Below are 206452 nucleotides of genomic sequence, written 5' to 3'. Positions count from 1 at the left end.
AGGTATTCAATAAATATTTCTTGACTAAATAAAAGTCTGTGTTACAATCTAGTAGTTAAAGTTTATTCCCTATTCTTTCACATCCATTTTAATAATAAAATTAAAGCAACAGCTAGTGTTCCATGGTCGTTTGCTGTGTGTTTTGTAAACATTACCTCATTTAATTCTTCCAACAACTCTGAGATACGTACTATTAATGCCCCCCTTCTATAGTTATGACTACTGAGCCATATGATATGACTACTGTGTCTAAGCTACCTGTTCATGGCCATACTGCTGGTGTAAGGACTCGGCTGTCTGAGTCCAGAGCCTGTGTTCTTAATCTGTTAAGGTAAGCTTCCTCTGGTTACCCTTCTTCCAAAGTTCCAGTCCTGGTCCCCTGCATTGGCTCAGGCTCAGCTCTCTGTCACCCCTGTCTTGCTAGGTGACCTGTGAAGCCATCTAGGAATCTCAGCCACCCCTCCCTCCTTACCCAGCCACCTTCAAGCCAATGACCAGCAGGTCAGTATCTGCAGGACCAATTGGTCCTCCACTCTTCAAATATCAATGTCCCCTGCCCACTGGACACTTCCCCTGGATGTCCTTTGAGCTCCTTTGTGTCAATGTAAGGATCATCTTCTTCTCCATGAGAGCTTTTCTGACCCTTCCCAGATAGATCTATACACCTGGTGTCCCCATTTTTCTCGTACCACCACTGCCACAATACTGTTTACCCAATTTGTCTACGTTCCTGCTGCTCCATACCATACTGGCGGCTCCTTGAAGACAGGGGACTGTTTCTAGTTTGTCTCTAAATCCCTTGGACCTAGAACAATGGGCAACACAACAGGTGCTCCGTGAAGGCTTCCAAATGGGTGAACAGAAGGATGAACAAGTGAATGAATTACAGGAACCGATCCTCCTAACACTTTCACTATTGTGTTTATTATTATTTACACATCACCAAGTACCTAGCACCACTACCTGACTCAAAGAAAATGGATCCTGAAGACACAAGGACAAGGTGTCTCTTTATTTCCTAACTTGAAGTCAGTCTTAGCAATAAAAATACGTATAACTAGATCACACAGGGTACGATAGGTATTTATTTCAGTTCTTCAAATCAATTCAAACCCCTTTAATACTTAATTTAATTCACTGACTTTTTTTCCCCTTGAACATTAACAGATATGTTATTAAGCTGTGGGGTCATCCATAATTTGTCTTCTTTTCATGAATTAAATTTTAAAAAGGAAAAGTAAGATAAAAGAATAATCAGATTTCCTATTTATGCAAGGCAACTGAGTTAAATTATATTTACTTTCTAAAAATAGATTATTTTCTAAAGAATCAAACATTTATTTTTATCTCAAGCAATCTCAATACATCTTATGTAGAGTTAACAAATAAATTCTGGGTAATAGTATTACCTATTTAATAAATGTAGCGTGTACTGAATGATGTTTGAGTTCGAAGTATCCAGCCAAGTCTTGGAAGTAAACAAAAATGAATTGAATACAGACTCTTCCCAAAAAGGGAGCTTGTGAACCATAGAAGAATGTGACTGAAGGTGACTGTGGAACTTACACTTCAAAATACCAAATTGGAGCTTCGGGACATTTTGAAGTCTTGGCCTAGGGACATGGTTAACAGCAGAGAGGCCTGTTGGGTCTGAAGATAAGGAATACATAGGGCAGGGGTCTCAAACTCAACTCAGCATGTGGGCCGCAGAGCAAGATCACAGCTGTTCGGCGGGCCGCACTAGGTCTACAAAAGGCAACTGTTATGCAACACTTTTCTCACTGCAATTGAAAACAAAAAAAAATCAGTACAACGAGCACAATCGTACATGCAGTTTACTCAGTGTCACAAAACGACCAGAAACTGTAGTTCGCATCACAACTGCTGTTAACTAAGCTAATATCTAGCTAGGATGCTAGAGAAATGAAAAATACAAGTAGGCCCCTAGGCTTACTTAATTTTATCCAAAATATTTTGAACTTCGTGGATTAGTCTGCAGGCCGCACAAAATTGTTCGGCAGGCCGCATGCGGCCCACGGGCCGCGAGTTTGAGACCCCTGACATAGGGTAACAGTCTACTTTAAACCACATTTCCCTTGTAAATTCCCTGCAGTGATGAGTACCTAGGCTCTGTCCCTGTCACCAGCCACCATGAACAGCCCTGTGTTGAGCTTTCTTGTGCATGTTGCCCATCCAAGATGACTTTTTTCTCAAGATCCTTAACTAATTACATCTGCAAAGATCTTATTTCCAAATTAGATCACATGCTGAGGTTCTGGGTGGACATAAATTAGGGAAGCCATACTACTGAATACTGCCTACCTCACATCCTGAATTTAGGGTGGGTCTTAAATTCAATGACTGACGTCCTAATTAGGAGAGCAGAGGACACACAGAGAGCCACAGGAAGAAAGCCATGTGAACGAAGATGGAGGAAGGCAGAGACTGAAGTGATGCTGCTACAAGCCGAAGAATGCGAGGAGCCACCAAAAGCTGGAAGAGAGAGGAAGGATTCTCTGTACAGCCTCTGGAGGGAGTGTGGCTCTGCTGGCAACTTGCTTTCAGACTTCTGGCCTCCAGAGCTGTGAGAGAACAACTTTGTGTTGTTTTTAGCCATCAAGTTTGCGGTCATTTGTTACGGCAGCCCCAAAACTAATGAAAGATATGCGTGTTTTCATTGAGCAGAGAGGGTTTACTTTTTGCCTGCCTGACATTTTTTGTCTTTCCTTTAGTAACAGCACCTCAATTTCCTTCTGCTTGCTCAGTCCCAGTGGTTCAGAATGGGGTTGGCTCTACCCCCTCGGTCACGTGATCCAGGCCCAACCAATCAACCATGTGATTGCTCAGGATTGAGCACAGGGCTCTATCACCTCCCACAAATTCCCAGGGTATCTTTTCAGCTCAAGTTGCCATGCTGACATATCAGGCTGCCTCTGCTGGTAGCTGTCTTTGTCACCATGTAGAGAAAGTTTGCTGAGAGTAAAGTCAACACAGAGGACAATACAACCTCTTCTCACAACATAGAGAGAGGCAATGTCCTAATGATTTCGTGGGAAACCCTGGATTAGTTGGTTCTTGGAGAGTCAGTCATCTCTTCAACTTTCCCGTCGTGTAACCACTGAGTTTCCCCTACAGCCTCACACTATTTTTAGTCTATTTGTTTAAGCCAGGACAAATTAGGTATCTGCCATCTCAAACTAACTGAAAAAATCTGACAAATAGAATCCTAGTTCTTATTGAAATTGCAATAGATTATCCCTCTCAATGTGCAGGAACCCCTAACCTTTTAGATTATTTTTAGAAAGATTTACTTAAAAGGACCATTGTATGGTCATAAGCAGTAACAGCATTCTCAAATCCAGGAATAACATCTCTTTGGTGGTTTATTGAATTTGGGGTTTTAAAAAGTTTTAACAAGTTTGTAGAATCATAGAATATTAGAGCTGAAATAATAGAGATTATTCTGATTTTTTTTTTTTTCCATATAAGAGCATGGAAGAAGAAATGATTATGCATTGGCAATCCAGATCATTAGAAATGTAATTTACCTGAAGGGTCCTCTAAATAAACACATTTATTAGAACTTCTTTAGAATGTATCTAGTCTATAAAGAAAGAATCCTTCAATATGACAAAACTAATTGCAAAGGTAGGTTCAAGCCAGGCATCCTGACTGGTGGCTTTAAAACATGGTTCTCAAATTCTTTGTTGTTCCTCCCATTAAGTAGGAGTCTAGATCCCCTCTCCTTGAATCTGGGCCCTATGATGGATTGACCAATAGAATATGGCAGAAGTACTGCGACAGTAGTTTTCTAATCAGGGCTGTAAGAAACAGACAGCTTCTCCTTCTGCCTTTTGGAGCTCACTTTCTTGGAGGAAGCCCAAGCAGCCCGTGGAGAAGCCCATATGGAGAGGAACCAAGGACCCTGGCTCTGAGCCTCAGCAGAGGTCCCAGCTGACGGCCAGGACCGATGGACAAGCCATATGAATGGCCATCCCAGAAGTACTCTTCCGCCCCACCCAATGCAGCCCCAACTGGTGCGACACGGAGCGGACATGGGCCTTCCCTGCTAAGCTCTGCTCAAGTTGCAGGCTCGTGGGCTAAATAAATGTGTGTTTTTAGACGTTCATTGGTTATAAGCCACTAAGTTTGGCAATAAATGACTAGAATACTCCCTGTCTGATACTTCTATTACACCATCAACCAGCCAGCGTCTCTTTGGGAATGGGATATGGGGTTAAAGGGGAATGTGCTACATCTGTGGTTACACTTAGCCAGCTCTCAGAACAGCCTGGGTAGCTTTCAAAAATGCAAATAGCCTATTTCAGTAGATCCAGCGTGGGTCTGAGACCCTGTGTTTGTAACACATGCCCCAGTTGTCCAAGAATAACATATAGTTAATTAGATTATAGTTACTCTAATGGAAGAGCAAGCTCACTGGCCAAAAAGAGCTTTGGGAAAATTACAGCTGTCCTTCGTCTTACTTCTCACTCACCTCCATTATTTTCCAGCTTGAATAAGACTATAGTAAGTACAGTGTGTCCGTAAAGTCATGGTGCACTTTTGATAGGTCACAGGAAAGCAACAAAAGACGATAGAAATGTGAAATCTGCACCAAATAAAAAATGAAAACCCTCCCAGTTTCTGTAGGATGATGTGGCAACATGTGCGCATGTGCAGATGATGACCTAACACCGTGTATACAGCGGAGCAGCCCATGGCCATGCCAGTCGAGATGTGGACAGTACAGAGGAAAGTTCAGTGTGTTCTGTGGCTCTCTAAATTCGAATCCGTGACCAAAGTGCAACGTGAATATTGGCGCATTTATAATGAAGCGCCACCACATAGGAATAATATTCCTCGGTGGGATAAGCAGTTGAAGGAAACCGGCAGTTTGGTGGAGAAACCCCGTTCTGGTAGGCCATCAGTCAGTGACGAGTCTGTAGAGGCTATACGGGATAGCTACCTAAGGAGCCCTAAAAAATCTGTGCGTGAGCCCACATCGAACTGCACTGAATAGGTATGAAACTGGGACTTTTCTTTTTATTTGGTGCAGATTTCAGATTTCTATCGTCTTTTGTTGCTTTCCTGTGACCGGTCAAAAGTGCACCATGACTTTACGGACACACTGTATTCTATAAAGAGGGACAAAATATTACTGGGACCTATTTAATCACATGAGGCACAGCTTCATGGATCTGAATTCTTTCATTCAAATTCTGCGTATTTAGAGCTGCCAGCCGTGTGTCCACCCAGCTGCCAACACTTACTTGGGGTAGTGTGTCCTCGTGGTGAGAACACATGCCCTTGCATCAGAAAGTCCTAACTTTAAAACCTGAGGGCCCCTTATAAAGTGCATGAATTTCAGTCAATTACATCCTCTTTCTAGGTCTCAGTTGACTCGTAGTAAAATGATAATATGGTCTGTCTGTTACCTGTCTCATAGAATTACTGTGAGGAGCAATCAACTAAATTCACTTTAGGTGCCCAGCCCAATGCCTGGCAGATACTAAGTGCTCAATAAATACTTTGTATTATGTGTTGTCCAACAAAAGATAAAGGGAGGGAACACTATGTCTACCGTTCAGTGCTGAATTTACACTTGGACACAGGGAAATGGACGGAACCAGTGGTAACATCAGCCTGATGTGAACCAGAGTCCAATCACTGGGGCACATATTAAAAACACAGATTCCCAGGCTCCAAACTCACGGGTTCTGTTTCAGTAGACATGCACAGGTCCCAGAATCTGTGCAAATAAGTCTAGGGAGCCGTCAGGCTTGGGATCCAGTAGAACACTCAGGGTTCTTGCTCGGAAACATGATGAATACATTATACCTTAAAATAATTTGCAAGATACTATTCCACTCCAGCAGACTGTCTGTACACTTTATGTACCACACCTGCAACAATGAGGCTACCATGTTCCTTAAACTTGGATGACACAGGTTGTCATGGGCCAGTCCTGTGTTAATCCCCCAAAGAGGCTGGGACTCCAGCATGTCCAGGGCACAGCCTCAGGCTGAGGGACATCCCTTGGTACCTCTGTGTCCCTAACCCCCCCAAGCTCCACATTAGCCACCTGACCCAGTTCCCCGCCCACAGATGGAGGTAGGTACCACTCCCGAAGATTTTAATTAATCATCTATTTTTTTTTCCTTTTGGTCAGACTCTTAAGTGTCTATCATGTTGATAGCACTCTAGGGAGTCTTTTGTTCTGAATAGGTGAAAAATTGTACCCAGAGAAAGAGTTCCCCCTCCGATCAATTCTCTCTAACAACTTTATTGATTAGCTGCAAAAACATTTTTCATTTATTAATTATGAAGATGATGTTTCAGAGATTTCTTAAAGTTAACAATTGTAATTTTTTAAAAATACTGTTTTGACTTTGACTGACTTGCCTCAAACTGTTTACCAGGATAGAGTCCAAAAGCAGGTGTTTGGGGTTCTGATGAAGAAAGCTATTAACTTGCCCAGGAGCCTAGGCAGTGGTCTGAATCTTCATTTGGGGCTGATTAATTGATTATTTGGGGGGTGGGACATGGCTTGCTTTGTCCTTTTCAATAATGTGTTAGCATCAAAATATCATCCCATTTTGATGTCCAAGCCAGTGATGGTTAATTAATTAATTGCCGCCAGTTAAGAACAATGTTCGACCCAGGTAAATCTTTCATTTATTAAAATCAATTTTGATAATGGCTTTGCAGAGGGGCTGGGGGTGGAGTCAGGGGTCTTGACTGGCTCTTCCTCTTCCAGCTTCTTCCCTCCCTCTCCTCTCCTCCCCCCAGCTCCTCCTTCTCCAGCCCCCTTCTTCCCCCCTTTTCCTCCCCGTCCAGTTCCCAGTGGAGCTGCCTGCACACGTGTCTGTTAGAGCCCCGTTCAGCAGAGCAGCACGGTGGCTCCCTGGGCTGCGGGTACTCTGAAGGTTGAAGGCAGGCCTCCTCTCCTCCTGAGCTACTCAGCAGAAAGCTGGCTGAGGCGGACATCCTTGCCAGCTAGATTATCGAGGCTCCTGAGGAGGAGACCAGGCCACGTGGAAGTGAGGAAACTGGTGCCAGGAAATCAGATTCCGGCTCCCCAGCGCCCGGAGCATCCCCAGCGCCAGGAGCATCCTCAGCCCCCTCCGACGGAGCATCCCCAGCGCCCCCCCAGCACCCCCAGCGCCCCCCCCAGCACCCCCAGCGCCCGGAGCATCCCCAGCGCCCCCCAGCACCCCCAGCGCCCCCCCAGCACCCCCAGCGCCCGGAGCATCCCCAGCGCCCCCCCCAGCACCCCCAGCGCCCGGAGCATCCCCAGCGCCCCCCCCCAGCATCCTCAGCCCCCTCCAACGGAGCATCCCCAGCGCCCCCCCAGCATCCCCAGCCCCCGGAGCATCCCCAACCCCTGAGCACCCCAGCACTCGGAGTATCCCCAGCCCCTTCCCTGACCACACTGGTTCCAGTCAAGGTTCACAGCAAGTAAACTAATCCTGGAGCCAGAGGAAGGCAGCCAGTTACTCAGCGTCATCCCACAGGTGTGGCGACTGGGCTAGGAGAACCAGCACTGTGCTGGGTGCACACTGGAATTGGGCGTCCCTGCCCGTGGGATGCCTGCAGTCCACGGAGCAGCCTGAAACCTTCTCACAGCTTCAGCAGAACTAAGGAAGGGACTTCAGAGGACAGCGGTGAGGGGTGGGTAATATCAAAGACAAGAGGACACGCCTACCTCACCTCAAGGACTTTTGTAGAAAAATGGGTTTGATCCCAAGGTAAAAAACTACAAAATAGAGTATTTAATTTCTCATCCAGAATAGGAGAGGGCACAAGTGAACACGATTACTGACTGTGATTGATCCCATGAAAATGAAAAGGAAGTGAGGGGCAAAACAGAAGGCAAAAGTCCTGTGATGCCCAGGAAGCCCAAGCCAGCGCCTGAGGAGCCAGAAGGTCCCGGGGCAGAGTGGGGTGGGGGCAGGGCCGAGTGGGGTGGGGGCAGGGCCGAGTGGGGTGGGGGCAGGGCCGAGTGGGGTGGGGGGAGGGCCGAGTGGGGTGGGGGAGGGCCGAGTGGGGCGGGGGCAGGGCCGAGTGGGGCGGGGGGAGGGCCGAGTGGGGCGGGGCAGGGCCGAGTGGGGCGGGGGCAGGGCCGAGTGGGGCGGGGGGGAGGGCCGAGTGGGGCGGGGCAGGGCCGAGTGGGGCGGGGGGCAGGGCCGAGTGGGGCGGGGGGAGGGCCGAGTGGGGCGGGGGGAGGGCCGAGTGGGGCGGGGGGAGGGCCGAGTGGGGCGGGGGGAGGGCCGAGTGGGGTGGGGCAGGGCCGAGTGGGGAGCCGTGCTCCCAACGGGCTGGACCGGCATCCCGAAACCATGCGTTTGCTGTGAGGATTTTACAAAGGAAGGGAGGGTCCCGAATGGAGAAGGCTGGTGAGGAATTACAAGGCCACAGGGCCGCTGGGCTCTCCAGCAACAACCAGCCTGGCTGGGCAGCAGGAGACGATGAAGGACATAGGGAGCTTGTGACCAGCTCACACAGGTTGACGGCTCCAGATAAACTGCATGCCAGGTTTCTAAAGAACTTGCCAGTGTGACCTCAGTACTACCTTCTCTTGTTAAGAAATTAAGAAATGAGGATATGAAAATAGGTATCGGTGAAAGTTCTCATTTAAAAAAAAAAGAAAGTAGATTCTAGAAACCTTCAACTTGAACGCCTCTCTCTCGGACATGCGTGCATAGTTCCCTGGTAAATTCCAGGACGGATTATTAAAGGGAAGATCGGGGGCCTTCTGACATGAATTCAGACGTTCTCAGTAGTTAACACGGATTTATAACAAGCCACACTAACCACATTTTCTTTCTGACATGCATACAGACTTGTGTATCACAAGCGTGACACACTCAAGGATTATCTCTCTCTCTCTCTCTCTATCTCTTTTTTTTTTGTATTTTTCTGAAGCTGGAAATGGGGAGGCAGTCAGACAGACTCCCGCATGCGCCCGACAGGGATCCACCCGGCAAGCCCACCAGGGGGCGATGCTCTGCCCACCAGGGGGCGATGCTCTGCCCCTCCGGGGCATCGCTCTGTTGCGACCAGAGCCACTCTAGCGCCTGGGGCAGAGGCCATGGAGCCATCCTCAGCGCCCGGGCCATCTTTGCTCCAATGGAGCCTCAGCTGCAGGAGGGGAAGAGAGAGACAGAGAGGAAGGAGAGGGGGAGGGGTGGAGAAGCAGATGGTGCCTCTCCTATGTGCCCTGGCTGGGAATCGAACCTGGGACTTCCGCACGCCAGGCTGATGCTCTATCACTGAGCCAACCGGCCAGGGCCTCAAGGATTGTCTTGATTCCAACAAAGCAGCTGAGCTGATCTTGCCTGGCATTCTCACGGGCAGATTTGTAAATTCTGGGTCACATTCGTGCAGTTAAGAGTCACTGATTCAAAGGAGGCATTTCATTTAGAATTCTGTTCCTGACCCTACCTTGTTCAACATTTTTCTAAAAGAAGTGAATAAAGGCACAACAGATGTGCTTAGCAGATTTACAAATATGACTCGTGGCTGGGAGGGATGGTTAACACAGCAAAAGAACAAATCAATATTCAAAGCTGTTCTGTTAGGTTAGAATATGAAACTAAAGCAAAGGTATGGCAGGAATAATCATAAAGTCTGAGTTGAGGTTAAAAACATCAATAGCAAAGGCATGGCATTCGGTAAGTATGACTTGGCAGCAGCTGACCTGAACAGAAAAGGTTGGAGGTTCGTCTGACCAGAACAAATCAGGACAAAGCCACGGCGGCAGGTGACTGGTAAGAAAGCAGGTGCAGTATCAGGCTCTGTCTCAGCTTGGGGACGCCCAGCAGCAGGGCCCAAGGTAAGGATTCCAATACAAGTAATTAATTTGGGACATGACTGTGCGACACCTCTTCCTGTAGGAGTGGGGGAAGTGGGGCAGGAAAGGGGCCGTGATGCTGAGCACCACGCCAGTAGCTCCATGACAGGAGCTTGATGCTACTGGAGACCGGAAAGGATGGAGAACAGGCATCCGGGTCACCCCAGCTGAGACATGAGAGCTGTGACATTGTTACTCCAGGCCCCCAAGGGCACGTTCACTCCTTGGCACTTCCAATTGGGTGCAGTCCAAGGGGGCTGTAGCAGCCAGAGGAGCCCTCTAGGGAGACGCAGACGCGGCAGTGGGGAGCGAGGCTGGCATGCACTAACGTGGTGAGGTGTGAGGGGTGGACAGGGCCGTGCACCAGCAACCTCCTCCCTGTCTCTGAGAACGATACCCAGACAGGGGCCCTCCGCTGGTCGGCCATGGTCTGGGATATTTCATTATGGTTTGCCACATTCAAGAGGGACTTTGAAAAAAGGAGTGTTTCTCAGAGTAAGGGCCCAAGAATAATAAGGTGTTTGAGAACTGTGTCATCTAAGGATGGAGCCAGGAGTCCCAGTTTGGACTTAGGAGTGGGGATGGATGCTTAACATCTCATCTTGGCTGTCTGGTGGACACCTTCAATATGTTCCAGTGGGAATTCAACCTGTCTCCCTAAAACACTAGAACACTATGTCGGAAATAACTGTGCACAAATACAGAATATACAATGTGGCCCTTACCTCCCACTGGAAAAAAAGTGGTGATACTCTGTTCTAGAGGGATGGTGGGGAGAGAAATGGAGTAAATACAGAAGACCAAAAACTAAATGCCAATGCTTACTGTGTGTGTGTGTGTGTGTGTGTGTGTGTGTGTGTAGTAAGTGACTTTAAAGATGCACTGAAATTTGATATTAAAACAACTGACTGAAAGAATATACAAAATTTGGAAAAATTCTTAATCTGAGACTATAAAAGAGAAAGGGATTCATTTTAAGGGGACCTTTGTTTTTGTTTTTGTTTTCAGCTTTATTCATTTGAGAGAGAGAGAAGGGGGAAGGAGCAGAAAGCGTCAACTCCCATATGTGCCTTGACCGGGCAAGTGCAGGGTTTTAAACCAGTGACCTCAGCATTCCAGGTCGATGCTTTATCCACTACACCACCACAGGTCAGGCGAGAAAGGGATTCATTTTAAAAAACCAAGAGCAACACCATTGATGAAACAAGTAAAAAGATTATTTACTACTATGCAAGCATAATTATATGAAAAGTAACCCTACACACAAATATATACACATACTGTTGACTATTCCCTTACACATGTACACACACGCAGCAGATTGTAGCATGGTAGTTTTGAGGTTAATACCAATTTCTTCTAATTGGGGGAAATAAGTTATGACACTCCCGTAAGTAGAGTGTTAAGCTGGGGAATGCTGTATGCATGGATATGGAATAGTCTTTGAGACAGAGTTTTCTTAAACAGCATCTCCGCCTTGCTGTGCACATTGACCGTGTCCGTTGCTTGATTTCAATTCTAAATGGACCCTGTCCTTCATTTCATTGCTCATGAATCCTGGTCAGGCTACTTACTAACCTTGTAGTCTTAAAAAAAATCCTTTTACTTCTCAGGATTCTAATTTCTTCCAAAAGCCTTTGTCTCAGGCTCGTTGGGGCAAACAAGTGGGCATAGAAATGAGTTTTGGGGATTTTGAATTTGATTTTCCTTTGAGTTGGCCTGGGGAGAAGGGAAGCCAGGATGTCCTGCAGCTGGTGTAGAGAGCACTTACCCTTCTCTTCATTTACTATTGCTCTACGCCATGGACAAAATACTTATTCCCCTAATCCCCGCTTCCCCAAGGTCATCAGGGATGCAGTGACCTGGACCCATGGTAATGGACGGAAAGATAGAACAAAAGCAGGGAGGGACAGTACCACAGGGAAACAAAGAGCGCATCGCATCTGAGACACCTGGGGTTGTACACCTCAGGCAGAAGCTGCGGCAGGAGCGCCCTGGGAGTCCCGCAGCAGGAGCGCCCTGGGAGTCCCGCAGCAGGAGCGCCCTGGGAGTCCCGCAGCAGGAGCGCCCTGGGAGTCCCGCAGCGTCCAGCCTGGCGGCTGCCAGCTCGCAGCGCTCATCCCGGCAGCTCCCAGACCTCCCGGGGCAGTTGGTGCCACAGCAAACCGAATGAGCGGTAAGATACATGGACAGCAGATACGGGAAACATCTTTCAAAAACCAGGGAGAGCTGATAGGATGCAAGAACTACAAATTCAAGTAGTTTATCTGCCTCCAAGACAGGCAAATTTGTTATTCTACAGAGCTAAGAAATGAAAGTTAATATTTGAATTAAATTTAGAATCGCCCCTAATGATGTAGAGATTTTAGCAAGTGTTTCATTATTTCTTGTTGCTATCAGTGCTTTTTAGAGAATGAGGGGCAAACAGGAGAGGATGATTTGCCCTCCTATTTCGCCAAGTGGCAGGCATTCTTGGCAGCTCAGCCTGCTGGCTGTGGGGATGCTGGGGGAAGAGTAACAATATCTCCCACCTGGACAAGTCTTCACTGATGACAAAGTACTTTCATTTGCCTGGCCTGTGGTGGCATGGTGGATAGAGCATCAGCCTGGAACACTGACATTGCTGGTGCGAAACCCTGGGCTTGCCTGGTCAAGGCACACATGAGAGTTGATGCTTCCTGCCCCCCCCCCCCCACTTCTCTCTCTCTCACTAAAAGATCAGTGCATAAAATCTTTATCTTTAAACAACAACAACAAAGTACTTTCATGTCAATTATCTTAGCAGACCTCAACACCACTATGAGAAATGTGTTATGAGGAAACTTGGGTTCTGTAAAGTGAGGGGCTGTCATCATGACCAGTAAGAAATGGTTGGTGAGCATGACCTGTGGTGGCGCAGTGGATAAAGCTCCAGTTTGGAACGCTGAGGTCGCTGGCCCAAAACCCTGGGCTTACCCGTCAAGGCACATACGGGAAGCAACTACTACGAGTTGATGCTTCCTGTTCTTCCTTGGACCCTCTCTCTCTATCTCTCTCTCTCCTCTCTCAGAAAATCAATAAATAAAATCTTAAAAGGAGACATTTCTCAATAAACCTTCTTATAACTCTGGAGATTTGTACTATGCATATGTGTCACCTACTAAAAACAAAAAGTCTTGTCTTGGAAAGACAGAGGCTCAGGAAGAGGCAGGACAGCGAGGTGGGGCCCAAAAGTGAGCCAGGTGTCTTCGTGCATTTTGAGTCTGGGCTGCAGGGGACCAGAGAGGTCGGGTGGGGCAGCTAGGACCAGAAAGGGCCACCGGACAGAATGAGAAGAGAGGCAGGCGACCAGCAGCCCCCCAAGTGCCCTCCTACTCTGGAGCCCTAGTTCCGGAAGGGAATTTTAAGGTCAGTCTTATGGTTTCAAAATTTTGGTATATGCTTTGACTGTGTCAGAACAATCCAGAACCCTTGTTAACAAAATTCAGATGTGTGGTCCCGTCCTAGGTGGGGCTTGGCACCCTGCAGAGTCTGTGTTCAGCCAGGTTGGGATCCGCTGATGTCGACCATACATCTGCGTCATAGCTGAAAGGAATTTCCAAGAGAGGTGATGACTGATGTGGGCGTACTATACTCCCAGATCAGCCAGGGGGTGAGGGTAGAGAATGAGCCACGTAGTTCAACATACACTGCAGGGGGCACAGGCTGGGGCCACAGCGGTCTGCCGTGTAACACTATGTTCGTGGAAATGACTTAACATGCTTAGGTTTAGGCTTCACTCTCCTCATCTCTTTCATGGATTTACATATGCCTAGCCCATAGGTTTAAAATTTAAATAAGATTATAGATACACCGTCTGTTATTATTGTAGCTGTTGCAAGCTCACAGGAAGGTAAGGACTTTCCAAGACACGAATGACTATCCTGACAGGAAGAGGCAGGATGAACTGAGTGCCTTCTGCAGCGTCATTGAAGTCCAGCATCGTTGGTCCAGCGTCATTGACATCCAGCATCATTGGTCCAGCGTCATTGAAGTCCAGCATCATTGGTCCAGCATCATTGAAGTCCAGCATCATTGGTCCAGCGTCATTGAAGTCCAGCATCATTGGTCCAGCGTCATTGAAGTCCAGCATCATTGGTCCAGCGTCATTGAAGTCCATCCAGCATCATTGGTCCAGCGTCATTGAAGTCCAGCATCATTGGTCCAGCGTCACTGAAGTCCAGCATCGTTGGTCCAGCGTCACTGAAGTCCAGCATCATTGGTCCAGCGTCATTGAAGTCCAGCATCATTGGTCCAGCGTCATTGAAGTCCAGCGTCAGACCCTCGGAGGAGCTCCAGCAAGAAGTGGGCCCCACACGGCATAGTTTTCTGCAACGATCATAATCCCATGGCTGCCCCAGCCATTAGATCTCTGTCCTGGTGAACACTTAGTGCTTAATCACCCTCCAAATACAGCATTTTATGCTTGTAGTGGGATTGTCTTGGGCTTATGCAGTGAGCCAGACGAGAGGGAAAAAGAGACTGGTTCTGGATCTCTAGAGGACGTAGAGCGCCCTGCAGTCTTTGTCGTATTTAACAGGACTCCTAATCAGATCGCTTTTCCAGGATTACAGCCTGGAGGCTGGAGGTATTCAGCTGATCTCTTCCCCCTCAGCATGCGTAACTCCGGTAATGACTGCAGAAGCACATTCCCAGCACATTTACTGGGCTTGAGCTCAGGGAGCTGTTCCAGTTTCTCCTTATGCCGGGCTGGCGGTGGTCCTGGAGGGCACGTGAAGTCTGCAGGGCTGTGAGGAGCTCACCTTGGTCCCTCCTAGGGCTGCAGTCAATGTTACCCAGATGTCAGGCTCTTGGAACCCATGTCTTCAGACCTGAAACTTTCCAGAGAGATTTTGTGCAGAGTGAGGTCGTTTGGTTGAAAATGTGGATTTCCCCCCTAGTTTTATTGAGGAATGACTTATATACTATATAATAAATAAATTTTATATATATATATATATATATATATATATATATATATATATATCACTGTATCAGTTTAAAGAGTATAGCATGATGACTTGATCTGCATTTATGTATATAGTGAAATGACTACCACAATACAATGTGTCTGTAAAGTCATGGTGCACTTTTGACCGGTCACAGGAAAGCAACAAAAGATGATAGAAATGTGAAATCTGCACATAATTCATAAGAAGTTCTTGACTATCTAATGGAGGAAAGAAATGAAGTAAATCAGAAACTATGGGGGGAAAGCCAGCACTTTTTAAACAGCAGGCTCGGGGGGCCTGGGACAAACACTGGATCAGGAAGGACGAGAGGAGCTGCAGCAGGAGCTGTGATCAGGGACCTCTGTGGGGAGGCACCATGAAGCAGGGAGAAGAGAGGGAAGAGATCAGGGGAGGGGACAAGGAAGTGCTCCAGCCAAGAAGGCACGGGCCAGAAAGCTCAGACAGGCTTGTGAAATTTACCAGAAATATTCTTCCTTTACATTACACAGAATCTTTTTCAAACAAACAAACAGAAAAACACCCCGTTCCCGATGGACAAAGAGGGCAAGCAGGTAACAGAGGGTTTAAAATAGCAGAGGTTTTAATGCGTATTTTTACTTCTGTCTTTACCAAAAGATGTTACATTTTACCGTCAGGTCTGTGGGTTACACTGAGAAATCAACCACAAGCAGACGTTTTGTCTCGTGTGGAAGCAGTTCCCAATAATTCTCGAGATTTCTGGTCTCCTGTCGGCCCTACCAGTGGCAGGTGGGTCCAGTTCCTTCCTTGAGCCTTCCTTTGTCTTTAACTCTTGGGGCTGTTTCCCAGGCATGGAGTCCCGCCCCATGCGACACAGCTGGGGCCAGTATACCTGAAACGGAGCAGACCATCCTTTGCAAAAAGCTGACCGAAACTAAACCCACAGGGACTCATGCCACTCGATTGAATGGAGGCGGAGAAATGGCAGGGACACTGGGGAAGGACCAGCAATTATTCCGAGTACTTCCGAGAAAAGGGGCATTACCGCAGGACCCTTACAAAGAACTAACATGATGCCCGTTTTTAAAGAAGCAGAAAAAAACAACCATATTCCTTAGAGCCCGATAAACTTAACCTGACTCCTAGGGAAGATGCTAGAACAAATCATCAAGCAATCAATGTGCAGTCAGCCAGAAGGGGGCACAGCCTGGGAGCTCATGGACACAGCCGTGTAAAGAGTAAATCAAGTCGGGCCAATTTAATTTCCTCCTATGATAGAGTGACAGGCCATGTAGATAAGGTGAAAGCAATAGATGTAATCGACCTGAGACCTCAGCGAGGCGTTTGCTTCGGCCCCACGTGACAGGCTCAGTGACAAGCCGGCCTGCCGTGGTTCAGGCCAGGGGTCAAGAACCCTGGGGCTCTCAGACAAGATGGCAGGGGACCCAGTTCCGCCACCTTCTTTTTCCCTTTACTCCATCACCTCAGCGATGTGACATTCATTGTCACACAATTTTATCTGGTCAACATTTGTTTTGTGCCCCTTACACTTGTGTACCATGGCGCTTAATAAATGTTTGTTGAATGGGTGGATGGATAGATGGATGCTCAGGCATATGAACTGCACCCTTAGGAACCTGGCACAAGGAGACTGGCTTAACCCCAGCCCTCCTTCTTCATAGCAAACAGGCAACCAGGAAATACTCAGCTATTTGCTGCCCCATTCATTCAAAATGGCAGAATCACATTTGGTATTCGTACCACCTGAGATTGGGTCAGTGCAGAGTTGACACCAGAATCTGCCTCCGATGTTTGCCATTTTCTCAGAATCAATAGAGAGGAAGAGAGAAAGAGCAAGAGAGATCCAGAAGGGAATAGATAGATGGTCCTCAGTTCACCCATCTTTATCTGTAGCTGAGATGACAGAATTTTAATAATGCAAACTATCCATGGGTCATATAACACATTGAACAACGCACAGAAAACAGGCTAGTGCAATGCAGACACATGAAACAGGACTCAGGAATCAAACCGAACTACTCAAACACAAGATTGGTCTTTGTCAAGATTGTAGGTCAGGCTGGAAAAATGGGACCTAAATGTAGGTTTCAACAGACCCTCGGATGGCAGGAGAAGCCGTATGAATTCCATGAATGGCATCAAATGAATGCCACCTAGCCGGGAAGCAAACTGCCTTCAGTGCTTCATGGAGCAGACCTGATGTGATTGTCATTTCTTTGGATGGCTGAGGAGAAACTGGAATGAGAACAGAAAACAGTGATGGAAATGATTAAAGGGACAGGGAAATGACAGATGCAAGAAAATGCCTGGAAACAGTTAAAGTGAAGAGAAGGCTGTCAGGTATAAAGCACAGAAAGTTATTTTCTATCTCTACTCTGGGTAAGGAAAAGGAATTGGGCAATTTTATTTTATTTTTTAAATTTTATTTAGAAAATTAAATTTAACAGGGTGACATTGATCAATAAGAGTACATAGGTTTCAGGTAAACTGTTCTATAGCATTTGAACTGTTGATTATGTTGTATACCCGTAATTTTATTTTTAAAAGAGAGAAGCATCAACTTGTTCCACTGAGTTGTAGACTCATTGATTGCTTCTCATACATGCTCTGAGGATTGAACCTGCAACCTCAGAGCACCTGGATGACACTCTGTACACTAAGCCACTTGGCCAGGGCTCAACATGAATTTTTGAGAGACATAATTCACCTCGTAACAGCCTCTCTCCCATTTATTGTCTTTTATATCTCATGTCCCTTCTTTCTGGGTTTATGCCCTCATTGGGAAGGATTGCATTTCATCTGCTTCCTTCTAAAAGATGAATGAAAGAATATCTCATATCTTACATATCTAAAAATACTCCTTTTTCCTATAATGGGCACATTTTATTGATAATTTGGCTGGAGGGAAAATTCTAAACTGAAAATCATTCTCTCTCTGAATTTTGATGGTGTTCCGGTGCCGTCCAGTTTCCTGTGTTGCTGTTGAGAATCTGATGTCACCCTGACTGCTGGCACTTTATGGATGAGCATGGCTTTCCCTCTTGACAGCTCGAGACTCCGCCTTACACAGGGTGTTCTGAGACTGATACAGTTCATTGTAATAATCACTTAATTTGTCCTTTAAATTTAGAAATTCATATCCTTCTATAGGGAGAAGTTTCCTTTTATTTAATTATTTCATCTCTTCCACTTTTTGGTGTTTGTTCACAATAATTCTTATTAGTAAGATCTTGGAACGACTAAAACTATGTCCAAATTTTCTATTTTCCTTCTCTTTGACTTTTTGTTCCTTCTGGAAGACTTCCTTAACTTGTTCTCCAATCTGACTTTAAAAATGTTTGGCTATTTGATTTTAAAAGCTTTTTTTTAAAAATTTCTGAATATTCCTTTTAAAATCAATCATTCTGGGTTTTTCCCCCATGGATATATCAGCTTTTCTTCTTCCCCTGAGAGTGCTGATTCTGGGTTCTTTTAAAAAGAGTCTCCTGTTCTATATACTGTCTGTTTTCCCAGTTCCTTGTTCCTTTCAGTTTGTCTTTCCTATTGGATACTTTCCCCAAATTACAAGTTCTACATGTTAAATTTCTATCTAAGCTGCTATAAGAACTCCCCAAAACCCTAGTTTCATTATAGAATTTTATTTTTTGACACATATTTGTCCAGGCATAGGTTGTTCTGGTCATGTGACTGCCAGCTTCAACAAACGGTTTTCATTTCTGGGTCCAAGCTGGCTGCCTCTGCTCCCACCATCACAGCTGCATCCTACCCAGATGGAAAGAGGAAAGAGGAAGGGAGCACATGCCCATCCCCTTTGAAGGCATGATCTAGAGGTGGCCCACATCAGTTCTGATCGTATCCTATTGGCCAGAACCTAGTCACATGGTCTCATCTAGTTTCAAGGGAGACTGGGAAATAGTATTATGCTAGTTAGCCATATTTTCAGCTAAAACTCCAGAGTTTTAGAATTAAAGAGACTTGATAGTAGTTTAAAGCCACCTAATACTGTATTGGTCAAGGTTTAGGAGCTGGCCATAAGCAAATATCACTCTATATATTAAAGAATAAAGGGATTTAATACAGGGAGTTCATTGCTTTCAAAATCAGTGGAAGGGCTGGAGGACTGGGCTCTAGAATTTATGCTGAGCTCCTAATAACTTCAGAGAACTACCTCCCAAGGGAGCCACTACTTTGTCTCATTCAGAGACAGGGAGTCAAGAGGCTGCCACAGGAAGAATTAAATTCAAGCACTTTGCCAGAGATGCAATCCAAAGATCAGGAAGCTGCCATGACTCAGGAGGCCTCAACAGTCACTCACTTCCCACAAAGCCCTGGGAGGGCTCCTGTAGGACACTTGCTCACAGAAAAGCAGCCCAAAGCATCAAGAAGATGGCCTCTACTTCCCTTCCATCTTTCAGAATTGTTCAAGTGCTTTTTGTTGGTGGAATCAAATATCTTCTCATACCCTAGCTGCACGGGAGTCTGGGAAATGTAGGTTTTTTTAGCTTGCCAGGTATTAGAGTATAGAAAGAGGGCCTGAAAGGAGGCAGAGATGCAGTGGCTGATCCACCATACCCAAGAATCGAGTGGTTCTGCGCTGTTTAAAAGCGTGGCAGAAATAACAGATTGAGCAGAAACCTTGCCTTTTTATTTGGGGGTGGGTTCCCCCAAAGTTATTAAAGTCCATATTTTCTTTGGGCCTTTCAGATTCTCCACAGAAGAAGCCCTCAACCTCTAGCCTGAGATTACAGGCTGCTTAACAGATCCTGAGAGCTGGAGGTATCAATGTTTGGTGTGCAGGACTCACCCTGTCTTCCGCTACTTGAAGTCCTTGAGTTAAAAGTCTGTTTTTGACCTAAAACTTCATGTGGATTTTGCAGTCAACTCCATAATAAATCTTAGTTTGTTTTAATATAAAAATATTCACTGCTAAATCTTTGGGTAAAATAATGCTCCAGAAAGCTGTTCCTTGTTTAATTTGTATTTTAAAAACTACTCTCTGATACATGGCCACAGACCCCCCAGAGGATGTATCCTCCAGTTTGAGAAATATAGACCTGGATTATTTCTCTAATAGTTTAGGATCCTATGACTATTCTTCTCTTCTTAGTAGGTAGGTAAAAATGAAAAACAACAAAAGAAAGGAAGAGAGGCCCGAGGAAGAATGACCTGCCTTCTATTCTAAAAATAAATCATAGCAGGACAAAGCTGGAATGGAAAATTCAGAACAGCAATCAATACGTGGAGAAAAGAAACCAAAAAGCCATGTTTTACTGCCTGATCCACGCACTGTGTATAAAAAAAGCAGCTAACTGTGAACACAGGTTTTCACGGCTAGGAGGAGGTGGATACACACCCCTTTTTCAATGAAAGGCATCGGGAAGAGCCTGCTGGAAGCAAATTCAGTGCCTCTAGAAAAACGCTTCCTGCTTTGGGAGGCTGCTTCTGCACTTTCTAAAGCCAGGGCACCAGACACAGTAAAACATGCATTGTTTCCTTCCAGCCTCAGGACTAGTTGATGGTGATGTGTCCAAGGCACCACCCTCCACCATATTTGGGAGTCAAGCTGGGCAAAAATCAGTTGGTGTAACTTGGGTGAAAGAAAATGAAAATAGCAGCAGTGTGCAGTGAAGCAAAAAGGGAAAGACACGGAGTAACTCCTTTGGAGAGAAAGGACAGAAAGGTGAGTGAGAATGAGCTTGGGTTTGTGTTCCACTCTGTGGGCAGAGCACGTGGACAGACATGATCTCATCTGATCGTTTCAACTCTGTCTGACAGCCTCCTTTTGTAGATGAGTAAACAAAATCTGAGCAAGGTTTACAGATTTGCTCGACATCATGAGAACAGTAAATAATAGACCCCAGATTCAAACCTAGAGCTGTGGGATTCCCGGATGGACAGTCTTTTAACTAGACTCCTTCTAGGTCTGAAGGGAGGAGCCAGGAGGCTGGGATGCCATCCCAGCTCCACAACTAACTGGCTGTGCAACCTCGGGCATGTTGCTTAAACCCTCAGTGCCTTCTTCTTTCAGTTTCTTCATCTGCACAATAGAGATAATACCAGTATCTTCCTTTTTGGATAGTCAATGGAATTAAGTGAGATACTACATGTAAAGTACTTGGCACAGGGCGTGGTACCTCGTAAATGCTCACAAAAGGTGAGGTGCTCTTTGTAAACACCTGGGATATGTAGTAGAGAGGAACGTTTGAGGAAAACGTGAAACAAGAAGAGCTCTGGATGTCATTCTAGGTAAGTGACTGTGCTAATTGCATTCGTTCCCCAGTCTTCCCTACTCTGCTTGGAATCCCAATGAACTGCAGTTCTCAGGCTCCTCTGCCAGCTGGCTTCTCCGTAGTTCTGGCTAATAGGAGGCTATGTCAGTCAGGGTTCTCTGGAAAGACAGAACAAATAAGTGATAGATAGATAGATAGATAGATAGATAGATAGATAGATAACAGATAATATATAGATAACGGATGGATATATTATTGATCAATTTATTTTAAGGAACAGGTTCATGTGATTAGGGGGGCTGGGCTGGCAGGTCTAATTTGTAAGGCAGGCTGGTAAGGCTGAAAAGTCAGGTGGGAGTTGATGCTGCAGTCTTAAGGTAGAATTGCTTCTTCAAGAAACTTCATTGTTTGCTCTTAAGGCCTTCAACTGATTGGATGAAGCCCACCCATACTCTTGAAGGTAATCCCCTTTAATTAAAGCCAACTGATTGTAGATATTAGCCTTCTATAATGGCTCTGCTCCCTCTCTTCTCCTCCCATCATCTCTCGGGCACTGTCCCTTCTCCAGAGTTAAAGAAGGGAAGACATGAAAGGAGGGACTGAAGCCATAGCCTTCCAGCCCCCTTGCTTCCCAGACCCTTGCAGGGCATTGCCCTGTGTGAACCACCAAGTCTGCGGACTCAGTGGTGACAGTCCAGCAGGCACTGAGACCCCAGCACTCCCCCACTTCTAGCTGAATGGAGCCTTCTTTTCCCTCCTCCAGCCCAGCACACCTCTGGCTTCCCCTCTTCACACCAGTGATCAATGCTCCAGACCAGAGCAAGGCAGTCTTCAGTGCGACGTTTTCACTCTCCAGGGTCTAGATTAAGTCCCGCTTTAAGGGCAAAAGCCATAGAACCACAGCTCTGTTGTTTTCTCATGTGCTTCTTCCTCTCTCCATCCAGACTCTAAAGCCCTCTGTGCATTCCCCATTTCCGCACACCCATCACCTAGCCCAGAAATGGAACACAGTGTCTGATCATTGTTGTGTGGACCTCACCTGGGGCCAGCCATGTCCTTCATTTCCAGACAGCAAGATAAGAGAATAAAAGGTACAACAATACTAATACTTTAGCCAAGGCTACCAGCCATCTGTACTCCTTTTAATCATCATTAATGTTTGTTTTTCAAAATTTGGAATATAGAGAAAATAATTGTTAAGTCACGTGTATGCTGGTGTATTTCCTGCCAGTGCAAACATGCACACATTTTCAAGGAAACTGGACTCATTACAGAGGTTTTTTTTTTTTATAAATTGGATATTTTTTTTATTAAGATGCTTACAAAAGTAACATAGTGTTTGATACTTCTTTTTCCTATATTATTTTATGAGTAAAAATTTTTCATGTCAAATAGTTTTCATGTTGTTAAATACCTTTCAGAAACCCAATTTTCCACAGATGCAACATAGGCCACCACGTGGACCTGCCTTGCTGGGCCGCCCTGCCACTGGGCACTCTAGCCGTTCTCTGCGCCCGTCGCCTCCAGGCCTGGGCCCCACCATGGAGCCCGTGATGCGTGTATACAAATCAGTCTCAGATCCTGCCTTACCTTGACTGGCCCCTCTACTGAGTTCTCATGCTCTCTGCTGCTCCTTTTATTCTCAGTCTTCCAAAAGAAGCAGCTAATTCTTAGGACGGCCTCTGCCGCTGTGCACCCGCTGCCGCGGGCCCCCAGCAGTCAGACTCGCCCAGGAGTCAGTCTTCCTGAAGGTCCCGGGCGCCCTGGCACCCAGGGCCGGTGCCCGTCCTCTGTCTTATCTTCCCGCCTGCTTTGTCTCGATGGGACCGATGGGACCTACAATGACACCATTCTTCCTGAACTCCTCCCTGCCCCTCCCTCCAGGCCAGGGGCCTTGCTTCCATCTTCCTTCCCCCCTTTGCTGCCTCCCCACTGCCACCCTCAGGTGGGGGAGTCCCGCAGGCCTCGGCCTCGTCTCTCTCTGCTCTCTCTGACCAGCCCGGGCCCAGCGTCGAGTGCCTTACAGAGAGCTGAGGCCAGGGTGCCGGGAATCGCCTGGTGTCTATAGATTGCTCACGCTTGGCTCCTCATCACCTGTCCTCTCTGGAACCCGAGCTGAGGTCTTCGGAGCCTCCTTTTCCATTTAGGGAGGGCTCACTCTGGGCCTCAGGCAAATTTGGCTTTATTTATAAAGGTACGTTCTCCTTTCTCTCCAGGGTTTTTTAGGGGGCTGAGAAGAACCAGCTGACTCTAGAGCAAACGGCCAGAGCCCTGAGTTCTGGGGTCACTTTCTAGCTGTGTGACCTTGGGGCTTGGGCAGGTTACTTAATCTCTTTCTGCTTCAGTTTCATCATCTGAAAAAACAAAGATGGAGAAACACAGAGAAGGAGTGAGGATGACCCGAATCACGCACAGCACACGCTTAGGACGTGCCTCACGTGTAGTAAGCATTTGCCAAGCGTCAGCTGTTATTACCAATGTTCAGATTCTTCTCGTAGGTAGGTGAGGAGGCACAGAAGGATCCCTGGCTCCTCCTTCTTCATCCCTGTCTCCAGAATAGCGGGACCTAGGGATTAGAAAGAGATGTTATGGTCCAAATACATCAAGAACTTCAGAAGGTGACCTTATTTGGAATTAGGGTCTTTGAAGATACAATTAGTTGGAATCACAAGATAAATTAGTTAAGGATCTTAAAGGTCCTAAATTCAATGACTGATGTCCTTTTCAGAAGAGGACACACAGAAGAAGGCCATGTGAAGACAGAGGTAAGCAGAGATTTTGAGTGATGCTGCTACAAGCCAAGGAATGTGTGTGGCCACCAAAATTGGAGGAGGCCAGGAAGGATTCTGTCCTAGAAACTTCAGAGGGAGCATGGTTCTGCTGATAACCTTGATTTTGGACTCCTAGCCTCCATATCCTCTCATGTGAGAGAATAAGCTCTTGTTGTTCTAAGCCACCAAGCTGGTGGTATCCTTTTTATGGCTGTATTATGGGAACTAATACAGCCAGTGAGATGCTGATAACAGAAAATGGGTAAATCCGTTACTCTCAGGAGCATTTCTACTTTAAATCTAATAAACTCAAGAACTGATGTCTTGAACACAAAAAAATAAAATCTCAGCTGGTGAAGTTGCCGCAGTATGGGGAGCAGTGCAGTTTCTAGGCAGGGGTCTTCCCAAATTTATCATAGTCACTCCAGAACGGTAACCGACGCTCTCATCGGTGTGGCCGAGCAAGTGGGTGTGACTCCCTTAGCAGGTGGCAGGAAGTTAATGGACACAAACAGTTCAGGTCCCAAGTCACTGACTCATGTTTTTTTTTTTATTTATTCATTTTTAGAGAGGAGAGAGAGACAGAGAGAGAGAAGGGGGGAGGAGCTGGAAGCATCAACTCCCATATGTGCCTTGACCAGGCAAGCCCAGGGTTTCGAACCGGCGACCTCAGCATTTCCAGGTCGACGCTTTATCCACTGCACCACCACAGGTCACTGACTCATGTTTATTTCAGGTGAAAATATAATTTTAAAGTGGAACAATTAAGGATATGTGTAGAAATCAGGTTAAAAATGGTTAGAAAAATACGGAATGAGATTAGGCAAGAACTTTGCTGTTTGGTCCGCAAATATCGACTGATTCGTTTCAAAGCACTGCAGTAAGAGGTACGACATACAAATGTGATCTACAGCAGGGGGTTAACAACCCTACCTATGAATAGTCTAAAAAGAGTTAGCCCTAACTCTGATCAAACCTTTAGACCTAACTATGAATGACTGTAGCTATAGAGAAGGACCATGTTGAGGAACACCATAAAGATATAATCAGCAATGCTTCTTCAACTTCGGCTGCATGGAAATCACCTGGAGAGCTGTTGGGAACTAGACAATTCTGATTCAGTAGGTTTGAGGTAGAACTTGAGATTTTGCATTTCTAACAAATTCCATTTGATTAAAACCACTCTTTGAGAACATGGCTATAGATAGAAGATAGTTTTTTTCTGTAACAACAACCAAAATTACAAGGGATAAAAAGAGAGGCAGGAAGAACATTTATGTTCAAAAGATATAAATGATATGTCAACAAATACAAGCTCATGCGTGTGTGTGTGTGTGTGTGTGTGTGTGTGTGTGTGAGAGAGAGAGAGAGAGAGAGAGAGAGAGAGAGAGACAATCAGGGAAATTTAAACACTGAATGAATATTTGATGCCCTTAGGAAATAACTGTCAATGTTCTGAGTTGTTTTTTGTTTTATTTTTAAGAATAAATTCTGCAATATTTATGGATAAAATAAGATGTCTGGGATTTACTTAAAAACAACTGAGGAAGAAGGTTGGCAGGGAGTATAGATAACATATGATTGACCATGAGTTGATCATTGCTGAAAGTAGGTAATGGGGACATGGGATTCCTTATGTCACACTCACTATACACACACACACACACACACACACACACACACACACGGAACTTGGCATAATGAAAGGTTAAGAATAAATCAGTCATGCAGAGGGTCCTCTGTGAATCCAGCTAAAGCATATGCATTGCCCACTGTGTGCAGCATTTCCTATGTACTTGATTTAACTGTCACCACACAATTAGTCCTGTTTTGTGGAGGTTCCGAGGGACTCAATGACTGGCCTGAAGTCATGCTACTAGTAAGCGGCAGGGTAGGGCCCTGACGTTCAGGCCTCCTGACTCTGAGTGCTCATGCCATTGTTTCAGTGGTCATCACACCTTAAAAGGCAAAAGAATCACCTTGGACGCTTATTTGCAATGCAGATTCCAGGCCCCCCAGCCAAGTGTTTCTGATGCAGTGGATCTGGGGTGAGGCTCAAAAATGTGTATTTTAAATAAGTCTACCAGGTGGCTTGGAGGCTTGAGAACCAGTCTTGAGTGTTGGATCAAGTGGAGTGAAGAATGACAGAATATCTGGCCTCCCAAGAAAGGCATCCAAGTTCAGAAGGCCAACAGAGGATTCGGCCAATCCTTGGTTCCTTCTGTACTGAGGTGATGAGTCAGACTTTGGCCGGGTTTCTAGGCCCTTCCATGAAGAATGAATGATTAATGTTGTACTGAGGTGGAAGGGACAGGGTTTGAATCACCTAGAACAATTTCCTCCAGGGCACAGAGCAGAAAGACACATTTAACTCTGGAACAAGCACTGAGTACCATATTTCTCTTAAAGGAGCAGCTTCCCAAGGCGGTAAATATCAACTGTTTTCCTCTTTTGCCAAAGTGAGGAATGAGTTCTTGCCTAATTCTAATCTTGCCTGCCAGAGCCTTTAGTGAATGGTCTGGAGTTCTCCGTCTCTCTTCTATTGAAAGGTAACAGAGCAGCTGGTGGGGTGACTGATGGGAGAGGATGTCGTTAAGTTCCTTTTGAGATTTGAGGAGACTCCCCTTCTGATATCTCATCTCCCTATCAGAGAAGAAGCCTCCTGGTTCCCAGTCTCATTTTGCTAATGAGTGGGATTTAGAAGGCAAATTACGCTACATATTTTGTACCAAGGTACAAGTGAGAAACTTCCATTGCCGAGGCCCCCCTCCAGCCATCATTTCAGAATAGCTACAGTGGGACCCAGATGTTCATATACTTTTAGAAATTCCCAGGTAATTCCTATGTGCCCAGACGTAGGGAACATAAAATTATTCCTAACACACAGTTCTGGCAGTGAAATTGCAGAGACAAGCTATGCCAACATAAAAATGAAATTAGGAATGAAGGAATTAAGTAGCAACTCAAGATGTTTTACTGTAGTCGTTTGTCACATATGGATCTACTGAGGGGTTTCAGAAGAGAGAGCAGTATGGGGGTGACCCCAGGAGGCTTCACCTACAAGGTGGACCTTAAGGGTGTGCAAAATTTGGGTGGAGGAGGAGAGAGGAGGGGAGAGCATGGATATATGACTCCTCCAGGTAGGTGGAGAGGTTCACACTCATGTTTCCATGCCAAGCTCCACGTGGCAAAATGTTCCACTTCTAGAACATACTGGGTATCCAGTGTTACTTCCTGATTGGGAATCCAAAGGATTCATTGGAAAGAAAGCTGTACTGTGAGTCAGGAAATCGAATGAGGAGAGGCGAAGCTCAACTTCTTTGGCCCTCGGTCTCTGTTAAATAAGCGGAGGGAAGTAAGAGAACTTTAATGCCCTCTTTCCTTCTGGGATCCTGTCATTCAGGTCCCATGACCATGAGACATAGCTTCTATTTTTCACATAACTCTTATTACGGTGTAATTTCTATACAGTAACTGCACCTACTGGGCGGGTACATTCTGATGAGTTTGCACACATTTGTATACCCGTGCAATCCCCATGATAACCAAAGTAGAGGACATTTCCATCACCCCTGAGAGCTCCTCTTTGATGCTTCCCACTCCAGCTCCAGCTAAGTACTGACCACTTTCTGTCACTGTACATTAGGTTTACTTTTTCCAGAGTTTAATCAGTGTCATCACATAGTCTTTTCTGTCTGGCTGCTTTGATTCAGCATAATCTTTTGAAATTCATCCATCAGTATATATTAGCTGCTCATTCCGTTTTAATGCCGAAGAGCATTCTACTGAATGGATATTCCACAATTTGTTTATACTGTATTGTCAATTAATTTAATTTGTGTTGCTCCCAGTTTTTGGCTATTATGAATAAAATTGCTGTAAACTTTTACATGTAAGTTTATGTGTGAAGATATATTTCATTTCTCTTGAGCAAACACCTGAGAGTGAAATTGTTTGCAAGGTTGCATGGCAAATATATGTTTAACTTTAAAAGAAGTGGCCAAACCTTTCCAAAGTGGCTGTGCCATTTTGCATTCCTACCATTAATATATGAGTGTTCCATTTGTTCTACATTGTTGCCAACACTTGATATTGTCAGTCTTTTTAATTCAGCCATACAGGGTCTGCTTAGATCTTAGATTTTAGATTTTGTCTACACAGCTAGGGACAGAGGGGCCTCAGGGTATCTCAATGGGATGCCTTTATTAGGCTGCTCGGTCCTAGGACAGGTTCAGTCTTGTAAAACAGTGGTCCCCAACCTTTTTTGGGCCACCGACCGTTTTAATGTCAGAAAATATTTTCACGGCCTTTAGGGTGGGACGGATAATGTATCACGTGACCGAGACAAGCGTCAAGAATGAGTCTTAGATGGATGTAACAGAGGGAATCTGGTTATTTTTTTTTAAAATAAAACATCGCTCAGACTTAAATATAAATAAAACAAATAATGTAAGTTATTTATTCTTTCTCTGCGGACCAGTACCAAATGGCTCATGGACCAGTACCGGTCCATGGCCCGGGGGTTGGGGACCACTGTTGTAAAATATAGGTGTCCCAGTGTTCTTTCAGGCCCCGGTACCCTGGTCAGTTTCACCAGAGGTTGAATTCGGGATGCCTGGTGAGTTGACTCAATCTCTACCGTCCACAGTGGATACAGTTTTAAGCTCCTTTGCAGGACTGCGCAGGCCCAGCACCCACTGCCTCCCCGGCTCCCCCAGGGGGCTCCTGACACATTTTTATTGAAGAGGGGCTGACTCGGGGTAGCAAGATTCTTTTCTTCCCCCTGTGCCAAGCCCTTCCTTTTATGACACACTTTAATGAGGGAGGATGAAGAGAGAAAATGAGTGCCAGATGTATCCGAAATGGATCAGAGCAATAATGACTTTCTGAAGCGGAATTATAGAAACTCTCCATTCAATATGCTTTGGGAAGGGCTGGCAGGAGAGAAACGTGTGTTCCTGAAAGAACGACTAAGCGAGCACATTTCAAAGTTCTAGCAGAAAAAGAAAAGATGTCTAAACCTCCTAAAGAAAGCCACAGTTTGACCTGGCCCGTCCACTTGTTAAGAGGAAGAACAGGAACTGAAGCTCGTTGAAGGAAGGTAAACAATCAGCCCTACTAGCGATAGGTCGCCCGCCCCCTGGACTCCAGAACAGTAAGGGAAGAGGATGGGTCTGCCCTACTTCTGCAGCCGGGGAACTGAATTGAGGAACACTGGTCAGACTCCTCTCTAGAATCCAGAGACTAGAGCACGTGACTGGGCAGCGCATTCCTCCACCAGCCCACAGCTTGTCTGTGACTAAAGGCAAAGAGCTGGAGTGAATATGAGCTACGTCTCTGTTCTTGGAGGGTGACTACCAGGAGGGACAGTGCTGCTGACTCTCCCAGGGAGACCTCCTGCACCCACATGGGGATCCAGAGACTCCCCTGAGAAGGCATGTCCTCTGCCTTCAACATCCACTATTTTCTCTTAAAGTCCAGAATGAGTCCCCACCTTCAAAGGGGTGGGGCCACATCAGCCTTCTGCAAGGGCAACAGAGGCCACCTCGAAGGGCCATCCGCTTAGCCCACCGCAAATTGCTGACAATAGCCATTTTTTGTTTGTTTACTTATATACTTGCTACACCATCCTCCAATAAAATTGAGGTAGTCTATAGAAAACACAAATTTCAGAATATAAAATTAAACATCAGATAGAGAGAAAACATTTTATAATGGGAGGTCACCTGTGAATGTGTCTACCATTCACAATGACAGGTCAGAACTTTCATACCCTTCCCTGAGGTTCACTCATATTATTTTTCTTCTGAAAACTCAAAGTGTTATCAATGCCAACACCTTGGTTGTTATACTGTACTATAGTTTTGCAAGATGAAAAAACCTACTGCGGGAATTAGGCAAAAGGTACATAGGATCTCTCTATACTATTTCTTACGATTGCATTTGGATCTGCAATTATCTTAAAATCCAAAATTTATTTATTTTTAAATGAAAGGACATGAGATACTGAAGAGATACAATAATGTCTAGATTTGGTTTGAGTTTCAGGGAGACCAAAGAGAAAAAGGAAATGATCATGTGACCACAGAGGCTGCGAAGTCCCAGGGCCTGCAGCCTATAGGCCTGAGAATCAGGGCGTAAGTTCACGTCTGAGTCCTAAGACAAGAGGAGCCCCCGCTTGTAGACAGGCAGAGAGCAAATTCTCTCTTGCTAGGCCTTTTGTTCCTTTCAGGACTCCAACATTGGATGAGCCCCACCCACACTGGGGAGAGCAATCTGCCTTACTCAGTCTACTGATTCAATGTTAACTTCTTCTGGAAACACTCTCACAGTTACATCCAGAATAATGTTCAGACAACTATCTGGGCACCCCGTGACCCAGCCAAGTTGACATCTAAAAGTTACCATCCCACCTCGAACAAAGTTACTTCACCGCTCTGTGCCTCAGTTTCCTCATCTGTAAAATGGGAATCATGATAGTGCCTTCCTCACCCGGCTGGAGAAATGTTCAAGAGAGACAGACTATATGAAGTACGCAGACGAATACCTGGAACACAGTAAGTGTCCCAGCTCCCAGGGAGGGAGAAGCAGGAAAGGAACAAGGAGAATTGAGATGGGGGCTTCCTGAGCTAACAGACTCCAGGGCCCTCTCTCTCCTTTTCCCCTTGCTTTTGTCTGCAGTTCTGATACTGACATTTGCAAAGGTCCTGGTTCCCCAGAGTGACACCCCCTTCCGATCCCCTTGTCGGCCACCTCTCTCCGTCTGGAGTCTAACTGTTCTACCCAGGCGTTCTGACCATCAGGACTGAGGCAGCAAGAGGGCTGGGTGGGTCTTGGGGACTGAACTGGCTGCCGCGCTGACACTTTCTATCCTAGGAACGAAGTGGCTCCCCCCACACACACCTTAATTGCTGTTGACAAAACACGAGAAGCCCAAAGGCATTAACCCATGCTGCCCCAGCCCCTGTGCTGTCACGGGGCTTGTTCAAATGACCACAGCAGGAAGTATCTCTGTGGAGACAGTTAGGCAGAATGTCACAAGCTGGGGAGGGCACCTTACCTGCAAGCTCAAGGAGGTGAGAGGAGGTGGCGTCGGAAATGGTTTATGGGAAAGAAGTCTCCCCTTTACACACAAATATCTAAAAACTATTAATTTGGGGGCAGCAGCAAGGAAGAAATACATGAAAGGAAAATTGATTTCTATTTAAATGGTATGTTTTCATCACCTTTCTTCAGAGCCTAAGCATTCATCTTTGAGTACCTGTGCTAATTGATTTCAAATGCAATTCAACGCAACCGCTGTAGAATAATAAATCTCAGGGCAAAGAGGCTAAGGGGGAGCTTGAGCGGAACAGGAGGGGAATCTGACCTGTGGCCTTTAGGAAGTGTGTCTGTGTCGTCCTGGGGTGAGTCCAGAAACGGTCCCCTGGTGGGAGGTGGGAGGGCACCAGCAACGGGCCTCTTCCATTGTTTGTGTGAAATGTGCAGCCCCTTGAACTTGAAGTCCTCCCACTGATCCAGGGACTGTCAATTTCGGGTCCACTGCAGGGGGCTCTGGAGGCTGTGCCCTGTCCCCGGGGGTGCTCTGGCCCTCTTCTGAAGGCAGAGACACTTTCGTGGCAGCTTTTCCATCTGCCTTCAAGTGCCTGTTGCCTTCTTTCCGAAGAGCCCACCAAGGGCTGGATTTCCTGGCAAGCCTCTTTTGTACGACCCTCTTCCTAGACTTGTGCCCATTCCTCCCCAGGGGGCTGTCACTCTGAGAGATAGGCAGTTAAGCTGGTCCCTAAAAGCTATGACAGAGCCTTGCTAGAAACCCAGCAGTCTACCTTGGTTGGAGACATGAGTCTCACAATGATGTGGGTGCAGGCTCCATGGCTGGCCACAGTGGGCAAGCACACCTTTTAGGCTTCACCCAAGGAGTGCTGCATGGGCACCTGCCCCCTGGCCTAGAGACCCCTGGGGGAGGGGCGGCTAAGGGCCTGAGGGCTGGGGTGCAGGAGTAGACAGAAAGAAAGGAGTAACAGGGATGTTGCTTACTCAGGGGCCATGTGGCAGCTTCCACGTCACTTTCCTGAGCAAGAATCTAGCTGCAAGAAGAAGAACCACCGACCTGTCAAAAGGCCCTGTGCAAGGAAGCTAACGATCACAAAAAACTGATAGACGCACCCCTGAAAACCATTCATGGGAGGAAAGCCCAGTCTCCGAGCACTGGGTCGGCAGGGGGCCTCACTCAGGTGACTCTGCAGGAGCCAGAGGACGGCTGGGACCAGACACCTGTGCCCCTGGAGAATGGCTGCATCCTGGTGGGCTGGCACGGTGGGTAGCTATTAGGTTTGTGCAGGGAGGGATCCAACCCACATCAGCAGCGAATCTATGTAACCCCCCTTTGTGACCCCGGAATTCTGCTGTGGTAGATGTACTTCCAAACAGCACTGAACTCTCTCCAAGGCGTTTCCTCCCAATGACTGAGGTCAGGAGTTCATTTCTGAGAAGGAACAGCCCTGCCCACAATGTATCTTCGTAAGCTGAACGCAACATCTATATACCATCAAAATACAGAGCCATTTCAGTCAGTCTGGGCACAGGGGTAATTAATCCAAATTCCAACACACAGACAAATTATCCAGGGACAGACTAAATTACAAAGGGACCTAAGGTCTCCTTCTTTAGGATAAGCATTGCAGGACCTATGTAAGTACATTGATATTTAGAATGGTTGCTTCTGTTTTATACAACACAGAATGAGCTGCGTCCTCACAGCCTGCATCTCTCTCCTTGACGTTCACACGCGTTCATTCATCCATTCATTCATTTACAGTCAAGACCCACATGTGGCTTGCTGTGGGAGGGAGAAGACAGGCGTTCAACAGCTGAGCATTTCCCCCGGTGTTGTGGGGATACGATAAGAGGGATTTAAAGCAAAAAGCCCTGGCGACTGGCTAAGCAAATTCCGGCTTTCATTTCCCCGGTTTGCCCACCCCCACCTGCCCACCCCCATGGGGCCATTGATTCCTGCCCTGGCGGGATGTAAACTCGCATGTTGTGATAGTTCGGTACAATGCTGACAAAGGCGATGGACGCCCCTCTGGCTCACACTGAGCCTCCTTTCTCCCCCACCCACTGCCCTTGGGAGCCAGGTCCTGAATTACTTCCACAGCTGGGAGGAGGCCACAGCAGCAAAGACACCCCACGGAGGGAGGGAGGTAAATACAATTCCTACTGGGCCCATTGATCTCCCCTCTGAGCAGTTTAATAGTCAGGGAGGTGGGAAGCAGCAGGGAGAAGCACTTCCTCACTGCTGTTTAACTCACTTCTGAGGGGCAGGGGTGTCCTTAGGTCAACCGACAGTCCCTGGGCGACAAACCTCTGACTCTGTAACCCCAAAACGGAGGAGAGGGAGGAGGGAAGTCATTTGGAATAGGAAGGAACAAGCATTAACAAACTGGACTTAAAATACCCATTAGGCGATTAAGGGGATTAGGCTGGTATTACTTCTGCAGCTCTCCCTCTGAGAGAGAGGGAGGCTGAGACTCCACAGCCCTGTCCCCCGCAGCCCCGTCCCCCGCAGGCCCGCCAGCCCAGGCACACACACAGTGACTCATCTCTTGCCTTGCAAGAGCCAGCAGGCACGGAGGGCATGTCCACCCGACCCCCTCTGCACTGGGCAAAAGTACAGCTTCTCATCGGGCAGGAAACCAACGTCCGCCCTGCTGGGGCGAGTTCTGTCGCCTCCTTCTGCCCCGGGTTCTGTCCTGGGACTGGTTCCATACTGTGGGGCTGGAAGTCTGCGCCTGTCTTGGGTGTTCCCGGGTCAGAAGTCTATCATGCCATTCCTGTGTGGAAAACCCGCCACCTTGGTAAGGCGTCCCACAATACAATAAACCTGAGAGCAAGTTTTGGGGAGTTCTCCAGGATTACCAAGTGTCACTGAGGTCAACACAGGCAGCTCTTGGTCACCACCCAGGGCCACTCAGAGGAATAGCTCACCAGTGTCTCCTGGTTTGAGCAGCACCTGTGAGTGGCCAGGACCAGACCTCACAGAGAGTGAAGGAGAGGACTTGGACCTTGCTTTGAAGGGGCCCAGCTCCACGGTCTGGGTGCTGTGCCCTCCTCAGTTCTCCTGCCCCAGGCAGAGGCCCCGGCATCTGCCCAAGATTTCCCGCCACACCCTCCTGGAGCCTGATGTCGGCTCTCACATCCTCCACCAGGTGAACATCCAAGGAGAGACCAGCATTTTAACTCTAACCCATGCCCTGAACTGAGGAACGGCAGCTTGAACCAAGGCGGCTTTCAAACACAGGCAACCTTTTTGAAGACCGGAGCCTTTAGGTGCTACTGGGACCACACCACACAGCTGGCCCCCTGTGTGCAGCTGGCCTGGAGACCCTGATGTGTGTCAGACGTCGCTGGTCGATTCTGCTGAGGTCCTTCCCCCTCCCCCTCAGTGTGGCAAGGTGGGAGGGCTAATGCTGACAGCCAGTGGGCCAGTCCTTTGTAGGATCTCTCAACCCACACGGCTCGCGGGTTCAGGAGGCCCCACTCTGAACCCTATTCAGTGGGTAAAACTTAAATATTTGCTCACAGCCCTTAGAGGAGGAGCCGGAGTTAGCAGGCACCAGGGCTGGAAGAAGAGGGAAGGAGAGAGGAGGGCTGCAGGGAGAAGGAAGAGCATGCATGTGCACGGAACAAGGCGAGAGGGAGTGGCCAGTGTGAGGAGCTGGAGAAAGCTCAGCAGGAGCTTGGACAATGGGCAGTGGGGAAGCGCGGAGAGACGAGGCTGGAGGAGTCACAGGGGATGAGTCACAAAGGGCTTCGCTAGCTTGACTAAGGGTTTGGGCTTCATCTCCCCTAAGGGCACCAGAGCTCAAGGAAAGTTTTAAGATAAGAAGGTGATGCTGGACCAGGAGGTGGCACAGTGGATAGAGCGTCAAACTGGGACATGGAGGACCCAGGTTTGAAACCCCGAGGTCGCCGGCTTAAGCACAGGTTCATCCAGCTTGAGTGCGGGGTCGCTGGCTTGAGCATGGGATCATAGACATGACCCGATGGTTGCTGGCTTGAGCCCAAAGGTCTGTGGCTTGAAGCTCAAGGTCGCTGGCTTGAGCAAGGGGTCACTCAGTCTGCTGTACCCCCACCCCCACCATCAAGGCACATATGAGAAAGAAATCAATGAACAACTAAGATGCTGCAATGAAGAATTTATGCTTCTCCTCTCTCTCCCTTCCTACCTGCCTGTCCCTTTCTGTCCCTCTCTCTGTCTGTCTCTGTCACACACAAAAAAATATAGAAGGTGATAGATCAGATCTGTGTTTGAGAAAGACCTTCTGGGTGCAGCAAGGACAGGACGTGAGCTGGCAGCAGGGAGCTCAGGCTGAAGGCCACCGCGGAGCCCAGACTCTCGATGCCCAGGGAGTACAGGAGGGGATGGAGCCAAGGAAGGGGAAGCGACCGGGAAGGACGTGTCCTCCAGGAATATTCCAACTTATAAATCTCACTAACAGTGCAGCTCTCACTAAATACAACCCATTTCCTGAAATAAGGCACCAAGAGGAGGAAATCAATCTGGAGCGAGACAGTCTCTCACTGTGAGCCTAGAGGCGTTGTCCCCAGGCACCCGGGCCCCACCAGGCCCAAAGGAACCCTCAGACCCTGCACGCCTCATCGTGGCTTGATGAGTCATACCCTCCTGTGTCCAGCATCTGGCACACAACTGGTGGTAAAAAACAAAAACAAACAAACAAAAAAAACTTGCGTGAATGCATGAATAAATGAATAAAAGACAGAGTCTCTAACTTCAAAGTTCTTAGTCTTTTTTGCAAGACAAGATTATCCTACATCAAACAATTAAAGAACAGCACAAGATAGAACATAATTAAGTTCTAAATCATCTGGTTCAGGCTGTAAGTGCTGGAGCTTCAGAGAAGGAAAGGATCAATGTGGGCTTCAGGAGTTAAGGATGGCTTAAATGTAATTCCCCGACATTACAGTACCCTGGAAACAACAGCGCCGGCCTCAGACCTCACGAGACAGGAAAGCCAGCACAGAGCACCGTATTTATCCCGCACCAAACGGCAGACCACCGTGACACTGAGGGGCTGAATTAATAACATTGGCCTTGGGGCTAATGCAGTTCAAGTGGATTTATTCCTGTACTATTAAAAATGGGCTCTGACATAATTAATTCTCACTGCATTCATTTTTTATTAAGTATTTTTTAGTAAGGTGAATATCACATAACACAAAAATAACCATTTCAAAGTATAGATAGAATTCAGTGGCATTTAGGACATTCATACTATTGTGTGACTACCTCCTCTATCTGGATCCATTTGCATCACCCCAAAGGAAACTTGCTTATTGTATTCTTGAATGAGCAGGACCTTGAGTTCAAGATCAAAGCTGACATCTTTGATCAAGCCACTCATATTTGACCCAGAGCCAGTCACCGATGACTTTTCGGTTCCAGTGTTGGTAAAATGAGGAATTTGATGAAGATGATAACTAAGGTCTCCTCTAGCTTTATAATACCATAATTCTAAGTATTGTACAATTAATTACCTTTCACATTTGAAGACGGTTAGCATAAAAATACTGGTTGACTATCATATGCAAAAAAAATCAGTGTGTGAGTGTGTGTGTGTGTGTGTGCGCGCGCGCATTTAAGGGGCAGAGATGGGAGGAGGGGGGAGTAGTTAAGGCTAAGACAGAACCAGAATGAAGTATTCATATAGAGAGGAGTTTGGCCAAGATGACCTAGTGAGCTATCCTGGTGCTAGGTTGTGTATTTTTGTATTCAGCCCATGGGGGATTCAGGTTGAATGCAGCAAGTGGAATGGCTTGTTCTGGAGTTGCACGGTGCGCCGGCAATGAGCTGTGTTTGTGTCCTGAATAATTTTGTCTAATCCCAATGCTAAACAAATTCTTTCTCTTTCTCCCTGCCTCAAATCTTGAATTAGCACTTTTCTTTACCAATTTCTCCTTGCACACCTCATGGAAAGAGTCTGTTCCCTGTTCTCCAAATAACTTCAAACTTGTATAGAGGCTTTAGAGAGCAAATAAATGCACAGAATCTCAAAACATATGGAGCAAGAAAGGGGTGATCATATGCGAGTTGTCTTGGGCTCATTGGGAGTCTTCTAATACTCAATCGCTATTTGCAAGTCGCCTATTGCCAAAATGTGATCCTTTGTGAAGTATCTGTTCAATTATCTTGTCCATTTTACCACTGTTATTTTCTGTCCTTTTCTATTGTCTTGTGAGACTATCTCTGTATATTTCAGCTAGGAGTCCTTTGCCATTTGTAAGGGTTGCAAGTATTTCAACCGTGGCTTGTCAGGCCACTACTACAACTGTCTTTTGATGAGTAGAAGTTCTAAATTTTAATGTAGTCCAACTTGTTAATCTTTTGGTTTAAGGCTAGTACTCTTTAGATTCTGTTTAACTGTTAGGTTAATTTGCCTACCTTAAAATCACGAAGATATTTTTCTGTGTTATCTTATGGAATTTTTTTGGTTTCACATTGAGGTCCACAATCCATTAGGAATTAATCTTTTTGTTTATTGTCAAGGTTCATGTTTTTCATCATATGGACATCCTGGGCCAGATATCTTAACTAAACTATCCTTTCTCCTGGTTCGCGGTGCCATCTTTGTCAAAATCGCAGTGTCTGCATGTGCATGAGTTTGTTGCCAAACTTCTCTTCTGTGGCCTGTTTATCTACCCTTTGCCACTTCCACGCTGTCTGAACAATGACTGTAGCTTTTCAAGTCTTGACATGTAACAAAAGTTTTCTCTACCTCATTTTTTTTTTTAAAAAAACTTTATTTATTTATTCATTTTAGAGAGGAGAGAGAGAGAGAAAGAGAAAGACAGAGAGAGAGAGAGAAGGGAGGAGTAGAAAGCATCAACTCCCATATGTGCCTTGACCAGGCAAGCCCAGGGTTTTGAACCAGCGACCTCAGCGTTCCAGGTCGAAGCTTTATCCACTGCGCCACCACAGGTCAGGCCTCATTTTTCTTTTTTAAATGTTCGATCACTTCAGTGGATGGTATATATTTGACTCATCGTTATTTCTAGGGGTTAGCTCTTTGGTTCCCACTCTAACATGGGATAGAGTTTAACAATCCCCCTTCCTTGCTGTGTCCTCAGTTTTTATCTTCCAGCTGGGTGTCAGCATCATGATTCTTCAATGCCTTGTTAGTCCTCCAATACCTTCAAACTAATATCTTTTAGGTTATATCCAGCTCCTCTAGTTCTAAGTGAGAGACTTAGTCTGAATTATCCAGTCTGCCATCACTGAAGACACAACTTCTTATCCTCTTTAATATTTAAGTATATTTTAAAATGTTCATAAATAATTTACTAATGCAAAAAAGAAAGTGATCTCAAATCCACATGACTTTTGGGTCACTACAGGACTTCAGAATCATTAGGTCCTAATGACTGCTCGTTAATGAAGTGCCAGCCCAATGTCTTGATGCTGGCAGAGGTCCTCAGATCTGAAATGCCTTAGCTCACAGGTGCCACTGAAGCAGAGGCAGGTTGGAGCCACCCCTAAAGATGGAGACATCTGGACCAGCACTTCTGACATTTGACCAACCCAGACAAATTAAGCAACTTAGTGCCAAGTACTTAGAACAAAGAAGGGGGTGGGGATAAGCTGTCTAACTTTTTTCACTTTTCAAAGCACTTCTCTGGGTTGTGCCAGAGCACCGTAGATAGACATGCATGTCACTGTGAGGTCTTTGATGTCCTCATAGGTGGTGTTTAGTATGCAGAAAAGACTATTTCAGGTTTAGTTTCAGAAATAAGATTTTCGATTTATCATTAGTGAATGCTAACATTGAATGAGGTCTTGTTATATGGCAGAGACCACCCAATAGCTTAACTCTATCGTCTTATTTAATGTTCTATTAATATTCCACTATTAATGTCAGCACTCCCATTTTACAGGTGAGGAGACTGAGGCACAGCCAGGTTAATTTGCCTGCCCAGGATCACACAATGGATTGGCAATGCTGGGTTTTAAAATGCTGGCCAGTTGACTTTAGCCACCAACCTCTTAACCATTGTGTTCTACCGTTTCTCCTTAAAGAACCAGATTTAAAAACCTGGTTCTAACTCAGGTTTTTATATTCAGCTTCTACTTCTCATTATTCTACGTATAAGTCCAATAAATTTTAACAACCTTTTTAAGGGAGACTTTGATTCACGGGTGATTCCATTTATAAACTTGGTAATTAAATTCCTTTAAACATTTAAAACTGCAGTTATAAATTTACTATGTTCTATTTCCTTTTCAAGTACCCCAGTTGACTGATTTAACAAACAAAACCCTCCCAGCTCCTTACATTCTTATGAATCTAATAAATTACACTTATGAGGACGGTGAACTCTAAGTGCCCCTACATGTTTTCACCCTGTGTGTTAATTTCATAAGCTTTCTATTTAAGATCACATATCTAATGAAATCACTCAGTTCACATTTTAAGCTAAGATCACAAAGCTGAACTGAGACTACAGGAGACTTAAACATTACACTTAAGGTGCCAAATATACACAGAATTCCATAATACAAAAACACCAATGTGATGTTTTTAAACATTTATATTTTTAATTTTGAAAACTCCCGGGTTAAAATATCCTTGCACTTGGAAACAATTTTGCCTCCCTAAAAAACTTGGGGGTTACCTTCTCAGGCTTTGTCCCCCCACCCCCACTCTCTGCTAGCTGAGGTTTCCTGAAGGACCAGAATTGTGAACCACAGTTGGACCAGATCCTTGTCTGCAACCCTAGCATCCTGGCTGCGGCCATGTTTGCGGTCATTACTTATGGTTTTCGGAACTCAAGGAGTGGGGTGGTCCTGACACCATCGGTCTCCCAGGTTAGGATTTCAGCTAATTTTTAAGTCTTACACTGTCTAGCACCTCTCCTCGGGTAACCACATATTTTATTGGATTCGGTAATCTATTTGCCACTCCATGCCACTCTGATTTATTTTTTTACTCTTCCTTGCGGTGAGAGCAATGCAACTCATCTGAATGTTAATATGATAATCGATTGAATTCTGCATGACCTGGATGGCCGTGTCTGATTCAAATGACCACTTCTACAGCAGTTTTCATGCACAGACCCAACACTCACCCACACGCTCCGAGACATTTTTAGGCTGACCTGGTGTCCAGTACAAACTATTGGTCAATTTTGAATACCCAAGGGAAGCATAAATCTAAGCATTGGCTTAGATGAGTTTTAAGAGGGATAATAAGAACATCTGCATAATTTAAACGTGAGGGTGCTTTCTAAATAAACATGAGCTTGATTGGAGAATTTGAAACAAAATTTCCAATTAGCTTGAGAATTGCAATTTAGTTGATGGCACAATCCCCTCCCCACCCCACTCTACCAGGGAAAGATTTCTTTTTTATAAATTACTTTGACACTTTTAAAGACAATATGAGGCCTTCGGAAGTTCACTTTCTCTCCTCCAGACGCAACATGTAAGCCCCTTGTACTTGCATTATCTTAAAGCCCCGGTAATTGCTTGAACATGTTAATTTATCCTGTAACCGGCTGGCTTTATTTGCCTGTATTTAAAGGATTGAAGTGGTGGTGGGGAACAGCTGGAGAGAGGGGTTTGGCCTGTGAATGCGGAGCCTGGAGTTGGATGTGTCAGGACGCAGGCTTGCTTGTAGCAGCGGGGTTGCTTACCGCGATGCTGGTGTTGAGTCTACTCTGCTGTCCCCTCCTGTCTCTCCTCCTCCTCCTGGATCTCACCTCTCTGCTAGCTGTCTCCGACGGAAGCTCTCCCTCCCTGCTCCCCCCTTTCTGCGCCCTCCCATACCCTCCCTACATCCAGAGATTATAACCTTGGTAGATCACCCCCTCACCCCACCCCCCACACACACCTCTTACTACTGTTGTTACAATCAGACCCGGGAGTGGTGGACGCACGTATTGATAATCACAGCTGGGACTGCATAAGCAAAACGAAGCCAGAAAATAGGAGCTAGTGGACAGTCAGAGACCATGGAAAACCCATCGATCGCTGCTGTGTCTTCTCTCCATACAGAGGAGTGAGCGCCAAAGAGCTGAACTCTGGGTAATTTCCAGCAAACAATGTGCTGTAGAGCGTTATTTGTAGGTCTTGAAAATCGAAGTGGAACCCCCAGGTCCCCGCAGAACATGCTTCGTTAGTGTGGAACAAAGAGCTGGCTGCTGGCTGGGGACAGCGTTTCCCCTTCCGCGGCGCAGTGGGGGAGGGGCGGTGGCAGGTACAATGGGAGCTCAGGGAGGCAGTGCTGACCTGTCCCTGCGGCAGGGAGGCCTCCGAGGCAGAGGAGAGCCACCCTCCTTCTTGGTGGAGGGTCAGCCGTTCCTGAGGTCAAAGTGCCACCCCTGACACTGACTAGCTATGTGAGCGTCCACAGCTGTTCATCCCAGTGTCCCCAGTCTCTCTCCGGCTTCTGTCACCGGGTCCTTGTGAGGACCAAGAATGCACAGTGATGCAAAAACACCTATTTTACATGCACTTACATGATTTTAGAGATGCCTAGAGTCATGAGTAGCAGAATTATGCATCAGGAACCAGCATGGTCAGGCCCCAGAGGAAAGTGATGGAGCACTCAGTTGGGGTAAGGGGAGACTTTGATGAAGGGATGCCTACAAAGCACAGACAGAGTTAAGGGAAACCAGAAGAGGAAGGCAAACGCCGGGGTGAGCCCAGCAGAGCTTCGGAAAGGGCCGGAGGAGGAAGAAGTTGGAAAGACCTGCAGCTGTAGCTGCAGCAGAGGGCAGGCCGACAGGGTGGCTGGGCAAGGAGAAAGTGCAGGGCGGGGGGGGGGGGCAGCACACACCCCGACTCCACTCCATCCAGCCTCTGAGCTCCCAGAGAGAACCACGCTGGCCCAGGCCTGCTGGGAGCCCAGCCCGCAGCCCAGCGGAGGATGAGGGAGCCCATCAGTGCAGACCTCCTGGACCAGAGCAGGAGAAAGGTGAGTAGTGCCTCCGGAAATGTTCAGTGAGATGCCCTTCTCTGTGTCACCAGACCTCCTGTGATTTATCCATTCATCTGTCTTCTGTTCACATTAGATTCCTTGGAAGCTGGGGCTCTATTGATTCCAGTAGACTCAACAAACAAAATGTAGCTGGGGCCCTGGCCCTGTAGCTCAGCTGGTTAAGCATCCTCCCAATAAGCCAATACCATGTTCTATCCATGGTCAGGGCACATACAAGACTCAACCAATGCATGCATAAATAAGTGAAACACCAAATCATGTCTACTCTCTCTCTCCTTTCCTCTCTCTCTAAAATCAATCAATAAAAAAATAATAATAAAGGGCTGCTGGCATTGGTTCAACGACAACGATGTCTGAGCAGCATCTCTGTATTCTCTGGGCCTTTCTTTCATGCTTGTCACCTCCTGGTGACATGACCCAAGCATCTCCTTGCTCTATCCTCATTGCCTAGGATGGTCCCTAGCACACAGAGGATACTCAGTAAATCAGAAATGAATGAAGGAGCGGTGGCCCGACCACCAGTGGGAGATAGCCAAGAAAGGAATGAATGCATCTCAATATATATATATATATATATATATATGTTTTAAAAAGCAACAAGAATCAACCCATGGATGCATAAATGTGTGGAACAACAGACTGATGTCTCTTCCTCACAACAGATTGATGTCTCTTCCTCTCTCTCTTTCAAATCAATTAAAAATTATTAATGTCCTTAGTGGCATTTATTTAAAAAATAAAAGTAAAATAAAATTTAAAAGAGCAAACAAGCATTGCTTAACCTACACGCACATGTACGCAACAGCATGGTGAAGCTCTGTGCACGGAGATGTCCGGGAAGCTACCTGGTGATGAGAAGCCTTCCAGGGGCCTCAGATCACACTCCGGAGGTCAGGACCTCTGCCTCTACACAAGACTGAACGCTGGCTCTTGAAGCCCTCGCATTCCAAACACGGGCTCCCCTCCTTCTGCCCTCAGGGAAGTCTGCCTGCAGAAGGCAAACCTACCTGTGGGGCCGGTGCTTTTCCCCTGCATCTAGGCATCTGCCTGCTAAACTGGGTCAGAAACTATTGCAAATGGTAAAGTACCCAGAAGAGATTCTCCTGACAGACTCCTAGGTGCCTTTTCCCCTCATGCTGGGGCGGGGAGCACAGGTGGCAGAGGGAGGGAGAGGTTTGTCCCAAACACCTCCTCTCTCCCAGTGACCCTGGAGAACGTGAACGAACTGTGCCTCCAACAGCAAACAGGGAAGCAGAACCAGCCTTTATTTTTATTTTTTCCGAAGTTAGAAGTGAGCAGGCATACTCCCGCACTTGCCTGACTAGGATCCACCCGGCATGCCCACCAGGGGGCGATGCTCGGCCCATCTAAGCTGTTGCTCTGTTGCTGCCAGAGCCATTCTAGCGCCTGAGGCAGAGGCCAACTTTGCTCCAATGGAGCCTTGGCTGCGGGAGGGGAAGAGAGAGACAGAGAGAAAGGAGAGGGGGAGGGGTGGAGAAGCAGATGGGCGCTCCTCCTGTGTCCCTGACCTGACCGAGAACTGAACCTGGAACTTCCACATGCCGGGCTGACACTCTACCGCTGAGCCAACCAGCCAGGGCCTATGGAACCTGCTTTTGCCTGAGAACCCTTGTTCTACTTGCCAAGAATATCCAGGAAAATCAAAATTGCTTGGCTGGCTTCACTGGAAAAGAAGGGGCCCCAGAGAAGTGGGCAGAGGTGACCTGGTCCTCAGTCACTAGGTAATAATCAAGGTCAGTCTCAAGCACAAGGTGTTAAGTAGGTCTCATTATATTTATGACAGTACAAGCATGAGAAGAACCAGTAGAAATTACCCTTGTGGTTTCTCAGTATCAGCCACCCTGGCAGGCAGGGAAGAGTGTCCAGAAAATCAAATGACCTAAGAAAGGGGAACAATTCAGGACCACTGCGTCCCACCTAGAGCCTTGGGGTTATTTCTAAGGCCTCTCGCGGCTTTGCTTGGTTTGAGCTTAAATGTTTTCTTTAATATATTAGTTTATGAGGGTTTCATTGATTATCATAAGATAAATAATGTCACCTTGAAAAACATTTTACCTTCTTTCATCATTTTAAATAAAGGGGATGATACATCAAATGGCAAAAACTCTCCTTAGGTCTGGGTTCTTTCTGGGCCCATATATTTTGCAAAATAGATTTTTCAGCTCACTGGAAAGAGACCTAGAATCGGAGAGAAAGACGTAAGGGTTCCCTCTGCTCTTCATGCCGATTTCCTTGAAGCTGAAAATCCATCTTGCCTGGCCTGATGCGGGCTAATTGCCAAATTGGGTTGCTGTCTCCTCACTTTCCGACTTATTTATCTTTTTGGATGGTCTCCAGGCCTGGCTCATAAAGGGCCACTGAGGAGGTGAAATGGGTTTTTCCTGAGCCAATTCCAGGGTGGGGGTGGGGGTGGGGTGGGGCAAGGCTATGTTAGTCGTATCCATGGTAACCATTAGCTTCCATAAATCCCCCTCTCTCCCATCAGGCCCACTGGGCAGGAGTGTCCATGTTGGTGGCACACATGTCCCACTGTCTGCTTGGTTTCTGCACACCTTGATTGGTCCCACACTGAGGTTCTAGGCCAAACCCCAGCCTATGCTGGGAGGTCGGGTGGGTTAAGGGCAACCTTTTCTTAGGTGCCTTAAAGTATCATTTCTTACTTGAGTCATTTCCTAAATGCCTGTCAGCTATTTTGAAGATAAATTTTGGGGAAATGGTTTTTATTCGGATTATGTAAAACGCCCTAAGAGGCAAAGACTGTAGTGATTATATCAGGATCAGGCATAGCTTCCCAAGACTATGCAGTGGGAGTCAGCGCCCTGAACTCGGGCTCAGGAAACGTGGATGTGGGCCACGCTCTGCCCCAGACTTGCCACTAACTGAGAGCACAGACTGGGCAAGCAACCACTCCTCACTCTGCAGGGGCTGTTGTGAGGACCACATGAAACCGTGATATATTTTTGGCTACAAAAGATTTTAGAATAAAACAACTCCCGAGAAAACAAGACTTGGGGCTGAGTGAGCAGTAACCAGCCCCAAATGATCTCAGGGTACAGGAAGAGCTCCCAGGTAAGGACACCCAGCTTTTCCCAAGTGTGGGTCTTATATCCACAGCGGAGGTGTGAATACTTAGGAAAGTCTTAAATGGAAGTTCTAGAAATCTCATGCTCACGGTGTCACCTCCCTCCTGGAGAGCTACCCATGGTTCTGAATATGTCCCAAACCCTCAGGCTCAACGTGCAAGGCCCACGCCCACAGGCCCCACCCACACAGGCCCCCTTTCCACTGGCTGGTCTACTCACAGCATCGGAAGACAGCTTCCACTTCCCACTCCTCTCCCTGGGACACCTCCTTCTCGGGGTCCAGATTGCACCTCACCTCTCTGTCTAGGGCACCTTCTCTCACCAGCCCATTCCACCTGATCTCCCCTTCCTCCAGAGCAGAGTACTCATCATCACCCCTCACTGGGCAAAAATTATGTGCTGCCCCCATGCCGGGGTGTTTTGAGCTGTTACTCAACCGTTGAGTTAAAATTTAACTTTTTTCTGAGTTTTACCTTGTTTCTGAAAGTAGGTTGGATAGAACTCCTCAGGGGGCAGGAAGTGTGTCTGATTCTACTTTTGTACCCCCTGGCAGATAGTAGATGTTCAATCAGTGTGCCCTGAGAGATCAATAGGAAAATCATTCCATCTCCAGACATTTGTTCAGATCCAAAAATCACAGAGCAGAAAACAGTTTTACTGAGAGTCCTCATGGCCTGGAAAAGAAGCCTGTACCTCAATTTACCCCAGCTCCCCAATGTCTGAAATGATCAGAGGTAATGCCTTATTAGTAACACCGTGTGCTCACAGAAGCAGGAAGGTAAAATTCATCTACCTGTCTTTGTTCACTCTCTCTCCTTCTCCCCTCTCTCCCCACACCCTCCATCTACTCCAACATAGCTGTTCACTCACAACTCGATGTAGCTTAGTAATAATTGCTAAAATTTATGAAGTATCTATGGATGCTCAGAATGGTGCTCACCACTTCCCAGGAGCTGTTTCACCTAATCCTGATGCCAGCCTTGGAGATGGGGTCTATTTCCCATTAAAAGGTACTAAAAATAGCAGTGACGTCGACGTCCTTGCCCAGAGTCAAGTAGTGGATACATGACTTGACACACCCCTCACTTCAATCTCATTCTAAAAGCCCCTATTTTAAAACTGCTGTAAATTACAAGGGAGATTCTACACCTCAGTGAGGCACGGGGCAGCACCGATTGTGCAGGCCAGCATCGTCCTGGTCTCCACAGAGACCGGGAGCCAGGATGCCGTGCTGTTCTGGAGTTATTCCAAAGAGGACAAGGGGTCAAAGCCTCCCCTCTGACAGTCAGCATAAGGGGTGAGCAACACGATCACGTGATATTGTAGAACACTCATTATTGGCCAATAAAACATACGTGACACTCATTCCCTTGTTCCTCCATACCAGTGTTTAGAGTGTCTGCCACATTCCAGGCACTGCACTAGGATCATCAGGTAAAAACTAAATCCTAAATCCTTGGTCCCAAGGAGCTCACTACTTAGTGAGAAACCAGACACACAATCACAGAGCCAAATCGAGGAGTGAGTGATGTGGGCAGAAGCTTGTAGGAGGGAGGAGCCAACTGCACAGAGGGGTCAGAGGAGGCTCTCCTAGCCCCCCTTCTCTATCTTCAGAGATTTGCATGCAAGTCCACATTTCACCCCCAAGTTCCTTCCCACTTCTCCACCTCCTTCCAAGGCACTGACAGATTTCCCCCGGAGCTGGAGGAGAAGGGAAGTTTGACTGACAGCTGCTCAGCTGAGAGGCTCTGGGAACTGCCACAGAGACATGACAGCAGCTCTGAGTGTTCTGGAGAGAGCACAGGTGTGGGAGGGGGAAATGAAAGGTAGGAGGGAAGAGTAGGCTGGGGGTGGGGAGAGTGCACGGAGCACAGCACTCACCTGAAAGCTTCCTTCTCCTCCTGTCTGGGTCTCTGAACTGTGTACTCACTAGCCACTGCTGGAAACAAACCAAAACAGCAAATGCATTAATATATATATACACATACACATATACATATGTAACATACACATATACATATATATATTATATATACAGATGCATAGACAAACACATTTACATATACATGTGTGTGCTCGCACATGTATGTATATATATATCAGTATATATGCACATACACATATCAGAGCCTCCTACTTCTCCACTAAGCTCAGGGCCCTTTATCCTGTCCTTCACTCTATGCACACCCCAAAATGGTCAAAACCCCAACTAGAGGTGGTTTGGGATCTTATCTGGCTTTAAGCCATCTGGAACCCTTCAGCAAGCCTGCCTAGTGCTTGGTCTAAGCAGCCCTTACGGGTGAAATTAATTCAGCACAGCCAAGCTGGTGATGACAGAGGGAAGAAAGAATCAATCAAAACATTCATATATATTTGATGAACGAGAACCCTGAATGAATGAATAACTGAACCTTTACTGAGACCCTCCTATGCACCAGGGCCTGTGCCAGGAATGTTTAGGAGTATTGCTTATTTTAATCCTCACACTCACTTCACGATGTGAGGATTTCATCTTCATTTCAAAGGCAAATATCTGGAGGGTCAGAGTGGAAAAGTTCTTTTTCTAAGGTAACATAAAAATGCTAGTAAGTGGCCAAATTAGAGGTTAGTGGTGCTGGGCTGGATGGTAGCAGGCACAAGGGAGAAGTGCAAAAAATAGAAGACACAGCCTTCTTCTTGAAGAGCCCGCAGATGGTGGAGAGGGAGAAGGAACATGCCCCCTCCGATATAGTGCAATGGAGAGCGAGTCCGCCCATCCCCAACAGAGCAGACGAGGCGTGTCGCAGGCACTCAGGGAGGAGGGCTCGGGCTCGGGTCCTGCCCAGGGTCTAGAGCAGGGGTCCCCAAACTTTTTACACAGGGGGCCAGTTCACTGTCACTCAGCCCGTTGGAGAGCCGGACTATAAAAAAACTATGAACAAATCCCTATGCACACTGCACATATCTTATTTTAAAGTAGAAAAACAAAACGGGAACAAATACAATATTTAAAATAAAGAACAAGTAAATTTAAATCAACAAACTGACCAGTATTTCAATGGGAACTATGCTCCTCTCACTGACCACCAATGAAAGAGGTGCCCCTTCCGAAAGTGCAGCGGGGGCGGATAAATGGCCTCAGGGGGCTGCATGTGGCCCATGGGCCGTAGTTCGGTGACCCCTGGTCTAGAGCTAGACAAAAGCTGTGTGGAAGCACAGACGTCTAAGCTCAGAAGAACATGGTGGTTTCTTAATGAGGATCAAGTTGGTGGCGTGCAGGACTAGGCAGGCAGATCAATGGAAGAGTAAGAGAGAAAGCCCGGAAATAGGCCCATGGGTAAACATAATTTACTCTGTGACCCAGGAAGCATTTCAAGTTAGTGGGTACAGGATGACTTAGGCAGTAATTAGTTTGGGGACAACTGGCCAGCCATTTGTTAAAAAAGAAAAGCAATATGTTGGCTTTATACTGTACAAAAAAAAAAATAAATTCAAAAGAATTAAAGATTTACATAAAATAATTCTAAAGGAACTAGGAGAAAATACAGGTGAATAGCTTATCTTAGAGGGGATAACAGCCTAGCCTGTGATGGTGCAGTGAATAAAACATGAACCTGAAATACTGAGGTTGCTAGTTTGAGACCCTGGGCTTGCCCGGTCAAGGCACATATGAGAGTTGATGCTTCCTACTTAACCCTCCTCTCTCCCTCTCTCTCTTCTCTAAAATAAATAAGTAAAATCTTTAAAATAAAAAAGGAGAGAAAAACTTTTAAAATTATATTTGCAAAGGAAGATTTACAAATAAAAGAACACATAGATTCAACTTCATAAAAATTTTAAATTCCAATATGTCAAATTAAAGACCATTAAAATCTAAATGACACATAAAAACCTTGGGAAAACATTTGAAATATATATGAGAGACAGATGTTAGCATCTTAATATAGAAGATGCACTTTTAGTCAATTTAAAAAAAGAAGCTTCAAGTATTTTTAAAATTGGCAAAGAAGCCTGACCAGGCGGTGGCGCAGCGGATAGAGCGTCGGACTGCGATGCAGAGGACATGGGTTCGAGACCCTGAGGTTGCCAGCTTGAGTGCGGGCTCATCTGGTTTGAGGAAAAAAGCCCACCAGCTTGAACCCAGGGTCGCTGGCTCCAGCAAGGGGTTACTCGGTCTGCTGAAGGCCCACGGTCAAGGCACATATGAGAAAGCAATCAATGAACAACTAAGGTGTTGTAATGCGCAATGAAAAAAAAACCTAATGATTGATGCTTCTCATCTCTCTCCATTCCTGTCTGTCCCTGTCTATCCCTCTCTCTGTCTCTGTAAAAAATAAATAAATAAATAAAATTGGTAAAGAATATGAATGACATAATTCCCAAGTAAGACATGCAAATGGCCAACAGGTCTAAGAAAAAAATTGTTGAACTTTATTAAATATTTTGAAGTTAAATCTTTAAATTGGAAAAATGAATGTTTTTTTACATTTATTTTATTTTTGAAAAAAGGCAAGTATATTTACATGATTCTTAAGTCAAAAACCAAGACTAGAATAAAGAGGCTTCCTCCTGCCTGGCTCCCCCATCTGTCTAGAACTCACCACATCCCAAACAAGAAACCACTGCTCTGAATATCTTGTGTATCTTTTTTGATATATATTTATCTCTCAAGCAAATACCAGTATGCATAATTACTTATCTTCCTTCCTTTTCAATAAAATACAGCATTTCTATAGATAGTTTCATACTAGCTTGACAATTTCTCATATGGATACATTAAGAACTTCTCTATTTGTCACTAGTGTTTTGTTGTTGTTTATTTAGATGGTTTCCAGTCTTTTACAAACAATACTGCAATGAATAACCCTAAATGTACATCATTTCTCAAATATGCCAGAGTAACTGTAGAATGAATTACAAAAAATGAAGTTCCTAGACCGAGGATATATGCATTTTTAATTCTGAAAGATGTTGCCAACTTGTACGAGGGTGTTATCAGTTTACACACCCACCCAAGTGGAGGCGTGTGCTTGCTTCTCCACAGCGTGCCATCAGGGTCTGCTATCAAGCTCTGGGACTTACTACATGGATGAGTAAAGAGTGAACTCTCAGGATAATTCCAACTTGCATTTGTCTTATTGTAAGTGAGTCTGGGCATCTTTCCATAGATTAAACAACCATTTTTATTTCCTCTCCTATGAAATGTATGTTTATGTTATTCAAATTATTCCCAATTTTTTCTTTCTAGGATAATATGTAGGCAGTGTAAGAGAGTATAGTATACATAGGGGTAAAATTTGATTTAAAAAAAACTATTTTTTTCAGGGGGCATTTAGCAACACATAGCAAAATCCTTGAAATGTGAATATTCTTTGACTTCGCAGGTCCATTTGCAGATAGTCATCATAAGGATAATCACCGATGTCCAGAGAGGTGATGTGAATACTGTCAGCACACTGGAACCTGCCTCTTGGTGCATTCTCCTGGCTGCTCCGTCAGGGTCTCTCTGCACCTTTCTCCTGCCTTGCTCTCTAACCTGGCTTTCCTGATGCCCGTCCCTGATCGCTGCCTCCCGAGGGCTGCTCCTCCAACGCCCGGACGGTCCCCGTCAGCTGCAGTGTGACCTCAGGGCCAGGGCTGGCATTTCAGTGAGCCAGCCTCTCTGCACCCCGATCCCAACTGCCTGGGAGTCCTCTCAGGAGGACTCTGGACTCAAATTGTGGTCTAGAAAATTGCTGTCTTTTGAGGAAGGGGTACCACGCTTCAGTTGTGGTGACTGAAAAGGAGACCCTTGTCCAGCAGTTCTGAGAACAGGGCGGCATCTCAGCAGCGAGCCCTTCAGAGCGTCAGAGGGGCGTGTCTATTTGTCGCTTCCACCTAGCACCTGCCAGGACCCCAGAGCTGGAAGGCGGGGCCAGACCCCAGAGGGTAAGGAAGCACGATTGTTCATGGGGCTATAGTCAGTATTTATTATATAACAGTAAACCTTTTTTTTTCAACTGGTTGGCATTTCAAAAACAAAGCTCATCAAACTAAACCACAATTCCTGTGACTTAGGGGTTGTCCCAGCAGCCACGTCTTGTGACGAGGAAATGAAACATCTCAGCTACAGCACACATACTTATAGAGAAAGCAAACTCTTTCTGGGGCCCCGAGAGCGTCTGGCGCCATGACCCCTCCATGCCACCTTTGTTTTGTGGATGCTGGGGGGAGGCTGGCACAGTTTCTTTGCTGGAGAAGGAAGAGTGTCTGGTGAGTTAAGATTTGCCACTGATTTCTCCTCCGCCCAGAGGACAGCTGTGAGGGCCATGTCAAAGTCAGAAGAGTTGGTGAGTAGCTGAAGCAAGAGAGAGAAAGCCATTCTGTGTTTGGCAGCTTGGGCACTCGAGTGATTCAGAGGGCAGAACAGGATGGAGGCAGAAATCAATGCAGTTGGTTCCGCGCGGGTCACGTTGGTCTTGAGATGATGAACATCCACAGGTGCTGCAGGTGTGAAGGTCCGAAGTGAGTCTTGCACTGAAATTCCAGCTGTAGAATATTCTCGTTTGGGCTCCTCCCCCCCCCCAAAAAAAAGCCCTGACTTGGATATAGGTCGTTTACTTGGGGTGACGCCAGGGAGCACAGAGAAGGAGAGGAAAAAGTGAGACAGAGAATAAAGAAAAGCCAATACAGAGTGTGTTATTGAGTTGCTTATCTCCGTGGGTAACTAGAGGTCATGCTCCGTGGAAAATCTCTGGGGAACCACATGGAACTACGTGGTAGTAACCACTTCAAACCTCTTCCTCGGAAGAGGGGAAGCTGCTTGAGTGTTGAACCCAGGAAGTGTTCATTCCTCCATGAGTTCTATACTCGATATGGGCCTTGCACTGCTGCAGACAAAAGCCCAGAGGCAGGAGAGAGGAGAGACCCCCAGAGCATGCCGGTGTGTGCGTGGAGCTGCTCAGCACAGCTGCACTAAAACCCGAGGGACTGAGATTTGGTGCATTATACATAAACCACCTGCTACAAAAATCAAGAGGATTTGGGTTATATTTAACATCATGGAGTGGGTAAAACTGGGGAGTCTAGAGAGAAGAGCAGGAGCACACAGACAGGACCTCAGGGCCCAGAGGAAAGGACTAACAGTGGTCAGCGAGGCAAGGGAATCAGGATATTGTCACATCTGCTGAAGGAAACATAATTACCCACAAAGAGAGGTCAACAGCACCAAGTGCTGCAGACTTAAAATGCCCTGAAGTTATCGTTGACCTTGGTGGTAAGAGTGGGGACAAGAGTTTTGTTGCCTTTGGACACAGTAGATGCAATTTAAGGGAAGGGAGGCAGAGAGGTATAAGTCACTCTTTTAAGAACCTCGGTTTTAAAGGGAATAAGAGATATGCTGGTAGTTGGAAAGATGAGCGTGGGAATAGCGAGATGCTGGTCAGCGTTAACAACCCATGCTCGGGACACAAAAAATCAATATGGATTTGTAGCATTTGCTGATTTAGTGTAAATACTCCTACTGTGGCTGATTTCTAGCTACTAGCATGATGTCAACTGACTTGAAAATTTCTGAAATTTTAACAATTAACTCTTGCGAGCTGGTAGGCATTATTGACAGCCCACCAAGGATTGTTGTTGTTGATCTTCTCACTGTTGTTCATGGGAGAAACTTTTCAGTGAAGAGACTGAACTTCTGGAGACAGAGACATGGAAGATATAGGAGCAAGAGTGTGGTAATCTCCAAATTCTTGGAGCCAAGACCTAAGGATGCTGATGGAATAACAAACACACTGGCTAATCCGCTTGGAACAGAGTAGAGATAGGATTGAAGTCCATGAGGAGTTTGGGGATGGAATGGAGAGGCATTGAGGAAGTCAAGTGCACACTCTGGGAGAACACCTTTCTTTTCTTTTCTTTTTATATATATATATATATTTTTCCAAAGTTAGAATCGGGGAGGCAGTCAGACAGACTCCCACATGCACCAGACAGGGATCCACCCGCCCATCTGAGGCATTGCTTCCTTGCAGCCATAGCCATTCTAGTGCCTGAGGCGGAGGCCATGGAGCTGTCCTCAGTGCCTGGGGCCAACTTTGCTCCAATGGAGCCTTGGCTGCAGGAGGGGAAGAGAGAGATAGAGAGAAAGGAGAGAGGGAAGGGTGCAGAAGCAGATGGGCGCTTCTCCTGTGTGCCCTGGCCGGGAATTGAATCTGGGATTTCCACATACCGGGCCACGCTCTACCACTGAGCCAACTGGCCATGTCCTCACCTTCCATTTTTATTTTTTTATTTTTTACAGAGACAGAGAGAGAGTCAGAGAGAGGGATAGATAGGGACAGACAGACAGGAACGGAGAGAGATGAGAAGCATCAATCATTAGTTTTTCATTGCAACATCTTAGTTGTTCATTGATTGCTTTCTCACATGTGCCTTGACCGCGGGCCTTCAGCAGACTGAGCAACCCCTTGCTGGAGCCAGCGACCTTGGGTCCAAGCTGGTGAGCTTTGCTCAAACCAGATGAGCCCGTGTTCAAGCTGGCGACCTCGGGGTCTCGAACCTGGGTCCTTCCGCATCCCAGTTCGATGCTCTATCCACTGCACCACCGCCTGGTCTGGCTCACCTTCCATTTTTAATAGAATATATCACCTGCTGAGCATTCAGGCAGGAGACGAGTGTCGGGAACACTTAGGACCTCAGGCTACAGTGGAAAGAAGATATAATTGGAAAGTCACAGACCTGGGTGTGGGTACCAGCTCCACCGCTTAACCATGGGAGAGTTGGGGCAGGTTACTTAACTCTTGAGCCTTAATTTCCCCATCAATAAAAATTAGATAAAATGCTTATTTCAAAGGTTTCTCAGGAGGGTCAAAGAGGTGAGAATGTCATCGTAAGTGGCTGAAAATCACAGCAGCTGGAGATTGCTGAGCACTTAACCCGTGCCAGCCATGAACTTCATGCTAATCTCACCAAATCATCACAGTAACCCCATGAGGCAAATTCTGTCACAGCCCAATTTAACAGGTGAAGAGGTCAGGTAACTTTTCTGAATGCAGAGTGCCAGTACTTAGTAGATAGTAGAGTTACAATTTGAACTTGAGCTGTTTGGCACCTATATTAACCACTGCACCAAACTGCCTCCCATGATGACTGGCACACAGAAGCCCTAGATAACAACTTTGTCCCTTCCATGAGGAGGGAAAGCAGGGTTTGGCAGAGCTAACAAGTGGCCCAGGAATAGTGTCCAATTAGAGATGAATGGGAGGGAGGATTGAGTCACAGTTTTCACAAGTGAGATCAGAAATAACACACTTGTCATAGTGTCAACCAGCACAATCCACCAATGTTGGTTGAATCGATTGAGAAACTAGTTTCTTCCCTGTGAGTCAGTTTTGACTGTGGTGTTGGTGGGATTGGAGAGCCCCAAGACTCAGAGGTGGGACAGCAGGCAGAGCAGAGGGGCAGGGTCGACCTTTCACTCTCCCCCACTAGGTCGGGCCTACATGGTTGTCCAGAGGACAAGCAGAGGGTTACATGGGAATGCAGTAGGTGCAACCCAACAGAGATTGTCACAATAGTCATGGTCAGGCCTATTCCCACACTCAAGTCAGTGTAGCCAAGATGTATTTCTAACGAGGCAATGACTTTGACACCTTGCCCCCAAAGCTTGCAATAGGGGGAAAGTTGGCCCGGGCGCTGAGGACGGCTCCATGGCCTCTGAACACTTGAAGCCAGGGCACTGACCCTAAATGGCTGTCACTTGGCACCAGAGAGATAACAGTGGTGGCTGAGTCTGGACATCTGGAGCTGCTTGTCTCCTAAGTAGACACAAAGCGCGGGAACCTGGCCAGACTGTTCTGCTGCTCTGGGCGGCTTCTTGTAAGACTTGAAAGCAAGAGAGAGCCATAGCACAGAGCACATGGCCTAGACTCTGTGCTTCCTGGAGAAACGCTCTGCTTCCCATGTGAGAGGGCGGGAAGAGAACTCAGGAAGCCCCCTGGTTTTCATGCAGGTGTAGATGGTGTGAAGTATGCAGAGTTGTTTACTGCTCAAGCCCCTGGTAAACCAAAGCCAGAGTTCAACTAAGAGCAGCTGTTGGGAAAGAAATGTCAACAGGCCACAGCTTTGCTTCTGCAGACAAAACCCTTCCCTGGCCCGTGCTGCGTGGGGTGAGGCTCAGCTGAGCTTCCAGGCCATGGGACGTTAAGTGGTGGGAGTCAGCTCTCATTCCTATAACAAAGAGATTGCAGGCAGTCCCGGCAGGTGGGAGCATGACAAACTGTCTCATATTTTTTAATGAAAAAATGATACTTCATCTTTCTAATGACAGAGAACTTGGAGGTGGCTTCCAATAATATATGCCCTTTTTAATACATGGCTCGTCATGTCTGGGCAATGGCAATATGAAGGATGGAGCAGCAGACAAAAGGTTAATAGAGCATTGGGCCTTTTTTAATTGAAAAAGTGACTGAGGGACCCCACAGCAGACCGAGTGGTAATAGTATTACAGCCTGGGAGCACCGTCCGGAGACTTACTATTCATCTGGGAGTGGAGCAACAGACACGGACCATGTCACCAACCTCAACATGAACGGAAGCCCATTCCCAAGGAGGTTAATAAGCAACACATGGCATTTTTCAAAAAGATAGGTGTATTTTTTAAAACTATACCTCTCTCTTTTTTATTGTCTTAATTTATTGTTACCTCTAAGAAATAAACACACCATGTGTTGGTCCAATTTGAATCAATTCTTCTTTGTCAACGTGTCTGACCAAAGACTATGCCTCATTCTGGGCAAAGTTTTATTATTATTATTATTTACTCAGAAAATTAAAAAAAAAAGTTTAACTTCCAAACAGCATTCCCTAAAAATACCCAGTGTAAAACAGAAATAGAGTTATTTTGATGGTTAAGGGATAAAGAAATGAGATAATGGGTGAGGATGTGCTCTGAGGGTGTAAATATATAAATATGAACTTCTCCTTCAGCCTGACTTTCACAGAATTGCATTTGTTCATATTAGGATTTTCAGTCTCCCAGGGAAACTTGAAATCTGCAAGCCTTTGAGTCATGTGGTATGCAAGGTGGAGCCCAGGCAGGGGTAGATAGGTGATGACTCAGCCCCAAGTAAATAAGGGGCTACCATTTAACGGTGAGCTTCCCGTGCACTCCACACTCACACCCGATGGGCCTGTGCAGAGGAAGACCTGGGAGCTGCGCAGGTGATGCTAGGGTTAGCCATGGAGCTGATAGTGGCACACAATGGGGCCTGCCACAAAACTGCCCCAACCCAGGTCACATGCTTCGCATCTCTCCTGGCTGGTACCCTGTTACCCTGTACCAAGGTGAAGAGAAGTGGAGTGATTAAGATCAACAAACATTAGGTATCTCTCCCTACACAAGGCTCAGGATAAGACATGGCTGACAGCGTACGGGTGAGGAGACAGTGACCTATCTGGCAACGAGCTTCCAATCCCACAACCACGACACAATCACTCACCGTGACTCTTCCGGGTCGTTCTGAGCCCCACCAAAGCAGTTTTCTGACCTCAATTACCAGAACATGTGCTCTTAGCAAGTCTCTTGCCCCCAACCAGAAACACTCTGAGAAGCCATGGGGGAATTTATTCTCACTCATGATAGCTCAAAATCTCTCTGCTAAGTCCCAGTCTAGAAAGGTGACTTTGTCAAAGGGCTCTGCTGGTTCTAAAAGTGACATCGGGCATCATGTAATGATCACTGCCACCAAGCGTGACCTTGCAACTCGGTCCCTTCGCAATGTTCCAGCAGGACTCTCAGGACACACAGTCGCTCTGCCGCTGCTCCGACTTCCCTTTAACGGAATTACCACAATTTTCAAAGACAAAGGAAATGGGGTTGTCTTTCTACTCCAAGACAATAACGGGGTTTTAAACGCTAGCCTTTTCAGATTTGAAGTATCTCGGAAAGATCAAGGGGTGTGGGAGAAAGGCATTTCAGCGGCCTGAAAAGTTAAAACATCACGTTTTGTCCCCTGAAATCTTGCACAGTCTGGCAGAGACAGAAATGGAGAGTGGGTCTGCCATCTGTATGGACACTATGGGCCGGCTGAGGAGGGGTTAATCGAGGCTAATTTGAAATGCACGGGCTGGAAACATTTTCCCTGGGAGAAGCCAGAACGGCCTCCCTTGCTAAGAGATGAAGGCTCCCACCCAGCTCATTGCCAGTTGCTCCAGGGAACTCAGAAATGATATGTACATGGACCCAACAGAAAACATAAAAATAATAAATGAAACTAATCATGCAAGAAGGGTTTAGGAAATAAGTAGCCTCTTCTGACATGAGCAATGCTGGTAGCCTTGGAGAAAGAGGGCTGGAATATTAAATGAAAGATGTAAATTGTAAAAATTGGAGCCATAAATTTTCCATCAGGCGAAGAGGGACCATCGGTTCTGTTCAGAGGGAACCGAGCTCACATGAGCTGGTTTCCAGTTCAGGGTCCATCCCCGGAGGGCAGCCCCCTTCCTTCCCTGGAGAGGCCCGGGCTCAGGCTCGGGAGCAGGGAGGTGTGGGGAGGAGGAGGGAGGGGGGAGAACAAGACTCACAACCACCTTGTCAAATACACAGTGTGGTCTCTGTGGAGGCCGAGGGCCCACGCGGGGCAGGTCTCTCTGGAGGCCGAGGGCCCACGCGGGGCAGGTCTCCGTGGAGGCCGAGGGCCCACGCGGGGCAGGTCTCCGTGGAGGCCGAGGGCCCACGCGGGGCAGGTCTCTTTGGAGGCCGAGGGCCCACGCGGGGCAGGTCTCCGTGGAGGCCGAGGGCCCACGCGGGGCAGGTCTCCGTGGGGGCCGAGGGCCCACGCGGGGCAGGTCTCCGTGGAGGCCGAGGGCCCACGCGGGGCAGGTCTCCGTGGAGGCCGAGGGCCTACGCGGGGCAGGTCTCTGTGGGGGCCGAGGGCCTACGCGTGGCAGGTCTCCTTGGAGGCCGAGGGCCCACGCGGGGCAGGTCTCCGTGGAGGCCGAGGGCCCACGCGGGGCAGGTCTCCGTGGGGGCCGAGGGCCCACGCGAGGCAGGTCTCCGTGGAGGCCGAGGGCCCACGCGGGGCAGGTCTCCGTGGAGGCCGAGGGCCCACACGGGGCAGGTCTCCGTGGAGGCCGAGGGCCTACGCGAGGCAGGGCAGCGACACCTGTTCAACCCCCTCTCTCTGCAGAGCCCCCCCCCCCCGCCCTCTCTCCCCTGAGATGGCCAGCCGAGGAAATGATGCCACAGTGGTCAGGTCAGAAACCTTGACAAGGGTGACCAGAAAAACATCTAATGAGGCAAACCCGCTCAAAGGTGATCGAAACATACTTCCCAGTAAGTGCGGGGCCACAGGATGGAAACGTGAAAATACAGTGTTCTGTTTGGCTCTAAAAAGAAGGAAAGAACAGAAGGAGGGTGGGGAAGAGCACCTCCTTGTAAAGAGAAGACTGTCCTTTCTGTTTGTTGCATGTTGTATGTGTATGTTGATGAGTTTCTGACCTTAGCCGCGGTCCTGACTTCATTTCATTTGGTTGATCAATCATTTTCAACTAGGAGCTCATTGAGAATATTCAGACATCCTCTAGGCTGAGGCCATCCAGAGAAGCCCAATCTCACCAAGTTCCACCCTTTCTCTGAGGTAACAGCACTGCCCTCTGAACCCAGCCTGGACTCGCCCCCCCCCCCGGGGCCTGGGGCCCCTGTGCAGCCTGTAGCTCCGTGCTGCTCCCCCGTTGGCCTCAGATGCAAAAGATAAAAGCAACCCTGGACTGACAATACTCTTGTGGTGCCTTATGCTTGATCAACCCCACAGCCAAGGGAATGTCAGTAGCATGTGAGAGACAGACCTGGGGACCAGTTCTTTGCTCACTAACTCAGCACAGGGTCTTCATATATTAACTTGTTAGTCAGTAAGTCTGTACTGGGCACCAAGTACATGCTAGGCGCTGGGCCTATAGTAAGTGGAGCAGGTGTGACCCACATCCTCATGGGGCGTTATACAATAAACCAAATAGCCCTGAGCACGTGGGGAGGTGGGTGGAGACATGGTTTCTGCCTCCAGAGGTCTCCATCCAGGAGGGGAGATTGTGCCAGGGCTGCACCAGGGAAGGAAAAGTCCAAGTCCATGCGCCCGCGCTTTGTCCAGGAGAGCAGCACGACTTGCCCGAGGGAAGCGGTAGAACGGGACCAGAGCTCCCTCCTCCCGCTCCAAGTGTGCTGCTCTGTGTGGCTGCAGAGTGTGAGGAAGCGGCTTTCAAATGCTTTCTCCTGGGGCATGGACCCGGCAGCAAGCCCTTCTAGCCTGCCCCTCCTCTGTGTCCTCCAGCCGAAGTGCAGCCACTTACCAGCTGGGAGACTCCTCACTGACCAGCTGGGAGCCACTTGTCAGTATCATAGTCACCACCCCAGTTCAGTTAAGACAGATGTCTTCATGTCCAGGGGTTCCTGTGATGAAGTCACAAACTGGATGGCTTAACACTACAGAAGTGTGTTCTTTCATAGCTCCGGAGGCTGGAAGCTCAAAATGAAGGGGACAGCAGGACCGCACACCCTCTGAGACTCCGGATAGAACCTTCCTTGCCTCTCCCAGCCTCGGGGCTGCCATGAATCCCTGGCGTTCCCTGGCTTGCAGACACTCCCGTCACTGCCTGCGTTACCACGCAGTGTAACCACGCAGTTCTCCTTGGTTCTCTGTCTCTGTGTCTGAATTTCCTTCTTCTCACAAGGACACCAGTCCTATGGGATCAAGGGTCCACCCTACTGCAGGATGACCTCATCTTACCTCAACCAATTACATCTGCCATAACTCTATTTCCAGATGGTGCATGTTCTGAGGTACTGGGGTTTAAGACTTCAACACATCTTTTTGTGGGGACACAATTCAAGTTAAAACACCAGACCACACCAATAAAGTTCACTGAAGTCCCCTTAGGGAAGCTTCCAGAACTGTTGTACTGTGAGGGAGAAAAGCAAGTAGCCTTTGTGTCCCCTCCTCCACCATGACCACTGTGTACCAGAAGGTGCCTTCAATCAGTATTTATTGAATGATTCTTTTCAACCTCCTGATATTCTTACCACAACACCACTGTATCTGATTTTAAAAGCAGGTAATCACAGGGGCTGCTAGTCTTTCAAAAGCACAACTGTGTTTCATAAACTCCCCACTTATTTTTCTCCTCCAATAGTTACTGTGCACACACTCTTTGCAAGACTCTTTGAAAGAGACTGTGGGAGGGAGGGCTACAGAAAATTTAAATATGCTTACAAAGTAACAGTGGTGAAGGTAAAATAAGAACACAGTTGACTTTTGGTACGCCAAAATTTTTAGCTCCTGCTACCGCTCTCCGGGAGGTAAGCTGCGATTTGGCTGAGGTGTGTACTTCAGTCATGCACCCTTCAAGAACACGTGCATGGAAGCAGGTGCCTTAGCCAGTGAGTGAGCCTGGCTACTCACCTATGTGGTTCTCTTCTTGATAGGGTCTTTACATTTGCACTGTCCAAAATGGTAGCCACATGTGGCTATTGGGTCTTAATTATTAAAATGATATAAAATTATAAGTTCAATTCTTCAGTTCCACTAGCTATTTGTAGCTGGCTACTCTGTTGGCCAGCACAGATATAGGTTTCCATCATTGCAGAAAGTTCTATTGGATGGCAGTCGTCAATGCAGTGGCTCCAGTGAAGGGGTAAAAATGGCGTTGCTTTGTAAAAACAAAGTGGTTCCTATAAGAAAGCAGGCGCCTGGTAGATGTACAAAGTGAAAAGGAGGTGAAGATTACTCTTGGATGGGAAATCCATGTTGTATGAAAGCCATTACCCGTAGTGATGAATGAAAGCTGTGAGCTGGGCATCTGCAAAGGTCCTGGTCACATCCATTGCAAATGTCACTGTCACAAGGTCACTGTGTAGCCATTGTGACCGGCAGAAAGTGGCAAGTACCACAAGAGAGGGCACCTCCAGCTGCAAGGGGCATGCCAAGCTGAGAGGCACCCTCTGGCTATAGGATCAGGGAAATATTTATGAAGAAGTGGCATCTGAGGCGGACCTGGACGGTTCGGAGGGTCCCACCGCTGCAGAGATGAGGGGAAAGGATCACAAGCAGGGGAACCATGGAAGAAGCCCTGCCTGGATGCAGAGCAACAGGGAGATGGGTGTTTCTGTCCTCAGGGTTCCAGAAACCATAGCAGCTGCCTTTGGATTTGTATTCACAGTACAAATGATTTATGTTGATGCCTCTATAGGGCATTACAAATAGTTAACAAGATAGAATAACATGACAGTTTGGAGTGGATGGCTGTCTCAGTGGCCCACCTTTTTAGGGACTGTTCACAGCCCTCAATTCACCTAGTTCTCTCTCAAAGGCTGTGGGCATTAGGAAGTGGGAGACCCCCTCTCCAGTCCTTGTCTGCCTCTCTACCTCCGGAACCAACCTCATACCCTCGTTCAGACAGCTAACAGGAAAATACTAACATTTATCAAAGCACCTGTTCACTGCGCATGCTACCAGAAGCCATGCACTGTGCCACACGTCTGGGGGACCCTTGCCCCTTGCCGAAAGTGAAATTTCCCCCCTGGAAGTCCAAGTCCTTTGGAATACTCCTGTGACCTGTGAGAGCTACCGGATCCTCTACCTCAGCCCCTCACTGTCCCTGCTGTCTCTTCGCCAGCATCCACTAGGGATCCAGCCTCACCACGCAGTTTGCAAATGTTCCCTGGAAGAACTGGGGGTCAGGTCACTTGGAAGGGTGCTGTGCTCACCATTTGCGTTTTATTTGCCCTTCCTTCCTCCTTCCCACCTGTGAGAGCCCCCTCTTCTCCCCCACCAGCTCCCGCTTCCCCCACTGTGAGCACAGCTCTGCCTTCCTCTGAAGCCCTGACCAGTCCACACCCAGGTCCTGGGGGCTCAACCCCCAGTGAGCTAATCAAGGGATTCTTTCCACATCAGTCTCTCCATTGTGCCAGCTGCAAAAAAATAAAATGTTCTCCATCTCAATTCACATTCACTACCTCACATAATCTTCCCCATGGCCCTGTGGGTCGGCACCGTTACTGCTCTTCCTTTAGAAGTGAGGAAAGGAGCCTGACCTGTGGTGGCGCAGTGGTTAAAGTGTCGACCTGGAAACACTGAGGTCGCCGGTTCAAAACCCTGGGCTTGCCTGGTCAAGGCACATATGGGAGTTGATGCTTCCTGCTCCTTGTTTCTGTCTGTCTGTCTGTCTGTCTCTCTCTCTCCTCTCTAAAATGAATAAATAAAAAATATTAAAAAAAAATAGAAATGAGGAAAGGAGACCCGGAGGGGTTAAGTGACAATGGAGGTTATGTAGCAGGAAAGTGGCAGGACTGGTTTGTAAACACGGGTCTTGCTGGTTCCGGAACCTTCGCCTGACTCTCCCACCCACTGCCTGAGCTGGCCCAGTCAGAACTGATCACCCGGCTGCCCCAGGGAAGTGGGGACAAACCAATCAACAGACAGAGGGGCTTACAAAAGCCCCTTCCAAACCGTTTAAAATGGCTGGGAAAACAGAACCCTCTGGAAGACACGTAAGACGTCTCTTGGCAAGAATTCTAATGAGCCAATAGGCTCAGCTGTGTGTCTGGACAGTATCTACTGTGGGTCAGAATGAGGGATTTATTCCGTCAGTGAATCAGAGAATAACTATTGTTATTATTTAGCATTGATTAATTGTTCCTCTGGCCTCTAGGTCTCTCCACACAGTTCTCAGAAAATCATTAAACTTCCCGGGCTGCTTGGGCTTTGGCGTTCTGGGTAAAGAGCTGCACAGGGAGCCCTGCAAAGATGAGCCAGGTCCCCAAGTGGCCCGGCCAGGGGACCGCACGCATGGGACAGCCCAGCGCCCAGAAGGACACTCCATGGCTGCTGGCTCCCTTCAGGCCCCCAGGCCATCACGGGCAGTGGCTCAAGCAGAGGGGCAGAAATCAGAGACCTCCACCCCCTCCCAGAAGAGCACAGCAGGCTCTGAGGACTCTCCACTTGGAGGACTTCGGGACATGCATACTCAGTGCATAATCACTAACAAGGAAGGGGCCGCTCTTGGGGGGTAACCACAGCAGCCAACGCCTTCGCAGCCTTTGCACGGGGCTAATTAAATGTAATACTGCAAAGGGAGCAGGCAGTGAATTTCCATCCTGACATCCAATAACACTCCTGACCCTTTAGATATTGTCCTCCCCAGAGGTAAAAAATGTGAATAAACTGTGGTTCTGACAACCTTGTCACTGAGAGGAGGGACAAAAAGCTCTCTGGGAGAAAAAACAACAACAACTAAAAAACCCTGACATTACATTTGTGATCACAGATGATAAAGGAAAATCTATATCCTAATTTTGCTAAATTTAAGCTTGATGGGGAGAACAGAGAATAACCTTTGAGGTGATGTATATTCAGGAGGCAAGGGGCTCTCGGAGCTCAGAGCAAGATCCATCCACCATAGCTCAATGTGAGGTGGAAGTTCCTGGTTACTGGTTCTCACAGACACTTTTTACTGATTAGAAATGATCAACCCTGGATAATGCCATCCAGAGGACGTGGCTCCAATGCAGTGTTGTTAAATTGCTGAGCAGTGGTGTTTCCAGTTAGGTCAAACATGTGTCCACAGCGTGGGGCCATCTGTCATGTGTGAGGAGCCTCATTTCCAGACAGATAGCGAGCAAAGTTCATCAGGCTGAGATATGCTAAGCGGGGATTGATAACAGTATTGGCAAAGGGAGGTTGTCCTGTTTGAGGTTTCCTGGGTGGGCAGGGGAGGAGCAAGAATCAAGCTCAGAGGAGAGGAGTGAATTACTCAGGTGGCCTTGGTGGGGGCTCTTTGGGATGAAGGGTAGGGGTCAATGGACAGAGACCATCCATCCATCCCTCTGAGCCTGAAGCCCATCTGCCTCGAGTTCAAAGACCCAGCACATGGGACATAAAACCTCCCAGATTTGTCATTTAAGCTGCAGCAAACCTGTCCAAGCAGGAGCCCTCCATCACTGGAAAGGGTGGACTGAGGGCAGGAGAGGGAAAGACAAAAATGCCTTTGTCCTTGGACAGGGTGGCCTTGATTTGATTGTGTCATCGCCGGCACAGGGCCCTCCCAGCAGCCAGCGTGGGCGCCTTCGCCTCCTGAGTCTGGAAGGGCCCACATGCCCGTAGCCAGAGCCCAGGACACACAGTGGCCCTGCTCCCAACTCTCGGCGACCCTGCCACCTCCACTGCACAGACGGGTAAGCAGATCTGATTTTGGAACTCAACAGACTTTACGACTTTCCCTGCGGCTTCGATCATCACTTTTCTTTTAAATACTTCCTCTGGAGGCTGCCAAGCAGTAGAGGGCAGTGGTTAAGCGTCCAGGCTGTGGAGTCCGACTGCCTAAGTCCTAAGCCTGCTGTACTTCTTCCTGGGTGCCCCGGGTGCTCTGGTGGGCACCCAGACGTGCCCCGGGGTCCCAGGCACTGCCTCCCCTGCGCTGGGACCGGCGTCACGCCAGGCCACACTGCAGCTGCAGCAGAGGGAGAAACCACGCTCCATGTGCAATTTTGAGAAGCGTGTGCTCATCATGGATGCAGGCATTCACTGTAATTATTCATAGTTTTGCACTGAAATGTTGTTTATCTTGATGGCTATGGTTCAGAGCCCCCTTAAACTTGGCACCTGAGGTGAGTGCCTCGCTTTCCTCACCGCAGTCCAGGCTCGGGCAGGGAGTGTAGGCTGTCGGTGGCTCAGAGACCCCAGAGGAAGCTGCCTCATTCCAGTATATGCTCCTCCGATGTGGGGGTCCAGCTCCCACCCAATGACTGGTTGGTCGATGAGGAGGTTCAAAGACTCCACTGGGACAATTCCTAAGGGCCAGCCAGCTTTAGAACTCTCCACACATCGACTCTATTGTTTCCTAGGGCTGTCGTGATGAAGTGCCCCAAACTCAGCAGCATAGGATATCAGACATATGTTGTCTCACAGCTCTGGAGGACAAAAGTCTGAAATCGAGGCTTAGAGGGACTGTGCTCCCTCCAAGGTGACAGAAAAGGATCTGTTTGCCCCCCCCCCCAGCCCCCGCCAGCTTGAACAGTTTCTTGGCTTATGGCAGCACAGCTCCAATCTTTGCCTGGTGTTTTCTTTATAAAGATACCCCTCATATTGGATTAGGGACCCACCTTACTCCAATGTGACCTCATCTTAAGTAATTACATCACCAGCAACCCTATTTCCAAATAAGGTCACATTCTGAGATACTGGGAATTAGAACTTCAACTTGTGAATTCTGGGGCAGCCCAGCCCAACGGCTCCCTCTACCCAGCCCAGTCCCCTCCTTCACTCCCGCACGGTGCTCACCCCGGGTGGCTTCCCCCGCTTACTCCCAGGTATTGCATTCCGAGTTAATCCGGGTCGAAGCTCCAATCTCCTCCTCCTCCCCCCGGTATGTTGGATTGGGACAGGGAGGTGTCATGATTACTTCCTCCTTCCTCCTGACTTCAACGCCCTGTTTTTCTTCTGTTTTTCTCTCCTCCCCTGGGCGTTCTGGGCCCCTTCTCTGGTGAACGGGAGCCGAGAAGCAGAGCAAAGCCGGTCACTTTCCCAAGCTGTGGGGTCATCTCTTTACCAGTGCCGAACTGCCACTCACAGCCCCGGTTCCCAGTCCGTTGTAGGGCACAGGTGGGAGCCCTGAAGGAGGTCTGGGGTGAGGGAGGACGGTGCCCCAGTCCGTTGTAGGGCACAGGTGGGAGCCCTGAAGGAGGTCTGGGGTGAGGGAGGACGGTGCCCCAGTCCGTTGTAGGGCACAGGTGGGAGCCCTGAAGGAGGTCTGGGGTGAGGGAGGACGGTGCCCCAGTCCGTTGTAGGGCACAGGTGGGAGCCCTGAAGGAGGTCTGGGGTGAGGGAGGAGGGTGCCTGCCCTGGGCACCCAGCCCAGCCAGCTCCTGACTCTTGGCTGCGTGTCAAAAACTCAAGCTAAACTGCTCCTGGTCACACTGGGTGGGCTAGAGGCCATGGTGCCACACCTGGCGTCACCAAATCATGGGAGTCCAGGGAGTGTCACCGCTGCCTCCTCTCTGCCCATCCTGCCCTCTTCCTCGGTCCTTCTCCCTCCTCAGTCAGACAATGACCACGAGCAATCAGGAGAGGATGCCAGGCTCCCCTTCCTCCAGATATGTCGGATCTTTACCAGGGATGCGTAAAGACCCATCCACTGGAGTGTGTGTGTGTGTGTGTGTGTGTGTGTGTGTGTGTGGCATCTCAGCCCCCCCCCCACTGGAGTGTGTGTGTGTGTGTGTGTGGGCACCACAGCCCCTCCCTCTGGAGTGTGTGTGTGTGTGTGTGTGTGTGTGTGGGCATCTCACCCCCCCCACTGGAGTGTGTATGTGTGTGTGTGTGTGTGTGTGTGGGCATCACAGCCCCCCCCACTGGAGTGTGTGTGTGTGTGTGTGTGTGTATGTGTGTGTGTGGGCATCTCACCCCCCCCACTGGAGTGTGTGTGTGTGTGTGTGTGTGTGTGTGTGTGTGGGCATCACAGCCCTCCCACTGGAGTGTGTGTGGGGGGGGGATCTCAGCCCCTCCCATCCTGTGGGGGGGGATCTCAGCAGTCTCTACTGGACCATCCCTTCCCCACCCTCTCCTTCCACTGCTCAGCTCTCCCTGCTGTTGGCCAGGGGAGTGGGGAGAGGACTGTGTGGTGCGAGGTGTTCTTGGCCATCTCCTTAGGGCCACTGGAGCGCGCTGATCCCAGTTGTTTAGAGCCTTTGTCTTCACCAGTGGATCTTGGTTGCTGAGTCTGATGCCACAGAAAATACCACTCAACATCCTGTTCCTAGGATTCCCCAAAGGACCTGGTTGCCCTGCCCCTGGGGCAACGTGCCTGCAGCCATGTCTCCCTCCATGAGGACAGGTCACCATCGTTGTCACTGTGGTCATCACCCAAAGCAGGGAAATGACTTGTACTTTTACCCAGCCTGAGGGACACATTGCTCTGTCACCTTTCCATGACTTTCCAGATAAGACCTTGGCTAATGACTTCCAAGAGCCAAACGCCTGGCACAGGCTCTATTTTCTGCTAATTCCAAGCATTTTCTCAATCTAATGTGCTGCTTCAAAGTGGCGAAGCCTGCCTGCCCACGGGGCCCCACCAGCCGCTGTCTGGGCTCCTCTTTAGTGCAAAACCCAAGAAAGCATCGGTCTCCGTTACTGTCTCACAGAGAGGCCATTGTACTCCAGGTCTAGAAACACCCAAGGCCCCAGGCCTGCTCCCGGCACCTCCCAGCCTCCTCCCGATGTCTCCCCACCCCCTCAGTGTGCCGGTGGCCATTTCCTGCTGTCAGGGAGGTGCATTTTGATGTAATTTCCTCTGCAGGCAGATTTGGCGTGAAACAAGGGAAGACCAAGAGCATGCAGTGTGGCCACCTCTGGAGCCCGAGGCTCACAGGGAAGGCCCTCTCTCTCTTTCACTCTGTCTCTTTCTCTGTACAATTTGGTTTTGGTTAATTTGTGTCTCTCCGAAGAAATATATATATATATATATATATATTGAAGCTCTAACCCCAGTGCCTTGTTTAGACATAGGATCTTTACACAGACAATACAGTTAAAATGAAGCCATTAGAAGGGCCTTAACCCAATACGACTGATGACCTTATAAAAAGAGGAAATTTGGACCCAGAAACCCACAGAGGGAAGGTGACAGGAAGACACAGGAGAAGGGGGCATCTACAAGCGCAGGAACACCCGAGGCTCCCCAAAGCCAGGGGAGAGGCCTGGAACAGGGGTAACACTCGCTGACCCCTCAGTTTACTGTCCAGGAAGCCAAGAAATCAAAGGGACAGATTCTGTGTCTTGAAATTGAAACCTGATACTTACCTTTCCCCTTCCCATCTCCTAACTGCAACTGCCTTGCTTCTGTCTGTACGGAAAGGTTGCTTTGCTACTGATTTATCTTTTTTCCAAATAGAAAATGTGGAGCCTACGCCATTCGGAAAAACGTTCAGCTAGGCGAGGCCAAGACATTGGAACCCCTTCCCCCGAGATGGTGCTCACACCACAGCCCCGAGTCGCCGCCACATCTTTCTCTAGTGTTGCCGCTTCTCCACAAGGATCTCAGCAGAGACGGGCCAGGCTGGCGCAGAGGAAAACGCGGCACCCCGGCCTGGGCAGGGAAGTCCATCTCCCTGCCCCACAGGCTGGCTGCCCAGCCCAGCACAGGTAGGAAACCCCCAAAGATTTGCCACTTCCACAGTGGGATGTAATGGAGTGATGAGAGGCCCCCGCTGACCCATGTGTCAAGTCCACCTCCCAGGCCCCACTGCCACCCAGGTCGGAATGACCGCCGTCAACCACAAGGTGCTGATGGGCTCCCACCTGGTCCTCCCACCAGGTCTGTGTTCAGGCCCATCTGAGAGCAGCAGCACACAGGCCTCCCCCCACTCAGCATCGGGCAGGGGCTGGCTCTGACGCAGAGGAGGGCACAGGGAGGGGAGTGTGGGCTGGGCCTGAGGTGCCAGGGCACGGGGCACAGACACGGAGAACCTTTCTGGGGATGGCAGGGAGGCCTGGGAGGTGGCGCTGTGCTTCACTGAGACTCAAGGTCCCCAACACACATCCCCCGTCAGACTTCACTTACCAAACACAAGCTCAAAGACAAAGTGAGTAAGAATTTCAAGACTCAGCAAACACAGAGCCTCAAGTCCGAAGCACAGGGCCTTCCTAAATGCAGGGCCCTGTGTGACTGCACGACTGCATGCCCACGAAGCCAGCCCTGGGCCTGCCGTGTCCACTGTTCAAAACAAAGGCCATTCTGAGTCCTCCCTGCTGAGCTCTGGTGCAGAGGCAGGTGTGGGTCTGAAAGGGAGACCGGGGCTCGGTTCTCCCACTGGCCCCCTTGTGCCCTGGGTGATCTGCACGTGGAGACCAAGTGCATGATGGCTGGCCCCTTGGCAAGGGCTCGGTAAGTGGCAGCTGTCCCTGATTCAGCGGTGCGGTTCCAATGATAATGCTTCAAAGGCAGATTCGATCCTAGAAGGAGCACCTGCGACTCTGACGGAGCCCAGGGAAAGGGGGGGAGGGGAACCTGGGCTGAGGGATGAAGGAACACCCGGAGATCATCCTCTAAGGCTACAGCAGAGAGCTCCGTGCCTCTGTTTCATGAGCTGTGAGGTAGTAAAGCTGGGATTATCACCAGTCTAAAGGACACCTCGTTTTGGTCTCTAAAAGTGAAAAAGAGTAAACATTCCAGTGGGAGCGGGGGTAGGGCTGAGAAAATGACAAGAAACAATCAGTCATTTGGGAAAAATTAAGCCCGCTGCCTGTGAGTTCAAATATTCATTTGAATATAACCGAATGCTTTGGAATCCAGTGGTTGGAGATATTTACAGAGACGGATTTTGCATTTTGTCACCCAGTGCAATTGGGGAAAGGGGGAGGATTTCGTCAACATTTTACATCCATCAAGAGATGCATATGGAGCTGGCCATGTTTCCAATGACTGATGAGACAGCGCCACCACGTCCCTTACCCACTCGTGACCAGCTGTGGTCACATGCTGCAGGAAGCAGGTAACAGTGGAAGGGCCAGAGCAACTGACCAGCCCGCTCCCGCAGCTCCCAGCACTTCAGTACATCACCACTGTGGCCCCTGTCACCTCTGACAGTAAATATGATTTTAGCTGTCAGGCAGCTGACAGGAAACAAAACATAATTTACTGCTGAACTCAGCCTGCAGAGGGCACACCTGGTTCCCAGCGGCCGGAGCGCAGACACACCCCTTGGCAGGACTTTGTGGGACGGGCTGAGAGTGCATGAAGCCCCTCCCAGGCCACGGGCTTGCTGCCGGAGGAAGGGGAGAGAGGGTGCAGCTCTTGTTTCTTACAACTATAAGTTCTAGAATACACTTTGGGAATTTTAGTACGAATAATACGTTCTGTCATAATTACACTGTTAGCAATAAATTGCCCACTGAAGCAAGACCTTTTTTTTTTTTTTTTGGCTAATTCCAAAGGAAAAATGATATTTCTTTCACTGCCTGCTTCACGGTGAGTCTTCTAAATGACACAGAGGAATGTCCCTGTGACCTTGGAGAAGGGCATAATTTGAAAGTCCCAAACTCTCATGCTGGCTGCTTGGAGAAGAGACGGAGAGGGGTTGGGAAGAAAGCCTGGGAAAGAACAGTAAGTCAGAAATGTCAGCTCTGTTTCCCAGGTCAGCAATGGACTCTGAGTATGTTTACGGAGGTGCTTGTCTGCATCTTGAAGGAGACAATTGTGCATCAAAAATATCTCAAATGAGCCAAACAGAGTAGGTGATGGGAAATCCAAACTGTTTGTGAAAATGGAAAATGTTGCTCTGTGAATTCTTTTAAAAGATGCTCCTGAGATGAGGCTGGGAGCATGTCGATCTGGCTTCTAGTTTGGTTGGTTCTTAGCTCCCTGAGACCACCATTCAGTATGGGATGGCACTGAAGTATAGTCAGCAGCCAAAACAGTCCGGCCTACGCAAATCCTGGTTTCATCACTAGCTCTAGGACCTTGGCCAAGCCACCTAACCTTGCTAAGCCTCCGCTTTCCTGGCTGTTAAATGGGGATAACAAGTATACCTACTGCAGATGGCTGCAGAATTAAATGAGATGATGGAATTATGGTGCAAAGCGCAGTGGTAGCACACAGGAGCTGCTCAAGACTTGGCATTACATACGCTCCATATTGGTTCATTCGACAAGCAGAGACTGAGCACCTGGGAAGTGCAGGCACACAGAGTCACAGAGGGGTTAAGGGCATCAGCCCTGCTCTTACAAGGTCAACAGGGGAGCCAATAATACAAGGTGAGAAGAGGTAAGGCCCTTGAGAGGGACGTCTGGACAAAAAACTCTGGAGTCAGGGAGAAAAACGTCAAATCAGGACAGGTGTGCATATCACTTAATTGATCTATTCATTCATCTTCCCATCTAGAGAAGAAAGGAAAGAGAGGCAAGGAGGGTATGAGGAGGGGAGGATGTGGAGAGGGAAGAAAAAAAGGAGAGAGGGAAGGAGAAAGAGATGTGTCCAAATTTCGCACTGCTTTAGAAATAGAGGTTGTATCCACAACCACATCGTGAGGGTAAAGTCAATTCCTAGACTAATTTGGTCTACAAGAAGCCAAACAAAACATCGAGAGGGTTGCCCAAGATTACTGCACGGCTCCTGGGCAGATAGCCTTACCCAGGGTCCCCCGGAGGAGAAGGTGGTGTGTCTCCGGGAAGTTGAAACAGATGCAACCAGACCTCTGAGTCCCATCCCTCCCTGACCAGGGGCCAAAAGACTGCCCCTCTCTGCCAGCCGAGCTCCCTGCTGTTGCTGCAGGCTCCGCATGTGCAACAGTCTTAGTCATCCACACCTGTAGGGACAGGGGCTTAAGAAGCCTCAGGGCTCACCTAGCTGGGGGTCCTCTGACTACCGGGTGTGTGAAACTCCTGCGGGTGAGTTAAACATGCAGATTCTCAAGACCCACCCCAGCCCTTCACGGGTTTGGAGTGCAGACCAGAAGCCACGTTTTTTTACAAGCATGCTAATGGACCATACTTGGAGAAATGGTCATCCAACAGGACCCTTGAAATACAGATGAGAAAAGTCAGGCTTCAAAAGGTGTGGTGACATACCCAAGATCAGAGCTGGCCAGGGTGAAACCCAGCAGAATGTGGTCATTCTGACCCAAAGTAACAATAATATCAGCTCAAGTTGGTGAGTGCGGTGGTCCACAGACCTCTGCCTATTCCCTGGTTCCCCACTATCTCTACCCACTTCCCAAAGTCCTTTGGATGAGAATGGAACAAAAGCCGAAGGAGATTAAAATTTGAGACAAGAATTCTCCGAATGGACATTAGGAGCATTTTAAACCCTTAAAATATCTATCTTCCTTGATTTTCTCCCCCTCACTTTCTGTCTCCTGTCTATTCCACAAAGGGTTCGAGATGCCAGAATATGTTGTTGGATTTGTGGTTGTTGGAACAAACAATGACACATACACATACACAACAGATCGCCAAATGGCTATATAAATGTCAACATTAACACGGAAAGTGGAATTTTAGCTCAAATTAACATGCTGAGTAATTAATATTTGTGCTTCTACCAATCTCTGTTTATGGCTGGGTAGTGCTTATGCTTTACCTCACCAAAGACCATTTTACACACATCCGTTTAGGGTTGAGAAATAATCTGTCAAGATTATCAGAGGAATCCAAGGTGGAGGTGATTTCCCTCTCATGCGCTTGAACTTGGGGAGACTTTCAACATAATGGTTGACATATAAAAGATATTTATAATAATTACTTCGGTGCTAATGACAGTTTGGACAATAAGAACCCTCGTTCCAAAGTCCCTTGGCCGGCAGTGTTTGCTGTGACTAAGGGCCATGGAGACAGCAGCCATCGACTTGGCCTGACCTTTGCACTTGTAATAAAAATGCAATAAAGTAATTGGTTAAAATCGAGACATGTCTGATAAAAGAGTATTTGCTTTTTAAAAGAACTGGCTAAAATAGATGCCTATCTAATAAATGAGTTTATGGGGGAAGACTGGGGCCTTACTAATTAGTCAAGGTTTTGTTTCCTACATAGATTCCTTCTTTACCTCTTTGAAGAGAGAGGCCATGGAACCAGTGAAAATTTCTACAGGACTGACCAGTAGTGTGTGCACTCCTCACATAATAGAGAGCTGTTTACATGCTTTGACACTTGTTCTAAAGTTCCCTCGCTTCCCAACACTGGAAGACACAGCCTTCGATGGCATGCTTGATCACAACACCATGGCTCCCACCAGAACGCCGATACACTCTGAGCTTCTTCGCATGAAACAGAAGACACAGAAATGCAGGAAAGAGACTCTGTTCTGTCAGCCTCTTAATTCACTGCCGTCCAGACCAGAGTTGAAAATCCGTGAAAGTCTTGATCAAGCTTATTTCCCTTGAACATTGGCTCTCGGTTAGGTCCCTTTATAAAAAGTTCCAATTTTTAATTAAATTTTTTATTTCTTAGCCATTAAATATGATATAAAGGATGACACCCCAACGATTAGCAGCAGACCAGAATGTATGCTATATCTCACTGGTATTAAGAATGACAAGAACAAGGGCATGAGAAGCATGCACTGATTGCTCTCCTTCCTGGGTCCCCTTAATAGCAATAGCAAGCAATGAAGCTGGCAGGCCACCCTGCGGGCTCCAGGATCTGGTACAGGGGAGGCCCCCAGGAACTGGGGCTCCTGGGGTTGCTCCCGGCTTGGCCCTAGTGGCTGACTTTAATGGAGGTACTTGAGGTTACCTTCTGCTCCTGCTGGAATGAACTGCCTCTTCCCTAGGGGCTCCCAACCTTTGGCCAATCTGGGGCAGCTACAGATAATACAATCTCTGGGGACTCACTCTTTTGGAAAAAAGTGCTGTCTCTTTACAGAGCCCAGCAAGGAGAGACAGAAAATTTCCAAGTTCTATGTCACCTGCCCTGACACCCAAGCAAGGGCTGCAGACAAGATCAGGCCTCAGTTTCATAACTGATTGGTTCTCACGGGGTGTCTGCATAGATTCAATGCACCCCTGGGAAGAAGCATGCCACCCAGACAAACCCCTTAAGTGCCTGATCCTTCCCAATTTGAAGCAGCATGCTCTACTCTTCTCTCACAATTAGAAGCAAAAGACATATTTTTTAAAGACTTGTCTATTTAAGGAGGAATCTCAATTAACCAGTACCCACCTCATTAGAATCTTTTTTTTTTTTATTCATTTTAGAAAGGAGAGAGAGAGAGAGAAGGGGGGAGGAGCAGGAAGCATCAACTCCCATATGTGCCTTGACCAGGCATCATTAGAATCTTTAAGTGACTATTCCCCCTGAATTAAAATATGTAATCATTGAAATAGCAAACACTTGCATATTATCTACCACGTGCCAGGCATTGAATTAAGCATTCTACATTTAAGCTGCAGGACAAGGTTCTACTCATTCTTCCAGGTTTACAGATGAGGAGGCTGGGACTCAGAGAAATCGTGGCGTCTAGGTCTGCAAGACTGCCGAGTGAGCACCCACAGTCAGAGCTGCTTAGTCCAACACACGCCTCAGTGGTAAGATTTCATTCTGGCCAAAGGACTGCATTTTTCCAAAGCTCAAAGGAGATCTAGAGGCTTGGGAAATTTTTGAAAACACCAAGTGTTAAAACAAAATGAATTCAATGATGAAACTTCAGTCTTCCCCAAAATTAATTTGGGTACTTCATTAGTGCCCTGGTTTTCTTCATCCCCTCCACATTGCCCTCCCAAGCCCCTTGTCATTCATCTCTCAGAGGACCAATGTGCCCCCAACATCCCAAGGACTTCCAGCAGAAACACTCCCATTTGGGAGCACTGGAAGATTCAGGATGCAGGTGTCAAAACAGAACACCCCAGATGTATACTCCAGCCCCCAGAGTTATCTGTGCATCACACTGCTGCCAAGCTGGCCAGGGAGGAAGTCTCAGAAATTAATTTAATAGACTCCCAAAGGATTAAGAGTGTGTTCTATTGTCTCCACTGCTAGGCTTTAGAAGAAGCGGTCAGACCCCCTTGGGGCCTTTCCATGTATCGCCAGACCCTGCAACAGGTGGCATAACTATTTTATAACCAAGGAGAATGCCTGGAGCCATGAGGAGGGTTGTGGACTCATCATGTTAAGGGGGGAGAAGTCCTTCTCTCTTCCTGCCCCATGGAACACGGACACACACTAATGGTGTCCGTCATCATTGGTAGTAGTGCTGTGTCCACAGGATGCTCATTTACTGAGCATTCACCACGGCCCAGGCTCCAGCCCAAGTCTTTCACTGATATAAACTCATTTCACCCTCAGAACAACCCCAGGAGATAAATTCTATTATTAGCCCATGTTGCAGACAGAGACACTGAGGCACGAAGAGGTTAGGTAACTCTCCTACAGACAGTAGCTGGTAAAGGAGTCAGCTCAGAGAGGCTGACTCCAGAGCCTCGGATGAAGTTTGGGGTTTAATAAAGGGATATTGATTTGATTAACTGGGAGACTGTTGTGCTGTGTGTGGTTAGTGAGTCCTGCACCATAAGTAAACGATTAGTCCATAAAAGACAAACATTTGACCAGCTCCCTGATAAGGCCGGAATGTCCAGTTACAAACCCACAAGGCCAACCTGCTCAGGGGGAAATGAGGAGAATGAGAGGCAGGAGCGGCTGCAGGTTGGAGGGGAGGACACAGCTGGGAGTCGTCACAGGTGCCCCAGGGACCCGGCTGGCGTCAAGCTCCCGATCAGACAAGGTCCTGAATGACTCCTGGTCCGGGGAAAGTCCACCTGTTCTCTGTAAATGTCCCCTGCGGACAGAGGATAGCTCTCCTGCTACTTTCCTGGTCACATCTGAAGTCAGAAAATTTGGAGACCAGAAAAAACCCTAATACTTCCTTATGTTTTTCTCCTTTCAGTCACAGGATTCAAATGTGGAAAAGACATCCCATAAAGAGTTTGTTTTCCTCGGTCTGGGGCTTTGTGGAAGCTAGCGGGAGCTGCCTCCTCCTTTTCCTTGCCTCCATTGGAACTGTGATCAATCACGCTAAGCTTTTGGGGTCAACCTTTTTATTAAATGTCAATTTGCCAAGCTGTACATTCACATACATGGTTAAAACCAAAAGGCAACACCCACATTCAAGACTGGCATACTCTACCCAAAGGGTTCGTCCCAAGAGGGTTCCCCAAGAAAAACCTTATATCCAGTAGCTGACGGAGCAATGATTACAGGGAATGTATACATCCTGGGTGATACACTCAACTCAAATATTTTTCAGTAGAGATTTCTAGCTCTCTGAACGCCTCTGTTGTTATTTTCTCAGTAGTCTGTTCTTCCCATTATATGCCAATTCTCTGACTTCTTCCTGAGCATATAGTTAATAACTGGGGATGAAGGTACAATGGCTACAAGTGACTTCTTCACGATTCCTGCTCAACTGGGGGGGGGGGGCAAAGAACTAAGTCAGCCAGCTCCTCAGCTGCCCTTGCACCCCAGAGTTAGCAATTCGGTTGATACTATTTACTAAATTAAATTGTCTGCACACTGAACTGACCAGCTCCAGCACTAAGCAGAGCATGAAGAGTGAATGTAGGCCCTGGCCGGTTGGCTCAGCGGTAGAGCGTTGGCCTGGCATGCGGGGGACCCGGGTTTGATTCCCGGCCAGGGCACATAGGAGAAGCGCCCATCTGCTTCTCCACCCACCCCCTCCTTCCTCTCTGTCTCTCTCTTCCCCTCCCGCAGCCAAGGCTCCATTGGAGCAAAGATGGCCCGGGCTCTGGGGATGGCTCCTTGGCCTCTGCCCCAGGCGCTAGAGTGGCTCTGGTCACGACAGAGCGTCGCCCCTGGTGGGCGTGCAGGGTGGATCCCGGTCGGGCGCATGCGGGAGTCTGTCTGACTGTCTCTCCCCGTTTCCAGCTTCAGAAAAATACAAAAAAAAAAAAAAAAGATAGTTATAAAAGAGTGAATGTATTAGGAATTGTTCTGGTTGGGTTAGGTGCTCGTGTAAATTTTCAAGCTTTAGAATGAAGCAGTCTTGGCTATAACAGGTTTAACTCAGCCACTCCAAAACATGTCCCTCCGTGGCTGCTTCAAGTCTGTGAGCCTTTCAACAGCCCAACTGTTCCACTAACCTATTTATTTCCAGCGTTCAGCTCCTTTGGCAGCCTTGTAATCCCAAACCCTCTTTTAGGAATCTGTTATAATAACCAAAATGCAGTTTCAGTCTTATTAATTTGTTCACAGACACAGGAGGCAGATCATCAGGGAGTTAGGGGCCAGCCACACAGAGAGCAAGTCTCCTTCTTTCCCAGGCGCCCGCCTCTCTGGCCGGCCTCCCTGGGATCCTCCGGGCTCTGAATGAGCCACGTGAGGGCACCCAGGGCTCCTGGAATGCAGAAGCAGGTGGAGAATCGAAATTAAGGCTCAACTCAAGGCGCAGACACAAAGACAGTTGAAGTTCAAAGTGCTTCCCCACCCAGGCAGTTGCTCAGGTGGCAGTAATTAAGGACAGGGAGGAAAGTGACAGGTGCTGGGACACCTGCCTAACGAGGACAAGCTCAGACTTTGGGAGCCTTCGGGGCAGTGAGCACTGCTCATCCTCCGTTCAGCCCAGTGCCAGGAGCCACTGCCTGCTCACAGTGTCAGGCCCGCCAGTGACAGCTAGGCACTTGGGGCTTCAGTGCAGAACACCATGTGTGGACCCAGACTCTCTTCCTGCGACCCTTCTGGGGCCCCCACAATACTCCACAGGTCAGTCCGGATGAACAGTTCCCTCACCCTTTGCCCAACAGCCTTGGTTATCAAAGGTTGTTGCCATGTCTGGGTATCTGGACAAGGTTGGGAGAGTAACATCAAAATCATCCCTTTCTTCCCATTGCCCACTCGGCCTGGGAATTGCCTCCTGGGAATCATGCTCCTCGTTTCATCTGAGCCACCAAGAAGCCATGAAACTAATGTTTGCTCCTCAAGGCACAGTACACACCGAAGCTGATCAAGGCCAAGACCGAAGTTACTCTTTCTCTTCCTTTTTAAGGGGGAAGAGAATTTCACTGCTCACATGGTCGCCCTCATCTCAAGCTGCCAGAGACCTCGAGGAGGAAGAACCACTGAGCTCAGGGAGACAGGACCCAAGCCCCAGCTCCTCCCTGTCCACCTCCTGCACGTCTCTTTCCAACTAAGGAAATGGCCTCTTGGCCTCTTAGGAGTCCCTGACTGATTCATTCAAGGAAGTTAATTAAACTGAAGTAGACTTGGCCCCTAGAATCCAGACTCTTAGCTGCCCTGTCCCGGGGGCTCTCTCTCCACTGACACATGGCACTGCACACTGTCACAGCCCCTTCCATGTTGGGCGTACTGGGTCGAACCATGATCTGTAGCCATTCCTGCTCTTCACAGCTTTAAGTCCCAGAGGCGGGAAGAACCTGGAATTGCCGTGGTTGGTAGCTGGGCCTGTGGACACTGGCAAGTTGCCTTGTAAGGCTTTGAGCAGAAAGAGCCTGCGAAGAAAGAAGGGACCAGAAAGGATATTTCTAAAGTCTTCTCCAGCTCACCAATCCCTGATTCCATGACTGCTTTGAAAAGAATGGACATTTAAAGTCTTCCAAGGATTCAGAACTCGGGCATTCAGATACTGCTTCCTAGGAACTGGATTTAGAACCGAGAACCAGGCGTCCAAAGCTGGCCTATGACAGGAAGGATCCATGTGAACTGACAGGCAGCAACATCTTTTAGAGTAATTGGAAGCAATTATCATGTAACTTCTGATTCACTGGGACCCAGCCCACCAGCACTAAGACTTTGAAAAGAAATGTTAGACCATTTTTTGCTGTTTAATATGAAATTGGAAGGAGAAATTGGTGTCATGGTCTATGTCCTTCCACTATAAATTAGCAGGTACCCTTCGCTCAAAATATCCAAGGCTTTTGTTGCAGAGCCAAAATTGATCAAAGGTTACTGCAATCTAAAAACAAAAGAAAGAACGGGAGAGAGAATTCTCCAGTTGCCTGGTTGCTAAGCAACCATAGTCTGCTCTGGTAACTGGGTCTGGGGGTCTTTGCTTTCATTTGCTGCTGACTTTCACTCCATATATAATATATACCAGCATGTTTATTCTCCTGTAAATGCCCAGCAAATAAAAAGCGATGAAGCTCTTTCACTGAAATTATTCATGTGCTAAAAGCTTTTATCCACATCACTGGTGTGACTGACAATATCATACCAGCAAGCTTCCCGAATTAGTTCTTGTTCTGCTATTGTACTCCTGGGCTTTCTTTCTTTAATAAAAGAAAGAGAGCTACAGTTTTATTTAAGCTTTCTATAGTCTAGCATTACAGCTCCTCAGTCCCAATGATTAAGATGTCATGTCTATTCCGGGCACGTTTTCCCTTCTGGATGCTATCAACTTGTTAGAGAAACTGCCTTTCACATGATTTTTTCCCCCTTAAAAACTTTGGTTTGTCTTTAGAACTAATCTGCTGGAGAGATTTGAATGACCTATTTGTCCATTCTGAAAGTCTTAAAGGAAATCCAAATGGGGTGTGTGTGTTTGTGTGTGTGTGTGTGTGTGTGTGTGTTACCCTTGGGACTGCTTCTCAAAGTGAGTACCAAGGATCGCTTACATCAAACTGAAACTTCAGGGGCCACACCTGGGAATCTGCATTTTATCCAGCACCATTTCCATCCTCCCCACCCCCACTAGTTTGAGCACCACTGCCTAAAAGGAGTTGAATGCTTTCATTTACACAAATTAATCTACCAGTCCTGAGCAAGCTGCATTTTGAAATCAAAGATGGGAGGTCTCTATTTGGGCAAAGGCGTCAGGTCTCTCAGAAATGGCCGTTTCCTAGAAATAATGGCTGTGGGCACTGCCCAGGGTAGCTGCTCGCTCCCTCGCCAGGAAAGGACGGCAGCCAGCTGGACGGAAGCCTCACGGCAAAGGCGGCTGCAGACGCAGCGCCAGCCACGTCCGCAAGCACAGAAGGGGACTCGCGCTGGCCAAACCCACCTCCCCTTCTCCCTCAACTAGAGATTTCACCTCGGCGCTAAAGGGTATAGTACTCAACAGCACGTGCAATAGGTAAAATGTCATAAGTCACAAACTCAAGGGTTTTTCCTGTTATAGGATTTCATGTATTTATCAATATCTTATTTCTTCTTGATGGCCAGAAGTTCAATCTTATTAATTTCAGGAAAACTGTCAAATTCAGTGATGACAACTATTTTGCGTTTAAATCTAAGCTACATTTAGGGTTTCCTGCCCTCCCTTGTCCCTTTCTGCAGCTGATCCCAAGCTCCAGGGGAGACGGGGACAGGGCCTGGGCAATGTTGCTGAGGCCCAGGATGAACGTGATTCCTTCTCAGCCTTGATCTAGTTCTATCCTCTGCCTCTGTGTAGCCAAGTCAGGGTGGTCTGCTCGTCCTCCCTGGTTTTGGCAGCAAGAAGGCCCCCGGAAGGCCAGCTGGCTCTCAGCCTTCCACAGGAAACGCAGAGGCTGCTGGGCCCGCTCCCGCCTGAGAGGGCCCATCCCACATTGGCTCCATCCACCGCTACCCTGCCCTGAAGGTTTGGAGGACTTGCCTACAAGCCTTGAGTTTCATTCTAAAAGTGAGTTCTTGTCTTCTTTCTCCTTTCCTCCAACCTAGAAGGTTCTGCCTCCTTGAACTCGGTGAAGATTAGGGAGACACAAGGTTGACATCAGAACCTGAGGCCCTTATAAGTTTAAACCTAAAGGAGAATGGGATAGGAGGGTGAGTGTGGATTGAGTAAAAAGGATAGCAAGAACAACTCCACCCACAAAAGATAACACTTCATGTCTCATCATCCCTGAGTCCCCAGCCCTGGTTCAGCCAGGTATCAGTAAGTTACCACAATAGCACATGAATCCAAAAGTTAGTGGCAGAGTATCTGAAACAGGACATAGTTGAGGACAGCCCAGGAAGGAAGAGATGCAAATTACCTCCCCTCGGTCAGGCTGGCCCTTGGCCGGCTTCTTTCCCAGTCTCATCCTGTGGACTAATTCTAACATGGCAACATCCCTCCCCTACTTCTAACGGGATCCAAGAGCCACTAGTTCAGAATTAAAAGGAATCTTCTTTCTGACCACGTCACCATGGCCAGCATTCCTGAAGAAAACCTGGGATGCTTTGCAAGAACTGAGTGGTTTCAAAAGTCATTGCATTCATAAAGCCCTCTTACACAGTCCAGAGAGAATCCTAATTAATTTGAGGCAAGAATAATTTTCTTTTCACATCTTAATGCTTCCAGGCTGTGATTAAAAGGAGTAATTTCAAAGTGGACATCTTCAAACTTCACATGTAATATTGAGTGGTTGTGCTAAATAGCTTTCAGATGTGCTGTTCCTGTTGTTTTGACAAGAGCTGGAGATTGTGTTAATTTCTGATAGGATATTACAGAATGCCAGGTTCACTTTCTGATTAACAGATATCTTTGTGCAAAGGGAAGGACTCCAGCACCTTGAGTTGGATTTTGTATGCTGTCCATGACATTGCTCGTGGCCTCTCCTCTTCTGTGAACTGCCTTCTTCACAGCTTGCCTCAGGATGTATTGTTTTACTTATGTCTATTTTATCTTTCCAACTGAATTGTGTCTTCTTCAGACAAGAGCCAAACTTTCCCTTAACATCATTGGGTGCATTATCTTGATGAAAAGTATCAATTCAATCCTTCCTACTTGAATAGAATAGAGAGAGCATTTAATTTTAGTAAAACCATGCATGTTTCATGGCCTTGATGGGGGACTGGCACTAGAAATGAGAGCCATTCTGACCCCCAGGGGGTATGTAGGATCTGCCTATGGTTCAAATCTGGGTATCACTGGCAGTTCGAGGGTTATGGAAACCAAGGGTGTGAATGAAATTGATTAAGGAGGAAGCATACTGTGAGACAGGAATGTGAAGCTGGCAAGGTCTTGAACAATAGCATTTGGTAGGTAGATAGAGGAGAATGAGTCCCCAGTGGGACTAGAAGAATGAATGCCTAAGACAAAAAAAGACAACTTGACTTTCTATGGCATCAGGGGAGGTGTGGTCCAGGGCAGGTCAACTGCGTTCAATGCTACTAAGGAGTTAGGAGAAGGAAGGGTATCTATTACACTAAGCTATGTGACCACTGTAGTGAGAAACGTTTCTGTGGAGGGGCAGAGATGAGACTAGGAGTGGGTCAGGTATGAGTGCCAGGGAAGAACTGGAGACAGAAAATGTGAAAGAGACTTCCAAGAAGTTTGTCTACAAAGGGGAGGAAAGAACAAGTGTGACCGCAAACGGGGACACAGGATCTGGGACAGTTTCTCGCCTACTTCTGGAATGACTCCATCACAGAAAAAAAAAGTTCAAGATATATGATTATAGAGAACAAACTCTTTAAATATGTACATTCCCCGCCCATCCCCATCCCACCCCACTTATATACACACTAGTGTTTAGTCTTTGTGGCAGGATGATTCTCCAGATAAAAAAGTAAAATTCAAAACTATTCCTTAGACATCAACATGCCACCCCGGTATCATGATTGGATCCCAATCGCATAATGACACTTGAAAGCCACGTCCTTGGAAGCCCACAGCCTCCTTCCATAGGCTATGGCAGCTCCATCTCCTGACACAAGAGTTCCCAGAGTGTATGTGGCCTTTGTCCCTTGAAATCTCAAAGGATGACGTTCCACGGCTCTCCTAAACCATGTGCTCTTTGTCTCTTAAAAAAGGACCCCCGTCCTCCTGTGCATTTCTAAACAGTAGTTTGTACCATCTAATTTAGGTCAGATAGACAGGCCTGCGGGAACTGCAACTTGCCATTGACAATGACAAAACTGGACCCACGTCCCCCATGGAAGTCCAGGGTCTCCCCAGGAAACAAACGAGCTGCTTCATTACCCTTCATGTGGTGACACTGGCTTCATCGCCACTCACCACTCATCATTACTGCCACACTCACCATTTTACAGGTGACAAACACTGAGACCCAGAGAGGGTAAGTGACTTAGCCCTGTGCACCAAGCTAGACCTAAAACCAAGTCCTCCCATCCTTAGACCGGCAAGCTGTGTCCACACCATGTGTCGTGTGGCATGGGTGGGCAGAAGGAGTGAAGCCTCCTCTTCTTACAGCCAGATGGCCACCTCCCTCCAGATTCCTGCCCCCACCAAGGACTTATATTGCCAACTTATTTCCTCTGGGAAGAGTCCTGAGAAACCGTTTCCTGAGCTGTTGATATTGAATCCTGTGAGATTTCCTCTCAGAGTTGAGGTGTAGCTAAAATGCTATATTTGACTTGAAAGAAAAGAGTTTAGCTTTCAGGCCCATGAAAGTGAGGAGCTTTTTCTTGCCCCAACATTAATAAGTTAACAGGGTCTCCCAAAAAAGAAATCTTCACAAGAGGCAACTGTTGAGACATGAGTGGTTGCTTCTGATCACCATGGAAACCCCCCTAATTGCCTGCCACGTAACTTGCTGTCACAGGAGAAAGGGCAGCCTCACCTGTTTACCTCATTTTCTCCAAAGACGGAGTCTAACAGCTTTTTCTGACAATGCAGCATGCATAGCCCATGTCCTCTGTACTGGTGGTCCTTCATCACCTTTCATACTTCCCCTGAGGCCCATTTTTAACTGATCTGGATAATTCAGTAGATTAACTTCCTTTAAGCACAGCTTCCCAAGCCTAAAGCTTCCTGTTCTTGTCACAGTCCCAGTGACCTCCAGCTCAAAGTCTTGAAATTCATTCTTGGTTAGACAAAGTAATATGTTACTTGTGCCCTTTAGGGATTTTGCCTTCCTCTCCACCCCCTACCCCCTGCATAGCTGCCTATCTTCCTCAAATATTTGTAACTTAATTGTCACCATCACACTAGCTGAAGCTGTACTCTATATGGCCAGATCTCATGTGCTTTGTCTAACCACCCTGGTCTCATTTCTTCATAGCGTTTGACACATTTGACAACTCCCCCTTCTCTACACACTTCTTGAAACTCTCTCTTTCTGCTTTCTGTGGCTTTCTCTGCAACCTTTCTACCACCTCTGTCTTCTACAGTCTGACTTCCAGAACTTTCACCTTGGACATTCTCAACCTCAACATCTAAAACCAAACTCATGGTCTTCCTTTCAAACCTACTTTCCTGTGTCTTGAATGTCATTACCATCTCTTGGCCTGAGGTTGGGTCCCAGGGAGTCATTTTTGACTCCTCGCTATTCTCAGCCTACACATTCAATTAGTCCCTAAATACTATTGATTCTGCCTTCAAAATGTCTCCCAGACTTATGCCATCCTCTTAGGTACCACTCTATTCTCTCCTTTCTAATCCATCTTGCCCATCACTGATGGATCCTTAAAACACCCACCAAGCCTTACCAGGAGTGACTCCCACTTCCCAAATGAAACTGGCGTCCTTGTTCTAAATTTAAAATCCCTAAACATGATAGCCCAATCCTCCTTAATCACCTTGAGTTCCCATTACTCTAGAGCACAAATTCTTTGATGCAGTCAAGCTCTACTTGTTATAGTTCTACTTTTGTGCAAATGAACAAGATTTGCTCACTCCCACTCACAAGTTGCTATTCTTTGCCTTGGAAACACCCTCCACTATGCTTTGCTTCACTTTCTCTGTCGTGTACCTTGTGACATCTGGTCACCCTGAACTCTTTAATTCTTCTTGCTCTCAATGCTGATATGTCTTATATTAGTACACAACTATTCAACTCAACAAACATTAAAGATTTATTCTGATCAAGTCACTAAGATAGAGAATACAAAAGGTAGGAAGGGGATACAAAGATTGCTTTTCAATGATACTACAGGAAGGTTTGGGGTGGGGAGAACGACTTTAGTCTTCCCATAATCTCCTCAGCAACCCCTTCCATCCTTTAACATGGATAACTGAGGTCTTCTCAATCTTAGGAAAAAGTTTATGGAGCCTGTAGAAAATTCAATATGCATGTATATTATATATGGGTAGTATTTTTTAAAAGAGCTCTGCTATTTTTCTTTCCTTAAAGAAAAGTAATGGTTATGTAAAATAAATACATATTCTTAAAATTCTCAGAAATATGGAAACTAATCCAAATGCTTTTTTCAAGTTATGTGATCTGGGATAATCTGTGATAAATGAAAGCTAATTTAAGTTTTTGGTTTAATAAAAACAGGCATGTCTTCAGAATTGTCAACAGTAAATGCAGTGCGAACATAACACCTTTCTCGGCCTGGATTACTAGTCAAATAAGCTCACGGTACCTCTATATCACAAAATTTTTCTACAACAAAAAATAAAATAATAGATGGTTAGTCATGTCTAATCCAAGCATAATTGTTAAAAACCAGTAATTTAAATAGAAGTAAATGAAGTAAAAGTTTATACTAAGTTAAACTAATAATGAATATTCATTTTCAAAAATATACCGAAATATTAATTGCTAAACATGTTTATCTACTTTTGGATTTCTTAATTTTTACATAGAGACAAAAGTCATTTGGGCCTATTAACAGGTATGTCTTTTGCCTCATTAAAAAAAAATTGTACTATAAAAAACATGTCTCTAATAAAGTATACTTTTTCATAATTATGTAATATAAATGTGCTAATCTACTATGGAATACAAATATATATGATAGACAGTTCTCAATTACCTGCTTCCTAGTTTTTACTGGAAAGTCAGTTACTAATAGTTAAAATTTACAATCAGTAAGTAAAAACAAATCTACTAGAAATAATGAGTGAAACAATTTTGTATGTGAAGTATGAGAATAAAATGAGAGATGTTTTTCTATAAAGAGTATGCTAGGAATGTAAGATGTGTTTTTGTTAAAAAAAAAAATAGAGTGATTTTTTTCCTAAATAAAATAAACCTAATGATTATAGTAAATAGCAGGTTGGGTGAGAGGGCGTGGAATATAAGGTCAATATTGGCTAAAATTGAATAGACTTATTTAAAAGGGTTTTTTATTTAGAAATAAAATTTATTGGTGTGACATTGGTCCATAGGAACACATAAGCTTCAGGTAAATATTTCTATAGCATTTGAACCATTCATTGCATATGTGTGCCCACCACCCAAATGCCAGACCATTTTCTGTCACTGTAGATTTGACCTTCTTTATTCCCCTTCCCTATCCCCCTTTCCAGTGATGACTTCACGTTTAAGGTCAATAATATACTGATAGAAAACTAGATTTACTTTTCTATTAAAATCACAAAATTTCTTAGATTATTGGTCTGCTTTTCATAAAAGATTACATAAAATTTTTGTTCCCTTTAAGGTAATCTTCCTAGGAAACAAAAATTCTATGTCTCATCAAAATATTTCCTGTGCTTCATTTGTCTCTGTCAGGTCTTTAATTACTTATAAAAATGAAGCCTTTTTAATCTGAAAAGAGTTAAGCTTTGTTTCCTTTAACCATGGCCATTTTTAAGTCTTTTCTCATTCACAGAAAGTTATCACTTTATCTACTCTTGACTCCCCTCTCAAAGCATTTACAATCAACAGTAGGCAAAAGGACTTCATCTTCAAAGATATTGCAGAAAATACTCCAGAATGTAGGTCTCTGCTCAATTTCAGATCAAAACACTGGCCATGGTAAAATTTCTAGAACTCAAGTGGAAAAACTGATTGATTCATAAAACCGCAAACCCTACATCAAATAAAACAAGAATCGATTACCTGAGACTGATTGAAGTCTAGAAAATGATTATAATTTGAGTGACTTCATTTAAAACATTTCTGGTTTTTTAATGCTTTATTTTCTAGATCTAAAGGACACTTTTTTCTCCTTTCTTTTAAACTATCTACAACTTAGAGTAATTTGATAAAGTATACATTTGCTAAAAGGTTGAAACATTTTCTTTTCCCTCTACCTGTTCCCTCCAGGTTTCAGAAACTCTCATTAAATATTCTTACTTTTCAGGACAATACATGTATGTACCTAAGTTCAACAGCACTCTGTTCTCCTTGTAATAGGAAACAATAAGGTAAGCCCTTAGCTGTACATCTTCACTTAAACAGACTTGCAAGTCTAATCTGAGATTTCTTATTACCAGGAAAGTTTAGAGAACTAAAGTTGACTTCCAAAGTCCTTTAGATATCATCAAAGCCTTGACTAGAATGTAGTATTTGAGAATATACATAGACTCATTACCCTTGTCACATTTATATAAATGATCAAGCCAAGTTTAATAAAACTAGACTTATTTTACATACAAAAACATTTCACTATAATTATCTTTGATAAAAATGAAATGACTATAAACACATGTTTTAATAGGAAAACTATAACCCTGGTCGAGTAGCTAGCTCCATTGGTTAGAGCAGGGGTCCTCAAACTACAGCCGGCGGGCCGCATGCGGCCCCCTGAGGCCATTTATCTGGCCCCCACCGCACTTCCAGAAGGGGCACCTCTTTCATTGGTGGTCAGTGAGATGCATCTGCATCCTGTGCTCCTGGAGTACTGTATGTGGCAGCACCGCTAAGTGTGACGTGGCTAACGTCCAGTACTAGTTCCGGTGATGTGGGACGCACGCATCACGGCTCTGGAAGCGCATCATATCACTTGTTACGGCTAGCAGTGACAAATATAGAACCGGACATTGACCATCTCATTAGCCAAAAGCAGGCCCATAGTTCCCATTGAAATACTGGTCAGTTTGTTGATTTAAATTTACTTGTTCTTTATTTTAAATATTGTATTTGTTCCCGTTTTGTTTTTTTACTTTAAAATAAGATATGTGCAGTGTGCATAGGGATTTGTTCATAGTTTTTTTTTTATAGTCCAGCCCTGTAATGGTCTGAGGGACAGTGAACTGGCCCCCTGTGTAAAAGTTTGGGGACCCCTGGGTTAGAGTGTTGTCTGATATGCCAAGGTTGTGGGTTTGATGCTCAGTCAGGGCACATAAAAGAATCAACCAATGAATGCACAAATAAGTGGAACAACAAATCAATCTCTCTTTCCCTCTCCCTCTCTCTCTTTCTCAAAAAAATAAAAAAAATAAATAAAAAATCTGGCCAGGTATCTCAACTGGCTAAAGCATCAACCCCATACTAAGGTTACATTTTCGATCCCTGGTCAGGGCACATACAAGAATCAACCAATGAATGCATAAATAAGTGGAACAGCAAATTGATCTCTCTCTCTCTCTCTCTCTCTCTCTCTCTCTCCCCATTCCTCTCTCTAAAACTCAATAAATAAATAAAAAATTTAAAAAGAAAAACTATAGTGTATCCACAATCATACTGTACTCTTGTTCAGTGTCTCAGGTTTTGTCATCTACCTATAAACCTCAGAGAAACCACCACAAAGGTCATGTATGGACAGCCTTCAAGCCTGTTGCTATATGAGCCACCTAAGGGAGTTCACCAGAAGACACCATGACATCATCAAAGACAGTCAAACTGCAAACCAGGAAAATCCATCAGATTGAAACTGCTAGACTCATTTCACCATCTAAAGTTGCTTCAAGCTCAAATCTAGAAATTTTCTCAAACAACCACTCTCCAAACTCAGAACTGAGTTTATAATTTGCTCAATTAACCTTTGTCTTTTGCTTCCATAGAAATGTTTTTTATTAAATTACCTGATTGTTCACTCCACATAGAGACCTAATTTAAGTGGAAGCTGACCTGCAACACTATTTCCTAAAATAAAATATCCTCATGTTCATTCTGTCCTAAGAAATCATGAGGACATGTGACTGCTGTTACATCATGCTGTGCCTACATAAACACCTCAGAAAAAAATCTGAAACACAACGACACATTATCCAGAAAAACATAGGTTGACTTAAAAAGGTAAAACCTGAATTGAAATATAATTCACTTGATTTATTTAGTTGGTTAAATCTTGTCTTGGTTCCTGGGCATCTCTGCTCTGAGGAATTCTTCAATCTGGCAAATTTTCCTTATAGTCATCATATTAACCTCTCTATTGCTTTGTCACCTCTCAAGCATTTTTTATTTTGTATTGTTTTGTTTATTTATTGACTTTAGAGAGACAGAGGGTGGGAGGGGAGAGAGAGAGAACTATTTGTTCATTTTTCCCTTTAGTTGTGCCTTCATTGGTCATTTCCCATAGTTCCCTGACCAGGGATCAAACCTGTAACCTTTGTGTTTCAGGATGATGCTCTAACCAACTGAGCTAACTAGCCAGGGCCCCCTCTTAAAGGTTTTAAATGCCTTTCAGCAGATACTCACAGGTCAAACGGTATCCATTATGATTAGACAGCTGGAAGAATTCAGTGATGGTTATACGAATGATGATAACAGTGACTACATGACCCTCCATCCCAACTAGTCAATTGTTGGTAGCAGCAACTATGTGATTCTCCATCCTGACTATGTCAATAATGGTAACTGAGAGTAATGCTATACTAGTTATATGCTATATGTAATGCTATACATTTGGCTTGCCTAAAAAATGATCAATAGAGGGGAATTGTTCAATAAAATAAAATCATAACCAGACTTGAATATCTCCCAAATAGACAAAGCTTTTTAAACCATGTAAGCAAAACTAAATCTAGCTTATTTCATGAACATGGGCAAAACTCAATTTAGGTTACTTCTTGTAAATGCCTCTGATGATCAGGAGAGAAACTTTAATTGTCTTTTAAAAATAATATGAGAAAATAATTTTTAATCAATCCCCTGTCATCTAGAAACCTCCACTGTTATAACCAATTATTGGAAAGGTTAGAAAACTTTCTCATTTCCACTTTATAAAACATAGGTAATGCCATGCCCCAAGTTTCATATAAGATTTAAATCTGAAAATTCCTAGTTCATGTCCTGGCATGTGGTATAGTGCATAGAGCATTGTCCCAGGGTGCCAAAGTTGCCAGTTCAATCCAAAGGATGCCAACTTGATCCCAGGGTCACTGGCCAGCCCCTGAGATCACTCATTCAAGCTCCAGTTTAGGTATGTATGAAAAGCAATCAATAGTGCACAATTAAGTGGAACAATGAGATGATGCTTCTCTTTCTCTCCCCCATTCCCCCTCTTTCTCTTTCCCCTCTTCTCTCTCCCAAAAAGAAAAAAAATTCTCAGTTCATGAACTGTTCTTACATGCTTGATTCTTACTAGTTATTATTTTATTCATCTGGTGGTTTTAATTTAGCTATTTCTGGATTTTTGACACTTGAAAGCTTTAAAACAGATCTAGAAATAACTCCTAAGCTACAGAAGAAATAGAAGCAAATTACAAACTATTTATGACTCAACAACAAAAGCACTCAAGAGCAATTTTTATGGGCTGTGGCCAAAGTGGTACTCAAAAGCCATGAATAGCAATAAACACATTTATTAATACAAAAGATAGAATAGATTTTTAAAAACTCAACTTTCAAAACAGGAAGAGTAAAAACAACATAAAAATTCAAGAAAAGTAGAAAAAAGAAGTAAGAAAGATTTTTTAAAAATACATAAATTAATCAAGAAAATAAAACTGGTCTTTTGATGAGATCAATCTTTGGCAAGCTTGACAAAGAGAGAAAAAGCACATGATATAAAGAATAAAATGGTAATAAATAAGTACCAATCAATAGCAACTTAAATGTAATTGTATTAAATATTCCAATCAAAAGACATAGGCTAGCTGAATAGATAAGAAAACATAAGCCACATATATGCTGTCTACAAGAGACCCACCTCAGAACAAAAGATATGCACAGGCTGATAGTAAAGGGATAGAAAAAAATATTTCATGCAAATAGGAACAAACAAAAAGGTTGGGGTAGCAATACTTATATCTGACAAAACAGACTTTAAAAAAAAAGGTTATAGCAAGAGACAAAGAAGGACACTACATGGTGATAAAAGGAGCAATCCAACAAGAGGATATAACCCTTGTAAATATTTATGCAACCAACAAAGGCACATGTAAATATATCAAGAAAATTCTGAAAAAAGAAAATCCAACTCTATGCTGCCTACAGGAAACTCATCTAAGTAACAAGGATAAAAACAAATTCAAAGTGAAAGGCTGGAAAACAATACTCCAAGCAAATAACATCTAAAAAAATGCAGGCGTAGCAATACTCATATCTGATAATGCTGACTACAAGACAACAAAAGTACTCAGAGACAAAAATGGCCATTTCATAATGGCTAAGGGGACACTGAATCAAGAAGACATAACAATTCTTAATATATATGCACCAAAACAAGGAGTACCAAAATATATAAGACAGCTACTTATTGACCTTAAAACAAAAACGGACAAAAATACAATCATACTTGGAGACCTCAATACACCGCTGACGGCTCTAGATCGGTCATCCAAACAGAGAATCAACAAAGATATAGTGGCCTTAAACAAAACACTAGAGCACCTGGATATGATAGACATCTACAGGACATTTCATCCCAAAGTGACTGAGTATACATTTTTCTCCAGTGTACATGGATCATTCTCAAGAATTGACCATATGTTGGGCTACAAAAACAACATCAGCAAATTCAGAAAAATCGAAGTTGTACCAAGCATATTTTCTGATCATAAAGCCTTGAAACTAGAATTCAACTGCAAAAAAGAGGAAAAAAATCCCACAAAAGTGTGGAAACTAAACAACATACTTTTAAAAAATGAATGGGTCAAAGAAGAAATAAGTGCAGAGATCAAAAGATATATACAGACTAATGAAAATGACAATAAAACATATCAGAATCTATGGGATGCAGCAAAAGCAGTGATAAGAGGGAAGTTCATATCACTTCAGGCATATATAAACAAACAAGAGAGAGCCCAAGTGAACCACTTAACTTCACACCTTAAGGAACTAGAAAAAGAAGAACAAAGACAACCCAAAACCAGCCGAAGAAAGGAGATAATAAAAATCAGAGCAGAAATAAATGAAATAGAGAACAGTAAAACTATAGAAAAAATTAATAGAACAAAGAGCTGGTTCTTTGAAAAGATCAACAAAATTGACAAACCCTTGGCAAGACTTACCAAGGAAAAAAGAGAAAGAACTCATATAAACAAAATCCAAAATGAAAGAGGAGAAATCACCACGGACACCATAGATATACAAAGAATTATTGTAGAATACTATGAAAAACTTTATGCCACTAAATTCAACAACCTAGAAGAAATGGATAAATTCCTAGAACAATACAACCTTCCTAGACTGAGTCAAGAAGAAGCAGAAAGCCTAAACAGACCTATTAGTAGAGAATAAATAGAAAAAAACCATTAAAAACCTCCCCCAAAAAAGTCCAGGCCCTGACGGCTATACCAGTGAATTTTATCAAACATTCAAAGAAGACTTGGTTCCTATTCTACTGAAAGTCTTCCAAAAAATTGAAGAAGAAGCAATACTTCAAACACATTTTATGAGGCCAACATAACCCTCATACCAAAACCAGGCAAGGATGGCACAAAAAAAGAAAACTACAGACCAATATCTCTAATGAATACAGATGCTAAAATACTAAACAAAATACTAGCAAATCGAATACAACAACATATTAAAAAGATAATACATCATGATCAAGTGGGATTCATCCCAGGATCTCAAGGATGGTTCAACATATGTAAAACAGTTAACGTAATACACCATATCAACAAAACAAAGAACAAAAACCATATGATCTTATCAATAGACGCAGAAAAGGCTTTCGATAAAATACAGCACAATTTTATGTTTAAGACTCTCAACAAAATGGGTATAGAAGGAAAATATCTCAACATGATAAAGGCCATATATGATAAACCATCAGCTAACATCATATTAAATGGCACTAAACTGAAGGCTTTCCCCCTTAAATCAGGAACAAGACAAGGTTGTCCACTCTCTCCACTCTTATTTAATGTGGTACTAGAGGTTCTAGCCAGAGCAATCAGACAAGACAAAGAAATAAAAGGCATCCATATCGGAAAAGAAGAAGTAAAGGTATCACTTTTTGCAGATGATATGATCCTATACATCGAAAACCCCAAAGAATCCACAAAAAGACTACTAGAAACAATAAGCCAATACAGTAAGGTCGCAGGATACAAAATTAACATACAGAAGTCAATAGCCTTTCTATATGCCAACAATGAAACAACTGAGAACGAACTCAAAAGAATAATCCCCTTCACAATTACAACAAAAAAAATAAAATACTTAGGAATAAACATAACAAAGAATGTAAAGGACTTATATAATGAAAACTATAAACCATTGTTAAGAGACATCGAAAAAGATATAATGAGATGGAAGAATATTCCTTGTTCTGGGTTAGGAAGAATAAATATAATCAAGATGGCTATATTACCCAAAGCAATATACAAATTTAATGCAATTCCCATCAAAATTCCAATGACATTTTTTAAAGAAATAGAGCAAAAAATCATCAGATTTAAATGGAACTATAAAAAACCCCGAATAGCCAAAGCAATCCTAAAGAAAAAGAATGAAGCTGGGGGCATTACAATACCTGACTTCAAACTATATTATAGGGCCATGACAATCAAAACAGCATGGTATTGGCAGAAAAGTAGACACTCAGACCAATGGAACAGAATAGAAAGTCCAGAAATAAAACCACATATATATAGTCAAATAATTTTTGATAAAGGGGCCAAGAACACACAGTGGAGAAAAGAAAGCCTCTTCAATAAATGGTGCTGGGAAAACTGGAAAGCCACATGCAAAACAATGAAACTGGACTACAGTTTGTCCCCCTATACTAAAATTAAATCAAAATGGATCAAAGATCTAAACATAAGACCTGAAACAATAAAGTACATAGAAGAAGACATAGGTACTAAACTCATGGACCTGGGTTTTAAAGAGCATTTTATGAATTTGACTCCAATGGCAAGAGAAGTGAAGGCAAAAATTAATGAATGGGACTACATCAGACTAAGAAGTTTTTGCTCAGCAAGAGAAACTGATAACAAAATAAACAGAAAGCCAACTAAATGGGAAATGATATTTTCAAACAACAGCTCAGATAAGGGCCTAATATACAAAATATACAAAGAACTCATAAAACTCAACAACAAACAAACAAACAATCCAATAAAAAAATGGGAAGAGGACATGAACAGACACTTCTCCCAGGAGGAAGTACAAATGGCCAACAGATATATGAAAAGATGCTCATCTTCTTTAGTTATTAGAGAAATGCAAATCAAAACTGCAATGAGATACCACCTCACACCTGTTAGATTAGCTATTATTAACAGGACAGGTAATAGCAAATGTTGGAGAGGCTGTGGAGAAAAAGGAACCCTCATACACTGTTGGTGGGAATGTAAAGTAGTACAACCATTATGGAAGAAAGTATGGTGGTTCCTCAAAAAACTGAAAATAGAACTACCTTATGACCCAGCAATCCCTCTACTGGGTATATACCCCAAAAACTCAGAAACATTGATACGTAAAGACACATGCAGCCCCATGTTCATTGCAGCATTGTTCACAGTGGCCAGGACATGGAAACAACCAAAAAGCCCGTCAATAGATGACTGGATAAAGAAGATGTGGTACATATATACTATGGAATACTACTCAGCCATAAGAAATGATGACATCGGATCATTTACAGCAAAATGGTGGGATCTTGATAACATTATACGAAGTGAAATAAGTAAATCAGAAAAAAACAGGAACTGCATTATTCCATATGTAGGTGGGACATAAAAGTGAAACTAAGAGACATTGATAAGAGTGTGGTGGTTACGGGGGGGAGGGAGGAAAGGGAGAGGGAAAGGGGAGGGGGAGGGGCACAAAGAAAACTAGATAGAAGATGACAGAGGACAATCTGACTTTGGGTGATGGGTATGCAACATAATTGAAAGACAAGATAACCTGGACTTGTTGATCTTTGAATATATGTATCCTGATTTATTGATGTCGCCCCATTAAAAAAATAAAATTATAAAAAAAAAAAGAAAAGAAAATTCTGATTGACGAAAGGAAGAAATAGAAAGTAATACAGTCATAGTAGAGGATTTTAACACTCCATTGACATCAATGGATAGATTTCCAGATAGAAGATCAATAAGAAAATGATAGCCTTAAATGACATACTAGATCAGACAAATTTAATTGATATCTTCAGAGCATTTCACTCCAAAACAGCAGAGTATATATTGTTCTCAAGTGCAAATAGGATATTTTCTAGGTTAGACCACATATTAGGACACAAAACAAATCTCAATAAATTTAATACTTCTCTGATCACAATGCTATGAAACTAGAAATCAATTACAAGAAAAAAACTGAAAAACACATAGAGGCTAAATAACATGTTATTAAGCAATGAATGAATTAGCATTGAAATCAAGGAAGAAATCAAAAGTTACCTGAAAACAAATAAAAACAAACACACAACAACCCAAAATTTGTGGAACAAAGCAAAAGCAGTCTTGAGAGGGAAATTCATAGCACTACAAGCCTACCTCAAGAAGCAAGGAAAACTTCAAATAAACAATCTAACCCTGAACTTAAAAGAACTGGGAAAAGAACAACAAACAAAGCCCAGAGTAAGTAGGAGGAAGGAAATAATAAAGATTAAAGTGAAAATAAATAACATAGAGCCTAGAAAAACAATACAAAAGATCAATGAGACCAGAAACTGGCTCTTTGAAAAAATAAACAAGATTGGCAAACCTTTAGCCAGACTCATCAAGAAAGTATATGATTCCACTCATATGTGGAATCTAGTGAACAAAATGATCTAACAAGCAAAATAGAGACAGACTCATAGAACGCAGGCTCACAACCTTTGGGGAAAAGGGGGCTGGGGAGGGGGGAGGGATTGAACAAAGAGAGAGAGGGATAGAGAGAGAGAGAGAGACAGAAACTCATAGGCACAGTGTCCTCAAATTTTGGGGTGCCTGATTTTGTAATCTTTTTTTCCCCTTAGATATTTCTTTCATTTTGTCCAATGCAAAAAGGAATGGAAAAGTCTGAAATTAGAAACATTTTTCAACTTTGTCTTTTTCTTCACCCCCAAAAGTCTACATTCAATGTTTAGGTAGGCAACAAAATGAATTTGAGAAAGGAGAATCTGCCTTAGTTTGGGTGGCCCCAGAAGCAGACCCTAAGACATGGATTTGAGTACCAAGTGTGTGTTTGGTGGGGTGATCCCAGGAAGGAGCAGTAGGAGAGTGGGAAATTGAGTGAAGGAAGGAAAAGAGGCCAATAAAATGCATTCATGTCCAGGTTGCCACTGTGCTATGTATTTAGATGTCATAGTCTCTTTTGTGATTTGCCAGTCAGCGTGTCTATGATGCTGCCACCCATTCTTTTTTTTTTTAATGTTTATTAATTTTAACTTATTGTGTTAACATGGATTCCAGCGTCCTACTGAAAATAAAACCCTCACCCTCCACCCACATGTCCGTATTTATACCCCCTTTGCCCCTCCCCCTAACTCCCTCCTCCATTCCCTCTGGGATTTGCTGTCCTGTTATCTGTATCTCTGTGTTATGTATATATAATTTCACTAATCCCTTCACCTTCTCTGACCCCATCCCCTCATCTCCCTTCCCTCTGACAGCTGTCCCTCTGCTTCCTGTGACCCTGCCTCTGCCTCTATGCTGTTCCTCAGTTCACTTTGTTCATTAGATTCCACATATAAGAGATTTCATATGATATTTGTCTTTCTCTGCCTGGCGTATTTCACTTAGCATAACACTTTCCAGGTTCATCCATGCCATCGGAAAAGGTAAGATTTCCTTCTTTTTCACAGCTGTGTAGTTTTCCATTGTGTACCAGCTGTGTGCTACAGCTTTTTAAGCCACTCATCTACTGACGGACACTTGGGCTGTTTCCAGATCTTGGCTATTATAAACAATGCTGCCATAAACATGGGGGTGCATATCTTCTTTTGAATCAGTGATTTGGGATTCTTAGGATATATTCCTAAATGTGGGATAGCTGGGTCAAAAGGCAGTTCCATTTTTAATTTTTTGAGGAAACTCCATATTGTTTTCTAAAGCCTGTCACCCATTCTTAAAAATCAAACAAACAAATAAAACTATTCTTTTCTCTTTGTTGTGACAATGAACTAACTAAGAAGGAGAGAGAGGGAGGCAATCAGTCACAAAACTAGTAGGATATAAACTTCTAATGAGAATCTTGGCATTAAGAGGCTATTCTCCTGGAATTCAGATAGGTACATCTCTGTTTCCTGAAATATAATAAGGAAGAAATAAAAATAGCAATACTGTAATTTGTAGGATCCCTTTCATTTCCCAGAGAGTTGTCAAGTTCACTCATGCATTCATTCAGCATGCTCTTACAGTGGAGTCACATTTTATAAGAAGCAGTAAGCTCTGAAGAAAGTGTGTAAGATAAATATTGCCCTTAAAACCTCTTAAGTAACTGGCCTGACCTGTGGTGGCTCAGTGGATAAAGCATCGACCTGGAACCCTGCGGTCACCGTTCTGAAACCCCGCGTTTGCTTGGTCAAGGCACATCTGGGAGATGGTGCTTCCTGCTCCTCCCCCTGCCCTTCTCTCTCACACTCTCACACACTCTCTCTCTCCCCCTCTCTAAAATGAACAAATAAAGTGTTTAAAAAAATTTTTTTAATTCTTAAGTAATCTATAAAGTATACATGATCTGTGCTTCACCAAGTAGTTGGTTTGCATTTAGACACCATGTTGTATTAAAAGCATGTATCTTTAGCCTGACCTGTGGTGGCGCAGTGGATAAAGCGCCGACCTGGAAACGCTGAGGTCGCCGGTTCAAAACCCTGGGCTTGCCTGGTCAAGGCACATATGGGAGTTGATGCTTCCTGCTCCTCCCTCCCCCTTCTCTCTCTCTCTCTCTCTCTCTTCTCCCTAAAAATTAATAAAAAAAATTAAAAACAACTTTCTAAAAAAAGAAAAGCATGTATCTTTAAACACTAGGCTGTTAATAACACTCAGCACAATGATACACTCACTCTAAGAGGGCTCGAGGACATAGACACTAAAAAGGGACAGACTCAAGTCTCTCATCTCATACTCTCTCTACCACAGAAGTCAGCAGACTTTTTCTGAAGATGGCCAGATAGTAGATATTTCAGCTTTGCAGTCTCTGACACAAGTACCAAACTCTGCCATTATAGCACAAAAGCAGCCACAGACAGTATGTAAATGAGTGCACATGGCTGTGCTCCCATGAAACCTCCCTTACAAAAAAAGGCAGCGGGTTTGCCTGCAGTCCGTAGTGTGCAGACCCCATTCCCTGGGATTAGTAAACAGAACAATGGGCAGTATTTTGACGGTTTCTTCCTCTTTCTCTGTGCAGCTAAGTTTACCAACATTAACTTCACAGATGATGCAAGCCTACAGGACTGAATGAACATCAGTATCAGGAAACATGTCAGGGGGTAAGACATAGGGAAGACAACATCTTGAGTTCACAGAGATCCTAGGCGTAGAAGAAAGAGTTAACTGTCAGCCAAAGAGTCAGACTTGCCCTTTCTTTGATGAGAGCTGTCTCTGGTGCCACTGCCCAGCCATGTGGTTCCCAGCCTCCTTTGCATCTAGCTGGAGCCGTGTGACTGTGCTCACCAATGAAATGTGGGCAGAATTAACATGAGTCACTCAAAAATCAAGATGGTGAAGCAGCATTCTCTGTGCCATTTGTCCCATGTTTTTTTGGCTGGATGTATACAACTCCAAGTATCCAGGGGACGAAAGAACACAAGGTAAAAGAAACCTGGGTCTCTACATTTTTACATGAAGGTGCTCATCAGTCAAGTAACTTATAAGTATACTTCTATTGGGCAAAACTTCTAAAACGTGAGGGTTTTATTCATCAGGACACCAGCATTACCCTAACTGATACAAACTATGTAAACTGTCATCACCCAGTATAAATAAGAGCTCTATAGACAATGTGCTCTGAGAGAACCACAGAAGGAACAATGGGAGAGACAACGTCTACCAGGGAATGCAGGGAATATATATCACAGAGTCAGGAGCCTGGAAGGGTTGGTCCTTCTGATCTTTGCAAACACTCCCATCATCACCATTTGACACCCTAAGACTCTGAGATTCAGAGCCATCAAATGACTTGGGCAAATTCATCCTACCGGTCATTGGTGGAGCCAGGACTCCTGACTCAACTCAGTTCTCTTCTCCTGCCTTAACATTGTCTAAAACCCTTTCTCGGAAAAGCACAAGCCCATAATCTGGACAACTGATTGGACCTTCCAGAACAGGTTTAACTGGAAGCCACTTCCCCTGTTCCTCTCCATGAGACAGCTAATGCCCCACTTCCAAAAACAATCCTGATCAGGGGTTCATTAATAAGCCAGCTCCTTTCTTTCCCAAGCTAATCAGGACATATGACCCCAGGCAATATGAAGGGCCCTGTCCATGGGCAAAGGTACTCTCTGCAGCAAAGTATCGATGTCCACCCACCACAGATGCTGACCAAGCCTCTAACGGCCGATAGCAAGCTGGCAGTATGGGAGTCAAAAGGCAGACGAGAGAACTGAGCGTGGCAGGGCGGAGACGGCGGAGACAGCAACAGTTTCTATTTTTTTACTTTGAAAGGGATATTTTTTGACACTTTAAGGAGAATTTTAATGCACCTGCACACAACTGAAGGTCGGTTTCCCGAATGTAGCTCTCCCCTGCTCCAACATTCTTCCAGGAAAATAAAACGGCCCACACTTGGCCTTGCATTTTCTTCTCCCTGAGCATCTCAAAAGCAGGTTCCTCCTTCTGTTTGCTGTTGAGACAACCAGCCCATGAGTTGGGGGCCTGTGAACTCCAGGATGCAAGTCTACACCTCCCCCCACATGCACCACAGCACACAGCTCCCCAGACACGCTGCTGGTGCCTATTTGAATGGTGCTGAAAACAAACCCCTCTCCTTTAGAGTCACACAAATGTACTATTTCAGATGTTTTTCAACCTTGTATCAGACATAAAACAAAAAACCCTGGGTCTGTTTTAAAGAGCGGCACAATTCAACCAGACCAGACTGAACTAAGAAAAACCGCCTTGAAATATACTTGCTATTTAAATTCTATCTCCCCATCCTGCCTCTCCCTGGTTTGTATCCACATACACAAACAAATTTGACTGGATAATCTTAAAATTAGCTCAATGCTAGTGGGAGGGTAAACTGGTGTGACCTTTCTGGCTATAGGCCTCAAACACCTATAAAATCTATACCCCCTTTGACTTCATAATTCCTTCTATAACCTCCTATGAATTTATCCTAAGGAAATAATCACACAAGCATACAAAGGTTTATATACAAGAGTGTCCACCAAAGACTTTATAATAGCAAAACAAAACAGACAGAAAAGCATTTAAATAACCAACAATAGATAATAGTTTTCTGAGAAATGATACATTTCCATAAAATGGAATAATATGAGGTCATTTAAAATGATACTTTTTATTTGTAGTTAAGATAGAAATTTGGTAAGTGGAAACCAAGTTAGAGAACAGTATGTGTAGAGTGTATGTATACCAGAAATGTATATTTTGGCGTTGGAAAGTCTGGAAAAGACGGACAGCAGATATTCACAGTGAGTTACCCTTGAATCACAGAAATTTGTGTGATGTTAATATTTTTGTCTGTGTTTTCATATTTTCTCATTGTTTTTCATTAAACAAGTATTACTTATACTACAAAAAGTAATGAAAAAATAAAATACATAAAACTCAATGTAATAGTGACTCTAATATATTTTTGATCTCTCTGATGCTGACGACCTATTATGGCTGACACTTCCCTAACCCAGGGGTCCCCAAACTTTTTACATAGGGGGCCAGTTCACTGTCCCTCAGACTGTTGGAGGGCCAGGCTATAAAAAAAACTATGAACAAATCCCTATGCACACTGCACGTATCTTATTTTAAAGTAAAAAAACAAAATGGGAACAAATATAATATTTAAAATAAAGAACAAGTAAATTTAAATCAACAAACTGACCAGTATTTCAATGGGAACTATGCGCCTGCTTTTGGCTAATGAGATGGTCAATGTCCGGCTCCATATTTGTCACTGCTAGCTGTAACATGTGATATGACACGCTTCCGGAGCCGTGAGGCGTGCATCCCGCGTCACCGGAAGTAGTATTGTACGTGAGCGACACCGCGCTTTGTGGCGCCGCCACATACAGTACTCCAGGAGCACAGGATGCGGATGCATCTCACTGACCACCAATGAAAGAGGTGCCCCTTCCGGAAGTGCAGCGGGGGCTGGATAAACGGCCTCAGGGGGCCATAGTTTGGGGACCCCTGCCCTAACCTGTCATCCGCTGCCACGTTAGAGCAGAAACACCCAGCCCCCAGGACGCTGCCAACCACTGTTCACGACCCCTCGTCCGCCTGGGCTTCCCAGGGCCCCTGTCGTGGCACTTCTATGAGACCTTATACCTGCATTTCAAAATACAGGCTCAGTGACTGGAAGACACACTCAGCCACCTCTCCCCAGGCAGGTGGGGAAAGTGGAGCCTTAGGAAGACGGGTTTACAGTTTCTTGTTTTCTGGGTTTGTTTGTTTTTTTAAGCAGGAGGAACAGAGAGAACAAAGAATAACCTTCAGTCGACAGGTCATTTGATGGATGCCTGGGCCATTGAAGAAAGGCCCCGAGCCTTGGATCCGGGAAGTCAGCCAGGAGGCGGCCAGCAAGGAGAGCTCTGCAGCTGGAAGGCTCAGGCGCGGGGCTCCCTCCTCGGCAGAGGCTGGCTGGTGGCATTAAAGAAAGGCTGCAAGATTCATCTGTTTAATCAGCGAGCTCCCAGATGATGTTTGGAGTTGATATGGATCATTCCAGCCTCTCTCAAATCGATCAACAAGTATTGATTGAGTGCCTACTGTTTGCCGGGCTTGACGCTAGGCATTTTGGGAGATGCAGGATGAGTACAGAACAAGGTCCCTGTCCTCTTCAATTAGCACTACAAGCCCATGCGTAGCGCAGTGGGAACGGCCTGAGTGACAGTGCGGGGTGCAGAAATGCAGGGGAGAGGGCACACTGAGATCCAGGAGGCCAGAGGACTTGAGACAGGAGGGAGGGCACACTGAGATCGGGGAGGCCAGAGGACTTGAGACAAGAGGGAGGGCACACTGGGATCCAGGAGGCCAGAGGACTTGAGACAAGAGGGAGGGCACACTGAGATCAGGGAGGCCAGAGGACTTGAGACAGGAAGGAGGGCACACTGAGATCGGGGAGGCCAGAGGACTTGAGACAGGAGGGAGGGCACACTGGGATCCAGGAGGCCGGAGGACTTGAGACAGGAGGGAGGGCACACTGGGATCCAGGAGGCCAGAGGACTTGAGACAGGAGGGAGGGCACACTGGGATCCAGGAGGCCAGAGGACTTGAGACAAGAGGGAGGCATGGGCTGGAGTCAGAGGGCAGGGAACTTCACTGGCGGGAAAAATACGAACATGTACTAGAAGAATGCTCTGAAATATCGGTACCTTAACACAACAGAAGTTTCTTTCTTGCTCACATAAAGGACAGGGGCAGTGGGGTCGGGGTTGGGGAGGTGGGAAGGAAGGAGACTCCTCCTGACAGTCACTGAGGGTGTCAGGCTGTCAGGGGCTCTGCTATCTTCAACACAAGCTGTTTAAGGCTACTCAGGGCTTCAACATGCTCCCAGCCAACGGGGAAAAGCAAGGGTCACATGAGAGGTGTACGCAGTCTAAGCCTCCCACCTGTTATTGACCTAAAGTCTGTTTGCCGCCCCACCTCCGTGCTAATAGGGGATGAAAATCGTGGTCTCTGATGGGTCCGTTTCCAGCAACAACTCTCTGAAAGGCGGACACAAAACCCTTAAAAGTTAACCACAGAGGACAAAGGGCAGCATGTCAGGGTGTGGAACTGCAGGAGGCTGTCCACTGGAGGGGCCAGAGGCTGCCATCAACTGCGGGGCCCCGGCGAGTGGGAAGGGAAGGCTCCCGCAGCAAGGTGCTCCCGGGCTGTTCCAGCAGCAACAACAAACCATAAACAGAATGCTCAGCCGAGGCGGAGGCTGGCCTTGGCAGTCAGCACTGTGGGGTTTGGGGACCTGGACAACTGTAGGACCGCCTGTGCTCTCCTGAGGCTACGGCAAATGGCCAGTGTCTCAAACAGGCCAACGTCCATCTTTGTTATATGTTTGGTCCGGAAGGCCAGGGTGTTCGCAACCTTTTCTTTACACATTACTTGGATCTTAGAGAATGTTTACATTCCTGAAACAAATCAAAGGGAGACCAGGAACTCAGCTGGTACAGAAGGTTCTAGGGGGCCTTAGCTAAAGAGACCCTCCTGAGTAGGTTTTCAAGAAAGCCCAGCGTGCCCTGCCCCTAAGGCTGCGGGGGCTGCTCTAAAGGCTCATGAGGATTAAAGTCCCACCCCATCCTGGTAGGAGAGGGGATGAGGCGCTATTCTGACTCTACGAATCCATATGGTTGCATTGCTTTTCAATGATGGTCCCATGGACGGTGCCTTTAGCCAAGTTACTAAACCTCCCCACACCCTAGCTCTCTGTGGAACAGATGAGTTTGACACCATGATCTCTAAGGTACGCCCAGCTATAACATCCTAAGCATGGGAGATATCGCCACACTGGAAGCCCAATTATGTATTAATAAGATCCTAGGAAGTTTTGAATTAAAAATTAGAAGTCAAAATAAGGGGGAAGGAAAAGAGGACCTTAGAGTCCTCTTGAGTCAGCAGGCTCTTGAGTCAAACCAGTTTGGGAATTGCTGACTTAGACAAAATTAAACTGGTTTGTTACGGCAGAACTTCTCAGAGCCCTGCCTGACTATCTCAATGTGCAGAGAGGAGCATAGGGGTTAACAACACAGTATCAGAGGCAAGACTTGATCCCCGGCTCTGCCCATTACTAGCTGTATGACCTTGGGCATATCACTTAACCTCTCTGTTCCTCATCTGCAGAATAACAACAGCACCTGCTTCAATGGATTATCTACAATGATTGGTTAATATGTTTTGAGACCAAAACCAACTGCTCTGTAAGTGTTGGCCTTCATCCTGGAGCCCAGTTCTCACAGAGCCTTTCTCAGGGGGCGTGGCAAGAGCTGGACCACCCTTCTCACTTAGTGGGGAGGAAGGTGAGGTGACAGGCCTGGCTCAAGGCCCCTGAGGCTGCTCATGGGAGAGCCAGCAGGATCCAACATTCCGTTCCCAGAATCAAAGCCCAGTCCTAGCCCCACGAGGCCACCTTGCTTCTCCCTGGCAGAAGCAGGCATTTTCTGTCCTTCTCGTTACAGAATTGTAACTAAACACAAAATCACACACCTGCAGCCTTCGTTTTCTCCTCTAAGTTTCCATCCAATGCCCAGTGCAGGGACTCAGAACAAGAGACCAGACATTAAGTTTCTGGCAGCGGCCCAGCTGCCTACCAGAAGGCAGTCTCTCCTGCAGCCACTCCTCTCAGGCCACCCAGGTGCCTGGGCAGCGTGACCCTGTCCTCCAGGGGCACTGGGCACTGGCTGTCTGAGCACCGTTCACCCACACCCTGGGAGCTGGGAGGGAGGTACTCCCTCTTGGGATCTTGGAAGGAAGCATTTTAGGAAATAAAAAGGATTAAAGGTGACAAAGATGGTAACCTAAAAGCAAAATCAGACTGGAGTTGGGCTGCAAACCATCCTATTAGGATGTGTCCCTCCCATTGGTGTGATTTCTTTGTATCTGTATATCTTAGTGCTTTGATTTGTGCAAATCTTCACAGTGTCGGAAGTGTGTGTGTTGTCCGTGTACCTATGCATATGTGTGCTTGTGTGCCTGCACGAGGGGGTGGAGGTGGGAGGGAAAGAGGGGGAGAGAAGGGAAGGGGAAGAGGGAAAGAGAGAGAGAGAGAGAGCAGGGAAGCAAGGAGGACAGAAAGAGAGAGAACCGCAGAGGGACCTCCAAGCCCGGGGGCCCTGTCCTGCGGTCTCCCTTGGGCTGAGCCTTGTCTCAGCAGCTCCCGGGTGCTGGGTCCTGTCTGTTCACAAGCTCTGAGATCAGCACCCTACCCGCTCTCCCTCTGCCCTCCCGACTGGACACAGGAGAACTCACCATTTCAAGCATAGCACTTTGGATACACTGTACCTTCAACTCTAAATCATTAATGACTTGATCACTCACTTGGTGTGGAGCACACGGAGCTCTTCCCTGGACCAAATGCTCTGGCATGCATCTCCTCCTCTTAAAGAAGAGAAGCCCACGCTCTCTGTCTACCGAAAAGCCGCAAGACAGTCTTCAGGAACTGGCTAGGTGAAGGCATTCGAGCTCATGGACTTCACAAACAGTCTATGCAGGCGTCCCCAAACTACGGCCCGCGGGCCGCATGCGGCCCCCTGAGGCCATTTATCCGGCCCCCACCACACTTCCGGAAGGGGCATCTCTTTCATTCGTGGTCAGTGAGAGGAGCGCTGTATGTGGCGGCCCTCCAACTGTCTGAGGGACAGTGAACTGGCCCCCTGTGTAAAAAGTTTGGGGATCCCTGGGTGGGAACACTCAGCTACTCCTGCCTACCTCTAAGGCAGGGGTCAGGAAACTTTTTGGCTCAGAGAGCCATGAACACCACATATTTTAAAATGTAATTCCGTGAGAGCCATACAACGACTCGTGTACATTACGTATTATACAATAAAAATTTGGTGTTCTCTCGGAGGACAGCTGTGATTAGCTCCAGCCACCGGCAACCATAAACATGAACAGTAGGAAATGAATGGATTGTAATACATAAGAATGTTTTATATTTTTAACATTATTATTTTTTTTATTAAAGATTTGTCTGCGAGCCAGATACAGCCATCAAAAGAGCCACATCTGGCTTACAAGCCATAGGTTCCCGACCCCTGCTCTAGGAGCAGTTTGTTCAGAGGAGACTGCAAGCTGCTGGGGGGAAGTCTCTCTCGGGTCTGCCAGCCAAAGAGCCACCGCCCATGATGCTGCCGCTCTGACACGGGAGGTTCCACATATGTGGACTGATGCAGTACATTCAGCATGTGCCGGGCTCTTTCGCTTGAACCTAACTACGTAGGTTTGTTTTACTAAACATAAAAATAAAATCAATATATATTCTAGTCATCGTTTTCAATGTACCCAGGACTTTTTTGACTGAGTTAAGTAGTTTCACTGTTACCCCTCTTTTTATGATTGTATGCTATGCATAGATTCAGCAAGAGTATGTGCATAGCGTAGGGGTGAGAGAGAGGAAGAATGGAAAAACCTTTTAGCTTGCCAAAGTAACTCATGCCTCTAATAAGTCCCCATATTACTTAGCACAGATGTTCTAGAATCAGCAACAGCTGTTGAGCAGGAGTGACACTGAAACTGCCCCGAGTCCGTCACTTATTCCACAAGCATTTGCTGAGTAATTACTATACGTCAGGGACCACGCAAGGCACAGGGGACTGCGCTACAAACCACAGGGCTGAAGTCCCTGTCTCTGGAGTTTCCATCAAGAGTCTCAAGAGCTGAGACAGTGAGACCCAAACCCCTGGTTACAGAGACACCAAGACCCAGCAAGGAAAAGGGACTTGGTGCAAACCACGTTGCACGACAGACTGAACTGAAACGGAGTTCCGGGTGTGCCAGCCCTAGTCTGCGCTCCACCCAGAGCGTGCCCTCCACCTCTAACGGAAGAAAGCATCCTCGGTTGGCATCCCTGGCCTGTGGCCCATGGTTGGTCAGGGAAGCATGCAGAGACAGCCAGAGGAGGATCACATATGACACAATGTTGCTGTCGTGGCTTCTGCAGTCTGTTGACTGCCTACTCATGCAAAGCAGATCACCAGCTTCCAAAGGGCAGCCACCCAGACTTGCTAATTATGCATAGGCATTTTAAAGAATAAAACAGGCCTGAAAATATTTATGGAAAGGCATTGCTTAAGAAAAAAAATCTTGTTCACACCAAAAGAGACTGGCTCCTTTCAGATTCCAAGGAGTTTCAGATGGAGTGAAAAGTGAATTGGCCTAAGGTGGAGGTCAGGGATGGACCTCAGCATGGAAGTCATGCCCATCTAATCCCTAGGGCCCCCACAACTGTCAGCCTCCACTGCTCCACGACTGAGACCAGGAAAATAGAGAGGCAACAGCAGTGAGCCACAAGAAAAGGACACATAACGACATTAGCTAATATTTACTAGTACCTGGAGCTTCCCCACTGTCACCAAGGCCCCGTATAGCCCACGTGGTGGGCCTTGGTTCCCCCCATCTTATGAGGAATTGAGCCCCACCTTCCTTCCTGATATTCAGCAGGGCTCGACTCCAAGTCTGAGTACGTCTGACTCTAACAACCATCTTTTGTCCCCCACACAGCAAAACAACACAGGAGTCTTCCCAGGAAAACGTGATGGGACCCAGGAATGCGAGTGAGTAAGGGGAGGAGACAGGAGAAGGCTCAGATGGGAATCCACGGATGTGTAACGAGCATGCTACACACTGCACATCCTGCCAGGCTTCTGCTGGGAGAACACCAAGGACACTGGTCCCTCCTGCCATTGCAACTGGGGCATGGGCCCAGCATTCACCTACTTGTCATGCCTGAAACTGGGGCAACATCTGTGACTGCTCTCTGTCCCTCACCCCCACCTCCTGTAACTTACACCGTGTTGGTCTTTGTGTGTACCATCTGTCTACTCCGCTCATTTGTAAAATGGGGATGGTTGGGTGCCTACTTCATTAATGCAAATGCAGATCAAGTAATTAGTACAGCTCAAGGCACAGAGCAAGTTCTCAGTGATAGGACAGAGCTAGAGTAGGCGTAGGGAGTTCTCACTCAGTGATGTTGTCATTCTTGTGCTTACTTTACCAGCACTTTGAAATGATGGTGAAACTGACACCTGAGTCCTGAGTCCTCAGAGAACAAGATCAAATGCAGGAAAATCTAGAAGTAAATTTCTGGCCAACAGATCCACCTCTTTGGCTAAGAACACTTTGTGGTGTTAGCTGTCTGCATTTTGCCCATGCAGGACCCCATTCTCCTCTCTGTCTATTTGGATCTTACGATTTCTTCAAGCCCTAAATGAAATACAAGCATTCCAGGAGTGGGCTCCCTGACAGAGTACTTTGAGAGCCACACTGTCCAACAAGGATACAATGTTGGCCACATGTGTCATTTTAAATTTTATGCAGCCTCCTTTAAAGAGATAGTAAGAATAATAATTGTAATTAAAAATGTTTATTTAACCCAATATATCCATCATATTATCACTTCATTGAGTAATCAATATAAAAATTACTAAGGAGGGATTTTATACTCTTGTTTTTGTACCACGTCTTAAATAGCTGGTGGTTATTTTATACTTATGACACGTCTCGATTCAGATTAGCCACATTGCCAGCGCTGAGAGCCATATGTGACTAGAGGCTACCATTTTAGACATTGCAAATTTAGAGCAAGCTGAGATGGTTTCTTTAAAGACAAAATCATCTCCTGCATTAATGGGGGGTGGGTGAGGAGGTTCATTAGAGTAGCAGGTGGTCCTGTTGGTCTCTCTGCCCCCAGGGAATGTGTGAAGAAGGAGACCTTTTCTGGCCACAGCAAATCACACGAATCCATCTAAGGCCCTGCTGATGATACATTCATAGTTTCACACCCCAGCACACAAACAGGCTCTGACTAAACAGACTTTGAAAAATACCTTTAGACCTGTAATGGTCCCACCCCAAAACCAGCTTTGTAGAGACAATACCTCTGCATCCCAACACTCTCTTTTTTAATTTACATTTTCTTTTTCAATTACATTTAACATTCAATATTATTTTATATTAGTTTCAGGTGTACAGCACAATGGTTAGACAATCATATACTTCACAAAGTGTTCCCCCAATATTTCAACACTCCCTTTTAAACGAGCACCCGTAGTCCCTACATTCCCTAGTTTCCTGACAATGACAGTTTTAAATAATTTATTCATTTCTTTACAGGTTTCCTGAGCACCAACTGTATACTGGGCACCAGTCTAGGTGAATGAGATATGACTCATGGCCTCAAAACTGTCAATGGGGGAACATGAGCAATATTAGGACCAGCCTTTTCCTGATCCTTTTTGGAATTGCAATTGGAATTATTGTGAATACATCCCAGACTGGGAATTTGTATGACTGCCTAGGCTGCAAGCTGGCCTCTGCTATTGATTTTGGCTTCATTTGTTCACTTGCATCAATTAGCTGCCCTGCACGGCCCCGCTGCGTAGTTCAAGGCCACAGGTGTAGGTTTCCCAGAGCCACGGGTGACCTGGGGAAGCATGCTTATAGCTGTGTCTCTGACCCAAGCCCTTTTCTTTCATGAGGGCCAATCTCCAGCCAACTACCACTGGCTCCTGGAGGACACCACGGATAAGCAAGAGCCAAGCTTGCCTTAGATTGCTCCTTCTGTCTAGGGCAGTGGTAGTCAACCTGGTCCCTACTGCCACTAGTGGGCATTCTAGCTCTCATGGTGGGTGGCAGCGGAGCAACCAAAGTATAAATAAAAAGATAGATTTAACTAAAGTAAGTTGTTTTATAAAGATTTATTCTGTCAAACTTAGCGAAAATCCTACATAAAGTACTTGGTAAGTCATTATTATTATATGCTTTAACTTGCTGTAACTCTGCTTTATAAATTTTATAAAGTAAAGTGACTTCCCTACTTTATAAATCACCATGACTGTGGAACTGGTGGGCGGTTAGAAAATTTTACTAACAGAGATACAAAAGTGGGCGGTAGGTATACAACGATTGACTACCCCTGGTCTAGATGGACCACTCAGAAAACTCACGTGCTTATAAGAACAGCTTGTGAAATGGGAGCTTTCAAATTCAAAATTGATATGAAACTCTGGGGCATGATGTTACAGGATGTCTTCTTTTTTTTTTTTTTAAGTGTGAGAGAGGGACAAACAGGGACAGACAGACAGGAAGAAAGAGAGATGAAAAACACCAACTCATAGTTGTGGCACTGTAATTGTTCATAGATTGTTTTCTCATATGTGCCTTGACCAGGTGACCCTTTGTTCAGCCAGCGACCTTGAGCTCAAGCCAGTGACCTTTGGGCTCAAGTCAGCAACAATGGGATCATGTCTATGGTTCCACACTCAAGCCGGTGACCACTGGCTCATCAACTCAAGCTGGTGAGCCCATGCTCAAGCCAGCAACCTTGGCATTTTGAACCTGGGTCCTCAGTATCCCAGGTCAATGCTCTATCCACTGTGCCACTGCCAGGTCAGGCATAATTATGCTTTGATTAGAGACATTAAACAGCTAACTATCATCTTATTTTTCAAGTTAATAGAATTTTTTTAACATATAAATAACATGATCTTATTTGATTAGTTAACCCAGGTAGAAAGAATCATATGCTTGCATTATATTCAATGTTGACAACTCTGACGATATGCCTGTTTTTATTAAACAAAAAACTTAAACTAGCTTTCATTTATTAAAGATTATCCCAGGTCATATAATCATGAAAAACATGTGCATTAGCTTCTATATTTCTGAGAGTTTTAAGAATACTTCATTTAGGCCCTGGTCGGTTGGCTCAGCGGTAGAGCGTCGGCCTGGCGTGCGGGGGACCCGGGTTCGATTCCCGGCCAGGGCACATAGGAGAAGCGCCCATTTGCTTCTCTACCCCCTCCCCTCCTTCCTCTCTGTCTCTCTCTTCCCCTCCCGCAGCCGAGGCTCCATTGGAGCAAAGATGGCCCGGGCGCTGGGGATGGCTCCTTGGCCTCTGCCCCAGGTGCTAGAGTGGCTCTGGTCGTCGCAGAGCGACGCCCCGGAGGGGCAGAGCATCGCCCCCTGGTGGGCAGAGCGTCGCCCCTGGTGGGCGTGCCGGGTGGATCCCGGTCGGGCGCATGCAGGAGTCTGCCTGACTGTCTCTCCCCATTTCCAGCTTCAGAAAAATACCAAAAAAAAAAAAAAAAAAAAAAAGAATACTTCATTTATATAAGCACTTATTTTTCTTAAGTGAATTACAGAGATCTTTTTAAAATATCACACAAATGTACACATACATAGGTATACATAAGTAAATACACAAACAGAAATCTTAAATCTTTAAAATTTTTGCCATGTCTCATGTACAGGGATACAGAACTCAAAAGAATAGCTGGATCTAAATCGTGTTTCTGGGTGGTAGACTAAGTTAAGATTTACTGCTCAGATGACCAAAGAGTTTACAAAAATATTTCACTTTTTTACACTGTAAGGATTCTTTTAGAAAAGCTATTTTTGCTGCCATTTTGTCTTTCAGACCCTTCTGCATATCAGTCAAGAAGTATACTCCATTGTCTCTCAGAGGCTGGGGATTCTCTCTTTTCAAGAGTGCCCCTTAATATGGACTGTCTTATCTAAGTGAAAGTTCCCAGACTAACCACTAAAATTCTGAATTATCAAAAAAAATTACCCACTTTCCAAAAAGGCTGAAGATTTGGTCCATAATGGGTATACATATAGGAAGCAAGGGCTTTCAAGGGAGGTAGAGAACGAGTTTTAAACCGAGTGGGGCCCATCTTTGCCTTTGAATTCCCTGAAACAGTAGTCGGCAAACCACGGCTTGCGAGCCACATGCGGCTCAATCAGACTGAGAACGTTTTTAGCAAAGGCCAGCTGAGGAGTACCCTAATTAAGTTAATAACAATGTACCTACTTATATAGATTAAGTTTAAAAATTTTGGCTCTCAAAAGAAATTTCAATCGTTGTACTGTTGATATTTGGCTCTGTTGACTAGTGAGTTTGCCGACCACTGCCCTAAGATGTCTTAACTATGAGGGTCCCTCCTTTCAATAGCTGTTCCAAAACACAGGGCATCATGGTTTTCTCCTTTCTTCTTTCTTTTTAACAAAATAGGGTGATTTACTAAGAAGTTTCCACAAGCAAAGACAAGTATATGCAATAAAGTGGGATAGTTGCCAATGCTAAGGGCATGTGGCTGGGACCTAGGAGAGACCTGCCCTTGAACTCTGTGGTTGGCGAGAAAGCAGTGAGCACAGCGAGCTCTGTGGGCGCTGCTACCCGGCTGCCCCACCCTTGCAGTCACTGGGAATCTTTTGTGAATCCCACTTATGACACCAAAAATAGCAAAATTAAAACCATTAGATCAATAAAGTAATATTTAATTAGATAGAAGAACAGTTCAGAAACTAGAAACTGTCCATTCAAAACTGAAATAAAATTCAGAGGCATGACATTAAAGGGTAAAAATTAGGAACCTGTTTAACCTTTACAATGATTGATTATTACAACATGATTTCTCGGATGGTAGGGGTTTGGTTAGAAGTGAGTACATTTACCATTTTAGGAAGATAACCAAGTTTCTTTCACGATGATTAGAGGCATTTACAAGAAATAACTTAAGTTAAATTTTGTTTATGTTCGTAAGTTGGATTCTGTTTTGCCTAAATGGCTTAAATGTCTTTGTCAGCTCAGGGAATTTTCACATCTAGTCTCCATTTTGTATCTAATTTTAACGGCGGGCACAGATGTAGGTAGGGGTGGTGGATTGGCAGTGTAAGTGTGTGCAAGCTCTCTTCTGACGGTTTCTGCTCAGTGAGATAGCAAGACAAGATCACCAACTGAGAGTGAAACTTGGAAGAGAAAGAAAGTAGAATTCAAATATGAGCGTGTGAACAGACTGGATGCAGTAAAATGTCTCACTGGAAGTTGGTGTCGTGAACTCAAGGTGAGACTAGTCAGTGGGGCTGTGTGCACTTCTCTGTCCCTGCTCAGCTCTGTACGCACAGGGGACTCTGATCTCACGAGGGTTGGAATTTTGAAAAGAATGTAAATATAATAGTAAGCCCTGGGAATTATGGTGGGTAAGGAGGAAAGGAGGCCCTGGTGGGAGAAGATGAAGGACGGTGTAAAGTGGGTAGGGTCAGTCCACTGCAGGTCCTGAGCAAGGATTAGTTATTAGATTTGGGGGCCGGAGAGAATGAACTGAATAGATGTGCTGAGCCACCTTGGGCATGAGTCTTATATTACGGTCCCTCAGTTTACTTGTCCATAAAATGGGGATCATGATAATACCACGGAGCTGTTTTGAGAATAAATGTGTCAACAATAAATGTTAGTTCTCTTAGTTGAATTTTGAATCTTGAATGTGATACCTGACCCCTGGAACAATGACCACATGCAAAAGCATTTTGTGATAGCATTTTGACACTATCAGTTTGTCACTAGCACTTAGGATGTTCTGTGGCATCAACCTCATTTGTAGGCAGGCGATGGGGCCACCTGAGTAGAAGCCCCCATTTGCCAAAACATCCTCTAACAGTTTGTCACAGTGCCAAGAAGTCCATCATTGTTGATATGCCTTAACTAGAAAGCAGTGTGGCGAAGGGGGCCCAAAGCAGGAGTCAAAAGAATTAAACTGACCCTAATTCTACAATTTCTAGCTGTGTGACCTTAGGTAAGCAACTTAACCATTCTGAGCTTTGGTTTTCTCATTTAAAGGTGAGAATGATAATGCTTGCTCTACCTGCCTGTGTATTACGAGACTCAAAATTATATATGGCAGTAACTTCACTCAGTAGCAAGGGGAACCACGAAAAGCATGGAGAACTTAACCTGACATCTCCAGTTATGTTTTTCAAGACATTTGAAACTCAACATGATAAATACCAAATTCATGCCTATCCCAAATTTGCTCCTTTTCCATGGTTCTACCCATTATTGAATGCCGCCACCACCATCCATCCATATAGTTGCTCAGGACATAAACCAAAGAGTCATTAACTCTTTTCTTTTGCTCACCATTCCCATCCAGTTCGTCACCAAATACCGCTGATTTTCTCTTTAAAATATCTGTGGACTCCATCTACTTCTCTCCACCCCCACCCTAATCCCAGCCAATACCACCCGTTGCCTGAAAAGCTGCAACAGCCTTTAACTGACCTACCCTTCCCCACTCTTGGCCCTCCACTGACTTTTCTGGATCTTTCCCTCTCTCTCTCTCTCTCTCTCTCTCTCTCTCTCTCTCTCTCTCACACACACACACACACACACTAAAGCTGCTTTAAAAAATTTTCCAAATGTTTTGAGATAAAGACCAAAATTCTTAGCACAGCCTGGACCCTACTCTACAACTTGACTTTAACCATTCTCCCCACCCTCTGCTTTATACAACCAGTTGGGCTTCTTTTAGTTCCCCAAAGGCACCATGCCACAGGGCCTTTGTACATGCCTCCTCTTTTTTCTTGGGCACTCTCCCATTCCATCCCTTTTATTCAATTCTACTCTTCCTGCAGATTTCAGCTCCCAGCACAGTCATCATTTGCTAAGGGAACTGCTTTCAACCTCCCTCTGTATCCTTTTGGTGACCACGTCATCTCCCTCCATAGCACCTACCACCCTGATAGTTTCATAGTTTCTTATAAAAAATGACATTCCATTTAATTTGTTGCTGACTATTATGTTCACAACATAAAGCACAGTGTCTGGCATATAGCAGGGACTTTACAAATAGTTGTTGAGTGAATGAATATGGTTCGCAGAAGCAAATTTGAAGCCAACTCTTAAAAACAAACAAATAAACAAAACCCCTCAAGTTTGTTAAGTAATTTTTTAATTTCCTCTGTGCCAAGACTAGTTTTTGACATGTGGTGGCATCTTTATGCTGAAATGTCCCATATGCTCTCCCATTCTTCTGAACTCACTTGAGCAAGCAGGTCTGGTACAGAGAGATCGTCAGATGCTCTGTCTTCCCCAGCACCAAACCCTGTTTCCTGCCAGCACACCCAGCGGCTGCTGCTGAGCCTGCAGGTGACTCTCCCCTCTGGCTTAGGAGCATTCCTTTCCTTAGGAGCCTCGTCAATGGCTTCGTCCACCTCGGCTTTCCAGCTTGCTCAACACAGGGACTCATTTCAGCAGGCTCTCCTGAAAATTCTCTGGTTGACCTCTGTTTTTCCCATCTATGAAACCCATGACCAGCAACGTAGCGGGAGGTCAGGCTCCACCCCCAAGGCTAGGTGGGTGTCCGGGTCAGGTAGGGGGTTATCCTTCTACCTCCAATGAAGTGGACCCCCGGAAGTCCCCTAAGGGCACCCATACCTTTTCCCCGCATCCCATCCTGGAGGACAGATCCCAGGTATGGCAACTGTGAGAGGTGTGTTTTCCATAAAAAATACTGAGTTTTTCAGCCTAAATGAGATTTAAGCCAACATGAAAGATGAAACCTGCTATTTTTTCTTTGTTAAAGTCCTCCATGTCACATCCAGCAAAAACAGTTGCCCATATTGTAGTATGTATTGTCTAAGCTCTTGTTTGTACAGAGGAAGCGGGGGGGGGGGGGAGACACTAGATGCTGGAAGGGACTGGGAGGGGAGGGAGAAACAAATGAAGGAAACAGGCAGAAAGGAGGGAGAGCGTAGAGAGAAGACACAAAGAGAAAGAGGAATGGAGGGAAAGAAGCTCATTCAGGGGGATTTTTTTATTATTAAATTCCAAGCCAAGGAAGCTGTGTGCTGGGACTCCCCGTTTTCTCCCGAAGCCCGAAGGCAAGCCAAGGTGCTGTGTCAATTACAGGAAAAATCAATGAAGATACTATTCAGGAGTCCTTTCCACCGTTCACTGTGGACGGTATCCTTCACTTTCTAGCACTGATTCATTTACTTTCAGCCTCTCTGGAGGCTGCTGACATATTGCTATCTCTGAAGAATCGGAAGCAAAATCACCTTTATTTCTTACTGCAACTTGTTCCTCTGCACAGTTTGTTACAGACGCTGCCATCTGACCTTGCCACGCCTGTAGGACTGAAGGGCAGGACCTCGCGGGCCCACATCACAGATCTGGGTGCCACCTTCCACCCCGGCATCTCCTGCAAGGTGCCCAGAGCCCTGTAAGGCCTCCAGCTGGTAGGCTGCGAACCTTGCCTGTTATTACCCCCAGTCCCTTCATTGTATCTGTCCTGACTCTAATAAATTACACCCGCTCCTAGCACCCTCCCTACTCAATAGCATGATGGAAAAAGCCTTCTTGGCATTGACAAAGGAAGCACAGGTGTGACCAGGCAGGAGGAACATCCCAGAGCAGCCTGGTGGCTCAGGGGTGCAGCCCCGCATGGCTGAAATCCCACCCTAACAGTCATTCATTCGAGTCAAGTAATGTCCTGCTCCTTTGGGCTCATTTTAGATTTCAGGCATTTCAGGGGGCAAACCTTCCATCTCTGTACTAGTTTATAATTGCTGCTGCAACAGACTACCAAAACTATGACTTAAAAACAACACAAATGTGTTCTCTCACAATCCTGGCGCTCAGAAGTCTAAACTGGGTCAGCGGGGCTGCGTGGAGGCTCTAGGAAGGGATTCGTCCGCTCGCTTTCTCCTTGACTCCTGGCCGTGCTCCTCCATTCTGGAAGCCACAGCAGAGCATCTTCCCATCTCTGTCCCTCTGTCTCCGTCTCGGGGTCTCACTGCTTCCATCATCACATCACCTTTTCTACCTCCGCTTGCTTTGTCACGTGTCTTTCTCTGCCTTTGATGCTCCTGTCTCCCCTTTTCTTTTTCTTTCTTTCTTTATTGATTTTAGAGAGAGAGGAAGGGAGAGTGACAGAGAGACAGGAACATAGATCCATTCCTGTATGTGCCCTGGCCGAGGATCAAACCCACAAACTTTGCATATCAGGACGATGGTCTAACCAACTGGGCTATCCAGCCAGGGCTCCTGCCTCCCTCTGATGAGAATCTTTGTGATTCCATTGGGCCTACCCTAATAATCCAGGATAATCTGGATTTCAAAGTCCTTAAATTAATCATACCTGCAAAGTTCTTTTTGCCTTATAAGAAAACAGACTCACAGGTCCTAGAGATTAGGACAGAGACAATTGGGGAGGGCGGCACTATTCTACCTACCACATTCGCCGACGTTGAGTGTGTATGAGGGATGCAATCATATTTCTTCCCAGCTAGGTAACGGGAGATAACTGAGGAGACTCAAGAGCTGGGTAAAAGAAGGCTGGGTACTAACAGGGGACAGAGAGTTCAAAATTAAGAGGTATAAATGACAGAGTATGAATTTCAATGACCTTTTTTCTGATTTTATGTGACTAATATTCAAGAAAAAAAAAAGCAGGCAATAGAACAGATGCCCCTTCCCCCGCCCCAACCCACCCTCACACACAGATGGTTAAGGAAAATAGATTAAACAAATTCTGGTATTTTTCTAGAATAAAACATTACTCTCCCCCAAAAAAGGTATGAGCTCCTGGTCCATTCAACAACATGGTTGAATCTCAAAAATATTTTGAGTGAAAAAGAAGAGACACAAAAACTGTATACTGCATGATTCCATTTACAAGAAGTTTGAGACCATGAAAACTGATATATGCTGGGAAAATCAGAACAACTGTCTATAGGAAGTGGTAATTGACTAGAAGGAGGCATAAGGGAATATTCTTGGTGACATAAATGTTCTAAATCTTTACTGACGTCATGGTTACACAGGTATATACATTTAGCAAATTGTACACTTAAGGTCTATATATTTCTCTGTAAATAAATTTTGCCTCAATTAGAAAATTTTAAAAAAACAGTTAAAGAGAGAGGGTAGATTGAAAGATTTAAACATACATGTATGTAATCAGACTTCTAGAAGAAGAAAACTGAGGACATGATGCCAAGGCAATATTCAAGAGGAAATGGCTAGGAAGTGACAAGAGATGATGACTCCTCAGATGGGGAGGGCATCCCAAGTGGCAAGCAGAATAAACAAAGACAGGTTCCCACTAAGATACAACATAGTAACACTGCAGGAGACGAAGACAAAGTCATGAAAGCTCTGAGAGAGACAGGGATAGACATATATATAGAGAGAAGATTTTCTACAGAATATGCTCATTAAACTGACCTTCATCTTTTCAGCAACAGCAATGGGTGTCAGAAGACAACATCTTCAAAGTGCTGAAAGAAAATGTCATAAAAGCACATACTCTGCTAAAGGGTCATTAAAGAGTAAGGACAAAATAAAGACATTTTAAATATACAAACAGGTGTTTCTTGATCCACACCAACACTCCCTCTCTGTACAAACTACCAGAAAGGATGTTCTTCTGCAAAAGGAAAAGTCAAATTAGAGCTAAGGTGTGGGCTACTCAATAACCCCAGAAATGGTCAAATACATGGGCAGCTTTCATTAACTAGTCATTATAACCAATCAAAAAGACATCTCATTTTTCTTTTAAAAGGTAAATATTAGGCCCTAGTACAGGGATGGCTCAGTGGCTAGAGCATCACCCCTGCCCACCAAGGTTGTGAGTTCAATCCCTGGTCAAGGCACATCTGAGAAGCAATCAATGAGTGCCCAACTAAATGGAACGACTAAGTGGAACAGTGAGTTGATGCTTCTCTCTCTCACTCTCTCTCTCCCTCATTCCTCTCTCTATCAAATCAATAGAAAAAATTTTTTTAAAGGTAAGTAATATTCAGTCAATATATTGAATATTCATTGTAGAAAACTTGAAAAATACCAAAAATTATAAAGAAAATATAAAAACCAATGACAGTCTAGCATGCAGACATCACATTGCTGTTTCCACTGATCCTACACCCATCACTGAGGCCCTATTCCAGTGCATAATTTTTCCAGGAAGATTTTTAAATAATATACATTATTACACTGAATGAATACAACCAAAATCTTTTGATTTGTTGCTGTATTTAACTATTTTTCATAGTGTTTCTATAAAGATCCTTATGCATATTTTTTATGAGTCACTATTTTGTTAGGATAAGCCTTTGGCAGAGACTGTTCTAGAAAATTCTGACCATCGTGGCCAGACCTGGCCTTGTTGAAACTAATGGGCTATTCAAGTCCCCTCAAATGAAAGCCGCTGGGAGAATGAAAGGCCAAGATGTAACTTCAACAACAGAGGCAAGAATACACAATGGGAAAGGATAGTCTCTTCAACAAAAGGTCCTGAGAAATCTGGATATCCACATGCAAGAGAATGAAATTGGACCCTGATCTTACATCAAAGACAAAAATCAACTCAAAATGGATTAAAGATTTAAATGTAATACCTGAAACTGTAAAAATCCTAGGAGAAAACAGGGGGAAAATCATGGCATCGGTCGTGATAATTAAGTCGTAGATATGACACCAAAAGTGACAACAGTGAAACTAGACAAGTGGGACTACAGCAAACTGAAAAGCTCTGCACGGCAAAGGAAGTCGTCCATGGAATGAAAAAACATCCCATGGAATGGGAGAAAATATTGGCAACCTTATTTTAAGGGCTTAATTTATATAAAGAACTACTACAATTTAATAAGAGAAAATAAACTAATAACTTGATTTTTTAAAATCAGCTAAGGACCTCAATAAGCATTTCTTCAAAGAAGACAAAGAAATGGTTTAGGGAAAGGTATTCAGTGTCACTACTCATCAGGGAAATGCAAATCAAAACCACAGTGAGATATCATCTCGTATCTGCTTGGATGACAATATTAAAAGAGAGAGAGAGAGACAAACAAGCATTGTCCAATATGCAGAAAAATTGCAACCCTTGTACGATGATGGAAATTAAAAAAAAATGTAGCCACCATGGGAAATAGCATGAAGTTTTCTCAAAAATTAAAAATAGAACTACCATATGGTCCAGCAATCTTAGCTCTGGGTGTATATCCAAAGGAATTGAAATCAGTATCTCAGAAAGATGTGAGCCCTTTCCTATTCCTTGTAGCACTATTTGCCATAGCCAAGATGTGGACAACCCTACATGTCCACCAGTGAATACATAACAAAAAATGTAGGATATAAACATAAATATAAAAATACGTACAGACACAGCAGCATATTATTCAGTTTTTTAAATAAGGAAATACTGCAATCTGAGATAATATGGGTGAAGCTTGAGGACATGATGTTAAGTAGAATGAGCCAGTCACACACAGTAGAACATACACCGTATGATTCCACTTAAATGAGGTATATCTCTAAAACAGCCAAACTCATAGAAACAAATACCGAAGTGGTAACAGCCAAACTCATAGAAACAAATACCAAGTGGTAACAGCCAAACTCATAGAAACAAATACCGAAGTGGTAACAGCCAAACTCATAGAAACAAATACCGAAGTGGTATTTGCCAGGGGCTGGAGGGAGCGAGAAGGAGGGACTTACTAAGCGATGGGTATAAAATTTCAGTTAATGAAAGATGAATAAATTCTGGGGCTCTACTGTACAAGATTGCCCACAGATAACAGTACTATATTAGTACACTGAAAAATTTGTGAGGAGGGTACATCTCTTATTAAGTGTTCTTATCACAATAACATTTTAAAACTTTTTTAATAATAAAAGAAAAAAAGATGTTTTGAATCTGCCTCTTTCCTACACCGACAGCGGTCCCTGGGCTCCAGGATTCTCCTACGAAGCAGTGGACGGGACGGGGCAGTGCCCAGGCTCAACAGTGGACGGGACGGGGCAGTGCCCAGGCTCAACAGTGGACGGGACGGGGCAGTGCCCAGGCTCAACAGTGGACGGGACGGGGCAGTGCCCAGGCTCAACAGTGGACGGGACGGGCAGTGCCCAGGCTCAACAGTGGACGGGACGGGGCAGTGCCCAGGCTCAACAGTGGACGGGACGGGGCAGTGCCCAGGCTCAACAGTGGACGGGACGGGGCAGTGCCCAGGCTCAACAGTGGACGGGACGGGCAGTGCCCAGGCTCAACAGTGGACGGGACGGGGCAGTGCCCAGGCTCAACAGTGGACGGGACGGGGCAGTGCCCAGGCTCAACAGTGGACGGGACGGGGCAGTGCCCAGGCTCAACAGTGGACGGGACGGGGCAGTGCCCAGGCTCAACAGTGGACGGGACGGGGCAGTGCCCAGGCTCAACAGTGGACGGGACGGGGCAGTGCCCAGGCTCAACAGTGGACGGGACGGGGCAGTGCCCAGGCTCAACAGTGGACGGGCAGTGCCCAGGCTCAACAGTGGACGGGACGGGGCAGTGCCCAGGCTCAACAGTGGACGGGACGGGCAGTGCCCAGGCTCAACAGTGACGGGACGGGGCAGTGCCCAGGCTCAACAGTGGACGGGACGGGGCAGTGCCCAGGCTCAACAGTGGACGGGACGGGGCAGTGCCCAGGCTCAACAGTGGACGGGACGGGCAGTGCCCAGGCTCAACAGTGGACGGGACGGGGCAGTGCCCAGGCTCAACAGTGGACGGGACGGGGCAGTGCCCAGGCTCAACAGTGGACGGGACGGGGCAGTGCCCAGGCTCAACAGTGGACGGGACGGGGCAAGTGCCCCAGGCTCAACAGTGGACGGGACGGGGCCAGTGCCCCAGGCTCAACAGTGGACGGGACGGGCAGCTGCCCAGGGCTCAACAGTGGACGGAGACGGCAGTGCCCAGGCTCAACAGTGGACGGGACGGGGGCAGTGCCCAGGCTCAACAGTGGACGGGGACGGGCAGTGCCCAGGCTCAACAGTGGACGGGACGGGCAGTGCCCAGGCTCAACAGTGGACGGGACGGGGCAGTGCCCAGGCTCAACAGTGGACGGGACGGGCAGTGCCCAGGCCCTCACTGCTCTAACGTGCAGTGACTCTGTGCCACACAGGCGAGGCCCTTCCGCTCAGACCCCAGGGGGCAGCCCTGACCCAGTCCCCCCAGAAAAGGCCCCGACTCTGACACAGTGGAAAATCCTCCCTGGTTCCAGCTTCTCGGGCAAGTGACCAGAAGCAAAAGCACACGGAGAGAGGTCACACAGAAACTCAGGCGGGTGGGGCCAGGTTGCCGGGGAAGGCTGACTGCGCCTGCAGGCTCTGCTCTGGCTCAGGTGCTGGGGGACGCCGGGTTGCCTTGGCTCTCGCTCACTTGCTGGGGTGTCCTGGGACCTGTCCCCTCTGCCTCTGCCCATCTGCCCATGAAACAGACCACAAGTGGACGCTCTGGCACGGTCCCTCCCACAAGCCGAGGACAGGTAGGGCAACGCCTCTGGGGTCTGGGAAGAGGCATAAAATATCTGTGTTCACCATACTATTTCATACTTATTTGAATGCAAAAATCTTTGCCCAGCTCTTGGTTTTACGTACCCCCAGGACAGATGACAGCGTCTCACAGAGGGTAGTGCAGCCAGGCTACAGAAGCCAGGGGTCCCTCCGACTCCTCCTCCCCCACCCTCGGGGCGTGCTGTCAGCACCTACTTCTGGTCTCCAGCTTGGGAGCTGCTCCAGATTTTGCTCCTGGATTTATACTTGGCTGTCTCCAGGGTCAGTGACCTCGCAGCTCTTCAACCCAGACACCGGCTTTGCTGCAGAGGAGGGCTTCCTACCTCAGTCCCCAGAATCCCTTTGTCCAGTGCCAGCGAGGAGACAGGGGTATATCTGACTCCACATCCCAAAATTCAGTTCCCATTGGGAACAGTGTCAGATGAGGCCACTCTGGCTCGACTCCTTCCCCCAACATTTGTTTCTAAGTACGTCTGCCAAAGAGGACACCCAGGGCAGCTAGAAAGGAGAAAGGTGCCATGGGATGGGCGAGAAGGATGAGCAGAGCAACCAAAGGGTAACTTACAAATGGGGAAGGAGCTAGAGAAGCTCTGGGGGAAGGGATGTGCTTGCAGGCAGCCACCTCTGTGCGTTGTCTCCACGAGGGCACCAAGGAGTTCAGCTCCGGGGGGAAGGGCTAGCCTCTCCCATCTAAAGTTGGTGCTCACCCAACCGAGAGCTGACCTAGCTCTGCAAGGAAGAGCAAACCTCTCTCGAGCCTTTGGAATAGACTATCTATAGGCCGATTTTCCAAAAACACTTGCTCAAGTCATTGGTGCCTTAGACTAATTGTTTCCTTTTCAGTAGTGGCAGCCTGGAATTTTTCATGAGACAAATGGTGCCGGCCAGAAATTTCTTGAAATCAATGGTCTCCAAAGTTTTGCCAATTATTCATCTCTATTAGCAAAGGTTTTAGATGCATTCACAATCTATGTATATTTAAAAATGTATAAATTATATAACCTATACCTGTATATTTGTAAATTATAAAGCAAACACAAAACTAGGGATTTTCAAAAAATGAGTGGAGCCCTGGCCGGTTGGCTCAGCGGTAGAGCGTTGGCCTGGAGTGCGGGGGACCCTGGTTTGATTCCCGGCCAGGGCACATAGGAGAAGCACCCATTTGCTTCTCCATCCCCCCCCCCCCCACTCCTTCCTCTCTGTCTCTCTCTTCCCCTCCCACAGCCGAGCTCCATTGGAGCAGAGATGGCCCGGCGCTGGGGATGGCTCCTTGGCCTCTGCCCCAGGCGCTAGAGTGGCTCTGGTCGCAACAGAGCGACGCCCTGGAGGGGCAGAGCATCGCCCCCCTGGTGGGCAGAGCGTCGCCCCCTGGTGGGCGTGCCGGGTGGATCCCGGTCGGGCGCATGCGGGAGTCTGACTGTCTCTCCCCGTTTCTAGCTTCAGAAAAATACAAAAAATACAAAAAAAAAAAATGAGTGGAAAATTAAATACAGCTGGAAGATCTACTGTTTATTTCTCCACTCCAGCCAATCATCAGCTATAGCTCACGTTAGAGGCCACAGCTCTACGCCTCACTGTCTGTTACCTTTTTGTTTTCCATAAACTTTGCTGGAGGTGCCATAATTCTGCTTAGCCATGCATCTCATAAGTGCCAACTTGCTGTGAAATGTGAATGTCCTTGTCACTTGGATGACTGTGTCTGAGGGTGGGAACAAGAGACGAAGGGTTAATGCCTGCCCTGGAGCTCGAAGGATCAGCCTACACATTCTGTGACAATTCAGAGTGCCTACGTGATGGTTGTGTGCCAGGCACTGGGTTGGGCACAGTGGGAAAATCAAGGAGGGTCGGGCAGGGAGCATGCTCTCTGAGGCACTCCATCTGCACTACAGGAGGGGGAGGGTGCGCACATCACTCTGATTCAGGGCAGACAGGTAGTAAGAAAGGCAGTGGACCGTGGGAATGTGACAGGAGAGCTGGGAGTAGTAGGGTTTGTGCTGGTCTCCAAAGGATAGGCACTGACATGTGGGCTAGTGAGAAAGACTCCCAGGAGAGGGGCTCAATGTCCCCAAACTTAAGGTAATAAAGAAAATCAGTAAAGCTGTGAGTTTGGGAAGATGAGGGGAATCCAGCAAAGAACTTCAAAGGAACAGTCAGCGAGAGAGAAAGAAAACTCACAGGAGCATCAAGTCCTTGAATCTAGAGACGAAATGTTGCAAGCAGAGAGCGATCACCTGTGTTGAATAATGTTGATGGTTCTGTAACCTTGGGAGAAAAGGTAGACCATTAGATTTCACAACAGGGAAGTCATGGGTGACCTTGGCAGGAGTGGGTTCTGTGGAAGGCACAGACAAAAGCCTCATCAGAGTGGGTGCTGGGGAGAGTTGGAGACTTGAAGAATAGACAATTCTCTCAAGTATACCACACCACACTGTTAACTATACCACATAGTAACTACACAGCATGGTGTACTTATAAGTTGCTAAGAGCAGCCTGACCTGTGGTGGCACAGTTGATAAAGTGTTGACCTGGAATAATGCTGAGGTCGCTGGTTCGAAACCCTGGGCTTGTCTGCTAAAGGCACATGTGAGAGTTGATGCTTCCTGCTCCTCCTCCCTTCTCTCTCTCTCTCTCTCTCTCTGTCTCCTTTCTCTAAAATGAATAATTAAAATCTTTGTTATCGATTTTTTTTAAAGTTGCTAAGAGTAGTAAAGTTGCATTCTCACCACACACACAAAAAGAGTCAACTATGTTAATTGTGTGGAGTTATAGATATGTTCATTATCTTGATCTCGGTAACAATTCTACAATAAGTATGTATATCAAATTATCACATTGTACACTTAATTATATTTGTCAATTATTTCTCACTCAACTTAAAAAAAAGAATAGACAACTCTTTTGAGGAGTTTTGCTATAAAAAGAGACAGCTAGGAAGGTAACTGAAAGGAGGGATATCAAAAGAAGGATTTTTTTTAAGATGGGAGAAATAAAAGCATGCTGGTAGGCTGTAGGGAGTAAATGAACAGAGAGCAACCATCAGATGACACAGGAGAGAAGTGCTCAACCAATGCCCTTGAGTACAAGAGCAGACAGGGTCTAGCGCACAAGTTCAAGGGCTGCGGACCTTGTCTGGGTCATTCATCACTGAATCACCAGAGCATGGAACACTGCTTGGGCACATAGTATGTCCTCATTAAATATTTAATGGATGAAGACACAGTATCCCGCTGAGCTCAAAGATGCTCTGGGGGGATGCTCAAAGTTGTCACCTGGTTCAGGCATAAAATGGGTAGGACCTTGGTTAAATGGTTCAGAAAGAAAGAAGCAAATTGAGAAAAATATATTCTTTTCAAAGGAGAAATGTTAGTACTAACATTCATATAACTGATTATGGATGGGCATTACCAGAACAGTCTCATGCCAGCAACCTTAAAAAAAAATTTTTTTTTTTAATTTCTATAAAGGAATTCACAGGACCTGGAACTGAACCTAGGAAGTCAGTCAGTGTCTAAGCAAGTCGAGTTCCAAAGTCACTCTGGTAGTTTCTCTACTTCTGCCAGTCAGTGCTCTGCTCGATCTCCCTGTGTTCCAAGGGACCTGAGAGCCTTTCTCTGTGATCACCGTATGGGCACACAGACAATAGATGAGTGGACCCACCCTGGTCCAGTCAGTGCCCGGAGCACAGCCTACCACAGCTTTCCCACCAGAGCCCCAGGGCTGGGCACTGTCAGCCAAGTGGGGAGACTAGGATGCAAGCCTGGTTAAAGGAGAAAGGAGATTCAAAGCTGATTTACAGGACAGGAAAGAGGAGGCTATTGCAAGCAGTTAAATGGCTGCAAAACATTTGGAAGAACTACGCTGTAGGAGGAAAGAAAATAATGTGCTCAGGTTTGAACAGGTTTGGCTTGAGAAGACAGTGGCACATCTAAGAAATGGCATTAGAGGGGTGAGACTAGACTGAAGGTGAGGACTGTAGACACAGATGTGACATTCAGTCAAGTAGATGTGATCAATCATCCAGTTACTGAGCATGCATATGTCGTAGGTTCCGGAACTAGCCTAGGCTCTGGAGCTGCAGCACCAATCAGAACAAAGCCTCCACTCCTGCACGCTTACACACTAATACCTGAGCTCTTCAAAATGAGGGCCCTTTGCACAGCCTCCCACACTGTTCCCCGGACCTTGTGACCTTGTGTGACCATGCAGAGAAGAGAACATGGTTGAAGTCATGTCAGTTGGGAAGACAAAACAAAGATGGAGAAGAAAATAAGACAGGGAGGTGCCATCAGAGGAGAACAGAGGACCTTGAGCGTGTAAGGTCATGGAATGCAAAAGAGTGAGTTTAAAAAAGGAATTCATGTCCAATGGGTCCAGGCAAGTAGCTTAGAAAAGCCATTCAATTCGACATGAGGGTGGCCCTGGTCAGCTTCTAGCGATGGCTTTTGATCCCAGGGTGCATCAGAATCACCTGAAGGCTTGAAGACCTGCGGGACCTGAGAATATGTGGATTACATCTCCCTGAGAAAGGGGGAACTAGAGAAAGGCCAACAAGTCTTAAAAAGTTAATTATTTATACAGATGGGGAAAAAAGACATGGAGATGCTTAGCCGGTTGGCCTGGGATGGGGCTGGGACACTGGCCCGTATTTTTCAGTTGTCCTGGTGACTTACATGTGCAGGTACAGACGGGAAACATTGCTTTAAGTAAAGTGATGTCAGCAATGGAAGCTAGATTGCAGAGAATTAAAGAAAGGAGGGTTTATTATTTTTTTTAAGGAGACGAGCTAGCAGTCTTAACATCAGACATAGATGTCTAGCCTACATCGGCCACCCTGCTGTGTGATTTAACCTCCTCGTGTCTTATCTATGAAATCGGGACACGAATACTTGCTGTGCCCAACTCACAGTTTCCTTGGGAGGTCAAGATAGGATAATAGATGTGAGAATGCTTTAAAAAAATGATTGAAGTGCTATAAAAATGTAAGATTTATACAGTTGTTGGTTTTTTCCCCCGAAGATGACCCTAAAGATAGTGATTATCAACTGCAAAGACCTATGTGGAACCAGCATCCCTTTCCACATGGAGCTCACAAAGAGAGAGCCCTTTGATGAGTGCTCATAGACACTATCTGAAGGGACATGGCTGTCGGCAACCCTAGCTTTGTCACAGCCAGCCTTGGATGGGATCTACAATAGATGCTGTTGCCACAGTCTTACAAAGCCCACCTAAAACTGCTAAATACATATCCAACATAAAACGGAAGAGTCGAAGGATGCTCCTGCAAACATTAAAAAGTAAGTTTAATGCCATAAAGTCCCCATGTACTTGTCAATCTTTTTTTTTTTTTTTTTTTTTTGTATTTTTCTGAAGCTGGAAACAGGGAGGCAGTCCAACAGACTCCCACATGCGCCCGACCGGGATCCACCCGGCATGCCCACCAGGGGGCGATGCTCTGCTCATCTGGGGCGTCGCTCTGTTGCGACCAGAGCCATTCTAGTGCCTGGGGCAGAGGCCAAGGAGCCATCCCCAGCGCCCGGGCCAACTTTGCTCCAATGGAGCCTGGCCTGTGGGAGGGGAAGAGAGAGACAGAGAGGAAGGAGAGGGGGAGGGGTAGAGAAGCAGATGGGCGCCTCTCCTGTGTGCCCTGGCCGGGAATCGAACCCGGGACTTCCGCACGCCAGGCCGATGCTCTACCACTGAGCCAACTGGCCAGGGCCATACTTGTCAATCTTAATTGGTACAGAGAATGGCAAAGCCTAGGAGAGATTAAGAGGCACCTGTGAGCACAGGTGATACTGAATGATGACAAAAGCCTGATTCCCTGGCCGATGGGAAGGGACTGGCCAAGACTGAGCCAACACCAGCAGTAGAATTCAGTGACCGCCTTGGGGCTACTTCAGGTGCCTGGATGTGCCTGCCCATACATAACCCATCATGCCGGTCTCCAGGGGAAGCCGCGGTACTTTCAACCCTGCACATTCTGATTGCCCTTGAAGTTGAGCCTTCTGCTAGGTGAGCAGTGGTACCTGTTTGTGGTGGCTATGTTCCAATAGGGAGGCTTTCTTTAATCATAGATGACCATAGAGGTGAAGAGTAGTATTACAACATGCTATCTAGTCACTTTCATTTGATGCTTTCCTTCAGTAAAAACACAAGAAATACAATCCTTTGTCAAAGAAATAGCACACATAATGGTTAGGGTTTTTTTTTTTTCTAATAAGCAGCTTGAAGTCAAATCAAGAATAAAAGGATGAGCAAACTTCTACATAGAAATTAATCCAGGTGTCCGATAACTGGTGTGAGCACCAGAGATAGGGCAGGGGAGATCAGTCACCCTTCTCTCATACCCGAGCCCTCCCAGCTCCTTCTACTCTGGTTGCTGTCAGGGAGAAAGTGCTAATTACGTTCGCAACCTGCCTGTAACTCCTGAGATGCTCTCTGCCCAAACTCTTCCACCTATGGGAAGGCGTGCTTCAGGACTGCCCCCTTAAAATAGAAGGGCAGATGCTCCCTCATCTTATACCATGTCCAACGGATGTAGACGCTTTTGCATGTAAAACTGTACAATGGAACAAAATAGAATTTTAAAACGAAGATATGAAGGATTCTTCAGAAGGTTTACATCAATCCTCTTATCCATTGAAAAGTCACTTTGTGTTCAAACAGCACTGTAAAAACTAACCATAAAGAGAAAAGGATACAGAAGTCATGGTGGGTACCACATCCTCTGCATTTTAAATGAAAAATGTGCACTTCACAGAAGCATCTTTCATGCCCCCATATAGACCCTAAACTTCTAGCATAAGAGGCACCAAAATTTGGTGAAAAGAGAAATAATTATGCAGTCATTTGGTCCTATATTACTTTTTTTAAAAAGCTCTTGTGAACTTGCCCAAGTTACTTAACCAACCTGAGTCCTCCCCACCCCATATCTATGGAAACGAATGAAAATACTATGACATAGCATTATTGTGAACATGACTTGATATAGGACAGGGAGGTCCATGATCTCAAACATGGCAGAGTGCAAGCTCTCCCCACACAATTTAAGGCTGACTTTTTTAAAAAAACACTGAGATTTCTTTTTAAAGATTTTATTTATCGATTTTAGAGACAGGAGAGAAAGAGACAGACAGGGTGGGGGGGTGGGAGCGGAAAGCATCAACTCATAGTAGTTGCTTCTTGTACGTGCCTTGACTGGGCATGCTGGGGGTTTCGAACCAGCGACCTCAACCAGCATTCCAGATTGACTTCCTATCCACTGCACCACCACAGGTCAGGCAAGACTGAGTTTTTCAATATGAGGAAGTCCAGTAAATGCTTAGCCCTGTGAATTCCCCATGAACAGAATACAAGAAATCTCAGGTAGGGGAGTGGGCTTGTAATTGGCGGAGAGGAGTCAAGGGCCAGGGAAGGGGATCCTTGTCAGTCCAACCTTCAACAGTTCCTACCATTTCCTCTGTGGAAGCAGCACTCATCAATAAGTCAGCAAGTGGTAGTGCAGTCTTTAAAATTACATGGAAATTTTACCTTTTCTTTTTGTTCTTGTTGTTGTAATACACAAAAGTGAGTATATTTTGCCCTGCTCTGAAAGATATGTTGTTGACAATTATAGGTTCAGAAGCACAAGAGACAAAAACTGCCCAAAAACTCAAAATGAAGGCTAAAATTAGATTTATTTTTAAAACAGCCCCCCCCCCCCCGTACCTAGGTAATATTAATGTACCTTCTCCAACTGTGGGTGATTTCCAACACCCACAGTCAGTGCAATAAAGGGACACAACAGACAGAAGAATAGGTTAAAATTTAACTGTAAGATTATTTTTCAAGTTGCTCCTCCAAGTACAATACCTTAGCTTCTATAAAAAGTAATTGTTGCAAACACTTGAAATGGTGGATATTCTATGCAAAGACCTGGGAGATTAACACAATTGAACATAATAGCTCCTTCCAAACTGTTTCCTAAGGACTGGGCCACAAAAAGCCTGCAGATAGCTTTCCGAATATGTTTTATTTATTCAGTGAAGAAAAGGCTCTTTGAAGTTCTTGTGTTCCTTTCACACAGAAGTGCTTCACTGGGCTTTAAGGAAAGCATTTGTCTGGAGGCACAAAATGAGCAATTCCTCGGCTTCTAGAAAATAGAACCAGTGCAAACATCTGGGATGTTAAAAAATTATGCAAATTCTTCTGTAAAGATACAGACTAGAGCCTTGACAAAAATTTCATTTCAAACTAGTCTCAGAATTTATGTTTAAAAAATTAATACACACTCGGATATTTGCAGATGCGTGGAGTATCTATAACAGCAAACAGTGGCTGTCTCTACAGAGATAAAGATGGGAGGGAGTTTTCTTGTCCAGAGTGCATCTCTCCTATAGTCTCTATTTTGTACCATGTGCACGTGTTAATATGAATCTAGCTTACCTAACCAATTAATTTAATTAAATGTGGTCTCCTCAATAGTCCAACCAACTCATGCATCCCAGTCGAGGTGGATGGTCTTTCTCTCCAATCAGTCCTGGAGACAGACCTTGTCCCAGCCTGGACCTTAAGTACAGTGTGCCTGCCACAGAGAAGTTCCCTGCCTTCTTCCCACACTGAGCTCAGCTGGCCTGGGTGTTGAGCTAGCACTAAATGATACAATGGAGATAAGATGCTGTCAAAAAATAAATAAAATAAGAATATTTTTAAAAGATGCTCTCTCCTGGCTGTCCCTACAGTGTGGCTGGCTCTGTCCCCTGGCTCCAGCCCTACCCAGCATTCTCCTGGCCCCAGAGAAGGCCACTGCTTTTCAGACGTGTCACTCTGGTCTTCTTCTTGTCCCCACCTCTCCACCCTTGTGATTAAATAGCTTTTGCAAAGAGCCTACTATACACTCTCTTCCTCAGTAAGCCCACAATGACAAGGGGAGAAGATGTAAGCCCCTCTTTCTCTGGACCCTGGAATACCAATGGAACACAAAAAGTCACTAGCTATGTGACCTTGGCAAGTTACTTAAACTCTCTGAGCCTCAGTTTCCTTGTTGAAATGGTGGCAGTCCTTATATCCTGAGGGATGAAACAAAGATCAAATAAGCTCAGTTATATAAAATGCCTAGTATAATACCCAACATGTAGAAATAAACATGAGATGACATCATCATCATCAGTAGTATGAAATGGTTCTCATTGACAAAGCATGATGCTTTCATACTTCCCAGGTACACACATATTTCTAGCTCTGTCTGAGGACCTCCTTACAAGCAGTATGCAAAAGTGGAACCAATGAGCTTTAAAGTCAAAGAAGCTTTACCTTGAGCAAATCTTTAACATCAGTTTCTTCAATTATAAAGTGAGGATAATTATGCCTTTCTCACTAGATTGGGGCAGATTACCCATAATGCATGAAAGGTACCTGGCCCATAAAAGCTCTCTATCTTGGCCATTTGTACTTGACTCCAGGGGGCTGATCCAGTCGCTGGCCCAGTATGCCTTCCCCCCTTCCACCTCCACATCCTTCTTCGGCCTGCTTGTCCCTGCCTGCCCTGCCATTTGTTACCACCTTCATCTCTGGAAACTTCTATGCCTCTTTCTAGTCTCAGTTCCATCAGAGAGCTTTTGTGAAGCTTTCTTTGACCACAATGGCTTTTCCGACCTCTCCACTCATAAAGTATTTATCTTCTGTGAGGAAACAAGAGGTAGGAACCCAGAGGATTCCAAGATCTTTCCTCTGTGGCTGTTGTTAGGTCTACCAGAAGCTAAGAAGTCAGGCAATAATGTGCAGAAAGAACTCCAATCACATGAGGCCAAAGAGCAGCTCCCCGGTGGACTGCTCTCAAGCTCACTGCACTATGATCTCTACCATCTAGGAGGGGTCACTGCCCTTCCAAAACTCAACCCCCTGATGGCTTTATTCAGGAGTGTCTCATAAAAGAAAATGGTCGATTTGTTCATTGATAAATCAAGGCACACCGGGGCTTCGAGCACATGGACAAGTTGGTGAGCCACTGACCACATCAGCTGACGTCCACAGGAGCAGCTGCTGTTCCCATCTCCCCATGGGCCTGGCTCCAGCTGCTCCTACCTCCATTCAGTGAAAATTCAGTGGAGCCAGTCCTCTCTCTAAACCCACGATGGCCTAAGCAGTGCTGCTAGGGGACACAGCCATCTCCTTAGTCTCCTTCCAGGACCCTTCACAGTCGGACCCCAAGTCCTTTTCTAGGCTCCTCTTTTGTGGTAGTCACCTCATGCCTCTGGCTGTTCCCCAAGCCCACCATCACCTTCCCTGCCTCCTAGTCTCCCCTCTACTTGGAATGTCCTTTGCCAACTGCTTTACCTAATGAATCTTACTCGCGTTTTAAAACCAGCTCAGCCCTGGCCAGCTGGCTCAGTGGTAAGGCGTCGGCCTGGCATGTGGATGTCCTGGGTTTGATTTCTGGTCAGGGCACACAGGAAAAGTGTCCATATGTGTCTCCACCCCTACCCCTCTCCCTTCTCTGTATCTGTCTCTCCCCCTCCCACATCCATGATTTGATTGGTTCAAGCACATTGCCCTGGGCTCCTTGGAGCCTCTGCCTCAGGTGCTAAAAATAGTTCCATTGCGAGCATGGCCCTAGATGGGAAGAGCATCAGTCCCAGACAGAGACTGCTGGGTGGATCCCAGTTGGGGTGCATGAGGGAGTCTGTATCTCTATCTCCCCTCCCCCACTTGGAAAAGAAGAAAAAACAAAACCCAGCTCAGATGCTGCCCTCTGCAAAGAACCTGCCAACCTCTCACAGGCAGAGTTCATTCCCCACTTCTCCCGCCAGCCCCCTGTGCGAAGCTCCTCAACACAGGGCTGCCAGGGGCTCACTGCTGGCTCCCCACAACACCATAAGCATTAGGAGGTCGAGGGTGATTTTATAGCCCCTTGGTGCCTAATAGCTGATACATTTTATTTAATAAATTCGTGAAGAAAGAAAATAAAATTAATTAGGCTCTTCTAAAAACGACACCATCCTTCCCAGCCTTCCCCATCTATGTGGGGAAGTTTCTCTTGGTTGATAAGGGGCTACATGTGTCAACAAAGCCATGTTTGCAAAAGGTGGGCACTTGTGGGGGTGGGAGAGGGAAGTACTGTGTCCAAAATAACTACTTCCCTTGAGAACAAAAAACTATTTCTGTGTTTCGTGTACAGGTCTGATTTGGTGATTTAAAATATATATATACCCTAATTATTTTTTATTGTACTGTACTAGGTAGCTACAATCCCAGGTGTGAAAAGTCCCATGTCCAGCAGCTGCAGTTGCTCTTTGAAACACCAGCCCCTGGACTTTTCCCTCTGGTGATTTCTGAACAATTCATTTGCACCTCTAGGCCTGGCCTCCTTGGAAGAAGCCCTGCCTGCCTGTTTACTCTCTGGCTGATTTAGTTCCTTTCCATCATCTGACTTTGACCCACATGCAGCAAGGGAATCACTGTAGTAGGACTTTCTGTAGATGCCTCACGGAGGTGTGCTAAGCATAAGTAATATGTCAAGTTTTAAATCCAGGCAGCATGAGTCCATATCCTAGGTCACAGGGAAGCCTGTGATGCTGTTTCACAAAGGGAACCAAAGAGCTTCTTGATCTGTGCCATTTTCTATAGCAAACTGCCTCACCAAGCACATCCTTTCCTGTGCATTTTGCAGTGGGACACGCATGGGGTCAGAAAAAGACACTACAGATTTACCCTAGCAGTTTAGCTCATATTTATTAACTGCTTAAGACAGGCCAGGAGCCGTGCCAAGGCCTTTGCATGCCTTCTTTAACCGTCCCCAACCCCTGGGAGGCTTTTATTCTGGTTCTGCTGATGAGGAGCCTGATGCGGAGAACTTGACAACTTACCCAAAGGTCACATGGCCCGTAGGCACCAGAGTAAACTACTGAAGTCAAGTCCAGAGCCTGAAGGTGTAACTATGGCCCTAGGCTTGTCCCCTGACTTCTTGTCAAGGAAGTTTTCCCAACACGTGCAATTCCTAGACAGCTCTCATAAGATCTTACTCCTTTTGCCATTTTATACCATATTCATCTGATCGTCTCTTCTTAAAAAAAGAAATCTATAGTAATTTTTCAAAAAATGTGGTTCGAGAATTCATCATGCAAAGAAGTGCAGACCGTTTCCAAAATTTTTTAAATAATAAAAAACCCCATGGGGAAAAGATTATTTGTGTCCACTTGAACCACATTTTTAGATTTTTGTACAAAATGTCGTCAGGAGTTGCAGAATGATTCTCTCTGTTGTTGGAAACATGCAGTTGCATTCTGTGTGTTGTTGTCCATAACCAGACAGATGAGTTTCACAAGGGAGCTCATTTGGTCCTCAAGCATTTACTAAGCATGCCCGCAATGAGACAGGGGCCGTGCTGTCTGTAGTAACAGGGAGGGAGAAGACATGGCCCTGCTCGGAGGAGCTTACTATGTGAGAAATTCCTAGCCTGCAGACACCCCAGAACATCAGTTCCAGGCAAGTCAATAACGCAAGGAGTTCAGGAGAGAAAGAAATCATGACCAACTTGGAAAATATCAACTTGCTTTGTTGGAAAAGGTTCCCAAAGGCCAATTCTTCATCTCCGGCTTCTTTCATTAGTGCTTATTGACCGGTGTGGAGAAGGCCAGGCCAAGGGTAAAACTGGGGAGGTGGAAGAAGCCACGAGCTAATTGCAAAGGACAGAGATAAAGAAACATGTAGCTTGCCTCTGAGAAACCCACTAGCCTGCCTGAAAATGGATTAATTTTCATTTCCGATGTATTATTAAAACAGGCAAGATATGAATATGCTAAAACAAACTGAAGGTCAAGAAACAATACACGGTGTTAGGCAGTAAGCTTCCTTTTCACCTTCAGAGATTGCCTTTCTTACCTGGTTCCTGAGGTTCCTTCAAAAGAGAGTTCTGTGCATTTCTAATGGACAATATTTATAATGTCTTCAGCTTCTAGGCCTGTCAGGACTAAGTTAGGTGGCCCAACTCCAAGGCCTGGCCCCAGGAATGGGTCAGAGAAGTATGGAATGCGTGGTGAAATCAGGAAGAACAGCCCCAGGCCTGGTCAGCTAAGGGCCGTGCCCTGCTGGCCACCGCTATGTGCTGGGATGTCCGCTGTGGAGGAGGGAGCCAGCACTTGATTAGGACTACTCTTGACTTCCAGAGGAGCCAAGTACGCAGTGAACCTAAGAGGCAGATGAGAGAGAGTGTGTGTGTGTGTCTGGCCAATTCCCAGGAGGTTTTAAGTTCTCACTAGGCAGGATGGGCCAGCCTCTGCAGGACTTCTTGCCTGGAGCTGGGGAGCGTGCTACCCCGTGGGGCCCAGGGCAGTGCCTCCATGGTGAATAGAGGTCCTTTTAAATGTCTGCCTTCCTAAAACTACTCTCCCTGTATCTCAGAAACACCCAGCCGCTGTGTATCCTTCAGGGCAGCAAATCCAGTTGTCTCCCTATTCTGTGATGTATTTACGAAGGAATGAGTGGTCCGTTAAACTAAGTTCGGGCGTCTGTCGGTCCCCAGCTAGCCCCCCGCCTGCACCGTCAGCGGGAGGCTGTTGACGTGGCTGCCGCCTCCCAGCCTCAGCCCCCTCCCGCAGCCACCCTTACCCTCCACCCGCTCTCGCCCCACCCCGGGTTATTCGGGAGATTAGAGTTCATTAATTAAATCCTGTGCTTAGATCGAACTGTAACATTATTCCAATCACATTTATCTTGCAGGCGGCTGCGGAGATGGCAGCCTCGCTGGAAACGCGCGGGGGAGCCTGAGCCGGCGGGGCCAGGCCGCACCGCGCCGCAGCTCCATCCCCGCGCCGCCACTGGTCCCCCGCGCTGCTTCTCGGTCCCGCGTCGCTGCGCAGACCTCCATCTTCCCGCTCCGCTCCCGTGCCACCCATCAGCCTCGGGGCCCCACTTCTCTCCGGGGCCCGGCCTGCCCCACACCGCTCCCTGCCTCCGTGGCTCCCGGCCCGGTCCCCTCCCCCGCCACGCGCGCTCACACACACACACACACACACACACACACACACACACACACACACACACACACACGCTCACACACGGACACGCCAGCGAACGGCTGGCCGCTCAATGGACCGATTTCCCCGCTGTCTCTGATCCCAGCCCACCCGGGACGCTGTCCCTGATACCAGCCCAGCCCGGGATGAGAAATTGCAAAATGGCTCGGGTCGTCAGTGTGCTGGGGCTGGTCATGCTCAGCGTTGCCCTGCTGATTTTATCGCTCATCAGCTACGTGTCCCTGAAAAAGGAGAACATCTTCACCACTTCCAAGTACGCCAGCCCGGGGGCACCCCGAATGTACCTGTTCCACGCGGGATTCCGGTGAGTGAGGCCTGTGAGCGCCCTCGGGCCACTGGTGTATTGGGTAGGGGGAGGCTGGGAGAAGGGCTGTGTGGGGTTCTCCCAGACACTTTGAGCAAGCTAAACTGCGCGGTCCTCCCACTCTTCTCGTCAATTCTCCTTTCCCCCTCCCTTTTATTTTTTACCCAAAGCCTCTAAACTCCGTTGTACTAATCTTGCATTTCTCGTATTCTTCCTCAGTATCGCCTCCCCCATTTCCAAAATTGGGGTAGGGTTCAAGAATGATGATGGAGGGAGAGGCAACGTATGTGTTTGGGCGGGGGGGGGGGGGGGGGGGGGGGGGTGAGCTGGGAGAAGGACGCGCGAGGTGAGCGCCTTCCCGGGCCCTGTCCGTGGACTCCCAGGCTGGGCTCCGGGCGGTCCACAGGCAGTCTAATGGCGCAAGCGCCCTACTGCTCTGGCAATCTCCTCCACTCCTCTTCCTCACCCCGATCCCATCAAATGCTGTGCAGGTCTGCTCTTACCGAGACCCTGGGGTATTCTGCCTCAATTCTTTCACCAGGATGCCATCCCAACACCACCCCCACCCCTTTCCCGGGGTTCTTCAATTCCCCACGCCCTTGGGAGGGCCGCCTGCCCTCGCCCCAGGTCTGAGGCACCGCCCCAGGTCCAAGGCACCGCCTGGAGCAAGACTGGACTGGGCAGGGGCCAGGCACCAGGCGCAGCTTTGCACCACGCATGGAGAACCCCGGCCCATACCTTTGACCCCTAAGAGTTCTCCCAGCAAGGCCTCCTGATGGGCGGGTGGCAAATACAAGCTGCCATCTGTGGTTCAAGCGGGGCCAGAGGTGCAAAACCTAGAGAAGCCCCACCCAGGCAGAAGAGCAGAGCTGGCCGGTGGCTTCCGGGGACCCCAGTCAGAAGACAGGGAACGCAATCAGACCCAAGCTCGGGAAGAAAGAGGTTAATGCAGGAGCTACCCCAAGCTTTCCCGTAGGGTTCCGATTTCCTTTGCCCTTTCCCCAAAAATCAATTCACCGGAGGCTGGGGGCGGGGGGAGCACCACGCAGCGGCGGCGCGGCCGCTGTCCGCAGTGCTGACTCCCTGGTCCCCACCGTGCGTCGGGCTCCGGCAGTGCACCGGCTCCCGCCCCTGCTCTCTACGAGACGGCCATTTTATGGTCCCTCCCGCGCTAGGAGGGATGGACAATGGAGACGGGTCTTTCCCCCTTCATCCCGGGTGTGTGTGGGGAGCAGAGGGTGGACCGAATGCGAGGGGGCTCGGGGCGGGACGGAGCCTGGGCGAGGGCCAGCTGCCCCGCCCCCGCCGGCTGGACTCGAATGGCTCCCGGGCTTCCCCCAGCTGAGGCCCGCATGCTTGTCTGTGTCCTCGTCCTTTTCTCCAGGTCACAGTTTGCGTTGAAGTTTCTAAATCCGTCATTTGTGCCCGTTACGAAGTCTCAGAACCACGATCTCCAAGAAAAACCTCCCAAGTGGACATTTAATCGGACAGCATTTTTACATCAAAGGTAGGATGGGGAAAGATCCAAAAGGTGTTTGTGAATTCTGGAGCTCAAAAGAGAAAACAAAACAAAATAATAAAAACAATTCTGTCCCCCACTCTGGGATGTACTTGCATTGTCTCTCTGGCTTGGCTGTAGGAAGGCTGGTTGGTAACCCTTTTTAATGTAAGCAGTACCCTCTCATAAAAAAAAAAAACAAAAAAAACAAAAAACAAAAAACATCAGGAAGACTAATTTGAATGCAAGAAAAAAGGTATTTTCAATATCTTCCCTAACTTGGGCTTAGTGAGCACCATGATTTACAGTGAACATGCATGGCTAACACTACCAAAGCCATATATTTAAAAGGAAAAAAAAAAAGTTAATTGTAAAAAAGACTACCTAGGCCTGACCTGTGGTGGTGCAGTGGATAAAGCATCGACCTGGAATGTTGAGGTCACTGGTTCGAAACCCTGGGCTTGCTTGGTCAAGGCACATACGGGTGTTGATGCTTCCTGCTCCTCCCTCCCCCTTCATTCTCTCCCTCCCTCTTTCTCTCCTCTCTAAAATGAATAAATAAAAAAATCTTAAAAAAAAAATAAAACACTACCCAATGCATTTTCATTACCCCACTGAAAATTAAAAAATAAATAAATAGAAGTATTATCTCAGTGAAACACATAGAAAATACTACAATCCATCCCTATCAAATTACTAGTGAAAATCTTGGCCCAAATACATGCAGGTGTTTAAGTATGGTTTGGTTTTTCCTGTTTATTTTCAATATTATATTTAATAATATATTAAATATTGAAAGCTTTTAATATATTGTAAAAGCTACCAAGATCATTCTTATTAGGTGTCTTGTAGCAGCCTCCTTTATACATGAAGAAGTTGGTGGGGGGATGAGGGGGTTAGCAGTTGTGGTTTTGGCTTCTGTTCTGTTTTGTTTTGAAGTAGAGAAGAAGGATGAGTTTTATTTAAAGTTATTTATTCTCCTTCGTGATCTGGTCTACTCACAGCAACCCCAGAGATGTCATGACTCCTCCCTTCTTGGTGGGATTGTTATGCAGCTCAATGGAATATAGGCCCTCTAGTGTATCTATTAGGGGGATGAATAGTTATTTTAAATACTTATTTTACCAGTCTATTCAGGGGATTGTGTTTTGGTCATAGCATTCCTAGCTATTGCACTCTCTTTTTTAATTTACTGACAGAATTAAAACAAATTTGATAATGTCATGAAAATGTTTTCTTAAAAAGTTGATATACAGTCATGTGATTATGATTAAAACTTTAAAAACACTGTTTAATTAGAATTAGTCTATGACAATAATTGATTAATTCTCAAGAATTAATCCCAAGAAGTCCCTTTTTTAACTATTGGGTTTTTAATCCAATATTAATTTTATAGAAAACTTTAATGGGTAGAACACATTATACTTTTTCCCAAAATTAGAAATATAATTCAATAAAAATATTCTTCCCTGACTAGGGCATGTGACCTAAATTACCAGACAGCACAATAGTTCTTTCTCAAAATTCCCTCCTGTCAAACCATGTATTAGGTAATCTTTAACTGATTTTTCACAGCATCATTTTAAACTTTGCCTTTGTAACAGCTTGTAAAGAACAGTATTAGTAACTGAAGTTTTGTATAAAAGCTTTGAGTTTATGCTGCTCTGTACTTTGACAAATGAAATAAGTTTTAAAAAATAAAATTTCAGGAAAAGTGATAATATGCAAAGAATTTAGTTTCAATCTGCTATTTATTTATGCAAAACATACAGAAAATTTAATGTGATTTCTTAGAATTGGAGCATCTAATAGCAAAGTAACATGTTACTGGTCTCTCAAATATTTTAAATAGCTGAGACTTTAAGAGATGCTTAATTTTACTTAGAGCTCAACATGAAGGCAACCTGAAATTAATGCTAAATACCACCCTTGCTTTGATTATTCTCTAAATTCTTAGAATATACACACTCTTTCAGGATTTACAATAGACTATTTTTCTGAGGATTTGGTCTCTCCAACCAAATTGTATTTCTATGTAATCAAGTGAAAAATATCCCTGTTTCATTATTCAAAGGACCTTAATAAGATTATCATCTCATTTCTATTAACTATTCAACTACACCAACTGCTATGACCATTTTATATTTTAACAATATAGTACTATACTGACTCATATCTGTTTGGCACTTATTTGGACACCAGAGATATTTGATATTCCTGGAGCACCGCAGTCTAATAGCAAACAAATAGCCCCTAGTTAGAAACTCTAGGTCACCAGTGTGTGTGCATTAATGTGAGCTCTGGGGCCTGGGTAGATTGTCTCCCTGTATTTTCTGATACAACTTGCTGTGCCTTTTCGTTAATCAAATACACTCTTCATGTAGAGCAGAAAACCAAAGAATGGCAGCTAAAACTGGAAGTTACAACATGTACAAGCCTCAAAGGATTACATCCACAACTTGACTGAGAGATTAACACATCTGTAGATTCTGAAAGAGTCTCTTCTCAAAGACCACAGTTATTATGAATGTATAATCTTTCTTGGATTCAATGCACCTATGATTCTTGTCTGAATGAAATGGCAACATAAGACATAAGATGGATAATCAATTTTGAATGGGATGTTTTTAATGAATTTCTTTTTATTTTAGGCAAGAAATTCTTCAGCATGTCGATGTAATAAAAAATTTTTCTTTGACCAAGAATAGTGTTCGGATCGGACAACTGATTCACTATGATTATTCCAACCATAAATATGTTTTCTCTGTTGGCAATAACTTCCGATCATTGCTTCCAGATGTGTCTCCCATTGTGAATAAGCATTATAATATCTGTGCTGTGGTTGGAAATAGTGGGATCCTGACAGGGAGCCGGTGTGGACAAGAAATAGATAAGTCAGATTTTGTTTTCCGTTGCAATTTCGCCCCTACGGAGGCTTTCCAAAAAGATGTTGGAAGGAAAACCAACCTTACCACCTTCAACCCCAGCATTTTGGAAAAATATTACAACAATCTTTTGACCATTCAGGACCGTAACAACTTTTTCCTCAGTTTAAAAAAGCTCGATGGGGCCATTCTTTGGATCCCTGCATTTTTCTTCCACACGTCAGCAACTGTTACCAGGACATTAGTTGACTTTTTTGTTGAACACAGAGGTCAGTTAAAGGTCCAGTTGGCTTGGCCTGGGAATATAATGCAACATGTCAACAGGTGTGTATATTTTATTGCCTTTAACTCATATCCCACCAGATGGTAAATCAATATTGTAATCTCTCGGGGGTGGGAGCTATCTGATTAGTTAGTTGTTGTGGTTAGTTTAGTACTCTAGGGCAAACTCCTATGTTTTGGAATGAATGAATGAATGAATGAATGAATGAATGAATGAATGAATCACTCTAGGTAAGAAGTTCAATCTCCTACCCCTAGTTGGTCACCAAGTGCCAAATGGGGGGACTGATGATTCATCAGTCTCTACTCTCTCTTCTCTGTCCTCTACCTCTGGGTAAGCCCAATGAGCAGTCATGGAAGTCACCACAGATCAAGACTTTTCTTTAAATGGATAGCTATGTCCCAATAATGCTAATCGCTAAGTTAGACTAAGCATTTTTTAAAGAAGCAATTGACTTAAAATGTTCCTTTTTATTTGATATCTGGGTGTTTTATAGATGTCTAAATTTAGACAAACACCTAGGTAAATCACAAATTGCATAATATGCCTTTGGAATTTGGGATTTGAGTGCCAAAATATGTGAAAAGTATGTTATGAGTTCATTGTTGTCTCTTGTAATTTGATAAGACAGCTTGACCAGAAATGCAATATTTTCATCTAGTCCGATGAGTCTTAACTCTGATTATACATTAGAATCACTTGGATAACTTTAAAAAATACTGTTTCCTGGGCTCTACTTCAAGGAGGAAGGTAGGGGCAGGCACTTGATATTTCTTAATAACTCCCCAAATGATTCTAATATACAGTCAAAATTGGGAAGCACAAGTCCAGGGGCATTTTATAAAGCAAGATTAACTGTAGGATTTTTTTCCCCTTTAAATCATCTGAGGAAATTGCCTCAACTCTAATTTCCCCATATGCAAGTAGCCCAAATATCCTAACATATTGTCCAAATGTTACTACAAGTCAGAGTAGGTGCTGGCGGACCTGGTGAGAACAGGGAATTCCAGAGATTTTTATCTCGTAGAGACTTTTCCCATCCTGTAGCCCTCTACAGTCTTCCAAATTTAAGATCTGTTTAGCTGACCTCTTACAGAAGGAGTAATTGTCATCTAATAAACTAGTATGTATCTAACAGGTAGGGTAGTACCCCTCATTTATAGTCAAAATGGAAACTTCTTCTTTAAGAAAAAGAGGACACTATTAATAATTATAAGGACAACAGACGAAACCTGGGACTGTCCCAGAGTCCCAGGTTGTATAGTTAGTTACCTCTTTGAGAGGTAATGTAGCCCAACTGCTGAGAGATGAGTCAACTAAGGTACAAGGAACAGGAGTTATCTGCCCAATGTCAATGCCCAGAGAGTGGCAGAACCAGAATGAGAAGCCCCTCTTGTGACCTTTGACCTCATCATCTGCCCCCCTTCTTGCTCTATTTAAGTTCCCAACATTGAGCATTTACATTCCCACTGGCATGGGAAAGGGTTATCTTCAAAGCCTTCAAATAGTGAAGAAGGAACTATACGGGCTTAGAAACTTCAGGCAGCAGGCCTGGGTAGCCTACCCTGTCCCCAACCAGAGAGTTAGCCATAGTGTCCCACAGCCACTCAGGCTTGAACCAAACACACTGTTTCCAAGACAACTTTAAGGAAACACAGTGCACAAAAATCTGATACATGAGCAGTTCATTCTGCCTGCATGGCCAATGATGTGAACACACACACACAAACCGCAGCAATCTCAAAGGTTTGGTGGTGAAGGAAAAAAGGCTTACAAATACTATCTAAATATGGAACAACAAGCAAATTTAGCTTTTATATTCAGAAAGTGCATAAATACTTTTCTTAGATCCTGACATGCTAAGGAAGGACTTGGGAACCCCTAGTTAAAAGACAAAGGAGCAGGGAATATGATTTTTTATAAGAGAGCATGAAAAATAAGACCTCACAATCTAAGCTGGGTAAAGAAGTGACACAGGAGGTCCCTTTAGAGTAAACAACACCCCTCCCCACTTCCAAGGTCCCCTTGTGGATGAGAAGCATAGCCATTCTCATGGGTGGGCCTCTGTGGTGTCACCACTGAGTCAGGGACAGGGTTGGCTTCAAATGTGTGCAACCTGTGTGTCACATAGCAGCCCATTCTCAAAATGGTACAGCTCTTAGTTAACAATCTACTACCACCCTCTTGAAATTCTCAATAATTTCTGAAATGAAGACCCCCATTTTCATTTTGTAACTTGTCTCACAAATGAAGTAGCCGGCCCTGCCCAGAAGTGTTCTGTGATCTAAACCAGTGGTCCCTAACCTTTTTTGGGCCACGGACTGGTTTAATGTCAGAAAATATTTTCACGGACCGGTCTTTAGGGTGGGATGGATAAATGTATCACGTGACCGAAACAAGCGTCAAGAGTGAATCTTAGACGGATGTAACAGAGGGAATCTGGTCATTTTTTAAAAATAAAACATCATTCAGACTTAAATATAAATAAAACGGAAATAATGTAAATTATTTATTCTTTCTCTGCGGACCAGTACCAAATGGCCACGGACCAGTACCGGTCTGCAGCCCGGGGGTTGGGGACCACTGATCTAAAAGGTAAATCCAAAGCAAGTGCTATCTGAGCTGCTTAGACAAACTGACCTCCCTGCCCAGCCATAATGTCCCCTCGGATGGAAAGCTTCAGCACTGGCCTCTGACCCCACCTATACTTGTGTCCCACAGGTACTGGAAAAACAAACATTTGTCGCCCAAACGGCTGAGCACAGGCATTCTTATGTACACCCTTGCATCAGCAATATGTGAAGAGATCCACTTGTATGGATTCTGGCCTTTTGGATTTGACCCCAACACCAGGGAAGACCTTCCATACCATTACTATGACAAAAAAGGAACCAAATTTACCACCAAGTGGCAGGAGTCCCACCAGCTGCCTGCTGAGTTCCAGCTGCTGTACCGAATGCACGGGGAAGGGCTCACCAAGCTGACTCTGTCACACTGTGCCTGAGAACTCCGGACAGGAAGTGCCAAGTGCTGGTTTAGAAAGTGCCCCAAGTCAAACTGAGTAGTCCTCAGAATAGAACCCTAGAGAATATCTTATAAGGATTGTCTGCCCCTTAAAAGGAATGCTTTGTTCTCTCTCTCTCTTCTGCACTGCTCTTTGAGGGGTCTTAGGACAGATGCATTGAAGCCACAAGATTAAGACTGACTGATAAAGGGAATGTTGCATTTGGAACTATGCTGCTAATGAAATGGTTTGAAGTATTTTCATGTTTGTATTTTAATAATAAACTGCCTCCCATTTTTTATAAGGAGTAGAGCTAGAATTTCTGCAGCTTTGCTCAGATAGAGTCCTTTATTGAGAGGCCACTGGCGAACGTGGCCACGATTTCATTTTTTCCTGTGTGGGACTGGACTCTTCAGAATGGAAACATAAAAAGTTCATTTGCATATCGCTTCTCTCCTTTTCTATCTCCCTTTCCCTCTCTCCCTCTGTCTCTATTTCTCTCCTTACAACTACTCTCCCATCCCCCACCACCATGGAGTTTAATAATTTGCTAGGAATTATAGTGAATTAGCTTTGCTTGTATGTGTTGCATCTGTATTTGATGTGTTCAAGGCTCTGGGTAACTTTGATGTTTCATGACAAACCAAATCATGATGGATATCCTTATGATTTCTTTTGTAAGAAATGCCTCTTAGGAAGTTCTCACTGGTCCAGACAGTCAGTCTACGGCCGAGCAGCCCCTCTGTGGTGAGTGGCACATAACACAGTGTGTCTTTCACCATCACAAAGAAAGCCTGTGTTGTGGGTGGCACAGCCCTTAAGTGAGTGGTATTGTGGCAGATCATCCTGTTGCCACATCTGCAAGGACATCCCAGCCCGGATTTAGTGCCTCCCACAGCCCCAACCCAAGTGCTGGGCTGGGAATTCTCTCAGAATAAAGACACTATGAGTCAGCTTAAAAGCCTAGGCCATAAAAGGAAGAATACTTAGAAGTTGTTTTGGATCCGGTACACCCTAAAGTAACCATGCTGTCCACTCAGAGCTTTTGAGACCAGCAGGATTGGAGCAGAGTAGAAGCTTCAAGGTTGGCCAGGCCAGGCCCCCAAGTGAACAGTGCTCAGGTGAGGTCATCCTCACCATCATTGTGTCCACCAGCACCGCTCCAGAACCATTTGCTCTCTTCAAGACCGTTGTAGACACTGGATATTCCCTCTTTCCACTGAAATCAGATATATACATCCACAAAGTAAACATTTCAAGAGGAAAAGATATTGTGTAATGGCACGATCTGGTAATAAATAGCCCTTGGAATTTGTGATGTGTAGACCAGCCATGAAGGAATTAGTGGACCATTCTCCTTTTCATTATTTCAGCCTTAGAAGTAGAAATCACATCACGTCCATCCCTGGCTTTTCACTGAGCAGCACTTTGTTCTTCCAGTTCAGCCCAAAGTCTGGCCAACTTGATGTTAAATTTTAATGTGTTTCTTTCTTCTTTCTAAATGCCAGTCAAGCATATTTGTAATACATTTGGGTGGGGTAGCTTGTTCTTTTCCAGAAATCTCATCTAGACTTCTTGCAATGATACAAATACTGGTGAAAATAATTGCTGTAGTTCAGTAATCAGCTCTACCCCTCTTTGGGAGGGTATACTCACGCCTAAAATTAAGCCAAATACAATAAGGGAAGACATAGTCCTATGTACATGCTCTGCCTGGTTCTGAAGGGGAGCTATCTTACTCTCATTTTTTTAAAAAGTTAATCAGAGAAGCTTATAGAGATCCAGATATTAACTAATGAAAGGAAAACCACACAGGTTCAAGCATGTTACCAATTGTGACACATCTTGCAACACTGATGGATGGCAATCGTCCAAATACACGGGAAGGCAGTTCAAAATGGAAAACACTAAAACAGCTTGATATTTGAAATTAGAAGGGGAAATATATTTTAAAATTTAAATCTAATGGTTCAATGTGACACATAGCAAAACCACACCATGCTTGTTCCTGTCACTTTGATGAGGACAGTACTACAGTTCTCGTGCTGTGCTGTTAGGAACACTGCAAGATTGATAGCTGACAAAACATTTAGTTGGCTCTTCCTAACCACTTAGTTCATTTGGTTACAGCTAAGTGATATTAATGCCAATATTACCTAGGCCAGATTTTTACCCTAGAGCTTTAATCCCAATGTGCCCATTAGATTTCACTAAATATAAATATGTAGACATTTTGAACCAGGCGGGTTAAAAAAGTAAAGAAGCAGAATCCCTAAAACCAGTTAATTGATGGACCACTTAAATGTGATCTCATCAAACACCCAATGATTGTTGGGCTTTTTAACTTTCATTTCACCCTTGGCTCCATCCTAATCTGGAGTGGGAGGACTTTTCCATCTCCCAGCATCACTTCACCTACCACTTTAACAGGAACTCAAGATGTTGAGGAAACAGACTTGTCTCCTGGAACTAGAGGGGCTTAGAGATCAGGCTTATTCTCTGTTTCCTAGAAGGACTTCATGAAGCTGATCCAAAAAGACAACACTTCCCTTTCTTTAAACATCTCTGAAGTAAAGCCTAAGCCCTCCCACAGTGATTAACCATAATTCTCATAATTTATAAATTCCTTATATACAACCTATCTCCCTCCTACTGCAAAAATTAAATGCAATATGTGGGTAAAGCACTTATGCTGGTTTTCAGCAGATAGTAAGCACTCAATCTATGGCAGCTTTTACTGTTACGTTATTGTTAGTTATGACCTTGACCTGCACTTTCACCATAGAGAAAAACAGCCTATAGCTGATCATACAAAATCTGTTTCAGACCCTGGCCGGTTGGCTCAGTGGTAGAGTGTCGGCCTGGTGTGCAAGAGTCCTGGTTCTATTCCCAGCCAGGGCACACAGGAGAAGCGCCCATCTGCTTCTTTACCCCTCCCCCTCTCCTTCCTCTCTGTCTCTCTCTTCCCCTCCCACAGCCAAGGCTCCATTGGAGCGAAGTTGGCCCGGGCGCTGAGGATGGCTCTGTGGCCTCTGCCTCAGGCACTAGAATGGCTCTGGTTGCAACAGAGCAACACCCCAGATGGGCAGAGCATCGCCCCCTGCTGGGCATGCTGGGTGGATCCTGGTCAGGCACATGCGGGAGTCTGTCTGTCTACCTCCCTGTTTCCAGCTTCAGAAAAACACAAAAAGAAAAAAAAAGAAAACAAAATCTGCTTCAAAGATTAACGTATATAACAACTGTCATGATCAAAAGTGTTACTCATGGTGGGTCCCATGAGCCCTGATATAAAAGGCTGTGGTGCAAGTAACCAGAACCTTTGGGTCTATATGATCAAGAGCAGTGAACTGGGACCTGTAGCTGAATCAGTTGGATCCCCCTTCCTGGTTCAGCTACAAACACAAACCCCTGGCATTTTCATTGCCCTGGCTTTACTTGTTCTAGGTTAAGTGCATCCTTGTGTCAGAACCTTTCCTTTTGGCGGATGTTCAGAGCAGAGTCCGCCCTCAGCTACTGGAATAGATTTCACCATAAATCCTCCAAGACTATCTACACATGACCTATACAAATGACTAATTCAGCTGCAGAGGGGAAAATACCCACTGACATTTAGCAACCTGCTTAATGCTAGTCCCTCAGTTTTCAGCAGTAGCTGTGAACGTCCTGTGCAGACTTGTAGTTCCAAGGGAGACAGAGGTAAAACGTGATATCGAGAATGCCTTCCACACCCAGAAAACTTGTCCCATATCTGATGATTAAACATCTATTGCTCCTCTACCTTTGCTTCTGTCTTAACTATCCTTGATCTTTGTAAAACTACTACTTGTGTTTTTAGCAGTGTCCTGTGCCTAGCAGTGCTGACTGTGACTGTGCCATCTGTCTGTGACTTGGCTGTCAGGCACCTGACCATGGGGCTACGAGCCAGAATGTAAAAAGGGAGAGGTTGACTCAGCCTCCTTGTGCCTGAGCCTCCAGTTACCCATGAATGGGAATGCAAGGACTAACCTGTTGGTGGGGAAGATAGGAATGGAAGAGCATTTCTTCTGACTTTAGGCAAGGTACCAATGATTAGACACTCTTACATAGTGAAGAGGTGTTGAGCAGTGGCCAAAGGAAGCAGGGACAGGATTGTAGAACCCTAAGACATTGAAAATGGCTTCTCTAGTCCTAATTCTTGACTTTACAACTAAGAAACAGAGAAACAGAGAAGCTAGGTGATTTTCTTAAGATTGCACAGGGAATCAGGCAGAAATTCTTCTCCCCGTCTAGTATTCTGTGGCCTTATCAGCATCAAATGAAGATGGGCTCAAAAGGGAAAATGGTTTTGGACTGGGGTTCACAAATCACAGAAAATAAGTTACAACAGCTGTAAAGGAGGGGAAAAGACACCCCCAATATTATTTATTTATCAATGCAAAACAGTAGAGGGGATGCTTTTCTATGTATACAACTAAATCCACTGGCAATGACACACATTTTCCCCTGACATGAAAGAACGCCCCCTTGGTAAATTATGATTCTGGTAAATCACAGTTCAGTTACTGATGGTTCAGAGTTGACAGCTCGAATCTTCCTCAATAATCTAATTGTCTTAATAAAACCTTGTTTTAGTGATACGTATGCATAATTTAAAAGAATACTGAGAACAGTTATGTACTTCTCCATATGTATTATTGCAGCTGGGGCCCCCTGAGGTAAGAAATATCATTTGCCAATGCCTTCCATACTGTAAGTAATTTCAACAGCATATTTTGTATTATTGTGTTTAGTCCAATAGGCTAAGATGTGAAAATAATAATGAGTAACTTTGCTGGGTCTTCATGTGCAAAATGACAGATTGAGCACTTTTCTGTATAGTTCTAGACCCCTAAATCTCTTTTCCCCAAACTGTGTAAATGTGCCCAGCAAAAGTATCTGTTTGGCCTCTACTTCTTCCTGAATGTGCAGAACTGTCCTTTTGCTTTCAAAGAGATTGGGACTATAAATATGTGTCTGAAAAACCCAGACGGGAGCATCACAAGCACTGGGAACTCACAGCCCTGGGCCACCTGACTGACCTGTCTGGGATCTGTGGCCCAATCAATCAAGGCCACAGATGAATTGACACCAAGGACCAAAATGACTAAATATGCCTCTTTCACATTCTAATTGCTTTGCCACAGCAAATTTTAGAATGTCATTATTGTATTATGCAGTATTTCTTAAAATGTCTTTTTATTGTGATGAATTATTGAAGATATATGTGTTTGAATATATGTTTTTATCCTTAATGATGCTCATTCTCTTGTTGATTACAGTGGAATCACAGTAAAGAGCCTGTCATAGAATAACTGACTCCAAATTAAGATTACAGTGGTCTTGTTAGGGTTAGGACCTGGATTATGCTGCTGATCCACCAGCAAACAAAGCTGCATGACATGAGAAGCTCTTTAAAGCACAGTTCTTGCTCCCCACCCCAGACCTTTGACTCCAGCCTGGGATAAACCCAGCTTACAAACCCCAGGTGATTCTGATGTGGCCAGCATTTCAGAACCAACAATACATAGCAAAACCATATATACTGTTATGACCAAAGCAGCTGAATGCTTATGACTCTTTATGCAATTAGAGTAGTAGATCTGTCCCTTGAAGTAATCAAGATACATGGCGACATCAACAAAGTCTTAGTGATTCAGCCATTCAACTGTTTTGGCTGAATTGACCAATCACCAATTTGTAAGCAAATAGTAACTGGTGAACTTAGTCAGAACAGATGCAAGCCTGAGGACAGAGAGCTATAGTTTTAGTACACTTTACCCCAAGGCCAACTCTTCACATTTCAAACTAGGAGGTAGATCTCAGGTAACTTATCTTTACAAATAGATGAGAAACAGGGAAGTTAAATTAATTATTCAGATTCTACTTGGATCTCATTCCCAGAGCTTAAAATATTCTTAAAGGGGTCTGATTTCCCAACCTCCAGGTAATACCCAAAATGCAAATATCCTCAGGTTAAAACAAAACCAATCAAAAAAAATCAAAAAGCTAAAATTCTGAGACCAACTATGTATATGAGAGGTGGTCAGTTGGCACCGGCTGCTTTGTGCCAGCCTTTGTTGACTAAGGTGCCTACATCCTAATGAAGTTTTGGCCAGCCTCCTTTCCATAGCAGTGCACATTCAGAGCCTTTAATCACCAGAGAAAGTAAAGGGCTTCTTTGATCTCCCTTCTGTGAGATTCAGAGACAATTTTTGAGCTCTATGGTGTGTTGTTAAATGTTTAACAACTGGCTCGGAGAAAGATGAAGCCCGGATTTGTAGTACTTACCAATTTCTATGGTGTAAATACTCTCATCATAGACAATTTCGAGCTACTAAGTTGATGTCAACCAGCTGAAAGTGTAACTATATTTTCATATCAATTTCTGAGTCAATAAGTAAGAAATAGGAGTGGCTAATAATGACTTTGGAGGAACTCCCAAGTACCCATTTCCCTCAAGGAGGCATTTCTGCTTTGGTTAGTTCTACTAAATTTTAGTATATTATTGGTTCTCAAAGTCTAAGGACCCTAAGGTTTGCAAAATATTTTCTAGCTAGCTGACTCTTAGGAACCCCTCAACAGACTCCTCTGATTACTAGCCATGGCTTATCTAATGTATAAGGGTGACCTTCCATGTAAACATTTTTATTTAACTGCCAGTTGAAACAATGTTTGACTGATCTTTCTTCGCATCCTATAGTCCATCCATCACCTGCTTCCCCATTTCTCTAATTTCCCCAGTGTACTTGCTTCTCATCCTTCCAACACAGCACAAAATTCATAGGCACTCACAAATTGGTGCCACGAGGAGCAGGGGAAGAACAAGACATCCAGTAAATGTATCCGGTCCCACCACACCTAGAGAGGCTCCACAGTTCGAATGTCTCTACCCCACCAAGGGACGCCCAGCTGAGTATGCCTCATACCCAGGGTTTGAGCATGCACTCAGCTGGGATTTATTTGCCCTCAAAAAAATTCCAAATGGGCAAGAAACAAAACTAAATAAGAAAACTACTGGGCAAATGTTGCAGAGGAAGGCGTCATGTGATGCTTTGCCATAGCTAGGCTTGCATAAGGCTGAACCCTGGGGGAAAAACAAGCAACAAACATTTGTCTGCTGCAGTTCCCTGGGTGTTGAGCAGTACAACTTTCCTTCTTCCTCACCACTAGTTGTAAAGGAAGACCCTACTGAGTGTTTAGAAATCAGATACCTTGGTGAACCACAAAACAAGCTTTGTTTACAAATTAAAGGTTTTTCTGATAGAAGCCATTCTTAAGTGGGCTTAATTCAATCCTTCAGAAGGCAATGCTAGGAAAAAAAATGTACTTAATTCCTCACACACAATAAATGGCCATTGCTTTTTATTCTGTGTGTAGTAAATCAAAACTAAGACCATAAAGGACCAAATCTACTTCCCTTGCTGTAGCAAAATATCCTATAGGTTCAGAAAGGCATTGCTAGACTATAAATGTTTGAAATTTGGACATTTTCTATATTGTTTAAAAAGCCTGTCTTCTGTTCTCCTTGAGTCCTCTAAATGAGCTGGTTTTTCTATATTGAATAAGCTACATTTTGCTTTAAGTGAGTCAAGAATATGTTCAGATGTTATTCTGTATTAACAACAAATTTCATGTAGCCTGGGAACAAAGTGTAACTTCACTCCCTGTCACTTTTCCAGACACCAAAGAGATAAGTCCATAAACATAAGCAGAAGGGACTTGCCAGCGGGCCTCATTTTATTATAAACAAATCCACAGTAAAACCAGCCTTGGGGGGTCAGCTACTCACAACATTGTTAGTCAGGCAGATGGGGAAGGAAAATTGGTAGATAATAGATAATGGAAGAGAGGTTTAGTCAATGTGTGTAAGTGGAATATAGTCGTTGATGTACTTGCAAAAAAAGAAGGGGAGTTTTCCCTCTGAAATCTGGAATCTAGACCATTTTGCAAGACTTAAAATAATTGGTCTCCATGTCAGAAATGCTCTTTAACCACATTTTAGGATCCAGATCTGTGCCCTGACTCTGCAGAGAAGCAGCCTGACAGCCCAGAGCCCTGGGAGAGGGTTATTGATGGGTTGAGATGCAATCATCAAGCATGAGCAATTAGCACGAAAATTCTCCCAGGACACAGAACAAAAACATCGAACTGTCACAATGCAGCATCACTTACTCACATGGGACACAGCAGAGCTTCATAGATCTAGCCATTATCTCTGGTCCAGATTCTAGATCAACATCCTCAACATGGAGATGAGAAAACTGAGGTCCCAAAAGTAGGAAGTGACTTACTTCCCAGGAAGTTAACCGGGATGAGAGTCCAGACCTCCCAAACACCAACCCTGTGACGCCACACCGTGTGCTGTGGTGCTGACAGTCCACTGTGGGTGCATTCTTCAGAGTCAAAACAAAAGAATGTTTGTGATAGCTTCTCCTACTTAACCCACTTGGTTTCACCATTTCATTTTACCACCATTTTAAATAATGTTATATTCGGTGTAAAAATAAGAACAAAGTTCTAAAAGGTTCAAAGGTGGGTGAGCAGTGAATGTAAGCTCTTAAAGATGTGTGTAAGAAGCATGTGTCAGGGGAAAGTGAATGCCTCTTAGAGTGTGATAACAGTTGAGCCCTGCCCCCTCCACACTTGATACATTTGTTTTGGAAAATGCTATTTGATGCCGAGTGACTGGGGTAGAAGACTTCACTCCCTCCAGTCCCATCAGAAGCCTCCTTGCTCTGCAGAGGAAGCCTCAGACCTAAGGAATCAGACTCACGTCTCTCACAAGAGGCAGTCTCGCCGCCCCTCCAAACAGCTGCCAGACTGACAGCCACTGAGACTTGACAGAAGCCAGCACTGCTGGACTGAGGGACATGTAAATATCATCTGCCATCTTGGTGAACAAGGACGGTCACCTTTCTTTTGTAGAGGTAATTGTGTGTGCATTGTGACTCCAGTTTGTGAAGAAAATGCAACGATTCACTTCGACAGCCCCCCATGTGCACCTGCTACGTGTGACTGCGCCTGCCTCATTGCCTCACGTGCCAAACACAGTATTGAATGTGTTGTGTGTAAATAAACCATTTTGCTGTGCACTGGAGAGCGCTGCTGGTTGTTCTGCCCCAACAGGGACAGCTCACATGCACACACTGACACACTCCATCCAGGAAAAGAGGAAGTGCACCCTCCTGTTTCTCACTCTCGGTGTTGTGAATTCTCCTTGGAGACTGTGGGACTCCAGAGGGCTGGACGTGGCTGTCTACAGACATACACTAACAGCAAAATCCAAAAGTGCTTCCTATACTCAATTTTTCCAGAGGTTCTTTAGATGCAAATCATGCAACAGGTCTTAACATAATTAATAGTAACACAATATTCTTGAATGGTACAGTCACATACATACACCATTTCTTTTTATTATTCATTGATTGATTTTTAGAGAGAAAGAGGAAAGGGGCAGAGAGAGAGAGAGAGAGAGAGAGAGAGAGAGAGGAGCATTCACTTGTTGTTCCACTTAGTTGTGCGTTCACTGGTCACTTCCTGCATGTGACCTAACCGGGGATCAAACCCACAACCCTGGTGTTGTGAGACAGCACTCTAGCTGGTTGAGCTAACCAGCCAGGGCACAGACATAATTTTATTGTATCAGTAACTGGGTGAGGGAGGGACCCTGAGGGACCTGACCCATGTTGCACTGTTAGTTGCAGAGTTAAAGCGAGAACAAGGCCTGACCTTCGGCCTGGGGCTCTTTCCCTTGCATCTCTGCCCACCCTAGTCTTTCTTTTGGCCACCTCCTCCCAGAGCCTTCACTACATCAGCCTCCATCCCCAGGCTCTGTGTTACTTTTCTTCACAGCATTGTCTCTCCTCACCTGAAATGATGGTATCTACTCATGTACTCATGGTTTCCCCGGTCTCCAACTATGCATATGATAAGCTCTCCCTTCTACAAAGCAGGTAGCTTTGCCTATCTTGGTCACACCATGTTCCCTATGCCTATAACAGTGCTGTGAACGTAGTATGCCTTCAATCGATATTTGTTGAATGGACACAGACACACCATAGAGTCTAAGGATCACTTCAACTCTTCCATTCTCTCCCTGCTCGTATTTGTGCCTAAATCACAGACACCAAGAGTCCTTACTCTGCTCCGACTGTGCTACCCAAAAAGCACCATGAGCAACACTCAAGAAGCATCTGTTGACTTGAGTGAATTAACAAACAGTCCTAGGACTTGTTTTCTCAATATCAATGTTCCAATATCAAGAATGTCTCAGCAGATTGATACACAAAGCATACTCTGTTCCTGAGCCTGGCTGGTAGTCATTCTAAGCAAAAGGAGAATGTGTGTAGGGTAAAAACAGCATGATTGGAAAGACCTCGCCTTCAGTAAACAGGTTTGCCTGAGAGGGCTTGCTGCAATGCCCCTTAGTTCAAACCCCAAACCCTTATTTTACTATGCACAATACTGGGCGGGGTGTGAACAGGATCAAAAAGGAGCAAAACCACAAGGCCTATCCTGAAGAAAGTAAAAAGTCTTACTGGGGAAACAGCACACCATATTACTAGGAAATAGCTTCTATCCTGGGAAGCTCCAGGGAATGTTGGGCTGCAGGTAGGGACCCTGAGAGTGAAGCAGAGAGAGGAAAGGAGGACCCCACTAAATGCAAGTGAGGACAAAAAAAATTACAGAGGCAAGAGATGATACTTGGGGTTTATGTTTTCTGAAAACTATTTGCCAAACTGATGACTCCCGCCTCACCCCTCACAGAAAAACCATAAGTTTTTCTAAAACAAAACATTTCACAAACTTTCGCAAAACATAAAAGTGACACTGTTTATTACAGGCTCTCTTTGCCTGGGACCAATTAGTACAAATTAAATCTTTAAAGTAAAAAGATTTTTCCCTAAGAAAATGCATTGCCACAGCTTGATCGAGACAAAGAGGATTAAAGAAACCTTACTCGTAAAAGGACCACCTTGACTGCTGGCTCCCAGGCCAGAAAGGAAATCGGCTTTCTGCATTCACCTAAGCAAGAGTACGGGCTCCCTCTGCAGTGGACAGACCCAGGGTTTAAAGGCCCAGGGGGTGGCTGATACCATTCTCAACAGCTGAAGTATCCCCCAATTAGAGTGTGCATTCTTGGTAAGTTCATTTGACTAAAAGGTGCTCTGAATACTATTTCATCCACTTGGAATATCACAGGGACCAGGAACTTAAGAGAGTCAATGAATTCAATGCTCTCATTTCTAAATAAAGAGACCACGCACAGTTCAGAAGAGAAAGTGACTTGTCCAAATGTACTCTCCTAACAAGCAACAACCCAAATACTTAACAATTGGGGGGGAAGCAAAATGAAAAAAAGTTATTTTTATATTAACTAACAAGTTTCAATTCTAAATGAAAATATTTGAAAGGACAGTACTCATTTTCAGTTTAACTCTTTTATTATCGCAACTATATTCATTGAAAAAAATATTAGAAAATAGAGAAAAGTAAATATTGAAAAACCACCTAAAGCTGTTTTTCTGAGTGTATGCTTGTTCTACGCCATCCATACTGCTGTTTTCTGCTTTTCTCCCAATTGAAAGTATATTTTTTAAAAAATGAAAAAAAAGTATATCAAGAGCATATTTCCATGTCATTAATATTCTTCGATAAGCTCACAGTATAGAAGTACTATAATTTATTTAACCAATTCTTCATTGTTTTTCAAACTTAGGTTTAGATTCTTTGCCATTTTTCACTCTACTTTGGTCAACATCTTTGTAACTGCATGTTTGTACATCTGATTATTTACCTGAATAAAGCCCTTGAGGTGGATTTTAAAGAGATGAAATTTTTTACCTACAAAGGAGACACCATAAGGATGACTTCCGACTTCTCAACAGAAACACTTGAGGTCAGAAGGGAATGGCAAGAAATATTCAAAGTAATGTAGAACAAGAGCCTACAACCAAGACTACTTTATCCAGCAAGGCTATCATTTAAAATTGAAGGAGAAATAAAAAGCTTTCCAAACAAACAAAAAAAAACTCAAGGAATTCACTACAACCAAACCAAGGCTGCAAGAAATGCTAAGGGGCCTGTTGTAAACAGATCAAAGGAGAAAAAGAATATAGCAAAAGAGGAATATAGTTTTAAAGAATAAAATAGCAATAAACAACTACATATCAATAAAACAAATGTAAATGGATTAAATGATCCGATCAAAAGACATAGGATAGCTGCATGGATAAGAAAACAGGACCCATACATATGCTGTCTACAAGAGACACACCTTAAAATAAAAGATGCACATAGACTGAAGATAAAAGGATGAAAAAAAATATTTCACGCAAATGGAAATGAAAAAAAAGCTGAGGTAGCAATACTTATATCAGACAAAATGGACTTTAAAATAAAGGTCATAGTAAGAGATAAAGAAGGTCACTACATAATGATAAAGGGAGCAATCCAACAGGAAGATATAACCATTATAAATATCTGCGCACCTAATATAGGAGCACCTAAATATATAAAGCAGACTTTGATGGATTTAAAGGGCAAGATCAACAGCAATACTATAATAGTAGAGAATTTCAATATCCCACTAACATCACTAGATAGATCCTCAAGAAAGAAAATTAACAAAGAAACAGCAGACTTAAAGGACATACTAGATCAACTCGATTTAATAGATATCTTCAGAATCTTTCACCCTAAAGCAGCAGAATATACATTCTTTTCAAGTGCTCATGGTACATTCTCTAGGATAGACCACATGTTAGGGCACAAAAGCAGTCTCAACAAATTTAAGAAGATTGAAATCATTTCGAGCACTTTCTCTGATCACAATGGCATGAAACTAGAAATCAACCACAACAGAAAAACTGAAAAATACTCAAACACTTGGAAACTAAATAGCATGTTATTAAATAACGAATGGGTTAACAATGAGATCAAAGAAGAAATTAAAAAATTCCTAGAAACAAATAACGAGCAGACATCAACTCAAAATTTATGGGACACAGCAAAAGCAGTCCTGAGAGGGAAGTTCATAGCATTATAGGCATACCTCAAGAAGCTAGAAAAAGCTCAAATAAACAACTTGATCCTGCATCTAAAAGAACTAGAAAAAGAACAGCTAGTAAAGCCCAGAGGTAGTAGAAGGAAGGAAATAATAAAGATTCAGAGCAGAAATAAATGACATAGAGGCTAAAGAAACAATACAGAGGATCAATGAAACCAGGAGCTGGTTCTTTGAAAAGGTAAACAAGATCAATGAACCTTTAACCAAATTCACCAAGAAAAAAAGAGAGAGGACTCAAATAAATAAAATTAGAAATGAGAGTGGAGAAATAACAACTGACACAACAGAAATACAAAATATTATAAGAAAATACTATGAAGAACTGTATGCCAAAAAACTAGACAACCTAGATGAAATGGACAAATTCCTTGAAATATATGATCTTCCAAAAATTAATCTGGAAGAATCAGAAAACCTAAACAGACCAATTATAACAAATGAGATTGAAACAGTTATCAAAAAACTCCCCAAAAAGAAAAGTCCTGGGCCTGATGGCTTCACAAGTGAATTCTATCAAATATTCAAAGAAGAACTAACTTCTATCCTTCTCAAGCTATTTCAAAAAATTCAAGAGGAAGGAAGACTTCTAAGCTCCATTTATGAGGTGAGTATAATTCTGATTCCAAAACCAGGCAAAGATAACACAAAGAAATAAAATTATAGGCCAATATTCCTGATGAATTTAGATGCTAAAATCCTCAACAAAATATTAGCATACTGGATCCAGCAATATATGAAAAAAATCATACACCATGATCAAGTGGGATTTATTCTTGGGAGGCAAGGCTGGTACAATATTTGCAAGCCAATCAATGTAATTCATCACATAAAATAAAGGAAAAAGAAAAACCACATGATAATTTCAATAGATGCAGAAAAAGCATTTGATAAAATCCAGCACCCATTTATGATCAAAACTCTCAGCAAAGTGGGAATACAGGGAACATACCTCAACATGATAAAGGCCATCTATGACAAACTCACAGCTAACATCATACTCAATGGGCAAAAATTAAAAGCAATCCACTTAAGATCAGGAACAAGGCAAGGGTACCGCCTTTCACCACTCTTATTCAACATAGTTCTAGAAGTCCTAGCCACAGCAATCAGACAAGAAAAAGAAATAAAAGGCATCCAAATGGGAAAAGAAGAAGTAAAACTATCATTATTTACAGATGATATGATATTGTATATAGAAAACCCTAAAGTCTCAGTCAAAAAACTACTGGACCTGATAAATGAATTCAGCAAGGTGGCAGGATATAAAATTAATACTCAGAAATCAGAGGCATTTTTATACACTAACAATGAACTGACAGAAAGAGAAATTAAGGAAGCAATCCCCTTTACCATTGCAACCAAAAAAATAAAGTACCTAGGAATAAATTTAACAAAGGAGACTAAAGACTTGTACTCGGAAAATTACAAAACATTGATATAAGAAATCAGGGAAGATACAAACAAGTGGAAGCATATACCATGCTCATGGTTAGGAAGAATAAACATCATTAAAATGTCTGTATTACCCAAAGCAATTTATAAATTCAAAGCAATTTATAAATTCAATACCGATTAAAATACCAATGACTTACTTCAAAAATATAGAACACATATTCCAAAAATTTATATGGAACCAAAAGAGAACACGAATAGCCTCAGCAATCTTGAAAAGGAAGAATAAAGTGGAGGTATCACACTTCCGGATATCAGGTTATACTACAAGGCCATTGTACTCAAAACAGACTGGTACTGGCATAAGAACAGGCATATAGATCAATGGAACAGAACTGAGAACCCAGAAATAAACCCACACTTTTATGGACAACTGATATTTGACAAAGGAGGTAAGAGCATACATTGGAGTAAAGACAGCCTCTTTAATAAATGGTGTTGGGAAAATTGGACAGCTACCTGCAAAAAAATGAAACTAGAGCACCAGCTTACACCATTCACAAAAATAAACTCAAAATGGATAAAAGACTTAAATGTAAGCCGTAAAACCATAAGCATCTTAGAAGAAAACATAGGCAGTAAGCTCTCTGACATCTCTCGCAGCAATATATCAATATTTGCCGATTTGTCTCCACAGGCAAGTGAAATAAAAGACAGGATAAACAAATGGGACTATATCAAACTAAAAAGCTTCTGCACAGCTAAAGACAATAAGAACAGAATAAAAAGACAAACTACACAATGGGAGAATATATTTGACAATATATCTGATAAAGGGTTAATAACCAAAATTTATAAAGAACTTGTAAAACTCAGTACTAGGAAGACAAACAATCCAATCAAAAAATAGGCAAAAGAAATGAATAGACACTTCTCCAAAGAAGACATACAGATGGCCAATAGGCATATGAAAAAATGCTCAACATTGCTAATCATTAGAGAAATGCAAATAAAACCACAGTGAGATATCACCTCACACCAGTCAGAATGGCACTCATCAACAAAACAACACAGAATAAGTGCTGGCGAGGATGTGGAGAAAAGGGAACCCTCCTGCACTGCTGGTGGGAATGCAAACTGGTGCAGCAACTGTGGAAAACAGTATTGATATTCCTCAAAAAATTAAAAATCAAACTGCCTTTTGAACCAGCTATACCACTTTTAGGAATATACCCCAAGAACACCATAGCACTGTTTGAAAAGAAGAAATGCACCCCCATGTTTATGGCAGCATTGTTCACAATAGCGAAGATCTGGAAACAGCCCAAGTGTCTGTCAGTGGATGAGTGGATTAAAAAGCTTTGGTACATATATACTATGGAAAACTACTCAGCCATAAGAAATGATGACATTGGATCATTTACAACAACATGGATGGACCTTGATAACATTATACTGGGCGTAATAAGTAAATCAAAAAAAACTAAGAACTATATGATTCCATACATAGGTGGGACATAAAAATGAGACTCAGAGACATGGACAAGAGTGTGGGGGTTACAGGGGGGGGGAGGAGAAGAAGGGGGCTGGGGGAGGGGAGCGGCACAAAGAAAACCAGTTAGAAGGTGAGAGAAGACCATTGGACTTTGGGTGATGGGAATGCAGCATAATCAAATGTCAAAATAACCTAGAGATGTTTTCTATGAACATATGTACCCTGATTTATCAATGTCACCCCATTAAAATTAATTTTTAAAAAAGAGATGAAATTTTTTGTAAAGGGAGCCTTTTTCAAAGACAGAAATGTTCGAGTAGAAGTTCAATGACCAAATTTTAAGTCTTTGTTTCCCTAGAAAACTTGAAAAGACTTTCCAAAAGGCAAAAAGGTTAGGAGAAAAGCATGAATCATCGAGAATGGGTTCCTTAACAAGGAAATAATGTCTTTTTATGTAAATATATAAATAAGCTGCTGTTGTGTGCTACTTAGAATTCCGTTACTATTATCTCTTGTTTAGAGGCTGGGAGAATTGCACAAATCAGGAGAGAAAACCCACCCAATTACATCCTCATTGCTAATCAAATAGAAAGCACCCAGGATGATCTGGGAGAGACGGGACCTTCAATACTATGATAGATAGCTCTTTTTCTTATTCTGAGGGTATGTTTATTGCTTCCTCAATCCTACCAACCTAATAACATTTCCAATTCACCTTAAGCCCAAGAAGTCAAAATGAGGAGGTTGAACCAAACAATCTACCTTAAGGCTACACAAATCCTATAGATCAGTTGTTTTTGTTGAACTTCTTTTAGTCAATATCTTCACTTCTATTGGACAGATGTGGCTTTAAGCAAATTCAAAATATGAACATACAGATTTTCAAAGCAGATATATTAAAGGTGGCCAAAGGAACCACTACAGAATTCCTTATTCCCTATTGTCCCTCTCTTAAGTAAATCAGTATTTGTACCAGAAAAAAAAATTAGTAAATACATTCATCACTGTGGACCTTACATCTTGGTCACAACTACTCAGTTCTGCTGTTGTAGCACAAAAGCAGCCAGAGATGATTCATAAATGAATGAGCATGGTTGTGTTCCAATAAAACTTTATTTACAAAACAGACAGCATCCATATTTGGCCCATGGGGCTATGGCTTAACAGCTTTTGCTTTAAGTAACATGCTCCTTACTTTATGTAAAATATTTGACAGCCTTTATTATATTAGTTTATTAGGGCTCTCATGATAAGTTACCACAGACTTGGTGGCTTAAAGCAACACAAACTCATTCTCTCACAGTTCTGGAGGCCAGACGTCTGTAATCAAGGGATCAATCAGCGAGGTTGCTTCCCTCTGGAAGTTTGGGAGGAGGATTGTTTGATGTCTCTCTCCTTTCTCCCGTAGCTGCTTAGGCCTTCCTTGGCTTGTGGCCACATGATCCAATCTGCCTCCATTTTCACATGACCTTCTCTGTGTATCTGTAGCTGTTTCCTCTTCTCTTCTAAGGATTTACCATTGGCTTTGGGGCCTGCCTGAATTGAGGATGATCTCACCTCAAGATCCTTACCTTAATTATATCTGCATAGACCTTTGTTACAAATGAGGTCACATTTCAGGTGGACAGATATTTTAGAGGCCGCAATTCAACCCACTACATCCATTTAAAATATTACCCCATCTGCCAAGTAAGTCGAGGGCCCATTCAGCCCATACAACACAGTTCAGTCATGCACAGACTCACAGGTGCTCCAAATGCCATTATTCCCCTTGAAAGGTTAACAAATTCATACAGCAAAAGCCCAACACATTATTTGGTAGTGGGAGGTATGCCTTGAAATTACATTTTATAAAGTTTTCGTGTCTATAGACAGTAAACGGATATGCCTACAACAATGGATTCAGAAAACAAATATCACCTCTAAAGTCAACAAATTCTAAAGCTGTTTCCAGGTTACAAGAACTCATCTCCTGCCCCAAGGAGATGCTTAGTGCCGGGATATTGATCTTGCGTAACTGAGGTTTCTGGCTGGGGTGCATGCACCGCATTGCAAGAGAAAAAAAAAGTGTATGTAGAAAATATGAAAGTTGACCAACTTATGGCATGAGGTGATAGATTCAGAAGAAATGTCTAAAGTGTTTCAGTGGACACAGTTGTTCAACACTTAGGGATCAATTTAAAACTCATTCTCATCTTACAGCAGATATCACAGTTATATGGATTTAGAGCTAAACTCCTTTAATCACAAACACTAATATATCTGATTTAGCTTCCAGAAACCTTTGTGACCTGATCAGCAAACAAGGCCTGTTGGGAACTAAGGTGGAAATTTAGTTGGGGATATTTTTCTCAGAAACGGGCCCTACTGAAGCTGTCTTTAACAAGGTGTAGAAGACAGCCACGGCGGATGATTCAGTGACTTAAAGGAGAGGAAAGTCAAGGCTAAATGGAAAATTAGAAATAGTCTCACAGATTTGTTTTGTCCTGCTGGAAGCATGACGTCCTTCAAAATGGAACATGTACAAGAAAGTTTTCTGCCTTAAAGCATGCCAAGACCAGAACGACTACTTGGAGCCTTCTTAGGAGACAAAATTACCTGGAATGTGAAAGCTTCTAAGGAGAAATGGCCCAAATAGCCTTTCCTCTAGGAAGCCAAATTCCCAGATGGGAGACATCCCCCCACTTGGAAGTCTCAGACCAGGAAATGACCCACTGGTGCCAGGGGATGCAACATGGCCTGTCCATTCTCACTCTTTGGTCCACACCTAACTAAGAGAAGGAATTTTCCGTGTGACGGATCAGGCAAATATTGGAGCCAGGAAAAGGGATGGTGGAAGAGGTAAGCTCAGTGAGGCTTGGATATAATTGGAGAAGGGTTGGGGTGATCAGGATACTATATAAAGAGGAGAATCATGAACTACCAACCAGGAACAAGAGACCAGAGAATGCTGCCATTCTCTTTAACTTCTGTAATTCCCTATGGTCCTTTTGCTGAGTGCCTGGACTGTTTCCTTGTTGTGGGTAGAGTTAACTCTGGCAGCGCTTTAAGTGGTCCAGGAATCCTGCATTAGGGAAGTCCTCCCCATTTGCTTTCTGTCTGGCTGCAATGACCTTCCTCACACATTAACTCCCTGGAGTACCCCTCCCACACCGCCCCCAGTGCGGTGTCTTCATCTGCCCCTGTGTGGATAGATCTCATCATGAAAACCATCTCTACTCTCTGGTGGACTTCATGCTGGGATTAAATAGTATATGCTGACTCCCAGAGCTATTTACTTTGAAGAAAAGCATTAACAACCACAACAGAACAATCTAGCTCAGCGGTTCTCAACCTGTGGGTCGCGACCCTGGCGGGGGTTGAACAACCAAAACACAGGGGTCACCTAAAGCCATCGGAAAATACATATTTCCCGATGGCTTTAGCCGCTGAGAAGCCGCGCTACCATCTGCAGCAGCGCTATTCAGGTAGAACACACGCTGTTATGGACGTGCATTCCAAACTGAATGCCTGCGGTCATGCACAGACATGATTGCATCATCCGTCTGGGGCCTAAGGGGTGGGGGAAGCGGGGAGGGGGGCACGCTCCACAGTCCATAGCAGCGCATTACGTGTGTCCTGCACTTGCTGACGTCATCAGTGGGCAGGTGCAGCAAGCCCTGGAGGACAGAAGCCTAGGAGGCGGAGAGGCAAGAGGCGGAGAGCCAAGAGAGCCTGCGAGACAGCCTGCTGGTGTAAAAAAGGTTAATAATGTAAAAACAGTGTACACACCATACACACAATGCTGTGTAACTGTAAGGTGCTTTGTGTGTAATCATTACACACTACACAAAGCAGCTTACACTTACACAAAGCACCATACATTTACACAGTGTGAACTACATTGGTCTTATACTATAAGAGACCACTATAAGATGTAGTTCACACTGTTCCCCAATGTATAATTATCTCCCATATCTCCCACTATTTCCCTATAGTCTGAATGAGGAAACTGCTGAAATCAGCGGTTTCCGGCATTGAATCTGCCTCCTATTGATTTCATTGGGAGTGCGGCAGATTTTGTGGAAGAGAGCTCCCAAGAATCTCAGGTTACCACACAATCCTCCGCAGCCTCCTTTTGATTTCAATAAGAGGTGGAGAAATGACAGTTCCCGACACATTTCTTCCTCTCCTATTCAAGTCAATGGGAGGCCGCAGCAGATTCCGCTCAAATATAGAGCACGTTGCTTAATTTTTTCCACACTAGAACTTTTCCTAGAGCAGAAAAATTCCAAAGGTGGAATCCGCCGCCCCCAATAGACTGAAAGAGGCCTCACACTGAGGAATCTGCTGTGTGGATTCTGCAGTGTAAAAGATCTGCTGTGTGGATTCTGCAGTGTAAAAGATCTGCCTCCTATAGAAGTCTATTGGGGGTGGCGGATTCCACCTTTGGAATTTTTCTGCTCTAGGAAAAGTTCTAGTGTGGAAAAAATTAAGCAACATGCTCTATATTTGAGCAGAATCTGCTGCGGCCTCCCATTGACTTGAATAGGAGAGGAAGAAATGTGTCAGAACTACGTTTCTGCCATACAGGGGATCTCTCTTCTGCGGAATCCACAGGTCTCCCATTGAAGTAAATGAGATGTGGATTCCACCGCAGAAACCGCTGCTTTATAGTGTGAAAGAGCCCTGAAAGATACCATGCTGTGCACAAACTGCAGTGACGTAGTTCACACTGTTCTATATAGAAAACTTGCCATTAATCTGGAAAAAACAGATCCATTAGTTAAGCAGCTATTTACGGAATGGTAGCTTCAATACACTAGGTAAGGAGGTCCATTAGTAATAAATATTTCTCAATATATAATTAAATATCATTTTTGTGATTAATCACTATGTTTAAATTATGTTTGATTTGTAGCAATGAGAATACATAATGCATATCAGGTATTTACATTCCGAATCATAACTGTAGCACAATTAACTGTAGCACAGTTATGAAGTAGCCACCAAAATTATTTTTTGGTTTGGGGTCACCGCAACATGAGGAACTGTATTGAGGGGTCACGGCATTAGAAAGGTTGAGAACCACTGTTCTAGCTGGATGCAGCAGGCTGACCACTGAGGAGTAAATTCTACTACATGAGGCTCTCCCGTGCAAAGACCATGCACTGAGTCACACTGTCTTCCTATCTCTGAGAGTGAAGGGAGCATTTTCTTGGTGGAAATGGTGCTGCTGAGGAGATAAGACTAGCTGCTGAAGGAACTTGACAGAGAACTCTAAGAGCCTCAGCTAACGTGAGCCACTGTGCACTTAGCAAACACTCTCTGTCTGCTCTCTGAGTACCCGCCTGTGAAGGAGGCAGCATAAAGGGCACCAAGGAGTTTGGGACGTGGTCCTTGACTTCAAGGAGCTTACATTAGCTGAGTTACCAGGCATAAGACATAAAGTACAAAGGAAGATGAGTTAATGGTAAAATAAGTAGCAAATACGAGGACCACCGTCACTGGAGGGAATTCAGGGCAGACTGAGGAGAACATGCCCATCAGGAGGAGAAACTGAGGGGAGAATGCAAGCCTATTTGGGAGGAAGCAGGATCTGTAGCTGGATACCAAGAGGTTAAATTGGAACAGTTTCTATGTGCACACCATCTTTCGCTGATATCTTTTTTGAAAGTATAGATATTATATTAATCTGGGTAGGCAAAGTTAAGTTTCGGTAAAAAGTGAGTCCCCCAAAGCTCAGTGGTTTAACAACGGAAGCTGGCTTGGCTCACGGGAACACTACTGGGAATGCAAAGAGGGGAATAGGTTTTTGAAGATGCCGTTTTTCTGTGAGGCTGTCGGGAGTCTGGCCACCCCAGCTTCCGGCCTCTCTTTCCATCGCCATTTTCTCCTGTCTAGAGGGACTAAGTCTGTTTTTCTTTCTTCATCACACTGCTGCTGCCTATTCTTCCCTTGAGCTTCCTGTGTGTCCCCAAACTGGCAGCAAAGGAGGTCAGATTCTGAGTTCCCAGCTCCTGAGGTTATTCTGATAATTCTCTCCTTACACAGCTGGGTCTTAGGGTGCTGCAGGCTTGCTCACCACATCTAAAGGGTCTGGCTTGGGGGGTGAGAGGGACACCATCAAAAGCTGGAGATAATTATAGCTTGGGCATCTCAAGTGCAATCACTGGTTTCCCTAGAAATTATAACATTCACTTCTGATTTATCAAGTTTTAATTTCAAATAATATTAATACAGTTTCACTAACATTATAAGAAACTTAAAACAGTATAACTCAATTTTTCCCTCTCCTCATATATTTTACTTCTACATATATTATAATTTCTAAAGCACAGTTATTTTTTGCTTTAAGCAGTCCATATTGTTTTAAAAATATAAATACACATATACCCAGGTATATATGGATGTGTCTATAGATCTCTCTAATAACTTCTAAAGGTATTTTATATTTATCCAGAGATATATCTTTACTGGTGCTCTTCAATATTTTTGAACATCCAGAAATCCATTGATATCATATCCCTTTAGCCTGGAGAACTTTATTTGGCATTTTTTATAATGCAGACCTGTTGAAGATAAATTCTCTCAGCTTTAGTTTGTCTGATAATTTTTTTACTTTACCTTAATTTTTAAAGAATACTGTCGCTCGCTTGATACAGGGCTCTAGCTGGACAGTTTTTGCCTTGTCTTTTAGTAGTTTAAAGTTATTCTTTCATCATTTTCTATAATCCACATTTCTGACAAGAAGTCAGTTTATTTTCTTATTGTATTTCCCCTCTATGTTATATGGTTTTTTTCTCCGGCTGTTTTTAAGATGATTTTCTTCATCGTTGGTTCCCGCAGCTTGACTAACAGGTGCCTACGGGCAGTTTTCTTTGAACTGGAGTTCTTGGACATTCTTGGATATGTAAGCTAATGTCTTTTATCAATTTTGGAAAACTCTTGCCTGTTATTTCTTCAAATAGTTCATCTGTCCAACTCTTTTCCTCCTCTCCTGTTATTTCAATTGCATATGGAATAGAGCATTCTTTTGGTTTTGCACTGATCTGAGATCTTTATTTCTTATTCTGCCGTTGAAGCCACTCAGTGGTGCTGTGTGAAGGCACTCTAGGAGGTAAGTGTGGGCCGCCTCCATTGATCAGTGAGGCGCAGGATAAAGCAATGGAGGTAGACGCGGACTGATCTGCAGCCGGCGCTCCTTACGGTACTAACTGCTCATGCCAGCTCACATGCCGAGACTGAGCGTGCATTGAGGGCAAAAGATTCCAACAGACACCTCATCCAAACAGATACACAGACGGCAAATAAGCCCATGAAAAAAATGTATAATGTAATTAGTCGTTACTCTAATTAATCATTACTCTAATTAGTCATTAGAGAAATGCAAGTAAAGTACAAAATGGCATTGCATGCACATTTAAACAGCTAAAATTAAAAAGACTAACTCCACCAAGTGGTGATAAGGACATGGAGAATATAAAATGGTACAACCACTTTGTAAAATTGTTTGGTGGTTTCTTAAAAAATTAAACATGCCTGACTTGTGGAGGCACAGTGAATAAAGTGACGACCTGGAATGCTGAGGTCTCCAGTTCGAAACTCCAGGCTTGCTGGGTCAAAGCACATACGAGTAGCAATTACTATGAGTTGATGCTTCTCACGCCTCCCCCCTTCTTTCCCCTCTAAAAAAATCAATAAATAAAATATTTTTAAAAATTAAACATATATCTGTTTTATGATCCAGTCATTCCACTCCTTGGTATTTCCCCAGAAAAACAAACATGTCCACACAAAAACCTGGTACAGATACTCACACAGCAGCTCTATTTGTAGCAGTCAAAACTGGAAACCAATGTCCATCAGCAGAAGAATGGATAAAAGAAATTGTGGTATATAAAAAAAATGTGGAATGGCCATATAATGGGCTACTGTACTACCCCACAATAAGAAGGAACTACTGATACACCCACGAGGACTCGTGAATCTTAAAATAATTATGCTGTGTGAAAGAATCCAAACCTAACAGAGTTCACACTGCATGACTAATTTATCTCAAATTCTTGAAAATACAAACTAATCTATAGCAACAAAATGCAGATCATTGGTAGCCTAGGATGGGGGGTGGTTAAGAAGGAAGAATTACAAAAGGGACACAAAGAAATTTTTGGAGGTAGTAAGCTCGTTATTTTTAATGTGGTGACAGTTTCATGGGTGTATAATAAATCAAAATGCATAATTTTACACATTTAAATATTTGAAATTTACTGTATATCAATTATAGTTCAATAAAACACTTAATTTTTTAAAAAGCTATCTAAAGCTCAGCTGGCTTCTTAGCCTTGCCTCTGGCATGCTTCCGCCCCTCCCACTGCCCTGCTCTTTCCCCTAGAAACACCATATCATTTCTGGAGTCTATTTCCTTTAAGTTCTTTCCTGTTCTTAGCTCTTTGAGAGTTGTTTTTGTTTGTTTGTTTGTTTGTATGTTTGTTTTTTGAGAGAGAGAGCCAGGAAGGGAAAGAGATGAGAAGAATCAACTTGTAGTTGTGTCACTTTAGTTGTTCATTGACTCCTTCTCATATATGCCTTGACTGGGCGTCTCAAGCTGAGCTAGTGACTCCCGGCTCAAGCCAGTGACCTTGGTCTCAAGCCAGTGACCTTGGGATCATACTGATGATTCCACACACAAGCCGGTGAGCCTGCACACAAGCCAGGACCTCAGCGTCCTAGTTTGATATTCTATCCACTGCACTACCACCTATCAGGTTCTGAGGGTTATTTTTAATTGTCGTAAAATATACATAAGATTTATCATTTTATTTGTTTATTTATTTTAACAGAGACAGAGAGAGAGTCAGAGAGAGGGATAGACAGGGACAGACAGACAGGAACAGAGAGATGAGAAGCATCAATCAGTTTTTCATTGCACATTGCGACACCTTAGTTGTTCATTGATTGCTTTCTCATATATGCCTTAACTGCGGGCCTTCAGCAGACTGAGTAACCCCTTGCTCGAGCCAGTGACCTTGGGTCCAAGCTGGTGAGTTTTTGCTCAAACCAGATGAGCCTGCGCTGGTGACCTGGGGGTCTCAAACCTAGGTCCTTCCGCATCCCAGTCCGACGCTCTATCCACTGCACCACCGCCTAGTCAGGCCATTTTATTCATTTTTAAGTGTACATTTCAGTGGCACTAAGCACATCCACATTATTGTGCAACCATCACCACCATCCACCTCCAGAACTTTCCATCTTCTCAAACCAAAATTCTGTACCCATTTAAACAACTCCCCATTCTTCTTCCCCCCAGACCTTGACAGCCTTCTACTTCTTGACTCTATTAATTTGACTACATTCAACACCTCATGTAAGTGGAATTATTCATATATGTCCTTTTGTGACTAGCTGGTTTCATTTAGCATAATGGCCTCAAGGTTCATCCATGTTGTAGCATGTGTCAGAATTTCCTTCCTTGTTAAGGCTGAATAATATCCCACTGTGTGCTGATACCATGTTTTGTTGATCTATGGATAAACACGTCTGTCCATGGACATTCAGGTTGTTACTGTATATGATGAGTCTTTAAAGTTATGATTCTGGCCCTGGCCGGGTCATTCAGTAGATAAAGCATCAACTCAGGGCACCAGGGGTCACAGGTTCAACTCCCAGTCAGGGCACATAGGAGAAGCAATCAATAAGTACAACACTAAACGGAACAACTAAATGAAACAATAATTTGATGCTTCTCTCTCTTTCTCCCTCTACTCTCTCCCCTTCAAATCAATGGGGGGGAAAATGTAAAGATTATGATTTTGTAGTTTACCTGGTTTATTCTCTTTTTTAGAGTGGAGGAAGAGGTCTCTTGTAACTTCCTGCTCCCTAACTAGAATTAGAGGTCCTCCTCTAGGTATTGAGTTATAATCTCATTTTTTATCTGACACAAAACTCTAGAATTGGGGAAAGGGAATCTATATTCTGTCAAACAAAAGATAATAAATCACTAACACCCCATAAATAACAAATCCTCAGATACATAGAGGTACGTATGCCTCCCACATCTGAGAAGAGAGAGCTATGGTCTAAACAGGCACACTGTCAAACTGGGGGGACACTAGAGTTAGCATGCCTTGATTCTTACACTGGTGTTTCCATGCTCACAGTGTTGCTTCTGCAGCATTAGAGAGAAAAAGAACATCACTTGAGAGATATAATATCACAAATTAGTCAATTTTCCCACAAATTAATAAACTTTACACAATTCCCATGAAAATTCCAAACAGATTTTGGAAATAGAAGGCAAGCAGCAGGCAGAGAACTGAACTTGACAAAATGACTAAGTTCAGCCTAAAGAAAAGCTATGCAAAAATAACTTTAAAATATTGAAAAACAATTAGTAATGAGTGACACATCTTGGCAGATATTAAACATATGAAAAAGTTACTATAATTAATAGTGTATTATTAGTGATGAGGAGACAGAAAAGTCAATATATTCTATTCTAGGACAGAAATTCTAAAAGCAGATCTAAGAATTCATATAATATATGATTATAATGACTCTTTAAATCGTGATTAAATAAATGATATTTAAAATGGCCCTATATTCCAAATATTTGGGAATTTTTAGTAAGAAAGTTAAAGAGATAGTCATTCGGATTCCCCTCTGTACAGAGAGGTGGTGGTGGTCATTGTTTTTAACAAAATCTTTCACATTCTCCTTTCATTATAGTTCTTTTTTTTTTTTTTTCATTTACCTGGTCACTCAATATTTGGATTAACTAACCACCTTGCAAAAAGTCACCCAGAACAAACAACATTTTTTACTGCAAGTGCTTAAGAACTGGGATTTCTTTCATATTACTGCAGTGGAGAAGCCTGGGGACTATTCTTTCTTCTTTTTTTTTTTTTGAAGATTTTATTTATTCATTTTAGAAAGAAGCGAGAGAAGGAAAAAGAGAGAAGGGGGGAGGAGCAAGAAGCATCAACTCCCATATGTGCCTTGACCAGGCAAGCCCAGGGTTTCAAATCATTTGCTTTGTTTTGTTTTTTAAGATTTTATTTATTCATTTTAGAGAGGAGAGAGAAAGAGAGAGAATGGGGACTATTCTTCAGATAGTTTCAAAGTTGGACTATAATTTACAAATATTAAATGAACATGAATTAAGTCCTTTCTATGGGCTAAGCAATGTGCTAAATGCTGAGGATACAAAGATGAGTCAAGTTCACTCCTAACTTCAAAATGCTTTCTAACCTAATGGTAAGTCAATAGACTCTGCAATACATATTCCGTCTGTTTATTGTTTGGTTATGGTTTGGGCATAATAGAAGTATATTCGGTAAAAATAAGAACTACCAAGTATGGTGTGTCTCTATTTTGCTTGTTGGTTCATTTTGTTCATTAGAGTGAAATCATATGGCTCTTGTCTTTCTCTGATTTAGCTTATTTCATGTAGCATAAGCTCTCCAGGTCCATCCATGCAAACCCATATAATTTTGTTAACCAGTGTCACCCCAATAAATTTAATAAAAAGGAAAAAAAGGAAAGAAATGCCAGGTAAAAATATGAAACACCAGAAAAATTATTCAGTCCAGAGCTCTGCAGAGAGATTAAGGTAGATTGTCGGATTCTGACGGCCGCGTCGCAGGATGCTCACTGCGCGGACTGCTGAACACGACGGACCGCCAGGCCCTGCCTTCACCGCAAGGCAGCCGCTGCAGCTGATGCTTCATCATCGCTCTTCCGTCTTCCCGAAACCAGTCTGACAGGCTGATCACGTTAGGCCGGGACATACAAAATATGGCATAATTGTAGACTGTAATCATCATGATGATAGCTGACTTGATAAGAGAGGTCAAATCCCATTTTTATATCCTGAATTTCTAAAATATTGTTTCGTCAAAAAATCAATTTCTCATTTTTCTAGCGTTAACTTGAAAAGGGTATAATTGATCAAGCCTAAATCCCTTACATCACCCAGGACTGTGTGAACGGCTCATACCCAACAGGCCACGTGAGTTAGGGCCAGGCAGACAGCCGCTGTCCTCAGCATCTAACACCCATGGGCCTGAACAGCGTCTAAGCAAGAACACGTTTTACATCCTTTGGTTAAGACTGTGGGGAAAACACAGGCTCATGGAATATAGATGCTCAGCTGGCTCATTTGGGTTTTGTGGTCCAATATGTGGATGAGATATTTATAAAATCCGGTGATTACAATGCCATCTCATTAACATTCGTTAAGTGAAAACCACAAAGTGCAGGATGGGAACTCTAATCTGAGAGGAGAGGGAGGAAAGAAATAAACAAGGAGATGGGTTTTCCTCCCTCGGTACAGGCAAAAGGAGAGACCCAGAGGGAGAGAACCCTCTCCACCTCCTTTAAGTTAAGCTTCCTCCTTGATGAAGAAAAAAGGAAAGAAAGAAGGTAGCTTTTCCATTTTTCATGTGTGTTTGATCCCTAAGAAAACCAAATCCAAAGCAAGCCCAAGTTGATTTCTCTGTGAATTAGAATTCTCCATTCCTTGTACAATTTAGGCAAGGAGACACCTCCTCCATGACGTCTGCCTAGGTTAAACTTATTCCATAAGGTGTTTGCATGAGCAGTGAGGCTGTGTGGACTGAACTGAACTCGCAGTGTTTTCGGCACAACGCTGTTGTGCCTTGTGACAGATTTCTGCTCGTGTCTCTGTAGAAAAGGCAGTGGGTCTTCATGGAGAGAACCAAGGTTATGCAGTCAGAGAAGTCTGGACCATAGTCCCGGCTCTGGCACATACTGGTCACAGAATCTCTGATAATACCCACTGTCCAAGGATGTTACATGACAGTGCAGTAGGGGTTACATGAATTATATAGTATCTGGCTAATGAGTAGGCATGCACTAAATGGCAGCTTCAATTATTATGATTTTACTGATAGCACTGACTTGTCTCTCCTAGTCAATCTCAAACTTGCAGGTGGCTTAGATAACGCATTCCATGCAGAACCAGCAGTAGGATTATCCATTCAGTGGACATTCAGTAAATACCAACTAAACATATGAATGATCCTGTGTCCAGAGGGAGAGCATTTGAAAGTTGGACTCAATCTTCAATGATTAATCAAATTTAGTGATTATGGTTGTGGGCAGTGACTTTACTTGAGGACTCTGCAAAAATTTCAGAAGTCAATTTCTTTGTCAATTATAAGATCTAGATCTCCAACATTATTTCCTCCTAATACCTTACCTCACCCTTGTCCTCACTGCCCTCTCCTTCTTTCTCCCTCCCTCTCTCTCTCTCACACACACACACCCGTAAGATTATTTCTATATTTCTATGGTGCTTAGTCATTGAACACAGAGCCAGAAACTCCAAACGAGGACGCAGATGCCCAGAGGCAGAGACTGTCATCAGAGAAGTGCGGTCCTCATCAGCCCAGAGGCAGAGACTGTCATCAGAGAAGTGCGGTCCTCATCAGCCCAGAGGCAGAGACTGTCATCAGAGAAGTGCGGTCCTCATCAGCCCCTCTTACCCACAGTCCTGTGTTTTGGAAGCAGGGGCGGAGCACCTTCAGCTAGAAGGTGCGGCTTCTATGACTTTAACTCAATATTGTCTCTTGTGCTTTCGGCCCGCAGGGCACAAGTGCCTGCAGGACACTCTGTAGGTGCTGAGCTGACCCCGGCAGAGGTCGAGGACTGGAATCTGTTCTTCCGAGGGCCAAACACAGACTGAGGGGTGGGAGTCCCAAGTAAGGAATTTTCCTAACCCTACTAGCCTCAGAGCAATTGAATGGGCTGCCTCAAGAAGCACCGAGGTTTTCAAGATGATGGCACAGAGTCTTGCATTGGGAGGAAAAAGGAGTGTCCAGCCTCAGCTCTCCAGTCTCAGGCTCAGAGCAGTCTCCAGCCAGTAGGAACCCTACTCGTGAGCGGGGTAAGCAGCACCAACTAGGGTTCCAGAGCCTTCAGGGCCTTAGCCCCACCCCCATTTAGGACAAGCAGGCTCTTATGACAGGGTGGACCGTTACATACTGAATCACATTTTCTTAAAGCGCTACAAAACAGAAATCCCCATTCTAGTCATTAAATTTTTCAAGGGAGAAGTCTGAAGAAAAGACTTTTGTTTTGATTCATTAGCATTAGAAACTTAACAGTCTTGGTGCCAGCTGATGCTTTCTCCGTGGTGCCTGGAATACGCCGAAATCCCTGTTCCAGCTTCTAAATACATGCTCCCTTTGCACCTGGATTTCCCTTTCAATTCTATGTCATTCAGCATAAGTAGAATGAGCCGCAGACAGCCAAGGATGGATTGAAAGACATTCAAATTCCCTCACACCCTATATCCCGCTCCTTCTTAACTGCAACTGGCCCCGAAATGACTGCTCTCAGGGGTAAATGCTGAGTTAAAGCAGCTCCTCCAGGAGGACCCTGGGAAGTGCGTAATGGGCCCCATAAACACTGAGGTTGGCATTTAACCAACCTCCCAGCAAAGGTCCTGGAAAGAGTAGGAGCAAGACCAGAAGGCCTTGAGGAGTGGGGCTGAGCATGCAAGGTGAAAAAGAGACCACAGAGTTAAGAGAGTGACAGAGTCACAGGGTGCACCAAAGCCAGGGAGGAGAGCTAAGTGCCCACAGTTCTGCAGGAGAGTGGAAAGAGGGTGTCAAACAGAAATGGCAAAGAAGTAAAACCAAGCTTGGTCAACATTCATCATTCATTCATTCAATGAACACTCCCTAATGTACCAGGCTCTGTTCGAGGCACTGAACGGTATGCTTGCTATCCATGCAAGTTTAGGATCTGTGAGGCTAATGGTCTTAATTCTCAAAGAAGGAACACCTCTACAAAGGACACAGCATGAGTTCTTTTGAACTTTCAGCTACAAATACCATTCAGTTACTTTGGGATCCTCGTGCCAAGAGACCAGTGGGCAAGCAAAGGAATCGAGCACACTGGCAAGGGTATCTGACCCGGGTGCACAGGAGGGGCTTCCTTCTGCCACACTGTGGAAGAGACAACAGTGTGTGTTGCAATCAGATGGTCTGCTGTGTAGTCTCATGAAGCCCCCACACTTAGCACTTAATGGTAAATGGGTAAGAAAAGCAGCCATAACCTGAAAAAGGCACAGTAGGCAGGGGCGAGTCCCTCAGGAAGGGAAGACACCTAGACCAGCCGAGGGGCTAGCCAAGGCTAAGGGGCATCTAGGATGAACGATCAAGAAGGGCAGTACCACGCATCAGTCACAGCCTCGAGGTCAACTGCAGCAGCCAGAGAGATAGTATTTCCACTGAAGCTTTATTTGCAAGTTCTCCAGAGACAACACCAACCAGAATTCAAAACAAGATGTTCCCAGATAGAGTGAATTTATTGTAAAAAAGAAGGGAATGTAGGCAGCACACTAAGGGTCTCCACCAGGTCCCCTCTTCGAGACTGACGCACTCTGCCCGCTGTGACTCAGAGCTGAGGTCATCACTCAGAACTGCCTTCAGTGGCAAGGATCTGCCTCCCCCAGAGTGATGGTCCTTCTTGTGACTGGCTTCTGAAGGGATACAAAGGTCTGGTCCTCATGCCTCCATACGGGACAGCTCTGAAGGGCCACCCCATCACCAGAGCTCCCTGCAAAATCAGCTGAGGCCCCACTGCCCCAGGTGTACAGATAGACTCTCCCTCTGCCCAGTCCTGCCTTCCCCACTCCTTACAGGCGTCTCTCCTGAATAATAAGCTTTCTGCCTCAAAGTTCACTTCCAAGTGCCCAATCTGAGACAGCCATGCTCACATACAGCCCTCTGTGGCCCAAGCAGACTGCACTGGGACAGACAGCAGAAAGTTCTACTCTTGGCTCCATCTCCTTAAGTATGTCCTCCACTTGATCAAATCTACCTGCCCTCTCAAAATCTGCTTGCTAACCCTCCCTCCAGGTCCCATTCTGAATCTAGGAGGCTACACAGGTCATTAAATAAACTTGCTGCAAAGTATCCTTCTTAGTCCCGCACACAGTGTTAGACTATAGATCTAAATAAAATGCTGGTATAAAAACAGGACAATACTAACACAATGTCAGAAGAGTCACATGCTGGTATTATTGAGGCCGGGTCTATAAGAAAGGGCTAAGGAAAGTAGGTCATTCGGGTAAAATATATAACTGTGTGGAAGTCATTTCGTCTCCGTGAGCCTGTCTCTTAATCTATTTTAAAAGCTGGTTCTGACTATCCCCAGAACTGCCAGCAGGACCTTACCTGTAAAGGAAACAGCACCTACATCACGGGGTTCTTAGCAAGACTACATGCGAGAATACATATGGTGTCTGGCACGTAGTATACCCTCCATATATGGCTAGTATCAAAAGAAAAGATGCTTACAAAACCAGTTTGAAAAGTGTAACAGGAATATATTGAATATATAATATCTTACATTTTTTTTCAGAGGTTTAGTCTTGTCTCCTTAACAAGAACAGGCTCCTTCTCTCCCATTTCAGTTAACTCCAAGGCAACCAGTGCAGTGGTGGCCACCTGGTAGATCGTTAAAATCTTTACCCTGATTTGCAAAACAGGAGTCAGTGAGCAACATGCCCTGGCAACCCGGAATACAGACAAGTATAAATGCTCCTGTAACACTCTGTAAAAAGAGGGGAAATTTTTTTTATTTTTATTTTGCATCAGACTGGAAAAGAGAAGGGGGAAGGAACAACCATCTGAAATGTCACCGATGATTTCAAACGTATTTCAGTCTGTCTGGGTATATTCCAGTCAAGTTATTTCTAACCATCCGCTATTGCAGATGTGTGTGCCCATTTCCCTTTGTAGTTTATTAAGTGAGGAATCAAGGATTACATCTATCCTGTGCTCAAAATTTTTAATGGAACCAAAATCCTTTGAGGATTATCTTAAATCCGGGTAATTTTCTTAAGTGGGCCCTGAATGGACCCAAATGGCTGCCTGGTTAGAAACCTCCCTATCTGGCTTGCTCAAGTGACTTCATGCATTTGGATCCTGGGGACACTGGACCACTTCAGTGTTGGCATACATATTATAAAGGAAACACACTGATCAAAATTCAAAAAAACACTCAAACAAATGCCAGGTCAGGATGATTTGGAAAAGCTCCATCAATCCAATCCATTCCATTTGATCCCCCCCCCCCCCCCCCCCGTTAAACAGCCCTAACTTCTGTATGTCCTTCTTACAAGCAGGCTAACTTTTTCCCTGACCCCTCTTATCTTCTATCTACGGTACTACCCCAGTCTATGAAGCAGCCAAACAGCTTTCTTTCCCAGAACCGCCTCAAATATTATTTCCTACCTGTGCCCTCCTAATACACATGAAGTTTTAGAACCCATTGCCTTTGTAAAAGGTGGAATCTCTCCGCCATGTAAGTGACTGTTCAGTAGGCGAGGCCAGGAACTTTGCTCAGCCTTGGTCCTCTCCACGAGACAAAGCCCAGGGCATGCACAGAGCAGCCACACACCAGTGCGGCAACAGCTGTGGTAATTACATAATAATTACCCAAGAGACTGAATTGCATTTGGTATTTGAACGACAGGTCTCCATTTCACAGAGGGAACACACTGCAGAAATATTTTTATTCATTCCGATTATAAAATGCTGTTTCTCCACCTTAACGATCTACATCAATATCACACTGGAAGACTTGTAAGAGTCACTGCTGCTTGACGACACTGGGCCACTGCTTCCCACAAGCAGCACACGGCTGGTCTGAGCAGCCGGGTCTCAGACCAGCTCCTGAATAGTACCTGGAAGCATCCTCGAGGGTCCCATGCCTTAGCGGCTACTCGAGGGCAGGATAACCCGGCTGAGGAATCAGGGCTGGGGTCTTGGTGGTGGCTCATAAGTGCCATTTGGTGGCTTATAAGTGCCATTTCAGTGCAGCACCTCTTTCTGTACAACATCTTCAGAGGCCAATCCTAAAGAAATGAGAAGAGATGGAAATTTCAGAAGCCATGGCAAGCCAGAGTCATTTTTGAGCATAATGTTCAGAAACCATCAGTTCTTCAGAGAGAGAGAAAGATGAAATAGAGAAAGGTGCCCAGGAAGTGGGAGACCTATTTCTAGTCCTGTCCTTGAGCAAGTGACTTAGCCTTTCTGTATCGCACATTCCTCATTTGGGAAATAGGGACAATTATATCTTATTCCTGATGCAGAATGAGAAAAGGGAGCACAACCCTCTTATTTTATAGATGAACACTTAGGATACATGACTTAATGGCACAGTCAGTAAGAGAGGCAGGGCTGGAACCTAGGGTTCTAGGTTCAAATCTCCACCTTGTCTTCTCCTTTATTCCAATACACCACAATCTAAACCCTGTGCAATAAGTTGAGTATTATAATTCTAGTTGACAAAAAGATAAAAAGGAGGCATAAAGAGGTCATGTGGTTCAGTCATGGCAGAAGTTTGACTAGAACCTGGGTATGCTAATATCTAAGCCAGAGTCAAAACAAAGTGCTCTAATTTGACCTCGTTTTACTGATTGAAAAAAACATAAACTTGCCCCAGTTAGGTATATCTGGGTATAGCAAATGCCCTAGAACAGTGGTCCCCAACCCCCGGGCCATGGACCGGTACTAATCCGTGGGCCATTTGGTACCGGTCCACAGAGAAAGAATAAGTAACTTACATTATTTCCGTTTTATTTATATTTAAGTCTGAATGATGTTTTATTTTTTAAAAATGACCAGATTCCCTCTGTTACATCCATCTAAGACTCACTCTTGATGCCTGTCTTGTAAGTTCAACAATTATATTTAAAAATACCACAGTTTTTACGCCGGTTGCATTATTTTGTGCATTTATCCATTCCACCCTAAAGGCCGGTCCATGAAAATATTTTCTAACATTAAAAACCGGTCCATGGCCCAAAATAAGGTTGGGGACCACTGTTCTAGAAGGCCCAATCTGAATCCTATATATTTTGTTGGTTTCTTGTTCTTCTTCTTCTCCTCCTTCTCCTTCTCCTTCCTTCTTCCTCTTCCTCCTGCTTCTTCTCCTCCTTCTCCTTCTTCTTCCTTCTTCCTCTTCCTCCTGCTTCTTCTCCTTCCTTCTTCCTTTTCTTCCTCTTCTTCTTCTTCCTTCTGCTGCTTTTTCCTTCTGCTTCTTCCCTCCTCCTTATTCTCCTCCTCCTTCTTCTCCTCCTCCTCCTTCTTCTCCTCTCCCTCCTTCTTCTTCTTCTTTCTTCTCCTTCTTCTTCTCCTCCTCCTCCTCCTCCTCCTTCTTCTTCTTCTTCATCATCTTCTTCTTCTTCTTCTTTTGTGTGAGAGAGAGAGAGGGACAGATAGGAATGGACATACAGGAAGGGAGAGAGATTAGAAGCATCAATTCTTTATTGTGGCTCCTTAGTTGTTCATTGACTGCTTTCTCATACGTGCCTTGACTGAGGGGCTACAGCAGAGTGAGTGACCCCCTGCTCAAGCCAGCAACCTTGGGCTCAAGCCAGTGACCATGGGGACATGTCTAAGATCTCACGCTCAAGCTGGTGAGCAGGCGCTGAAGTTGGATGAGCCCATGCTCAAGCCAGTGACCTCGGGGTTTTAAACCTGGGTTCTCTACATCCCAGTCTGACACTCTATCCACTGCACTACCGCCTGGTCAGGCTTATTGGTTTCTTCTTTTATTATTTTAGCCCTTCTCCTTTATTTGAGCTTACTTTCCTGTTATTTTTCTACTGCTTGAGATGGGTATTTAGATCACTTCTCTTCAGTCCTCTCAGATTTGCATTTAATGCTGTAAATTTATCTCTAAGCACAATTTCAGTTGCATCCCCCAAGTTTTGATAAATCATATTTACATGATTATTCAAAATATTTTGTGATTTTTGTCTTTGACCCAGGGTTATTTAAATGCATACTGCTTAATTCCAAAACTTTAGAGAATTTTCTTTTTTCTTTTTTTTAAATGAGAGGAGAGGAGATAGTGAGACTGACTTACGCATGTGCCCCAACCAGGATCCACACAGCAACCCCTGTATGAGGCTGATGCTCAAATCAGCTAAACTATTTTTAGCACCTGAGGATCCCTGGCTGGGACCAACCAAGCTATCCTCAGCACCCGGGGCCAAGCTTGAAGCAACTGAACCATTGGTTCTGGGAGAGGAAAAAGGAGAGGAGGGGGCATGGGGCACGGTGGGTGGGGGAGAAGCAGATGGTTGCTTCTCCTGTGTGTCCTGACCAGGAATTGAACCAGGGACATCCCTACGCCAGGCCCATGCTCTACCTACTGAGCCAGCCAGCCAGGGCTGAGAATTTTCCAATTATCTTTTTATAATTAATTTCAGACTTAAATCCCTTGTAATAAAAAAAGATATTCTGAATGGTTAAAATTTTGAAATCTACTGAGATTTGATTTAGGTCCCAGGATAGACATAGTTTTGGTAAATGTTCCATGTGCACTTGAAATTAAGACACATTCGTGTTATTACTGAGTGCCAGGCTCTGCATATATCAACTCAGTGAAGTTTGTGTATCATATTGTTTAGATGTTCCACAGCCTTTCTGATATTTCTGGTCTGTCTACACTATCAGTTATTGCCAGAAACATGTTCAAGTTTCTCACTACAATTGTATACTTACCTATTTTTCTCTTTTATGTACCAACTTTCACTTTTTAATTTATGGCTATGTTACTGGATGCATAATAATTTGTAATTGTTTTATGTTCCTAATGTACTGACCCTTTTGTCATCATGAAAAGCTACTTATCTACTGTAATGCTTTTTTTCTCTAAAGTCTAGTTTGCTGAATATTAGTTATATATTTTTCTATTCTTTTTTTTAAACTTCTTATTTTTAGTTTTAAGGTATCTCTTATAAGTAGCCCATAATAGGATCATGTTTCTATACAGTCTTATAATGTCTTTAACTAAAGCATTAAAGTCCATTTACATCTAACGTAATTACTGATGTTACTTGTATCATCCATCTTATTATTTGTTCACTACTTGTTCCACCTGTTTCATGTTCCTTTATCTCCTTGTATTATTTTAAACAAATATTTCTTATTATCTGATTTTATCCTTATATTAGATTGTTAGTTATATATTCTTTTACTGTTCTTTTAGTAGTTAGCCTAAAGAATACAATCAGCATTCTTGACTCATTACAATCTATGATGGTTACTTTCATGTGTCAACTTGGCTAGGTTACAGTACCCAGTTGTTCCATCAAACACTCATCTAGGCATTGCTGCGATGTGGTACTTTGTAGATGTGGTTAACACCTACAATCAGTTGACTTTAAGTAAAAGAGGTTCCTCTGACAATGTGGGTGAGCCTCATCCAATCAGGCAATAAGAAGTAAGAGCAAAAATGAGGTTACCCTGAAGGAAGTCTGCCTCTAAACTGCAACATCAGCTCCTGCCTGAGGATTTCCAATCTGTCAGTCTGCTCTTGAGATTTCAGACTTTCCAATCCCACAATCACATAAACCAATTCCTTGAAATAAATGATTGATCTCATGCACAACCTAAAATGACTTAATATCTTTTCTACTTTCCAAGAAATACTATAGAAGTTTAAAACTCAACTTACCCATTCATCTCCCATTTATTTCATCATGCATTTTAGTTCTACATAGTTTAATACCCACCACATACTGTTGTTCTGCATGGCCAACGTTCATTTATGTTTATCTGCATATATATTCTTTCCAATACCCTCCCTCCCTTCTGCACTTCTGCGCTTCCCCATGGGATCATTTTTTTTCTGCCTGAAGAATTCCCTAGGTCTGCTAGGAACAAATTTTCTCAGTTTTGTTTTTATTTTTTACTCAGTAAATTGAAATATCTTTATTTTGTCTTCATATTTGAAGGATATTTTCACAAGATATTTTGAAAAATTCCAGATATGGCTCCTCTCAGCCACAGAATCTTAAAGATGTGATTCCATTGCCTCTAGCTTCTAGCTTATTATTGGATATTTTGCCAGTTGGGTCTTGTATTCTCGGAGTGTAAGGCGCCCATTTTCTTTTTTCCAGGCTTCCTTTCAGATATTTTTAGCAACTTTATTATGAGAGTTCTCTTTGTATTCATATTTTTTGAAGTTCAGAGAACCTCTGAAACTGTGATAACATACTTTTTCTGTTTTGAAAAGTTCTTGTCCATTTTCTCTTCAAATATTGCTTCTAGCCTATTTTTCTCTCCTGTTATTCTTGAACCCCAATTTTACATAATTAAGCCTTTTCATTAAGTCATATTTATTACATTGTTTTCTGTACTTCTATCTTTTTTTCCCTTCAATGTTTTAGTCTGTGTTTTCTATTCATCCTGGGGACTTCCAGCTCCCCAAGAGGATGGTAGGACTTCTACCACCACCAGGCAATAAGAAGTAGTTCTCTTTCCCTTTCCTGGTAAATGTGAAGAAAAATAAGTTAAGACAGACTATTTAAATAAGATCCAGAGTCTTATAACATAACACCTAAAATGTCCATGTTCTAATGGAAAGTCACTTACATAAATATCTAGGAAAATCTCAACAGGAAAAACAATATCAACAGATACCAACACTGACTTTAAAGAGATATTAGAATATTCTGACAAAGATTTTAAAGCATTCATCATAATTACCCTTCCCCCTAGAAATTATGATTACACTTGAAACAAATTTAAAAATATTGTCAACAAAAGTAATACATGCTATAAAGGAGAACCAAATGGAAATCACAGAAATAAAAAAATAAAATAACCCCCCAAAAATTTTAATTCAATGAATGGGTCAATAGCAAAATGGAAGGGTTAGATAAAAGAATCAGTGGAGCAGAAGAACTATTGTATAAAGAGTACTCAACTGAACAACAGAAGAAAAAAAGACTGGAGAAATTAATAGAGCCTTCTCATAGACTTGTGGGACTCTAACAAAAGAGCTAACATTAATGCAATCAGAGTCCCAGGAAAAAACAGGGAAAAGTTCTAAGAAAGCATGTAAAAAATAATGGTTTTTCTGAAAACTTAGTGTACCACAGAGTGACTACAGTTAAAAATAATTTATTATATACTTGAAATCTGCTAAGAGGTAAATCTTAATTATTCTCACTACATACAAAAAAAAGGAAAATATAAGAATTGAGAAAAATGTTAGTTTTATTTTACGTATACAGGGTGAGGCAAAAGCACGTCTACTGTTGTTCTTATGGAAAACAATGCAATAATAAATAATACAAGAATAAACTCTGTTTCACATACTCACAACTGTAAACCTATCTTTGCTCCACCCTGTATAGTTCACAATGTATATATCTATTGTCAAAACATCACATTGTACACCTTAAGTATATACAATTTGTACTTGCAAGAAATTAATAAACAAAAATATAAAAAAGAGAGATTGATAGAAAACTAATAAAATTTGTCAAAATACCTATTTCTACAAAGTAAACTGATTAAACCCCAAACAATATAAACCTGGATCACAGTCAAACTTCTGAAAACTAAAAAACAAAACAAAACAAAAAAAACACCTCTTAATAGAAGAGAGAGAAAGAGCAGTGATAGGAGAAAAACAATTCAAATGACATCAGAAACCATAAAAGCCAGAATAAAGTGGCATAATATTCTTCAAATGCTAAAAGAAATGAACTGTCAACTGAGAATTTTACATTCAGACAAAATATCCTTCAGGTACAAAGGAGAAATCAAGACATTCTCAGATGAAAAAAAAAAAAAACAAATTAATTTTTCCACCAGATTTGTCCTAAAAGAATGTCTAAAGAAAAAATTTTCTAAATAGAAAATAATAAAAGAGAAATCTTGGAAATATCAAGAAAGAAGAAAGACTGGAAAGAACAAAAATATGAATAAATACACTACATCTCCCTTCTGCTCTTTTTTTAAAAAATATTTTATTGATTGATTTTTTAGAGAGAGAAGAGTGAGAGAGAGAAAGGGGAGGAGCAGGAAGCATCAACTCCCATATGTGCCTTGACCAGGCAAGCCCAAGGTTTCGAACCGGCGACCTCAGTGTTCCAGGTCGACGCTTTATCCACTGCACCACCACAGGTCAGTCCCCCTTTTGCTCTTGAGTTCTCAAAGTCATGTTTGACAGTGAAGCAAAAATTATAACACAGTCTGATATAGCAGTGCTAAGTGGATGCAAAGGAAATATTTAAGACACTTATAAATGGAGAGGTAAGATTTCTAAATGTCACTTAAACTGGTAAAATGCAAACATTAGTAGGCTATGATAATTTATGTATATGCAATATCTAGGCCAACCACAAGTAAAGCTATGCAAAGATATAAATGCCAAAACAATATAGATAAATCAAAATGGAATTTTAATAAATGTTCAGGCAACACATACAAAGGTAGGAAAAAAAACAGAGCGAACAAAATACAAAAACATAAGCACTGATATATTCCTAATTACATTAAATAGTCTAAGTATACCAATTAAAAGATAAAGATTGGCAGAGTGAATTAAAAACCATGCTATCTACTAAGAATCCCAAAATACTAATTCAAAAAAAGATATGCACTCCCATGTTATTGCACCATTGTTTACAATAGCCAAAATCTGGAAACAGCCCAAGTGTCCATCAGTGGATGAGAGGATAAAAAGCTGTGGTACATATATACTATGGAATACTATGTGGCTGTGAAAAAGAAGGAAATCTTACGTTTTGTGATGGCCTGGATGGACCTGGATATTATTATGCTAAGTGAAATAAGCCAGGCAGAGAAAGATAACTATCATAAGATCTCATTTACATGTGGAATTTAATGAACACGGTGATCTGAGGAACAGAATCGAGGCAGAAGTGGGGTTACCAGGAGCAGAGAGACAGCTGTCAAAGGGAAGAGGGATGAAGGAATGGGGTCAGTGAAGGTGAAGGGATGAGCCAAATTATATATACATAACACATAGAAACAGATAACAGGACAGCAAGTCCCACAGGGAAGGCAGGGAAGAGGAGAGGGGAAGAAGGTAAAGGGGGAGTAATAGGGGGCACAGTGTTAGGGGTTGAGGGCGTTACATTGAGTGGGACATTTGAGTCCATGTTAACACAATAAATTTAAAATTTTAATTAATTTTTAAAAATAATATAAAAAAAGAAAATGAAAAATAGAAAAAAACATGCTGTCTATAAGAAACTCAATTCAAATATAAAAACACAGATAAAATGAAAATAAAAGGATATATTATGTAAACATTAATCAAATCAAGCAAGTGTGGTTATACTATTATCAGTAAATTTCAAGAGCAATGAAATAAACTTCAGAGCAAAGGAAATCACCAGAGAGTGGGACTTTTACATAATTATACAAGATGAATTTAATGAGAAGACATAGCAATCCTAAATTAGTTTTGACCATACACAGAGCAACAAAACATGCTAATAATATAAAGAATAGATATACAAACATATAGAGAGAGATAGAGCAGTCCACAATTATATTTTGAGACCTCAACATTGCTGTCTCAATAATTCACAGAACAATTAGAAAATCATCAAGGATGCATCATCCACTACCAGGATTTAATCAGCATTTAACTGATAGAACACACAAAACAATAGCAGAATACACATTTTTTTCAAGCATCCATATAACAAATACCAACATAAACCATACCTTGAGCTATAAAGCAACCTCAATTAATTTAAAACAATAAATATTATAGAGAATGTTCTTTGTCCACAATGGAACAAACTAGAAATCAATAACAGAATGATAACCAGAAAAATCTCGAAAAACTTGGAAACTAAACAACACACTTCAAAATACCCCATCACAAATTTCAACAAAATTATACATGGAACTAAATAAAACTGAAAACCCACCATTATCAAAATATACAGGACATAGTTAAAAGAGTGCTGAAAGGTAAATTTAGAGCATTAAAAGCTTACATGAAAAAGAGGAAAAGTTTCATATCAACAATCTCCCACCTCAAGAACATAGAAAAAGAAGAGCAAAACAGACCCCAAGCAAGTAAATGGGAAATAAAGAGGAGGAATCAATGGAATTGAAAACAGAAAAGCAATGTAGAGAAAATCAATGAAACAAAAAGCTAGTTCTTTGAAAACAGATCAATAAAATTGGCAAACATCTAACAAACTGACAAAAAATAGAGAAGACCCAAATAACCAATATCATGAATGGAACAACAAATACCACTTCAAACACTGAAGACATCAAAAAGAGAAGTGAATACTATAAACAATTCTACACATATAAATTTGACAACAAAGATGAAATGTACCGATTCCTCAAAAAGCACTAAGTGGCACCCAATATGAAATAGGCCAGTACCATACATACTAAGGAGATTAAATTTTTAACTTAAAAACTCCTAAAAGAGAACCCTCCAGGTTCAGGAAGATTCATTAGAGAAGTCTACCAGACATTTAAAGAAGGATTAAACCCTGGCCAGATAACTTAGTTGGTTAGAGCAGTGGTTCCCAACCTTTTTCGGGCCACGGACCGGTTTAATGTCAGAAAATATTTTCACGGACCGGCCTTTAAGGTGGGACAGATAAATGCACAAAATAAAATTATGTGACTGGTGTAAAAACCGTGGTATTTTAAAATATAATTGTTGAACTTACGATATTTATTGGACTAAGTTAAAGGAGGAACGAGAATGTCCTCATTATTCAGGCTGTATTTAAATTTGTTATTCTGACAACGTTTCATGTCCGACATCAGTATGTAATACGATAGGTTCAGGCTCGCTACCAATCATGAACCTATGACAATAAAAATAAACATGAATCCACTGTGTACTCGTATGCAACTTTATTAGCAGCGTCCTCTTAACAGGGCACCAACATAACATGAGTAACATCCTCTCTGCCTCCAAACACTTTCCAGTTGCTATGGTAACGTTTAAACATGCCTTAAAAATAAGATACAACACAAAAACAAATATAAAGTGCACGAAAAATACAACTCACCATTGTTATGAATATTGTAAGTTAAGGGTTATTATAATATTTATAATAGAATGAGAGATAGTAGCCTATCTCTCAACAACCATCACGCTAAATCAGTGGGAGCCCTGAGCTTGTTTCTCTGCAACAAGACGGTCCCATCTAGGGGTAATGGGAGACAACGACACTCGAAGTGTGTTGCTTATGTCCAGTCTATTCCATAATTTTGTTTTGGTTGCTGTCACTGCAGAAAATCCTGCTTCACACAAATAGGATGTTGGAAATGGCAACAGGGTTTTTAGTGCTTTTGTGGCGATTTTGGGGTATTCTGCCATGACTTTAATCCAGAACACCAGCAGAGTTGTAGTTTCGAACATATTTTTAAGGCCGCCATCATTTGCGATCTCCAGTAGTTGATCCTCTTCTTGCATAGACATGCTGGATTCACCTGGTTTGTTGACAAATGGATCGTGGATCCATTCCTTGGCAATTCGTGGGTCTTTTGTGGTTGGGAAGTAGCGTTCAAACTCTTTTAAAAGCAAATACAGGTGATTGTGCACCGGCTGGGACAATGAAGGCTTGTGCTCAATTTCTTCCAAAATTCCCACGAATGTTTGAAACATGTCAAATACAGTGTGTCCATAAAGTCATGGTGCACTTTTGATAGGTCACAGGAAAGCAACAAAAGACGATAGAAATGTGAAATCTGTACCAAATAAAAGGAAAACCCTCCCAGTTTCTATAGGATGATGTGGCAGCATGTGCACATGCACAGATGATGACGTAACACCGTGTATACAGCAGAGCAGTCCACAGCGATGCCAGTCGACATGTGGATGGTACAGAGGAAAGTTCAGTGTGTTCTGTGGCTCACTAAATTCGAATCCGTGACCAAAGTGCAACGTGAATATTGGCGCATTTATAACAAAGCACCACCACATAGGAATAACATTACTCGGTGGGATAAGCAGTTGAAGGAAACCAGCAGTTTGGTGGAGAAACCCCGTTCTGGTAGGCCATCAGTCAGTGACGAGTCTGTAGAGGCTTTATGGGATAGCTACCTAAGGAGCCCTAAGAAATCTGTGCATGAGCCCACATCAAACTGCACTGAATAGGTATAAAACTGGGAGAGTTTTCCTTTTATTTGGTGCAGATTTCACATTTCTATCGTCTTTTGTTGCTTTCCTGTGACCGGTCAAAAGTGCACCATGACTTTATGGACACACTGTATACCCCTGCTCATGTGTTGTCCCCACAAATCCAATTTGGCTTTAAATGCAGCTACTTTATCTGCCAACTTGAAGACAGTTGTCATGTTCCCCTGAAGCGACCGATTGAGTTCATTGAGGAGGTTAAATATGTCGCACAAGTGAGTTTTGCGACCCATTCCTCGTCACTGAAATGTGCTGCTAGTGGTGACGTTTTTTCTGACAGAAATCTCTGTAGCGGCTCTCGTAATTCAAACACTCTGGCCAGGGACCCCCCTCGGGATAACCATCTTATTTCTGTGTATAAGAGAAGGTGTCTGTGCTCCGCGTTCATTTCCTCACAATTTGCTCAAACAGGCGCGAGTGAAGGTCATGTGCTTTGATGTGATTAATAACTTTAACGACATCATTCAATATGCTGTTAAGTTCCAGTGGTATATTTCGGCTAGCCAGCATTTCCCTGTGAATGACACAATGCGTAGACTCGCATTCAGGTGCAACCTCCTTAATCCGAGTAGTTAAACCAGACATGCTTCTGGTCATGGCAGCAGCTCCATCTGTGCATATGCCGACACAAAAAGACCATTTCAGTTTTCCTGATATATAGTCATCCAGCGATTTAAATAGTTCTGTGGCTGTGGTTTTGGTTGGCAATGGTAGTGCACATAACATATCCTCATGCACATTCTCTTGATAAAGATAACGCACGTAAACAAGTAGCATTGCCTTATTGTCAATATCTGTAGATTTGTCAACGTAGAGAGCGTACCACGGTGATTTATTAATCCTTTCCAACAATTGTGATTCAATGTCCTCTGCTATTTCCTCAATGCGCCGTGTGACGGTGGTAGCCGAAAGAGGCATCTGTGCTATCTTTTTAACCACAGCCTCTCCTAGAAGTTCACGACAAATGTCTTTAGTGGCTGGAAGGATCAATTCTTCACCAATGGTAAATGGCTTCTTAGCCTTAGCAATACAATTAGCCACCAAGTATGATGCTCTCAGTGCACTCACATTTATTAATGTAGTGGCCACCAGTAATTGTTTCTGTCCTTCTTGTTCATGTTTTTTTCTTTCAAAATACTCAGAAGGCTTGTCTTTTAAATTAGGGTGCTTGGTCTCCAAGTGGTGAAGCAGTTTTGAAGGCTTCATTGCCTCATTACTAAGCCAGTCGCCACACATTATGCAGAGTGGCCTTGATGCATGAGAATCACCAGTTGCGATAAATCCATACTTCAAGTAGGACTCCTGGTATTGTCTGTTAAATAAAGCCTTCTTTTTCTTCGAGGTCATAGGTTCTTCTTCTGTCTCCTCACTGGCCCTTTTCCACTTCGCAAAAAAACTTTCGATGGAATTTTGTTTTTCACTCATTTTGCTAGTTTATGGGTTTAATTTTAGCGGCAACGTATCACGTGACCAAGACAAGCATCAAGAGTGAGTCTTAGATGGATGTAACAGAGGGAATCTGGTCATTTTTAAAAAATAAAACATTGTTCAGACTTTAATATAAATAAAATGGAAATAATGTAAGTTATTTATTCTTTCTCTGCGGACCGGTACCAAATGGCCCACAGACCAGTACCGGTCCACGGCCCGGGGGTTGGGGACTACTGGCTTAGAGCATCCTTCTGAAATACAGAGGCTGCCGGTTTGATTCCTAGTCCAGGCACATGCAGGAACAGACAGATGGTCCTCTTTCTCTCTCTTTCTCTCTGAAATCAATAAAATAAACATTTAAAGAAGGATTGACACCAATTCTGCACCATCTCTTACAGAATCAGGGAAAACTTGCCAATTCATTTTAGGAAGCTAGTATTATCCTGATTCCAAAACCAGACAAACACAATTTAAAAAAAGAAAACTACAGACCAATATCTCTCATAAATATAGATGCAAAAATTCTTAGCAAAATATTAGTAAATAAAATCCAGCAATCTACAAAAAGAATTATACACTGAACTGTATTAGTTAGAGTTCTCCAGAGAAACAGCACCGATATGATATATTGAGAGCAGTTAAGTAAAAAGTGACTTGTCACATACAAGGGACACACATACCCATAAGATAAGTTTCTCAGTAGAAACTTCAGTAGTAAATCAGGAGAGAGTATGATGATATATTGAAAGTACTGAAAGAAAAAAATTCCAACCAAGAATTCTATACCCAGAAAAACAGTCCTAAAATTAGCAGAACACAGAAATAATATTAGAGCAGAAATATATGAAATAAAAAACAAGAAAATATTTTTAAGTGTTCTTTTTTTTATTTTTTATTTTATTTTTTACAGAGACAGAGAGAGAGAGACAGAGAGAGGGATAGATAGGGACAGACAGGAACAGAGAGAGATGAGAAGCATTTTTTGTTGCGACACCTTAGCTGCTCATTGATTGCTTTCTCATATGTGCCTTGACTGGGGGCTACAGCAGACTGAGTGACCGCTTGCTCAAGCCAGCAACCCTGGGTCCAAGCTGGTGAGCTTTGCTCAAACCAGATGAGCCCACACTCAAGCTGGCAACCTCTGGGTCTCGAACCTGGGTCCTCTGCATCCCAGTCCGACGCTCTCTCCACTGTGCCACCGCCTGGTCAGGCAAGAAAATATTTTTTAATTGATGAAACTAGAGTTAGTTTTTTTTTTGTTTTTTTTTTTCTTTTCTTTTTTCATTTTTCTGAAGCTTGGAAACAGGGAGAGACGGTCAGACAGACTCCCGCATGCGCCCGACCGGGATCCACCCGGCATGCCCACCAGGGGCGACGCTCTGCCCACCAGGGGGCGATGCTCTGCCCATCCTGGGCGTCGCCATGTTGCGACCAGAGCCACTCTAGCGCCTGAGGCAGAGGCCACAGAGCCATCCCCAGCGCCCGGGCCATCTTTGCTCCAATGGAGCCTTGGCTGCGGGAGGGGAAGAGAGAGACAGAGAGGAAAGCGCGGCGGAGGGGTGGAGAAGCAAATGGGCGCTTCTCCTGTGTGCCCTGGCCGGGAATCGAACCCGGGTCCTCCGCACGCTAGGCCGACGCTCTACCGCTGAGCCAACCGGCCAGGGCGAAACTAGAGTTAGTTTTAAAAAAAAAATCAATGAACTCTTAGCTAGACTAAGAAAATAAGAGATAATTCAAACAAATAAAAGCATAAATAAAAGAGGAGACATTTTAAGTAATCCCACAGAAATAAGAAACTATTATGAACAAGTATATGTTAACAAATTGGATAATCTAGAATAAATAAAAAAATTCCTAGATACATATACATACAACTTATAAGACTGAGTCAAGAGGAAATAGAAAATCTGAACATACTAATAACAAATAAGGAGAGTAAAGGAATAAACAGAAAACGTCCAACATAGAAAATCCCAAGACCAAGTGGCTTCAAAGGTAAATTCTACCAAACATTTAAGGAAGAATTAATACCTAAAGAAGAATTAATTATTCCTTCTCAAACTCTTCCAAAAATTAGAAGAAATACGTTCAAACTCATTCTATCAAGCCAGTCTCAAACTGATAGAAAAGCAGAAAAAAAGATGCCACAAAAGAAAACTATAGGCCAATATTCCTGATGAACATAGATGCAAAATCGTTAACAAAATACTAGCAGACTGAACACAACAGCACATTAAACCTGTATCATGACTAAATGAGAATGATCACTGGAATACAAGGATGTTGAGTTCAACACATGCATATCAATCAACATGACATACCACACTACAGGATAAAAATCACACAATTATTGCAATAATGCAGAAAAAACATCTGACAACTTTTCATGGTAAAAATTCTCAACTAATTAGGTATGAATGGAACTTACCACAATACAATAAAAACCATTTATGAAAAGCCTACAGCTGACATCATATACAATGATGAGAAGCTGAAAGTGTTCCCTCTAAGATCCAGAACAAGGCAAGGATGTGTACTTTTACCTCTTGTATTCAGCATAATACTGGAAGTCCTAGCCAGAGCAATTAGCCAAGAGAAATAAATTAAAGCCAACTCAGAGAGAAAGAAGTAAAACTATTTCTATTTGCAGATGACATTATCTTATATGTAGAAAACCCTAAAGATTCTACAAAAACTGCTAAAATAAACAAAAAAATCCATTTACAATAGCATCAAAAAAATTAAGTACTTAGAAATAAGTTTAAAGAAGTGAAAGACTTGTACTGAAAGCTACAAAACAACGACAAAAGAAAAAATTTAAAGACAAATAAATAAAAGGACAGCCCATGTTCATTCACTGGAAGAATTAATATTGTTCAAGTGCCCATATTTCACAAAGCGATCTATACCTTCAACACAGTTCTCTATCAAAATCCCAATGGCATTTTTTACAGAAATAGAAAAACATTCCTATTTTTATCCAGAAAAATTTATCCAGAGCCACAAAGGACCCTGAATGAGCAAAGCAATTTTGAGCAAGAACATCAAAGCTGGAGATATCACATATTTTTATTTCAAAACATTATAAAGCAACACCTCTAGATGATTTATCTCAAGCAGTCCTGTAGCTTTACATGCCATTTATACACATACAACTCTTAAATTTATATCTTTAGCCTCAACTTCTCACCTGAACTCCTGACTTATATCCTACTGCCTATCTTCTCTTGACCACCAGAAAATACTTCTGTACTTAACATCTCCAAACACATGATCACCCAACCCAACTTGTTCCTCTAACCATCTTCCCCACCTTTCTTAGACTTCCCTAAGAATGATATAAGAGTTTTAAACACGGCTCCAAATTCTTTGATGCTCCAATGTTGCCTCCTCTTTGGGGTCTGATGAGCCTGTGAATATGTAATTCCAGCCAGAGAATATGGTGGAAATTACACTATGTGAGTCCTGAGATCAGGTCATAAAAGCCTACTCCGCTTCTTCCTGGTTCTCCTGGAATGTTCACCTTCAGAAAACACTCCCTTTCAAAACCCAGCCATGATGCTACAAGACAACCAAGCCAACAGAGGTTTCAAAATGGCTTCTCTTTGAGTCCACTATTTGAGGCGTAGTTTGTAGCATCAGACAACTGGAAGTGATGATAGTTTTATCCTTTCAATTATTCAGACCAAAAATTCTAACATCATCCTTGATTCCTTTCTTTCTTTCACATTCCATATACAATCCCTCAACAAATTCTGCCAGCTCTCCTTTCAAAATATGTCCAAAATCTGACCAATTCTCGCAACCTCATCCATAAAAAGAACCTCTTCTAGTTAACGTTCTTGGCTGAAAGCAACAGAAACTGACTCAGGCTAACTAATGCAGACGAATTTCATGCAAAGAAAGCAGAGGGCTTACAGCATAGAATAGAAGAGGGATGCGAATCACATCCAGAAAGGAGAAATTAACGAAGATTAAGCATGAGGAATCAGAGCCAAAGATCCAGCCTGGTTGATGAACTGCAATAGCTGGACGGAGAATGCACGCCCTTCACCAGCTTGAATTCCAGGCCTCCCCCACTCTGTCCTTCAGTGTCTTATCTTCAGGGAGGCGTATCTCATTGACTGAGCTTACTGGATATTCCTGAGTCCCAACTGCCAGGGGATGAGAAGAGGAAGAGTTGGGGCTTTTGGGCTTTCATAGCAAGAAGTGGAGACCCATATACCACAGAAACTTATTCACAGTGCATTTTCCAGGAACAAAAAGTGGCTACAAATTCTGAGCAGCCAACTAAAAGTAAATGTCTCTGATAAGGACTGGGTGAAAAGATGTATTTTGTATGGCAAACAACAGGTTCTCCATATATTTATATATTAATATGTTGGAAAGATAACTAGACTGAACTAAAGCTTTTGATTCACATCCTGTTCTATCACTTACTAGATGTGTGACCCTGAGCAAATCACTTAACCTCCCTGAGATTTCCTCTTTCCATCTTTAAAATGGAAACAATAATAACTGTCCTGCTTATCTTATAGATTGTTTTTGGTGTGTGAGCATATTAAAAATAGTATCTTCATCTCATTCATCTTTTAAACATCCTTGCCTAGCTGAGAGCCAACATAGAGTATATAGGTATTCTATAAATGTCCTCAGAGTGACTAAAAGTTATAGAAAAGGTTTGTAAAATGAAAACCATTAATTAACTGATCTTACTATATACTCTCCTAGGCCAGAAAAGTGTGATACTATCACCCAGAGCCAGCCTTAAGTAATATCAACTTATGCTTTGGGAAAAGACCCTTGACACTAATCATTTTTGCCACCGACCTCTTCATAAAATATATATAGAATAGCAGAGCAACTTATTGCTTCAATATATACAGTATAAATTTGGCTCATAGAACAAATCCTTCTGTGACAAGTTTTAAGGATTCAATAATAGCTCTTGAGAATTATTCAGGCATGGGGAAGTAATGTAGCTTATTGTCTAGATTTTTGGGTAATGAATTCAAGTTACCCTGAGAAAACAAGAACTATCTAATTATATGACAACTAGTAATAACAGTCCCAGTCCCTTAACCAAATCCTTCGGAGATTGATAGTTTAAAATCGAGGATTTTTCAGATATTCCGAAAGGTGTTAGTGGTAAAAATCATAATTCCCAACAAGGTCTGCACAGCACCCTATAATTAAATACAATACTATATCTACAGAGGTATATATGATTATTAATTCCAAGTGGAATAAAGACTGAAACAGTCCCATATCAGTTCAGTTAAGGTTATTTCAACATACGAGATCAAAACACTTTTGTTTTCAGAACTCTTTTGGATTTTAGAAATGCAGACAAGAAACAAATTTGGCCTGACCAGGCGGTGGCACAGTGGATAGAGTGTCGGACTGGGATGCAGAGGACCCGAGTTCAAGATCCCGAGGTCGCCAGCTTGAGTGCGGGCTCATCTGGTTTGAGGAAAAGCCCACCAGCTTGAACCCAAGGTTGCTGGCTCCAGCAAGGGTTACTCGGTCTGCTGAAGGCCCACGGTCAAGGCACATATGAGAAAGCAATCAATGAACAACTAAGGTGTTGCAACGCACAATGAAAAACTAATGATTGATGCTTCTCACCTCTCTCCGTTTCTGTCTGTCTGTCCCTGTCTATCCCTCTCTCTGACTCACTCTCTGTCTCTGTAAAAAATAAATAAAATTTCCCGGTCGGGCGCATGCGGGAGTCTGTCTGACTGTCTCTCCCTGTTTCCAGCTTCAGAAAAATGCAAAAAATATAAAAATAAAAAATAAAAAATAAATAAATAAATAAAATTTAAAAAGTATAATCTCATTTAAAAAAAGAAACAAATTTGTATTTTTCATAAATAAAAAATAGTTTTATAGTTCTTTCAGATAAAAAATACTCTACCGCCTGACCTGTGGTGGCACAGTGGATAAAGCGTCGACCTGGAAATGCTGAGGTCGCCGGTTCGAAACCCTGGGCTCGCCTGGTCAAGGCACATATGGGAGTTGATGCTTCCAGCTCCTCCCCCTTCTCTCTCTCCTCTCTCTCTCTCCTCTCTAAAATGAATAAATAAAATAAAAATAAAAAATTTTTAAAAAATAAAAAAAAACTCTACCATGCACATTTAAAGTTCTTACAAGCTTGAATATTAATATCTATGTATCTCTTAAAATCATCGATACAAAATTGCTTTCACAGTATTGTTTTTTAAATATGCAATTCAAAGAATTATAAAATTCAACTAGAGAGATCATCTATTTCAACCTGTTGCCTAATTCAGCTGATCCCTACTAATAGTATCCTAGCCAGACAGTCACACAGATTTTGCAGGATACTCCTCTGGGTAAAGAATTCAATCCTTCATATGGAACCTGCTGTACTCTCTGACAACCTTAATTATTAGAATCAAAGTCAGCTCCTCTGTCACTTTTACCCTTTGGTCCTAACTCTGCCCTGGGGAACAGAGAAAACTACCCCCTCCACCACATGACAGCTAGGCAAATATTTAAAGTGGCAATCATGTACCATATCATTTACCTCCTCTCTAGGCTAAACATTTGCTCTAACTCTTCCACATACAGCATAGTTTCTTCTTCCCTCACATCCTGAAGACCTATTCTAACTTATCAATGTTTCTATTAAAATAAAGTAGCTAGAGCTACATAAATCTCCAGCCCAGAATACTGGGAAGCTGTTACCTTCTTTGCAAGCTATATACTATATTTCTCTTGATGCAATATAAAATTACATTAGCTTTTTTATGCAGAATAATTTTTTAAATATTTTATTTATTGATTTTTAGAGAGGGGGGGGAGAGAGAGAGAGAAAGAGAGAGAGAAGGGGGAGGAGCAGAAAGCATCAACTCCCATATGTGCCTTGACCAGGCAAGCCCAAGGTTTCAAACCAGCAACCTCAGTGTTCCAGGTCGACGCTTTATCCCACTGCGCCACCACAGGTCAGGCCAGAATAATATTTTTGAACCATTTTGCATTTAAATAAGATTTATACCCCCATTTTTTCATATGCATAATTGTCACACTCCAGGAACCTCCCTTTATTTATATTTCTTAGTAGCCTCAAAAAGGGCTTTTTTAATGGTCATTGTAAAATCACATCATGTTGGTTTTCATTCCAACATTCATATTTCACTTTGAATTTTGACTTCATCTTTCAATGTATTGGTTATGGCTGCTTGCTCTGTGTCACTTACATATTTGGTGAGCAGTCTTTCTAACCTTTAGTAAAACTTAAAAATATATTGAACAAGATAGGATCAAGAGACATATGGCATGTCATTAGAGACCTCCTTCCAGAACGGCATCTTTGCCATCTAAAGCAGCCAGTGAGCCACATACACACAGAACAATACCAAGCATTAGATGCCATGTGCTAAATAAGCAGCAAGAAAAACAAATGCTACACAAATAAAACAACACATCAAAGACCATCAGACAAGGCTCTCGACTTTAGGAATTAATTTCGAATAAACATTTGGCTACACTAGGGCATTTTAAAAAGGTGTCTTTCATTCCTGAAATGTACATATACTGTATATGTATATGTACCAGGGTTGCAACATAAGATCCATTTCCTACTATGGATTTCACCCAGAAAGTTTACAAACATGGTATCAAAGGATGAGTAGAATTCGAAGTGGCAGGAAAGGGGAGAATACACCAAACAAAAAATCTTACCACATTTTGGTCAATAAACTTCTATAGATGACTCCCCCACAGCCCATTTCATTCTGCCCACCTACCCCTTCCAACCTCCACTACTGCAAGCAACCCCAACAAGCAGAAATCAGTATTTCAAGTACATATCCCTAACCCTTTGAACAGTGAGTTTTTTTCATGCTCGCTGAACCCTGGGAGTGAGTTTTTTTCCAAAAATGAAATTAGTTCCAGTAACAGTCTTATTAACTTAAAATCATGTTTGTTTGATAATCAATTTATGGAAACGAGAAGAACATACATTTGCCTTTTTTTAATGTTGCCTTACACATTTTTAAAATAAAAATTTTTGTATGAGCGTACCCTGGATGGTCAGGAGGCACAAGGACATACATGAACACTTGTACTACTCAAAGGGTTAGTGACTGTTGGGCTTTCCAAGGGGATTATTTGCTTTTAAAATGGGTCATACAAGGTGACCCTGGTTTACGCATTCATTTGATTGACACCCATTTTTTTCAGAATATCAAGAATACAGAATATGCAGGGTTGCTGCAATTTGTTTATATTGTGTAACAAACCTAATGTTAAACATAACCCTTGAAACTGTCTCCATATCTTTCCAGTCAGAACACTGTGATGATATAGTATCACTATAGTTCCACTTTGAAGAAACATGGTTTAAATAAGGCTTTGACCCATCAAGTAGTTTTTCTTTACATAAAACCTAAAATGTTCTTCAAAATAACTACCTCAGTTAAAAAAAAATTCTAGTAATTATCTAGAAATGACATAACTCTGAACAAATTCTGGTTTCACTGATCAAATTAGATGATGACAGGCTCTGATCTCTCATTCTCTGTTCCCTGTCCCTTTCTTGGTCTAAAAATTAGTTACAGCTAGGAACCAAAAATTTAGAATATAACTTAAAACTTGAAGCACAAATCCATTAACTAAACCAAACCACTTGGAATTAGAAATTTTTAAAATTCATTTTTCAAAAAGAGAATACCGAAAACTTTTTGGAATATGAAGTCAATTATTACAAATGTATCCCATCAGAAATAGTTTTTTACGCTATAAACCCATAACAACTTGGATTCAGATTTAGCATATCTAAAAAAAGAGCCCTTAGGAGACTGAACATAAGAGCTAGGGAATATAATTAAAATGAGCATAAAAGAAAAGTTTTTACAAAGCAAATTAGGTATGCAAATATATAGTCCCAAAAATGTCTCTGAATGGGAACACTTCAGCCATTAGTTGACATTCAGTAGCTGTACAGTGGATAGAGACAGTTCACCATTTAAGGCATCTGAGGGAACAGCATCTGCAAAGGCAAAGACTACATCCCCTCAAAAAAATTTTTTTTGGTTTACTCTTATGACTCTAACCTGGGGTTTGCAAATTTAAAAAACATGTTTCTACTCACCTCCCCCTTTACTCAAAGTGAAGTCAATCAGATCTTTCTCCCTCAAAAGGATGTTCAAAACTCTTTCACAAGAGAAGTGAACATTTTTAAGGACTTTCCACATTAGTCATTATAAGCCATATTTGAAACATTGTGGTTCAAAGCATGTTTCAGAATTGTCCTAAAAATTCCACTCTCCTTACCGATTTATGTATATTTAAGGTAAAAAAAATTTTCACATAGTGCATTGTATTTGGTTTATGGAAACACAAAACTCCAAAGCCAGGTTTCGCAAATCCAATAGTTGGAAGACCATTACAAAATCTATTAAACCATCTCAGAAAGCAAAATAGGAAAGTTGACTTTGTATTTAGGGCCATATACTCAGCACCACAGATTACTAATCAGGTGATGAGTTGCTGAGGTCCTCCCCCCCCACCCCCTTTTTGACTCTATATCTCTATATCTGATCCTCAGGAAGCCAGAGCTCACCTCTTTCCAGGATAAAGTCTGAAGAACACATTTCACCAACAAAGGGAGATAGTAAATACTTATCAAGTAGTTTTAGGAAGATAGAAAAATGAAACATTGGGGACAAAGAGCTTTAAACTTTTAATATTTTTATTCTACATAGCCTATAAAGTTCCTGTACAATTTGTGACACCCATAAAACGTACTGTAAAAAATAATTTCAAAGTGTAATGGAAAGCCACATGAATTTAACACGACCAAAGAAGAGGGCATAAAAGGAGTATAAAAGACTACCCCATGGCTGTCAGTGCTTTTCACATAGACACACACACACACACACACACACACACACACACAGACACACACACGAAGCTTTTTGTCCACTATCTGGCCACATCAAATCCGTCTGCATCTTTGGGTCTGTATAATCATAATGGGTTCTTTAACTTTACTCCCTGCACAACTAGGTCTGCCCCTTGTTCTAAGGACACACAGATATTCCTCTGTGTGTCCTTAGAACACAGTTCCCGCGTCAAAGAAGAGGGCAATGAGTCCACGGCCTTCGGGGCTCCTGGCTCCCTCCTCCAGGGCCCCAACAAGCCTTGCTGCTGACACTGGAACTCACCATTCTCGACCAAATGTGGCCCGCCCTGGCCACAAGGAGGGCGGCACGTGCGGGGAGCCGTGGCCCGGCCCGGTCGTCCGTCGCGCGGCGAAGTGCACAGGACAGCGCGGCCCTAGCAGCCTCTGACCTCCGCCGGGGCCGCGGGGAGCCGTCGGCGGCCATACTGACCCCGGCGCCCGGGTGTGCGGGGACCGGAAGCTTCCGCAGCGCGCCCTTCCGCCTCCACAACGGGGGCGCCGGGCCGGGGGCACCCCCGGGGCCGTGCCCATGCCCTTCTCCTTCAGTTCCCCTTCGCATCCTCCCCTGCAGGCGAGAGCAGGCCCGCCGGGCCTAGTGCGGGGACAGGAGCCTGGATCTCGGGCCGACCCTGCCCGCGCTCGGCCGGGGCTGGGGCCGCAGCCCGGCGAGGTCGCCTGGTCGAGAACACCCGAGGGTCCGGCCGACCGCCGCTCGTCCCCGCGGCCTCCCCACCCCCCACTCGTTCCTGGAATCAATAGTGGCCGCTGATTTTTCCCAACAATCGCAGCTGTCTAATTCATCAGTGAATAATGAAATCAGAAGCGGCCCGGCCTGCCTGAGCAGGGCCCGCTTTGGCGTCGGAAACCGGCGGTCTCCCGGTTCTGCATCCCATCAACCGGGGGCCCGGCCGAGAGTCGGGAGGGCCGACGGGGCCAGGCCTCGCCCGGGGCCGCGCTGGGGGAGAGGGGGCCGGGGACTCGGGTGTGGGGAGCCGGCGGGGCTGGCCTGAGGGGAGGGGACGACCGGGACCCAGCGGGGCGCTCCCACGCGGCGCCGTTGCCAGGTCAGCAGTTTCCCTCCATTTTGGTGCTCAGTCCAGGTCCCTCGCCTGCCCCTCGGCGCCGCGCGTGGGGCTGCGGTTTCGGTTCGGTGCGGGCGCCCTCCTGGCGCTGACTCGGCGCAGGGAGAGGGAGTCCACACTCGGGAGGCGATCTGCCTTTGAGGAAGATGGAGAGGAGCAGAGAGAAGCGCCTAGAAACGGCATTGATTTAGACATCAATCCTGGCCGGGTCCCTCCGCCTCCCGAGCCCCGGGACCGCGCAGCCCCCTCCTCGACCCGCGGCGCGGCGCAGGCCGCGGGGCCGCCCGGCTCGGCGGGGCCGGGAGAGCGGGACGCGGGCAGCTCGAGGGCGCGGGCGGCCGGGGGAGCCGCTTGCAGCCTCCGCGCGGCCTCCCCACGCCCGCGGCCTCGACGCCAACAGGTCTCCTTCCCGAGAAAGGAGCGCCACGGGCACGCTCTCCCCGCCCCGGCGGCGGGGCGCCCTCGGAGCCCGGTTCTCTAGAAGCCGCCAAACCACCTGTGCCCGGGCCTGGTTCGAAGGGCCCTCGGGGACCGTGTCCCGCTCCGCGAATGACCGCAGCCCACACGGTTACCAAACGGCCGCCTCTGAACCCTGCGGTCGGCCAGAAATGCTTTTGCTTACACGTTTGGGAGCAAAATATATATATTTTTTTATTTTATTTTAAAATCCCGAAAAGTGCTATCGAAGCGATTTTCCAAAGAAAATGCTCCCAACATTATCTGAATGTGTTCTTTTTAATCGTGTTACTCCACTGAAAGATCAGCTCAGACTCCCTTGGTTATTTAATATGTTTGGGAACTGATACGAAGGAATCTAAAAAATATATCATGCAATTTTATTTTTTAAAAAAGGAAATGGTCCGATTTGCATAAATATTTTAAATTCCTCTGTTTTCTCAGTTTCGAATATAAATACTACACTTTGAAATCGGAAATACTATTTCTCGAGTTTAAAATCCGGCGAACTTTTTTTTTTTTTTAAATACCGCATTTTTTAAATCCCATGGTATTAGACAATTGAAATTATACAAAAGTATTTGTAAATTCTCCTATTTTCATAGAGAGAAGGAAGTCCTAGGTATTAATGCCTCAACAATATTGACTTCTCAATCAAAAATGGTTATGTCCAGAGAAAATAAATGATCGTTTTTAAGAAGGTCATAAATAAAAAACGACGCCCATACTTCGTGTCTCAGAGCAACTTGGAAACGGCCCCACTCTCAGAGTTAAACGTGCCTTTTCTCGGCAACTTGCGCCTCGCCTTTGAGAGGACAACAAAAAGATTTCACGCACAACTTGATGTGAACAAAGGGACCCCACGCCAGTTTATCTTTCGCGGGGTGACAACTGGAGGAGAGGAAACTTTATTCTAAGCTCTAAGCATACTTGAATTGTATTTTCGGAAATCCACTGTAAAGAAGAAAAGTACGACTGCAGACGAGACAGACGAAGTCTACAGGGCTCTGGGGGAGAGGAGTCCTGGAACAGGAACTGAAAACCCGTGAAAAGAAAATTCATCATCATTCTCAGGCTTTAAGAGCTTTCTTAAGTTGCTTTTCTTTTCTTTTTTTTTTTTAATGCCAAGTTATTTTAAAGAAAAAAGCTATTTTTGCGAGAAGTTGTGCTGGTGGCTCCCCGCCACCACCCAAAAAAAGCCCTCTAATCTTCGCAGGTTCGAACCCTCAAATTCCCTTCAACTTTTTAAATTTGATTTTTCCGAAAAAGTCCAATGACGTCTCTCAGCTGCTTCTGTCGTGATCGCAGCCGCGAAAACAAAACCGGAAAAGGGACCCCAGAGAAGTTCTGTGATGGGCCCCACATTCGGACCCGGCGACAGTGGCCTCCTGTCCAGACCCAGAGGCCCGGCGCCCACTCCTGTCCAGACCCAGAGGCCCGGCGCCCACTCCTGTCCAGACCCAGAGGCCCGGCGACAGTGGCCTCCTGTCCAGACCCAGAGGCCCGGCGACAGTGGCCTCCTGTCCAGACCCAGAGGCCCGGCGCCCACTCCTGTCCAGGCCCAGAGGCCCGGCGCCCACTCCTGTCCCAGCTCCGCCCGCGGAGGAGCCGGGACCCAGAGAGCGGGTGGGAGAAGGGCCGGGACGTGTGCTGTGTGAGGGGCCCCGAAGGCGCCAGACTCCAGCCGGCGCGGAGGGGCGATCGGGGTGGGCTGGCCCAGCCCCCGGCTGTCTTTGAAACCGGCGGGCGCTCCTCCGCGTGGCTCCGCGGTGCCGCCACCCCTCGGCCTCCGGCCGCGGAGCAGGTGCCAGCTCTCTGGGGTGGGTCTTCCCCTCCCCCGCCCCGACTGCCCACTCCACGCGCGCGGACTCCTGAGGCTGTGGCGCGTTTTGCCCCCGCCCAGCCACCCCGCTGGGTGACCCCTCAGCTCCACTCCTGTTTTCAATCCAGGCCCTGGACTTGGGGCGTCGAGAGAGGGCTCCCCGGCGGGCCGGCTCCCGTTGGCTCCCGCTCTCTGCCCAGCAGGCCCGCTCCGCCTGGGAGAACTCGAGCAAACTCGACTCTCCTGCACCCAGCGTCAAGTGACTTTCGTCGGCCACAAAGTTAAGGGCGGCCAGTCTCCTGCCCGCTCTGCCACATAACCTGGCATTTTCAGTTTTAACAACACTCTCACGGAGGACAGGAAAGGGCCGTTTTGGCCTCACCATCAGGACAACTTTTTGTTGTTGTTGTTTTTTAACTTTCCCAGATACAAATAGAGCCAAAGGTGTCAGCGAACATCTGAGCTGAGAGGCCGGAGGGAGTTCGTGGGGTTTCGGTTTAAGTTTTCTCTCCCTGTGCTCAACTAGCCTGAGCTTTCTAACAGGAAACTTGGAGCTAATGGAGATGTCAACAGCCTCAATTCCGAAGGCGCCTTTTCCGCCACAAGCACCCACCGTCCATCTGCAAGTGTAATCACAGGGACTTTCCGTGTCTTCATCACCAGGGACTCCGGAAAAGGGGGAGAAAATTCTGGGCCGTTAAAAAGCACTCTCTATTATCACTTCCTATTTGTGTACAGCAACATAAGAATTTCTCCCTCCTCTTCGAATTCCCCCACAATATTTAAACAGCATTTGTTGTCTGATTCATAGAAACGCTTGAGGCCTTTCTGGAAAACCATTACCATTGAATGGCTAGAAAATTGCTCTCCTTCCTTTAAAAAGAGGGGGGTTGGGGGGAGGCGCAGCAGCAGCAGCAGCAGCAGCTACGACAGACAACAAAAACTTTCTCCTGCATAATCCTGGCTCGCGGAATCACAAAGAAAAGATATTGACTTACCCCTGAACGGATGATGTGTTTGATAAGGAGGGTACTTTTTTGAAGATTTCTGTTCAGGAGCTGCACAGACAGCTGCAATTCATGGGCGACGCTGATTGCCAGAAACGCTATAGATTGGCATGGGGTCTGCAGCTCACAGATCCTGATCAATACCCCTACACTCACACGCCAGATGGTTTGGGGAAGGACAAAAATAAAATAGTCCAAATCAACCCACCATTATGTCTTTTTTTTTTTTTTTATGTCTTTTTGTATTGCTCTGATAAACCTAGCTGTAACACAAATGTGTTCTGTTCAACACAAGCCCTGCTTCAGCATTTTGAACATTGAGTAGAAATCAGCAGAGCCCTCTGCTTCCTGGGACTTGGGTTGTGGTTACTGTTGTTTGGTGAAAACAAAGCTGTTGGGCCCCTTCTCCAGACTAGGTTTACTTGTGGTCTGTTTATTTTGTGTGTGTGAATAATTTATAGGATCTCTGTTTTAATTGAATGTCCACTGCTTTCTCCCTCTCAGAGCCTAAAAACAATTGAATGTGAAAACACATCTGAAAAGCTCTGACAGTAAAAATATCCAGTCTTTTTCTGCAATTGCTCAGTCAAGTTCAGATTGTTTTCTTTCACAGAACAATAGCTTACATTTGTTGTCAAAGCTGCATTTTATTTACAGGCTTCTTCTGACCCATTTAAGTGTCTGATCTTGAAGAAAATCAGACCTGTGGACCTGGCACACCAATAAATGGGTATGTATCCTGCTTCTGATATAATGGCTGGTGCAACTACTTGTCCGGATTCTAACAGGCATGAACCAGCTCTCCTGCTATTGCATTTCTGTATAGTCTATTTGTGAATCAAATGCCAAGGGGTAAGAAGAACAAGAGTGTAACTTCAATTTAAAAGAAATTTCTGAGTCGCAGAAGTTGTAAAGATTAATGTATGTTTCCTAGACAAGGGGCAGTTAGAAAGCAACCTTTCCTTTTTATTATTTTTTTAAGAACGATAAAGACACATCAAAGATATTTCAAAACATATTAGAAAACCTTATTAGTGCTGACGTTCTTAGAATTAACTTCAAGTAGAAACTAAATACTTTTTTCCTTTTTAGAAAGGGAAAAGGAAATGAAAACCTAATTCAGTAAAAATTGGGATGATGACTAAATATGCACATTAATTTTTCTTTTAAGTGGGTTTTGGGTTGAAATATAAAATCTCAAACGACCATTAGAAAAACGTGAAAAATCTGCTTTAATCTAGCCCAATGAAATTATACACAAAGAAGCCAATACTATTTCATGATTTCCCCGAGATCACCAATATTGATCGAGCGAAGGGGGAGCTATGGTGGGAGAGAAAGGGAGGGAAAAGGCAGGAGGAGGGAGCCAGGCAGCAAGGATATGCAACTCACCTTTCAACTCCCCAGCACATGACTGCTCCCAGGCACACCGAAATGCAATTCCCAGGCGATTTATCTTGGTTGCCTGGTAAATGAGTTGATCATTTTGAAAAATTATTTAAATGGCAATTTATATATTTAGTTTTCCATATAGGCAGTGGCTATCGATGTTCCAGCCTGCAGTCACTAGCCTGAAGCAAGGGCAGGGGTGGCTTCGTTCAGGACTAGGGCACACAAGACAGGCTCCTACCCCAGCCTTGCTCCTCTGCTGTCCTATTTCAGTCTTGGGCCAACAAGAGATTGCACTCTTGTTAACTTTTGTTCAATTGGGTGCGTATTTCCAATATTAACTGTTTCAAATTATCCCAAGTGCCCAGATGCCATATATAAGGTGTGTAGTGGAAGGAGAGATAGTAGGACAGGCTGAGGGGAAGAGGAAAGGCAGAGAGACCGCAAGGTGAGTTATTTTACCTATCCAGTGTTGGGACATCAGAGATGTGAACATCCAGAAAAGTACCGTTAGTAATGCAGGGAATTGTCCACTTTCTTACTCAGGCTTTGGCATCACAGAGAATCAGCTATTTGAAAAAATACTTGGCAAGGTATTGTCCAGAACTCAATAGTAAACCTATGAATAACGCCACTGTACACTTCATAACAGGATGATGTGGAAGAGGGTGGGTTTTGGGGGACTCTGCAGCTAGAAAAGAGGAGGACAGCTGTAAAAAGGTCAGGGAGACTAAGAACTATTTTCAAACCTTTCTCAAATGCCTGGAAGGCACATACAGTATTCCAGGCTGTGTCCTTGTTTTCTTATCAAGTTTTCTATAACAGCTGGAAGTGGTTGGAGGGGGCTGTCTTAAGGCGACCCCCTGCTCTTCTTTTGACAGCTGATCAAAAGAAAATAGGTCACGCTTCTCAAACTTATGTCCACCCTGTCCTTAATTACTGTCTCTTTAAACAAAGGCAACATCTGCGCAACCTCAGCTAGCTTGAATCTTCGGAGGCAAACAGAGCGCAACCTGCTTTGGAAGAATCTGTTACTTTTATTGCTTTCAACGTCCAGTGGCTATCTTCAACTACCTCTCCACCCCCTACCCGGGCGGCAGAAATCTCCACATTCTCTCTAACCTGCTCCACTCCTAGTCCCTGTCAGGGGTTACTGAACAACGGAAATTCTAGATAAAAGAAGATGTACTTTTTAAAGCTGCGGCTCAGCAGCGTCCTAGAACTCGCCAGAGCTCTAGTCTGTTCAGAAATAAGGTTTGGATATGTCAATGTCTGCCCAAGGCTTCATGGCATCTATCCACAGCCGTAACCCGGGCGTTCTCCCGGGATTCGAGAGAAGAGTATGTGTGTGTGTGCTTGGGAAAGATCGACAGGCGATGTCCTGGACGGTTTACACACTCCCTGCCCCCAGAAGTTTGCTCACTATAGGCAGCGGCAACAATCCTGCCGGAACGACTCCCCCTCACCGGCCCCAACACCACTACCGCCTATTCTTTCCAAGTATCTAATGAGGCAAGCGTTTGGTCACCTTGAAACCGCAGCTTCTGGAGTTCTAGTTTTGTTTAGCAATCTAGCAGGGCCCTTCTGAAGCCTCATAACTGGGAGATTTATGGGTTCGCCGGGTAATTAAATGAAGTCATTGTGTTAACTTTGCATGCATTACCTTGGCCCGAGCCGCCTGTGGGCTTGCGTCCGCCGGCGGCGGCTCACAGGCAGCTAGGGCTCCGGAGTTCCTCTTGCCCAGTAGATTCTGCAGGTCTCCGTCTCGGTAATTTACCCTGCATTAGAATACATTGGCGCCTGCATTTTAAACGGCTAACAACTACTAGTTCCCAGCTAGGGACGCTTGGGAAGTGGCTTGCCAGGAGATGTGTGTTTGTTTTTACACCGGTTTGTAGCGGAATCTTTTCCTCTCAGCTTCCAAGCTTCGAGAAAAGCTTTAGGGTGAGGCGAAGGGGCTGAAGCAATGCCCTTTTCCCCCAGATCGCAGCTGCTTCGGAGGGATACAGCACGGCATCTTTAACGCAATTTCTGTCCCCCACTCGCACTCTCGCCTCCTTCCCTCCCTCTCTCTACCCCTTTTTCCTCTCCCTCCCTCTCCTTGACGTTTCATTCTAGTGGCAGAAGAGGAAAAAGGCACAGAGCCGTCAGCCAAACATGAAACGCGCTGCCCCGCCCCCT

General features: G+C 44.5%; 2 protein-coding genes across 5 annotated transcripts; one reads left to right on the top strand and one right to left on the bottom strand.

Annotated features, from left to right (window-relative positions):
* Nucleotides 1-15480: 15480 nt before the first annotated feature.
* Nucleotides 15481-199240, bottom strand: LOC136383015 (uncharacterized). Of its 3 annotated transcripts, none has more exons than XM_066352488.1 (5): nucleotides 198778-199240; nucleotides 176877-177047; nucleotides 46827-46884; nucleotides 23529-23619; nucleotides 15481-15694 (listed from the first exon to the last, which is right to left on the bottom strand). In XM_066352488.1, the coding sequence occupies exons 1-5, from the start codon at nucleotides 199072-199074 to the stop codon at nucleotides 15628-15630; spliced, it is 684 nt and encodes a 227-aa protein (XP_066208585.1). In that variant the 5' UTR covers nucleotides 199075-199240; the 3' UTR covers nucleotides 15481-15627. The 3 variants fall into 3 exon arrangements, with proteins under 3 accessions (XP_066208585.1, XP_066208587.1, XP_066208586.1); XM_066352489.1 differs by lacking the exon at nucleotides 15481-15694 and adding an exon at nucleotides 23017-23407; XM_066352490.1 differs by lacking the exon at nucleotides 176877-177047.
* On the top strand, nucleotides 135091-152189 carry ST8SIA3 (ST8 alpha-N-acetyl-neuraminide alpha-2,8-sialyltransferase 3). Of its 2 annotated transcripts, none has more exons than XM_066352487.1 (4): nucleotides 135091-135531; nucleotides 136916-137038; nucleotides 139681-140238; nucleotides 142919-152189. In XM_066352487.1, the coding sequence occupies exons 1-4, from the start codon at nucleotides 135353-135355 to the stop codon at nucleotides 143199-143201; spliced, it is 1143 nt and encodes a 380-aa protein (XP_066208584.1). In that variant the 5' UTR covers nucleotides 135091-135352; the 3' UTR covers nucleotides 143202-152189. The 2 variants fall into 2 exon arrangements, with proteins under 2 accessions (XP_066208584.1, XP_066208583.1); XM_066352486.1 differs by lacking the exon at nucleotides 135091-135531 and adding an exon at nucleotides 136236-136503.
* Nucleotides 199241-206452: the final 7212 nt, after the last annotated feature.

The sequence above is a fragment of the Saccopteryx leptura genome, chromosome 11 (genome assembly GCF_036850995.1).
Source record: "Saccopteryx leptura isolate mSacLep1 chromosome 11, mSacLep1_pri_phased_curated, whole genome shotgun sequence".
NCBI lineage: Eukaryota > Metazoa > Chordata > Mammalia > Chiroptera > Emballonuridae > Saccopteryx > Saccopteryx leptura.
Note: the sequence above shows the minus strand (reverse complement) of the source record. Positions and strands in the feature narration are given on the sequence as shown.

What these genes read in the sequence shown, in the direction of transcription:
- LOC136383015 (XM_066352488.1), bottom strand. Translation starts at nt 199,074, where the DNA reads ATGCGAAGGGGAACTGAAGGAGAAGGGCATGGGCACGGCCCCGGGGGT. An exon ending in GCCACATTTGGTCGAGAATG is followed by an intron (nt 177,048 to 198,777) that starts GTGAGTTCCAGT and finishes TCATTTCTTTAG; the next exon opens with GATTGGCCTCTGAAGATGTT. An exon ending in ACCCTCGAGGATGCTTCCAG is followed by an intron (nt 46,885 to 176,876) that starts GTACTATTCAGG and finishes GTTTGTTTCCAG; the next exon opens with CAGTGGCTAGTGAGTACACA.
- ST8SIA3 (XM_066352486.1), top strand. Translation starts at nt 136,307, where the DNA reads ATGGGCGGGTGGCAAATACAAGCTGCCATCTGTGGTTCAAGCGGGGCC. An exon ending in GAGCTACCCCAAGCTTTCCC is followed by an intron (nt 136,504 to 136,915) that starts GTAGGGTTCCGA and finishes CCTTTTCTCCAG; the next exon opens with GTCACAGTTTGCGTTGAAGT. An exon ending in ATAATGCAACATGTCAACAG is followed by an intron (nt 140,239 to 142,918) that starts GTGTGTATATTT and finishes TGTGTCCCACAG; the next exon opens with GTACTGGAAAAACAAACATT.